This window comes from Armigeres subalbatus, chromosome 2 (assembly GCF_024139115.2).
Source record: "Armigeres subalbatus isolate Guangzhou_Male chromosome 2, GZ_Asu_2, whole genome shotgun sequence".
Classification (NCBI taxonomy): domain Eukaryota; kingdom Metazoa; phylum Arthropoda; class Insecta; order Diptera; family Culicidae; genus Armigeres; species Armigeres subalbatus.
The window spans coordinates 315,074,540-315,362,897 of record NC_085140.1 but is presented as its reverse complement, the minus strand read 5'-3'; the positions used below and the strand labels follow the sequence as shown (position 1 = coordinate 315,362,897).

Here is a 288,358-nt window from a genome sequence, read left to right as displayed (position 1 = left end):
GTAGGTAATTCTATCAATACGATTGAGATTTTCTACAACTTTAAGATGGCATCAGCTGTCTATTCTGTTCAACTGTTGCATAAGGTAAAATACCCGTGGAAACGTTATAAATGTTGTAAAATAAAACAGCAGTCATCGCTTAGCATACTGCCCCTTTCCCCTACTAGTCCAAGTTTTCTAAAAATAAAAAGGCATTGATTACACGGAGACGTAAGGTTGCTCATCATGGTCCGACGAGCGACGACCGCCATGTTTATTTTTTTGATATGGTATGTCCGGCAGGCTATTGCGCTTCGGCACATCCGCCTAAAGCCGCAATAGCATCTTTAAATCCAATTTCAACTAGTTGTATCGTAAATTCTCGATTGAACGACCGGTTACGGAGTAGCTTTGGAATAACAATGGTCCTATCCTTGGTTTTTGAGCCTGCGCCGGGAATGGGACCCTGTCGGTAATACCCTAAGTAGAATTTGCTACCCTATTTTTTTTTTTTTTTGAAAATTTTTGTCGATCTTTTTATTTTCGTAAACAATACTGCAAACAACTGTTTTACCATAAATGACTTCTGAGTTCCTGTGAAGGATTCTGTAAGAATTTACGACAAGAAATAATAGTACCGCTTATGCATTTTGCCTATTCAAATCATAAACTGATGCATATTTATGAAAGGAATTAAAGAATGGGAAATAAAAAAACGATTTTACCACGTGCTCTATTTTATCATCCCAGTTATAAATTACGCCCATGGCCCGCTCGCTTCAGAGGTATGGCATTTTCAAGGAAATAACATATTCGGCGAAATGTCATTTTCGGGAAAATGTCATAATCGTTAAAAAGTAATTTTTGGAGAAATGTTATTTTCTGGAAAATATTATCGTCGATGATTTGCCTTTTAAGAGGAATTCGAGCAATTGGTTTTCTAAGAATTTTACAATCTCATAGGGCCTCGGATATACTAAAGAATTGGGAATTTAAATTATGCCAAGCGTTTATTATGGCTGATATACATTATATCTAACGTTATTATGCTTAACATACTAATGCAGTGATCCCAAAAGTGCGAAGAAGAAGGTCGACAGCAAATATATGTCGATGTTATCACACCGGGTTATGAGCAAATTTGTATTTAATCGCAGATTTGAAGTAACTAAATGTTGAACTACAGGTAAATATAATGTCATACACTGCTCCGTGATAAGAATGCTTTTATTTTTCAAAATAGGTTAGGTTTTAGCTAAATTGAACTGAAATTTTGCTGGATTTTTACTTCCTGCAAATACGTTGACTATGGATTCTGTTCAAAAACTAAGGGTATGCGATAAGACACTTTTTCCTAACGAAACGAAACGAAATATAGTTTAACTTTCGAGGCTTCGAAACGACACGAAATCAAGGTCCATTTAATTCGAAATTTTACGAAACGAAACGAAACTTTAACTTTTTTTTCCGCGGAATTTTTATTGAATTGATTTTACATTAATTCTGATTACATGTTTTTGAAGTCAAATAATTGCTTTGCGACCAATGAAAAACCCTTGCATTTGTGCCGCTTTCAAAGAAATACATCGTGCAGTGTGTGCCTCCGAAATTGATCTGAATCTGATACATAAATTGTGGGATTTTTTTAGTATTCTGATTCAAATCCTGTTAAAAACCATATTTCACTTAAAATTATGTGATTTAGGTAAAGCATACTTCATAATGACTTATCAGCGTGGTTTATGATATTGAGCTAACTCAAAACCAGAAAAAGAATGCATAGATATTGTTTTTATCTAGTGGGGTACTCATTTATATATCAACATCTGCCAGGTGTATACGCAGATAGAGAATTGTTAATAGCATACATTTGCTCGCTAGACGAATAATCTGCACCTTTCTAAAATGAACAAAGATATTATTGAACAAAGATTTTAGATTGTATTTCAGAAATGTGATCACAAAGTTTTTACGGCAGCAGTTTGCCAGGTATGAAGAAATAATTTTTCCTTTCTCTTACAAAAACTTGTAACAAAAGGATATCATTTCCTTCCAAATTCAACCTTTTCATAGGAGGCTCGGTGACCCATAGTCTTTTATACAATCAACTCGACGAACAAAACTATTGTCTGTTTGTCCATGTTTATGTGTTTGTGCATTTGAGGCTTGCAAACTTTTTTGTCAAATTTCCTTCTTCAACCGACTTCAATTGGGTCCTAAAATGAAAAATCAAAATTCGATTTTCTTTCAGGGAACGATGAAGTTAATCATCCTGAACGAGTTTGTTTTTATTCCAACTCAAAAGTCGAAAGGAAAATTGGTTTAACGGTTCAATTTGAAATTTTAAAATAGATGGAAAAAGCTCCTCCACATTTTCGGGCTTCTTTGACGTACGGAATCACGAGACTGACACTTGTATACCTACACCACAGTTCGTTTCGTATCCAACATTGAAAATTCCCCACTGACAGCCGTAAGGAGAACTATGGAAAAGAAAAAGATAGGTGCGTTCCACACTGACAGTTTCATAAACGACAAGCAGAAGAAACGAAACTGCATCTACACTACGAAAACACAACCAAAACATCAGACCCCCGTACGGAATAATATGATTCAAACGCACTAGAAAAACACCACAGGGCACCTGATTCAACCTTCGACAGTTGGGCCTGACGTTTTGGGTTGATGGTTCATTCGTTCTGAAATGTTGCCTAGCCTAAAACATGTCTTAAAAAGTCCCATACACGAAAAAAAAACCTTTTTTCTACTTAGACTATTATCATAATTTTTATTACATCGGTTCATGTATTCTTGACCGATGCACTATATCGTTTACAACCATAAACTATGTAGGGCTTAGGACTCAATTGAATGTAAGAAACAGCTGCTATGGACAATATGAACCGGTCACGTCCTCACAGTCAATTTAGGATTAGGAGAGGAAAATTAGTTTGACACTCATCATTATAAGAGAGCGAGGAATGCTTTGCTTCTCCGTGGTCGTCACGGAAAAGGAACCGCTGGTTTGTTGAAGAAGCAATACATGTGAAGCCATCTTGGTAAGTAACTAAATATTTATTGTAAACGAAGTTATTTTGAAAACTCAAACTTAATAATAATATTTTTCTTAGTAGTGGCTGTTATGGCCTAGTTATGCGCCTAAATCTGGTTTGAGGCCTAAGAGGTGAAGAAGTCGGCCTAAGAGGTGAAGAAGAAAGAGGCGCTCTATGATACGTCACAAGGGCCATAGGAATTCACGCCACGGTTTGGTTGTATGACATTCGCCAGAAAGTCATTTGCCAGAAGACCTTTTGCCAGAATCAATATGCCAGAATGGACTATTCCCCAGAAAGTCGTATGCCAGAATGCACCATTCCCCAGAATTGGTCATCATCTATTTGCCATGCACGCGTTTGCCCAGTATGCGCAATAATTCTTAACGCCATAAACTTTTGGCATAACTATGAACAGCGTTAAAATAGAGGGTCATTTGGCATAAGGGACATTTTTTATAATTTTGCTTTGTTGTTGTCGATAATAGAATTGAAAATACCTAATCTGTATATAAGACATATGCATACATAAGCCGAGTATAGCAGCTTGCCTGGATTAAGGCAAAAATGGCGGATGTGATCCTTTCTTTCAAATCGGTGTTTGCCCGGATTAAGGCAATGGTGGATGTGACTCCTTCTTTTAAAATTGGCGCTTGCCCGGATTAACGCAATGGTTGATATAATTCCTTCTTTAAAAGTAGGTGCTTGCCCGGATTAAGACAATGGTGGATGTGATCCCTTCTTTAAAAGCAGGCGCTTGCTAGGATTAAGGCAACGGTGGATGTGAACCCTTCTTTAAAAATAGGCGATTGTCAGGATTAAAACAATGATGGATATGATCCCTTCTTCAAGAGAAGGCGCTTGTCCGAATAAAGGCAATGGTGAATGTGATAACTTCTTTGAAATTAGGCGCTTGCCCGGATTAGGGCAATGGTTGATGTGAACCCTTCTTAAAAATAAGCGTTTGCTAGGATTAAAACAATGGTGCATGTGATACCTTCTTTGAAAGTAGGTGCTTGCCCGGATTAAGGCAATGGTGGATGTGAACCCTTCTTTAAAAATAGGTGTTTGCCAAGATTAAGGCAATGGTCGATATGATACCTTCTTCAAAAGAAGGCGCTTTTCCGGATAAGGGTAATTGTGCATCTAATTCATTCTTTAAAAGAAGGCGCTTGCTCGGACTAAGGCAATGGTGGATGTGGTCGCTTCTTTAAAAGCAGACGTTTGCCACAAATGAAGCAATGGTGGATGTGATTCCTTCTTTAAAAGTAGCCGCTTGTCCGAATTAAAGCAAGGGTGGATGTGATCCCTTCTTTGCAAATATTGCAAAAATTTGCGTTTGTCTGAAATGAAGCAATGGTGATTGGTGGATATGATACATTTCTTTAAAAAAAGGTGCTTGCCCTGATTAAGGCAAGGATAGATGTTATCCCGGTGTCGTCCTTAGCCTAGCGATAAGATGCGCGGCTATAAAGCAAGACCATGCTAAGGGTGACTGGGTTCGATTCCCGGTGCCGGTCTAGGTAATTTTCGGTTTGGAAATTGTCTTGACTTCCCCGAGGCATAATAGTATCATCGTGTTAGCCTCATGATATACGAGTGCAACAATGGTAACTTGACTTAGAAACCTCACGGTTAATAACTGTGGAAGTTCTGAATGAACACCAAGCAGCGAGGCGGCTATGTCCCAGTGGGGATGTAATGCCAATGAAAAAGAAGAAGATGTTATCCCTTCTTTAAACGTAGGTGGTTGCCCATGTCCGTTGTTGAATATGTCAATTGTGGATATGATTTCTTTTTTTTAGACATTTTGCTTAGACTTGTAGATATAACTTCTTCAATGAAATTAAATGGCGTCTTGTATGACTTAAAATGATATTATCCAATTGTAGATATGATTTAATTTTTGAAATGAAGTCTGCGTCTGGAATGAGACGAAGAAATATGATATCCATTCGTTAACAGTTTGTTTGTATTAGACAAATATGTTTTTTTTTTGATAAATAGTATCCACCTTTCTGAAAATTGTTCAATATGTTGAATAATCCCTTTTATGAAAATTAATTATACCGCAAATCCCTTTATTAATAAATAATGCCAAATCCACGTTATGCAAAATTACCTTCTTTATATAATTTGTTTCTATTCTTTAGCCATCAATAACAATTGGAATTTCCAGTTTTACTATTTCTGGGGAATGGTGCATTCTGGCAAATTACATTCTGGCAAATGGTCTATTCTGGGGAATGGCTTTCTGGCATATGGTCCATTCTGGCAAATGGGTTTCTGGCAAAAACCATTCTGGCAAATTGATTCTGGCAAATGGTTTTCTGGCAAATGTCATACAATCCACGGTTTTGCCTCTTTGACAAAGTTGTATGTACTGATCTGATTCATACAGTAGACGTTTGAAAACTTCAAGTCATTTAACTGCGATGATTTTTAACAGCGAATCGATAGTTGCAACAGTTTTGCAGTTATCGGACCGCTAAACTTCGACACTATGTCAAACTCAATGACAGTTGCATTAAGTTGCACTATCCGATGCACTTTTATTTCATCTGAGGTCGAGTGACAACCGTTTGACGTCTAAAATACGTCGAACGGCATTCGCTAACTGAAAAGTTAACATGTTGTAGCTATCGAACGGCTACTGTATATGATTGCCTAAAATAAAAACTCCCCCTAATAAATTAGAAATTTTCCATAAAAAATAGGAAATTGCCAAAAAAGAAATCAGGGTATGAGCAATAAATAAATATAAAATTTCTACGAATAATGCAAAACAATTATGAATTTTCCATAAAAAAAACAAATGAGCCCTTTGAAAGCAAAAATGGCAATTATAAAAGAAGAATTTTCCTTGAAGATATCGAAATGTTCCACAAAAAATACAAATTTCCATAAATAAATCAATATTATTAAACAATTACAACAATTTTTTTTCCATAAGTAATAAAAAAACAACCAAATAATCAAGAAAAGCAATACAAATATATCTTTTTCTGTTGGACATTTCTAACAAAACACTGTAGTGATGAACTCTAATTATAAGAAAAATCTCATTAATAAAGTTTTAAAAAAACATATAACAAAACACTGAAGACGTTTTATAGAAGAAAACTAAATACGTATTTGTCGACTCAGAATGGGCTTATGAGGAAAACGTTAAGATTTGAAAACAGCTTTATGATTGTGTTCAGCGGCGCAGCCAAAATTTTTGATAAATCACGACCGTACGAGGCAGTCTGAATTTGTTTCGAAATTCCGCGGCATTCCGTTAAATTTCGTTAAGAGCTAGTTTTTTCTAGCGAAATATTTGTAATTTTATGAAACGAAACGAAATCCAGAAATCAGATTTCGCCATGCTCAAATTCCGCGAAATTCCGCGGAATTTCGTTTCGAACCACCTGAAACGAAATTTTTCGAAATACCGCATATGCTTACAAAATACCATTCGAATTCTTTTCAAAATCAAAAACAGCTTATGTTCAGAACCATCAAACGGATTCTGTTCAAAATCCCAAACGGATTATATTCAGAATCTCATACAGAATCCTAATCTGACTCTATTCAAAGTTTCGAATTTCCAAAGGATACTGCTTCGAATCTCGATCATAATTCTGTTCAGAATCACGAACGGATTTTGTTTAGAATAGCAAACGATTTCGGAGTCTACAGTAGCCTTGCGAGCAAAGGCGTAGGATTTCCAATCCGGAGATTGGAAATATTCTCGACTCCCTGGGCATAGTGTATGCCTTGTACTTGCCACACAAGATACATACTTATGCAATGGCGGGCATAGAAAAGCAAGCTTTTAATTAATAACTGAGGAAATGCTAATAGAATACAGTTGAAAAGCAGGCCAAGTTCCAGTTGGAATGTAGAGCCATAGAAGAAGAAGAAAAAGAAGAAGAAGCAAACGAATTCTGTTCAGAATCTCGAATGAATTTTGCTCAGAATCTTGAGTGAATGCTTCTTAGAATCTCGAGACTATGGTGCCAAAAATCCCATATGGGATTTTTTCCAGAACCCTCCGGTATTTGTTACGACAAGTTATAGTGCACAATAAACGTCAACCATAGAAAACATAAGATCGAATCTACAGAATCGATCGACATAAGGTCATATGGGAAAACCGCTGAAAATATGTTCTACCAACTGAGCCAAAAAGAAGCTTTGGTAAAGCTTCGTGTCAAGTGCACTACTGCAAAAAGGGTACTAAAGACTAAAAGTCAGCTACGGCGATAAAACCTGTAGAATAAAATGTCCTAACAAGTACATATTTTATATGAAAAAGATTCACAAGAATAATATATTTAGCTCAAATATACAATATTTTGTAATATGCAATTTGAACTTGAAAATAAATTTTGGAAATATACTGCGGCCCGCTTCAACAGCTCGAAATTTCTGTGCGGCTCTTGATAGTAAGCATGCTGGAGACCACTGTACTAATGCATAACCTTCACCTCCCACATACCTTACCCTTTTCCAATGAATGTCCCATCCCATCTATGATCGTCTGCTAAAGTTAAAGAATTTATGTCTTAATATGGGTGACACTGTAACCCAATCTAATATAGTCTTTCCTTAGACAAAAGATATTTGTTCTAAATTTTGTTGAATTTGGTCAAGATGTTCAAAAGTTACACTGAGTTTATTAATTTTTTTCTTTCTTTTATTGTTACCTCCATCTGACTCAAAGTCTTGAATAAAGTTTGATGGGGAAAAAGCTAATTTGAGGTGGTCATAGAATGCCGCCCTCAAACTGCCATAAAAACCCCATATTTTTTAAAGTTTATTTTAATGATCAAATACAATCTCCCTCCCCCCACACCATCTCCCTTTTCCAAAAATCATCCCACCCCTCATCGTCGTCTCCTTAAGAAAGATAATATGTGCTCCAAATATGGTTGAAATTGGCCAAGGAGTTCAGAAGCTACACTGAGTTGATAACTCCAACCTTTGTCTATTTTTTTTTCTGTTGACCTTTTGTCTTTTCGAACTTTCGCCCTTTCGACCTTTTGACCCGGTTATTTTTTCAACCTTGTTTTCCTTCAACCTTTTGTAATTCCGACCTTTTGTCCTTTTGACGTATTGTCTTTTCGACTTTTTGTCCTTTTAAGCATCTGTCCTTTTACCTTTTGACCTCCGACCTTTTGTCCTTCCGACCTTTTGTCTTTCGACCTTTTAACCTTCGACCTTTTGACACAGATTCGCAAAAAGCCATCCTGTACGCGGTCTTCGCGAAGCCCTTCCAGGTTCTTTACTAAAAATTATCTTCGCTTGATGCTCTTTCGGCATACGAACAACGTGTCTAGCCCACCGTTGTTTTCCGTGTTGTATAAGCTTAAGAATATTCGCAGTCTCTTTTACATCTGGTATAACTCGTGATTCGAACACGAACACGGATTTCCGGATAAACTGACACGGTTGTTCAAAGCGACGATGGATCGGGTGATATGCGTAGTTCGAGTTTCAGGAGCACTCTCGAGTCCTTTTGAAACTCGCAGAGGGTTACGACAAGGTGGTGGTCTTTCGTGTCTGCTATTCAACATCGCTTTGGAAGGGGTAATACGAAGAGTAGGGATTAACACGAGTGGTACAATTTTCAATAAGTCCGTCCAGCTATTTAGCTTCGCCGACGACATAGATATTATGGCACGTAACTTTGAAATGATGGAGGAAACCTACATCAGACTGAAGAGGGAAGCTAAGTACTTTTGACTCCGAAAGACGCTCTAATCGAATAGAATTTGCCGCCGTACCATACTGACAATCTCCAAAACGCAAATTAAACCGGAGTCCTGCACGGACACAAGACCTAGACGATGCTCGTGGAGGACCAACGCGCACTTGGAGTTTTCGAAAGGAAAGTGCTGTGTACCATCTATGGTGGGGTGCAGATGGCGGACGGTACGTGGAGGAGGCGAATGAACCACGAATTGCATGAGCTGCTGAAGAACTATCCATCGTTCTCACCGCGAAAATCGGACGTCTGCGGTGGGCCGGGCACGTAGCCAGAATGTCGGACAGTAATTCGGTGAAAATGGTTCTCGACAACGATCCGACGGGCACAAGAAGGCAAGGTGCGCCGGTTAAGGTGGATCGGGCAAGGTGGATCGATCAGGTGGAAGATGACTTGCGGGTCCTCCGTAGACTGCGTGGTTGGCGACGTGTAGCCATCAGTGGTGCAATTTATCAACAATGCCTGCTGAGTGTGATTCTTTTGTTTTGTATTTTTCTCTGTTCCTCTTTGCCTATGACGGTGCCTTTCAGTCAGAACGACAAAGCAGGAGTAGCTTAGCAAACTCGGTTTGCCAACAGCGGACTGAAGCTGATCATCATTCGGCACAAATTTCCTGTCATTGTCTTTCAAGTGATAGCATTCACCCATGCATTTATATAGGGCCGTCGCATTCACACAGCAGCGAGTGAACTAAATAGACTGTCAGTGCGGGCTGCGTGTGCAATGAGAAGAGAGGTCTTTTGTTTACTTTATCTTTGCATGTTGCTGCTAACCATTTTCAGTTTTCACTGCTAGGAAGTGAGTGTGAAGAGGGAATGGTATCAATATCCAACAAATTTCAGTCACTGAGATTGAGAATTCGCACCCCTGGCGACGTGTAGCCATGGACCGAGCCGAATGGAGAAGACTCTTATATACCGCACAGGCCACTTCGGCCTTAGTCTGAATAAATAACAATAATAATAACTCGTGATTCATGCGACGCCGCCAGGTGCCATTATTATGTTTACAGCCGAGTACTGTCCACAACACCTTTTTAGTCTCCAACAGAGGTCGAATAAGAATCGTTGTCCGAACATGAGTTTAAATTACTTCCTTTAGATCAGCGATTCTCAATCTGGGTTACATGTACCCCTAGGGGTACCTTCGCCGGGCCCAGGGGGTACCTAGGACAAAAATGGATAATGACGGATATATAACAAGATTAATCAAAATTTATTGATGAGGTTTTGATATATGCATATATTTTTTTCAAAATTTTGTCTTGTATATATCATGCAAGGCGATCAGTAACTCAGAGACTATTGAATCCTGCCCTCCAGCACAGTGGATTAAGGGCTATGAGACAAAAGATCAAAAGGATAAATGAACAAATTTTAAAAATCTTCTGTGCTTCCTGATCGAAACAAAATGTTGAATGATGTTAATAATATGCTTCTGAACTAAAATTTAGAGTCTACACATTCGGAGACATGAAGGTATTTTTTCTGAAAGCTCAGTTGCTTCGTTGCAAGAGAATTGGAATCATCTTTCCACGCTCCTCGAAAACCTCAATCTAAGCACCTCGGAGTACTATTTTCAAGAGGATCGGATGCTTCCTTTAAAAGGTTCGGAAACCTGCGTTCAAGAGGTTCAGAGGCCTCCTTTCAAGAGGCCCGGAAGTTCTCTTCCAAGAAGAAGCCCGGAAGCATTCTTACTAGAGGCCCGGAAGCCACCTTTCAAGAGGCCCGGAAGCCTTCTTTCAAGAGGTCCGGAAGTCTCAATTTCGAAAAGGCCCGGAAGCCTCCTTTCAAGAGGCCCGAAAGCCTCCTTTCGAGAATCCCGGAAGCCTCCTTTCTAGAGGCCCGGAAGTCTCAATTTCAAAAGGCCCGGAAGTCTCAGTTTCAAGAGGCCCGGCGCCTTCTTTCAAGAGGCCCGGAAGCCTTTTTCCAAGAGGACCGGAAGCCTCTTTCAAGAGGCCCGGGAGCCTCCTTTCAAAAGGCCCGAAAGCCTTTTTCCAAGAGGACCGGAAGCATATTTTCAAGAGGCCCGGAAGCCTCCTTTCAAGAGGCCCGAAAGCCTCCTTTCAAGAGGCCGGAGTCTCAGTTTTAAGAGGCTCGAAAGCTTCCTTTCAAGAGACTCGGAAGCCTCCTTTCGAGAGGCCCGGAAATCTCAATTTCAAAAGGCCCGGAAGCCTCCTTTCAAGAGGCCCGGAAGTCTCAGTTTCAAGAGGCCCGGAAGCCTCCTTCCAAGAGCCCTGGAAACCTCCTTTTAATATGCCCGGAAGCATCCTCTCAAGAGCCTCGGAAGCCTCCTTTCAAGAGGCCTGGAAGTCTCAGTTTCAAGAGGCTCGAAAGCCTCCTTTCAAGAAGACCGGAAACCTCCTTTCGAAAGGCCGGAAGCCTCCTTTCAAGAGGCCCGGAAGCCTCCTTATAAGAGGCCCGGAAGCCTCCTTTAAAGAGGCCCAGAAGCCTCCTTCAGAGAGGCCCGGAAGCCTCTTTTCAAGAGGCCCGGATGTCTCAATTTCAAAAGGTCCGGAAGCCTCCTTTCAAGAGGCCTGGAAACCTCCTTTCAAGAGGCTTGGAAGTGTCAGTTTCAAGAGGCCCGGAAGCCTCCTTCTAGAGGCTCGGAAACCTTCTTTCGACATGCTCGGAAGTCTCTTTTCAAGGGGCTTGGAATTCACCCTTCTAGGGGCTTGGAAGCCTACGTTCAAGAGGGTTAGAGCCGTAATTTCAAGATGCTTAAAAGCCTCCTTTTAAGTGGTTCGAAAGCCGCCATTCCAGAGGCTCGAAAACCTCTCTTCAAGAACTCGGAATAAAGAAAATTTCAGCCAGAATCATATATTCCGTTAATTTCCGTTATCTTATGAGTTACACTTATTTTTATTTACAGCAAAAAACTAGGGGGTACCTCAATTAATTCAAAAGTGCGAAGGGGTACCTCTCGAGAAAAAGGTTGAGAACCGCTGCTTTAGATGGTTACTTTTATGGATTCGATAAAGCGATCTGCTTTCGACGTTCTTCGATTGATACCACTTCGGAGCTTGTATTTCGAAATTGAGACTAAACAATAAGGCTGTTGTGCATATGCTTTGGAATGCAGAAATTTATAACAAACTCATTGGCCTTCAGTGTTTTTGGGACACCCCTCTTCAAAGCATGAGTCTTAGTGACTTTCCTATAAATGGTAACCTAAATGCTTCCGCACTTTGCAATTTAAACAGTGTACTTTGCTTCAGATGCTGTTCAATTGATCACGCTTGGTTAGTCATATTTAAGACAAAATAATAAATACTTAATCTTAAACAGAAGTCATTTACCGTGGAGCATCAGAATCCGTACGCTTAAGCATTTCAATATATCTAAATCTCTAAAAAATACGTATCGAGTGCAAATATGCTTCTAATTTCCATTTCCTCTTCCTTTTCTTCCATTTCAAATGTCTCAAATTGAAACGAATATGCCATTGAGCCGAAGTTATGACGAAGTTATGACGGGAAAAATTATCTCGTGAAAATTCATAAGACTTCCAGAGGAACGTCGAAATATGTTTTCGTGGAAATTTGAAAAATTTTCCTATGGAAAATCGAGAGGTTTTCCCGTGAAAATTCAGATGTATTTCTGTGAATGTTCGTATAATTTCCCCTTGGAATTCAAAACATTTGAAAAAAAATTCTTGTGGAAATTCTAAGGAATTTTCCGTGGTAAATAGAAAGAAATCCCGGTGAAGTTTGAAGAAATTTTCCGAGAAATTCGAAGCAGTTTTCCCTGAAAATTCGAAGGAATTTTCGTGGAAATTCGAAAGAATATCTCAGAACTTGTCATAAGACGAGTTTATACAATCCCATTGAATTCCACCACTTAATTGTATCTTGACAGATACGCATTTCGACCTCAACAGTAAAAGGCCGTCTTCAGTGTCTCGTACTTGACTCGACTTACTAAGTCGAGTCAAGACACTGAAGACGGCCTTACTGTTGAGGTCGAAATACGTATCTGTCAAGATACAATTAAGTGGTGGAATACAATGGGATTGTATAAACTCGTCTTATGACAAGTGAAGACATTCCACTAAAAAGCTCAAAATAATTTTCTTATCATCTCGTAGAAATTTAAAAGAACTTCTCTTGAAAATTCGAAAAAATTTCCCGAGGAAATTCGTAAAAAAATTCCAAGCAACTCGTAAACACTTCCAGAGTGAATTTGTTGAAAGCGTTTCCCGAAAGCAGAGGAAAATTAAAATCATTTCCCGATAAACGAAATATTTACATTCCGAATCCCTGGAGAAATAGTACAAGGTAAAGGTCTCTCTACCAAGCACCATAAATCAATTGACTTAGCCCAACGATTTCAAGAAAAAAAAACATTTGAAAACCTAGTTATTTTGCAATTGATTCAACAAGAATAATTGGGTGTGCTCTAAACATTCCTTATATATAAAAATGAAAGTATTCAATAATAATTTACATAAAATGCAAAATCTGACACATAACTAATTTATAAAATTCAATCCAAAACTTATTTCTATCACTACTAATTAAAAATATCATTTAAAAAGGGGCCAAATAAAAGGTTAATTAATCGCAATCATACTTACTTTTTTCATTCGTCATCTGTCTTTTGCGGTAAGATATGCAAACCAGTCTTATTATTTCGAATTGTACACTCAATTATCCTTGCAACCTATGTATCTCGGATCGGTAATTTGTTTTCACTAATCATCCCAAGTGACGGAGCTCTGTTTCAGTTTATTAACCTCCGATAAATCCAAATAGGGTACGATACAACTCTCACCGATTATTCACAATCAATTTCGATTCATCACCTAATCCGAACCAATGCTTTCGCCACGCATCAAAACCACAGCGTCGTTCAAAGCACTAGAACATTAGACGTCATCAACAACCCCAAAATGACTCACTCCACTTTCGCGGGCAGCACTCACTGAACGATATTTACGACCGCGTGCAATGGACATAGCACATTCATTGACTACGCGCGCGTATCGCCGATGACAACAAAACTCCGAGCGCCTGAAAATCCAGCGAAAAGCAACTAACCAACGCGACGAGCGACGCGAATAATCCACACTTCCAGCGCGCAGTAGAACCGATACCGGACTGAACAGTGCAAGCCATTTCGAAAGCATTCTAACCCTACAAACGCGTGCTATGCCATGCAATCCGCCACAGGACGGGCAGACAGATAGGCTGTTAAGGACTGGAGGAACTCCGGCAGTATCGCTCGGTGGAACTGAACGGGGTGCGCGTTCCGGGAGAGGGCTCGGGAGGTGGATGGGCAGCATGGCATTACACTCGTAGTAGGGACTGAGCGAATCCACCGATATCCCGCTGCATGTAAACACGATGGACCATGGAACCGCGTGCCGTCCAACCCAATGTTACACACAGCAGAGCATAAACGAGAAGCTCTCACGTTTTGGGCCGACTCTCTGTTTGGAAACATCGGATAAGGAAGGTGGCCGGAGTATCAACATGAACCATGAGCAGCAGCAACAGCAGCAGCATATCTGATTGTCGCCTTGGGAGAGAGAGGTTTCGTCGCGGTTTTGTTATTGTTGGTGCTGTTGGCCCAAAGTGTCTCCGAGCGAAGTGGATCGGATCGGGTCATGAAATGCATATCAGAGCATATTGTAATCGTTTAATGAAGTGAGAATCGGAGAGTAGAAACACGACGATGAACCGCTCCGGAGAAAATCTATGTAGTGGATAGCTTTTCTCGCGAATCCACAAGAAGCATAGAGAAATGCGAGGAAAAGCGTGGCACTTGCGGGTGTACAATGGTAGCATGGGGGTTTTATATGTTTTTGTTTTGATTCCATTTTTCGTCTGTGGGTGAGCTTTTGGGATTGAGTGGACTATTAGGAATTCACATCGAGTAACTCCGAGAATGAGTGTTGCGCTTGAGCTTTTAGAGAAAACTTGAAAGTTGATGTAATAAAAATAACTGACAGCATACCCAAGAAGTGCTTTCGATTTTAGTTGTTTGGGAAGGAAATGGATCTTGTAGAATCTATCCAAACACTTTATGTTATAGGTAATTATGCAACGGTTTGTTGCGCTAAGCAAACGGCCAAAGTGCCATCGGCCAACCAAGAACCGTTAATTGGTGTCCGAATTACTCGCCATGCAGCCACCCTCTTAGGACAACTAAATGCGACATCGGTTCTTATTAAATTTAAATAAGGCCGATACAAATATTAAATTTATTTTATGTCACCCCCCCTTCAACTTTCCAAAAATATTGAGGGGGCGAAAAAAAAATATTTTTTTTGCCGATTTTAATTTTTTTTTTATTTTGAACATGTGCATCACTGTTTTTATCTTGATACTAAATAAGTCATTTATTGACCATACATTTGTCACCAAGAATATTTCGAATGAAAATAACAGCATATATATTTATCGGAGTTCATGGGGCAGTACCAGGCGGGTTTTATGGGCAAACGCTTCAATCTACAAAACGCTCACAATCTACAAAACGCTCATTAGACCGGTAGTCCTCTACGGACACGAGACCTGGACGATGCTCGTGGAGGACCAACGCGCACTTGGAGTTTTCGAAAGGAAAGTGCTGCGTACAATCTATGGTGGGGTGAAGATGGCGGACGGTACGTGAAGGAGACGAATGAATGAGCTACTGCGAGAACCATCCATCGTTCACACCGCGAATATCGGACGACTGTGATGGCCCGGGCACGTATCCAGAATGTAACCCGGTGAAAATGGTTCTCGACAACGATCCGACGGGCACAAGAAGGCAAGGTGGATCGATCAGGTGGAAGATGACTTGCGGACCCTCCGTGGGCTGCGTGGTTGACGACGTGTAGCCATGGACCGAGCCGAATAAAGAAGACTCTTCTATATCGCACAGGCCACTTCGGCCTTAGTCTGAATAAATAAATAAATATCTATCGGCATAAATATTCTATATCCTATCAGGTCACGCATATTAAGGGGACTCTTGCTTACAGATTCCGTCTAACCTCCCTTGCAATATGTGGACTACCCATTTCCATCAATGTTCTCGAACATCTACATATTGTTAAGAAAATTATTGAGCTTTTTAGTGGAATGTCTTCACTTGTCATAAGACGAGTTTGTACAATCCCATTGAAATTCCACCACTTAATTGTATCTTGACAGATACGTATTTCAACCTCAACAGTAAGGCCGCCTTCAGTGTCTTGTACTTGACTCGACTTGAAGAAAATGATCGCAGCTTACACTAGTTATACTATGCGTACCGTCGTCGGGGGTGACAATGGGTCAAATGGGGGTGAGAATGGGTCACTGTTTCAAGTACCGTCAACTGGGGGGAAGATGATCATTTTTAAGACAAAACATGCAATAACAATGTGTGTTTACAAAAATATATTGAGCACTTTTAGTGGAATGTATTAAACCGTCTAAGACGAATTAAGTACTGTCCATTTAATTCCACCAGTTAATTTTCGTTATCTTTGCAGATACGTATTTCGACCACAACTGTGTGGTCGTCTTCAGTGTCTTGTACTTAACTCGACTAAGTCGACTAAGTCGAGCCGGCACAAGACACTGAAGACGACCACAACAGTTGTGGTCGAAATACGTATCTGCAAAGATAACGAAAATTAACTGGTAGAATTAAATGGACAGTACTTAATTCGTCTTAGACGGTTTAATGTGTGTTTACATTTTAAATCGAAACAAATATTTTCAAAACATGTACTGCTATGCTATACGTTGCAATAATCAACAACTTTAGTTTTCTGGGGGCAGCAGGGACTATGTCCAAGGGCTTGACGATCCCTCCCCAGGCCATCTGCGAGTTGTGGGGCTTGCCTAGGATGTGGTGGGGTTTGACAGTGGGCCCTGTTAAACCTCTATAAAAAGCTGCATGTATCCGCAAGTAGGCCCCACCAGCGACCGTGTGCCGCTCAAAGCGCACAAGCCCAAGTCCTGGTGTTAGGTGGGACGCTAAACAGCCCTGACACGACGGCCTCCGACGAGACAGGAGGTTTGCGCAGGCCCAATAAGCCGCCTAGAAAAACCAATAATTACGAACAATATGAGAGAAAATGCGACTCGATATAATCAGCAAAGACCTAGGAGACGAATACAGGCTCACGAATGGAAGCTTGGAACATGGGATTGCAAGTCGCTAGGGTTTCGCAGGTTGCGACAGGATGATCTACGATGAATTACATCCCGCAACTTCGACGTCGTGGCGCTGCAGGAGATTTGCTGGACAGGACAGAAAGTGTGGAAAAGCGGGCATCGAGCGGCTACCTTCTACCAAAGCTGTGGCACCACCAACGAGCTGGGAACCGGCTTCATAGTGCTGGGTAAGATGCGCCAACGCGTGATTGGGTGGCAGCCAATCAACGCAAGGATGTGCAAGCTGAGGATTAAAGGCCGTTTCTTCAACTATAGCATTATCAACGTGCACTGCCCACACGAAGGGAGACCCGACGACGAGAAAGAAGCGTTCTACGCACAGCTGGAGCAGACATACGATTGATGCCCACTGCGGGACGTTAAAATCGTCATCGGTGACATGAACGCACAGGTAGGAAGGGAGGAAATGTATAGACCGGTCATCGGACCGGATAGTCTGCACACCGTATCGAATGACAACGGCCAACGATGCATAAACTTCGCAGCCTCCCGCGGAATGGTAGTCCGAAGCACCTTCTTTCCCCGCAAAAATATCCACAAGGCCACATGGAGATCACCTAACCAAGAAACGGAAAACCAAATCGACCACGTTCTAATCGACGGTAAATTCTTCTCCGACATCACGAACGTCCGCACTTACCGCAGTGCGAATATTGAATCCGACCACTACCTCGTTGCAGTATGCCTGCGCTCAAAACTCTCGACGGTGTACAACACGCGTCGAAGTCGGACGCCGCGGCTTAACATTGGCGGCTACAAGATGGTAGACTAGCCCAAGAATACGCGCAGCAGCTGGAAGTGGCACTTCCAACGGAAGAGCAGCTAGGCGCAGCGTCTCTGGAAGATGGCTGGAGAGACATTCGATCCGCCATTGGTAGCACCGCAACCGCTGCACTTGGCACGGTGCCCCCGGATCAGAGAAACGACTGGTATGACGGCGAATGTGAGCAGTTAGTGGAAGAGAAGAATGCAACATGGGCGAGATTGCTGCAACACCGCACGAGGGCGAACGAGGCACGATATAAACAGGCGCGGAACAGACAAAACTCGATTTTCCGGAGTAAAAAGCGCCAGCAGGAAGATCGAGACCGGGAAGAAACGGAGCAACTGTACCGCGCTAATAACACACGAAAGTTCTATGAGAAGTTAAACCGTTCACGTAAGGGCCACGTGTCACAGCCTGATATGTGTAAGGACATAAACGGGAACCTTCTTACGAACGAGCGTGAGGTGATCCAAAGGTGGCGGCAGCACTACGAAGAACACCTGAATGGCGATGTGGCAGACGAAGATGGCGGTATGGTGATGGACCTGGGAGAACGCGCGCAGGACATAATTCTACCGGCTCCGGATCTCCAGGAAATCCAGGAGGAGATTGGCCGGCTGAAGAACAGCTACCAGGAGAGCTATTTAAACACGGTGGTGAGCGCTGCACTGGGTCATTACCAAGATTTGGGAGGAGGAAGTTTTGCCGCAGGAGTGGATGGAAGGTGTCGTGTGTCCCATCTACAAAAAGGGCGATAAGCTGGATTGTAGCAACTACCGCGCAATCACATTGCTGAACACCGCCTACAAGGTACTCTCCCAAATTTTATGCCGTCGACTAGCACCAACTGCAAGGGAGTTCGTGGGGCAGTACCAGGCGGGTTTTATGGGCGAACGCTCCACCACGGACCAGGTGTTCGCCATTCGCCAAGTACTGCAGAAATGCCGCGAATACAACGTGCCCACACATCATCTATTCATCGACTTCAAAGCCGCATATGATACAATCGATCGGGACCAGCTATGGCAGCTAATGTACGAACACGGTTTTCCGGATAAACTGACACGATTGATCAAAGCGACGATGGATCGGGTGATGTGCGTAGTTCGAGTTTCAGGGGCATTCTCGAGTCCCTTCGAAACCCGCAGAGGGTTACGGCAAGGTGATGGTCTTTCGTGTTTGCTATTCAACATCGCTTTGGAAGGGGTAATACGAAGAGCAGGGATTAACACGAGTGGTACAATTTTCAATAAGTCCGTCCAGCTATTTGGTTTCGCCGACGACATAGATATTATTGCACGTAACTTTGAGAAGATGGAGGAAGCCTACATCAGACTGAAGAGGGAAGCTAAGCGGATCGGACTAGTCATCAACACGTCGAAGACGAAGTACATGATAGGAAGAGGTTCAAGAGAAGACAATGTGAGCCACCCACCGCGAGTTTGCATCGGTGGTGACGAAATCGAGGTGGTAGAAGAATTTGTGTACTTGGGCTCACTGGTGACTGCCGAAATGACACCAGCAGAGAAATTCGGAGACGCATAGTGGCTGGAAATCGTACGTACTTTGACTCCGCAAGACGCTCCGATCGAATAGAGTTCGCCGCCGTACCAAACTGACAATCTACAAAACGCTCATTAGAGCGGTAGTCCATACGGACACGAGACTTGAACGATGCTTGTGGAGGACCAACGCGCAATGGGAGTTTTCGAAAGGAAAGTGCTGCGCTCCATCTATGGTGGGGTGCAGATGGCGGACAGTACGTGAAGGAGGCGAATGAAACACCAGTTGGTTGAACCATCCATCGTTCACACCGCGAAAATCGGACGACTGCGATGGGCCGGGCACGTAGCCAGAATGTCGGACAGTAACCCGGTGAAAATGGTTCTCGACAACGATCCGACGGGCACAAGAAGGCGAGGTGCGCAGCGGGCAAGGTGGATCGATCAGGTGGAAGATGACTTGCGGACCCTCCGTAGACTGCGTGGTTGGCGACGTGTAGCCATGGACCGAGCCGAATGGAGAAGACTCTTATATACCGCACAGGCCACTTCGGCCTTAGTCTGATTAAATAATAATAATAGTTTTCTGAAATGCGTTCGCATTTATTAAAATAAATTAAATTATCACACATTTTTTGAGTAATCTGGTTTGGGGTGAAGTTGATCAACTAAAATCATTATGACCTAGTAGTCAAAATACACTAGGTTATTTGTATGAATGTTGAATTTACTACGTAAAGAAGTCTACGAAGTCAATATTTGAAACGAAAATAGCGTCATTTATGACTACCTCTCTTTCTTCCACAAAATACATTTTCATGATTACAATCGAAAACTCGGATTTCTACCTAGTGGTAACATTACTTGAACGGAGAATATTGTTGACTACCGTTTCATAAAAAAATTTGGCACTTTTGACTGACAAATCAAATGATCATCTTCACCTCAATGATCATCTTCCCCCCAGTTGACGGTACTTAGAATGCTTGTAGAATAGATTGAATGTATCTGAGGGCAAGAAGACTAAAATATAAGAGACCTTTTTGAACGATTTTGCTATCCGACCTCCAGGCTGCCAGTGAGAGCGATGACCCATTCTCACCCCCCAGACCCATTGTCACCCCCGATGGCGGTAGGTATAATAATTTATCTAAGTACTGCAGTAAGTAAATGCACCTAGATAAGTGCTTAGATAAATTATTATACCTACGCATAGTATGAATAGTGTAAGCTGCGATCATTTTCTTCAAGTCGAGTCAAGTACAAGACACTGAAGTCGGCCTTACTGTTGAGGTCGAAATACGTATCTGTCAAGATACAATTAAGTGGTGGAATTTCAATGGGATTGTCCGAACTCGTCTTATGACAAGATCTACATATTGTTATTGGTATTCGATAGCTTTTATGTTGCTCGGCACACGCTATCCAGATGAAAGGTCGTCCGAATTGTAAATTTTAAACATCATCTGCGTTATCTTTGCCTATATTCAACACGTTTCAAGATCGAGTGGTACATGGTTGATCAATCCGGTTGTGTTTCCAAATATTTCGATAACTCGCAAAGTTATCCCCAGCTCGTGATTCCATGTCGATCCCAATTTCGCTATCTGATGATATCAGACTGTCAAGATATTGAAATCCTCCGATCGTCCGGCTACTGCAAAGTTTGCGGGGCTGATCCCATTGACACTCAACATCCTGGTCCTGCTGACTTTGATGGTGAGACGCCGCAAAAAAAGCAAACGGTCAGCTCTTTGAGTCCACTCAGCATAAATGAGCGTCGCATTACTAAATAATATAGCGCTTCGTGATCATTAGCTGGTAGTTCAAATTGTATACCTCGGATGGGTGCTTCTTGTAGAACGCTGGCTGAGACTTGAAGACGCTGTTCGAAGTTCTCGAACCAAGATTTCAGATGTTCAAGTCAAAGAGTGATTGGTGCAATAACCACCGGTTGCTGCAGCAATCCATTCTTCATCGATCAGGAAGTCTACCCATGCCCGCCTGTCCTGTATTCAGCAGTGCCCGACTCCCAGTTACAGGGACACATACCGCTGACAGACTCTACTTTACTCCTTTGATTCTTCACGTTCCTCATCCTTTGCTTCTCCACGCTCTTTAATCTTCCGCCGGGTTACATATGTGATCCACTCTCTTCCCTGAGTGAGCAGCTCACTCAAGTTTTTCTCGCCGATTTCGATAAAAGCATTCTTCACTGTCCACTTATCTTCTACGCTGTCTCCTTCGAGAACATCTACTACTCGAGTTCTAAGGTCTTCAACGAACGATTTATTCACAGTTTTATCTTTTTGTCGGTCAATGTTAATTCGTCGCCCGAGCCTCTCCTGACACCGCTGAATCCGAGCAATGCGTTGCCAATTAGAATATGATAGTCAAACGCGATGTCAGCGCTGCGTTTATTGTGGACTCAAGAAGGCATCGTCTCCGTTTTCAGCCGATCCATTTCCAGAGGAGTCAAATACTAGTCCAGCCAACTAAAAACAGGTCTGGGAAGTAAGCCAAATGTTGCTGGCTGCAGACGTTGAAGCGATCGCTGGTTGACTTCCCGGCCGACGATGCGATGGGAGGAAACCCGCAACAACCGGCGATATTCATTTCCTCTTCAATATTTCACGACGCCTGAATGAAGCAAGGACAAATCCGTGGTTGATAGATAAAGACGCGACATGTCAGTCACTCATCGATCCAGTTGATCAGCTGAAACGTTGGCTCGACCACTTACAACAACTTCTTCTAGTTTTGACAACCTCTCCTAATTCAGATATAGGGAAAGGTTGACAATTCTCCGACGGCAGCAGGCAGGATTCCGCCTCGGACGATCATGTGAGAACCATTCTGTCACGCTTTGCATCATCCTGGAGCAGGTCATTGAATTTCAAGAGTCCCTCTATTTGGTACTATTTGACCACGTAATCATGAGTGAGTACAAGAGTGAGACAAGGGTGTATCGTTCATCGTAGTCGGCGAAATCATGGGCCTCTATTGCAGTCTACCTCCATAGAGCAAACGAACGAGATCATCATACTGCTCTACTAACGCCACAGCGCTCTATCAACTAGAGTAAACTGAATGACCTGGTCGTATGCTCCCACTCATCAACGTCAACAAACCCAAATCATTTGATGTGAACAACTCCAACTCCAATGTAGCCGGGCAAACAGTGGAGAAGGTCGAAACCAAACGGACGGACCAAGATCACATAGAACATGGAGATCCAATCTGTCCAGGCAATACACCAAACCTCGAATACTCAACTCTAACGTGAAATCTATGATGTTATACGCCAGTAAGACTTGGTGCGTAGTGACAGAGATCACACAGATTTCAAGTATTCATCACCCGATGTCTATGATTTACAGCTCGGGCCTGGTGGGCTCACAACTGGATCCCGAATGCTGAGCCCCATCGACGATGCCATCGAGATCCAATATCAACGGCAACTCCACAGTGTTAATGGGCGTATGCCGGCCACAGACAACGTAAGAGCAGATACGAAATCTGCAAGCAAGCGCTAGAATCCGACAGGACATCGCAGGAGAGGTAGACCCAGGCTAAACCCTAAATAAACAAAGTCGATAGGAGATATGAGATCCTTAACGTTGGCCCCATGTACCCCAAAAGGTGCTCAGAACACAAGAGTAGGTGTGTGAGAATTGGATCTAACTTAATGAATGCCACATGTACATGGGTGCTGAGAAAGAACCCGATCCTAACGCCGTATAGCCTAGGTATTGTGTAACTTTGATTACCTAAGTAATAGAGATTTATTTTAGAGCTTCCCGACTAGAAGGTCATATCAAAATTATATCATACTATGTTATTATGTTATACTAATTTTTTATAACAAAATATGTTAGAAACATGGTGCAGGATGTTGTTAAAATATCTAAATTTCTATCAAAAACTGCACTACTGGAAATAAAAAACTATCAAATTATGTTACAATTTTATCATAAAAATAACATATTCTGTTAGAAATTTATAACAGAATCAGATACAAAATATATTGTTTCTGTGCAGTTGGAATTTTTACAGGTCGTGATAGGTCTACAGATTGTGATCAACAATCATATTTTTTTGTTTTTGTCTGAACAAGAATATTTTTCGAGAACATGAAATTAACAACATTACAAATAAGGCAACCTTAACCTTCTCAAATTATATCAGCGTTGTGATACCTATATGGCTGCGAGACTTTGCTACATCTATTTTAATTGCCTACTGTTGGGCAATTCGGTGTTAACACATCTCGTTAACACATCTCTGATTTCAAAAGTACACCTGACCATTGCCCCAGTACAACCAATTTGAGCTTCATACTTGACTTAAACAAAAGCTTATAATTCTAGCCGTACTTTAAAAATGTTGGTGTTATGGATTCAACAGTTTAGAGTCCATCAGCAAAAACTTTCCCAAAAAGAAAAACCAAAATTTCTACAGAAATAAGATCCAGTACTTTTTAATTTCACAAAGTTTGTGCTAAGTTCATTACTGGATAAATATGTAACAAATATTCATATTCTTTGCTATCATTTTCCATTAAAATTCCAATTTTTTTTTTTCGCATTTTGGATTTTTTTTTTCGTTTTCTTGTTATTTTTTTTATTCCCCCCCTCGTGTTTTCCAAGAGCTGTCGGAAATAAAATAAATTTAATATTTGTATCGGCCTAATAAGAACTGATGTCGCATTTAGTTACTCAAATGTTTTCGGGCAAATACAAATTTAAACATCGGGCAAACACCGAAGAAAAACATCTCGAAGAACTACCCAATGAGGGAAGGGTTAATCACTTAGTATATGTTTTAATCTTGTTTTGACATTTGAAATGGGCGCAACAATTTTTTTTTCTTTCTGGTTCTTCGTTTACATCTTCTTCTTCTTCTTCTTATTGGCATTACATCTCCACACTGTGTAACATTCGTAAAATGTTCCAACCAAAAAGGACTCTATTTTGGTGTCAGTATTGCGAACAAAAATTATAAATAAATATCGCTGAAAGTAAATGTAAATATCACGCAAGAACTTGAATTTGATTATATACATTCTCTAATTAATTTGCGCAATAAAGTACACCCTAATAAAAAAAAGGAAGTAATAGATTGCAACGAGATATTCGAAATTGCATATAGCTAGGTTCCACTGCTCGACTATATTACACCATCACAAATATCCAGCCGCTCGGAGCACGAGAGTATTTGTAAAGTGACAAAATCACGTACCCTACCTTCATACTGTACACCGAATGCTGTGGGCGGAATGGAATGGAAAGGAAAACCAGATAACAAGCCATCCAAAACTGGTACCTATGGTCTATATAAGCACCCCACCGTCAATTTTCAACTCTCTTAATTCCTGGGCAACACAGTTGGAAACAACCAGTTTTATAATCTAAAGTGATCGGCAAAAATTTGCAAGTTCGTTATTCTGTTCTAGTGAACATACCACTCCCAAAATCCAGAATTGGATAAATCCGTATTCTTGTTCGTGAGACATTGAAGTGCTTTGGTGGCCACTTGGTGGCAACTGGTCCTCCTTAATGCCAACGTGAGGCCAGCGAGTGAAGCGAGAGGTCGCCATCCAGGTCGAACGTTGAAAACGACACGTGGTGCAAGTGAGTGAACGGCAAAGGCAAGGTGCAAGAACCGCGTAGTTCGGAAAATTCCTCTGAAGTGCAAGATTAGTGCCGATCGGGTGTTTCCCCCCCCAGATGAACCTATTCGGTCGCCCGTAACCATACCCCCCCCCCCCCCCCCCTAAAGCGTCGTTAGCACTACGACAGCCCTCCACGTTCCACGATCGGAACGGACCCCGGCCCGTTAAGGGTGAAGCGCTCCAGATACCCGGATCGAGAAACCGCCGTCGGCATCCAGAAGCGACACGTGACGACGAGAACACCAGCAGCAGTTAGTCGAGCCGTGAGTGGATTTAATAGTTTTTTCAATAAATTGTGGAAATTTAAAATAAACTCTCAACAAAATTAGCTAGTTTTTTCAATATATTTCCTTCTACTTGGGTGTTAAAATTATATATTTTGCTATCAGTTCTTTGCGTGCACCGAAAGAAAGTTTTTCAGGTTGTGAAAAAAGGCAACAGGTGAGTTTTCCCCAGCACATTGTGCCGACCCTGAGTAATTGAAGAGGTGAGCTGGCTCGGGACGTAAGGACGTCCATGCCACAGACGCATGGGCGTCATTGGTAGTTACAACTGGGACAGAGCCGCCTCGCAGCTTAGTGTTCATTTAGCACTTCCACAGTTATTAGGGGAAAAGCTGGTAAAATGAACAGTTGGCTATATTGAGATTAAAACATAAATTAGGCGTATGCACAAGTTTTTTTTTCTAAATAACATAAGGTACCTGAGCTAATATTTTGGTTTTGAGACCGGGCGAATAACTATTACTATCCAAAATATCAAACGAGGCCGTGAAAATTGCGCCTGATGTAATTTCAACCATTTTTCCGTAAGGTTTAATTATTAAAAAATTCATCATAAAATTGGTTTAAACTACAGCGGTAAATAGGTTAACCTTCGCAAATATGTTGCAGGGGTAAATAGTAAAATGTTTGCTTTGCATCGTTAAAGGAAGAGTTATTTATCACATGGCATGTATGCAGGTAAAATGAACACTTGTATCAAACTTATACAAATTTATGATAAAAGTTGTGCAATTGTGAAGCGGAAGTTCAAGAAACAAACCATATCAAATAATCAAGATACCACTTCGAATATCGAAAACTGATATTTCAAAACTTTTTTTCTTCTTTTTATTATTTTGATAATTAAAAACTTTTTTTCAAAAGGCTCTCGTAATCTTAATTGGTTATATTTACGGTGCTGGAGTTGAAAAAATGAAAATTAAATGTTACAAAAGGGTTTTAGAATCGATGTTCATTTTACCACCAGGAATTGTTCATTTTACCCGCACTATTTTTGTACGTACGAAATTTCGATGTTTTTTATTTCGAAGAAAAACTATGTAAAACGATGTTTATTAGCAAAAACAATGTTCAGTGCAATAAGCATATGAGTTAAATTGTTGATCTAAGTGGTTAAACTTGCAAGTTAGTTTCGTTTTATGATTGAATTTAACGCAGGTCCTTAACGTGTTCATTTTACCACATTTTCCCCTAACTGCGAGGTTTCTTGGCCAGGTTACCATTTTGCATTCGTATATCATGAGCAGTGACGGGAAATGTCATATCGATGTCATGGGACTATTTTGCTAATAACTTTTTGCACAAGTCATTTACAATTATGTTTTCCATGTAAACATGTAGCCCTTAAAGGACCCGAAAACTTGTTCCAATAGGTAACTTCGCTAAATATCATATTGGCGGCGTGAGAGCCGAATCAGTGTCAAATGACATTAATGTCATAACACTCCATGACATTTTTTAAAATTCGCTCTTGTGGCTCACACTTTGAATTTAGAACAATGATCTGTTCGACAAAGTTCTAGGACCTTTTAAGTACTACATGTTAATAAAAAAACCCGAAAAGTAAATGACTTTTGGAAAAAGTTATTACGAAATTGGTAATAGCAATGCCATGACATTTTATTGACATTTCCCATCACTGATCATGAGGCTAACACGATGATACTTTTATGCCCAGGGAAGTCGAGACAATTTCCAATCCGAAAATTGTCTAGACCGGCACCGGGAATCGAACCCAGCCACCCTCAGCATGGTCTTGCTTTGTAGCCGCGAATTTTACCGCACGACTAAGGAGGGCCGTTTACATATGTAGCTGTATATGTGGTCGAAGAATCAGAAGGAATATTATTTACCCGGCCTTGCTCAGAATTGCCAGTTCGGTTCGCCGTTTTTTTTTTTCACAATCGGAAAATAATAAAACCAATTGGTCAACAGGGTAATTGTGTTTACCTATTGATAACATTGACTGATTTGGAAGAAGGATCAAACCCACATTCGCCTTATTTCTGGCAAACATCTATTTCTAAAGAACGAAAACATCCACCGATGCCTTATTCCGGACAAACGCATATATTCAAAGAAGGGATCACACCCACCATTTCCTTATTCCGGGCGAATGCCTACTAAATTGCCTAAATTGCCCTTTCATGTCGAATGACCTTGGGCCAAATAGTGTTATGATAATGGCCTACTTTATTCCGGTGTACCTATGTCATTTTCAGGTAAATGTCATATTCTGGGATATGTGTATCGGGAAGTAGGGGAACAGACGGCTTTGGCAGGTTTTGTTCTATTATTGGCAGGGGGGTTTTTGTCGACCGAATTTTATGAAATTTTTCCACAATATTCTTTGATATGCAAAGAATGTTTGGGCCAAATTTGAGCACAATCAGTCATAACAAACCCCCCTGCCAATAATAGAATAAAACCTGCCAAAGCCGTCATTACCCCTATCATTTTCGGGAAACATAATTTTCGATAAAATCATTTTTGAGGGAATTGTTATTTTCGGTCCGGGGAAATGTTAGTGTCGAAGATTTGCTATTTTTGAGGAATTCAGGCAGTTTTCGGAGCATTGTACAATGTCAAAGAGCTTCGGATGAACTAAATAATAAGGAATTTAAATTATGTTTAAAGGATTCAGAAGTCGTTCTCTAAACAATACCCAGCCCAAATAACGTCCCGCATTCCAAAAGTCCCTCCCAGCCTCTCTAAAATAGTTTCCCTTGGGTAGAGAATATGTGTTTACAAATTTGGTATACGATGAAAAGGTACACTAAACTGTTCGATTAATAAATATACCCTCTCTCTCATTCATCTCACACTCCTCACTCCCACCCAGTCTGATATGTTCTTCCTTAGACAGAGAATACTTTGGTGGACATCGGTAAAAGAGTTCAGAAGTTATACTGAATTGATCGATAATTAAATAACACTTCTCTCGCACACCCTCCCCCCTTTCAAACCACATCCACTAAAATCGTTTCCTTAGGACAGACAATATTCGATACAAATTTGGTTCAAATCGGTCATAGGGTTCAAGACTTACTTTGAATTGATCGATTGCTAAACAATAACCCTACGCCCATACCCTCCCTCTTTTCCAAAGAACATCCACAACCTCCCTATCGTCATCTACTTAAGATAAAGAATGTGTGCATTCTTAGATATAGAGGTCATTGCGGTTCACGCGTGGCGTTTGTTGTCTTGGTGCTCGTCTCCTACGCGAGTTTATGATACAGACCGATAGGTTACTAAGTATCATAGCTTGCAATTAACGGGTGGTGAGGTTACCACCCTTGAAGTCGATAATGCGTTATAACGTCGAGTGCGTTAGCATAGGCGTGAGCGTTCTCAATGAACCGCAAACGCGATGGGCTTTCGGCCTTCGAGGTGGCGACGAAACAGCTGGACGCCATCATCGACTTTGCGTCATCGAAGCATAATATCAGTAAGGAACTCAAGAGGAGCTTGCTGAAACTTCGAAAGTCGATGCTAGACGCCAAGCTGGAGAGGACGGTCGGGACGGCCAAGTGTAAACCCGTGAAATCCATGGAGTCGAGGTCTACCCAGACTGATGCCCAAGGATTCGCGGACTCGGGCAAGGTCGAATCGACCGAGGGCGTGCCAGCGAAGACGGTGGTGCCAAAGTCTACCCAGAGGCTCAAGTATTTGCGGGCACATGGGGTGACTGCTCCAACGGAGCAGACACAAAAACGAGGAAGACAGTCTCCAGGGGATGAGCTCCCTGGGGGCCACTCCAAAACGTGGAAGGTTACTACCCCGAACAAGGGTAGTGGGGCTGGGAAGCTGAACCACGGCCAGGTCCCTCCAAAACCGGGGGAGGAAGGACCTGGAAAGGTTCGTCCACCCAGGACAGACGGTGGTAAGGGGTTACGGCAGGCTGAGAGCTCTCAGCTGCACCAGACCAGGGAAATAGAGGGGAGTGACGCCTCCTGGACCCTGGTCAAGAACAAGAGGAAACCGAAGACGTCAAGGGCCGAAAAGAAGGCCCAGGCGAATGAGGGTAGCAAGAAGTCTAGAGTAGGCGCCAATCGCTCCAGGGGCGATGCCCTAGTCATCAAAACGGACGAGGCTAAGTACTCGGACGTCTTGAAGGCGATGAGGAGTGACGTCCAGCTCGGTGAACACGGCGCCGACGTACGTCGAATAAGACGTACCCGGATGGGCGAGATGATCCTCGAGCTGAAGCGGGGCGTCTCGCAAAAGGGCGCCGCCTACAAGAAGTTGGCGGAGGAAGTCCTAGGCGAGATGGTCAAGGTGAGGGCACTCACGACGGAGGTGAATCTAAGGGTTAAAGACCTGCACGAGAGGACGAGTGGCCGCGCGAAGAACTACATGGTATCGTCGCTTTCGCGGCGTCGGTCAACCGGGCGGGTTCCGAGCCCGAGGACGGAAAGGGGTCCTCGTCAAGGCTGGGGCAGGCGTAGGCACTGCGTCGGCAAGTCCCTCTGTGTGCTGGCGAATAGGCCCTATCGCAGAAAGGTCAATTTGGGGGGCACGCGGCATCATCGTTCTTGATACCAGTCGTGCAGAGGGAAGCAGGCGCGAAGTCGACCCTTCCCACCTTCCGAGGACATAGGGCGTGGTAAGGCCAACTGGAAATCCGGCAACGCGCTGATACGATACCATGGTGTTCTTCTAAAAAAGCGAGTTACGATGTTCGGTGCTGCAAGGACACGCAGCTAACCTCGAGGTTGAAGCATTACTTTCTGGTTGTACCGAAGGGACTATGGGCTTGGCGGCAATGGAAACGGTTTAGCGGGTCGGGGATGTAGTCCTGCCTCCCTCGGTGATCCCTAACCCCGCACTTCCTGGTCAACCCAGGATGTCTGTTGAGCAGATTTCCCCTCCATTGCTTAGGAAGAAAAAAAAACACACACACAGACACACACACACAAACACAGACATCACCTCAATTCGTCGAACTGAGTCGATCGGTATATAACACTACGGGTCTCCGAGCCTTCTATAAAAAGTTTGTTTTTTGAGTGATCATATAACCTTTACCGTATACTTAGTATACGAGAAAGGCAAAAATTCATATTTATGAAGAAAAAACACTTAATTTTTCATTGTTCAAATAACCTATTCTGCCAAATGTCCTACTTGACCACATGTTCGGTCAAATGACCTGTTCAACCAAATGACCTGTTTGGCAAAATCATATTTTCGGCTGAATGTCCTATTCGGATAAATGTTCTGTTCGGCCATATGTATTGTTCGGCCAAATGTCCTATTGGGCCAAATGTACAATTCGGCCAAACGACCTTTTCGGCCAAATGACCTTTTTTAGAGTGAATCATTTTTAGAGTGAATTTTTTAGATTGAATCATTAACCACCATAATCTTCTATTGTATTGAGCTCTCCAAATGAATAGAAGTGTGCGTGATTTCGCTGTACTCCTCTTGAAATGTTCGTGACGTTTTAGCTGCAAATGGATTACCACCCACTTTTATTTTATACATCCTACACAGTGATATTAGTGTCGGTGATTCTTGTCTTGGAGAACTCAATGATGTTAGTTGTAAAAAAATACTGAACTAAAGATATTTCACTCTTCAAAGGCGCGGACAAAACCACAAAAGAACAAAAATTACGCAATTTTCAAAATATTTTTAAAAATTGTGGAATTTTGAAATTTTATTTTAATCCACTATTAAACATGCATTAAGGATTTTATTACTGATCAATATCAAAAACTTTTCCAATCCTGATCAATTGAAAATAACAATAAATAGGCGAAGTACCATACCCACAGCAGGTCTGAGCATTAGAGAGATGACAAAAAAAAAATTCAAATAACAAATGTGAAAAGTGCAATAGGGGGAAATTATTGATTTCCCATGCTAAAACCTTTTTTCATGAATATAAGTGAGGGAAAATCTGCGGATTAAAATAATAAGAATCTCTACAAGGATAGAACTTAATGAATTGTAGTTTTAATTATTTCCAAGAATTTGGTTGGCACAACTGAATTAATGTCAAATCTAATCTTTTTTTTCAAGAGATTTTTCTTTTATAGACAGTGTTGGCAATTGTGATTTCGAGTGCGACCAACCAAATATTTCTAGCAGCTTTCATAGTAAGCAGCTTCAATGCTGAAATCAAATTTATTATTCTCTATATATGCACAATCTTATTTTCTAATTAACTTACAATTCGGTATTCAATTCGCGCTCAGAAACGACCTTTCTTCCCAACCAAATTATCTACTTCTGTCTAATAAACTCACATCAGTGCTTCCAGTTTTACTAATAACAAACCCTCTTAACAGACAGAGTTCATCACTGACAGTCAAATCTAATCGATTCACAGTCCTTTTTGATCGAAATTGATTTAAATTATCTAAAAGTAGCCTCATTTGTTTTCCATGTTCATCCAAAAAGGAGGGACTAATGCAATTTTGTCGCGAAAAGTAAAACAAATCCTGGATAATTTATAGGCTGATTTATAGCTCAGACTCTCGGAGATTTCTGTCGGATTTTATTTTAACTGTGTTGCCACACATATGAAAGCGAAATTTCCAGACAAGCTCCTGATCTTTAACCTAGCCTTAAAGTATGAGGAACGAAATCCGAACAAATTTTCCATCGGTTTGAAACTGCCCCAAACTTGATTTTGTTCAGCTCATCTATATTTTTTTAGTGTGTTCATTTTTCTATAGTGAATGGTTTCGAAATATATAAATATAAAGAAATATAAGAATTATTCAGACTGAATGATTCTTAATTTTTCGAAAAGAATCAAACGATTGAAAAAAAATAGAACTACCTACTTCGCAAGTGAAAAACGAAAATGAACTTAATCTGGAAATTAGAATGTATGCATGGACAAACATTTCATTTTATTGACGTTGAGGCGTAACCTGATTTTCATATATTTGTCTATATACTTGGATATAATTTCCTACAAGTTACCGAAGCTACCGCTTCCGTTCAATCCATGAAAAATACATAACGACAAAGATAGCATTAAAAGCAACACTAATAACATAACATCTCACCCTTTTGATGGGTTTCGTCCACTTTCTTTGTATTCGGTTTTAGATTCCTGCCTAAAATGTTGATTTTGTTTGAATAATATTTTGGAGCTCTTTGGAAGAATCAGTGAAAAAACGGAACAAATTGTGGATTTTTTAGATTACGACAGGACAGCATAATAAGGTCTAAAAACGTGACTGTCCCGTTAAATACGTACGTATGGTATGCCTATACACTAGTGACCAATCCACGAATTACACCGTAACAATGCTAATACTAATTTTCATCGTCTCTATGTAGTAGATTTAACGGAATGTACGAAAGCTTTCAGTCATTGCTCACCTTGCCATATTTTGATACTTCTTTACCCTTCCTTGCCATGCTGTTTACTTCGTTTGCGTTAGTAACCAATCCTCTTGCTTGCATCCTTGTTCCCAATCGTTCCAGTGAAATACGCTAAATCTTCTGGAAAATTGGTTATTAAAACAAAGGACGGAAACAGCATGGCGAGGAAAGGTGTAGAAGTATCAAAATCTGGCAAGGTTATATATAAGTGAGAACTACTTCACATTCCGTGGAAATTATTACTATCCGCTATCTACCGTACAATTTTTATTTCGGCTTTATTGACCAACTATTATAATTTGATTTTATTTGGATTCGACCGATTATAAAGTATTTGAGCTCGTTTGTATGTTTATATGAGTGTATATGAGAAAATTACAATGAACGGTACGTGAATCAACTCGATTAATTGTCCTGCTGGACAAGGTCCACTCCATCAAAGGCCCCCGATCGAAGCACAACCAATCAATGTTGAATGCGCAATTTTCCATCACCGCTACCATCGAAAGCGCCCATTTCCGCTGCATGTTGATTCCTCCTTCTTTAACTGATTTATTCCGCTTCCGTGGACCACATTTCCACCCGCATGTCAATCCAGCATGAATCGTTCGTTCGTTCGTTCGCCCGTTCGGGATCCTTGGCTATAATGACACGTTCGTTTCGGATGAAAAACGGCATCCAGGGTGACGAGGCGAAAAACTGCTCTCGTTCCCGTATTCTTGTTAGCAAGCAACGTTTCTACACTACTGTTGTTGTCGCACTTGGGTTGGACACGAGATTGAAGTAGGAGAAAATTGTGGCTGTTACGTGTAAAACTGTGGCAATGATGGCGTGTGCCACCGGGAAAGTAACGCCGAACAACGCGGGGGGATGGGATTGGAAATAGTCGTAGAGACTGGATAACTTTCTTCCGCATTTCTTTTCAGTTCAGATTTTTTTTTGTTTGTGCGCACACGATTGGATCGCGTCGCTGTGGGACCAAAAACAAGACAATACTTCGGGGGATCAGATCCGGGGATGGTCGGAAACGGCACGACGAAGGCATATCGGAAGCTGTGTGGGAGGGAAAATTGAAAACGAGGAAAAGAATTATAACAAAGCGACAACTTTTTCAATTAAGACATTCCGGAGATTCATATTGATTGCGATTTAGAGTGGATTCGTTTGTTGGTGGCTGGATTGAGGCGGGGTTGCTCCATAGTGACGATTCAATATCTCTACACAATACGGGTGGACTAGGATGAGAAAAAATCGAAACGAAGCTCCGGATATCTGGAAAAATTGAGCTTCAGGTACGGTAGAGGTAAAAAAATCCGAACACAAAGATACGAATTCGTGTCGTCGATTTATTTGCTATCAATTAGCCTTGTGCTCTAAACAATGTCGGCATGAGTTGGTAATTTGAACCCAATGAACTGTGGGTAATTTTCTTCTTTCAAGAATATCGTATTTGAAAAATACGAATTACTTCAGTCCATTTCACAACGATTGAGTTTGAATGGATGAAATTAACGAATGCATGGATAGCGATGATGGTGTCGTGAAATTTAATGAGCATTAAAGCATATGGAAGAAATAAACAATCTCCAATTGCATCCAAAACTTGTTATCTCAACGATGAATCGAACAAATAAAAATGGCATCAGCGCTAAATTAATACGGGGACATTTTTTCGTCAAAAAGCAGCTAGTTTTAATGACTTCAGTGTACATTTTGAACAATTAGACGCTTCAGACCTTACCAATATTCAATGAATCTTACTGAAACGTACTTGGAATCAAATTGCATCAGCAAACACAACCTAATTTAATAAATTTTGTTCATGAGCAAATTAGCGATCTATAGGTGGGGTACACATTGGTTGACAGAAAACACACCAAAATGTATCGGAAACAAACAATTTTACTTCCTCGATTGCTAATGTCACGACACCGTCTAAGCATCCATGTTTTGGATCTAGTTAACACGCAGAGGAGTTGTGCCAGTTGTGGCTATAGCACCAGTTGTCGCACTAGTCCTTTATATGCCAAATGGCCAATCAAATCACCGCAAACCAAGTTCTTATCGATAAAGCATATTCATATGATACGATAAAACCTTTGATCTCCTCCAAAACAAGCAAAGCATAATTGTAAAAAATGATTTGTAAAAAAATTAAAAAATTAAAAGAAAATGTAAAAAAAATTGTAAAAAACAATGGGATTTGCCAAATAAGGAACCAAAATTAAGAATAGTGCCACAACTGGTGCATGCGTTCCTATTGTGGATTAATCAATTTTTAAGGATTATAACAAATTTTATTGTGGTTTTCACAGATGTTCTAATGAACAGGAAGTGAAACCTTTCGCTTGATATATGAAGTCCACCCTCATGTCTTTCACTTATTTAAAAAAAATAGTTGTTCTTATGTATGGCGACAATTGGTACGCCCACCCTAAATCGATTCTAGCAGTTTTGCGATCTTCAAATATCAGATTTTTTTTTGTCAAAACGGAAATCTTTTATTCATAAACTTAAACGAATGCGCTAACTGAACATCTTCGTGTCCGAGGAAAGCAGCCAAAGCCTATTATAGGGAAGTGTTGGCGAGTCTAGATTTCGAATACATGTCCCTTGTCCACCAATTTTTGAAAGTTGCTGTTGTTAGATTATTATCGTCGTCCATCCATCCCTTTTGCTGTTGTAATCACTTAAGAATGTCTTCCTCCTGTTGTCTACCGTCTCCCAAAAAATGTTTGTCTCGTTTGTCACAGATGTGAAACATTGCCAAGGGTTCCAACTGTGTGAACATCATCATTGTAATTAATTAAGCACCCTAAATCCCATTCTTTTCCTATTGTATAATTGTATTCCATAACCTCGACCAAACCGCGAGGTTTCCGGGTTCATGTAAAACTGTATTCAAAAACAGGATTCCGGTTCCGTAACGCTTTACGGCAAATGAGCCTTCCAAATAAATGATACTTAATCAAGGTGGAAAACATCGCAAAAGTATTCTTTTGATCAACAAATAAAAAAATCAGAAAAGTTTGTTAAATTGACAAACTTATTGAATTGTGAAAAAAAACCCAGATTAATCCACCTAGCGTTGGTGGTGCCTTTCTCGCATTTAGTTAAGACACCAACCTTATATGGGTTTTTTTTTTTACAAGGGAGAATGCATTTACACACTAACCCAGTACACGTGCATTGTAGTTGCCAAACTACCACACGGAAGTGTACTGGAGTGTCGGACTCGACCATACCGGTAATACCGACTAAACTCCCTTGGGCTCCACCATCGTTTCCCCCAGGAACTACCTCGCAGTACTACTTCTGGGGGGACGGCAGTACTAAGCGTACTCGCTCATTATCGCTCACACAGGCACTCGTCCCACGCGAGACTGACTTTGGTGCTAGCACACCATTCACTCCATTTGAGTCTTACTTGGATGCTCTCCCGGACGCTCCGCTGCCATGCCTCGAGGTGTCAATAGCGGTAACTGCCAGGGCCTACAGATATTGCGCTACGACACTCCTGCCTCAGCACGAGCAGATCAATCACACCACTGCCGAAGCAGACCACACGCTACCCTGCCGAAGCAGGGACACTCCCCATGCACCACATGTGCACAACTGTAGGTGTGTGGGTACAACCCACTGCTACCCTGCCGCCGAAGCAGCTTCTCCAAAGACCATTCGCTCCATGTGACCCTTTTTCGGGTGCTCACTCTAACACTCCACTGCCATGCCTCGAGGTGTCGAGAAGGTACCTCGACTCCTACCTCAGCATGTGCAGTCCATACTCAGACTTCTGTTGCGCTTCGAGGTGACAATAGCGGCGGAGACACGCTATGACACTCCTGCCTCAGCACAACCAGATCACTCACTCCCTGCCGAAGCAGCTCACGCGCTACCCTACCGAAGCAGGTACACTCCACAACTCACTCTAACACTCCACTGCCATGCCTCGAGGTGTCGATAGCGGTATGTAGGGACCAATCAACGATACTACGCTACGACACTCTTACCTTAGCATGTGCAGTCCATACTCAGACTTCTGCTGCGCTTCGAGGTGACAATAGCGGCGGCGACACGCTATGACACTCCTGCCTCAGCACAAACAGATCACTCACTCCCTGCCGAAGCAGCTCACGCACTACCCTACCGAAGTAGGGACACTCCACATGCCAATTGGCACTCCCTGGGCTTGTGCTTTTGAAGCGGCACACAGTCGCTTTGGTAGAGTCCGCTTACGGGCACTTGTGGTTTTTTGGGAGGGATTTTAGTAGAGCCCACTGCTAAATCCCACCACGCCCTAGGCAGTTCTCCCTGACTCGCAGACAGCTGGGGAGGGGTCGTCAAGCCCTTGGACATGGTCCATGCTGTCCCTGCTGTCCCTGCTGCCCCCACCTTATATGGGGTTTATATGGTCCGATGTACCATTTTCTTCATAACTTTTAAACGCAATGACCGATCGTTATAAAATTCAATAGTGATCAACAAGGCTTTGTCCCCTGTCGAATGAAACTTGTTGCGAGAAAATCGGTTAAGGATTACTATAAGAAAAGTTGTCTAATGTTTTTTATAGCTTTTGCGCACATACTACACACACGCACACACAGACACACAGACAGACAGACATGTGGTCAGCTCGTCGAGCTGAGTCGATTGGTATATAATACTATGGGTCTCAGAGGCTTCTATAAAAAGTTCGTTTTCGGAGTGAAATGATAGCCTTTCGGTACAACTTAGTTGTACGAGAAAGGCAAAAAATGATGATTTGGAGCACTTAATTTATCAACACAACAATTGGGAATGAAGATTTTTGTTTGATGTCAAATTTATTCAAAAGGGAGATACACAACTAAGATATTTAAAAACAATAGGATAGTTTCGTTAAATCTTTCCAATACCTCAGTCTCGTTACAATAATATATTAATTATTTCCCATTGAAAGCGTTTTTCGTTGTTCTAACATATAAATCCGTCTACATGTAATCTATTTGAAAATACCTACACAGCCTTAAACAACATTGAGTTACTTATTCCTCATATCCGAACAATATCGCTTTCACTGCTTCATCGAGGAAAACAGCCTTTCCAAAAACAACATGTCGATCGAATCAATAGATGAGTGACATAAATTTTTAAATTAAAATAAATAGCGTCCATCCCAGAATCGAAATTCCCCCGGATTCCGGAATCATTCGAATCTCATCGCATGAAACACATCATGCAGTCAACGCGTTTGCGAGGGGAGCATCAAACGAAAAACAATCACGAAAACAATGACATCAACAACTTCCTCACTGTTTGCGTGAACTGAACACTACACAGGAAATAGAATCGTGAATCGCATCATCCATTATCTCCCCTTCCAGGCGGATCCGATTTTTCAGAAAGCAGCTACCCACAGTTTCATGGGTCGTCTTCCTTGTCGCTGCGAGCCGTATGCAGTTAGGTGATTTGAATTGCAAATGTGTTTACATCATCACGGATTCGATTCATTGGCAAACACTGACAGGATAATGGGAGTCGGTTGTGCTGCTGTTCCCCCCATTGCGGGCATGCTAACGATCAACGCGATGACTTGGTGCTTCACGATGCCTATACTGTTTTAAATTTTTGGGAACTGCATGTATTTTTCTCCGAAGAATTAAAAAGGTTAAAGGTTAAAAGGTTAAAAAAGATACAATTAAAAAAAATCATAAGGGCTTTTCTTGTAGATCATTTCTTCTGAAGACGTCAAAACTCTAGCACTGATGGTTTTTGAGTTATCGATTTATGTCGCGAAAATTGACGAATCCGACCATTGTGAATGGCCCGAAGGGTGAAATCCAATGCCCGAATGTGTGATCTAGAGCAATCTGATTACTTTGCAAAAATCAACCGAGTAGAAATCAAAATCAAAACTTTCTAAGATTAAAACACAGTGTTTGATCATGAAAATTGCGACTTAACTTACATTGAATAGTTTGTTACCGAATAGAGTAACAACCAACGAACCATCGACATACTTGCGTAATATTTAAATATTTAGGAAACAATATTAAGGCATTTCGCCTTGTTAGAATAATATTTTGTATCACCCTAATTCAATTACCGCACCATTCAAAACACAAGATAATGCATTATATCTTCTCTCGTTATCACCAGTTCGCTCGTCCACCTGTATGTAATTGTAATAGCTTGAACAATAAACTGATCAGTTCCCATCCATCCATATGCGCGCGTAGATGAAATAGCTGTTTCGATCGTTTGTTGAAGAAACTAAATAGAGATTCTGGTTTTGTTTTACCCCGCAATAAAGTGTCGTGATTAGTGCTCATTCCGAAGTCCGTTCAAAGTGGTATCCTGTCGGAACATTTTTTGGTCCTTTGAACCGGATTTCGGGGACTCGTAGTGAATTTCAGTGACCTATGGATAGACTGAACTTTGACCTGTGGAAGAAGGCGCAGTGATACAAATCGTGGTTCCGTGATCGACATTGAACAGCAGTGAAACCACTCGACTGATAGAGAGTGCTACAGTAGCAGCTCCAAAGATAGTGCTTGAAGTGAATCAGTGTTGTTCCTGTTGCAGTAACAAAGGTTCCCGTTGGCTGCTGGAAGCTCTATTATCGTCTGCAGTACGATCGAGACGACGGCAACAATTATAGCGAGACGGCTGCAACCGGGGAAGTAGATAGATTTGCATGTTATTTTGGTGAATGGTTTGTGGTGGGTTGCATGATTCGCTGCTGACAATTTTTGAGATGAGCTGTAATAAAATTGATTGATCATATTGAGTAGTTTGATTTGGGATCGAGTCATTGCCGCTAGCGCAAATTTCCTTGGGTTGGAGGTTGGTCTTGGTTATTCACGTCATCAGTATACGGTTGTTGTCTGCTTTGATACGTCCACCATTGCTGTCAATTGAACGCCTGTTGGCACACGCGATCGCGCGGGACGTTGAGTCGAGTGTGGGATATTTTGAATAAAATAGTTTACAGTGAGAGTGATTAATCTTCGGTGGCGGCGAAGTGGGTGCTTGTTATTATACAGTGCGGTGACAATTTTCAAGTGATCAATCATCATGAGCAACAATCTTCGCGAGCTGGAGAAGCAGGACAGAAACGCCAGGAAGGCTTTGGAAGGAATGCAATATTTTCTCGAACATTATGAGCCCAACCAAGTTGACCAACTGCCGGTGCGTCTCCAAAGATTGGAAGAAGTCTTCAAAGAGTTCCACGCGGTTCGTAGGAAGATAGAGCTGCTGACCGACGATGTCTTCGACGAACAGGAACTCGAACAGAAGGAGTCTGACCAGAAGGAGTCCAAGGAGCAGCGAAAAGCCCGTATTGTCGGCTTGCGTGCGGAACGAGAAGAGCAAAATGTAAAGATTGTAATGAAAGTTGAGAACCTCTATTGTAAATTAAAGGCTGGTTTTACACGGTTGTTGCCCGTTGCCAATCCTGTCGTTCAACCAGTGCCCCAAGCCGCTACAGCCGCCGTTTCTCGGGTGAAGCTTCCTGAAATTCGTCTACCAAGTTTCAGTGGACAGCTGAGAGAATGGGTAACCTTTCGTGACACTTTCCGTAGCTTGATACATGATAACCAACAGTTGACAGCTACGGATAAGTTCACGTACCTGCGGTCATCGTTGACCGAAGAAGCCCTCCAGGAAATCAACTCTGTTGAAGTTACCGAAGCGAACTACGATGTGGCCTGGATCACACTGGAGCGGAAGTACGAGAATAAGAAATTAATCGTCAAGGCTCATTTGGATGCACTATTCTCTATCGATGTGATGAAGACGGAGAGCTATGAGTCACTAAGCAAGCTTATCGGGGACTTTGAAAAAAATCTGTTGATGCTCGACAAGATAGGTGAGAACACGGTGAATTGGAGCACCATACTAGTGTACATGGTTTGCTCACGCCTCGATTCGGTTACACTTCGGCACTGGGAATCTCATCATAACTCGAAGGCTGTTCCATCTTATAATAATCTGCTTGAATTTCTTCGAGGACATTGCTCCGTTTTGCAGTCCTTAGCGCCATGCAAGTTAGTTCTTCCAGCACAAACAAGGTATCCCAAGGCTGGTGTGAGTAATTCAGCTGTTCAATCATGGAATAAGTGCATCTTCTGTGGAGAAGCTTTCCATTCTGTTTTCGGTGCTTCAGGTTTCTAAAAATGAAGATTCCGGATAGGTCGGATGCAGTACGTCGAAATAAGTTGTGCTTTAACTGTCTGTCTGCGGGACATCAGGCAAAAGTCATATGTCAAGGGCTGCTGTCACCACTGTCAGCAGAAACATCACTCACTGTTACATCCTGAGTCAATTTCGCAACAAATTCCACCGGTCACATCCTCCGTCCCGTCGCAGACGATTCCACGCGTGTCAATTCCGCAGCAACAATCACAATCACACAGCCAAGGCCAATACACTCATCACCAGACCACACAACCCTCCACGAGCGCTCTCCCTATCACTCACTCACCAAACACTCAGCTACCCTCCACCACAAACCAGACATGCACAGACCAGAATAATGTTTCACTACCAGTCTGTATACAGAACCGCACTGGAGACGTTCTCCTGTCTACAGCAATCATCAATATCAAGGATCAGTATGGAGCAACACGACTAGCTAGAGCCTTGTTAGATTCGTGTTCGCAATTCTGCTTTTATGACCACGGCGTTTAGTCAAAAACTAAACCTCCGTGGATTTCCGGACTACCTGGCAGTTCAAGGAATCGGTGGTTTGAAATCCATATCCCGAAGACGAGTCACGGCTTGTGTCCTTCCCCGGTTCAGTAATGTTTTGTCCTACAACGAGGACATGTCGTTCTACGTTCTGCCTGAGTTGACAACGACACTGCCAGCTAAAAAGGTGAATATTGGTCGATGGAAACCACCGTCTCACATGGTTTTGGCCGACTCGCAGTTTTTCGAACCTGGGCCGATCGACGTTATCATTGGAGCCGAATTTTTCTTCGACCTCCTCACCGACGGTAGAAACAAGATCTACGAGGGAGGTCCCACGCTACAGAACACAGTCTTCGGATGGATCGTTTCAGGACAAATTTTCTTCCCGACCAACGAATCCACCGCAAACAGTGTCGCTTTCATGCACACTTGCTGATATTCACAACCAGTTAGCACATTTCTGGGAGCTGGAATCCTGTAAATCCAATAGCATCCAGTCCGTCGAGGAATCGACGTGCGAAACAATCTACGATGAGACTACCACCCGTAATGACAGTGGGAAATTCGTAGTATCTCTACCAAAAAAGAATTTGTCATGCAGTTACTTGGAGAAAGTGAAGCAATAGCCACCAAACGATTCTTGGCATTGGAACGACGACTTGAAGCTCAACCTGAACTGAAAACCAATATCACCAGTTTATTCATGAATATGAGCAACTTGGTCATATGAAGTTAGTGGACTCCAGTGATGCAGAGTTTCCTGTATACTTTCTTCCGCATCATGCAGTCCTGAAGCCGGATAGTACCACTACAAAACTGCGCGTAGTGTTCGACGCATCTTGTAAAGAAACGTCCACAGGGGTCTCACTAAACGATGCTCTGATGACAGGACTAGTTGTGCAGGATGATCTCATGTCCATCCAGCTGCGTTTCCGGCTTCATAGAATAGCCATAATGGCGGACGTCGAGAAAATGTATCGGATGATCCTGGTTTACCCTTTCGATCAACGGCTTCAGTGTATCCTCTGGAGAAAATCGACGAGAGAACCAATTCGCACCTACCAGCTCACTACAGTAACTTACGGTACAGCGTGTGCACCATACTTAGCAACCAAGAGTCTGCAGCGTTTATCGGAACTTGGATCAGAGATGTACCCTTTGGCGGCGAGGGCACTGAAGAGTGATTTCTACGTAGACGATATGCTGACCGGAGCAGACAATATTGAAACTGCGTCTCAGATGATGAATGAAATGATCAAGCTTACGTCTTCCGGTGGGTTTAATCTGAGGAAATGGAGCTCCAACTCCAGTACACTTTTGGATTTACTACCGGATAATCTCATAAGCAGCCGGCCAGCCTTAGAACTTGATTCAGCAAGCACACTAGTGAAAACACTTGGCCTACTCTGGGACACCTCCACTGACTGTTTTATCTTTCGGTCACCTGACTGGAATAAAGACGCTGTCATTACCAAGCGAGTCGTACTTGCAGATACGGCACGCTTATTTGATCCTCTTGGCTTGGTGGGTCCAGTTATCGTTACGGCAAAGATATTCGTACAAGAGCTGTGGAAGGAGAAGTGTGACTGGGATGACCCATTACCCAAATCGTACAGTAATTTTTGGATCGAATACAGAAGAAATCTATCCGCACTCTCCTCGCTATCCATTCCTCGGTGGGTGGCATTCAGTACTGATCTAGCTTCCGTTCAAGTTCATGGTTTTTGCGATGCTTCCAGCAAAGCGTACGGAGTACGCCTCTTTACTTACGCAGCACTACTTTTAGCGGTTCAGTGGAGATACTTCTCATCACGGCAAAATCGAAGGTCGCCCGCTAGAAGATCTTAAACGGAAGAAAAGGTCCAGACGACTCCTCGACTGGAACTCTCCGGAGCGTTATTGTTGGCTCATCTTTATCAGAAGTTTGTTTGTAGTACCGATTCAGCACACAGCTCATTTCTGGACAGATTCAACGATCGTAGTGTGTTGGTTATCGTCTTTGCCATCGCGATGGCAAATGTTTGTTGCTAATCGTGTATCGGAAATTCAACACGTCACGAAAGGATGTCCTTGGAAGCATGTAGCCGGAGAAGACAATCCTGCGGACATTATCTCTCGAGGAACAAGTCCATCACAATTACAATATGCACGTTTGTGGTTTGATGGACCACTGTGGCTTCGTCAAAATCCAAGAAACTGGCCGTCGGGAACTACTGAACGAGAAATCGATCCTGAGATTCTGGAGGAAAAGAAGGTCGTTGCACTACCAGTGTCGTTGGAATCTTCCAGTGAGGTATTCAGTCTTCGATCATCATTGTTCAACTTAGTCAGATTAGTCGCTGGCATCCGACGTTTTATGCACAACACGCAGCACAAACATGATCGACGGACAGGTTTTTCCACATATTCCGAGCATGAACAAGCGTTACTCTCCCTCATACGATTATCACAATCGGAAACATTCTCCGCGGAAATAGCCGCATTGAAGAAAAACGTGTTAATCAGTCCAACGTCTTCAATAAACAAGCTGAACCCAGTACTTGTTGAAGGTATACTATGTGTCGGAGGACGGTTAGCCAAGGCTCCAGTATCGGCAAGTCGTAAACATCCAATGATTTTGCACCATCGTCATCCTTTGGCAAGATTGATCCTGCACTACTACCACTGCAAGCACTTCCATTCTGGATTGCAGCTTCTTGTATCGTCCGTACGAGAAAGATTCTGGATCACTCGTATTAGAAGTCTGGCCAATTCTGTCTTGCACACGTGTGTTCGATGTTTTCGAAGTAGACCGAAGGTTTTGGATCAACTTATGGGCGATCTTCCGTCCGAGCGTGTTTCCCCGGCACCGCCATTCCTACGAGTGGGAGTGGATTATTGTGGACCATTCTTTATAAAATATCCTATCCGTCGATCAACTCCCAGAAAACATTACGTAGCTATCTTCATCTGCCTGGTTACGAAAGCAGTACATTTTGAGCTGGTTAGCGACTTGACCAGTGAGGCGTTCATTGCTGCCCTCAAGCGGTTTGTGGGTCGCAGAGGTAAACCATCTCTAGTAATGTGTGATAACGCCACCAACTTCGTGGGTGCCAAGCGAAAACTAGAGGAGCTACAACAATTATTCGACGAGGAAGTGTTTCAATCTTCGGTAACTCGTAGCTCAATCGGAGAAGGAATAGATTTTCGCTTCATCCCGGCTAGATCACCAAACTTTGGCGGCCTGTGGGAGGCCGCAGTTAAGTCATTCAAGGGGCATTTCAAACGAACCATAGGAGATCGAGTACTCCAGTATGATGAAATGATCACAGTGTTGCCCCAGGTTGAAGCAATCCTGAATTCCCGGCCTCTCACGCCGGTCAGTAGCGATCCATCGGACTTCGAAGCTTTGACACCGGGTCACTTTTTAGTCCAAAGACCCTTAACAGCTATTCCAGAGCCATCTCTTGAAGACCTCCAGAAAACTCGATTATCCATGTGGCAGCAAGCGCAGGACTATGTACAAACGATATGGAGGAAGTGGTCGACTCAGTATCTTTCCGACCTCCATAATCGAACGAAATAGACCCGTAAGCGCAACAATATTAGTGTTGGTACTCTCGTTTTGCTAAAGGAAGACAAGTTGCCGCCCCTCAAATGGAAATTAGGTCGTGTAGTTGAGATCCATTCCGGATCCGATGGTAACATACGTGTGGTGACTGTCAAGGCGCAAGATGGCCAGTATCAGAGAGCAATATCGAAGATATGCGTCCTTCCCATACGCGACAACTTACACACCGCCGACGCTGAGCAGAACTAATCAGTGAACTTCAACATAAAAATCAAATTCAACTACCACCTCTATCAACATTGCAAAAACTTCCGGTGTTAATCGGAATCGAGGTCTACATCAATCGAGGTCTACAGCTCCAACCTGTTAGTGATAATCTGAATCCATCCACGGTGGCATCCTGCCTGTCATCTGTCCCAAGCAAGTCGTTGTTCTATAATTCCTGTTTAATCATCTTGCTACCGTGAGCATCGTCGGTGATTCGTCTTCCGCGGAGGCCAGGAGGCCTCCGTTCCAGGCAAGTCTATTTATGTTTGGGTTATATAGATGAAAAAGCACCCTCTCATATTATAGATAGCCTTGTCGCCATTCAACCGTGGACCGTGGAATTTACCATCCTATCCAATCGACTATGATGATTCAACTGTAGATGCCACGTTTTGAGTTCTTCTTCGTTTTGTATAATTTTAATTCTGTTCACCATCCCCGGGGCGCCGACGCTTAGTCGTTGATGACATCTTCGGTGCTTCAGCACCCGCGGAGGCCAGGAGGCCTCCGCTCCAGGCAAGTCTAATTATGTTTGGGTTAAATAGATGAAAAGCACCCTCTCATCTTATAGATCGCCTAGCATCGTCTCGTTTAGTCCGTTCCATCACCTGTTCATATCCGCCTTCGTCGACTGTGGGCCATGCCATCCGTATCGTTCGTAGCTCGTGAGCTCTGTCCGACGATGACCGTTGGAGACATCATGGTGCTTCGGCACCAACGGAGGCCAGGAGGCCTCCGTTCCAGGGAAGTCATTTTTTGTTTGGGTTATATAGTTAAAAAAGCACCATCTCATCTTTCAGGATAGCCTTCGCCTTTTCGATCCACGGTCTGTAAACCTAGGGAACATCCGTGTAAAGCGCAGTTCTCAGTGGGACACTCGTCTGTGATTAGTCGAATATGTTTATAGCATCCTCCAAAGTGACCATATACTGGCGATTGGCGATGGTCCAACAGAAACAACAGTTTGCCGGCTTGAGTATTGTCAACATTAGAATTAAGTAGTATGAAATTCCGGTGATTCCAAGGTGGGCGGTATGTTAGAATAATATTTTGTATCACCCTAATTCAATTACCGCACCATTCAAAACACAAGATAATGCATTATATCTTCTCTCGTTATCACCAGTTCGCTCGTCCACCTGTATGTAATTGTAATAGCTTGAACAATAAACTGATCAGTTCCCATCCATCCATATGCGCGCGTAGATGAAATAGCTGTTTCGATCGTTTGTTGAAGAAACTAAATAGAGATTCTGGTTTTGTTTTACCCCGCAATGAAGTGTCGTGATTAGTGCTCATTCCGAAGTCCGTTCAAAGTGGTATCCTGTCGGAACACGCCTCATTCACTATCAAAGTGTATCTACTATCCTATCCATTCTCCCAATTCCTGCCCTTGGAGCAAAATAAGTACGAAAGGAGTCAACACCATTTCCGCTGAAAAAAACGAATGTCGAATTAGAAAGAGGAGAAGAGAAAACTTTGGGGAGCTGAGGGAGAAATCGTGGACTGATCGGGGAGTCGTATCTGGACTGTCATCGACGCAAGACCTACCGACCTACCGAAAGTTAAAAAAGTTCAATGCCCAGTGTGGTGTGTGTGCTAGTGAAGGCCCAGAATAGTCCAGGGTCTGACCAGTGGACGGCTTCTAGCCTTTGAAGGGATAATTTCCATAGGGAAAATCCTGGTGTAAATTGCATGGATCGCGAAGCTAGGGAACAAGTTCCAACGACTGTGCGGCTGGCGGCTGCCTTTCCCAATAAATCCCAAAAACAGGTTAGCCCGTGACCTCGTGTCCAACGCTTCCGCCTGCTGGCGGCGCTTCTCGCGGAGGGGAAGAAAAACTGTGACCCTCAGCTACCGTCCACGTGTCCAACACTAGAGCCTCGCCGGAAAGGGCCTTCAAGATCGAACCAGGCACCGTTCCCGTTAGCCCCGTTAGCCCACACTGACTGGCGAACCATTAAGCTACCGTCCACGTGTCGCGTCGCTGGCTGGCTATCAGGCGGAGCCGGTAAAGACCCACCAAGAACGAACACTGTGCAGCCCGCTGGCGGACTCGACAAACCCAAAGCTAACGTGTCCAACGCCTACGTGTCAACACTGCCGCCTCGCCGGCAGAACTCGAAACCCGTTGCCGGTACCGTTGAGTTCCCCAGGTATGTCAAACCACATGAGCATGTCGAAAATGGGCCCCAGCTCTCATGAACGGTCGCAACAACTCCTTTTTTCCCACTAACCCCAAAACCCAACAATAGAAAATGGAAAAATAAAATATAGAAAAAAAATGTATCTTTAAATTCTTAGTTATTTTCAAACGCTATCCCTAAGTGCATGCAATTGCGTCGAACTCTTGTTGTATTGTCCACCTCTCTTCGCTATTCCGTCGTGTATCCCTCGAGCAGGTAAAGGCAACCCTGAGAACCCTGAAGGTAAGCTAGTTTGGGACGTGTGGACGTCCACTGCATAGACGGCAGGACGTCACTAGCAGTTACAAGTTTATGAAAAATACATTTCAATTCCTTGATAAATTATATCATAATAGCAGAAGGAATTGTGCACAATTAGACTTCATGTTTCTATCGCGCGCTTGGAAACATCTTTTTTCAATCATTCTATAGTATCCTGAGCAGGTTTAAGATCTGAATCTTAAATACTGAACATCAGTCAATTTTGATTCTATGATATACAAATGCCTGCGGCCGTAATATGAGTAATTTTTGGAATTGGACTGAACACAATATAGTCAAAGTCGTTTGTTTGATAAACATAATTTTTAAAAGTTTAGGAAAACTGCTGCATAACTTCAGAAGATAATTCCAGTAATATGAAGTCTAAAATTAGTTATCTGATAAGTATATGGTTTATCAATACACCAACGACTTCCTAACCCCCAGACTTCTACAACGAAAAATCTTACATTGATAGTAGTAAAGTACTGTTTATAACTAAACTGGCACATTTGAACCTCTGCTGTGGGAAGTTTTTTTTCGGAAGAAGACATTTCAAATACTTTGCTGAAGTATGGTTGATGATAGACGTTCACGCGATCATTTATAATAAATCATTAGATATGGGGAATCCGCATGAGCTCGTTGTTATTTTTGAATAGACCTGTGAAGGTGAGATAGATTAGGAGTTGGGCAATCTGCTTTTAGAGTGCATTGATGACAGATATGCAAATATCGTATAACGGTTTGGTGGCCAACACTAACTTGTGTAACAACTCAATCGATAAAATGATAAAAATGATGAAACATACCTGGTGTGAACCCAGTTTTATGCGTTTGTATTCATGCGTAAGTATGAAGCCGTCGGTATCATACTTTTTCTGCCATGCTGTAAACAACTTTGGAACTTTAAGTTTATTCCGATACAAGAACCGAAGGCACGCCACCTAGTTGTGAAGTAGCAAATCACCTAGCAAGATTTCAAAATTTGAATCTATTGCGTATTAAATATTAAATTGCGTCGTAGAGAATTTTCCAAGGACTTCTTTTGAAATAGTTTGACGATTTAGAGAATATCTCTCTTTATTCAACCAATGGGTAGAAATTGCGCAGCAGAGATTAGGTAAAACCAATCGGGATCGCGTCGGGCTATTCACAATTGTGGAGTGCTTCGAATCAAATAGTTGATTATTTGTCGGAGTGAAATTTCAAAAGTTTTAAATCTAAATTAAATTTTTCTAAATCTGAAGTAAGTTTCGGTCGGCTTAAATATCAATTATGATTAAAATGTCTAACTACTATTATCTAATTCTTATTAGCGGTTGAATTTGTCGAAAACTCAAAGTTTTGAGATACGAGTTCGAATAATTGAACATTAAATAATTTGTAATTCAGGTAAGCCTAAATAATCCACCATTGTGAGCAAAGATCAATAAGATTATCTGCGTTGTATAGGACAGTGAAGCCCAAACAACGTGGGCGGTTAGTCTGGGATCAAGGATCCGTCCGGAGCTCAAGCAAAACTTGGCCAAAGTCGTTTGAAGGTCGAGTAACACCCATCGTAGAGTACGACCGTGATCTCGCTAGCCAATAAGCCGCGAGGAATAGCCGAATTATTACGACCGGCGGCACTCCACTTCGCTAGGGGACATCTATACCCCGAGATTCAAACCTGCGCGCAAGTCACGTGGGTTGTTCCAACCGGTTACTTGGAAGTAACCCGCAACGAACCTCTGGTGACGACCAGGAGTACTGTTGGGCCAATTTTGCCACGAGAAACGAGCCGAGCTCCTGTTTTTCAACTCCGTGGGACGTCCGCAGCGGGAATCCGTCAAAAGCCCCGCCGATCAGGTCAGAACTGTCCAAGTAGCTCACGATCTATCAAATAAGGGATAAATTTAGAGATTGCGTGACGTCACAGGGTTAGCTTAGGTTTTCTTGAATCAAATAAACTAGCTGCAATAATAAATAGGATTCGATGAATTCGATCGATTGAAATTCGCGATCGTGGAATTGTAAATTGCTTTAATTACTTCCAATTTAGAATTACACTACACAATCAAACGTCACGTAATAAATTGAATTCTTTACTGACTGGTTTATTCCTACTTTAAGCTAAGCTTTTCCCTGATTGGTAGAACATCGAGGGTTGTATATATTTTTCTTAGATTAAGTCCGACATTGAAGTCGAAGAATTTGAACTTGGTTAATTGCCTACGATCTATTTTGTGTGTCGGAGTGTGAACTTCGGTTCTGGTTGAAATAAGACCTGCCCTGAATAGGCAGTCTCATCCGGGCGAAATTAAACGAGCTAGCGGTCCTTCGGAAACAGAAGGTGGCGCTTAAGCCGCTTGCTTATAGAAACCGAACGGAGCGTTTCATTTTGGCGCCCAACGTGGGGCCGTTTTACGGTTCTTAGGCCTTTTTTGTGGAATTCAACTTACTACTGTTGGAAAAGTTTTTTTTGTACAATTGTTCAACTAATTGGTAAGCCTTACTGGAATTGAACGTAAGATTAAGTAATTGGTATAATTGAATTTAGTCGGTAGTAATTTAGGTTAATTGTATAAAAGTGTGAATAATTCGGTAAAACAATACGGTAATTTGAATTCGGTTTTGATTATTAGTAACTAAAATAGGATACTCTTTCATTTTCTTATTATACTGCTTTACCAGTGGTGTCATATTCTATCTCTTAATTTTATTTGAAGTGAACTGATTGTGAATTGGGTGAAATGTCTGATAGAGACTACAGAGTGAATAATTTCATGAATATGAATCGTACCTCGGACTCTCAGAGGACTCTGGTTACACCTCCTGGGCCTGGAGAAGATTACAGTCTTCAACGCGAAATGGGAGACGTCAACCCTGCTCGGGCGCAGCGTCTCGTCTGGGCGGACCAGCTGACGACGAATCCCTCCACCAGCTGGCCGAATTCGGACACTAGGTTTTCGTTGGACAGCCGCTTTCCAGCACGAAACAATCTTCAAGCGGAGCTGAATCAGGCAGCGAGAATTCAACTTTCGGCCGAAGGACTTCAGCTACCTTTCCGTACAATCGAATCCAGCACACGGTTGGAACGAGTTGCTGAGAATCAACCTTCGATGTCCCAGCTGCCAACGGGACCAGGAGAATCGTTAATACCCTCGGAACCAAGGGAGACCGTCACCTCGCTCGGCGGGACGAATCCATTCTGGGACGACTACCAAGATGGACAAGATGGATACAGTCGGGATGATAGTCTGAACCTGCCTCGGAATGCCGCTTTAAACGGATTCTCCATGTTGCCAAGGGAGGATGGAGTACCCTTGCTGAATTCCACAGTTCAGCCAGATTTGGCGACGGAGGCAGCTATTCCTCGGACTATGGGGGCTTTAGCTACAACAGCAGAGCAGCCAGGGGTTTCCCAAATAAGTGTACCTGGCTATTCGTCTTCTTCAAATCAAGGTCGGTCTATGAATGGACCAATGCCAAATCCGCTCTTGGAGGAAGGCAGACACATTTCGTATGGACTGTCCGCCATGAGATCCGAAAACAGGCCACCGACATCGATGCAGTCGGAGGGTGTGACTCGAAACGTGGTACCTGGAAATGAGACCGAAATGTCACTAAACTATATACACGTTTCCGATATTAAAAACTATGTGAAAACTTACGTTCGTGAGCTTTTAAGCAATCAGCCACAACGGAATATCGTCCGTGATACCGTGGTGAACAATCTGGCTCAACAAATAGCTGATGTTGGTATACACGATCCTGAAGTATCGGGTATCTCTCGGGCCACGGTTTCACAGGAACAGGAACAACTGAGATTGCATGCTCCACTTCAACTGGAGGGTTCAGGAGGATCGCAAAATCGATCTGAAATTAGAGAAGGACCAATTAACTCTGGAACGCCTCCGGCTTTTAGAAATGTTCTCCGGAATTCAGTGCCCAGTTTTCAGAATCCAGCGTCTCATCAGAGACCCGTATCCTCAAGAGGAACATGCGGCACACCATACTTTCCAAACTACAACTCTTTCTATGGAACCTCGAGTGCTCCATTAGTCATGAATCGTGAGCAAAACGAATCGAGACGCGGGAGACTACCACACCACACTTGTAATATTTTGGAGAAGTGGACCAAGTTTGCCGGAGATGCGAATCCAACACCTGTGGTTGACTTTCTGCGGCAAGTCGAACTGTTGAGTCGGTCGTATCAAATTACAAAAGAAGAGTTGCGGACCCATGCACACCTTCTTTTTCGCGATGACGCGTATGTTTGGTATTCGGCATACGAATCAAAATTTGATTCGTGGGACACGTTGGTGTATTATCTGCGTATGAGGTACGACAATCCCAATAGGGATCGTTTTATTAAGGAGGATCTGCGAAATCGAAAACAGCGTCCCAATGAACTGTTTAGTGCGTTTCTAACGGATATAGAAAATTTATCTCAGCGATTGGACAGAGCGATTTCAGAGGAAGAAAAGTTTGATATCGTCGTGGAGAACATGAAAATGTCTTACAAACGACGATTGGCATTGGAACAAATTACGTCCTTGGAACATTTGGCCCAGTTGTGTTATAGGTTCGATGCACTAGAAGGAAACTTATACCATCCTAGAGGACCAAATAAAACCCCACTCGTCCATGAGATCCAGGTCGAGGAAGAAGACTCAGCCTTTTTCGAGGACACACCAGACGATCTGGAAGTAGCGGCTCTTCAAGCACGCAGAGGCCAAAATGGTTCAAAGGACTCATCGACACGGAAAGCCGTGGAATACAATGATCGAGCTAAGGCTCTCTGTTGGAATTGTAAAAAAACGGGTCATCTATGGAGGGAATGTGATCTAAAGAAGACCATATTTTGTCATGTATGTGGACATCCAGAAACAACGGCGTTCCGCTGTCCCCAGCAACATGATCTTCGCTCAGCCTTCGAGCCTAAACCAAAAAACGATTAGAGGAGGAGATTTCCGGGAACCGAGCTCCTACCAATATTGCAAAAAAGGTTTCCATTTCCCCATTTCCACGATTTAATCAAACATTTGTGATCCAAACCTGCTTCCGGCGATGTCCTCATCTCATAGTTACCATTCTTGATATTCAGGTTGAGGGACTGGCGGACACCGGAGCCAGCGCATCCATAATCAGCTCTCATAATTTGCTGAATCGCCTCGGATTAAAGATCCAAAAATGCAATTTGAAGATATCTACAGCGGACAGGACATCGTATACCTGTGAAGGATACGTGAATGTGCCATATATGTTCAGGAACGTGACTAAAGTGATCCCCACTTTAGTTGTACCGGAAATATCGAAGGTCTTGATCCTCGGAATGGATTTCTTAACCGCCTTCAATTTCCAATTAGTGTCCGATCCTTCTGTTGGTGAGCCATGTCACTCGACTTCAGAAGCACACATCGGCCTGAACTACATTGAGAATTATTTCGGTGCCGATGATGGCCACATTTGTTTTCAAGTGATACCGGATGCAAGCTCCAATCAGTCTGCAGGTTCATTTCCAGAAGAAGATGAAAGCCTGGAAATGCCAACAGTTGAAATTCCAACAAAACTGATCGAAAATGTGTCCGAAATCGAAACAGAACATCCATTGACTCGAAACCAAAAAGAGGAATTATTTCAAGCCATTCAGCAACTTCCCATGACACAAGAAGGTCGACTGGGGAGAACTCCGATTCTAAAGCACTGCATAGAACTTCTACCTGGGGCAACACCGAGACGCGTTCCCACGTACCGCTGGTCTCCGGCTGTAGAAGCCGTCATCGATACAGAAATTGAAAGGTTACTCAACCTCGACGTTATAGAAGAGTGTCAAGGAGCTGCTGACTTCGTTAATCCATTATTACCAATCAAAAAGTCGACAGGTAAATGGCGTATTTGCCTAGATTCCCGACGGTTAAATTCGTTGACCAAAAGGGACGATTTCCCTATTCCAAATATGGCGGTCATCTTGCAGCGTATCAAACGTGCACGCTATTTTTCGGTCATAGATTTGACCGAGTCATATTATCAGGTTGAACTGGATGAGGATGCTAAGAGCAAAACGGCATTCAGAACTAATAAGGGCTTATACCGGTTTAAGGTCATGCCTTTTGGCCTCACAAATGCCCCAGCCACCATGGCTCGCTTAATGGTGAAGGTCTTAGGACATGACCTAGAGCCATTCGTCTACGTGTACCTGGATGATATTATAATTGTCTCGGAATCTTTTGAAGAGCACCTTAGACTGGATCAAGTGTGTTGCTGACCGATTATCAAAAGCAGGATTGACCATAAACATCCTGAAATCAAAATTTGTCAAATAAGTATCAAATATCTCGGATATGTGTTGACGGAAGAGGATTGTCGATGGATGCGTCGAAAATCCAACCCGTTCTAGATTATCCGGTCCCTCATGCCGTGAAGGACGTCCGGAGATTACTCGGACTTGCAGGCTTTTACCAAAAGTTTATTGAAAACTATTCGCAAATTACCGTACCTATCACAGACCTGCTCAAAAGGGACGACGTAAATTTGAATGGACCACCGAAGCCAACGATGCCCTTCAGCAGCTGAAAGAAGCTTTAGTAACCGCACCGATTTTGGCGAACCCTGATTTTTCTCAACCCTTTATCATTGAGACGGATAGTTCCGATTTGGCCATTGGTTCTGTCTTGGTCCAAATTCAGAACGGTGAACGAAAGTGCATAGCGTACTTTTCAAAAAAGTTGTCGAGTACCCAAAGGAAGTATAGCGCCACCGAGCGAGAATGTCTAGCGGTACTGCTAAGCATCGAAAATTTCCGACATTTTGTGGAAGGCAATCGCTTCGTCGTACAAACCGACGCAATGTCACTAACATTCCTTCAAACCATGAGTATTGAGTCTAAAAGTCCTCGTATTGCGAGATGGGCACTGAAGCTATCGAAGTACGATGTGGAGCTCCAATATAAAAAGGGATCGGAGAACATCCCGGCTGATGCGCTCAGCCGCAGCATATTCCTCGTGGAAAGTCAACTACCTGACCCATACATAGAAGGCCTAAAACAGCAAATCGAACAGCATCCAGACAAATATCTAGATTTTAAAATAGTCAATGGACGAATCTTTAAGTTTATCTCAAATTCTACAATATCAGAAGACCCAGCGTTTCGATGGAAAGAGGTTTTACCTTTGCCGGAGAGGAGACCAATGATTGCCGGAATACATGAGGTTGCTCACTTAGGCTTCCTCAAGACACTCGAGAAGATCCGTGAACGCTACTACTGGCCTCGAATGGCAAGTGAAATTAAAAGATTTTGTAGCAGTTGCCAGGTTTGTAAGGAATCGAAGGTCCCAAACACTAACGTCCGCCCGCCCTGTGGAAAGCCGAAGCTTTGTAGTCGGCCATGGGAATTAATATCTATAGATTTCCTGGGACCCTACCCGAAATCACGGAAAGGGAATGTCTGGATACTCGTAATATGTGATTTTTTCTCAAAATTTGTGCTGGTTCAGTGCATGAAGGCGGCCACGGCGCCTGGAGTTTGTGCGGTTATGGAAAACCTTGTGTTCAACCTTTTTGGAGCACCGTCGATCTGTATAACCGACAATGCTAAGGTTTTTCATTGTGACTTGTTTAAAAAGCTGTTGAATACATATGGAGTAACACATTGTAATCTTGCGGTATATCATCCGAGTCCAAACCCAGCCGAACGAGTAAACCGTGTCATTGTAACGGCCATAAGATGTGCGTTAAACAAACAAGTGGATCATCGCAATTGGGATGACTCCGTTCAACAAATTGCAGCGGCCATCCGAACGAGTGTCCATGAGAGTGCAGGGTTTACACCATATTTCATCAACTTTGGTCGCAATATGATCAGTTCAGGGGACCGAATATGATCATTTAAGGGAACTGAACCCTGAAACCGACCGAGTACCGAGTCATCAAAGCGAAGAGACTCGAAAGCTGTATGAACTGGTGCGCCACAACCTCCAGGATGCCTATAAACGCTATTCAAACTCGTACAATCTACGATCTAACGAAAAACACTGTTTTAAACCCGGCGATCTTGTCTACAAACGAAACATGCATTTGTCGGACAAAGCAAAACACTTCGTAGGAAAATTTGGAACAAAATACTCCCAAGCTCGTGTACAATCCGCACTTGGAAGCAACACCTATGTCCTTGAAAATGAAGACGGACAAAGAATTCCAGGTACCTATCACGGGTCGCTTTTAAAAAAGTCCTGATTAAAATGAAATCCATTCTTCGATTGAGCTCACAAAAATAAAACAAATACAACAAGCTATGATTGCCCTATTACCGGATAGCGTACCGGATAGCGCATACACCAGTAATCAAACAAAACACACTTTCGTGGTGCAACGGTTTAGTCCGATCTGAGATGTCCTTGTGTTTCCTCGATCGTTGACGACAGGCTGAATAATTGAACATGCCTGTACCCCAGCAATTACTGCACTACTGTCACGATAAAATACACATTCGTGAGGCGACGATCCAAAAGTAGTGGGCTTGGTGTTACCCCAATCGCTTCCAAATAGGTAGCTTAATGCTGGTACGATAATACTAGCTTCGAATTAGGCATCTGCTGGATGCACAACAACAAAGCAGAAACACTGTCCATCTACCAAACACTCTGCAGAGGTACCGCTACAAATTGCCCAATGCTAGAGGAGCTAGTCGCCTCGCATTGATGACAATCACAATATACTTCGATGCTCTACGTCTGTCTAGTCTGCTCGATCAGACGATGACCTTGACCGAGACCGAAGCAACTTTCGATTTCTGCCACACGATATCCCTTTGTTCTCCCCCAGAATAATGGACATCATCCTGTGGTTAATAGCCCAACACAATCAATCACTAATTTTATCACTTAAATCTTATGCGTTCGAGTTTATCACTTTTTTTTTTGTAATATTGCCGTAAAAATAACCATAGCCCAGTTTTTTCTTCACCAAGCACCATACGTCGTTGAACTTTCCTGTAAAATTGAAAATTATTAATTTGTTCTTACCGCCACATGCTTTCGGTTTAGATTATACATCTCATCTGCTGAATACTGTACACTAGTGACAGCATTCATTCCACAGTACATCGTCAACAGTTCACGAAACGTCGATATAGGATGACTTTGTTGACCGGTATGATTAGAATTAGGGCGCGAATGTTTTGTATGATTCCGGGAATAACCTTTATTTCGTAAGATTTTTTTTTCCAATTCGTCAATTGGAGTGATTCGGATAAGTATATATTTTTTCTGAAATCTCAGAAGTAAATCGGTTTCGTCAAAGTTAATTTTCAGATTTTTCTGAAGTAATCGGTATCTAGGCTTATAAGATGTTTGGCGGATAGTATGATAGTTGGTAGCAGATCGTAGGAAAGTGTAGAGACAGATCAACATAGTTATTCCGTTAGGCGTATTCATATCCATATTTCAATCTTTCCGTTCAATTATAAAAAAAAGGCTTATTCAAAAAAAAAGTGACGTAAATTTTAAAATTGTAAAAAAAAAAAAAAAAATTGAAATTTTTAAATTTCAATTTTTTTTATATTAGCATAGGCGAAATGTAACAACTCAATCGATAAAATGATAAAAATGATGAAACATACCTGGTGTGAACCCAGTTTTATGCGTTTGTATTCATGCGTAAGTATGAAGCCGTCGGTATCATACTTTTTCTGCCATGCTGTAAACAACTTTGGAACTTTAAGTTTATTCCGATACAAGAACCGAAGGCACGCCACCTAGTTGTGAAGTAGCAAATCACCTAGCAAGATTTCAAAATTTGAATCTATTGCGTATTAAATATTAAATTGCTTCGAAGAGAATTTTCCAAGGACTTCTTTTGAAATAGATTGACGATTTAGAGAATATCTCTCTTTATTCAACCAATGGGTAGAAATTGCGCAGCAGAGATTAGGTAAAAACAAATCGGGATCGCGTCGGGCTATTCACAATTGTGGAGTGCTTTGAATCAAATAGTTGATGATTTCTCGCCGTGTAATTTCAAAAGTATTAAATCTCAATTAAATTTTCTAAATCTGAAGTAAGTTTCGGTCGCTTAAATATCAATTATGATTAAAATGTCTAACTACTATTATCTAATTCTTATTAGCGGTTGAATTTGTCGAAAACTCAAAGTTTTGAGATACGAGTTCGAATAATTGAACATTAAATAATTTGTAATTCAGGTAAGCCTAAATAATCCACCATTGTGAGCAAAGATCAATAAGATTATCTGCGTTGTATAGGACAGTGAAGCCCAAACAACGTGGGCGGTTAGTCTGGGATCAAGGATCCGTCCGGAGCTCAATCGCAAATTGGCCAAAGTTGTTTGAAGGTCGAGTAACACCCGTCGTAGAGTACGACTGTGATCTCGCTAGCCAATAAGCCGCGGGGAATAGCCGAATTATTACGGCGGCACTCCACTTCGCTAGGGGACATCTATACCCCGAGATTCGAACCTGCGCGCGAGTCACGTGGGTTGTTCCGACCGGTTACTTGGAAGTAACCCGCAACGAACTCTGGTGACGACCAGGGGTACTGTTGGGCCAATTTTGCCACGAGAAACGAGCCGAGCTCCTGTTTTTTCAACTCCGTGGGACGTCCGCAGCGGGAATCCGTCAAAAGCCCCGCCGATCAGGTCAGAACTGTCCAAGTAGCTCACGATCTATCAAATAAGGGATAAATTTAGAGATTGCGTGACGTCACAGGGTTAGCTTAGGTTTTCTTGAATCAAATAAACTAGCTGCAATAATAAATAGGATTCGATGAATTCGATCGATTGAAATTCGCGATCGTGGAATTGTAAATTGCTTTAATTACTTCCAATTTAGAATTACACTACACAATCAAACGTCACGTAATAAATTGAATTCTTTACTGACTGGTTTATTCCTACTTTAAGCTAAGCTTCTCGCTGATTGGTAGAACATCGAGGGTCGTATACATTTTTTTTAAATTAAGTCCGACATTGAAATCGAAGAATTTGAACTTGGTTTATTGCCTACGATCTATTTTAAGTGTCGGAGTGTGAACTTCAGTTCTGGTTGAACTAAGACCTGCCCTGAATTGGCAGTCTCGTCCGGGCAAATTTAAACGAGCTAGCGGTCCTTCGGAAATAGAAGGTGGCGCTTAAGCCGCTTGCTTATAGAAACCGAACGGAGCGTTTCACTAGTAAATAGCAGGCCATGACTTTGCCTCTTTCCTCGTGGGACAACGAACGGAGACGCACGCGCGATTAGACAGCACACCCCGTGATAGCTCGTTCGGCAGAACTGGGCCGCACATTTGGCGATCCTGCCAGGTTGTTCCTGGTTGGAAATAATTGTTTTGTAAGTATCCTGTGGGCGTGATTGGGACATTTTGCATCGGTTTCGACTTGTAATGTCGAAGACGGTCTGGAAGAGCGTCGGATTGATAAATTTGCTCATCGGTTTCAACTTGTAGTGTCGAAGACGCTCTGGAAGAGCGTCGGATTAAATGATTTGCACATCGGTTTCGACTTGTGATGTCGAAGACGCTCTGGAAGAGTATCGAATTGAATGATTTGTCCATCGGTTTCGACTTATGATGTCAAAGACGCTCTGAAGGGCGTCAGAATGAGTGATTTGCTCATCGGTTTCGGATTGTAGTGTCGAAGACGCTCTGGAAGAGCGTCGGATTGGATGATTTGTCCATCGGTTTCAACTTGTAGTGTCGAAGACGTTCTGGAAGAGCATCGGATTGAACGATTTGCTCATCGGTAGCGTCGGATTGAATGATTTGCACATCGGTTTCGACTTGTAGTGTCGAAGACGCACATAGGTTTCGACTTGTGATGTCGAAAACGCTCAGGAAGAGCGTCGGATTGAATGATTTGCACATCGGTTTCGACTTGTGATGTCGACGACGCTCTGGAAGAGTGTCGACGACGCTCTGGAAGAGTGTCGAATTGAATGATTTGCTCATTGGTTTGGACTTGTAGTGTCGAAGACGCTCTGGAAGAGCGTCGGATAAAATGATTTGCACATCGGTTTCGACTTCTGATGTCGAAGACGCTGGATTGACAAATGTGTTGTTTCTCAACGGTTTTTACTTTTAAAAAAAGTTGAAGGCATAAATGATTTGTTTTCTCATCGGTTTCGACATGTGATGTGGAAGCTGCTGTGGTAGAGCACTGGATTGAATGTTTTGACTTGTGACGTCACAGACGCTCTGGAAAAACGCCGAAAAAAAAGTTACTTGTTTTCTTATTGGTTTGACTTAAACGAGTTAAAATGTCGAAATAATTCTGGAGTATGCCAAAGCAAATGATTTGTTTCTCATCGGTTTCCACTTGTAACATTGAAGGTGCCAGATTGAATGATTTGTTGTTCTTATCGGTTTCGACTGAACATGATTTTTTTTCAGAATAAATGATTTGTTTTCGTATCGGTTTTCTGCTAGTGTTGTCGAAGGTGCTCTGCAAGAGTATCGGATTGTTGCAGCTTTTGATGGTGAAGGTGGTGTAAAAGAGGGCAGATTGTTCGCGTCAAAGCAACGTTAATGCGGATCAGCAGAACACAACTATTCAAATTTGAATTTCAGGGCATAGAAGGGCATAGTATGTTTGGCGAACCACCGATATTGTTTTGATTTTCCCATTGGAAGGCCATCAAATTGTATTGGATATAGACTGCCGGATCGAATTCTATTGGTTTTGGATTGCAATGCTGAAAATATTTGCAAAAAAAATTAGAAGGAATACAGCTGGAGGATCATGAATCTGAAATAGTTGACATTTTCAGAATGTTAAAAAAGGCTGGATTAATTTGCTTAGTAAATATGTATTTGCGTATTTGTATGTGGACTTTGAATTGAAATATTGAACTTGGATTGTTTTTGGAATTGGGTTTTCAATTGAAAGAACAAAATACATATCCATGCAATGGCAGGCATGAATAAAACTTTCAATTAATTACTAAAGAACAACATAAATAGTAAACCGAGAACTAGTTGTAATGCAGAGCCATGGAAGATGAGGTGATTGAAAAAAAAAACTTGATCATTTTATATGAATGTTTGATTTTAGTATTCCAATATAAAAACCCAGATTAATCCACCTAGCGGTGATGGTGCCTTTCTCGACCTTCGTAAAATGTGTTTGCTTGAAAGTAGATGAGCTAGTAGCTAGGAGTAAAAAAGAAAAACTTCTTTGTCCGTTTTATGAAAATCGGATTATTTCAAGCAAAGATATTGTAGATCCAGTTGAAAACGCGAGATCTCGGTTCGATTTTCAACTTGATCTACAATATGCTAATAAGAATTTCAACAATTTTTTTCCTTTTCCAATCTTTTTGATGTACATACCCCTGTTTTATGTTGCCCAGTTATATATTTTAAGGATGTTTGGATGTTTGTTAAACTGAAGCTCTGACTATACAAAAAGAAAACGAAAATGTCATTCCCATCAAGCGAGCGGAAGGCAATATTTGTTATGATATAAATCTCATGACCGTCCTTCTGCCAAACTCCCGTATGAAGAGGGAGGGAAGTGTATCAGTGTGGAAGCATCCGATAGTTCGTTTTCGGAGAGAAATTATAGCCTTTCGGTACAACCTTGTAGCACAAGAAAGGCAAAAAGTATTTAGGCCATAATTTCTAAGGTAATAGTCCAAGCTGGCCAATTTTCAATAGAAAATAATAGAATAGGATTCCGCGTCCATCAATCGATTTAGAGTAAGTGCATTAAAAATGATCTAGACTTTTTTACGCGCTTTTTTATAACATAAAGCATTTTGGCCATAATTGTTGTGCCCATAGTCCGATCTTCCAAATTTTCAATAGAAAACAATACGACAGGATCCCGCGTCGAATGGAATTTGTTGCAAGTAAATCGGTTGAGGATAAGTAGGGGAACGGTTCGCCACTTCATCACATAACTCCTATTTCCATCTCATCAAAAACAAAGCAATGGAAAGAAATTTGGTTTGTTTATTATTTTTGTGATTTTTTTCAGCAGTGAGCACGCATGTTGACAAAAGAAGCGACGAATTTGGTGCCGTATTTCTTTGTTTAGCGTTGAGATGGATATATGTACAGTGAGATGGAGATCGGAACAGTTCCCCTACCAAAAAAGTGAGCTAAACTTTTCGCATTTTTTGTGCGCGCACCGCACACACATGCATACACACACAGAGACATCATCTCAGTTCATCGAGCTGAGTCGATTGGTATATAACACTATGGGTCTCCAGGTCTTCTGTAAAAGTTTGGTTTTGGAGCGAACATATAGCCTTTTTGTATACTTTGTAGACAAAAGGCAAAAATGGTGTTTCGGCCATAACTTCCGATCCCATATTTCGATCTGGCCAATGTTCAATAGGACATTGGGACAGGATTATGCGTCGAATGCAACTTGTTGCGAGCAAATAATCTGAAGATAAATGCCTAAAAATGAGTGACATTCTTTACGCGATTTTTTCGTAAAAGTTTTCATTTTAGCCATAACTGGCCAGTTTTCAATAGGAAACAATGGGACAGGAATCTGCGTCGAATGCAACTTGTTGCGTGTAAATCGATCAAGGTTAGGTGCAGGGCTGACAATAGTCATTCTCGTCGTATGAAGAAAGCGAAAAAAATTTAGTCTTCGTCATAACATTGCACGACGCAACACCTACTCGTTTTCTTCGCGCTGCATGCGTACCACGACGATAGTCGCGCAGCCAAAAGTTATGACGATTTTCGTCGTCACTTCTTCACACAATTGATTGCACGTCATTATAGACGGACTGGTTAAAAACATAATAGCGTCTCAAATAAACAAATAGTAGGAAATTTGGTAACATAAATGTATCGATAACATTCATAACGCTTTCATACGTTGCTTCAAATTCATTATTATAAAGAATTAGTAAAAATCTTCGCATGGCAGCTGCCGCTTGAAGAATAACGGTATGAAGTCTTCGTTCTTTGATGTCGTCAGGACGATTTGGTTACACGACGAAAGCTAACGTCGTGCGCGTCATTGACGATATGTAGAGTAGCAATGAAAACAATGCAACTCGTCGCTACTGTGGCATTTCGTGCTATGACGATGACGATTGTCAGCCCTGGTTAGGTGTCCGAAAAATAGGTGACATTTTTTTGTGATTTTTCTATTAAAAAAAGGTATTTTGGCCATAATTTCCGATCCCATAGTCCGACCTGGCCAATTTTCAATAGGAAACAATGGGAAAGGATTCTGCGTCGAATGCAATTTGTTGCGAGCAAATCGGTTGAGGATAAGTGCCCGAAAAATGAGTGACATTTTTTACGCGATTTTTTCGTATGATTTTGTATTTTGGCCATAACTTTTGATCCCATAGTTCGATCTGGCCAATTTCAAATAGGAAACAATGGGACAGGATTCTGCGTCGGATGCAACTTGTTGCGAGCAAATCGGTTGAGGATAAGTGCCCGAAAAATGAGTGACATTTTTTACGCGATTTTTTGTATGATTTTGTATTTTGGCCATAACATTTGATCCCATAGTCCAATCTGACCAATTTCAAATAGGAAACAATGGGACAGGATTCTGCGTCGAATGCAACTTGTTGCAAGCAAATCGGTTGAAGATAAAAGCTCGAAAAATGAGTGACATTTTTTACGCGATTTTTTCGTATGATTTTGTATTTTGGCCATAACTTTTGATCCCATAGTTCGATCTGGCCAATTTCAAATAGGAGACAATGGGACAGGATTCTGCGTCGAATGCAACTTGTTGCGAGCAAATCGGTTGAGGATAAGTGCCCGAAAAATGAGTGACATTTTTGAGTAGTTTTGCGCACACACACACACACATACACACACATACACACACACACACACACACACACACACACACACACACACACACACACACACACACACACACACACACACACAGACATCACCTCAATTCGTCGAACTGAGTCGATTGGTATATAACACTATGGGTCTCCGGGCCTTCTATAAAAAGTTTGTTTTTGGAGCGATCATATAGCCTTTACCGTATACTTAGTATACGAGAAAGGCAAAAAGGTATTTTGGCCATAATTTCCGATCCCATAGTCCGACCTGGCCAATTTTCAATAGGAAACAATGGGAAAGGATTCTGCGTCGAATGCAATTTGTTGCGAGCAAATCGGTTGAGGATAAGTGCCCGAAAAATGAGTGACATTTTTTTCGCGATTTTTTCGTATGATTTTGTATTTTGACCATAACTTTTGATCCCATAGTTCGATCTGGCCAATTTAAAATAGGAAACAATGGGACAGGATTCTGCGTCGAATGCAACTTGTTGCGAGCAAATCGGTTGAGGATAAGTGCCCAAAAATGAGTGACATTTTTACACGATTTTTCGTAAGACTTTGTATTTTGGCCATAACTTTTGGTCCCATAGTTCGATCAGGCCAATTTCAAATAGGAAACAATGGGACAGGATTTTGCGTCGAATGCAACTTGTTGCGAGCAAATCAGTCGAGGATAAGTGCTCGATAAATGAGTGACATTTTTCCCGCGATTTTTTTCGTATGATTTTGTATTTTGTATCCAATGTTGGTCTTTTGTATGAAAAATAAGGAATTTCGTGTGAACACTTATACTATTTTTAGGATTTTCCCAATATTCAGTAGAATAAAAGACAGAAACACAGTATTCGACCATTCCATTTTCCAATTCCATTTTCGCAGTTTCTAAGTGAGGGTCTCCAATGACTACAAGTGATTCCATGAACATTGATAATCCGTCTAGTAGTTCAACAATTATGTTTGAAAAAATATGTTTTCAAAATTGTTGATTTTTTCGACCACCCTGGAGCGAGATTAGTGTTTCGAACAAAACAAAAAAAAAGAGATGTTTATTCATTTGCTAAAAAGAATGTTTCTACTAAATATTGCGGAAAACAGAGATATGGTATATGTGTTTTCCATGGAATAGCTGATTTTTCATACAAAAATTAATATAATTTTCAAACAAAAGTGGACAAAGATGGACAAATGAAATACCATGGATTTGATGGGCCTGCATGTATACTTTCGGAATTACGCTAATATTTGCTATTAGCTGCAGTAGAATGCTCAGAAAAATATCACTTTTTTATGAAAAAAACGCTTATAATATGCTTGAAAATGGAGCTATCAACCATATTATGTAACCAAAATAAACGCTTTCAAAAGACCGTGAAGCGATGCTTGGACAGTTTTTGAAAATATTTTGAATTGGTGAAAGTGGAAGCTAAAAACTATTTTTTCGGAGCCACCCTATCTAAATTTAGTAATTTTGTCGTAAAACATTACCTATATGAGATAAAATTAATATGTATTAAGCAAAAATGCTTAGAATTAAATTCTTCATAACTTTGTCGAATAATATGATCTCCTAACTCAGAAGGTTAAAAAAAAAAAGATTTTCGAAAAAAAATCCCGAAAGGGCCACCTTAATGGCAACTTACACCAAAAATAGATCTTTTCTTATAGATCATTTCTTCTGAAGACGTCAAAACTCTAGCACCGATGATTTTCGAGTTATCGATTTATGTCGTGAAATTTGACGAATCCGACCAATGTGCAATGTGGGGATGTAATGCCAATAAGAAGAAGAAAATGTAAAAGTAATCTTGTGAAGCTATCGTACTTTTACATGATCTTTATTTGCCTGTTGAAAGCGCCTTTTCAAAAGCATCAGAAGTGCCGTCGGAGTGGATATTTAAGCAGGGACTTATGCGTGTTGTTAAACATCCGAAAAGAAGTGACATTGAATAATTGCGGGTTTCAGCAATAGAACCCATCGTTCTTTTTGTAGAGCATTCGGAATTTAAAATTTCATCAGCCCAGCTCTTCATCCCAATTCCAAGCATCACCGTTTTCATCTCTCAACAATCACAGTAAGATCAATTTGGTATTTTAGCTGATGCTTTGATTCCGATCAAGATCGAAGCATGTTTACAGCGCTCGGTTTATCAGATAGCTTCATTCCACTTCTTCAATTCGTATTCCGTATCACTGTTCGTGTTCTGCACAGTCAGCTTTATCGAGCGAGTAGTTCAATGTGGAGTTATCATCTTCGATTGTCAAGAATTTTTTGATGAGTTCATGCATGGACTCAGAGTGTATGCGAATACTGAAGTCTCTTGAGTGCTGTATGGGGCCTTACCCGAAACTATCCAACGAAGAACGAAGCTGACCATGCTTGGAAGGATTTATGGGCAAGGAGGAATATTCTACGATCGAAGCAGCAGATGGCTAATCGATCGTGAAGGGGAGAGGCCGTTTGGCCGAATGCCATTTGGCCGAAGGTCACTAGGCCGAAAGTTGTTTGGCCGAATAGGTGATTGGCCGAATATGTGATTTGGCCGAATAGGACATTTTGCCGAAATGGACACTTGAAAAGTAAGAAATGAGGTGTGAAAAGTGAGACGTCTCACTTCTCACTACTTATTTCCAACTTCTCATTGTGAAAAGTGAGTAGTGCGACGGGAGAGGTGAGACGTCTCACTACTCACTTCTCACAGTGAGCAGTGAGAAATAAGGAGTGATAAGTGAGACGTCTCACTTCCCCCTTCCTCATTTCTCAGTTCTCACTATGAGAGCTGCTTAATATCCTATTCGGCCAAATGTCCTATTCGGCCAAATGACTTTCGGTCAGATGGGTCCACGACGTTATGCATAAGTACGTTAGGCATAATGGACGTTGGGCATAATTCTGTCTTCTTTATGTCATAGGCTGTTCTTTGGGTCCATTATGTCTAACGTCCATTATGCCTAACGTACTTATGCCTAACGGGTTATACCAGTCATAACAATATTCAATATACAACAGTAACCCAAGAAACAATTTTCAATTGAAGAAATGTCTCATCAAACTACCTTAATAAGCTAAATGTTTGACAATAGCTGTGTTGATGTAGATGTGAACTACTTCACAAATACTGTTCGCCCAAAAGTGGAGACATAATTCAACAACAGATGATACGTGGTTGTTGAGGCGCTGAACGTTTGCTGTTTATTTTATGAATATACCTGTTAATACATTTTTTCACAACTTATTGCACGGCGTTGCTGACGCCTTATGAACAAACACTTAGCGAACAAAGTTGTACAGCGAGTTGCTTTTCCATTGGCATACAAATATGGAATAAGTACTTACAAACAATTGATTAATTTTCAAGTTAATAAGCCTTATTTAGATGTTTTGAAGTTCTTCTTCAACAATTAACAATTATTATTATTATTTATTCAGACTAAGGCCGAAGTGGCCTGTGCGGTATATAAGAGTCTTCTCCATTCGGCTCGGTCCATGGCTACACGTCGCCAACCACGCAGTCTACGGAGGGTCCGCAAGTCATCTTCCACCTGATCGATCCACCTTGCCCGCTGCGCACCTCGCCTTCTTGTGCCCGTCGGATCGTTGTCGAGAACCATTTTCACCGGGTTACTGTCCGACATTCTGGCTACGTGCCCGGCCCATCGCAGTCGTCCGATTTTCGCGGTGTGAACGATGGATGGTTCTCCCAACAGCTGATGCAATTCGTGGTTCATTCGCCTCCTCCACGTACCGTCCGCCATCTGCACCCCACCATAGATGGTACGCAGCACTTTCCTTTCGAAAACTCCAAGTGCGCGTTGGTCCTCCACGAGCATCGTCCAGGTCTCGTGTCCGTAGAGGACTACCGGTCTAATTAGCGTTTTGTAGATTGTCAGTTTGGTACGGCGGCGAACTCTATTCGATCGGAGCGTCTTGCGGAGTCCAAAGTACGTACGATTTCCAGCCACTATGCGTCTCCGAATTTCTCTGCTGGTGTCATTTTCGGCAGTCACCAGTGAGCCCAAGTACACAAATTCTTCTACCACCTCGATTTCGTCACTACCGATGCAAACTCGCGGTGGGTGGCTCCATTGTCTTCTCTTGAACCTCTTCCTATCATGTACTTCGTCTTCGACGTGTTGATGACTAGTCCGATCCGCTTAGCTTCCTCTTCAGTCTGATGTAGGCTTCTTCCATCTTCTCAAAGTTACGTGCCATAATATCTATGTCGTCGGCGAAACCAAATAGCTGGACGGACTTATTGAAAATTGTACCACTCGTGTTAATCCCTGCTCTTCGTATTACACCTTCCAAAGCGATGTTGAATAGCAAACACGAGAGACCATCACCTTGCCGTAACCCTCTGCGGGTTTCGAAGGGACTCGAGAATGCCCCTGAAACTCGAACTACGCACATCACCCGATCCATCGTCGCTTTGATCAACCGTGTCAGTTTATCCGGAAAACCGTGCATTAGCTGCCATAGCTGGTCCCGATCGATTGTATCATATGCGGCTTTGAAGTCGATGAATAGATGATGTGTGGGCACGTTGTATTCGCGGCATTTCTGCAGTACTTGGCGAATGGCGAACACCTGGTCCTGATACTGCCCCACGAACTCCCTTGCAGTTGGTGCTAGTCGACGGCATAAAATTTGGGATAGTACCTTGTAGGCGGCGTTCAGCAATGTGATTGCGCGGTAGTTGCTACAATCCAGCTTATCGCCCATTTTGTAGATGGGACTTACGACACCTTCCATCCACTCCTGCGGCGAAACTTCCTCCTCCAAAATCTTGGTAATGACCCAGTGCAGCGCTTTAGCCAGTGACTCACTACCGTGTTTAAATAGCTCTCCTGGTAGTTGGTCAACTCCAGGGGCTTTGTTGTTCTTCAGCCGGCCAATCTCCTCCCGGATTTCCTGAAGATCCGGAGCCGGTAGAACAATTAACAAACTCTTTTAATTACTGCTATTCTTTGATTGTAATCAAAATGTTGAATATGATTTTATAACCCATGTTATTCAATTATTGATTGTTAAATAATTGCTAAGAAACATAGCATCAACAATTATTAAAACTATCATTTTACAAAAAAGTCAATTATTTTCATAGCCTGCGTTTTTGTAACTACTTTGTACTTAATTACTAAACTTATGAACCACTGAAGAAATTTTTCAATAACCAAATGTATCGCAATCTCCACCGATGACTAGGCTCGATCTCCAGATCCTTTGATTCACTGCTGTCTGCATGCGTCCAACACCATCCTTGATGACATCTGGTAGAAAGTTGAAAGTAGTATTTAAAGTTTCAATTTATGAGCTGAATTATTCGATGTAGCCATATTTAAAAGACATCACAACAACTGCTTTATTCAATTGTTTCTTGACTTAAGAGTTAATGGAATCACAGAGTGTTAATGTTTTAACAAATATCGAATTAAACATTTCATCAATATCAATGGTGGCGATGCTCTTACTAAATTTAACATAAGCTGATTAAGCACATCTTAAACCATCTGGTAACACTGCTTCTTTGAATCGGCACCAAACTGTCAAGTCATCTCAAAACAAAAACAATTTGTGAAGTAAATTTCGACAGTACCGGTGCAAATTTTCTATTTTCCACCTCTTTTTTCACCAAAATGAGCAAAGGTATGTATTTTTAATGTTGTAAAAATGCTCCTCCGATTGAAGAACATTGTTTGTCCTAGCAGGAGATTATTTCTTGGTGGTGCAAACCATCGAAACTGGTAAGCCAGTATTAACGGTAGTGCCACATAAATGGGTTTGCGGAAATACTCTTTTTGTGGCCCAACAAGCAAACAAACGAGCTCCGTAAAATGCAGCATCAACACCATCGCCTTCGTGGATAAAAATGTCTTGCTCGATCAAGCGTAAATTTATCCCTACATTCTCTGAGGCTGAGCAAGAGGCTGACGATCTTTCTGGCCAATCTACGGATGCATCGGACTTTGTTGTCAAGCGCAGAAAAACTGCCAAAACAGCCTCGATTAAAAAACCGCTTGATCTGAATCATATGATAAATGACAATCGTAAGTAAACCTAAACATTCAATCCTTCTTCGTACAGTTAGTTTTATTAGTTTTATATTAATTTGAAAAAATAATTTCCAGAAGTATTGGAGCAAGCAACACAGTCTGTCGCACAGAAACATCCTTCGAATGTTGTGTCCAGTGATCCGCGTGTATCCGTTGTCGCCCAGCCAGTCGAACAGGTTTACTGTCATTCGGATATGAATAATTTGCTGGAAAAAACTCAAGGACCTGGGCTGATTTCCCAATCTGCACCTATAACAGATGCGTCCAACACATTAGTGGCGCCGATGCACAATGGTCGGAACCCGTGATTTGATGAACTTAATTGTTTTGTGCCCAAACGGCTGATATGATCCAAATAGTGTCTTCAGAGAAAAAAATCACAAAAATATTGCCCATATTTCAGTGGATTTTATTTTTCAATAGTACCTACTATTGAAAAAGTTGAAATTCTAACTTTTTTCACGAACGTGATAAAAAAAAGTTTCTTCGGCAAAGTTGTAGATCTAGCAAAAATATGACATTTTGCTATAGAAACTTTTTTCCTACGATGAATACTTTTGGAGATATGAGCGTTTTTTATGGAAACTCCCTTAAATTTTGTATTTTTGGTATAACTTTTTTTCTAAACAAAACTCAGATTCGTGATGTTCTACAAAAATGTGAGCACTAAAAAACTACGCGTTTTGATAAATATAAAACTTTGCTACGACAACTATATCAAAAGTTATTGAACTTTTAAAGTCAATCTCACACTGATTTCAATTGCGTATAGGGGAGAAGGTGGCAAACCGAATCACAATGTCAAGAGTACTCTAAAAGTTCAGACTTTATACTATAAAGGAGTGAAAGTTTCGTGAGTGCCAATTCATAATCAAAGAATTGGAGTAATTCACAAGTATGGAGTTTTCTTTAGAAAAATACACTATTTTTCAATAAGATGCGTATAGAGGAGAGGGTGGCACAACAGGACACAATGTCAGGCACATTTTAGAAAGTTTTCATTCTATAGTTTAAAGGTGTGAAGGTTTGGTGAGTGTCAATTCACACATACATAACTAGAACTGTAACAATAGTGTTTTGCCTTTGACAACTTCTCTACTTTGACAGCTTATTCTGCGTCTCGTATAAGGTGAAGCGTTTCGAATGAAGTGACAATTGTCGATACCTCCCATCTGAAATACACGGTCGTTTTACGTCTGACGTGTCGAAATCGACAATTCTCGGGTCATTCGAGACGCAGAACAAGCACATCTACATCGTTAATTTTATATGCGTATATGCGTATATGGAAGAAGTTATGACCTTTCTCGACTTATAGTGGTTAGATGTTTGACTGCAATGTCGATATGGCTGGGATCATTTGTCGGTCTGGTCAAATAAATTTTCTTATGGAATAAGAGTACTATTGAAATTATTTAATAAACATTGAATAAATAGTTATGTGTAGTGGCGGATGTCACAGAAGAAGACAGGGAGAGAGATGGCAAACATTGTCGAATAGTTATGTGAGAGCTTGGGCTGCATTAAATAGTAGTGATAGATATTTCGTGGGCGCTAATTAAGTGAATAATTATGTTAAATATTTATAAATTTTTAAGCCACATTTAATATTTTTTAAATTTTCCATAGGAAGACAGATGGCACTTCAACTATCTTGGGAAAATAATATTAATATCAATGATTTGTTAGCCGATGCCTGGTATGGGATTTCTTCCAGCAAAACAACTTCATACCTTATTGGGTGGCTTCTTAAAATTGGTAATTATTATATTTCTGCTAGGTCTACAACTTCCACTAGATCAACACCATCTTGCCGAAAGATGGCTATGAATGGTCCCATCTCTTCCATATATGCATATAAAATTACGCAGAAGAGTATAATAATGTCCTGTGGGAAGAAACAGATTTAAAAAAATTGATCTAGCTGACAGTGCAGGAAAAAAACAATGCAAGCCAATTCTCTAAGGCAACATAACAACGCAGAACAAAATTTGGCCTTTTAAGTGGCACACACTTTGATTGTTAGTTTCTTGTTTTAAATTTAATTGTTGTCTGACGACAGTATTTATTTAATTTGATGCGTAGTGTCGAGGGCTCCCTCTCAGGTACTGTCGAAGCCGACCCTAGTTGTTTGTGTGTGAATTAGCACTCACTGAACCATCACACCTTCAAACCATAAAGAAAAAACTTTCTAAAATGTGCCTGACATTGTGTCCCGGTGTGCCACACTCTCTCCTATACGCATATAATTGAAAAATAGTGTTTTTTTTTATAGAAAATTCCACACTTGTGAGCTACGCCAATTCTTCGATAATGAATTGGCACTCACGAAACTTTCACTACTTTATAGTATGAAGTCTGAACTTTCAGTAGAGTACCTGACCTTGTGATTCGGTTTGCCACCTTCTCCCCTATACGTAATTGAAATCAGTGTGAAATTGACTTTAAAAGTTTCATAACTTTTGATATAATTGTCGTAGCAAAGTTTAATATATAACAAAACGCGTAGTTTTTTAGTGCTCACATTTTTGTAGAACATCACGAATCTGAGTTTTGTTTAGAAAAAAAGTTATACCAAAAATACAAAATTTAAGGGAGTTTCCATAAAAAACGCTCATATCTCCAAAAGTATTCATCGTAGGAAAAAAGTTTCTATAGCAAAATGTCATATTTTTGCTAGATCTACAACTTTGCCGAAGAAACTTTTTTTTATCACGTTTGTGAAAAAAGTTAAATTTTCAACTTTTTCAATAGTAGGTACTATTGAAAAATAAAACCCACTCAAATATGGGCACTATTTTTGTGATTTTTTTCTCTGAAGACACTATTTAGATCATATCAGCCGTTTGGGCACAAAACAATTAAGTTCATCAAATCACGGGTTCCGACCATTGTGCGATGGATACAATGGTGACGGAAGGATACGTTGTAAACATTCAGCAGGTAAGATAGCATTTAATGAAGGGTGAAAATTTGTGCCACAATGCAACAGAACATAGTTTAGTATGTAGTAAAACATTGTTTAACCTTCAGGGCCTTAAAATCAAAACGTATGGCATTTAATCTCAAGTTATCCCATAAGCAAAATTAGTTTGCCAGCAGCTATTTAGGTAGCACTATTTGCGCATCCGAAAGATTTTTCATAAATCCACAATTTGTAACATTTCACCCAAAACGGTATTACCTATTGTATTACCTCTCATATATTATGTTTTTCACTTTTTTCCAGCCCGATGCAGACAGAATCATCAGAGAAGTTTCGGATAAGATCGAACAGGTCTGTACAAGAGTGGCTACAGAGGCGACTAACTCAGTACTTGGCTCAATCCAAGTAATGTTGGCTAAAACATCAGCAATGTTGGAGATGAAAATAGATGCTGTTTCTCGCAGTAATACATGTTTGCATGATCAAGAGCCATCGTCGTCTTTCCAGTTTTCTCCAGTGACAACTATTGAAGGGCTGGACAATCTGGAAGAAAATCTGGAAAATGATGTGTACGCCAAACAGTTGGTAAGTGCAACTTTGACGATAGTTTGACACGCGCATCGAATTTATTTGAGTTTGTTGTTTCCTTTTATTGATACATATTCCAAGTTCTAAGTCTGTTTGTCTATGTTAAGTTCAGAAAAAAATCAGTTATTATTACTTTATTCGACTCGTCACACTATATTTACGAAGCCCAATGGTAATGGTAATACAGTTAAATGATATTTTTTTCCTCACTTACAGTTTGCATACATGAAAAGGATAATTGGACATAGTGGCGATGATTGTAATGGACTCAATATTGCTTATGGTCTGGTTGATCACATCTTCGACAGGAAGTTAATGCTTGTCTGTTCTTGGACTGGAGAAAGTAAAGGAGAAACCACTAAGTATCCTTTAAAGAAATGTGTCAATATTCTTGACCTTTTCTTCAAACTAATTCGTAGCGTGAATAACACATTTTCGCGTTTACTTCTTGAGGACTTTTTCAAGAGAGTAACGAGAAACTCAAAGAAACGGAGCGAGGCAAAAGGGAAGCGGCAATCCTCAGTTCATCGTAGAGCAAAGACAAAAGCGGCTCGAAAATACCATGGAAGTAAGTATATCGTTAATCAAGCTAAAACCGAAATGGGGGACTATCAAAGTTTCGCGCAACCCGTACGTCAAACCTAACTTCGCTAGTGACGTGCTAGTCTATATTCGGGCCTAATTAGATCAGCGCACTACTACAAAGTTAGGTTTAACGTACCGGTTGCGAGAAAATCCAACTTTGATAGTACCTCATTCCGGTTTTCAATTTGACTACTATGTATCACCTTTCTAAATGTGCTTTTGTTTTCAACTGTTTCACATTCAAATTAAAAAAAAAACACTACCATAGTCACAGATAATTGTATAAATAGTGTACTTTTCTATAGTCTGCCTATAGCTCAAACACACAATGTATTTTTTCACTAGTTTCGCACTAGTTTAAAATTTTCGCACTAGTTTTAAATTTAATAATATAATTCCAGGTGATAAGCATGTTCTGGATGAACATCAGCATCCTACAGCAGTTATTGAACCGGAACAAGTGCTTACAGCCAACGACATTGAAGGAGAAATGGAATCAGAATCGAACTCAGAACATGAGTATGAGGAAGATTCATATGACTTCAACGATGAATAATTTGAGTGATTTGTTGATTAGTAATCTTTTGCTACTTCTGATGAGATGCGAACAACATAAGTGAATAATTTGATTTTTCTAACATGTTTTCTTAAATATGTCATTTGTTTTTATTGAATACTTATAAAATTACTATTAGATAGAACCTTAATCATATTTCTGACGCTGTAAGTGTTTATCGAAATGATATTTCATTAATTCGGAAAAGTGTGTAATAGAGGAATAAAAACGTAGCTGCTCAGCTTGTAGGAGATTACTACAAATTTACATAAAATATTTTCCACTTTGAATGTTTGCGCAATTTTTGAACCAGATATTTGAGCTTTGTAAATGTACAATACAAACAAGTTAATGTACAAACTCATGGGCCCTCCTTAGCCGTGCGGTAAGACGCGCGGCTACAAAGCAAGACCATGCTGAGGGTGGCTGGGTTCAATTCCCGATGCCGTTCTAGGCAATTTTCGGATTGGAAATTGTCTCGACTTCCTTGGGCATAAAAGTATCATCGTGTTAGCCTCATGATATACGAATGCAAAAATGGTAACTTGGCTTAGAAACCTCGCAGTTAATAACTGTGGAAGTGCTTAATGAAACTAAGCTGCGAGGCGGCTCTGTCCCAGTGTAGGGATGTAATGCCAACAAGAAGAAGAAGAAATGTACAAAAAAGAAGATCGAATAGGTAGCTCAAAAAAGTCAGTCTGATTAGCCAACGCTTTTCCGTGTATCAAGATACTATTATCTGAATCAACTGTAGCGTCAATCATTTGAACAATTTCAAATTTTTTTGTCAAGAACCATGAATTTTTAAATACATTGTTGATTTCAAAACCTTGGCGTATTTTACACTTTACTTTATCCCTGTTTCTAGCTACTGAGGGAATGAATCCGGTGGATCTTGTGTTCACAGCTGATCGAGTTTTTTCCAGAATCCTGTTAGCCACTTGCTCGAGACAATTATTACCCTGCCTTACACATTTCTTTAGTTGAAAAAGATAATTCTCGAAGGGATATGCCGAGATTGTACTGAGAGAACCAAATCGTTCTACATCACCTACGACATGCTCAAGGTTGTGAATGTTACTTGTTACATATTCTTCGCCATATATCTCAATGAAATCTTCAATAAACTTTTCGAATAATGTTTGCGCTAGGGCTAACCATTCCTTACAATAATCTGTGGAACATAATCTAACAGCAATGAAGAGAAGAAGAAAATGGTTATACAATTTTTCATCAATTACGTCTTTGAGCACCACTATACCAACATAGATCAGAAAAGATCGCCATTCAGTTCCCTCCAGAAGGCAATACAATCTAAACCTCTCATTTGACGGTGTATTTCGTTTGGAAGATTGACGCTCACAACTGCTTCAGATAGTTGTTGGATTTTCGAAGCTGGTAATTTACCTATGTATCCCAGAGTCCCATCTCTCCATCCAGTTAACAGTCTCTTCGTAACTCCTAATTCCAGTAAATGAAGAGAATCAGCGATCACGACATCCTTAACCATATCAAAACCAGGAAGTTTTAAGAGCGGCGAATCTTGTCCATAGTGCTTTAGACGAAATTTAAAATCCGTTCTCAGGGGACAATGTAGCTTGGGAAACACGACAGTTCGTGACACATAAGAGTACTCTCCATCTATAGTGCACTTCAAGCAGCCATTTTTCCCATTGAAGTTTACTACACCTAGAATAAGTAATGAATCATTTTGTAAATGAACTAGTTTTTTTTAACATTTTTCTCATGAAATTGTACCTTTAACGAAAGCACGTGCAGGTGAATCACAGATAAAGCAACGTATGTTAATTTTGATAATGTGGCCTTTTAAGCTTAGACCATTCTGGACCAATGGTATTACTTCATCGACGAATGGTGTAAGATATTTTTCTATATCAGTCGGCTTACTTTTCCCCAAAAAGATTCCAATGGGCATAGGTTCTAATTCTGGCATTTCATGAACGTTACAAAGTATAGGCCATAGTTGAAATTTAGAACTTTTGTGGACCGGTAAACCATCTATATTTATGTTGATACTGATCATAATATCCTTTGTCAAATGCTCAAACCACTTCTCAAGACAAGATACCAATCCATAATGCCAATATTTACCACCTGGTATTTCATAGCAAAGTTTGCCAATATTTGATGGTGTTTCAAGAAGTGTTCTCGGATCATTGGGTAATCTTGTGTCGTTGTATTTATCCTTTATCAGCCCCAACAAATCTTTTACCGCATTGTGAGGTATATTGTACCACAGTGACCACGATCTTAAAGCTTCGTGAGAGCTTTGAATGGCCTTCGGAGGATCACCAGAATCATACGAGTATACGGACATAGTACCATCTGTTTCGTTAGCGTCATCGGTGTGAACTTGGAAAGCTGGCTCAAATTTTCGCTGAATATTCGAGTCCTGCGTTGGATTTGAACATGCAGCTTCAGAAGAGCTATGGGTATGGTCCTTATTATTGTGTGATACCGAAGACTCAGGGTTAACAAAAAAGATTCTATCTGAAATATTTGTAAATTATTATAAACGAGTTTGCTCTATGAAACGAAATTACCTTCAGGGAGGTCAGAAGCGACAGGAACTGGTGCTGAAATTCTAGGCGCATTCAACTCGGTATACATTTTATTGTACATGAGAAGATATTTGTCAGTGGCTAATTTCAATTTCCGATGGTATGTACTGATTCTCTTGTACTTTTTGAAAGCAATATTCATTTTAAAAAAATACACTCAAATATATACTCTCACGCCAACGAAATACAATAAAATAATAATATTTCCATACATTTCAAGTTGAGTGTGAATGCTTCTATTCCGCTGAAGTTAAACATTATTTTATGTTGAACAACAAATATGTACTTGTCTGATAATAGTTTATCAAAGATATTATAACTATATATTATTTGTTCTACTTTATTAGGCTATTGAAAAACTATTCAAACAGAATAAACAAAGCATTAAAACAATTAATATATTACATAGTTGTTATATAGTACTGTTGCTGTATTAAAGCATTTCTATGCTGTTGGTTTTAAGGCTTCAAAATATTGGAAATAAAATTTTATTTCATTCAGATGATAAGCAATACCTGTACAGCTGAGTAAATGTTTAACAAATGTTGACAAAACTGATTGCGCATAACTTGTTTGACAAATAAATTATTTGGTTGGGCAACGTTTGTTAAACTTTTCTTCCATTAGTCATTGAGAAAATAGCGAAATGTGGAACTATGACTTGATTTCATGCAAAAATAACATTTATATAGATCTTTTTAAATACAATATTTTATACAACTACTGTCGCTTCAATACAGCTTTTGTTCAATAGGTACGTTTATTTAGAACTTCGGATTGTTACTTGGGTGGTTGCATTTCTTCATCTACTGAGCGAGCGCTGGAGTTTCGACAACTTTTCTCTGGCTGACGACAGATGACACGACACGACACAGACGCCGGTGATAAATCATTCAGAAAGCTCTTCTCATTGCCCAATTTGACTTGAGGCTTAAAGAAGTCGACATAAAAAGACAGGCTTAAAGCAGTCGATATCCAAGAAAAGCTTGGATTTTAATTTTTCCGATATTTCATGCGAAACTTCAACAATTTTTCTGAGAAAGTGAAAATTTGTTTCTTGTCCAGTCGTGTTTCTCCAGAAAGTGATACGTCTTATGAGTTTGCAGTAGCCATCGAACAAGTAAGTCCGTGTTTCAATCGATGAGAATATGATAAACTATCTATATGGTGTTTGGTGGCTTATATGCAAGCGCGATCTTCAATGGTTTGCAGTAGCCATCGAGCAAGCGTTGTGCAGTGCATGTTTTAGTCGTCGCGAAGTAGTTAAGATATCAAATCAGTCTTCGGGAAAATACGTAAGACACGCGTTGCTTTTCGTTTTTGTACGTAACTATTCTCGGCCAATCACGGCTAGCAACTACGATGGGTACAGTCAATCAAGCTAAGCTAAGCTATTTCATGCGAAACTTCAACAATTTTTCTTTTTCAAACTGTGGTACATTTAACATTAAACAATACGGGACGGGACTATTTTTTTGAGTTCCAATACTTCATTCCCATAGTATTGCGTTTTTAAACGAGAAATTAGAGACCAAGTTGACATAATACAAAAAATATATTTCCCAAAAATGCCATATAAGCCAACAATGTACGTAGTTCTAAGTAAAGTTCGTCATATAAAATCAAAATTGTCTGCAATTTATGCGCCAAATGTACAACAATTCAATTATACGCAAATGATGTATCATGCTTCGCTCGAGCTGCATCAGATATGAATTATTGCTGCAGAATCCATTCAAAGCTTTCTGTCTGTATCGAATATTACAATTATACCCAGTCGGCCATCATGCAAATAATTTCCCAGTCTCGTTGGTCTGCACAGAACGAACTTTCGCCACATTCCCGGAAGCGACAAACATTTCAACATTTCCAAAATTATTTGTATCCTATCCACCGCTCAGTACCCGGAGCTTAATTCCGATTCAAACAGCCACCACCGGTCACGCTTCAGTGTCTAATTTCAATAGAAATTGTCTCATATTGTTGCCTTAATTTATGACAGTCCAACACATACACACACACATTACCCGCTTGGCCATCGAAACCAGAAAGCTTCACAAAACAGTTAGAAATTCTCTCAGAAATGATCTGGCCAAATGTTCCCCTGCTCCCCCAACTGTTGGATGCTGCACCGCTGGCGCAGCCCACTTCCGGAAACTTGCACAAAAGCTACGATTCTGCTGCAGTTATTCCACTTCGCTCGAAGCCTCCCACTTGCCGCCCTTCTTGCTAAAGTGACAACAATTATAACATTCATAAAGAAGATTCATAGTTGTAGACCAGGTTCTCTGTGGAGCATTTTTTCCCCACATCCGCCTGCATTTTCCACCAAAACGCCAAACCCCCCAATGTTGAATGCTGGTTTGGTCAGGTCCGGGTACGGCTACGGCGGCAGTAAAATATTGCCCAAAAGCGCATAAAACGATGATGATACACTTTCCACTGCTCCCCATGTGAAAGCCAGTCGCTTATTCTCGCTCACCAAAAGCCCACCCCCGTTCAGTGTTTGAGTTACCGATGTCGTCGGACAGAAAGTTCCTCCACCAGCCACCGCAGCCGACCAGCAGGAGCAGCCTGAATGCAAAGCGTAAAACAAGGTATTTAACATTGTTAATCCTTGTTGCACATTTTTCACCGGGATGACTCCATTGTTTGAGCCCGGAAAACTCATGCTACCTTTCCGTTGCGGTGCCGGTTGAGGGAAAGGCCTCCCAGTAAGCGCTGCAGCAGCACTCGCACACCTTCTGAAGTCGGTGGGTTCTGATTGTTTTATTCGATGGTGATGGGTGGACGGTTGGAGAAAAGTTTTAATGCGAAATTAATCTGGACTCCTGGCGTTTAATGTTTTTCTTGTGGATTGTTTCAAAATTTAAAGATCCAGTTTTTCACGACCTGAAATGGTTTGGTGTGACATGTGTGTTAAAATCAACTATTTGCTTTACTTTTTGCACTTATTAAGAAAAAATAATGCATTTGTTGCTTTTCCTTCTATACAAAAAAACAGAAAAAAGGATACTGTAACCTACAAGATATTTAAGTATAAGAATAACAATTTTCAAGTTGCGATATCAGATATATTTAATCCTAAATCTGGCGCAATTTTTATGGACGATCCGTGGTAGCGTGAGTATATGCCTTCTGAATACTATATCGGACGAGCTTCCCATGATTTCAACTTATGTTGTAACACATGAAGTGCTTAAAAAATGATAAAATTGAGTAGAATACGACTTCGTAGAAATTGTTTTTGCTTATTATGAAACTACACAGAATCAATTGGATGTGATGAAGTGTTGTTATACTTCTCTTTCCTTCATTCTAACAGAATCCTTACTCGAACAACAATCCCGCATAAATCAAAAGAAAAGAATGAAATTGTTTTTCCATCGCACGTTTTCCCAATGAAATAGAGCCAAGCCACCATAGCTGAAGTCTCCTCCACCACACTCGCACTGAATCTCCCCGCACAAGGACAACCGTAATGGATCTCGGATGCGACTCCCTACTGCGAAGAAAACTGCAAACCCTGCAATCTCGAGGAGACCAACTGAAATGCTGTTGGTGGGTACCATCACTTTCACCCGATAGTCCCTTGCGGATAGAGCTGTGCATTCCAAGCAGGGCACCAAATCCACTTTTGATTTGCGATCTAATGACCATCATATTATGACTATAAATAATTTTACGTTCCGCCTGGCTCGCAGGATTTCCCAGTTGGGTAAACGATAGGGAGAAAAAAAAGTCCTCTGATTGTCTCCTGCGCGCATTATGTACGAGCGATATCCGACGAACAATTTCCAGAGGCAGGATGATGGTGACTAAATCTCTCACTTTGGAATCTACTACGTCCGTTACGTTGGCCATTCGCAGTTAGAGGCAGGTTATGGGTAATTCATGGAAGCGTTTAGAAAATGAGGGAAAAGTCCGTAATCTTGGCTATCAGCACTTTTCCGGTAGACTTGGAAATAACGAATAGCTAGTAGCAGAACTTTCAGCGTTGAATGTGATACTGCTGCTACAAGTGATCGTTATGGTAAGTAACTGTAACGATAGACTTCATGTAATATACTCGTGTGTATATATCATTTGAGTTTCCTGTTTTGTATCTCTATTAAATGATTTTTTTTAATACTATTCATCCGAAGAAAATCTACTAACCATCAAGCAACCTTTACACATTCACGTATGAATAACACGTGTAATCTAATACAACGTGCGAACATCGAGATCCACAACGAACTTTTAATGAAATATGAATCATTATGCTTTCCAACGTACCTACGAAGCCCAACAGTTTCAACCACTGAAAATGTTACCTGTTTTACGAGTGGACACCGGAAGGAGGAACTAGCTGCCATGGAACATAATCCACTACGTCGAACAAACCCAGCTCATTTCCGACCAATTATTCGCTTAGCTGCACTTTTCCCAACTTTTCCGGTAACTGACAGCACCGGATAAACAACCTGGACGAGAAGAGCACACAATTTGGCTTCCGGTAGTTGTGATTAAATTTTAATTTGATATTCTGCGCCAAGTTGAGGCTTTTGCTTGCTAAATATGTGTTTTCATACAACTTTCGACAAATATCCGTTAGAAAAATGCAAATAGTAAAGGGTATACGAGTACATTTCTTGGAAGTGATACGAGTTAAACTAATTAAAATTGGTTAGAAATTGCATTGAATAATTATTGATCTGTACTTAATTTCGGATACAATATGAACAGCTCCAAATTGCAAAGAGTGATGTTCAAGGGATATCAATCCCATTACGATCATTAATCGATATTTCTACATTTAGATTTTAAACAGATTTCTCAATTAATGCGTATTACTTCTCTCATAAATAAAGACACACGCAGAAAAATGAATTGTAGAAACAACAATATTCTGGGTTAAATTCTACAATAATTATTGTTGGCTCAGGGCTAATAATAATTTCCGTTTGAATCAATCCATAATATTGTTATTTCTACAATCAAGGTTTTGGTTGCGTTATTGTAAAAACAACAATATTATTGTTGAAGTAAATGTGATTCTATTGTTGGTTTAATGTGTGAATACGATTAATTCAACAATAGAATATTCTTAAAATAATCATATATGTATGTATTTTTATAATTTCTATTTTCGGAAGATAAAAAAACAAATTTATATTAGCATTAGCATTGAGCATTTCGCACAAATTCGTAGGTCAGAGCTTCCCAAACTTTTGGGTATGCGACCCACCTAGCAAAATTCTATATGTCTCGCGACCCACCTAAGAAAAAATGCATTTTACCAAGTAGTATTTGTTGGCCGGAGAAGAGAACCCCCTCACCAAGAATAACAAATACTATAGAGTTCCCTCTCTACACCACGGCAGGCTACTGATTGATACTTCTGCCAGTAGCTGCAGTTCTCTTTATTCAAAAATAGGTATCTACAATACATCCATAACAATATTCCTTAATCTACCCAAGAGCAACTACAACCAACTGGCGCCTACCTCCTATCCATCTTCGATCTACAGCGAAGCGTCGCACACCATGATATTCCAACAGTATTAAGCATTAATTGAATCAGAATGTCATCTGTTTCGGCAAGTTTTACAAAAATATTCACGTTACCTTCATGTGCAAATGCAAAAAATGACAAACATGATATTGTTTGTCAAAATGTTTTTATTTTACTTCATTAAGGGGACAGCTTTTAAGCATAAATGTTTTCTAAAATAGCGTGGTGATGAATATTTAAAATAAAATGCGGTTCGAACTTAAAATTATGTTCCTGAAAAAAAATGATCAAAAGGTTCGGCATTCGAGCTGCAATTAATATTTCTCGGGTACTTATTCAAAAGGACGTATGTGATTTTGTAAACAAAGATTCATACGTCGATTTGTCCAATCCGATGGCACTCCCACGCAAACCAACACCACGAACAGGTAGCCGAAGCCTCCATCTACCTGTCTGTTGTGATGGTTTGCGTGAAGTGCTATCAGATTGGAGAAATCAACGTTTGAATCTTTGTTTACAAAATCACATACGTCCTTTTGAATAAGTACCCGAGATTTGTTCTACGCGACCCACCAATAATCCGCTCGCGACCCCCCTGGGGGTCGGGACCCACAGTTTGGGAAACCATGTCGTAGGTGATACAAGCCAAGACTATTGTATGAGAGTAGCAACACTTTCATCCGTTACCACAGATATTGATTTGGGACTAATCGCTATCTCTTAGATGGAAGCAATGCACTCTCCAATAGTCGAGATCTGTCCTGGCAACGTCCTTGCGAATACTGAGGAAGGGGAAGGATGGTTAGTTGGACACCTACTTAAGAAAGATGCAGAGAACTCTACGACCTCTCATAGGTGCCACGGGAGGTTTTTGGGTTGTTAGTGTTGAAGGTTTAACAGTAGGAATCGTTTTGGTAGAACGTGAAACACAGAAAGAACTAAGATAGAAATACAAAGTAGGAAAGGGGCGAGCCCGGTATTGAACCCACGACCTCCTGCTTATAATAAGGCAGAAGCGGTAGCCACTAGACCACCGAGCTCGTCCTAAAAACAAAAAACAAATTTATATTCAGTAAATATTTATTTTATCATTTCAATAGAATATTTATATAATTTATGTTAGTCAATCTGCTCTTGTTTATAATATTGTATCGAATAAGAGGTCGCACATGACTGCAGAAAAGCCTGAAAATAAATAAAATAAACTCTAGTTTCGATTTTGTTATTAAACTGCGTTTGATTAGATTGAAAACAAAAGTAAAAAAATACTTCATACCTGCGGTCTTTTCGCCATCTGTTTAGTCGGAAATACATGAAGGGGGCTAAGGTAAAGCCAGTAAAACAAAAGTTTAACTCAATGGACGTCTCAATGGACGCAATGGTTCCACGCCCCAACAACAAAGGTAGCCGTAGCACTTCTCTGGTTCTGCTTTTTTCTGGTTCAGGAGCCACATTCTGGAAACGTGACAATAATCTGTACAGGAATTCGATAATTATGTGTATACTTTTTTGCATCACGACGTTGCTGAATTTTCCTAGCAGCGAGTTTTCTATAACGGGGAAATCTTCTAATTAGTTTAAAACCAACGGTCCTATTTATTTTAGGGCAGATAAAAAATATAAAATGTAAACATAAAATAAAATACACGGTCTATTACGCAAACCCAAAAAAAAGTGTTAAAATAAAAAATAATATTGTTGTTTTAAACACACTGTCGGATGGTACTATTAAACCCCCAGCCAGTTCAACCCTGTATCCACATTCGAAATGCATAATGTAAAAGCAAAACGGCGACCACCATCCATCGTCCAGCTATTTCACTGTATCGCATATTGCTATCGTTGACCAGGGCGATGGATACGATGATAGCGTAGCAAAATATAAACACGGCGCTGGTATTGCGCCGACGACGATGGATCTAGCTGTGGCAGTGCGGACGAAGATAGACTGATCGTTAACCGATCGCTGTGAAATGGAGAAATAGGTAGTTCGTCCAAGGAGAAAACGATGACGTCACCCATTTGAACCTGCGGTGGTGATATGAGATGCTGATAACGGGAGACACATTGGAGCAGATGGGAGAATATCTGGACCCGAGCGAATTCATCGCATGAAGCGATCCTGGGCTGATGATGACCTGCAGGCGAGAGGTGCTTCAGAAGATCACCAACCACTTACGAATGTGGAGACCGTGCGCGTTCTGTTTTAACCCGTTTTGTGTCTTTGTTAGAATTAAGAACCAAATGTTAGTATAAGCTCAAAAATAAATGTAGAACTGTGTGTAAAATAAATGTTTAAATGTTAGAAATGTGGAATAAATGTGCGTAGTGTTAAAGCTAACTTCAGGAGTGTTTTGATGGCTACAAAAGGATTGTTAAATCTGGAATGTCCTGCCTAATTGTGCTTGAGGAAAATAATAGCATACATCGCACAGTGGTGCGTTTGGCTAAAATCGTGAACTTTTTATTTTACCACTTCAGGGTGTTATTTTTCGACATTGGTGTCTTTGGGAATAAATTTTAGAAAAATATTGCGCATCGAATGACGAAAAGTTGTAGTTCCAATTTTTGCCACAGGTGGCGCTGCAAAATGTAACTTCTTTAATAAACGATTTTTAAATATGATGTCTTTGGCAAAGTTGTAGTGTAATTTATTATGAATTTTATTGCTGAAGACACCGAGTGTCCATCTATCATCGTTTTCGTGGAAATCGTGGATTCTAATGTGTGAAAGCATAGAGAATACACCCGTAGTGGCCAGACTCCAAAAAACTCTTTCAAAAGACCACTCCAATGGTGTGGGTAGCCTCCGAAAGACGGATGGTTCGCTCACTTTAGAGCCTAGCGATACACTGAGCGAATTGTTAAAGATCCACTTCCCTGATTCAATCCCTGAGTCGAGCATCGGCGACCAAGACACTGGAATTGCTGTCTCAGATCCACAAGAGATCCAATCATGGGTTTCTGGGTCTAAAAAGACGCAATAAAGGTTGCAAAGGAAGCTTTCACTCGGGCCAGGGGTTGAGAGGGCTGTGAGATCTTTCGAGCCATTTAAGTCTCCTGGCATGGATGGAATATTTCCAGCGTTGATCCAAAAGAGGAGAAAACACTGGTTCCACCCTTGGTTGAGATTTTTAAGGCGAGTCTGATTTTGGGGCACATACCTAACGATTGGCGTCAAATCCGGGCTGTCTTCATTCCGAAGGCAGGCAAGAGAGATAAAACCAACCCCAAAGCATTCAGGCCGATAAGTTTATCCTCTGTAATGCTCAAAATTATGGAAAAGGTACTATGCGAGTACATAAATCACAAATTTATGAAAGCAATGCCTTTGTCAAAAACCAATTCGCTTACCAAAGTGGAAAATCTACGATCTCGGCACTACATACGGTAGTTCAAAAATCGAAAAAACACTTAATGCAAAAGAAATTGCTCTTGTAGCATTTCTTGATATTGAGGGCGCATTCGATAACGCTTCTTATTCGTCTATAGGGTCAGCAATGTTGAGGAGAAAATTCGACCCATGCATTGTTACCTGGGTACATGCTATGCTAGCTAATCGGAAAATCTCCTCTGAGCTTAGCGGTTCATACATCACTGTTAAAGCAACAAGGGGTGTCCGCAAGGCGGAGTGCTTTCTCCTTTGTTGTGGTCACTGGTGGTGGATGAGCTTCTAGACAACTTAGAGAGAAGAGGCTTCGAAGTGGTTGGATATGCTGATGACGTTGTCATTATTGTACGAGGCAAATTCGAAAGTGTTATCGTGGAAAGAATGCAATCTGCCCTAAATCACACTTTTTCCTGGTGTCAAAAGTATCAACTAGGCATAAATCCTACAAAAACTTCCATTATCCCTTTCACCAAACGGAGAAAGGTACAACTGAAACCCCTTTTCTTGAATCAAATCAAACACAATTAGTTTATTGAAGTGAAGTAAAATATCTAGGTGTCATACTCGACGCAAAGCTTAATTGGAACTCTCATCTCCAATCAGTTGTGCAGAAAGGTCTCAATACACTTTGGGTTTGTTCAAAAACCCTTGGTAAAAGATGGGGCCTAAAACCAAGTATGATCTTGTGGATATATAAAACCATTGTCCGTCCCAGGACAACTTACGCTTCCCTTGTCTGGTGGCCTAAAACTAATGAGGCTGCTGCAAGGGCTAAGCTCAACAAAATCCAACGCACCGCTTGCATAGCCATCACTGGTGCAGTTCGTAGTACACCCACTTTGGCCCTAGACGCAATGCTTCACCTGCCCCGGTTAGATCAATTCATAAAGCTGGAAGCGGAAGAAAGTGCTCTAAGGTTAAAGAGAACAAAAACACTGCTGTTGGGAGACCTTACGGGTCACCTCAGCATATTAAATGAATTTGCCATGAATCCCGCAATAGGAATTTGTAGTGACTGGATGGAAACGGTAGTCAATTATGACTTACCTTACAATGTGTTCATTCCTTCCCGCCAGGAGTGGGAAGGAGGTGGACCAACGTTCCAACAGGCTCTATAAATTTCTTCACAGATGGTTCGAAAATGAATAATCTGACAGGATCCGGAATCTATGGCCCTACAACAAAAATTTCTGTCCACTTAGGACAGTGGCCCTGATATTTCAGGCGGAAATATATGCAATATTAGAATGCGTGTTATTATGCCTGAGGAGAAAGTATAGATTTGCAAAAATATGTATTTTCTCTGACAGCCATGCGGCACTTAAGTCGCTTAATAACTACACTTGTAACTCAAAGCTAGTGTGGGAATGCATTCTGGCTTTGAAAAACTTATCCATACGCAATCGAGTCTACCTATATTGGATCCCAGGACATACGGGTCTAGAGGGAAACGAGATTGCTGATGAGCTAGCCAGGAATGGATCTAATGAAAGGTTCATTGGCCCTGAGCCCTTCTGCGGGATCTCAGACTGCTCTGTAAAAATGGAACTGAACAAATATATGGTCAGTCAAATCACATCAAACAGGAATGCACTTCCCCATACGAGCCAATCCAAAAGGCTCGTAACGATTAACCCCAAGAAAACCCAACAACTATTAGGTCTCAACAAAAGGGATCTCAACATCTACACCGGTCTAATAACTGGACACTGCCCCTGCAGATACCATCTACAAAAGATCGGAGCAATCCAAACCTCAAATTGCCGCTTCTGTGACGAGGAGAGAGAAACATCAGAACACATCCTCTGCTATTGCAGTGCACTCACCCAACGTAGGTTCAAAGTTCTCAGCAAGCCCTTTTTAGGGCCTGCTGACATATGGATCTTATCCCCCAAGGACGTGGTTGGCTTCATAAAGCTAGTCTCGCCAGAATGGGGGGTCACATACTGTAACTCAGGATCTCTATTCATCAATAATAGATGGTCTTGAGTTCAGTCGATACCAAGGTATCTCAGTGACAAACATGTTACTGAGACAACTTGCGTATTTCACAGTAAAAGGGTATATCACAATAGTCCTAAAATCTGGACGCAGTGATCTTCACCCGACAAACGAGGAGATCATTGTCTGTCGTTGAGATAATCGAATTATTTTGAATCGATTACTTACCAACGGTTAATCGACTCAATAGTCGACAAGAATCGAGAATAATTGATGAGTTACTAATAGATTAATCGGGAATTAACGACATCTCTAAGAAGTCGCAAATTAATCGATTAATCGATTCATCGTTGTGATAATCGATTAATTTTAAATCGATTACTACCCAACGATGGATCGATTCAATAATCGACAAGAATAAAGAGTAATCGATTAGTTACTAATCGATTATTCGGGATTTTACGACATCCCTAGTAGCGTATGACGTCAGAATTGCATTGTGTGAAATGATTGGATGAAGAGAACAAAAAATAGCTTCACGCTGCACTTCTTTTGACATTAACATTCAACAGCGTGGTATGCAGTGTGGTGAAATCTCAATCATTATATAAATATCAGTTGAAAATGTCGATTTATGAAATTTAGAAATACTTGTTTGGATACACGTGGAGACAGACATAATTATATGCATATGAAACTACAAACCAGATATTTTAAATCCTGTGGGGATTTCCTTGCCCCAATTTGCCCCTCTGTTGCATATGAAGTCTTCAAATATCACTATTTTCGACCCTAAATCGCCGATAACAAGTCATGTTTGCAAAAAACATCCCTGGTTTCTTCCAGAAAGTGGTCTATTTTGATTATATATACATTTTTGTAGAACATTGTATTGACCTGAAACTGTTAGTTTCGAAAATATCTTTAAATACTGTTTTTTAGAATCTGTCCATAAAAAACCGGCCGTATTTTAAAAACAATGATAGATGGACATTCGGTGTCTTCAGCAATAAAATTCACAATAAATTACACTACAACTTTGCCAAAGACACCATATTTAAAAATCGTTTATTAAAGAAGTTACATTTTGCAGCGCCACCTGTGGCAAAAATTGGAACTACAACTTTTCGTCATTCGATGCGCCATATTTTTCTAAAATTTATTCCCAAAGACACCGATGTCAAAAAATAACACCCTGAAGTAATAAAAAGTTCACGATTTTAGCCAAACGCACCACTGTGCATCGTACGTGGGCAAAGTGCATGACCAATATCGAGTGTTGGAGAGCTGTGGTGCTCATCTATCGAAGGTTGAAGAAAGGTCAGTTCGCCAACACACACAATATTGTGAAATCAACAATCAAATCTTTTTGTTTCAATAATAAGTCGATTGTTGTAATCAACTATATACTTTTTTAGTTTAACCGTACAAAATTTAGCTGCGTACAAAAAAAAAACCCAAATTTATCCCCCAGTGGTAATGAAGCCTTTCCCTTACCCGATAAAATGGTGTACATTTAGTATTTTCGGGTTAAACAGCCTATGTTTTATTATTTGGTAGGCTCAGTCATTACCATACTTTACGGAGCCGATTTCAGTATTATATGTAAAAATCCAACAAACAGCGTTTAATTTCCTCTCCGGAGGTGCAAATCTTATTGCGCGTCTGTTCTCCATATCAGGATCGGCGCACAACAGCGTCTGTTCTCCATGTTAGGGGCGGCTGATCATCGTCCGAGTGCCAGCGAGGGACTCTAAGTGAAACTGTGCACCATGGTTCACCGGAAATAAGAAGGAATGGTCCTCCGGAAATTTAGGGGGTTTGGTGTCAGGCCCTGCAAGCCAGCCAAAAAAAACTTACGCAACGAATAAGGGGCCGTACACTAATTACGTAAGCACTTATGGGGGGAGGGGGGGTCGGCCATATTCTTACGCTCCATATAAATAAAAATTGGTTTGTATGGGAAAAATCTTACAAGGGGGGAGGGGGGGTTGAAAAACCCAGAAAAATTGCTTACGTAATTAGTGTACGGCCCCTAATCAACAAGAGAGTACGGACCGGAACCATCGGCGAAAACCACTGCAAATCTCTCAACTTTATCGGGAGTACACGCATACTCGCCGATGTACTCAAGGTTTGTGGATTCGGCATCGTTGCACTGCAGGAGGTTTGTTGGAAGGGATCAATGGTGCGAACGTTTAGAGGTAATCATACCATCTACCAGAGCTGCGGCAAAACACACGAGCTGGGAACAGCTTTCATAGTGATGGGCGACATGCAAAGGCGCGTGATCGGGTGGTGGCCGATCAACGAGAGAATGTGCAGGTTGAGGATCAAAGGCCGGTTCTTCAACTTCAGCATAATCAACGTCCATAGCCCACACTCCGGAAGCACTGATGATGATAAGGACGCATTCTACGCGCAGCTGGAACGTGAGTACGATAGCTGCCCAAGCCACGACGTCAAAATCATCATAGGAGATTTGAACGCTCAGGTTGGCCAAGAGGAGGAGTTTAGGCCGACTATTGGGAAGTTCAGCGCACACAGGCTGACGAACGAAAACGGCTTGCGACTAATTGATTTCGCCGCCTTCAAGAATATGGCCATTCGCAGCACCTACTTCCAACACAGCCTCCCATATCGGTACACCTGGAGATCACCACTGCAGACAGAATCACAAATCAACCACGTTCTGATTGATGGACGGCACTTCTCCGACATTATCGACGTCAGGACATATCGTGGCGCTAACATCGACTCTGACCACTATCTGGTGATGGTTAAACTGCGCCCAAAACTATCCGTCATCAACAATGTTCGGTACCGACGACCGCCGCGGTACGACCTAGAGCGACTGAAGCAACCTGATGTCGCCACTGCATACGCGCAGAATCTCGAGGCAGCGTTGCCGGAAGAGGGTGAGCTCGATGGGGCCCCTCTTGAGGACTGCTGGAATACAGTCAAAGCAGCCATTAACGACGCAGCGGAGAACAAGGACGCAGCGCGGGCGGTCGCGCTGCAACAAGGTACCCGGCAGAACGTGGAACGTTATAGACGGAAGCGGAGACAGCAGACCCGCCTTTTTCAGGAGAAGAAACGCCGCCTGGAAGAAGCGGAGTGCGAGGAGATGGAACAGCTGTGCCGTTCTCAAGAAACACGCAAGTTCTACCAGAAGCTTAACGCATCCCGCAAAGGCTTCGTGCCGCGAGCCGAAATGTGCCGGGATAAGGATGGGAGCATCTTGATGGACGAACGTGTGGTGATCGAAAGGTGGAAGCAGCACTACGAGGAACATTTGAATGGCGCTGAGAGTATAGGCAGTGAAAGTCAAGGCAGCGGAGGAGATGACTATGTCAGTTCAGCGGACGATGGAAGCCAACCAGCCCCTACCTTGAGGGAAGTTAAGGATGCCATCCAACAGCTAAAGACCAATAAAGCAGCTGGTAAGGATGGTATCGGAGCTGAGCTCATCAAGATGGGCCCGGAAAAGCTAGCCACTTGCCTGCACAAATTGATAGTCAGAATCTGGGAATCTGAACAGCTACCGGAGGAGTGGAAGGAAGGGGTTATATGCCCCATCTACAAGAAAGGCGAGAAGCTGGAGTGTGAGAACTTTCGAGCGATCACCACCCTTAATGCCGCCTACAAAGTGATATCCCAGATCATCTTCCGTCGTCTGTCACCATTAGTGAATGAGTTCGTGGGAAGTTAACTACGGCAAATCCTTCAAAAATGCCGTGAATACCAGGTCCCAACGCATCATCTGTTCGTTGATTTCAAGGCGGCATACGACAGTATAGACCGCGTAGAGCTATGGAAAATTATGGACAAGAACAGCTTCCCTGGGAAGCTTACCAGACTGATCAAAGCAACGGTGTATGGTGTGCAAAACTGTGTGAAGATTTCGGGCGAACACTCCAGTTCGTTCGAATCGCGCCGGGGACTAAGACAAGGTGATGGACTTTCGTGCCTGTTGATCAACATTGCGCTAGAAGGTGTCATGCGGAGAGCCGGGTGTAACAGCCGGGGTACGATTTTCAACAGATCCAGTCAATTTATTTGTTTCGCGGATGACATGGGCATTGCACTATGGTCCAGGATACAGATTTACGCGGAAAGATGAATTTCACGCCAAAACTATATTTTTTTAGAAAAAGCTGTTGTTCTACAAAATTGTTCGAAATAGTAAGGCCATCATTATGGTGCAACCAAAAAATAGGGTGGCCCATCATATAAAAAAAATTAGAAAATATTTTTTTATTTTTTGGAATATTGACATGTTATGTTCTACAAAGTTGTAGCGCAGCTTATTCCAATCAATTTTGCTATAAATACTTTTTCTGTAGCTCTTAAGTTGGCTGATTTAGAGCAATTTTACCTAATTGGATTAGGGTGTACCTCAAAAAAACAGTATTTTTAATCTTTTTTTTTAATTTTGGATTTCTCGAAAAAGTCGTCTTCAGGTGACTTTTAGAGCTCAAAAAAATGCAACTTTTGATGGGTGAATATGCTCAATATCTTCTACCGATCAAAAGTTATAATCGTTTTTCTGTCAAAATTACATTTTTTTCATAAGTTGATATCTCCGGTTAGGGCAGACCAAAAAAATATGACGGCTTTGGCAAGTTTTGTTCTATTATTGTCAGGGTTTTTTATGACTGATTATGCTCAAATTTGGCCTAAACATTCTTTGCATATCAAAAGAATATTGTGGCCAAATTTCATAAAATTCGGTGGACAAAAACCCCCCTGCCAATAATAGAACAAAACCTGCCAAAGCCGTCTTTTCCCCTATATAAAACTGGACTTAACAGTTAAAATGCCATCGGCGTGGTAGAAAATATTAAGTGGCGTGATAAATTTTCATACCGCGGCGGCGTGGCATGGCGGCGCACAGGACTGTTCGCGTTTTCATCAGAAATCAAATTCTTGCATTAGGATTTCATGAATTGTTGTTTCCAATAGTTATTTTACAAATAGATAGTTGCTGTTTTTAAGGGCTTGTAGTGCGTAAGGCGGAAGAGCGACCAGAAAAAGTGATGTTAAGCAGAGCATCTGGAACAGGACGTCGGCTCCGAACGAATATGATATTACATTCGGTTTCGCTCAGGACAATACGAAGTGTACACTCAACCCGTGACTGTTAGATTTTATAACAATTCGGCATAAAAACCTACCTGTATAAGAACTGGGCATATGCGAAATTGTTAGATTTTTATACAAAAAATTTAAGCTCACGAACAAATATTGCGAGAAAAGCTTGCAAAATTGTAAGGTCTCATACAATATTTGTATAAGAATCTAGCATTTTTGTTTATGCCCAGTTCTTATACGGGTTTCGGTAAGTTCTTAGAGTGAAATCAGGACTGATTCAGTTTTATTCCAAATTTTCTACCACTATTCTAGTTTGAAACTGGAGCAAAATAGAACAAACTCGCTGGTTTCCCCAGCAGTGTTCCATTGATGTTTTTCAATTTTTTTTATTAAATAAAATCATTATGTTGCTGCCAAGAAAGGCGCCGTAACTGCAAAGTGGACTGATTCGTAGATGAAATGATCGTGGTTCAAATCTGCAGAAAATAGAACGGAGCGTTATACCAGTTTAGTTTTTGACATTTGACTGATATAAAAAATGAATCTAGAACAGCTGCTGGAAAAATGAATGTTTCAGATTCATATTCAAACTGACAGCCCCGAACGATTTGAATCACTGCTGATTTTACTCTTACACAGAATTGATAGAAAGTCTGACAATCACCCGCCATCATAGGTAGCTTTTTTTATGAACCCTTCCGTTACCAACCGGGTTTAAAAACAAATATAAAAATCTTCCTGGCTGTAACTTTTTTCTCTTTTAACATTTTTATCGCAACTTTCACCAAAAGAAGTGGAGTAGGGTAAATCACTACTTGGGCCTATGGACCCGGTTCCCGGCTCACTGCACAGAAAACTAATGATTTAATCTGTTTGGAAGTCTCAGGTTTATGGTTGATAATTTTTAAAAAGTCTCCCATTTATTTTTCACAATGCTCAATATTTTTCTATCACTTGTTTTACTCCTAATTGATTCAATTGTAGAAAATAAAAATGTAGAATTCAAAATTTCACTCTCCGATGCCACACCACTGAGCCGGAGTGATTCTTTCCACTTTTACAAAACGGTATTATCGAATAAACACCTACCTGAAAATCGTCACAGTGCTCGATACAACCATTGCATGAAGCTGTTAATCACCACACCATAATTCTAAACACCCGCACTTCAATTATTCTTATTTGTTCGTTTCGGTAGAACTTATTGAAACATACTAGAATACATTTTAAAATGTATTCACAAACCGAACGAAAATTCACCTCGGCCCAAGAACTTCTAGCCGCACCGTGCTGCCAAAAGGCCAGGATTATAAAAATGATCCTTCATCGTTAATAGGAAAATTGTCTAATACATTGACGTTATCATGTTATTTATAGTTCTCTCGATTTGAAAAGGTGAAATAAATATTGTTTTAAAGTATTTGGAAGAATTTTGGATGAGTTTATATATCTTCTCAACCAAATAAAAATGATTATGAATAATACCATCTGGCATCTTGTTGTCGTGGAACGTGCTATTTTTGTTTACATCGCATTTTCTACCGTCCCGAGAGAGAATGAGAGTAAAATGTTGAGAGATTGAGTGAAATTTTGCTTAAGCCGGGAACTGGTTTTTTGTATGCCGGATTGGGAATCGCTATGACTGAAATGAGTGCTGCACCTCGTTAATTTAAATGAAATAAAAGCTTATTTGAACGATATTTAGCACGAATAGCTATTTTTTAAGCAGAAGTGAACCCCAATGCAGTATTATACAGCCTACAAGTTTCAGAAAATGTTGCTTCCTGTCATAAATATCAATTAAATAATGCAGTCGTACGCATGTTAGGCCGGGAATGGGGTAAGAAACCCTATATTCAAGTTTTTGAACTAATCGGAACCGGTAAACGGATTTGCCGAGTACCGGTTCAAAGGCAAATCTTGAAAAATGAGTAAAACCCATCATGCGGTACATCAAACTTTATGATTAAAACGGTATGGCATTATATGGTATTTTTGTACTTTTTGGACCGTATTTGAACCGATTAGAACCGGTAAAAGGATTAACGGAGTACCGGTTCAATTGTTTCCGGAAATTGAACCGTTACTCGGTGAATTCGGTTCAAATACGGTCCAGGAAATACAAAACTGTCATAGAATGCCATAACTTTTGAAATCATTAAGTTTGAAGTGCCGCATGATGAGGTTTACTTATTTCCCAAAATTGACCTCTGCACCGTTACTCGGTGAATCCGTTTACCAGTTCCAATCATGAAGTTTGATGTGTCACATGATGGTATTCGCCTATTTCCGTGAAATTACCCCGTGACAGGTTCCAGCGGAACGTCCGGAATCCGGAATACAGGCCATATTTTGGACCGATCAAATTCCTGATCATATTTGATATAGCTTATGTGCCGTTTCCAATCAAAGTATCTAAAATAATCATTTCCAAAGTATGCGTTCTGATAAATGCCCAAAAGCTAACACCCATTTTAAATCCGGAATAACTCCGGAACCGAGTGGCCAATCCTGAAGCTTCTTTTGGTGGAAATTGGTATAAAAAATGTTAAAAGACAAAAAAGTTACAGCCAAAAAGATTTTTATTTTCGTTTTCAAAAGGAGGGGGTTGGTAACGGAAGGGTTAATCATAACAATGTCAAATTTTCATAGTGCACATCTGATCATGTTTTCTCCAATACCCAGAACGATCGCGTAATCAACGAAATATACTGTTCTGCTTTATACGGTCGGTAAGTTTTCCACTTATCTATTTTCAGTATTTTTCCTTAAAAGCATCACTGTACGAACTATAAAATTACATTCTATCATTGACAATATTTACTAGCAGTTACTGGAAGTTATGCAAAGTTGTCCCCCTTTCTAGTGGTACCGCGGAGTGGAAAAATCATATTTTTGGACTCACCACGATGAACGCAAAAGCCACATCAAGCGGCATAGGCATATAAAGGATATTGTTTTCCCCGGATGCTGTAGGTTCACAATATCAGACACAGCGATGACAAACGAGCTGCAGGGAGGAAAAAATCCCTTGGTTGGGGGATGTTATAGGATGCTCTTTTATCCCGACCAAAATTCTCGTTTGTGTTAGGGATTTAACTAGAAGCGCTAGAAGCAACGGCGCAAAAACAAGCGAGCTGATTTATGAATATTTTTTATGTGTGCCTGTTATCCTCCAATAGAGATTCCGATGCGTAAGTAATTGAAATGCTCCCGCTGAGACGGAGAGTATTTTTCATAGTTTTAGTTACGGTTAGAGTTCAGTGCCGATATAATTTGTTCCAATAATGAGTTTTCATTCGTGGAATCTAGCATTTTGCTAATTCAAAGCTGCTGTCTTTTGATTTTCGATACTGACAAGGTGAAAAATATTTCATTAAAATTTCCTTAAATACGATCTTCTGTTATGTAACGCATAATTCATCATTGGCAGCAATTCAAATCAATCTTTCAAATTATCAGTTTTTAATTATGAGTAAACTGCATTTTTACAGGTTGGTGATTTTCTCTACCTGCTACGCTATATAAAATATACAATCATGATTCATATTCTTTTTGCTGATGTACTCAACAAGGATGTTGCTGTGGTCGAAATAAAAAAAAACTGATTTCATCTTGCGATGTGTATTGATTACTATGGTGCATCGCCTAACGAGAAAAGTTTTCATTTTAACTGCTCCAAGCGTGAACCCCCTAACAACTACCCATCATAACGGACACCGAGTCAGCCGCTTTCATCGGTTAGACAAGCCAAACAGCATGGATCGCTACTGTCACGAGGGGGATGCTCTACCCAGCATCCCATAAAGCAATTATTTCCACTTGAGAACAATCGAGACCTAGCGATTCCCCCGCATCGTCGCGTGAATATGAAACTACGCTGAAACGGGTAGAATCACGAACCATGTTGCACACCAGCAGTAAGCGGCATCACCGCACTACACCGTCCAAGAACTGTGAAAACGTCAGCTCAAATCTTTCGCTTGAACTCCCGGATGGTTTTATGACATTGCGTATACCAGAACCCCCTCTCTCAGAACGGAAATCACTGGGTTTGGGGAAAAGGATCCAAGGACGTAGTTAGGGAGAGCGTGATGGGGCGTTCATGGTAGTAAGGAGGAATAACGGAGCCCAACAAACATCTACTATGAATTTTTAAATATTCTGGAGAAATACTCAAAGACATTTTCTATGAAATTTCCGTAGAAATTCCTGAACTTGTTTTGAAAGAATTCTTTAAGAATTTGCCTATGGAACTCGTGGTGGAATAAATTTAAAATATCAACCCATGTACTTAATCTAATGTAAAACTAACTTCAAAAGTAAGCCAAGTGCCAGTGGGAATGTAGAGCCTTAGAAGAAGAAGAAGAATTAACATTGGCGATTTCACAACAGCGTTAACTCACGAACATCTATGAAACACACGTACATAACTGGCACTACGATTCATATAATGCATTAACGCGCACCACTGGAACCAGAGCTACGAAAGGGCTTTCATCACTGGAATTCGATATGCTTAATGTGCTCTGTTGTGGGCGACAAACTGTACATCATGGAAATTATTTTGCATTTGAAATTCACGCAGTATTTATCATAACACGTTAAAACTGTATTTTTTGTGATCTAAATCTCCAATTAACTCCTATTATGCTAATAAAATATCCGAAGTGACCACGGTCTTAATGATCAAGTTACAGTCAATGAAGCTGCAAATCAACTTTGTTGTTACCCTTGGCCAGAGCACAGCAAACACTAAAGAAGCAACTTCGGTCACCATCTCCCAACATCGTTCGGCTCACAAATTAGCATATCTTTTCATTCTTCCTCGTTCTTCCACCTTGACATTCATTACTGTCGGATAAGAAAGCAACTCATCTCCGATTGTAGACACCATGGTCAGTTATATTTTTTTTCTCGTTTCACTCTCGTTTTCAAATGTGTATCAATTTCAAAACACGTTCTTCACGGTACATCCTTTCGTCTGAGTAGAACAAAAACGATCCGACGACAGATTCCGACCGGTATAAAAGCCTCCATCAGTTCCCAAACTCATCATCAGTCTACTGCCTACCAGTGTTCAGTTCACACGCAAAGCCGCAGCCCAAACATCCCATTTTCAAAATGAAGTTCCTGATCGCATTCGCCACCGTTATCGCCGTCGCTTTGGCCGCCCCCGTCGATGATCGCGACGCGCAGGTTGTCCGGTACGATAACGACCACAAGGGCATCGATGGGTACAACGTGGCCTACGAAACCAGCAACGGTATCAACGGCAACGAACAGGCTGAACTGCGATCGTTCGGCGAAGACACCGCCGCCATCGTGGTTAAAGGATCGTATTCTTACACCGGTAGCGACGGGCAGGTCTACACCGTGAACTACGTGGCCGATGAGAACGGATTCCAGCCGGAAGCTGCCCACATTCCACGTGCCTAATGAGGGGTGGATCGGTTGAGAGTGCAGCTCGAGTATGTGATTTTGTGATAGAATGGTGATGTAAATAAATTGCACTGAATAGTTAATTCTAGATGTGTTTAGTTACTAAAGAGTTGCTTGGAAAGAATGTTCCTGAACATGAAGAAATTGTGTAGGGAGTGAGTGCTAGTAATGGACCCCTTAACGACTGAAATTTGCTTCAGTCGCTCCGCTAGAGCGAGTTTCTTGCTAAATTGTGGTTCTGCTGCACCAGATGACAAGCAACAGGTATCAGCAACGTGTTTCGTACATAAAACTAGCCAAAATGTTTATTTTAACTACTAAAGCAAGCATTTTAAAATGATGTTGCTAGCATGCCTACTATGGCCACCCCCGGGTCCATAATACGCAACGTCAGGATTGTTTATATACGTATAATGCACCCCCCCCCCATTTGATTTACATGTTCCATTCCCACATGTTCCTGATGCCTATTATGGATTCCCCCTTGTGTGCTAGTAATGGACCCTTAAGTGTATGTGCATTTACAAATTAGTTAATTTAACTTAATTCCTGCTTCCCAGTCCATAACAAATGTATGGAACTGCTGTCCTGTTACATGAAGCAACTCCTTCCGACAGAAGTTTGCAGAAAATGGTCGATTCCAGCGTTTAATTTGGGGTTTTGTTCAGGGGGTCCATTATACGCACGGGGTCCTTTACTAGCACTCACTCCTATGGACTATTTGTTTGATGGATTAGAAAAGGGAAAATGAAATTCCTTATTTGTGGTTCCTAGTACTAGTGATTCAAATGCAGCGCATTCCATATCGTAGCATAACCACAGAGAAACAGACGTCTCACACAACCAGGGAGGGATGCCAGGCGATATTTTCAAATGACTTCACAGTCGAGTAAAATGCCTTCAAATGTCTTTAATATTAAAATTATTATCAGCGCAAAATTTTGAAATCCAATAGGTTTGTAAATTCAATCATCTCCTTGTTCTATTGATGTGGAAATATTTATTTTTTGTTAACATTCAAATTGATAGAATTCAAGAGAATATTCTTTAAAATTTTCACGATATAGTGTAACGAGTTTCCTCTCGAGTCTTTAATTAAATTGGGATTCTTCCGAATTGCCTTTTAGAAAAATTCCCTGTAGGGATTCAAAATTTACCGTTAAGAAACGTAAGAAACTTCCAATGGATTTTCAGGATTTTTTTAAGGAACTTCCGGAGGAATTGCTGGAGGATTTTAGGAAGGATTTTCGAGAGGAATTCCCTGAGGAACTTAAGTAGGACTTTCTGTAGAAACTTCGGGATGAATTCCGGAAGAATTTTCTGGAGGAATTCCTAGAGGATTTTTCTGTTGAATTCTTGAAGTATATTCCTGAGGAATTACTGAAGGAATTTCCGGGTGCAACTCCTGAAGGGACCGGAGGGACTTCTGGATGAATTTTTGGAGGAGCTTCTTGAGGTATTGCTGCAGTAATTTCGGAAAGAAATCCTGGAGGAAATTTCAGAGTATACTTCCTGAGATATTATTGAAGATTTTTTCGGCAACATTCTTGGAGAATCTTCCAGAGGAATTCTTGGAGAAGCTTTCGGAGGAAATCCTGGGGGAATTTCCGGCAGAATTCCTGAAGGAACTGCTGGAGGAAGTCGTGAAGGAACTACCGAAGGAATTTCTGGATGAGCTTCCAAAGGAATTCCTAGATGAACTTACGGAGGAGCTCCTATAGAAATAATTCCAAAGAAATTCCTGGAAGATTTTTCGGAGAAATCCCTGAAGCTTCCGGACAAATTCCTGGAGGAGCTTCAGGAGGAAGAAGATTTTCCTAAAGAACTTTACCGTGGAAATTCTGCGAAATATCCATTTAACATCACAACAGTTTCAATTTCTTGTCGACATTCGTAAGAATTATCCAAGGAAATTATTTGAGACAAATTTCTTGTGGAAATCAAAAGGTACTTGTTGTGAGAGTTCAGAAGATTTTCTCGCAAGAACTTAAAAAAGCTTGTGGAATTTAAGAAGAATTCCCCGTCAAAATTTTCTAGGATTTTGTTTACACACGAACATTATTTTAAATATCCATGATAATTTGTACTGAATTTTCAATTTCGGTTCCCTTGATTTTTCCCCAGAAATTCCTTGAAATAAATTAGATCGGTCTTTGTTTTCTGATGTAATGATCGAAATTCCATTTTAGAGACATGTCGAAAACGCCGCCGCCGCTAAATAAAATTTGAAATAATGCTACCATCAGATATTTGTATTATATTATATTATATTGAAAATTATATTCAAATTGTATTTTAGATTCGCTGGCTTATTGATTGTCTTCAAGTATTTTCAAATAAGATGAGCTTCACATATTTTGAAAAGTGTTCAAAATGTCTCCACGAAATAAATGTCTTCACAGAGATTCAAAAGTCTTCAAATTGAAGACATGTCTTCAAATCTGGCATCGCTGTACACAACACGTCCCTAGTAACATTTTGATTTTATACTGGTTTTATAACACTCTTGTAGAAGACGAATTAAGTACTCTCCATTTAATTCCACTAGTTAATTTTCGTTATCTTTGCAGATACGTATTTCGACCACAACTGTGTGGTCGTCTTCAGTGTCTCGTACTTGACTCGAGTCACTGAATTGGAAAACAACCCTGAAGAGAAACCGTGTTGAGAACCATTACTCCTATTGTGTCTATTTACGTTTTTTTTAACTAATTCATTAACCCACTTATCCAACCATATCTTACCAACAACCATGTGTTCACCATTTATATCTCTCATGCAAGTGTGTCATTTAGCACCTCCTCTAGTGCGTTTATTTTTTTTTAACTTTATTTAAGTGACAACTAGTGCGTTTTGCCCCAGGTCCATTTTTTAAACTAACTGAAATGCCTTGGAAAGTCATGAAAACCTGCTTGTTTCGAGTAGGAGATCATAGTGCTATGCAACTAGTTTTGCAAATGTTGTGTATGAACGTAGAAATGATTCGATATCTCAAATGACCTTTCCGGCCAAATGACCTTTTCGATCAAATGACCTTTCCAGCCAAATGACCTTTTCGGCCAAATGACCTTTTCAGCCAAATGACCTTTTCGGCCAAATAACCTTTTCAGCCAAATTACCTTTCCGGTTAAATGACCTTTCCGACCAAATGACCTTTTCGACCAAATGACCTTTCCAGCCAAATGACAGTTTCGGCCAAATGACCTTTACGGCCAAATGTCCTATTCATCCAAATGACCGTTGCAGCCGAACGACCTTTTCGGCTAAATGACCTTTTCGGCCAAATAACCTTTTCGGCCAAATGACCTTTTCGGCCAAATGTCCTATTCAGCCAAATGACCTTTTCGCTACGAAATGGTGAGTTGACATCCGGGAAGGGGCGCCTAACATAGCTCTGGTCCTCACAAGTTCCAATACCCACGCTTCCACGGGTCTTCCGATGACAATTGACCGCCAGCTAAGGGTTGCGTCCTTCTGACATCAGCTAGAGTGAGAGGGTGCATCCTGTGGGGTCTGCCTAGGATGTGGTTGGGTTCGACAAAGGGCTCTATTGAACGAGGTGAACACGCTCCCCGGCATCGCGGAGTTGGCTTCCTACTAAGCGCTCAGGCACACTCTGCGCTTATGAAGTGGGAACCTATAAGTGAAAGGATAATCGTTGTCAGATTTAGAACACGGGTCCGAAACCTTTCTATAATCCAATGTTATGCGCCAACCGATGCTGCCGATCTCCAAGACAAAGAGAACTTCTACAGTCAACTCAATGCCGTCGTAGATAGAATTCCTAAGGGTGATATCAAGATCTGTTTGGGCGACTTCAATGCGAAGATCGGATCCGACTACTCGAACCATGAGCGCATTATGGGACGCCATGGTCTCGGAGAAATGAGCGGAAACGGAGAGCTGTTCGCAGAATATTGTGGTAATAACGACATGGTGATCGGGGGATCTCCCTCACAAGGTTCACAAGGTCACGTCCCAAGTAGCACACGCAACATCTTCCTAAAAGCACCTTGTTTCTATTCAGTTTCATTAAAGGCATTGGAAAAACATCAAAGCACGAAAAAGTTGCATCAAGTTGTCAAAAACGTTCGAATTGTGATCAATGTTTCATTGAAATTGCAATGCAATACGTGTTTGGCATTTGGAAACAAACAAACAAAGAATACTGCATTTCATGTTGCAAACACGAAACAAAATCATTAGGGTAAATGATGTATCTTGGACAAGCGCAGGACATTCATTAGAAAATATATCGAGATTGAATAGTATAAAACAATTGAAAATCACTAGGTTCATCCAAATACATAACCTATGATTAGTCTTGTGTCTCCATTGCCCAATTTTTGAGTAAATTACGTTTACTAGGTGTAAACTGTGATATACTGCGAACTGAAATATTTTCTTTTTGGACATCAAATATATAATTTCGACATGGAAAATGCATATATTTTGGACAGAGTCATTTTCTCCTAATTTAAAAATGGCCACCTACAGATCTCAATGGTATGACTTACCTACACGTATCCACATTCATTTAAATGCATTTATTTGCTTAACTGACATAGATTAAACCAGAAATTAACATTGTTTCGCAATCTTATCGATATCATTGAAAACAGCCTGAATGTTGGAAATTAATGGTTCATCCATGTACTGTACATGGGGTGACCAATAAATGTCTGATGAATAAAAACATAACTTTATTTTGGACACTCCATTTTCATCCGTCTCAAGTTCATGTTAAGCGATTGGAATATGTTATTATCTCAATTACAATCAAACTTTGGCCGCAGGACCTCAAGATTGCCGTTTGAACCAATTTAAACGTGTTTCAGGTGCATGTTACGAAGAGTCCTATAATGCATGTTCTCCTGCATACTGGCGTCCAGCAGGCACTTTGGTAATTTTGGGCGCATTTTAGGTAATTTTAAAGATAAATAATAGTTGATTTGTGAATTCTCATTAGGAGCCGCTAGAGTTGAGGTAAAAGTATGCAATGATCATACTTTCGATAAAAATTTCCTACACATTATCTAAAATTGATCGAAGAAGCTCAGGCTTGTCCAAAATATATCATTTACCCTAGGTTGCATATTTTTTACCATGTAACTTCAATGCGTCTTTCTAAATTTAATTGTTTGTTTAAATTAAGTTGCAGATAAGTTGAATGTATCTTCAGGTTTAATTTAGCATCGTTCAACGTTTTGACAACTCACATTTTTCCTGTGATGGTGCAGGAAACCCGAGTACAAAACTTCATAATCGAAGGGTTTTTGTTGTGAGTCAACATGCAGGCCCTTCGAAGTGTTGAATGGTGCTGTGGTAGAGTGAATGACTATCAATCACAAGATCCATAAATCGAATCCAGTTTTATATTTTTATTATATTTTATTTCCGCTGCAGTATTTTGCAACATTATTGCAATTTCACTGCAATCGAAAGATGTTTCCGTAGGCTCCACCTCTTGCGCTTTTTAGATTGCAAGAAAGTTATATTTGATGGCACATACGCAAAGATTGTTTCTTTCCGAATAGTTGCAACACAGTGAATTGTTCAGTAGTGAAACAATTTGTGCTGCTTGGGGTGGGTCTCCCGTGACGGCTTTACAGAAAATCAAATCGACCACATCTACATCAGCCGAAAATGGAAACGGAGCCTTCTTGGTGTGCGGAATAAATAAATAGTGCCGATATCGCGTCTGATCATCACCTCCTCATCGGCGAAATACGCCTGCGCATTGCGCGGATTCGTCTGCAGGAGGAAAGAGTTGGACGACGATTCAACACACGCCGACTGGAAGATGCCACGGTGAAACGGTCCTTCGTTGAAGAACTGGAGACGCGTGCTGCAGATATTCCGGAAGGTGGCAGCGTGGAAGACCAATGAACCGCCATCAATAATGCCTTCACCACCACCAGATTATGGCGAAATGCGCACCCAGAGAAAACAATGGATCACCAATGAGACCCGGAGGAAGATAGAGGAGCGAAGAAAAGTCTAAGCCGCGATAGAGCGATCAAAAACCAGAGGAGCCAAAGTCTTAGCCCGTCAACGATACCCGGCTCTTTAGAAGGAAGTAAAACGCTTATGTCGACGGGACAAACGAGCGTGGGCAGACTCTTTGGCCGACGAAGGAGAGAGAGCCGCTGCAACCGGGGACATTCGCCTCCTCTACGATATCTCACGACGCTTAAGCGGGGCGAAGATGAATGCAACGATGCCTGTGAAAGACGCGAATGATCAGTTATTGACCGACCCAACTGACCAGCTGAAACGCTGGTTCGAGCACTTCGAAAAACTTTTCAAGTGCCAGTCAAGCCATCACCACCTCGGCATGATCTGCCTAGGATCCGACGTATAACAGGCGTCAACACCGAAGCTCCATCACTGCTAGAGATTCAAACAGGATGAAATCGAACAAAGCCCCAGGGGTCGATCGCATATCAGCCGAGATGCTCAAAGCTGACCCCATGACATACGCTCCTCTACTGCATCGTTTATTTCGTAATATCTGGGACACCCCAACTTTCCCGGTCGACTGGATGCAAGGTATCTTAGTAAAGGTTTCCAAAAAGGGTGACCTAACTGTATGCGATAACTGGCGAGGCATTATGTTGCTGTGTACCGTTCTTAAAGTTCTGTGTAAAATTATCCTATCCCGGATTCAGGAGAAGATCGATGCGACTCTCCGGCGGCAGCAAGCTGGAATCCGTGCCGGAAGATCCTGTGTGGACCATATTGTCACGCTCCGCATCATTCTGGAGCAGGTCAACGAATTCTTTGGTTGGTATTCATTGACTACGAAAAAGCTTTCGACCGTCTCAATCACGAGAATATGTGGAGCGCCCTGAGACGCAAGGGGGTTCCTGAGGAAATCATCGGCCTCATCGAAGCACAGTACGAGGCCTTTTCGTGTTGAGTGCTGCACAATGGGGTCCTGTCCGACCCTATCCGGGTCGTAGCTGGTGTGAGGCAAGGATGTATTCTATCACCGTTTCTGTTCCTCATAGTAATCGATGAGATTCTGGTACTTAGATGTGATTGACCGTTATGGCAGCCTATAACCATGGAGCACCTAAACGACTTCGAATTGGTTGATGACGTTGCACTCCTCGCACAACGGCGCTCTGATATGCAGAGTAAGCTCAACGACCTTGCCGAGCGCTCCTCTTCGGCAGGTTTAGTCATCAACGTCAACAAAACCAAATCGTTGGATGAAAACACGGTGACTCCTTCCAGTTTCACAGTAGCCGGGCAAGAGAATGGAGTGGAGAATGTTGAAAGCTTCCAATATCTTGGTAGCCAAATGGCGTCAGACGGTGGTACCAAGATCGACATAAGCGCACGGATCAAGAAGCAAGGAGCCTTTGCGAGTTTAAGAAATATCTGAAAAAAGATGCAGATAAGTGAACACACCAAAATACGAATTTTCAACTGTAACGTGAAATCTGTGCTGTTATACGCTAGCGAAACATGGTGTGTATCAGTGGAGAACACTCAACGGTTGCAGGTGTTCATTAACAGATGCCTGCGGTATATAATTCGGGCCTGGTGGCCTCACAACTGGATCTCAATGGTTATAACTTGGTGCGTGTATCCCAGTTGAATTTTGTACATAACAATAACGGTCGGATGCTTGATCTTTGTTACGGTAGCATTGATGGAGATGTAGACTTTTCATTGATCGAAGCACCTTCACCACTAGTAAAATCTTCGATTCACCATCCTGCGCTGCTGGTCGAAGTAAGCGGTGTCTCACAATGTGTGTTTTCGGATCCCGTTGAAGCTGTTTACTACGACTTCAAGAATGGCAATTATATGGATATGAATGCATTCCTCTCCAGCGTTAATTGGAATGAGCACATCGATCAAGATCTCAATTCATCAGTGACCCGTTTCTCCAACATCGTATTATATGCAATAGATCAATTCATTCCAAAACGTTCGAGTAAATCGCCGCCTAATCCACCATGGGAAACAACTATCTTAAGCGCCTGAAAAGACGTAAACGGTCTGCTTTACGTAAATACTCGAAATATAAAAGCCACCAGTGCAAACTCAACAATAGCTCAATCAACGCTTGCTACAAGCGCTTGATCAAAAAACTGTACATCGCTCATCCACAAAAAGTGCAAGTAAAACTCAAAAATCCCATAATCCCAAAGGATTCTGGAACTACGTCAACCAACAACGAAAGGAATCTGGTCTTCCCACTGTCATGACCAATGGGAATATCGAATGTTCATCGACAGAAGACATCTGAAATTTATTTCAACAGCAATTCTCGAATGTGTTCACCGACGATTCCCTGGAATTACACCAAATCAATGAAGCCGCTAACAACGTCCCTGTTCGTCCCCCAGTTGGAAACCACCCAATCGTCGATGCAGACACAGTAGCTGATATTTGCTGTACCGTAAAAGCTTCGACTAGTTGTGGACCAGATGGTATTCCTGTGTATGTCTTGAGGAAATGTTCTAATAGTCTATCCGTACCTTTAGCCAGTCTCTTCAACGTATCTCTTCAAGTCGGAACGTTTCCTGAACAATGGAAGAAATCTTACTTATTCCCGGTCTTTAAAAAAGCAAATAATCGTGATATCAGCAATCACCGTGGTATAGTCGCACGTTGCGCTGCTGTTTGAGAAAGTAGTCTATCAGTTTTTATTCCACAATATTCCAAGATTTCATCTTCGAGCATAAACATGGTTCAATGCCAAGGCGTTCAACGAATACGAAACTGACTCTGAAACTGACGTCGTTCATCGCCCAATCTTTTCTGAAAAGATATCAAGTTGACTCTATCTACATTGATTTTTCTGCTGCCTTCGATAAGATCAATCACAGGATTACAATTGCCAAGTTTGAACGCCTAGGTTTTTCCGGGCCTTTTCTGTTATGGCTTGAATCCTATCTAACTGGTCGGGAAATGGCCATCATCATTGGAGACTCAACCTCGCAATACTTTGGTGTTACGTCAGGTGTGCCACAAGGTAGTCACTTAGGACCTCTGATATTTCTAGTATATTTGAATGATGTGAATCTTGTGCTCGAATCCTTCAAGCTTTCTTTTGCCAATGATTTCAAATTATACTGGACTATTAATGATGATCAGGATGCTCTGTTTCTACAACGTCAACTCGACATTTTCGTCAAATGGTGCGAGGTCAATTGCATGGTCCTCAACGCCAATAAATGCTCTGTGATTTCATTTTCCCGCAAGCGCTCTACTATTGACTTTTGTTACAAAATCGGATCTACAGCTATTAGACGAGAATCTGTTGTTAAGGATCTAGGCGTTTTATCAGACTCTAAGCTGACTTTCAAAGACCACATCGCCTTTATCACATCGAAAGCGTCGAAAACACTTGGATTTATTTTCCGCATTGCGAAGCACTTCGACAACATTCAATGTCTAAAATCGCTCTACTGCGCGTTAGTGAGGTCATTACTAGAATATTCATTAGTTGTATGGGCTCCTTTCTACCAAAACAGCACAATACGAATCGAAGCAATTCAGTGAAAATTCGTTCGTTTTGCTCTACGTCGTCTTCCTTGGAATGATCTAAATAACTTTAACATCCCCTTTCGTCCACTTCGGTCAACACCTTTCATTTTCTTGAGAGGTGCTCGCACAAACTATGCGCAAAATGAGCCATTCACTAGTATGTGCCGCATCTTCAATCGCTGCTCCACCGCTTTTGATTTTCACCTTTCACGGGGTGTTCTTCGGAAACGGTTTTCTACACTCCTCTCAGCTTCCAACAGTATCACACATCAGCACAGGCCATTGAGATATATTCAATAATATTAAGTAATTTAAGTCAAACAATGTATCTTTTGGAATTATTGTATTTCTGTTGATATGAAAAGATGAGGAGCTTTTGCACCCATTCGAGAAAGATTCCATGGTTCTACTCAACTGGGCTTTTCTCTGCTCCAAATAAACAAATAAACAAATAAGATATTTTCTTCTTTCGGAAGCTCTTATCTATGTGAACAGCTCTTTACAAACTGTGTCATCGATTGTGGAATCAATATGAGTCGAGTTATTGGAATGGGAGAAATAACGATTTTTTCAAAGCAATAGAAGAAATTTGAGCCATTCCAAAAAAGCAAAAAAAAAACATTGGTTATTTTAAAAATATATAAAAAAAATATGTGTCGAATATTTTCTGGCTCGTCAGCAGGTGTAAAATGTGAAAATTGGCCCGTGACTTGAAAAGGTTGGACAGGCCTGACCTAATGGTTTACGCGAGGATGAAGTTCAACACAATGCAAGGCTAGTTCATACCGATTTCTGTTATCGAGGTCGTCGCTCCTGCTCGGGTTATCATAAACATGAGATAAACCATCAGAAGAAGACATTTTCAAGGCGTGAATTTGCAAATCCCTGAGAGGGAGGAGCATAATACTAGAGAAATATGAACGTAATTTTTGGATGATCACTTTTTTCACTGAGTGCTCTAAAGTGCCGAACCTCATAACAATATTTAAAACCTAAATTATCTCATTTTCGCACATTTATGATCATTAGAAATCTAATTCTTTTCTTGTCACTTATACTCTATCGAATGAACTTGCATTCGACGCGAAATCCCGTCCCATTGTTTTCTATTGCAAATTGGATGCATCGGACTACGAGACAATGGCATCATTGCCGCTAGATTGATTGGTTTTTTTTTTGAAAAACTTATTCATAAAGTCAAGCTTTTATGGGCAATAAAGTACCTCATTTCTCTCCTGAAACTGTTGGAGATAACTTTTCTAAAGGAAAGGGGGTTGACGTAATGTTTAATAAACAATGTAGGGTTACTGCTCTTGGACTTCATCTCATAGCTCCGATATTCTTCCCACGAAAAAACAAAGCAATGAAAAGAAGCGACGAAATTGGTGCCGTATTTCTTTGTTTCGCCATGAGATGAATATATGTTCAGTTAGATGGAAAACGGAGCAGTTCCGCTATATGCTTTTAGTATTTTTCAAAATAAAGATATATAATCTGGATTCTGGGTTGTTCCTTAGCCTTGCTTAAAGCGGCTGGGTTCTGCACATTTTCATATACACATGAACGTATCGTGCTAGCGTGCTAGCCTCATGGCACACGAATACAAAATTGTGTATTAGGCCTAGAAACCTAGCAGGTAATAACTATAGTGCTTAATGAACACTATGCCGCAAAAAGGAAATGTCCCAATGGGAGATATAATGCCAAATAAACGAAAGAAAAATAAAAAGTAGAGAGATAGAATTACTCTTCAGGAATTCACAAACGTATCGATAAGCTCCACTATTTCATGTTATAATAAACATACTATATTTGTCAATATAATATTAATAGGATTCATGGAACATACTCGATCACACTGTGCTAAAAAATTGACTAGGACGAACCATTCAGCCTCTTCATGCCCGCGGGATGTGGGCAGCTTCCGGCTGGAATCCATTTTCGTCGGCAATGTAGTTCACGGTGTAAACCTGTCCGTCCGGACCGGTGTAGGAATACGATCCTCGGACGACCAGAGCACTAACATCTTCTCCAAAGTTCTTCAGCTGAGCTTCCTCCTGGCGTTGGAGCTGGTTGCTTGTGTCGAACCTGTGAGATGAATTAGATTTCATTTAAACATTTCAACTTATTTCCGGTGGCTCAGGCACACATACTGGAATCGGTATCCCTCGAGTCCCAGGTTGTCATTCTCGTATCTGGTGATTTGAGCATCTCGGTCGTCCTGCGGGGGAGCAGCCACAGCAACGGCTAGAACAACAGCAAAAACTACGAAGCATTTCATTTTGGTGACGGTTTACTTTCCGAGAAGGACTTGCTATTCTCTATAACGCAACAATGTGCTTGATTTCAAATCACTGTACAAGATTTGGAGGTTCCGTTCGTTATTTATATCGCGTGCCGATACAATGCTCCCTACTCAGAATTTTCGAGTCCATGCGATCGGATCGAGTATTTAAATTAGACGCCCCGCGACGCAGCATCGCCATTAGTGCGCCGCTGGATGGCTGCCAGACGCCAGATTAGGCAGGCTGCGTGATGCAACGATGAGCGCGGAGTCGTGTCAATGCGCGCCTTTTTCTTTCGAACGGTCGCGGCCTCAAGGAAAAGGTCGAATTTTTGAGTGATCCCACCTCTTCAAAATTGGCGCACGCTGCTGTCGAATGCAGATGAACGAACGCATAATGGTATGCGATGGGCAGTACGAGAGGAGCTGTTTATAAATACTAAATCCCTATTTTTTTAAATTAAAAAGATAACTGTACCCTTGCAAGTAGGCTGTCGGATAGTGAAAGATTATGGAGCTAGCCATCCTTTTGAGCTTGGGACGAATGCCACAGTAAACCGGTACTTCCCCAAGCAACGATTGATCATCCTCTCAACCAACTTGTAGATTTCCCGGAATTCCGAAACATCTTCGTTAGAGATGGCGTTGATAAGAACTTTGATGATGTAGATTCTCTTCACCCGTCAAAGAACGGTTGGGAAAGATTTTCGTATGTCGCGCAGCTGTTCGGTTCAGCGGTGAATTGGATTGGGTTGATAGAGCCGAAGAAGCTCTCCCAAGATTTTACATTTTCATTATTTTCATTCAAACACTGTTTAAATCAGGTAGGAAATGAAATGAAATCAGGTAGGAAATTCAGTACCCAGCACCTGAGAGTTTGTCGTATGTGAAGATTGTACACATTTCAGTCAGTGACATCGCTGTAGAACCAGCTTGTCTGTAAGAGACAATCGACACTCACAAGGACTCGTGGGCATTGGCCACATTCCTTCTTCTTCTTCTTCTTATTGGCATTACATCCCCACACTGGGACAGAGCCGCCCCGCAGCTTAGTGTTCATTAAGCACTTCCACAGTTATTAACTGCGAGGTTTCTAAGCCAGGTTACCATTTTTGCATTCGTATATCATGAGGCTAGCACGATGATACTTTTATGCCCAGGAAAGTCGAGACAATTTCCAATCCGAAAATTGCCTAGACCGGAACCGGGAATCGAACCCAGCCACCCTCAGCATGGTCTTGCTTTGTAGCCGCGCGTCTTACCGCACGGCTAAGGAGGGCCACATTCCTAACCATTCAATAAAATACCACACACCCTCACGATGGCCTAACGGAATCGGTAATAGAAATACGTTTTTTTAACGGCGCTGGTGATGTATGAACGATCCAGTATTTTGTCTTTTTTGATGTTTCACCTTATCTACGAAATGGAAAGAAACACGACCGACAAACCGGTTCTGCCCGATTAGGTCAGATAAGTTGTTTATCCAGTTGTCTAGTTTTTTTTTTCGCGATATGACATCGATGCACTTTGGATGAGGGTGGATGCTATCGGGTATTTGTTGACCCTGAGTCATTTGGTTGCTTCGGGCTAGGTTTGGAAGATGATCGGTTGAATTTGTAATGAGGGTGGGTTCAGATAGCTGGATGGTGACAGAGATATCAGAGGTTTGCTTTGCATATCATTCATAGCTCAACGCAGTTCAATGTCAATGGAAATTTGATGCGATGGCATACTGAGAAATGGTTGAACTTTTAGAGACAACCGAGCCAATGGGATCAGCTGTTTTAAATGAGAATCAGACCACTTATTCAAATTGATAAGTAGTAGGGAAAGGTGAGGACACTTAAGGGATCATGACTTCATCCTCTCTGTTTTACCGGGAACCAAAGTAGTTTTGTTCTAGCGTAGTTTTTCGTATATATCCTCTGACAAATGATCATTAATATGGAGAGTTATATTTTGGATTGCCAACTGTATTGATTCTGCAGGACGGTTTGCTTGTTTTGACCCTCCTAAACATTTTTAGTGGTTGCGCAAAATTTGCTCAACTGCTTCAACAATGACCAAGTGTTCTAATTTTTCCATTCGATCACAATTTATAATTTGGAATTAATGTTGTTGTGTCAATATGGGGACACTTGATCCTGCGTTTATCACCCATATAGATACAAAAATATAAATTTGGCCATTTTTGTGTAGATTTGTCAGATCTGATGAAGGGTTGGCTCGAAAAAATATTGATTGAGTAGATATCATAGAAAGGGGATCAAGTCTCCCTAAATTCTAAGATTGTTGGATTCCATATCAAAAAATGTTCATCAATGCGCACAGCAAGTCCAAATATTTTAATATTTTAAATTTTAAATATTAAAAAAAATAGAGAGCACCTTTTTACTTTTATCAAAGCAAGTTCTTGGGGAGGGATAAATACCCCCCGAATATTTTCAAATACGATTTTTGAAAATACTCCAATGTGTATCAATAACAACAACAATCAACAGACTGTCGAACATCAGTAAAGATAAATTATATTGTCTATGCGAGTAATCGCTGGAACGTCGCTGGACTGTCGCGTCGCTCAACCAGCGAGCGCCTTTCAGATTGGTGCTGCAGCGACGCATTGAATTTGCCCGCGTCGCTGGAGCACTTACTGGAAAGGGTCGCCAGCGACCAGCGACGTTTCAGTCGAGCGACGTAGTTGAGACAAGTTCATACATGTTGTTGATTTCATCTACATCGACAATATATTTAATAGAGAGCCTGTGAGAAAACCGTGTAAGTTTATTAATTTTTAACTGTAATAAATCGGAAATGGGAAAAGGGGCTCTGGAGGCGCCAGAGTTCTGGTAATGGTGGGGCACCAGCATTTTTAAAATTTAGCGTCAGTAGTAGGAACCATAATTGGAGACGTAAATCAATTTAAAAAATGTCATGCAGTTCCAAATATAACGAATTTTTTGTGCATTTGGATGGTTTTTAGCAAGCAATTCCAGAGTCAAATCCGGGTTTTACTACTGACCAGAATTCTTCGGATGTTCTCAAGAATTCCTTAGGATTTACCTTCTGATTTTTTTTCGTAAATCTTCTAAATAATTCTTTAAGAAATATCTTCAGGATCTTCCCAAAAAAAATAAGAATAATGCCAGAGCTTTTTTTCAAATTATTTCAGGAATTTCTTCGAATACCATCGGAAATTACATTCCTTCGGAAATTTCTTCAATAATTACCAAAGGAGCTCCTCTAGGCATTTCCGACATTCTTAAATTCTTAAACTCTTTGTACATTCCTCCAGAGCTCTTTCGGAATTTCATCTATGGATTTCCATAGAAAATCCTCCGAAAATAACTTCGGGATATATCCAGAAATTCCTTTGGAAATTCAAAGAGAGAATTCCAAGAAAATTTCGAAAATTTCTTAGGAAAATACTTTACGAAATATCTTAGGAATTTCTTCATACATTCTTTTGGAATTTATTTAACAAATTCCTTTAAAATTCTTTCGGGTATTCCTTTAGAAATATCTACAGAAATTATTTTAGGAATACCTTCAAAAATTGTTTCGTAAATTTCATTGGAAATTCCTTCAGGAATTTGTACGGAAATTGATTTAGGAATTTCTTCGCGATATGTTTTAAGAAATCCTGTTTTGAAAACTCCTCCAGGAATTATTTCCAGGAATAATTAAGAAAATTACACCAGGAATTCCTAAATAAATTTCCGGAAGAACTCTTACAGTAATTTCCGAGTTAAAGGAATATCCGAAGGTTTGAGACTAATTAAATGTCCGGAGGAATTTCCAAAGGAATTCCAAAAAAATCAACACAATTCCTGGATGGTGTTCTAACGAAAATATCACCTGGATGAATACTGGAGAAATTTCCGAAGCAACTCTGGAAGTTTATTCTCAAGGAATTCTTCAGAATATCCGGAGAAGTATGATTGTAGTAATTCTTCTACAATTCTTTTGTTGCTCATTTGGAAATTTGTTTGAATTCCAACGGAAAACCTTTCAGGAGAATTCCTTTAATAAATTTTTTTGAAAATTGTCTTATATTTTTGGAAATTGAATAATGAACCCTTTCAAATTTTTGCAAGGAACTGCATCATCAAATATTTCTGGTTTTTACCAAACAAATTCTTCTGCTAATTCCTTTAAAAATCCCTTCAATAAATCTATAAAGAAATTTTTGGAATTCCTTTGAAAATTCCCTTAGTAATTTATTCAGAACTTAATTCAGTATTTTTTTAAATTGCATTGAGGAATACCTTCTGATTACTCCGAAAATTTAATTTGAAACTCCGTAACACCTTCGGATATTTATTTAGAAAATCTCTCTTACGAATCATTTGTAAATTACTTCAAGAGTTCCTCGAGAAATTCATCGGGAAATACCTTCAATCAGCGCCGTAGCGCCCCCAAGGGCGCTATGCGTTAGGGGGGCGTTTGCTATGGGAAATGATAAAATAATATTCTCAAATTCACTGGTTCAAAGTTTTTCAAACTAAAGCTTTTATCAGACGATTCCCATCGGGGACTACATCCGTAATCAACCATTTGAATAATTTCCGGAAGACCATTTTCCATCAATAACTGATATAGGTATCGCAACATCGGCTCAGGGAGCATGTTCCCCTTAATTTGGGAGATTTGTACCATCGCCTTCACATGAATAAATAGAAAGGAACAGGAAAGGCAATCATGGAATAAGCTTATGGGGAAGAAGCCCTGGATGAGGACTTCAATACGCCAAAGGAGAAACACAGAGTATACTGTAAATGACGCGTAAATCGAACCCATATAGAAGAACTGTACCGGTTTTGGCCATGTTCCTAATTTGGCCAATTTTGAGAATAAGTCCAAAAATAAATCAATTCGCAAGTGTTTTATTAGCTCCAACAAGAGATATATCCCTCACCCTTCAACGCTGCTTTCAACTGATTGATTATTTTGGAAAAATATGTATTTTTCAGGGTTGGCCAAATTAGGCACTAAGTTGGCCAAAACCGGTGCACTTCCCCTATCCTATATAGTTTTTGTTTGCGATAATTATGATAAATTTACGTAAGTAGTTATAAGGAGTATGCACGAAATTGGGATAAATTCTCCCATTTTATGCAGACCAACAATTTGAGGTTTAAAAACGGGCCATTTGATCCAGTGATATTTCCGATTCCATTAGCATTATTAGCATAGCATAGCATAGCATATGTGATTGTACAAATCGTGGAGCAATATACTTTATATTGACGCAAATTAGTACAAGGGATTAGTACCTTTTCCAATACAGAAGCAATCGTATACCTGGCCACGTCCTTACAATCACGGAAGGAAGGGAAGGAATGTTAGTTCAATATCTACTAATAAATATGCAGGGAACACATACTACCTTCATAGATGACTCGGGAAGGAAAATTTTCTGTTAATTTGTTGATGGGTGATCCAGTCAACATTTTGGTACCTATAACTCTTGATATAGGTTATTATATAAGAACAAACTTATTATTAACTGTATAATAAAATGATATATCACAAAGAACCATGGCTCCGTAAAGTGTTATACACGCCTGAGCCTGAAACGGCGGTCGCGCTGCAGCAAGGTACCCGGCAGAACGTGGAACGTTATAGACGGAAGCGGAGTCAGCAGACTCGCCTTTTTCAGGAGAAGAAACGCCGCCTGGAAGAAGCGGAGTGTGAGGAGATTGAACAGCTGTGCCGTTCTCGAGAAACACGCAAGTTCTGCCAGAAGCTCAACGCATCCCGCAAAGGCTTCGTGCCGCGAGCCGAAATGTGCTGGGATAAGGATGGGAGCATCTTGACGGACGAACGTGTGGTGATCGAAAGGTGGAAGCAGCACTACGAGGAACATTTGAATGGCGCTGAGAGTACAGGCAGTGAAAGTCAAGGCAGCGGAGGAGATGGCTACGTCAGTTCAGCGGACGGTGGAAACCAACCAGCCCCCACCTCGAAGGAAGTTAAGGATGCCATTCAACAGCTAAAGACCAATAAAGCAGCTGGTAAGGATGGTATCGGAGCCGAGCTCATCAAGATGGGCCCGAAAAAACTAGCCACTTGCCTGCACAAACTGATAGTCAGAATCTGGGAAACTGAACAGCTACCGGAGGAGTGGAAGCCCCATCTGCAAGAAAGGCGACAAGCTGGAGTGTGAGAACTTTCGAGCGATCACCATCCTTAATGCTGCCTACAAAGTGATATCCCAGATCATCTTCCGTCGTCTGTCACCATTAGTGAATGAGTTCGTGGGAAGTTATCAAGCCGGCTTCGTTGACGGCCGCTCGACAACGGACCAGATCTTTACTGTACGGAAAACCCTTAAAAAATGCCGTGAATACCAGGTCCCAACGCACCATCTGTTCTTTGATTTCAAGGCGGCATACGACAGTATAGACCGCGTAGAGCTATGGAAAATTATGGACGAGAACAGCTTCCCTGGGAAGCTTATCAGACTAATCAAAGCAACGCGTTGCAACGGTGGATGGTGTGCAAAACTGTGTGAAGATTTCGGGCGATCAATCCAGTTTGTTTGAATCGCGCCGGGGACTAAGACAAGGTGATGGACTTTCATGCCTGTTGTTCAACATTGCGCTAGAAAGTGTCATGTGGAGAGCCGGGTGTAACAGCCGGGGTACGATTTTCAACAGATCCAGTTAATTTATTTGTTTCGCGGATTACATGGACATTGTCGGCCGAACATTTCCCGAGTACCACAATTTAAGTCGATTTGGTAGCAGAAACTCATATATGACTGGATTCGGTCGTACATAGGTCTCATTTATGACAAGCTTGCTGCTTGGGTTGCAAAGGTGCCAGAACTGTACATCCTCCTGAAACGTGAAGCAACAAAAGTAGGACTGGTGGTGAATGCGTCAAAGACAAAGTACATGCTTGTGGGCGGAACCGAATTCCTGGAGGAACTACTCGAAGAACTCCTGAAGAAATTGTAACAAGTGTCAATGTGTTGCCAGAGATTAATGAGATTTTTCGAGTTGTAGGATTCGTTTTGATTGTTTAAGATAGGAAAATAATCGTAGTTGTTGGGAGTTGAATGTTCCACCTTTCGAAGGCAGCCAACACTGCACTCCACATAGAAGGGCAACAGTGATGACGCTTCTCATCACCCGGAATACCAATGAGAACATCGAATTGACTGCCAGGGGGGTTGCGAATTTGGGGGGTTAACTGAGTGGTCATGATGTGGTGCACAGGAAAAAATAATGAAAACTAATCAGCGCGTAAAAAATACAGACGCGGTAATTTACACTATTCTGAGCAAACATGAATTTTATCCATCAATTTTGCCCTAAATGTATGCAATTTGTATAGCATTATGCCACTTAATCGAATAAATAGTGACATAATGCAATACAAATTGCATACATCTGCTGAAAATATCGTTTAAAATTACGCTATTTTTGGCATTCTCTTTATGTGCATTACTTTCGTGTAAATTTCAACCACTTTTTCTATCTGTGTGGAATTCGTGGGCGTCAAATGGTCATCGGGAAGAGATTTGGAGTCACGAGAAGGACAAATCATTAGCTTGGAGATTGTTGAAAGGAAAGGTTGAGTTGAGAAGCAGAAAAAAGCCATAGCTATGGAAATAGCAAAGATAAGTTTCAGAAGTTGAAATATCGAAGGCACTAAAAATGTAAAAAGGAGTTGAAGTGGAAGACTGGTCATCCAGGTAAATTAGATTACTGTTCAATACCTGCGACGAAACCCCATGCCAGGCACCACTCCAGTAATCGTCATTTTTGTGTTCCCCATTGTGCCATCAGAACCTCGCGGATTTGGTTATAAAACGCCATCGCGGTTTCCCGTATGTGCTCCATAGAATCAATCTTTTCCAACTACGTCCACAGACTGATGAAGCCTCGAGTTCGTCACCACACTCGGAGGAGGGCACTATATTGGAAGAAGGTCCACAAGAGGCTGCAGCCCGCTAAAAAGAAGCTGGCATCCACCCCTAACCCAGCAATGTAAAGCGAAAAACTGACAGGCAGCAAAGTAACAGTGTGCGGGGCCCCTAAGAAGCAGAAAGTTGTGAGGGTTGTGAGGTAGAGAAAGGTAGGAAGTACTGCTTAGGGAGTAAGTCTACGGAGGGTCTGCAAGTCATCTTCCACCTGATCGATCCACCTTGCCCGCTGCGCACTTCGCCTTCTTGTGCCCGTCGGATCGTTGTCGAGAACCATTTTCACCCGAGTTACTGTCCGACATTCTGGCTACGTGCCCGGCCCACCGCAGTCGTCCGAATTCCGCGGTGTGAACGATGGATGGTTCTCCCAACAGCTGATGCAACTCGTGGTTCATTCGCCTCCTCCACGTACCGTCCGCCATCTGCACCCCACCATAGATGGTACGCAGCACTTTCCTTTGAAAACTCCAAGTATGCGTTAGTCCTACAAGAGCATCGTCCAGATCTCGTGTCCGTAGAGGACTACCGGTCTAATGAGCGTTTTGTAGATTGTCAGTTTGATACGGCGGCGAACTCTATTCGATCGGAGCGTCTTGCGGAGTCCAAAGTACGTACGGTTTCCATCCACTATGCGTCTCCGAATTTCCCTGGCGGTATCATTTTCGGCAGACACCAGTGAACCCAAGTACACAAATTCTGCTACCACCTCGATTTCGTCACCACCGATGCAAACTCGAGGTAGGTGACTCACATTGTCTTCTCTTGAACCCCTTCCTATAATGTACTTCGTCTTCGACGTGCTGATGACTAGTCCGATCTGCTTGGCTTCCCTCTTCAGTCTGATGTAGGCTTCCTCCATCTTCTAAAAGTTACGTGCCATAATATCTATGTCGTCGGTGAAGCCAAATAGCTGGACAGACTTATTGAAAACTTATTGTACCACTCGTGTTAATCCCTGCTCTTCGTAATACCCCTTCCAAAGCGATGTTGAATAGCAGACACGAAAGACCATCACCTTGCCGTAATCCTCTATGCGTTTCGAAGGGACTCGATAATGCCCCTGAAACTCGAACAACGCATATCACAACGCATATCATATCCATCGTCGCTTTGATCAACCGTGTCAGTTTATCCGGAAAACCGTGTTCGTACATTAGCTGCCATAGCTGGTCCCGATCGATGGTATCATATGCGGCTTTGAAGTCGATGAATAGATGATGTGTGGGAACGTTGAATTGCGAATGGCGAACACCTGGTCCGTGGTGGAGCGTTCGCCCATAAAACCCGCCTGGTACTGCCCCACGAACTCCCTTGCAGTTGGTGCTAGTCGACGGTATAAAATTTGGGAGAGTACCTTGTAGGCGGCGTTCAGCAATGTGATTGCGCGGTAGTTGCTACAATCCAGCTTATCGCCCTTTTTGTAGATAGGACACACGACACCTTCCTTCCACTCCTGCGCCAAAACTTTCTCCTCCCAAATTTTGGTAATGACCCAGTGCAGCGCTCTAGCCAGTGCCTCACCACCGTGTTTACATAGTTCTCATGTTAGTTGTTCAACCACAGGGGCTTTGTTGTTCTTCAGCCGGTCGATCTCCTCCTGAATTTCCTGGAGATCCGGAGCTGGTAAAATTATGTCCTACGCGCGTTCTCCCAGGTCCATCACCATACCACCATCTTTGTCTGCCATATCGCCATTCAGGTGCTCTTAGTAGTGCTGCCGCTACCTTTGGATCACCTCACGCTCGTTGGTAAGAAGGTTCCCGTTTATGTCCTTACATATCAGGCTGTGGCACCTGGCCCTTACGTGAACAGTTTAACTTCTCATAGGACTTTTGTGCGTTATTAGCGCGGTACAGTTGCTCCGTCTCTTCACGGTCTCGATCTTCCTGCTGGCGCTTTTTCCTCCGGAAAATCGAGTTTTATCTGTTCCGCGCCTGTTTATATCGTGCCTCGTTCGCCCTCGTGCGGTGCTGCAGCAATCTCGCCCATGCTGAATTTTTCTCTTCCACTAACTGCTCACATTCGCCGTCATACCAGTCGCTTCTTTGATCCGGGGCACCGTGCCAGAGTGCAGCGGTTGCGGTGCTACCAATGGCGGATCGAATATCTCTCCAACCATTCACACTGCACCTAGCTGCTCTTCCGTTGGGAGTGCCACTTCCAGCTGCTGCACGTATTCTTGGGCTAGTCTACCGTCTTGTGGCCACCCAATATTAAGCCGCGGCGGACGACTTCGACGCGTGTTGTACACCGTCGAAAAGTTTTAAGCGCAGGCATACTGCAACGAGGTAGTGGTCGGATTCAATATTCGCACTGCGGTAAGTGCGGACGTTCGTGAACACTTTCAACAGGTGTCCATCTTGAAATGCCTTCTGAACTATCTTAAGCTTGTTATCTGCTTATCGTTGTCACAATGAATAAAATGCTACTTCTGTTATACTTGCCAACTATAACAGGAGAGCGTTTGATTGAAATATCATATATCGTTATATGATATACTAGCAGACCCGACGAACTTCGTTTCGCCTAAAATTGATTAGTTCTCGAGCTATGCAGAAATTTCCGTTTAATTTGTATGGGAGCCCCCCTTTCCAAAGGAGGGAGGGGTCTCAAACCGTCTTAAGAATCTTTTCCGACCCCAAAAACCACTGCATATAAATTTTTACGCCGATCGGTTCAGTAGTTTCGGAGTCTATAAGGTTCAGACAGACAGAAATTCATTTTTATATATATAAATAAACGTTTCCGGGATAGCCCGTCTTTTTTTTATATTTTATTAGTTCCAATTTTTGCCCATCTTGACCTACTGATACCTAGATACCTAGAACACATTCACTCTGGCACATTTTTGGCGATTTCACAATTGAAGAACAACCAGATATTGCGACGCCCATCATCAGTACTCTTACAACATAGTCCTAGTTGGGATCATGAAGAATTATAAAATTAAGTTAAAAAATATAAACGAGCTTAAAATGCTAATTATTCTTATTTAAAAAAAATTATATATATAAAAATTAAAAATTATATATACATAATAAAAAAAATAAGAATAAAAATAGAGAGGGAGAGTACACGTAAAATAAATAACTTTAAATGTTATGGCAAAAAATCATTCGAAAATACTTATGCTCTTTATTATGCCACCTAATAAATGATCCCATACCAAAAAGCTAATAACATTCATAAGTTAATGAAAAATATAAGTTTCGGAATGTATGTGACTAATGCGATGTATAAGTTTTCTCATATACAGATTATTGAGCGCCTGCTTTGGCAAACAAGTATTAAAATTCTTAATAATAAATAACATTAATTTTTTTACGTGTAGAAATAGATAGTAGGTAAGATGAATTTAAAATGCGCAATCAAGTACGTGCGTCGTTCAAAGGAAATTCGAAAAGCAGATCGCAGTAGGCGCTTTATCGAGAGAATCATTTTTGAAATCAGTTTCTTGGTTGAGCTTGGAGAAATAAAACGATTGAAAGTTACGGTGTGGAGTTTAAAAACAAGAAATGGCTGATCACGACAGTCCTAAGAATCTTTCGCTATTTTATAATTCAATGTCTCTCCCTCATACCTCAAACATGAATGGATTCAACATTCGCCTGACTGGCGGCTGCATTGCAGTGGACAGCCCTCTTCGTTAAAGAGCACCTCCCATCGCAGCTGGGGCTTTCCATTGTGACACAACTTCGCCCATTCAAACCCAGCAGCAGCGGAGCAAAAAGCCAGGAAAAGGGTTATTATTTGACTAATTGGTGCGAATATGCACAGTTTAATTAATAAAACACACATGTCTGGCACTGCGTTTGGACCGCCCCGGCACGACCCACGACGGTTCGCTCCGGCCGTGACGAACGTGACGGTATGGAAATGCTTTTCAATCACGAACTTTTTTGTTTAACTTTGCACAATTTCAAAACGAGCTCCCCGAGTGGACGGTTCACTACTCTTCTGCTGGGGAGGTGGTCAACTGCCAAATTGGGCGCGCGAGTTGGGTTCATTCTGAATTTCCATCCAATGTACATTGGCGTAGTGAGGGATATTCTATGAATGGTCAATCATAATATTCATTTCACCTTTTCTGTACGTACTTTCGCATACTTTTATTCAAGATTTCCAGTTATTTAGTCTGGATGCTATTGAATAACTGTTAAAATTATTCCGACGTTTCGATTAGTCTTTGTTGACTTCATCAGAGGTGGGTTATATAGTTTAGAACTCGTTTTCGCTGCTTTTATTATTCCGGTCAGTACAAAACTGATCAGTTTCCAGGGCACCGGAATCATGAAAGTGGATAGTCAGAAACCTTTATGATCCTGGATATATATCTGATACAATTTTTTTTTTAAATATAGAATTTCAATATTATTACAAAAATCCTTTTTTACAAAAATCCAGAAATCTCAAAGATTAATCACATCAGCCTGATTTTTGTTGTTCATTGATCAAATGACTGTCTTGACAATGCAAATTCTAATAGAGGTAATAAACCATAGAGATATTGTCGCTGTCGTCACTAGCGACATATTTTTTTTTTTGCTGGAAGATAGGCCGAGTGCAACAAATCATCAACACGTTATACAAAAAATCAATACGTTCTCACAGTTATGTACCCAACATGTCTGGGGACGAGACCAAAGTGAACCATAGCGACAATCCATCTATGGCTTATGACCTCTGTTGAAATGCTTTTCCAAAACAACACAAACAGCGAATATTTAATATAAATAACTAGCTGGCCCAGCAAACTTTGTCTCGCTGAAAACTAATCAATTTCCTGATACATTTTTTTACCTACACAATTTATCTAGGAAACAAATCAGTTATCATAATATTTTCCTATTAATTAAGTTAGCAAACAAAAATTATCACAAATCGATCTTTTCATTATCGAATGACAATTCCAGCTTCGTGTTATATATATACAGATGACCAAAATTTAAAATTCCCATACAAGATGTACGAAAAACAATTTCTTTGGAAAGATTGGATCTTGACTTTCAAATTTTCCCAATTTCAGCGTAAACAGATGAAGAAAACAAATATAAATAAGCAACAATTTAGCTGCCTATTCTTGAGTGATGTACAGTTGTACAAAGGTCAAATTTGATGTATATAGAAAAAAAATCACTTTCACCGATATCGATTAACATCACGTCAACCCTCAAGTGTGTGATAAAAAGTTTTGAGAGTTTGATGCCACTAATCAACAGAACAGAAATGTGTGCAATGTTCGATAAAAACCGTTTTATTACAACAAACCAAAGAACCATGTCAGATTTTCCATGTTCTACGATAGAAAACATTTTGGCCTTTCTCGTATTTTTGTTTAAGATACACATTCGAATGGCTAGAGTAAGCTTCCACCCCCTTTTACTTACACTGATGTTCGTTCTTCAATCTGCACACCCTTTGTCACCTACATATCGTTCAGACCGAATTATTTGGACCGTAGTTGCAATACTTCACGATTGCTTCCGCCCCTTCGCCGTGTCAATTCTTTTGCCGTTCAATTAAAGTAATTATGGTGGTAATCGATATAAATTCCGGCCCGTTCGTTCTGCCACTGCCACGCAGAAGGGTTACCACTTTTGTTCGCTTTGTTTCAATTAAAAATAAAAATTTAATTAATCCAATGAGGATACATCGTCCCACCTTGGGGGGTCCTATTCGCATCCTTTCCCTTCGGCGGACGGTGCCGCGACGAGGACAAACATAATGGGAGAGTATGCTGCGCTGCATGATTTTATCCAAAATGGGTAATCGTTCCCGAAATCGCGTTCGTGCCTTTGTTGATTGTTTATTTATTGCATTCGGTCGATGGGTGTTTATTTTGGTGTGTGCAGCAGCGTGCAATCACGCTTGGATTCATTTAAATTACGACACTTTCGGGCAAAAGAGGTGATTAACCGAAGCCCTCTGTGTCACGTGCAGTGACCCATGTGTGTTGTGTAAAACTTCTCAGTTGGACTTACTTAATTAACTTTTTTTGAAACTAAGGTGATCAACGAATTTCAATAAAGATTTCGCAACAATTTACCACAAACGCGGCACATATCTGGTACAAATAATATCACATCATATTAAAATCTCAAACATTTCAATTAACATCAATTGCAACAACATGCAAATGACATGTGGAGTGGATACAAATTAATTAGATTTTTCTGTCCAATTCGTTTCGGCCCCATACTGAGAACGATGGCATTGATTCGCTTGCTACAATTTATTTACACACATGTGAGCCTCTTCTAGCTGAAGTATTGTGTACATAGGTGTGTTACAGTAATTAAAAATGCTCTTCATATGATTGATTTGATGTTGGTGTTTGGAGACATATTCAACAGTTTAGGAGTGGAATGCAAACAAAATGAAATACACATCCTTTGGGATGTTTGTATCGGAAATGGCATGTGCAGAACTACTGATAAATTCTGATATGTTCTTTTCTACTTCAAAATGTGTCTATGGAGCATGTCAAAATGCATTTTTGTTATTCATATTCGCATCTAGTGACCAAACCACTGAAGTCTGTAGTATTTTATATGTTGCTAGCTAACCCGTCGAACTTCGTCTCGTACAAAATCGATTAGTACAAACATTTTTATTGTATTCATGATTGAGTGTTGATGTTTATTCTGGGATTGGATTTCATTAGTCCCTCGAAAGAGACGATGAAGTATTCTGAAGGGACAATGGAATCGCAACTCGTGGTTCATTCGCCTCCTTCACGTACCGTCCGCCATCTGCAACCCATCACAGATGGTACGCAGCACTTTCCTTTCGAAATCTCTCAGTACTCGTTGGTCCTCCACGAGCATTATCCAGGTCTCGTGTCCGTAGAGAACTACCCTGCAGCTAACCGTAAGTCGAGCACAACTGTATATGGGTGCCATGTAAAAATGTGCATGACTTGCGGTTAGCGGCCGTACCGGTCTAATAAGCGTTTAGTAAATAGTCAGTTTGGTACGGCGGCGAATTCTATTCGATCAGAGCGTTTTGCGGAGTCTAAAGTACGTTCGATTTCCTGTCATGATGCGTCTCTGAATTCCTCTGCTGGAATCGTTATCGGAGGCCACCAGTGAGCCCAAGTACACGAATTCTTCAACCACCTCGATTTCGTCACCACCGAAATAAACTCGTGGTGGGTGGCTCACATTGACCTCTCTTGAGCGTCTTCCTATCATGTACTTTGTGTTCGACGTGTTGATGACTAGTTCATTCATTTATTTAGTCTACATCTATACAGATAACACTGAATCAACAATTTGACGCCACAATACACGGTTCGAGGCCGCATCTCTCCATCCTCGAATACGCCCCACGCTCGCCAAGTCGTTCTGCACCTGGTCTGCCCATCTCGCTCGCTGCGCTCCACGTCGTCTCGTACCTGCCGGATCGGAAGCGAACACCATCTTTGCAGGGTTGTTGTCCGGCATTCTTGTAACATGCCCTGCCCATCGTACCCTTCCGGCTTTAGCTACCTTCTGGATACTGGGTTCGCCGTAGAGGTGGGCGAGCTCATGGTTCATTCTTCGCCGCCACACACCGTCTTCTTGTACACCGCCAAAGATGGTCCTAAGCACCCGTCTCTCGAATACTCCGAGTGCTTGCAAGTCCTCCTCGAGCATTGTCCATGTTTCATGTCCGTAGAGGACTACCGGTCTTATTAACGTCTTGTACATGACACATTTGGTGCGGTGGCGAATCGATTCGACCGATTCGACCGCAGTTTCTTCTGGAGCCCGTAGTAGGCCCGACTTCCACAGATGATGCGCCTTCGTATTTCACGACTAACGTTGTTGTCAGCCGTTAGCAAGGATCCGAGGTAGACGAATTCCTCGACCACCTCGAAGGTATCCCCGTCTATCGTAACACTGCTTCCCAGGCGGGCCCTGTCGCGCTCGGTTCCGCCCACAAGCATGTACTTTGTCTTTGACGCATTCACCACCAGTCCAACTTTTGTTGCTTCACGTTTCAGGCCAGGCGGGTGTACAGTTCTGCCACCTTTGCAAATGTTCGGCCGACAATGTCCATGTCATCCGCGAAGCAAATAAAATTGACTGGATCTGTTGAAAATCGTACCCCGGCTGTTACACCCGGCTCTCCGCATGACACCTTCTAGCGCAATGTTGAACAACAGGCACGAAAGTCCATCACCTTGTCTTAGTCCCCGGCGCGATTCGAACGAACTGGAGTGTTCGCCCGAGATCTTCACACAGTTTTGCACACCATCCACCGTTGCTTTGATCAGTCTGGTAAGCTTTCCAGGAAGCTGTTCTCGTCCATATTTTTCCATAGCTCTACGCGATCTCTACTGTCGTATGCCGCCTTGAAATCAACGAACAGATGGTGCGTTGGGACCTGGTATTCAGATTTTTGGAAGGATTTGCCGTACAGTAACGATCTGGTCCATTATCGAGCGGCCGTCAACGAAGCCGGCTTGATAAATTCCCACGAACTTATTCACTAATGGTGACAGACGACGGAAGATGATCTGGGATATCACTTTGTAGGCGGCATTAAGGTGGTGATCGCTCGAAAGTTCTCACACTCCAGTTTGTCGCCTTTCTTGTAGATTGGGCATATAACCCCTTTCTTCCACTCCTCCGGTAGCTGTTCGTTTTCCCAGATTCTGACTATCAGTTTGTGCAGGCAAGTGGCCAGCTTTTCCGGGCCCATCTTGATGAGCTCAGCTCCGATACCATCCTTACCAGCTGCTTTATTGGTCTTTAGCTGTTGGATGGCATCCTTAACTTCCCTCAAGGTGGGGGCTGGTTGGCTTCCATCGTCCGCTGAACTGACGTAGTCATCTCCTCCGCTGCCTTGACTTTCATTGCCTGTACTCTCAGCGCCATTCAGATGTTCCTCGTAGTGCTGCTTCCACCTTTCGATCACCGCACGTTCGTCCGTCAAGATGCTCCCATCCTTATCCCGGCACATTTCGGCTCGCGGCACGAAGCCTTTGCGGGATGCGTTGAGCTTCTGATAGAACTTGCGTGTATCTTGAGAACGGCACAGCTGTTCCATCTCCTCGCACTCCGCTTCTTCTCCGCGGGTCTGTTGTCTCCGCTTCCGTCTATAACGTTCCACGTTCTGCCGGGTACCTTGCTGCAGCGCGACCGCCCGCGCTGCGTCCTTCTCCTCCAGAATCTGTCTGCACTCTTCGTCGAACCAATCGTTCCGTCGACTTCGACCCATATACCCGACGTTGTTCTCCGCTGCGTCGTTAATGGCTGCTTTGACTGTATTCCAGCAGTCCTCAAGAGGGGCCCCATCGAGCTCACCCTCTTCCGGCAACGCTGCCTCGAGATGCTGCGCGTATGCAGTGGCGACATCAGGTTGCTTCAGTCGCTCTAGGTCGTACCGCGGCGGTCGTCGGTACCGAACATTGTTGATGACGGATAGTTTTGGGCGCAGTTTAACCGTCACCAGATAGTGGATAGTGGAGTCGATGTTAGTCGATGCCATATGTCCTGACGTCGATAATGTCGGAGAAGTGCCATCCATCAATCAGAACGTGGTCGATTTGTGATTCTGTCTGCAGTGGTGATCTCCAGGTGTACCGATACGGGAGGCTGTGTTGGAAGTAGGTGCTGCGAATGGCCATATTCTTGGAGGCGGCGAAATCAATTAGTCGTAGGCCGTTTTCGTTCGTCTGCCGGTGAGCGCTGAACTTTCCAATAGTCGGTCTAAACTCCTCCTCTTGGCCAACCTGAGCGTTCAAATCTCCTATGATGATTTTGACGTCGTGGCTTGGGCAGCTGTCGTACTCACGTTCCAGCTGCGCGTAGAATGCGTCCTTATCATCATCAGTGCTTCCGGAGTGTGGGCTATGGACGTTGATTATGCTGAAGTTGAAGAACCGGCCTTTGATCCTCAACTTGCACATTCTTTCATTGATCGGCCACCACCCGATCACACGCCTTTGCATATCGCCCATCACTATGAAAGCTGTTCCCAGCTCGTGTGTGTTGCCGCAGCTCTGATAGATGGTATGATTACCTCTAAACGTTCGCACCATTGATCCCTTCCAACAAACCTCCTGCAGCGCTAAGATGCCGAATCCACGGTCCTTGAGCACATCTGCGAGTATGCGATGAAGTTGAGAGATTTGCAGTTCCACGAACCGAGTTTCCAATCGCTAGTCCCTTTTCGTCGCAGTGGTCTTCGCCGATGGTTCCGGTCCGTACTCTCTTGTTGATTGTTCGTTGCTTATGATTTTTTAAAGGCTGGCTTGCAGGGCCTGACACCAACCCCCTAAATTTCCGGAGGACCATTCCTCCTTATTTCCGGTGGACCATGGTGCACAGTTTCACTTAGAGTCCCTCGCTGGCACTCGGACGATGATCAGCCGCCCCTAACATGGAGAACAGGCGCTGTTGTGAGCCGATCCTGACATGGAGAACAGACGCTCAATAAGATTTGAACCTCCGGAGAGGAGCAAACCCCCCCTCCCTGTCAGCATACGACCATAGTTCCCACCGGGGTTGGTTACCCGATCTTCCCTAAGGTTGCTCGTATCCCGGCCAGCACCGCGGGGAGGTAGGGATAGGAGTTGCTGGGTAAGAGGCTAAGGACCGCGAGATGGGGTCTATTTTATTCCTTCAGGTACGCGAAGTACCAATGGTACGCTTTACCCAGCATTTGCCGTGCCGTTGATGACTAGTCCAATGCGTTTAGCTTCCCTTTGCAGTCTGATGTTGGCTTCCTCCATCTTCTCAAAATTACGTGATATAATGATAAATGTCGTGGGCGAAACCAAATAGCTGAACGGACTTCGTGAAAATCGTATCACTCGTCTCAATCGTATTACTTCCTCCAAAGCGGTGTTGAATAGCAAGCACGAAAGACTATCACCTTGCCGTAACTCTCTGCGCGTTCCGAAGGGACTCGAGAATGCCGCTGAAACTCGAACTACGCACATCACCCGATCCATCGTCGACTTAATCAACCGCATTAGTTTATCCGGAAATCCATTGTCGTGCATTAACTGCCATAGCTGGTCTCGATCGATTGTATCATATGCGGCTTTGAAGTCGATAAATAGATGATGTGTGGACACGTTGTATTCGCGGCATTTCTGCAATACCTGACGTATGGCGAACACCTGGTCTGTGGTAGAGCGTTCACCCATAAATCCCGCCTGGTACTGCCCCACGAACTCCCTTGCAATTGGTGTTAGTCGGCGGCATAAAATTTGGGAGAGTACCTTGTAGGCGGCGTTCAGCAATGTGAGCGCGGTAGTTGCTACAATCCAGCCTATCGTCCTTTTTGTAGATGGGACACACGACACCTTTCATCCACTCCTGCGGCAAAACTTCCTCCTCCCAAATCTTGGTAATGACCCAGTGCAGCGCTCTAGCAAGTGTATCGCCACCGTGTTTAAATAGCTCTCCTGGTAGTTGGTCAACCCCGGGAGCTTTGTTGTTCTTCAGCCGGCCGGTAGAATTATGTCCTGCGCGCGTTCCCCCAGGTCCATCACCATACCGCCATCTTCGTCTGCCACATCGCCATTCAGGTGCTCTTCGTAATGCTGCCGCCACCTTGTCACGTTAGTTCATAAGAAGGTTCCGGTTTATGTCCTTAAAAATATCAGGCTGTGACTTTCGTGAACGGTTTATCTACTCAAAGAACTTTCGTGTGGTTTCAGCATGGTACAATTGCTCCGTCTCTTCACGGTCTCGATCTTCCTGCTGGCGTTTTTTCCTCCGGAAAATCAAGTTTTGTGTCTCGTTCGCCCTCGTGCGGTTTTGAAGTAGTCACGCCCATGCTGCATTCTTCTCTTCTACTAACTGCTTACATTCGCCGTCATACCAGTCGTTTCTCTGATCCGGGGGCACTGTGCCTAGTACAGCGGTTGCGGTGCTACCAATGGCGGATCGAATATCTCTCCAGCCATCATCAAGAGAAGCTGCGCCTAGCTACTCTTCCGTTGGATGTGTCACTTCCAACTGCTGCGCGTATTCTTCGGCTAGTCTACTTGTAGCCGCCCAATGTTTAGCTGTGGCGTTTAACTTCGACGCGTGTTGTACACCGTCGAGAGTTTTAAGCGCAGGCATACTGCAACGAGGTAGTGGTCGGATTCATTATTCGCACTGCGGTAAGTCGTTTGTGATGTCGGAGAAGAGTTTACCGTCGATTAGAACGTGATCGATTTGGTTTTCCGTTTCCGTTCAAAGATACGATCTTAGTAAATAATGTCTTGTTGGACCTTATCAGTTCAATATCCTTTGGTAGTATTAGATGTTTTTGATCCTCCAAGATGTGTTGTTAAATTGTAAAGATATCAGAGTACAATGATTTTAAAGGAAGGTTTTGTTTTTAAAATAGTCAAACAACGTATATTTTTAAAAGTAGAATCGCAAACGCAATTCCGATGGAAAGCGTTATGGTAAATATTCTTTCTATCTTCAAAATCAAACTGCTGTCCTGTATATACCTTCTTAAGAAGTATAAGGTGGATGTGCATCCTTTTAAATAAAAATAATGCGTTTCACCGGAATGAGGCAATGGTGAATATGATTCCTTCTTTAAAAAGAATGCATTTGCTCGGAATAATTCAAAGTGGGTGTTTCCGCAGATAATAAATGTTTTTATTCTGTTATTCATAACTGGGAATGTGATCCATTCTTTAAAATAGACATTTTCACGAAGTAAGGCAATGGTAGATGTAGTCCCTTCTTCAGAAATAGGCATTAACTTGAAATAATGCAAAGAAGAATGAATTGAAAATGAGAATAAGGATTAATGTGATCTCTTATTTTGATGCAGGTGAATTCAGCCAGAATAGGGAGAAAAAATATATAAGATCCCTTTTTAAGCAATATGTATTGAATTTATAATATTTTACCGAAAAAATTCAGCCGAATTCAGTTTTTCAGAATAGCATTAGGCGGTAAGTAACTTTTTCCGGAATGACATTTGATGGATTATACAATAGAGGTAATAAACTATAGAGGAAGATTGTCGCTGTCGTCACTGGCAAAACTTCTTTTGCTGGCAAAAATAGGGCACTAAATGTCAACGAAGGAAAAATCAGTACGTTTTGAATGATAGGTACCCAACATGTTTGGAAACGATAACAAAGGGAACCGGAGCGACAATCGTCCTCTATAGTTTATTACCTTTATTGATTATACCTTTTTATGAATGTGCTTTGAAGCAATGCCGTTTTTTCAGAATGTTCTATTAAACAAATTGGCATTTTCTAAGACGCACTTAGACGTGCAGCATAGCAGCAGTTTTGAAGCATATAATTGCTCTAGGGTACAGCGGGGCAAGTGGGTAAAGGAAATCCATAAAAGTTCAAGTCATAAAAGTTGAATATAATATTGAAATTGTTTATAATTATGACATAACGAATCATCTATTCAATCTTTACAGGCCTGCGAACAAGATCTTTGAAAAATACTTCTAGGATACAAAATGTTTGGAAAACCGAAAAATCTGTTTGAATGTTTCACTTGTAAGTGAAAAAATAATTATAAAAGAGGATTTTTCAATATTTTTTATTCCTTTATTTATTTGTTTAGGCACTCTGTGTTACTTAACTGCTACTGTGCCGAGATCTACTGTGGTATTCTGCTGTGCAGAATCCACACAGAATCTATTTTTAGATTTACATTATCATTATTTTTGTCGTTGCCAGTCCATCTAATCGTGAGTCCATTGTGTCCGTTTGTCCATGTAGTGCATCCAATGATCGTTGCCATCCAACGTTCGGTTGCCATTTTATCCGGATACGTTGGAGGAATGCCTCCGAGAAGAACAAGTTGTCAGTCGCCATCAGGCAGCCATGACGATAGGTGCATCTCCCAATACGCCACCGCATGGGCTGCGCATCTGGCGACTGACGAGGGTTCGGTAGAGGGGCTGGGAATCGAACCCATGACCATTCGCTTATAAGGCGAACGAGTAGCCAACTACGCTACGGGACCCCTCTGGATTTTTCAATATAAGAACACACCGGCAGTTGTAAGATTTTCTAAAAATTCTGTATAAGAATTAACCAAAACCTGTATAAGATCTGGGCATATGCGAAATTGTTAGATTCTTATACGAGGTACTCCAATACGTTCTGGAGTTCAGCCCATCAAGGCCTTGGCAATGTCCTCATCGTCATTGTACACCCAATCCGGTTCAATAATCATGCACGAGATGCATTTCGAAGCTTGATCCATGGCAACGTGCAGCTAACGGACATGGACAAGTTTACTTACCTCCGGTAGTCGTTGAGCGGGGAAGCGCTTCAGGAGATCATTTCCGTGGAAATATCGGATGCCAATTACGGAGTTGCTTGGGAACTGCTGGAAAAACGATACGAGAACCGGAAGCTGATCGTTAAGGCGTATCTCGATGCCCTTTTCGCCGTAGAGCCCATCAGAAAGGAGAGCTACGAGTCGCTAAGCCGTCTGATTAGCGATTTCGATAAGCACCTACTGATGTTGAGCAAGGTGAAAGAAAAAACGGATGATTGTAGCACCATTCTGGTGCACATGATGTGCTCCCGGCTAGACACAGCAACGCTGCGGATTTGGGAAACGCACCACAACTCGAAGGAGGTGCCTAAATTCGCCGATCTCATCCGCTTCCTGAGAGATCATTGCTCGGTGTTGCACTCTGTGGCTTCTGTCAAACCAAAGCTTCCACCGATAACCGACAGACGTTCGAGGTCGTCCGTAAACAATTCTGCAGTCGTCCAATTGTCGAACAAGTGCCCGTTTTGTCAGGAAAGATTCCACTCTGCTTTCCGTTGTATAAAGTTCTTGGAGTTGTCGGTTGCTAAGCGCAGTGATGCAGTTAGAAGAAGCAGACTATGCTTTAACTGCTTATCCTCGGGACACAAAGATTGCAGCAAAGGAGTTTGAGATTCCAGGTGCAGCGGAGAGTGATGCTTCTGGTTGCAGTGGTGACAACCAGAAGCATCACTCTCTGCTGCATCTGGAATCTCAGTCAAGTCCAGTGCAAAATAAATCCTCCTTCCCACAAACGCGAAGTCAATTGACAAATCCAAGTGATAAAAAGAAGAAGACATGCGATGGTGAGAAACAACAAAATCGTTCATGGCGAAGTATACGGCGGTGATTTTAAAACGCCCGTATGAAATCTAAAGGTATTCTAATTAAAAACTAATGAATGTAAAGTGCGAGAAAAATGAAAAGCTAGATTTAGAACACATTATTCAAAAAAAAAAATTTTTTCGTTTGATGCACCTAAAATATAGATTTCCATTTTTCTCGCACTTTACATTGATTAGTTTTTAATTAGAATTGGTTTTTAATTTTATACGGACATTTTAAAATCGCCGCCGTATACTTCGCCATGAACGATTTTGTTGTTTCTCACCATCGCATGTCTTCTTCTTTTTATCACTTAGATTTGTCAATTACCATTCAAAAACCAGCAACAGCCGAACACGCAACTACCATTCCAGAACCAACCAACACAAGCTCAGACTACACAGCAATCCACCAACTATCAACCCGTAGCACACCAACAAAACATTCCACTGCTGTCCACCACAAACCTCCCATGCGCAAGTCATAACACAATTGCCCTTTTCACCAACGCTTCAAGCTTACAAGAAATTCTTCTGCCTACCGCCGTCGTGTGCGTAGAAGACAGTTTTGATCATTCTCGACAAGCTCGAGTATTGCTGGATTGTGGCACACAGTTTTGCTTTACGACGACGAGCTTCGCAAGCAAATTGAATTTCCGCGAGACCCCTGAGCACTTGTCAATCCAGGTTGTAGTTAGAAGACTAGTGAAAGCGACCATATCCTCTCGTTTGTCGGAGATACCATCGTACCGCAATGAGATGAGCTTCTACGTTCTGCCACAGTTGACGTCAACATTGCCAGCACACGAAGTAAACTACTTCAATCTACTCGCCGAGGGCCGTGAAACAGGGGAAGGGGATTTCTTCGATACACACCGTTTTCGGATGGGTGGTTTCCGGTCGTGTATCAGACCAACCGGTGTTGATCGAGCCAAAAGTTTCGATCCATGTACAAGTCCCCCAGTCCAGTGTCCAGTAGTATCGTCCAATATCCAGTCAAGCATGTGAATTGTCAGAATGATGTCCTGTCCAGTCCATATTTTTGTATCAGTCCGTTAGTAATCCTTTAACGTCTGTGTCAGCGAATGTCAGTATGTCCAAACCCAAAATACTGTTGCAATCCCATTCTGTCGTCGTAGTAGTAGCAAGCCATCGTAGTCTGTCTATCGAGCGAGTTTGGTCATCATCCTTTCCATCATGAAGGCTATCGTCATCGGCGCTGTAGGCGCTCGCGGAGGCCCGGAGGCATCCGCTTCAGGCAAATCAATTTATAGTTGGGTTAAATAGTTTAAAAAGCACCCTCCCATTTGATAGGGAAATCCAGTCAGATGTGGAAGCTTGTCGTGGGAGCCAAAGGGCTTCCTACCTTGCCGTCAGAACATCGAGGCAACGGAACACTTCATCGGTCGAGTCTAATTTTCAACAGTTCCCGGTGAGACCTCCAGAATGGTTCCGCTCTGTGATCGAGGCGAAGCTGTAGGAGGTAGAAGATGGTGATGCTCCGATCGGACGGATCAGCGGAGCAATTCCAGCAGTCAGCTATTTCAATACATCCGAAAACGAAGACGCAGATCGGTGACGTTTATGAGTAGTTGTTGTATTTTCTGAGCCCACAACAATATGTTAAAGTGTGTTTTTTGTGTTAGATCATAAGTAGCAGAAGTAAGTCCAGTAGCCTAGTTATTTCAAGGCGGCCGGTATGTTTGCAATTAAGTATGTTTAAAATCAACTAGTCACCGTACACATCAACGCAACATTCATTCAATAGTCCATTTATGTAATCAACATACAGTACACAGTGTGTAATCGCAATAGTCACTCAATTTCCCAAACCAAATTGTCCAATAAACAGCGCAGATAGTTTGTCTGTCCGGTCGTCCGCCAGTGAAGCGAATAATAAAAAGCAGTGTCCGAACATTAACAAGAATTCGATCGCAATTAGGTGTTTCTGTTAAACTTCAAAGTCGCGTGTGAATCCCGTCTGTCCAATTCGAAAATACAGTCCACTCTAGTGAATTAACAGATATATTGTGCAGGCCTTGGTTGATCGGGTAGATTGCATCTTTTGAACTCTCTGGCTGTTTGGAGAACCTAAAAGGTCTGTAGTAGCTTGCAAACATAATGTGTGAAACTTTATCGCCTCAATGGACCTGCTGGGATGTTTAGCAATGCACGAATACATCGTTCAGGACTTCAACCAAGTAAGTCGAGTAGATCGCACCCTTTGAATTCCATGTCATTTTGGAAAACCGAAAAGGTCTGTAGTAGCTAGTAAACATAATGAGGGAAATTCTTTAACGCAATGTGCCGCTTGGTTTACGATGAACTGAAATCTCTAGAAGTAGAAATGCAAAAATATTCGTTTTCCCATACTAAAGTCCATACACACTACAAACGCAATGCGGAAAGCGAGGAAGCAACCAATCGGGCCCAAATTCTGCACAGTGGTTTGGGACCTAGAATGGTTTCGAAAAAATGAACATGACGCCCCAATCTAGTGTACCGTAGCCGTAGTGAATACGCAGCCGAGCTCGTGCGAGCGTTTTTCTAAAAACAAGTTTGGTAGGGTAAAGGATGTATTTTGGACCACCCTTACGGGGGCTCTTATTTTGGACCACCAAGAGGAATTTGCACTAAGTGGTCCAAAATAAGAGCCGTCGAACTGGTGGTCCAAAATACCTCCCTTACCCTACACTTGCACTGTAGCATGAAGCCACCTACACACTCACCGGCGTTTGGTAAACTCATCAGCGAAAGAAAGAGTGTTTCGCATAAAGAGTGGTGAGCAGTACTGGAAAAGGTCGTGATCGTCAAAAACCAGAGAGCAAAGCACCTTTTTCTATTTCAAGCGACAAAATGAAAGAAACGTGGGTTCTTTGATCAATTTGGCATAAAAGGCAGTCATGATTGAAATGTCTAAATTATTTTAATAGATTTATGCGAAGAATAGTGACTAATCGATAAATTAATCATATTCCTTCAATTAACCGGGTTGAAAATGGTAATACACACAAAAATAAAGCAGATATTTCACACTTTCATTCACTGTCACGGGACAAATATTTTTGGAGATTTTTGAAGCATACCATTCATCCAATAAAGATATTAAAGACCGCGTAGGAGATGAGAAATTCCGTACTGATGGTGAGTATTGTTTAGCATTTCTCATACGCTACACAGCGCAACGCTGAGGTGAAATGTCATCTCTGCTGGTGATCGCCGAAAATAATACCAGCAAAGAAATGAAAATGCGCCACCTTTTCTTGGTTTATACCCCAAATTTAATCTGAAAATCTTAAGCGGCTGAAGCAATAAAATATGTGTAAGCCGCCATATGTCGAGTCAAAATCTCGGTATTTAAAATTTTAAAAATAAAATGTTATTCTGGCAATTTCAGCGTTTTCGTCCTCAATGCTTTTTCTTTGGAAACAAAAAATGTTTTCAATCGCAAAATGCCCAGCATCGTTAATTTTGGATGTAAATTCCCAATTTAAGAATAAAAACGATAAATTAAGAGATTTGTTGGACTATGCAAGACACTTCAGTGTTGACGGGAGAACGTATAATGTTCACCCTTGTACCAAATTAACTATCAACGAAATGTTCATTAGACCGGTAGTGCTGTACGGACACGAGACTTGGACAAATCTCTCAAAGGACCAACGCGCTTTATGAATCTTCAAAAGAAAGTTTGTTTCCGAAGCGAATAAAAAACGCTTTATGAATCTTCGAAAGAAAGTTTGTTTCCGAAGCGAATAAAAAACAAGCTCTTATTAGCGAAAAAGGCGAAAACATCAAATTTAATAGCGTTCTTCAAAAGGTGATTCGTATAATTTATTTTGGAACATAGTATACCAAACACAGTAACCGATCTCAAAAAAGCTCAAATATAATAATCATCACATGACTTTTACTTCGTTTTCTTAAACTGAAAACTCCAAAATAAATCCCTACAGAAATCACCTTTTATTCACCGCAAAGTATGAAACCGAAAGAAAATCGGTTCGAATGGAGAACTCCCACAACTCAGCAGACACCACAAAAGTAGTCCTTTCCTGGCCTTGAGAGGTAGACGCAGAATTCTGCGACAATGTATCCCCCGAAAGCGGAAAAAATCGGAAACAGCGGGAAAGCGGTTTAACGACGCCGACATGACGAGAGTGAATAGATGATCATTACGCGATGATTGCTGTTATTATGATGAATAGGAAAGAAATTAGGTGCACAGGAGTTACCTTTCTTCTCGCCCGCAGAAAGAAAACGTCAAACGGCGGAGCTGGGGCCTATCTCCTTTGGGGTTTTCCGATGCAACATCCGGCAGATCTGGAGATAAATGTAGGCTTCGCTGAAAAGCTTCTTTGGGGTGGAATGAAATACCGCAATTATGCTCTTTTCATATAATTGGTTGTTGTGTTCCACTCGGTTTCGCTTGTTTGCTGCGGTGATTAAAGGCGAGTTTGTTTTGATGGAACAGGAGGATACTTTGAGGGATCAACTATCACTGCTGAAAGGCTTCAACTCATTCATCCAATGGAGAGTCTGCAATTTCAGAATTTGTTGAAGTATGGGGAATATTAAATTTGGCAAGTTATAATAGAACATATTAGCAGTTTTTTAAGAGATCTATTTGCTTGAATTTGCCCATAATGGTTGAATTTCGTTTACAAAATTCCTCTTAGATTAGTCTCCTATCTACTCAGGAACGCTAAACACAAACCTCAAGAGTTTCAACCACAAATTAATCAAGAACACCATCAAAGGATTTTTTTAAAGCTTTATCAATCAAAGGATTAGATACTCGAAATTTATTTAACTTTAGACACATTTGCAAATAAATGTTTAAGGTTTTTTTAGTTTTATTGTGATTACGTCTCAAACAATTTTCACAGTGGATACATACAAACAATATCGTATCGGTTTGTTTGTTATATGCGAATTTTGTTTCATTATTCCTGCACAGCAATCCAGCTGATGAAATTCCATCACATTCAAAACTTAAATCAGAAAATCAATTTTCCTCTACAACGCTTCCACAGTATGTACGTCGGAATTTTAATCGGTAAACATTTGATGGCTCACCAACAATTCACAACCCCTACATAGGCAGAGCAAATCTCATAAGGAACCAGAACGAATGCCTAAATCACCACTCGAGAGCGATAAATCCCGATGCATACAAGCGAAGGGAACGGCTAAATTCGTCTCGCAAATATAATAAAACAAGCTTGCCTCTAGTTCGAGTACCTCATCGAATTTGGAACGTGCAACCATCCAACTCCTCCGCATGGTTTGGAAAATTTCCAGCGCAAATGACGATCAACAGCGAACCCCTTTCCGGAGCCACCGAGTTCCAAAGTGAAATCCGAACAAAAGAATTCGAAACAAATGCGACATCAAGTGCACCCTCTTACCACCCTCTCGGAAGCTGTGTACATACTATGGTGAGGTTCGGTGGCGACGACGGCAGCCAGAGCAAGGAGTGGGAAGCGTATCGAATTGGGAAAAACAAGGATTCCGGTATTACAATTGACGCGTGTACTAATGGGCCAAATCAAAGTGACGATAGGTCCGTTGGTGGTGGCTGGATGTTGCGTGTGTATGACTTCAAATGTCAACATTTCAAACTCGTATTCGATAAGTATTTGTATCGTGCGGTTCCATTCATCGATGGAATGAAGCGGAATCGTTTGCTAGTTTGCTTCGAAGCTCAGAAGAGTACTCTGCAAACGAATCAAGACGGTCGACAATGGTTTGGTTCCCCTGGCTGTGATGAAAAGGTATTGACTTATGTGCGCAATGGCGATGGAGAGGAACTATTCCACAGAAAGAAGGCTGTTTACCCTCCTGGATTTGGCAACCGAAACCGAAGACAGAAGGACTGCGAAAGTACTTTGGCATGAAATGAATCGAATCCAATTGGCAACATACTCATTTATTTCAATTTATATGCTACTGATGGGTTAATGAAAGGAAACTCGATTTCGAAGTGATAGATCGTTGGTATTGCTTGATTTGTGTAACTCTTCGGCAACCAGGGAGTATTGTTTCTGGTACATTTCGATCACTTAGGTCGATGTAATTTAATTTAGTTCCCCCAGAACCATGAGTAATTCAACTTTAATTATATTTTAAAATAAAGTTAGAATTAAAATCGAATCGTGCCAAATTTAAGACACATATTATTGTGTTTAGGGTAACTATGACCACGCATCACAGCTAATGCCGAACAATCACAAAAATTTCTTATATTTTGTTTTAGGGCCCTCCTTAGCCGTGCGGTAAGATGCGCGGCTACAAAGCAAGTCCATGCTAATGGTGGCTGGGTTCGATTCCCGGGGCCGGTCTAGTAAATTTTCGGGTTGGGAATTGTCTCGACTTCCCTGGGCATAAAAGTAACATCGTGTTAGCCTCATGATATACGAAATGCAGAAATGGTATCTTGGCTTAGAAACCTCGCAGTTAATAACTGAGGAAGTGCTTAATGAACTAGTGCAATTTTAATTATTTATTAAGATATTTTAACAACAACCTGCACCAGTTTCTAACAAATTTTGTTACAAAAATTTAGTATATCATAATAACATATGTTGGTATAATTTTGATATGACCTTCTTGTCGGGTAAGTGTACAATAATACATGTACAATGTACAATCCTTCGTTTCCACATGTTTGTGTTTGATTATAATGTTTATTGTATGCTTAGTTGTAGCTTAAGGTGTCTTTATTGATTATTTGTTCTTTTTTTGTATTCCGATTGCAGATTTTATTCATTTATTCAGATGCTTTATTTATTTATTTTTATTTGCTTGCTTATTTATTTTTGTTTTGTTTATTTATTTAATTTATTTAGTTATTTCACTATTCATTCATATACACTATTTATTTATTTCCTAAATGTTAAGATAGATTATTTATTATTCCGTCGTGCTGGGCTTCTTTTGACTACGGGGGCTACTTTGGATTTTTAATTTTCTGAAAAAATTAAACGAAATAAATTCAAAATTTTAAACAGAAAGTTGCCATCCAACTATCAACAATACATCTGAATGGTGATAATGGAAATTTAATAGTAATTTACGTAATATTGTTTCTAAATGTCCAAAGTAGCCCCCGATTTGTCAAAAGAAGTCCCGTAAGATAGTTATTCTATTTATTTATTAAACTATCTCTTGATATGCTTCATTTACATTTACATCAAAAATGTATTTACAAGAAAATAAAAGAACAGGAAAACAAGTGTCCGGCTAGGATTGTAAAGACTTTGCATGTAGCCATCAGTCAGAAATTAAAATTAATAGTTTCACATGGCACCTACTTGTTATCTTATCTAATCTAATCTCATACTTGCGTAGCCAATACTTGAAAGCATCCTGGAAAATGACGGTTTCTGAATTCCGTCATTTTTCTTTTCATATGGCCAGGCCAACTACGCAGCATGTACCGCAGAGATGACTCCTAGATATTGAGCGACTTCAGCAGTACCTCAAGTCACTTAATAGCTTGGAATCGAGGGAAAAGGAAGAAAGCGTGGACCTCCCGTACCAAACGCTTTCAATAACATAGATATCTAATATATAATAAAAATCGTGTGCGTGTTTATGTATGATGTATATGAGTGTATATATGTTTTTTTTTTTCTTCCTAAACAATGGAGGGGGAATCTGCTCAACAGACATCCTGGGTTGACCAGGAAGTGCGGGGTTAGGGCCACCTCAATGAGGGAGGCAGGACTGCATCCCCGACCAGCTAAACCGTTTCCATTGCCGCCAAGCCCATCGTCCCTTCGGTACAACCAGAAAGTAATGCTTCAAAGGGGGGCCAGTGCATAACGCACCCTCGAGGTTAGCTGCGTGTCCTTGCAGCATCGAACATCGTGACTCGCTTTTTTAGAAGAACACCATAGTATCGTGTATATATGTATGTGTGTATTTGAGTATGTATGTGTGTTTATATGTGTACACTGAAATACAAAAGTATTCGTCATGATTTAATAGAGATTACTATGAAAACATGATAATATTCATGTCCATCAGTGTATGTATGTATGTATATGTGTATTTGTGTATATGTGTATATATGTGAATGTGTGTGTGATTTTATGCGGGTGCGTGCGTGTTCAAAAAATTAACAGTTTATCGAAACCTTACCTCTCCTCAATAATTCTGACGCTGAACATGTTTGAGCATTCACATAGGCTTGATCGCAATGTTAGCAAGGGCATTGCCCTTGATAACAATCAATCAGCCCTTGCTTGCACGAACATGCGCGCGTCTTCAGGATCTGTAGCACTTTTTTTATACACCACAAATTTGTTTCGACCGCGGTCACTGACTGCACTGGTTCTATTGTTCTACTTTTGTGCGAATCGCCGCACAAAAGTAGAGCGCAAAAACCTACCGGTCGAAAAACCAGACGGTCGAAACGAGACTCTCACATGGCACCTACACGTAAAAAAAATTAATGTTGTTTATTATTAATATTTATAATACTTTTTTTGCCAAAGCAGGCGCTTAATGATATGTATAAGAGAAAACTTATACATCGCATTAGTCACATACATTCGGAAATTTATACTTTTCATTAACTAATGAATGTTATTAGCTTTTTGATACGGGATCATTCATTAGGTGGCATAATGAAGAGTATAAGTATTTTCGAATGGTTTTTTGCCATAACATATAAGGTTATTTTTTTACGTGTACTTGTTATTCATCAAAATTGGTTTAGTGTGTAAGAAACTCATCGTTGCTTCGAGAACTTATCCGTTATGAAACGCTTTTCTTATGGAAAACGGTTTCCAGGAGTTTCGAGAAGCTATGAAAAAATATAAAAGGTGATTTTCGAGAATAAAACGCTCTCTTCTATATTTCCAGTTTGGCCCGGATCAGTGAAGAAACGACGGTCCAGTTTAGTTCGTTATAAAAACAAACCGGAAAGTTCCGCGAACTTTCCATCGGAATCTTTAAACTAGTTTAAAAAAAAGTGATTTCAACAGCTACAACGTCACAAACAATTTAAAAGTATTGAAAATAAAAGTACGGATCTTTCATGGCATCACCACAACGGTTGGTGATTCGGCACCATTTTATAAAGTTAGTACCAACCGAGCTAGGCCATCTTAGATCGAACAACGTACGAAGAATTCGAGAGAGTGTGGTGAACTTTATCCGCGGTGAAAAGTGGTCGGAAGTGATAATGTAACGCAATGTGACGTTTCGTAAAGTCTGTGAATTGCCAGAAGAAAACTATGGTGTCAGCCTTGGATAGGATGTGACAATAAGTCATAAAAAATCGTATCGATTTTCTGTCATTATCGTACCGGTTGCTGATTGGGTGAAAATGACAATCGATTACTTCGATCGGCGCTGGCACATTTTCAGAAGGGTAGCTTATTGTTAACTTGGCGGTTTTGCTGGTGCATAAAATTGATATTCATAAAAATATACAAAAGTTTTTTTTGTTGATTTTTTGTGTAAAATGAAATTATGCTGGACTGTAAATGGTATATACATGATTCTCAAAGATTATGCTATTTAAAAACACTCGAATTGAAACATCATTGACCACATTTTAACCAATTTTACTCTGAAACTCATCTGAATCCACGTAAAAACCTGTTTCTGTTACTACGTAACGACTTTTACGATGAATGATGGAAGAAAAGAACGAGAAAACATCAAATTTAATAACAATTTATTTGATGGATTTTTCATAAAAATGATTTGGAAGCACTGGTTACCACCTCGTCGAAGCAATCGACTGAGGAAACAACAAGGCAGTCAAAATTGAATTGTCACATCCTATCCTAGGTGTCAACTCACTCGAACCCCGACCAAGTGATAGTGCGCGCTTTGGTACCAATCTCTGGACCCGCGGAACAATAACTGTTCGTTATAAGGCATTACCGTCGAACAGCCCTCCCCCCCTTTGTGTTTGTGAAAATTATGAGCGACAAGCATACGGCACATCAACCCTCATCGATCATCAGCAGCAGTCTTCAAATAAAACGTTAAAAAATTATAAATTTATTTCATTAAATTTTGTATGGCCCTTCGAACCACAGCTGTCCTTTAAGATAAAGTTAAAAGAAATCTTGTTTTCCGTTGTCAAAGTCCAGTTTGTAATTGTCCGCCTTTCCACCACATAAACCAAATAGAACCGCAAAAGGAATTGTCTCCGTAGGCCAACACAGTAAGTAAAACGACCCTGAGGACCAGGGAGAAATAACAAAAGAGACCTTGAGTGCCCACCCCAGATGCTGCCGTGGCTCTAGACTTTACTGGTCCTCGTCTCGTCGACCTGAATTCCCCTCCCTGGGTCTCTATTGGTTTCAAATGCATATTAGCATTAGCATTGAGCAATTCGCACAAATTCGTAGGTGGTACAAGCCAAGACTATTGTATGATAGTAGCATTATTTTCATCCGTTACCTCAGATATTGATTTGGGACTAATCACTATCTCTTAGATGGAAGCATTGCACTATCCAATAGTCGAGATCTGTCCTGGCCACGTCCTTGCGAATGCTGAGGAAGGGGAAGGATGATTATTTGGACACCTAGACAAGACACCTAGGACAAGAAAGATGCAGAGAACTCTACGACCTCTCATAGGTGCCATGGGAGGTTTTGGGATTGTGTGGAAGGTTATAACAGTAGGAATCGTTTTGGTAGAACGTGAAACACAGAAAGAACTAAGATAGAAATACAAAGTAGGAAAGGGACGAGCCTGAAATTGAACCCACGACCTCCTGCTTATAAGGCAGAAGCGGTAGCCACTAGACCACCGAGCTCGTTATTATTGGTTTCAAATGCATATTATGTAAAAAATGTGATTTGATATCCTGAATGTGATTATTTTTAGCTTAACTTTGTATCTATGTGCAATATTTATTTTCGCATTTTTTTCTGTATCGCGGAGAGCCATATAAAGTAGTGTCTAAGCCGATTTGACCAAGAAATAACATGGACAACGCCTTAATTATTGTAAAACATTCAAAAATATAAGGAAAAATCGATTTATTTTCCTACTTTATTTACTTTCCATTTAGATTTTGTCTCGGATAGAATCTTTGTTATGAAGAATATACCCAACAAACAACGACAAGCTACAAATAAGCATCTAAGTTGAATTATTGTTTATTTGTAATCTTCATTGCTGAATAAAATAGATGCTGAATAATTCGCTAGACAGATTTCATCTCAGCATTTGATACAACTAATATTCGACTTGGCCTATTTATTTGTTTACCACCTTTATTTGAGATCGATGCTCTAAAAAGGTGGTCGAATTGAGTTTGAATAGCAGATTCATAAGCAAGCATTAGACATCCTTCTCTACCGTTGTCCTTCTTAACCATTGGAATTCACCTCTACCGGATCTATCGCACAGTGGAAGAAAACATTATAAATAATAGTTTATGTTTTTTTCCGTTTGAAAGAAAATCGCGAAGGCTTGAATTGATGATATTTGGATAGGATAATAATAATTTATTTTCAAGACATTGTTGGAATCATTGGTAAGGAAAATCAGGCTTTTTATATTCGTGGGGCAATACATAATTATTTCGTGATACATAATAGATTCTTGATCAATAAAGTTATTGGAGATTACAACGAACAAAATTGCTGGAGCAATGAAGAAAATTCACGCAGTTGTTGTAAAGTTGTGCGGAAACGAACACAAACAAATTCATAAAAAATCGACCATATTGGATGTCTGTTACAGATTTCCTATGAACTAGTTGTTTTTATATATGTAAATAAATATCGATATGTGTAGTTATTTACTCGCTGCACATGTGGTATTGATGACACAATTAATGACGAGCAGGTCGAACATAAATTCATTAAATTTTCATAAACCCCATCATTGGAGACGAATTTTATTTTATCGTTTTGACATTAATTCTTATATTTTTTCCCAGTGTTGAATCGTTATGACTGGCTGAACAATGGTTGAAATAAAAATCTTGTACAGTTACTAACAAACTGTAGTTTGACAGATTGACTTGTTGATTAAGAGTCCAATTATGATTCATATTCAGCCATACGATTATTTATGTTTTGCATTGGGTGTTTATAACTTACAAATCAAGGATGGCGCGGATGGCAACGTTACCGGCGGATGATCAAATGTCAGCAGTTCGAGACCCAATTTAGGAAAATTTTAAAACGATTATATGAAAATGCTTCAATGGAGATCTTGATGATGTTCCTCTCAATTTTCGAAGAATTTACATGTAGCTGAATTAAGACTAAGTAAAATGCTTATTAAAGGTTTAACGAATCAGGTAATAAAATTGTTTTTCAAAATTAGATGTTGTAGCTGTATAACTTCTCCAAAATTGTGTGAACAAAGCCTGAACAGAAGTTGCGATAAGAAATAGTACAGACATAATTCAACACAGTGCTGAACTGAATCATCACACTGATGTTAGTTAAACTAGTGAATGTTTGTTGGGTAACGGACGCAATGGTTGCAGAAATTTCCACAGTACCTTAATATTTGTTGAATTCCTCATGTGTTTGGCGGAAACCTGTCACTTATTCACTCAAAGTAGGCAATCATGGCACTATAAATGGTAGTTTGCAGTCCAAAGAATTCGTGGCGTATGTTAAATCGAGCGCAAAATCATTCAGTTGAACAAATGAAAGTAGGTCGTTATAGAGTTACGGCCAGTTTTTGCAACTAAATTCCCCTCTGTTACAACCCAAAGATTCGTAAATTTTGTTTTGAACATAATTTCTTTTTTTGTTTCATCACTTTCACGCCACACTCACTTTTCGTAAAAAAAATTCGGTAAGCAATTACAAAAATATTATGACTGCAGCGAATTCGAACCTAGAACAACAACAAAAAATGGCGATGAAGGCGTGAAGCGATAGATGTACTTGCCTTTGGAAATTTTTGATGTCATGTCCATCAACATATTTAAATTATTACGCGACGCAGAGAATACACTATCTAAACACTTACCCAAGCTAATTCAGCAAAATGTAGACCTGTAACTACTGTTCTGATGTTGGTTTTTCATTATAGCACCCAAATGAGTGTTATAATGAATATTATGCAACCCATTTGAGTTGCATAATGTTCATTAAAGCACCCATTTCGTTGGTATGGAAAAGTAGGCCGTTTTATCACTCAAAGACGAACTGTAAACCAGGTATTATGATAAGGAATTGCAAAAAAGGATTTTTCCTATCCAGCTTTTCACGTTCGCCAAAATGGCGGATGCTATAATAATTTTGACATTAACTGCTTCCCGAAACTGAACTGAAATTTTAGTCTTAGCAAACATTGATATTAGCCGTTACCAATAACAGCCAATGCTTTGTTTGTTTATTATCAACAAGCAAAAATGGTTATGTTGATAAACGTCTTCCGAAAAAGATTAATTACTATTATTCTACTAATTTTGTTTTCTTCTAGATATGGAGTTCCCTATTAACACTAACTGATGTCGCACATTAATTAAGGACATGAAAAGATGCAGATTTTGGTATGCCACTCACTGCTCCTGTGTTAATAACATCGCAGGTCTTTTGCTCTTTGGCGGCTTGGGCTATGGTCAGGATTCCGTAGATGAAGCTCCACAATGCTACCTAAATAATTTATAAATTTACATCCCATGTGAGAACAAAAAATGTTTGAAGCGTTAAAAAACAGATACTTGTTTTTTTTTCGTTCTTGTCTCAAAACCAGAGCTTTGAAATCTTGAGCAATGTAACATTTAAAAAATCCAGGCCAAGCCTTTCTTGTCAGACATCGAATTGCTTTTGTAAAATGTCTTATTTAAATAAATTTTCGGTTGGCCTATATACTTTTTGTCAAATCTTGCCGTTTCCCGTCGGCGTTCCGCTGAATTACGTTAGGCGCTTCACTCGTCGGTGGCGCTGAAGTGGAGAACTCGTCTGAATGAAGGATTCCATAGCTGTTGGGTGCTATCTTCTGCCTTTTAATTTTTAAATTCACGTTGGTTTAGAAAATAGATTTAGCAAATTCGGATATTTGCAAACATTTGCATTTCTGATAACATATTTTTTTAGTTGTTTCATCATAAAATAATAAGACCATCAATTTCTAAAAAAAAACATTCGATGTCTGACAAGAAATTAAATGAAGCTGTGTATTTGAAGTTGTGAGGGCCTTATCTACGGAATCTCGGTCGTAGCCCAAACCGTGGAGAGCAGAAGACCTCCGATGTAGGTCAAATTCAATTTTCATGAGCAGTAAGTGGCTCAGAACACCGAAATCTGGGTCTTTTTAAGATTCAGTATAACCCAAAATGACATCTAAAAATCATTTCGATTCGTCTAAATTTATTGTATAATCAAAAGGATAACATATACAGCTGGTACAGCCCGTTTCATTCGAATGCATCCTAGCCTAGCGATCAGCCCGCTTGTCCTTTTAAATAACATAATCTCTATCAATTGGAGTGATTTTTTAGTCGAAAGGTATAATTTTAATATTACGGAAGAGAATGTATATCTTTTTGAAGATGGAAAAACGTCCACTTTTACACTGGAAGTGAGTGTCATTATTTTGTCCCCAAGGGTTTGTTATAGCGGGAATCATTTAAATATTCACTCTATTAATTTGTTAGCCTCATAAGTCACGGCACCTCAATATCTAGAACAAAACAAAAATTTAGTAATATAAGTAGTATTATAAAAATAAATAAAATTTCTCAAAAGACATTCAACACCATTTTTTTTTTTCTTATTGATTATTATGGCGAATTATGGCGAACGTGGTAGGCTGGTATCCTGGTTTTGAAGTTAGTATTTTGGCCATAACTCGTTGTTTATGCATTATTTGATTTGATTACATTATTACATTTATTGCACATTATTTTGAAATGCTTGCTGCATGCAGATATACCTATGTTGTAGGATACCACAAACGGGATATCTTACAACTACAACATAAAACGTTTCTCCGAATCAATCTAACCTCTGTGTAGTGATCACTCTGTTCTACTAAAGCAATGTCTGTATAAGGTGGGGAACTTGGCAGTACACTGCCTATCCAGCTGCCTATAGGCATCATTGATAAAGGATTTACTTGGGGAAGGCCAGATGTACCAGTTGTGGCTATAGCACCTGTTGTCGTACTAGTGCTTTATATGCCAAAAGGCCAATCAAATCACCGCAAACCAAGTTTATATCGATAAAGCATATTCATATGATACGATAACACCTTTGATCTCCTCCAAAACAAGCAAAGCATAACTGTAAAAATTGATTTTGCTTAATTTTTGACGTTTTTTGCATCAATTGTCGCACTAGTGGTCGCAATATGGCCAATCCCATAAGAAAACAATGGGATTTGCCAAAAAAGGAATTAAAATTAAGAATCCAGGTTTTTACGCTAACCATAAATTAACAAGGGGTGAACCGAATTTGACATATGCTGTGAACTTAATTCATAATAATATCTCGGTAGCCTTGAAGTTGAGTGTCGGTCTTCCCCGTTACCATCGAGATTATTTAGGTTGTTTATTTCTAAACAGCAAGAAATTTTACGCATCACCATTTTCTATAAAATTGCTAATCTTTCTTTTATTTTAGGTATTCCATTTTATGAATAACAAAATGTCTTAAGAGCTACGCAAAATGGTGCCAATAACTTTGTCTGCTACAACATTGAACGATGGCACGCCTGTAATTTTGGACGGGCAATCCGAGGCTCCCATATCGTGCCTCTGCGATTAAACCTTCTGCAGCTATTCTCCATTGCTAAATCCTACCCGAGATTGAAGTTTTTTTGCGCTGCTAGCTGTGGAATCATAGGGGAGGGTCATAGTTAGATTTTCTCGATCTAGCTGACCTCAGACGAGTACACATTTTAAATACACGTTGTCTAATCCTTTTATTTCACAATGGCTCGTATTTTACGAGGTGGTAGATTCTTCGTGTAGTTCTCCCCTAATTCGACTAATTAGTAATAGATTAATTGTACATATTGTATTTTGTCAGTAAATTAAATTTGCAAAGGGTCGGTATCAAGACGATCATTCTGGTAGCACTTTATATTTTAGAAGAGATACAACAATGTCTCTTTCATAAATCTGTGCGAGAGATGAATTAGAACCGCGAAACATTTTGAAGCCCTAAAACCATAGATAGTATGACATGGAACGCGCGTCTCCTTGTATTCGGATTTCATTCAAATGCATGCCACACTGCCACAGGCACCAGCCACGCTTATATTTTCACAAAAAAAGTACAAATTAATAGTAGGTATATTGTAATGGAGAAAATATTAAACCAAAGTTTAAAGACATACTCAACTCAAAGTAAAATAATGACAGTTCAACGATGTTTACAAAAAATCAACGAATCACCGATTGCTAAGATCCATCTACAAATATTATAGTGGACACAGCGAGTGTCAAAAGGGGTGATTCAAAGTATTATGGCACCAACTCGTAAAAAGCTGGATAGTGCCATAACTGGTGCATGCGTTCCTATTATGGATTAATCAGTTTTTAGGATTATAATAAATTGTATTGTGGTTTTCAAAGCTGTTCTAAGGAACAGGAAGTAAAACCTTTCTTTTGATATATAAAGTCCACCCACATGCCTTTTACTTATTTTTTAAAATAGTTGTTCATATGTATGGCGACGATTGGTACACCCACGCTATTCCAAATGTTCTCCAGCACAAAATTATTAAATTAGGCTGATACGAATATTAAATTTATTTTATGTCACCACCACCCAACCCACCCCCCCTTCAACTTTCCCAAAATACTGAGGGGGTGAAAACAATTTTTGTTTATGTTTTTATATATTTTTTTAAATTTTGAACTTTATGCATCACTGTTCATATCTTGGTACAAAATATATCATTAATAGACTATATATTCGTTACCAAGAGTATTTTAAATGAAAATACGAGCATATATCTCTATCAGCATAAATATTCTATATCCAATCCACACAGATCCCGTCTAAGCTTCCTTTCAATATATGGCGGACCCATTTCCATCCACGTTTTCGAACGTCTATTGTTATCGGTATTTTTTTTCCAAGTTCGTTTATTTGGTAGGCTCAGGCGTGTATAACACTTTACGGAGCCACGTTTCTTTGTGATATGTACAATCGACATAATCTTATTATTAAATTAGTAAGAGAGGGAAATAAGCCAACGTACTCGTGGTGACTCGAGGTTAGGTTTACAATGTTTAAGGATGGATGGGAATTAGGATTCGGGAATCAGGGAATCATCATAATCAAGGAATTTCAGCAGCTCATCCGGTCATTTGGCGTCGGGGACGATGTGGTGTGTCGTCGTGATCAAAAAATGGTTCGAATGGAAGCATCTTCTGGACGGTCAGAGCTACGGCGCTCTACGGGACAGAAAAAAAGAGACAAAACAAAAAAAAACTTCGAAGAAAAGAAAAAACAAAAGTATTAGACTTTTATGTCAGAGGAACAAAGAAAACTATAAATGGCTTGCATATAGACCACATCACGATCCCCCAAAACACCTCTTATCTCCTGGAAGGGTTGTTTACCTCAGGCCACTAGGGTATCCAATAATTGCTCTCTGGAGACGTCGTTTTCCGAGCAGAACCAAACTACGTGATCGATGTCATCATAACCGGCTCCGCACCTACATAAGTTGCTATCGACAAGGTTTATTCTGTACAGATGTGCGTTTAGTGAATAGTGATTGGACATAAGTCTCGACATCACGCGAATGAAGCCTCGACTTAAGTCCTCACCTCTGAACCACGCTCGCCCAGAAACTTGAGGAATTATAGAGAATAGCCACCGTCCAAGTTCGTTGTGTGTCCAATTTCTTTGCCAACTTTGAAGAGTACTCTGACGGACTAATGGGAAAACTCGTTGCACGAGAATTGTCTATTATAAACCTTACCTTCCTGTGCACCCACCTTTGCTAGCAAGTCTGCCATCTGAATGCAGTGGATTGAGCAATGAGATGGAGCTCAAGCTAAGGTTTTCTCTAATGATCTTTCGACCAAATCATGCAACTGCTCTCTTATGTTTGTAAGAAAGTAAGATGCGTGCTTAACAGGTTTCATCGACCGGAGTGCCTCGATAGAACTAAGACTATCCGAGAAGATGAAATAATGGTCTACGGGCTGATCGGAAATTATCCCCAAAGCGAAGTTAATTGCTGCCAGCTCAGCAACATAAACCGAGCACGGTTCCTGAAGTTTTCGGAAGGTGGTTGAAGTTACATTGAAAACACCGAAGCCAGTGGATCCGTTGATGCGAGAACCATCAGTGAAATATCTGTTGTTGCAATTGACATGTTCATATTTTTCGGGAATTGAAAGATTTCGAAGATGATCTGGTATTCCTTGAATAGCATGTTTCATGGACAGATCGTATTCAATTGAGAAACTGTCATTGGTGAAGTCAACTCGAGGGGAGTATAACATGGAAGACAAAGATCTGACGATATGTAGTTGAGATAAACTCTTAGGAATCTTGACCGATGAATCAGTTCAAGCATATTATCGAAGTTATGTAAGACAAGTTTGTTACTTGTTCCACATTTGATTAGTATTCTTAATGAGAGCTCCCAGTAACGGTGCTTTAAAGGAGTGACTCCAGCAAGCACCTCCAGGCTCATGTTATGCGTTGAATGCATACAGCCAAGGGCAATACGCAAACAACGATATTGAATTCGTTCCAATTTAATTAGGTGGCAATCAGCTGCTGAGAGGAAGCAGAAAGAGCCGTACTCTAAAACAGAGAGAATAGTCGTTCTATATAGTTTAATGAGGTCTTCCGGTGAGCACCCCACCATGTTCCGGAGATAGAACGTAGGGAAATGGATCCTTTCCGGCATTTCTCTATCAAATACTCAATATGAAGTCTCCAGGTGCATTTAGAATCAAACACGACCCCAAGGTATTTAGAAGATAAAGATTGGTTGATGTCATCATTAAACAGCTTGAGTTTCAGTTGAGCAGGATACCGCTTCTTAGTAAACACAACCAACTGAGTTTTTTGCGGTGAAAACTCGATCCCTAAATGTCTGGCCCAAACAGTCAGATTATCCAGGGTACTTTGTAATGGTCCTTGCAAGACAGCTGCACTTGGACCTCTTAGAGAGACCACGGCATCATCTGCAAGTTGTCTGAGCGTGCATTGTCCTTCCAAACAATTGTCAATATCTTTAATATAGAAATTATAAAGCAAGGGACTTAAACATGATCCTTGGGGAAGGCCCATGTAGCTAATTCTGGAAGTTGTCAGAGTGCCGAGTGTGAAGTTCATTTGTTTTTCTGACAACAAATTGTACAAGAAATTGTTCAAAATAACGGGTAATCCACTACTGTGCAGATTGTCTGACAGTACTTCTATGGAAACTGAATCAAAAGCGCCCTTAATATCCAAGAATACTGAAGCCAATTGCTCCTTGTGCGCAAAGGCCAGCTGTATATCTGAAGAGAGCAACGCTAGACAATCGTTTGTTCCTTTACCCTTACGAAATCCAAACTGAGTATTTGAGAGTAATGCATTATGTTCAACCCAATGGTCGATTCTTGAAAGGATCATTTTTTCCAATAATTTTCTCATGCATGAAAGCATGGCAATCGGTCGGTAGGAATTGTAATTAGACGCTGGTTTCCCAGGCTTTTGAATAGCTATTACTTTTACCTGTCGCCATTCAGGTGGCACAATGTTGTACTCCATGAAACAGTTGTACAGGTCAAGTAATCGTCTTTTTGCGATATCTAGGAGGTTTTTAAGAAGATCGAATTTGATGTTATCGCATCCCGGAGCAGAGTTATCCGATGAAAGAAGAGCAATGGATAGTTTTATCATTGAGAATGGTCCACCCAAAGAACTGGGATTAGTAACTGATTCTCGAAATAGCGGTTCTGCTGGTACGGAATCTGGACAGACCTTTTTCACGAAGTTGAATATCCATCGATTGGAGTATTCTTCACTCTCGTTGGTGGAAATGCGGTTCCGCATGTTGCGGGCTATTCTCCAAAGTGTTGTCATTGAGGTTTCTCGTGTTAGTCCTCGACAAAACGTCGCCAGTAGCTACGTTTTTTGCCTTGAGAAGATTTTTTGAGCTTTCTTTCAAGCCTCAAATACTCTTTAAAGCTCGGATCTTCCGTGTTTACGGAAGGCCTTGAAGGCATCAGATTTCTCAGAATACAACTTAGTACATTCATCATCCCATCCAGGAGTGGCTGGTCTTCTTATGACAGATGTACTTGGAACGCGTCGTTTCTGAGCTTCCAGTGCGCTTTGATGAATCAATTCGGTAAGGAATCGATACTCATCCAGTGGCGGAAGAATATCAGTTGATTCAATACCAATTTTCACCGCCGATGCAAATTTTTGCCAGTCAATGTTCTTCGTGAGATCGAAAGGAACATTAACTGGCTCAGATTGTTGATAGCCACTCTTAATTGTGGTGACTATCGGCATATGGTCACTACCATGGGGATCTTGAATTACCTTCCACGTGCAATCTAATGATAGTGAATTTGAACATAAAGACAGATCAATACGGCTTTGTTGACCATTTGGTCCTATTCGAGTTACTTCACCTGTGTTCAAAATATTAAAATTGAAATCGTCACACAAATCATAAAAAATAGGCGCTCTATAATCGTCATACGTTTCGCCCCATCCAATACCATGTGCGTTCGTATCACCCAATATCAATATTGGAGATGATAGAAGGGAGACTGCGCTCCAATGTCGACGATTAATAGAGGCATTTGGAGGAATGTACACTGAAGCTATGCAAAGGTCTTTATTCTTCACATTTACTTGGCATGCGACGATTTCTAAGCCGGGAACAGTCGGAATGGGAATTCTGTAGAAGGAGTAGCATTTTTTGATCCCCAAAAGAACGCCACCATAATGATCATCCCGATCTTGGCGAATAATGTTAAAATCGTGGAAGTTGATTTCATCTTCAGAAGAAAGCCATGTTTCACAGAGAGCAAATACATCACAATCGGAATTGCGAATCAAAAACTTGAACACGTCCAATTTATTTTTTAGACTATGACAGTTCCACTGCAGCACAGTGATTGTATCTGAAACAGTCAATTGCTTCAGATAACTTTCTACTGTTGGAATAAAGAGGTCAATGATTGGCCTCAATGAATCCGGAATATTGAAAAGATTCAAAAAGCGGTCCACGAGGTCCTTAAAGGATATCAATCCTCGCTTGGACGAGATTCTCTTTTCGGAAGTGCGAGTAGCATTTTCCTTTTCATTGATAATCCTAGCCGGATGTTTCTTAGAAACATCGGTTTTAGGCAATGGCGGGAATGTCTTAGAGCAGCAGGGATCTGCAGTGAAGACTGGTTGCTTCGGGATTTTAAATAATCCCCCATTACCTTCAGATTTTGCCAAGCCTTTATGGATGACTTTTGTTTTCTTACGGCGCGATCCCGGGGAAGACGGTTGCTTCCTCTTTTCGGGCGCGTGTACCTCCGAAGAATCATCCATACCGGCTGCGTCAGAGTCCGATTCATCAATGGAGATGGAATCATAATAGTCACTTACTTGAACGGTAGCTGAAATAAGCACATTTTGTGGCTTGTTGCTGACAGGTATCCTCCCGATGTCTTTGGAAACATTTACCACAAAGTGGTTTGTTGTCACAAAACTCGGCAGTGTGACCTAATTGTTTGCAGTTGGTACAATTAAATACCCTTGGTACAAACAAACGCACCGGAAACAACATATTCTCGATATCTACATATTTTGGGAGCATCGAACCGGCGAACGTCACCCGAAGCGAGCCTGACTTAGAATATACCTTTTGCCGTCTACCATGGCTGCTGAATGCAATTCCTTGCAATCCAGAATATCCACGGTAGACTCCATTGCGTTCTTCAAGCGGCCTTTTCCCGCAAGTACATCCTTGCAAGTCAGGCTCGCTGCGTTGATCACACCTTCGATTTCGACCTCCCGCGAGGGGACATAAACTAAATATTCAATATTGTACGCCCTGTCGCCAGCAATTTCATTCGCCACCTGGTATGTAGGTGCGGTGATGCGTAGTTTGTTTCTGTTGATTTGATTGAAATCAAACTTCGTAAAACGACGCGTCAAGTCTCGTTTGATGCCGAGAAAATCTAGACTTTTCGCTTTCTGCCGAAAGTAAACAACCCAAGGGCCAGGCGAAGATGCCTGGTAAAATCGTGTGCGAACCTCTTTTGGTGGCACATCTCCTCCACAGATCTCTGCTTCCATTCTCACCCCGAAAGGTGGAAGGACAATTCTGGCTTATACTAACTTAAAACTATTACCAAATCAGAAAAAAATGAAAAAAACTAATTCAGTTGATTTAAATCAGTCCCGCTCAAAGGAGAACAATAAAACAAAATCTGCCACTTATCTGCGCTGCTGCTGGTAGGTAGCAGCAGAAACAATAGCCTGCTTCACTGGCGTCGCCAGAAGCAGCTACTTCGCTCGCCGACAGTGCACAGTGTTGCTTTTTGTCGATTTCGTGCGCTTTTTTAATAGCATCGTTTCTGTTGATTTTTTCGCTGTAGTTTGTTTGGAGGAAACGTTAGATATCATAAAGGGCTTTTTTGAGAAAATCTGTGAAATGATTAATCCACCTAAAGTGAGATAAAAATTTTACTTTTCACCTAAACCGTATATGCGCCTAGTGTCTTCGAGAAAGTTGTAGCGGATGGTATTTTAGGCCACTTTGCCAAAAATCATGTATCTGTGACTTATACTTTACTAGATATGTGACATTTACCGTGGAAGGCCCTAAAATCAGTTTTTGAGCATAACTTTCTTTATATGTTTCAGGCACTTTTACACCCTTCTACAAAGCTGTTTGGCTAATAAAAATACACGTTTTTGTAGAACATTGCGAAGCTCTATCTCTTAAAATTGATAAGTTATTTGAGAAAATATGTTTTTCTAGGGTATTTGAGAATCGTATAACTTGGTCCGGCGCAAAATGGCGCAGACAACTTTTAGTTCTCTGAAGCTGCTGTATGTTGACTCTTGCCTAGCGATTGAAGCTTGTGTTTACACGAAATTACAAACGAGTTATATAGATTTTAAATTTTCTTGTTTTTGGCCTTACTCGTACACTAAGATTATGTATAGGCTATAGGATCGCACTAAAACCAATATTTGATGGTGGCCCATAAGCCCATAGTTTTATATAGAAATTCGATAAACTGAGCTGATGTCCGTATGTGTGTATGAGTGTATGTGTGTATGTGTAGACATTTAAAAGACACCTTTTTGCCTTTCTCGTACACTAAGTGCAAAACTAAAAGACTTTTTTATTAAGACTAGATATACACATAGTGTCTTCGGGAAAGCTGTAGCGGATAGTATTTTGAGCCATATTGCCAAAGACTCCCCATGTCTAACTATTATACTTTAAAAATATGTGACTTTTCAATGGAAGCTCGCTAAAATCCCATTGCTTATCATAACTTTTTTTCTATTTTTCCAAGACTTTTCCAACCTTCTACAAAGTTATTTGTCAAACAAAACTACACGTTTTTGTGGAACATTGCGAAGCGCTATCTCTTAAAGCTTAAAAGTTATAATGAAAAAGGTGTTTTTTCTAGGGGTGTTCAGAAATCAAATAGCCTGTTCCGGCGCAAAATGGCCCACAAAACTTTTTAGGATTCAGAAACTACTGTTCTTCTACTTTTCTCTAGTGATTGAAACTTATGTTTACACGAAATTACACGTGTGTTATATAGATTTCAAACTTCCTCTATAAATCTCTGCTTTTTTAATTAATTCTGTATAAGGAGGAATCGCTTCTCAATATTTTGTAATAATGTTCCACAAAAACGTGTAGTTTTGTTTGACAAATAACTTTGTAGAAGGTTGGAAAAGTCTTGGAAAAATAGAAAAAAAGTTATGATAAAAAATGTGATTTTAGGGATCTTCCATTGAAAAAGTCACATATTTTTTAAAGTATAATAGTTAGACATGGGGTGTCTTTGGCAATATGGCTCAAAATACTATCCGCTACAGCTTTCCCGAAGACACTATGTGTATATCTAGTCTTAATAAAAAGTCTTTTAGTTTTGCACTTAGTGTACGAGAAAGGCAAAAAAGGTGTCTTTTAAATGTCTACACATACACACATACACTCATACACACATACAGACATCAGCTCAGTTTATCGAATTTCTATATAAAACTATGGGCTTATGGGCCACCATCAAATATTGGTTTTTAGTGCGATCCTATAGCCTATACATAATCTTAGTGTACAAGTAAGGCCAAAACAAGAAAATTTAAAATCTATATAACTCGTTTGTAATTTCGTGTAAACACAAGCTTCAATCGCTAGGCAAGAGTCAACATACAGCAGCTTCAGAGAACTAAAGTTGTCTGCGCCATTTTGCGCCGGACCAAGTTATACGATTCTCAAATACCCCTAGAAAAACATATTTTCTCAAATAACTTATCAATTTTAAGAGATAGAGCTTCGCAATGTTTTACAAAAACGTGTATTTTTATTAGCCAAACAACTTTGTAGAAGGGTGTAAAAGTGCCTGAAACATATAAAAAAGTTATGCTCAAAAACTGATTTTAGGGGCCTTCCACGGTAAATGTCACATATCTAGTAAAGTATAAGTCACAGATACATGATTTTTGGCAAAGTGGCCTAAAATACCATCCGCTACAACTTTCTCGAAGACACTAGGCGCACATACGGTTTAGGTGAAAAAGTAAAAATTTTATCTCACTTTAAGGTGGATTAATCATTTCACAGATTTTCTCAAAAAAAGCCCTTTATGATATCTAACGTTTCCTCCAAACAAACTACAGCGAAAAAATCAACAGAAACGATGCTATTAAAAAAGCGCACGAAATCGACAAAAAGCAACACTGTGCAGTGATCGCCTTGGATCCGTAGGTAGGCACCACACAATAGACTCGCACTACCGAACAACACCCGCGATGAGACACAGCACACACGTCTGGCTCGTTCGAACTATCGGCACGGAATGATTATCGGTATTTGATGGCTTTTATGTTGCTCGGCACTGTAAGGCCGTTCGAATTATAAATTTAAGGCATCATCTGCGTTATCTATGCCTAAACACAACACGCTTCACGATAGAGTGGTACATTAGAATTTTGGTGAGTGGATCAATACGGTTGAGTCTCCAAATATTTCGAAAACTCGCGAAGGTAGCCCCAGCCTTTCTGACTCATGGTTCCATGTCAATCGTAATTTTGTCACCTGATGATATCAGGCTGTCAAGATATTGAAGTCCTCCTGTTGACACTCAACCACCTGGTCCTGCGGGCGTTGATGGTGGACCCACCGTAGAGAAGTATACGGTCAGCTCGTTAAGCACACACAAAAGAACACAGTACTATTTAATATAGCGTTTCGTGTTCATTAGCCAAATCAGAGTCGTCTAGATGTTTCACAACAATAAACTGCAAAAGCACCTCAAGGTATGGTACACGGTCAATTGCACCCACCAAGATCTGTTCGATTACGCTGAGAAGTAACAGTGCAGATGAAATGCATCCTTGCCTCACATCAGCGACTACCTGAATGAGGTCAGTTAACCCTTAAATGCGCAATGTTGTTTTAAAACAACAAACCGAACATACGTTTAATGTTAATGGTTTTAATGGTTGTTTACGTTAAAAATATTTTCGACGTTTTCTAAAAAAATCGCCTTGCGCCTTTAAGGGTTAAAGCTCTAACCCTATTTGAAAATCCCTGGGCGCCAAACAGACAGTATAGGGTTACCTCCGCCGACTGCCGATCGACTTTGGGGCCCCTTTAGATTTCCTGCTTCGGATAAATGCTTTTTGAAGAATGCTGGCTAAGACTTGAAGAAGTTGTTCGAAGAGATGGAACCAACATTTCAGCTTTTCAAGTCAGTTAGATATTGAGGCAATAATCTTCGCTTGTTGCAGCTATCTTTTCTTCATCAACCAGGATGCCCACCCACGCCTGTTGTCTGCTCGACTTCCACTTACAGAGATACATTCTGTAGACGGGACTCGTACTTTACTCAGCTAATTCTTCCCGTTCCTATGCCATTGATTCTATACGCTTCTCAATCTTCAGTCGGGTTACATCTGTAATCCATTCTATTCGCAGAGTGCGCAGCTCATCCAAGTTGATCTCGTCGGTTTAGATGAAAGTAATCTTCGCCGCCCACTTCTATTCTACGCTGCCACCTTCCAGAACATCCACCATCTGAGTTCCATATTCTTCAACGAGCGATCTCTTCACAGCTGGATCTTCTAGTCGGTCTATGCTAAATCGACACCCGAGTGAATTCTCCTCCCGCTGAATTTTGGAAATGCGTGGTCGGATCTTGCAAATTAAAAGATGATAGTCAAACGTGATGTCATAGCTGCGTTCATTACGGACTCAGGAAGGCACCGTCTCCATTTTCAGGTGATCCATTTCCAGAGGAGCTAAGTACTAGTCCTGACAACTGAAAGAATAGTAAGTCAAACGCTGTCCCCCGTCAACGATGGTAGGAAAGCCGCAACAACCGGCGATAATCGCCTCCTCTACGATATTTTACGACGCCTGATTGGAACAAGGACGCCAGAGAAAGACGTGACATGTCAGTCACTCACCGACCCAAACGATCAGCTGAAACGTTGGTTCGACCACTTAGAACAACTTCTTCTAGTTTTGACGACTTATCCTAATTCAGATATAGGAAAAGGTTAACAATTCTCGAACGGCAGGAAGAAAGATATCGCCCGGATGATCATGTGAGAACCATACTGTCATCATCCTGGAGTAGGTCAATGAATTTCAAGAGTCCCTCCATTTGGTACTGATTGATCACGGAAAAGCCTCCGATCGTCTGAATCACGAAAAACTGAGGGGCGTCTCTAGAAGCAAATCCAGACAGAAGCAAGTCTAGACAAAATCCAGAGTCCAGCACAATATAATCGCTAAATTGACGCAAAGCTGGATGTATTATATCTCTGTTGCTGTTGCCCATAGAAATCGACGCGCTAGCAGCCCACCACCATAGATCAATCGTACTACCTCGACCCAGATGACGGTATTGCAGTACTAACGCAACAGTGGAGTAAACTGAATGACCTGATTGAACGTTCAACATCAACAACAACAAAACCGAATCATTGGATGTGAACAACTCCAACTCCAGAATAGCCGGGCAAACAGGTCTAGGCAATGCATTGAACCCCAAATACTCAGCTCTGACGTGGAATCTGTGATGTTATACGACAGTGATACTTGGAGCGAATTCGCAGAGATCACATAGATTTGCAAGTATTCATCAACCGATGTCAACGTTTTACAGCTCGGACCTGGTGGCCTCACAACTGGATTCTGAATGTTGAGTCCTATCGACGATGCCATCGAAATCCAATATCAACAGCAACTTCACAGTGTGAATGGACGTAGGCCTGCCATACACCACGTAAGAGCGGGGGCGAAATCTGCAACCAAGCGCTGGATTCCGGCAGAACATCGCAGCAAGGGCAGACCAAGGATCTCCTGGCGACGGAACCCTAACAGAGAAATAAATGAAGACGATAGGAATCAGGGCCCAATTCAAGGATGAAGATCTTTTACGTTGGCCCTATATTCCCCAAAAAGTGTTCAGAACACAAGAGTACCACATGTACGTTGGGCTGAGAAGGAAACCAATGTTCCATGTAGCCCATGTATTGTGTAACTTTGATTAGCTATGTTCACAAAGCCTATTGCATTTATTTTGAAACTGTTTGGAAGAATGTTTTATTTTTCATAAATCAATTGGAACTGTAATTCTCAAAAAGAAAGGTTATTTTCAGTGTATCGTACCTTTGGAGTAAGGTAAACGAAAATCTGCAACCAGACGGCTGAGAAGACATCTAAGATCGTGTGACCTCCTTACGACTATACAGAAACCCCCGCAGCTCATCCGCGCATGTTTGTTGTATGGGTGAGTTGAAAGGACATTGCATCCTCTCTACCAGTTTGTCCGAGGTCGTATCCTTGCCGCTAACAAGCAGCATGGCATTCCAATAATTTTAGGGTCGTGGGCATGCTGATATGACGTGCTTCACCGATTCTACTTCAGGCGTCACCTAAGTATTCCGTAAAGTCTGCATTTCCGAGCCTATGTAAGAACGTCATGAAACAGTCATGTTCAAACAACACATCTGTGATTTGAGAAGTACATCTGACCATTGCCCCTATTGATTAAGTTTCATACTTGACTTAAACAAAAGCTTATAACTCTAGCAGTACTTTGGTGTTATGGATTGTGGAAAATTTTGGTGTTCGGATTCAACAGATTACTTAGAGTTTATCTGCAAAACCAGCCATTTTCCAAAAAGAAAAACAAATTTCTACAAAAATAAGTTCCAGCATTTTTTTTAACTATACAAAGTTTGTGCTAAATTCACTACTGGATAAATATGTTACAAATATTCATATTCTATGCTTTTTCTAAACATTCATTGCTATTATTTTTTATTGAAATTTAAAATTTTCCATGAAATAATTGCATTTTGGACTTTTTTTCGTTTCCTTGTTATTTTTTTATTCCCCTCGTACATTCCAAGAGCTGTCGGACATAAAATAAATTTAATATTTGTATCGGCCTTATTTAAATTAAGTAAAAATTTAAGATTTGAAGTTTCTGTCTGTTAACAGTTGATGTCATTTGAATCCAGACGCCATGAACGCTAAACGCTTTTAAAAGTTCCAACCATTATTATCCTTATCTCACTTTTTGTATGTTTATTATTGGTATGTGGTTTATCTCGAACTGAAAGCATCTTTTCCATATAAATCAAACACACTTTCGAAAGCTAAAAGCTTCAAAGTTTTCCCTCGAGCGCACATAGATGTCATGCCAAGCAAATTCGTGCGGTGTTGCATTCAAGAACTAGATTTGTTGCATGCTTTGGATAACGGTGTGGGGGTTCGTATTCGAGCTATTCGAGTCACCGTCTGCCACAGTGCGGTGTAACTTTGATGCAAGTGTTATCCTGTTCTACTTCGATTAGATTCATTGCCATCCTGCATTACTCCGCCGTAGGTTTGCCATCGTTTGATGGGTGTGTTTCTTTATGTTATTTCTTTTTGAAAAGTTTTTGATTTTCCCTAAATTTTAAGTTTAACTGGATAGGATAAAAGTGATTCTCTTTTTGTTTGTAGCTTGTTTGAAAGTGTTTTCCCAAGCTGTGAGTGTAAATTTAAAAGCCCTATCTATTCACCGCTAAGTTGAAGACCTATTACAGAAATAGATATAAAATGCCGTTTATTGTTGTCATGCAGATAATTTGTTGCAGTAGTTCCTAAAGCTTTCAACGTTCAAGTATTTTCTACGAAACACACGGTTTGGTTATTGTGGAGCATTTCGATTTTAATAAAATAAGTTGTCGTTTATGTTATGTCGTTTATGTTTAAAAAAAATCGAATATATTTCCATTAGACTACATAATTTCAAGGCTTCGGCAGCTAGATCATCTTAGGATAAATATTAATTTACCTGAAGAATCTACCGTTGGTAAGTATTGTAATAAAACAGGGGGACAACAACTCCAAATTACATTACTTTAACGATTTTACAAATCAAATACGTGTGATCTACTGTGCAAAGTAGATTTAGAGTCCGTTCCGCATGTCCTTGCCTTTCTCGTACAACAAAGTTGTACCGAAAGGCTACCATTTCACTCCAAAATCGAACTTTTTATAGAAGGCTCGGAGACTCAACTCTTCGAGCTGAACCAATGTCTGTCTATCCGTGTATATGTGTATGTGCGAATATGTGTGTTTATGTCCAAACGAAACCCGAAAAACATTAGCCAACTTTTCATAAAGTAAATAAAAACCCAATTTTCTCGCAACAAATTACATTTGACGCGGGACATACCGTAGGTGATCAAAATTGAAAATAATCACGTTCGGTCATTGCGTTCATAAGTTATGAAAATTGTTTATGTTGAACCATGTTGGTTGGTTGGCTGATTCGCCATACAGCCTTCGCAAGAGCCGTACGGTAGGCAATTATTATAACTTAGGTGTTGAAATGGAAAAGAAAAATAACCCAAAGTAATAGTGGTATTTTTTTCATTGTTTTGAAGGTTTTTAAATTAATTCACTTATCATTACTTCAAAAACATATACGCATTACATTATCATTAGTTAGAAAAAATATTGAACTACAACTTATACTCTAATGCAAAAATTGGTCTTTTTTGGTCCATCCTTAATAGAGAATATGCTACCGATGTTGGCGAATCAAATTCCGAATAAAAGTCGGGAGGACATCTTTAGCTGGTGTTTTAAAACACATCGATTTTTCGGATTTTGTTTTCGGAGCACGTCTGCCGATACAACTTGTGGTGCTTATTTCCGATATTCGGTGTAATAATCAAGTTCTCATTTTTAAAGAGCATTTTGAGTGCAGTACGCACTCTTTTCGGATTACTGCTTCCTGATTGATGATCGAATGTCTTCGAAGAGTTTTCAACAAGGTTTTCAAATGAATCTCCTTTTCGTAAGTATTAAACTATTTCACGTTTCATGCTCGACTTATGGCGTTGATCTTGAAAATATATCGCCACATCCTTAATCTTATTGGTAGAAGAGACGGCTGACGGAAAACATTCTTATCCTTGGCGTCTTGGTGGTTTTCTTATTAGCTTCCTTTATCTCTCGCAGCGCATTACCAGTTTTCGTCTGCACCTTTCCGTTCAATTACAGCGCGGTTTCGATGGTCTTCTTCAAAATGAAAAGATATTCATGGTCCATTATTCACTACTTACTTGTTCTGTACACAACATTTCTAACATAAATAGTCAATCCTACTACCTACATCATCATGTGTAGAATCACTGTAGACGGTGTTACGCAGATACACTTATATTCAACAAATTGATCAACTTTGTGTTTTCAATGAGACAAATCATTTAAAATAGGTAGGTATATGTTTTATTCTAACGTGAAACCGTTGGAATTCACGCTTCAAGAATCGCTTGCTTTGGTGAAATTACGCATATCGGTCGATTAGTCTAATCTTATATATAAAAATGAAATGGTCTGTGTTCGTATCCGCATAACTCGAAAACGACTGGATGATTTTTTTCATTTCTTCATCAGAAACATTCGTTATAGTTTCCGACGGGTTTATATGATATTTCCTAATGTGAAAATTACGAGTAAAGTTGAGCAAATCGTGAAAAACATGGGCATGGGCAGTTCGGAACGCACATTCTCGCCTACTATGCAGGACAACGTCTGCCGGGTCGACTAGTGATAAATAATATTCAACAAACCTATTAATACACATCCATTATAGAACAATTGGTTTTTATTCGGCCAAGCTGAACGAGTTTGACGTCTCTGCTTATTTTTCGGGAGAAATAAATACAATTCTCTGTCGATTCAAAAGGCGTATAGAAAGGTACGGGGAAAGCAGGGGGCGACGATCCCTTCCCAGACCATCTGCGAGCTGTGGTGCCTGCCTAGGATGTTTTTTATAACCATGAGCAAGGGTAAACGGAAATCTGCATCCAGACACCTGAGGAGGTAACTCAGGTTGTGTGGGGATGGGTATGTCATGTAACTCTTACCCGACCCACTAAAACCAAAACCCTTTCGGCAGTCCGTACCCCGACCGCAATTACATTACGCAAATACATCAAGGGGAACTATTGAGAACGCTCACGCCTATGCTAACGCACTTGACGTTAATACACACAACATCGACTTCAAGGGTGGTAGCCTCATCACCTATCGATCGCAAGCTATGATAGTAACCTATCGGTCCGTATCATAATCTCACGTTGGAGACGAGCACCCCGACAACAACCACCGCGCATGAACCGCAATGACCTCTATATCTGCATATCGGTCGGAGGTCCCCGCAGCCCACCCGCGACATGTTAGTTGTTGGGGTGAGCAAAGTGTTCACTACATAACAGGTGCCCTTACTGTATTCGTGTTGGTTTTGTTCAAGACGCCACCACCGCTGCAGTTTCGACATAATCTGTTGAGATGCTGTGTCCACCGCATTCCATATAACTTCCTCCCGGCACATCCTCTCAACGAGGTTGTCCGGGGTTGTATACATACCGCTAACAAATAGCATGGCATTGCGTTCTACCTCGAATCTCGGGCATGCGAACATCACATGCTCTGCCGACTCTACCTCACCTACACATTCTGGACACTCCGCAGAATCTGCGAAGCCAAACCTGTGTAGGAATTTTTTAAAGCAATCATGCTCAGACAACACCTGTGATAGGTGGAAGTTGATCTGACCATGTTTCCTATCGACCCAGTTGGACACATCCGGAATCAGTCTGTGGGTCCAACGACATTTGACTGCGGTGCCCCATGCTCTTTGCCATTTAAGCAGCGAGGCTGCTCTCTTGACACGTCGCACTTGCACCGAGTCCTTTTCGTTGTAGCACTCCACATCTTCATCTAGGAGTATGTTTATCGGCATCATCCCAGCTATAACGCACACCGCCTCATATGATATGGTGCGATATGCACTCGCGACACGTGGGCACATCAGTCGGTGTACTCTGATCAGTTTCTTTACATTGTACTTGGTCTTTAGTGCTACGGCCCACGCCGGTACGCCATAGCGGATGATAGACAATGCTACACCCGCTATCAACCTACGCACTTGACTATGCACCGCCGCACATAGGGTATTTCGCCATTCTAGCCGGAATAAAGTGAAATTTTCAAAATTGTCCTAGAGCAGTCTAAATATGTCTCAAACTTCTCTGAATAGTAGACGAGCCACTCCTAGTACTAGGTTTTCTATTTAGATTTAAAGTTTTACCACTACACTTCTAGAAAGTAGAGGTTTTTCGTTGAGGAAATTAACGGTTTTCTCTGTTGAATTTGATTACGATCGGTATGTTTTATTGTGGTCAAATATTTGTCACAGTAATCCACAGATCAGTACATACCATGAAAAAGTAGACAAAATAGTATCATGTAAACGTGTTTTTGACAAGAATAAATGATTCTGAACAGAAATACAAAAGAGTAATTCGAAGTCCATTTTCGAGCTAAAACTAGTTAATGTTCCTCATATTTTCAATAAGCATAAAACACTTATTCGATGATATTCGGTAATATTTCATTATAGAGAGGACGCATTTATGTCTATATTTTAGGATCCCGAAGAAAATCTTGCGCAAATTTGTGCCATTTTGAAAGCGGATGTTTTAGTTTGGTACTGTATTTAAGGCATTTATGACCTATATCATACATTCAACATCCCTATGAAAAGAGGAAGAGTCAAAGAGCAATTTCCATGACGCCATCTTTTAGCTCTATGTTTCCCCTTGCAAACACATAGAGTTGAACTGATTTCGGTAGAAGGATGACGAGAACGAATTAATTAAAATTATCAATGTTTTTCAGGGTTTTAAAGGGTAAAGCACATGGGTCAAAAAGTGAAAATTAAGAAAACTGATATTTCAGCTAAATTATCATCACAGTATCATAAAATAAGGTGAAATATAGCAGTTTGAGAGATTAAATAATTCATTCCGGCTAGATTGCGAAAATACCCCTATGTGCGCCGATCTGTTGGACATCATCCGTAATAAAGATTTTATCGCCAATGAAGCCTGCTGACGTCACGGTGGTCACGGAGTTAACTGTGCAGGCCTCTACTCTTATCCTCGCTTGCTGCAACCCATGGCGGTTATGCACCAACACGACTTCCGACTTGTGATGTGCAAAGGACAACCGCCTCGAGTTGAGCCATTCCTCCACTCCGCCGATCGCGTATGAAGTCTTCAGTTCGACTTCGTCGAGAGTGTCTCCTGTTACTTCTAGCATTACGTCATCTGTGAAGCCTTCTGTTTTCACACCGGCCGGGAGACTGAAGCGTAATACTCCGTCGTACATAATATTCCACAGAACCGGTCCGAGGATCGATCCCTGTGGAACACCCGCAGACAATACGATCAACTTTTGACCAGCATCCGTGTCGTATATTAGCACCCTATTCTGAAAATAACTTTTCAGTATCCTGCACAGGTAATCCGGAACTCTCAATCGATGTAGGAAGTCAGCAATAGCTGCCCAGCATTGTTAAACGCGTTTTTTACATCACGTGTAATCAATGCGCAGTACCTAATACCTCGCCTGTTCAAACCTCTCGCTATCTTGGCCGTATCCGTTACCGATCGAATTGCTTCGATGGAAGAACGGCTCTTACGGAAACCATACTGGTTGCTGGATAAGCCACCAGTACTCTCTGTAAGCCGACAATCTATTCAGGATGACCGTCTCTAGCAGCTTTCCAGCTGTGTCGAGTAGGCAAATTGGTCTGTATACCGAAGAATCCCCCGGCTGTTTGCCGGGATTCGGTAACAGCACCGATTTCTGCCGTTTCCATCGATCTGGGAAGCTTCCTTCATCCATGCAGCTCTGGAGGCAGCTCCTGAACATATCTGGATCAGCTAGAATGGCGTTTTTAAGGGCCAGGTTTGGAGTTCCATCCGAGCCTGGCGCCTTATTGAGCTTAAGTTTTCTTGCGGCTACGATAAGCTTCGTTAGTCACAAGCGGTACCACGTCAACTGACTCGTATTGTGTAGCGGGCCAGTCCGATGGTTCATGTCTCGAAAACAATCCCTCTACTATTCCGGCTAACATTTCTGGGGATCTTTTAGGAAGTGTGCTGTTGGGCCTAGCCATCACTATTCTGTACGCATCTCCCCATGGGGTGCCATTCGCCATCCTGCACAGCTGTTCAAAGCAGGCTCTCTTGCTACTCTCGTAGTTCAGAGCTCTGCTCGCTGTCTGGAATACCCCTCGTCGACTCGCTCAGCATCTGTTCTAGCCCGTCGCAACCTTAGTTTAGCTCTAAGACAGGTTTTACGAAGATATTCGATCGTGTTAGACCACCAGTACACTGGTTGTCTATTGCCTGGGGGCTGGGTCCTCCTCGGCATCGCTATATCGCAGGCACGGGTTAGTACCTCTGTCAATTCGTTACCGCTCAATCCTGTAGTCCGACTTTCCCAACGCAGCGCTTCCTCCAACAGTTCCTGATTGAACTGTGAGGTGCGCCATCCGGGATCAGTTGCACCGCCTCTTCTTGTCGTACTTTTCCGGGTATACTCGACCATAAAACGTACCTCCTGATGGTCGCTAGAAGTATGACCCTCGTGGACCATCCATCCTGGTTCTTCCGTCCATCCTGCGCTGCAGAAGGTGACGTCGATACATGAATCACCGCTCGGTCCTCTAAACGTTGGCACTTGGCCTTCGTTCAGCAGAACTACGTTCAATACCGCTAGTGACTCTAGCAGGATATGGTCTGTGCTCAACGAGCACACCGACCAGCCCACCTTCAGTTTTACCTTATCCAGCACCTTCTTGGCCTCGGCCATAGGTACTTGGAATGAGGTAACCTGCATGCCCGCAAAGCCTTTGCGTAACCGAATCGCTGATTCCTGGATCTCGACATTGCACTGATCTCTCAGTGCGTCTACCAGGTCTCCGGCCTCGGTTAACTCATTCATGCCCTTGCACTGGATGTTCAAAACTGGGCACAGGGCTACAACTTGAACCCCATCACCCAGGACCTCCTCTGTCAACTTTTTATACTCGGAACTCTTCCGCGTTTTTCGGATGCAGTTGACATCCCCTCCTAGACTAGAGAGCTTCTTGTTGCCTCCTATAGTCTTCAAGACATCGGTCGTCAGTCTTGACGATAGTCGCTTCGCCTCTGTCTTTTCGCTTGTCACTGCCATTGGAAGGCGCACCCTTTTTCTCACGGGCTCTACCCTTCTTAGCAGTGACCTGCTCCGCTCCTTGTGTTGCACTCCTTGCGACAGGTCCTCCTCCCGGCGATCCTCTGGTATCATCTTTGGTGGAGGTACCGTTTTCCTCTTGGTCTTATCCGCTCGGACCCTCTCGACTGTCCGAACCGATACTTTTTTTTTGCTACTTTCATGTCCGCCTCCTGCGTGACCTTACTTAGCTTATGAGTTGCTCCGCTGATTGCCATCCGCCTTTGAAGCTCTGCAGTTTGACTCTCCGCCAGCTGCTTTCCCTCTGTAAGGAGGCGAATCCTCGATTCGGCCTCCTTCGAGGTCTTTACCACCTGGCTCACCGCCAAATCCTTCTCTCCAGTAAGGTCTTCCATTCCGACTTCGCCTCCACGACTAGAGCGCAGAGGGTCAGTACGGTCGTTTCAAGTCCTATGGCAACGTTTTCTTCTGTTAGAAGATGAGGTCACGGGGCCCAAAAGCCGCGCCCGGGCTTGTGTCCCACTAGGGGGAGACAGATTCTTACCGTCAGCGCTTTGTGATCTGTGAAACAACTGCAAGTTTACATCGCCTTTTCTTTTCGCATGAAAATCACTTATGCCGGGAATTGAAATTGAAGTATACCGAAAAAGCAACCGCAGTGACTGAAATACGTACTAATTTTTTAAATCAGATAAAAGCTTTTTAAACGATGTTAAGCAAGAATAGCTGTTTTTCAAGCAGAAGTTAACCCCATTGCAGTGTTACACGGCCCATACAATTCAGGAAAAGTTTCTTCCTGTCCTGTAAGAAACCCTAGTGTGATATCAAACAGTGTCAAGTACTTAATTCCATTTGAAACATTGAACTCAAATTTCAGCAGTGCTTAGGTGTCCGGATTTCAAATCGAAACGGTACTGTGTTCTACGTCAGTTTACCTTTTTCCATTGTTTCAGCATAGTATCTTAGTTAAAAATTCTTTCGAATCAATACAGAAACTACTTTGTTTGCTAAGTTTATTAATATCTTCATAAAAATTACAGTCAAATCGAATATCTGAGTTCCAACATGTATTTTGTGCACTTATGGGAGCATGGAGAAAATAACTCTTCTATCATCATTTGATTTTGTCAGCGTGCAACTTTTTTGGCGTACAATTTACACTTATTTATTTAACTCTATTCCGTATATAGTACAAACATCTATTCATTGCACAGATTGAAGGTAATTACTTATACCTAAGATAAAACTACAAGCTTTAGAATAAATATTTGCATTTTTACAGTTGAAATACCTACATTATGTTTAAACGTAAAATACCATATAAAGAAACTCGCACGTTTCAAAACTTGCATTGAACCATAACGCTTTTTTGACTGAATTGTTACTTATGTTTTATAGTTTTGCTTCTTTGCTACAAAGTCAGTACAAAGTGAATGTGAAAAACTATCCGAATTTTAAATATACAACCGACTACTAACAACAGCAAAACCGCACCAAATTGTAATTAAACTCATTTTTTTAAAAGCAATATCTTCTTCTATCCACTCAAAGCACACAAGCCCAAGTCCTGGTGTTAGGTGGGACGCTAAACAACCCTGACACGAAGGTCCTCCGACGAGACAGGAGGTTTGCGCAGGCTCAATAAGCCGCCTGGAAAACCAACAATTACGAACAATATAAGAGATAATGCGACTCGATATAATCGGCAAAGACCTAGGCGACGAATAAAGGATCACGATTGGAAGCTTGGACCATGGAACTGCAAGTCGCTAGGTTTCGCAGGTTGCGACAGGATGATCTACGATGAATTACATGAATAACAACTTCGGCGTCGTGGCGCTGCAGGAGATTTGTTGGACAGGACAGAAAGTGTGGAAAAGCGGGCATCGAGCGGCTATCTTCTACCAAAGCTGTGGCACCATCAACGAGCTGGGAACAGGCTTCATAGTGCTGGGTAAGATGCGCCAACGCGTGATTGGGTGGCAGCCAACGCTAGGATGTGTAAGCTAAGGGTTAAAGGCCGTTTCTTCAACTATAGCATCATCAACGTGCACTGCCCACACGAAGGGAGACCCGACGACGAGAAAGAAGCGTTCTACGCACAGCTGGAGCAGACATACGATGGATGCCCACTGCGGGACGTCAAAATCGTCATCGGTGACATGAACGCTCAGGTAGGAAGGGAGGAAATGTATAGACCGGTCATCGGACCGGATAGTTTGCACACCGTATCGAATGACAACGGCCAACTATGCATAAACTTCGCAGCCTCCCGCGGAATGGTAGTCCGAAGCACCTTCTTTCGCCGCAAAAATATCTACAAGGCCACATTGAGATCACCTAACCAAAAAACGGAAAACCAAATCGACCACGTTCTAATCGACGGTAAATTCTTCTCCGACATCACGGACGTCCGCACTTAGCGCAGTGCGAATATTGAATCCGATCACTACCTCGTTGCAGTATGCCTGCGCTCAAAACTCTCGACGGTGTACAACACGCGTCGAAGTCGGACGCCGCGGCTTAACATTGGCGGCTACAAGATGGTAGACTAGCCCAAGAATACGCGCAGTAGCTGGAAGTGGCACTCCCAACGGAAGAGCAGCTAGGCGCAGCGTCTCTTGAAGATGGCTGGAGAGATATTCGATCCGCCATTGGTAGCACCGGAACCGCTGCACTTGGCACGATGCCCCCGAATCAGAGAAGCGACTGGTATGACGGCGAATGAGAGCAGTTAGTAAAAGAGAAGAATGCAGCATGGGCGAGATTGCTGCAACACCGCACGAGGACGAACGAGGCACGATATAAACGGGCACGGAACAGACAAAACTCGATTTTCCGGAGGAAAAAGCGCCAGCAGGAAGATCGAGACCATGAAGAGACGGACCAACTGTACCGCGCTAATAACACACGAAAGTTCAATGAGAAGTTAAACCGTTCACGTAATGGCCACGTGCTACAGCCTAATATGTGTAAGGACAGAAACGAGAACCTTTTTACGAACGAGCGTGAGGTGATCCAAAGGTGGCGGCAGCACTACGAAGAACACCTGAATGGCGATGTGGCAGACGAAGATGGCGGTATGGTGATGGACCAGGGAGAACGCGCGCAAGACATAATTTTACTGGCTCCGGATCTCCAAGAAATCCAGGAGATTATTGGCCGGCTAAAGAACAACAAAGCCCCTGGGGTTGACCAACTACTAGGAGAGCTATTTAAACACGGTGGTGAGGCACTGGCTAGAGCGCTGTACTGGGTAATTACCAAGATTTGGGAGAAGGAAGTTTTGCCGCAGGAGTGGATGGAAGGTGTCGTGTGTCCCATCTACAAAAAGGACGATAAGCTGGATTGTAGCAACTACCGCGCAATCATATTGTTGAACGCCGCCTACAAGGTACTCTCCCAAATATTATGCCATCGACTAGCACCAATTGCAAGAGAGTTCGTGGAGCAGTACCAGGCGGGTTTTATGGGCGAACGCTTCACCACGGACCAGGTGTTCGCCATTCGCCAAGTACTGCAGAAATGCCGCGAATACAACGTGCCCACACATCATCTATTCATCGACTTCAAAGCCGCATATGATACAATCGATCAGGACCAGCTATGGCAGCTAATGCACGAACACGGATTTCCGGATAAACTGACACGGTTGATCAAAGCGACGATGGATCGGGTGATGTGCGTAGTTCGAGTTTCAGGGGCATTCTCGAGTCCCTTCGAAACCCGCAGAGGGTTACGGCAAGGTGATGGTCTTTCGTGTCTGCTATTCAACATCGCTTTGGAAGGGGTAATACGAAGAGCAGGGATTAACACGAGTGGTACAATTTTCAATAAGTCAGTCCTGCTATTTGGCATCGCCGACGACATAGATATTATGGCACGTAACTTTGAGAAGATGGAGGAAGCCTACATCGGACTGAAGAGGGAAGCCAAGCGGATCGGACTAGTCATCAACACATCGAAGACGAAGTACATGATAGGAATACTTTGTATAAGTAAATCAGTTAGGATTACATTAGGATTGGTCAACTAACTGCAGTAAGATGCGTGGCTACAAAGCAAGACCATGCTGAAGGTGACTGAGTTCGATTACTAATGCAAAAATAGTAGCTTGAGTTAGAAATCTTACAGACTACAACCGCGGAAGTGCTTAATCAACACTATAGGCTCCGATGCAATGAGAAGAAGAAGGCGGTCAATCAACTATAGGAATGCTTGGAAAGATCACATTTCTTGGCAAGTCGATTTCCAGTAGTTGCATTGTTAATAGTTTTAGTGGAAAAACTTCACTACAATTTGGAACGTTACTTTATACGTGCTTCAATTTGAATTGTACAACGTTTAATTATCGACCTACTGTTAAAAGCTAAACACGGTAATCGTGAACGACTAGCGTCTGCAATTGCAACATGAGAAAATATAACAATACAAATAATTTTACACTTTTTTGCTTCTGATTCCCTTGCTTTATGGGTTTGAACTCAATCTGGGTTTGGTGCGGTCATGCACCGTGGCACAAAAAAAAACAAACAAAACTATCTAATAATTACGCAAAACCATCCTAATTGGATACATTTTTTCCCCCATTTCGTTGTTTTACTACGCAGGCAGAATTTTATGAAAATTGACAATCGTCCCCTGGTAAATCTATAATTGAATCTGTCTCCTGGCGGTTCACTCGCCAAACCATCCCGCGGCCTAGAGTGGGTTAATGTGCATTTTAAGCTTGGCAGCTCCGTGTCGTGGAACGTGCGCTGTTCGTGCAATCGTTTCGCTATGGTTTGGTGCATTTTAGGCTAAACTAATTCTATATTCACAGATCCGTGCCAGTAACAGTGCGAGGTTTGGTCGCTAATTTTTGTACATATCACATAGAACCTTCTCCATGGGAGTGTTTCCGATCGTTTTTTGGAAATAAATTGATTCGATTTTGTGCGAGTTGATGATTCGAAGCAGCGGCAGCATCAGCAGCAGCCTACCGAAGCGTGCAATTTGACCGGGAAATTGTGTTCGGGAATGTTGCGCCAGCATGACCTGAAATCGGGGGAAGGTGGTTAAGAATTGGACTCTGCTACGATGCACGGCTGTTAGAGCAGCATACCTGAGCTTGATCCTGTAGGTTTTCGATTTGAACTGGATCCTTCAATCCCCGAGCCTCGGACCGAAATAGAACAATTGCCTTCATGCAAGCGAACTCCGCCGGATCAACCAGAACCGATTTGAATCGGCAAAGTGTGTCGTTCAAAACCCGCAAATCTTGCGCTAGCTACAATTAGAAATAATTTATTAGGAATATTTTCTGGTTTATTATTCTATATGTGAGGTTCACCTGTCCCGGCTTGAAGACTCCGGAATTATTCACGCTGGAGCAGTGTTCGTTTAGCGAGAAAAGCGTACAGGCAGAAGTGTCAATCGGCATGCACCACTGAATTGCGTTCAGCAGGAACAGTTCCGACCAGGATTCCTCCAACAAGATAACCTGCAATCAATCGGCATATTTTTCTCTCTTTTCTTCAGCGATGGACATTGTTTTATATTACCTGATCCCTGAAGGTCAAACTTGCGAAGCTGGGTAGATTTTTGGCCCACTTGACGGCCATGAAGAGCAGTCTTGCACTGGTTTCGTAGATAGTTTCTTGAAAGTTGAACATCTGGAATATTCGTTAGTTTCATAAGCTTTGAAGAAATAGAGTATTAAAGTGGGATTTTTACCGGACTCTGACCATACAGCGGGTGATTCACCAGACTAGGAATGGTAACGTTACTCTGCACTGGATCCGCATCCTCATCGTTAGTTACGTCAATTGAATCATCTGAAAAAATGAAGAGTAAATTTGAAGTAATTTTAAATGTAAATTACAGATACAAGTGCGGTAACTAGAGAAAGCATATAACAATATGTTAAAGATAAGGGACAATTATTAATAACATTGTCCTATATCAAAAACATTCGCAAAATTTGCAACTAGTTTTTTTTTGTTATTATGCGTGAATCCGGCTAGGATTCCGAACGAAATCCGTTTGGGATTCCGAACGGAATCCATCTGGCATTTATCTGGGATTCCAATAGAATCTGACTGGGACTGCGAATGAAATTTTGACTGGGATTCCGAACGGAATCCGACTGAAATCTGATTGTGATTTCAAATGGGATCTGATGGAGGTTCCGAACGGAATTCATCTGGGATTCCGGACATTATCCACCTAGAATTCTGAATAAAATCCGTCTAGAATTCCGAACGGAATCCGTCTGAGATTCCGAACGGAATCCGTCTGAGATTCCGAACGGAATTCGTTTGAGATTCCGAACGGAATCCGTTTGGGATTCCTAACGGAATTTCCCTGGGATTCCGACTGGAATCTGTCTAGGATTTCGACCGGAATCCGTCTGGGATTCCGAACGGAATCTTTCTGGGATTCCTAACGGAAACCGTCTGGAATTCCGAACGGAATCCGTCTGGGATTCCGAACGGAATCCGTCTGGGATTCCGAACGGAATCCGTCTGGGATTCCGAACGGAATCCGTCTGGAATTCCGAACGGAATCCGTCTGGAATTCCGAACGGAATCCATCTGGAATTCCGATCGAAATCCGTCTGGAATTCCGAACGAAATCCATCTAGAATTCCGAACGAAATCCGTCTGGAATTCCGAACGGAATACATCTCGGATTCCGAACGGAATACATCTCGGATTCCGAACGGAGTCCATCTCGGATTCCGAACGGAATCCATCTCGGATTCCGAAGGAAATCAATCTCAGATTCCGAACGGAATCTGTCTGGGATTCCGAAAGAAAACCGTCTGGGGTTCAGAACGGAATTCGTCTGGGATTCCAAACGGAATCTGGGATTCCTAATGAAATCCGTCTTTGATTCCGAATGGAATCCGTCTGGGGTTCAGAACGGAAGTCGTCTGGGATTCCAAACGAAATTTATCTGGAATTCCGAACAGAATCCTGAATGGAATCCGTCTAGGATTCCGCACGGGATCCGTCTGGGATTTATAACGCAATTCGTCTTGGAGTCCAAACGAAATCCGTCTGGGATTCCAAATAAAATTTTGTTAGGTATTCCGAATGAAATCCAACTGAAGCCTGATTATGATTTCGAATTTAATCCGATTGAGATTCGAAACTGGGATTCCGAACGGAATTCGCCTGGGATACCGAACGGAATTCGCCTGGGATTCCGAACGGAATCCGTCTGGGATTCCGAACGGAATCCGTGTGGCATTTGTCTGGGATTCCAATAGAATCTGACTGGGACTGCGAATGAAATTTTGACTGGGATTCCGAACGGAATCCGACTGAAATCTGATTGTGATTTCAAATGGGATCCGATTGAGATTCCGAATGGAATCCATCTGGGATTCCGAACATTATCCACCTAGAATTCCGAATAAAATCCGTCTAGAATTCCGAACGGAATCCTTTTGGAATTCCGAACGGAATCCAGACGGATTTCGTCTGGGATTCCGAACAGAGTCTATACGGAATTCCAAACGAAATCCGTCTGGAATTTCGAACGGAATCCGTCTGGGATTCCGAATTGGATCTGTCTTGGATTCCGAACGGAATCCGTCATGTATTTCTAACGGAATACATCTCGGATTCCGAACGGAGTCCATCTCGGATTCTGAACGGAATCCATCTCGGATTCTGAACGGAATCCATCTCGGATTCCGAACGGTATTCATATCGGATTCCGAACGGAATCCATCTCGGATTCCGAACGGTATTCATATCGGATTCCGAACGGAATCCATCTCGGATTCCGAAGGAAATCCATCTCAGATTCCGAACGGAATCTGTCTGGAATTCCGAACGGAGTCCGTCTGGGATTCCGAACGAAATCCGTCTAAGGTTCAGAACGGAATTCGTCTGGGATTCCAAACGGAATTTGGGATTCCGAATGAAATCCGTTTTTGATTCCGATCTGTCTGAGATACCGAACGGAATCCATCTGAGATTCCGAATGGAATCCGTTTGGAATTCTGAACGGAATCCGTCTGGGGTTCAGGACGGAAGTCGTCTGGGATTCCAAACGAAATTTATCTGGAATTCCGAACAGAATCCCGAACGAAATCCGCCTGGGATTTCAAATAAAATTATGTTTGGTATTCCGAATGAAATCCAAATAAAACCTGATTATGATTTCGAATTTAATCCGATTAAGATTCCGAATGGAATTCGTCTGGGATTCCGAACGGAGCTCGTCTGGGATTCCGAACGGAACTCGTCTGGGATTCCGAACGGAATTCATCTGGAATTCCAAACGGAATCTGTGATTTCGAATGAAATCCGTCAAGAATACCAACCGGAATCTGTCTGGGATTCCGAACGGAATCCTTCTGGGATTCCGAACGGAATCCTTCTGGGATTCCGAACGGAATCCTTCTGGGATTCCGAACGGAATCCTTCTGGGATTCCGAACGGAATCCTTCTGGGATTCCGAACGGAATCCTTCTGGGATTCCGAACGGAATCCTTCTGGGATTCCGAACGGAATCCTTCTGGGATTCCGAACGGAATCCTTCTGGGATTCCGAACGGAATCCTTCTGGGATTCCGAACGGAATTTTTCTGGGATTCCGAACGGAATTTTTCTGGGATTCCGTACGAAATTCGTCTGGGATTCGAACGGAATCCGTCTGGGATTCCGAACGGAATCCGTCTGCAATTCCGAATGGAATTTGTCTGCAATTCCGAATAGAATCCGTCTGGAATTCCGAACGGAATCCATCTGGAATTCCGAACGAAATCCGTCTGGAATTCCGAACGAAATCCGTCTGGAATTCCGAACGGAATCCGTCAGGGATTCCGTACTTAATCTGTCTGGGATTCCGAACGAAATCCGTCTGCGATTCCGAACGGAATCCAACTGGGATTTCGAACGGAATTCGTCTGGGATTCCGTACGGAATTCGTCTGGGATTCCTTACGGAATTCGTCTGGGATTCCTTACGGAATTCGTCTGGGATTCCTTACGCAATTTGTTTGGGATTCCGAACGGAATCCGTCTGGGATTCCGAACGGAATTCGCCTGGGATTCCGAACGGAATTCGCCTGGGATTCCGAACCGAATTCGTCTGGGATTCCGAACGGAATCCGTCTGCAATTCCGAACGGAATTTGTCTGCAATTCCGAATGGAATCCGTCTGGAATTCCGAACGGAATCCGTCTGGAATTCCGAACGGAATCCATCTGGAATTCCGAACGAAATCCGTCTGGAATTCCGAACGAAATCCGTCTGGAATTCCGAACGGAATTTGTCTGCGATTCCGAACGGAATCCATCTGGGATTCCGAACTGAATTCGTCTGGGATTCCGTACGGAATTCGTCTGGGATTCCTTACGGAATTCGTCTAGGATTCCTTACGCAATTCGTTTGGGATTCCGTACAGAATTCGTCTGGGATTCGAACGGAATCCGTCTGGGATTCCGAACGGAATCCGTCTGGGGTTCAGGACGGAAGTCGTCTGGGATTCCAAACGAAATTTATCTGGAATTGCGAACAGAATCCCGAACGAAATAAGCCTGGGATTTCAAATAAAATTATGTTTGGTATTCCGAATGAAATCCAACTAAAACCTGATTATGATTTCGAATTTAATCCGATTAAGATTCCGAATGGAATTCATCTGGGATTCCGAACGGAACTCGTTCGGGATTCCGAACGGAATTCATCTGGAATTCCAAACGGAATCTGTGATTTCGAATGAAATCCGTCAAGAATACCAACCGGAATCTGTCTGGGATTCCGAACAGAATCCGTCTGGGATTCCGAGCAGAATCCTTCTGGGATTCCGAACGGAATTCGTCTGCGATTCCGAACGGAATCCATCTGGGATTCCGAACGGAATCCGTCAGGGATTTCGAAAGGAATCCGTCTGGGATTCCGAACGGAATCCTAACGAAAAACTTACCATGCAATTAATGTAGCAGATCATGAATATGTGTCAGCATCTGTAACTTTGTTTAATTGCCTGTAGTCTCCAACGAAGCCCATTCTTCTTCGAGTATTCGACACACAATGCAATGGGCTTGCCCATGAGCTACTCGATTTCCCACAGATTCCCAAGTCGATCAATATTTGAAATTATTCTGTTGCAGCCTTAATTTTATCATGATACATTCTTCTGGCTTTACTGGCGACTGGTGGATCTCTTGTGGAATCCGTTCCAACGGAGGTCCCTGTCGGCAAACTGATACCAATTGTCCAATTGTAACTGTATTACCAATTGTCTGAGTTAGAACTGCAACCGTACACGCGAAGTCATGCTCATGCAAAACTTTGATAGATTAACGTTCAACAAATCACCTAATCACTTACGCCAGCTGCCACCAGACTATTACACCCTAATATACGGTTAACGCCTCTTGGGACCTGTTTCAGACAAATCACCGTCGGTACATTGCTCAATTTCAATTTCAATCCTCCGCAAACAATCTCTCAATGCAAATCGGGCGACTTTCCTCCCGCCCCTAGGAAAAAAAAGTCCACAGAGCAACAAAGCACGAAAAAAAAATCCTCTCAACGCGCAATGTGACATTGGCGACGGCTAAACGGCTGTTAAACGGCTATAAAAATTTCAATGAAAAACTCGTTTGTGCTCTTTCTCCGCCGGCGCGTTCCGAATTGGAAAAGTTTACAATGGCAAGTTTTTCGATCTGCAACCATCACGTCCCTCCGCGGTGTGGCCGCGGATAGAGAACCGATGGAAGCGCAGGGAGGCGCACTCTCGTTCAGGTATTGTGAGGCATTCAAATCATTATTGCTGTAATTTATGTGCACCCTACCGATGAGTCCCGCCAATGACCCACTATGGACAAACTCTTCGTTGATGCTTGGCACGATGAAGAGTCTAAAAACTTCAAAACCTAACATCTGGTAGTAACGATCTTGAACGAAACCAGCCCTGCGTCAAGAAAATAATATTTTTTACCATCTGATTTTCCATAGTGTGCCAAGAACAAAAGAGCCAAACACTGAGGAGGAAATATTGCAGGGTACCATTTTTTGCGCAAGAAACTCCAATCGAGAGTCACGTGGTAGGCTTATTAAGGCAAACCCGACGGACCCAGAAGAAAAAGTTCACCCACCCACGCAGCGCCGTTCGGTTCCCAAGGGAAGCGGGTTGCAAGAGGTGAAACGCACACTCTACGGCTCAGGTTGAGATTGATTCTCCAAAGACGTCAACAAAACGTTTGATGCAAAATCCCTTTCGGAAAGCTTTTTATTTGATTGAATTTTTATTTTTCCTTTCTTTGCACAGGGAACATAGGGCGGTAATCTTTCTGATTTGCATTTTAGAGAAGACGGTGGCACAATTCAACTGTTGTTGGTGGGACGGTAACAGTTTTCTGCGGGTGCTGTATGTGGGTTGGAAGATAAATGAAAAAAAAAATCTTTGGACGATTATGAGGAAATGAATTGCAGTCGACATTGCGACGCCGGCGGGACAAATTTAAGTAGAAATTATTACACAGACGGAAGCGGTGAGGATTAGAGCAAAAGAAACTGTTGCACATGTGAGATAAAGTTTAATTTACATTACACATCTGCGGAAAAATAAAATTGTATTTTATTACGGCATGTTCAGCTCAAGAATTCTGAACTCAAATGTTGCCATCTGACGTTTCTGAGTTGATTCAACGGAAATTCCATTCCATCCATTAGTCTTATAGAATTGTGGTTTTCTGTTCATAAAAGTGTTGTACATAAAATAAACATATTTAAGAAACCACACGAATGAAGTTATTTACTTTCACATTATATGTTTTTGAGATTGCTACAAATATTGTAGTGTATGAATTTTGGGTGTCAGGCCCAGTGGCGTAGCCAGAAAATTGGACTGGGGACTTATTTGAGAGGATTTAAACAAAAATTTTCTCTAAAAATTTATATAGCCAATTTATAAATTTAATTTCAAAGTATCGAGATTTTTAAGAAGCATTTGTAAGTACATTCTGAATACGGCATTGATATTGTGACTCATGCCACCAAGTGGTTCTCCGGAATATTTATTTGAAAAAATGGCTGATTTAATGGTGGGTTGAGTATGAATTACAACACCAGATCCGCACTCCTAGTATAAAAAAAAAATGTTGAAAAATCCTTGTGCTCACAATAAAAGGATGTTCCGGATTTTCTAAAGGATCACTTGGTGGCCAAGGTGATCCATGTATAAACCACAATGTCACACTCAGAATGTGGGACAATAACCCGGCGAAAATGGTTCCGATAGTGATGCGACAGTGACAGGAAGGCGAGGTGCACAGCGAGCAAGGTGGATCGATTAGTGGAAAAAGATTTGCGGAGATAAAAGGAGACGAATTTTAGGTACTGCAGAAGCTACCCTGGCCTTAGTTTGAATAAATGAAATGAAATAATTTCCTTTCTCAGAATGCCACATTAAATGGTGCTTTGCGATAAAAATTATTAGTTTGAACGTTTACGGATGTTCCGGATCTTCCGGAGGGTCACGGTAAACATGTATAAGCCACAACATCAAATCCATACTCAGAATGTAAAAAAATATAAATTTGCCCTTTTGGGATCCTCCTGATCTTCCGGAGGACCAAAGGTGTACGTTAGAGGTGTGCGCCACCGCCACCGCCGACAGTTTATAGCATCACACCGCCGCCGTTTCAAATTTCTGTCAAAGAATGACTTCCAGCGGAAATTTCGAACAATTTCCCGTCGGAATATGAAGAACTTCCTCCAAAATACCGAAAAAAAAATCCTGAGCAAATTTCCGTAAAAAAATGGACGAAGTTTCCGCGGAATTTCTGGAGAATTTAGTTGCATATCCCAATTTCCTGAGGAAATTGTAAACAATTCGGTATCAACATTTCAAAAGGGCGAAACTAATGTGTGCCCAACAGGAGGGTGAAACGCCTGTCATCCGCGGTACAATGACACTCTACCCAATATTGTTTTTAGTACTCCTGTTTTTGGTACCCAGTACTGGGTGGTATACCCGAATTCAGCTGCTCATTTTGGGTGATTGGCTCGTACGCAGTTAGTGCTAATTATCGACAATTAACTTTTCCTGGCGAAAACTTGCAATTAGTAGAGGTATATCGAGCCTTTTGTGTTTGTATGGCTGTTTTATGTAAAAAATAGCCCGTCGGTACTTCCGAAGTTTTGTTTTCACGCATTAAACGAAATTAAAACAAAAACATTGTAGGCCATATTGAATGAATGATGGGTAGGCGTATTAGCCTTCTCTTCAGCCCCCTGGTGCCCAACCACGCAATTCAGTGCCATTGAATGAAAGAAGTGGATTCGTAGCTTCCATCAGTGGTGTTGAATTGCGTGGGTTGGCTCAAGTTGGCCCATAAGCGATGTGAAAGGCTCTGCTTTAGATAAGCAGATTCGCCCTTTTGAAATGTTGGTACCGAACTTACAATAAAATTTTTATATCAATCAGTAGTATCAATTTTGTAAAACTTCTTTTGGAAACTCTAAAGAATTTTGTTTGGAAATTTCTGCAAAGCTGCAAAGCCGCAAAGTTGTTTGGCCGAATATGTCATTTGGCCGAACAATTCTGTAGACCGATACTCGTCTGGCCGAAAATAATTTGTATAGATATATAGCCTATAATGTCGTTAGGCCGAACAGGTCATTTCTAATCTAATCTAATCTCATACTTGCGTAGCCAATACTTGAAAGCATCCTGGAAAATTATGGTTTCTGAATTCCGTCATTTTTCTTTTCATACGGCCAGGCCAACTACGCAGTTACCGCAGAGATGACTCCTAGATATTGAGCGACTTCATGAATACCTAAAGTCACTCAATAGCTTGGAATCGAGAGGAATTGAAGAAAGCGTGGGCTTCCTATAATATACATAGGGGAGGGGGGGCTATATACCCTAGCTAAGCAAACACTGCTTTATTGTCTTATTTGTAACGCTGTTCATGGGTATTTTTAGATTATGCAACAGTCAAACAAGATGGCTAGTTAATGCCATTCAAAAATTGACAAAAAATCTCAATAATACTGATAATATTCACATTTCAAAAAAGTGGTAATATTTTGTTGCCGGAAAACTCATGAGGCAAAACGCCTTTTAGCTGGCAGCTCCTAGGGAACAAAGCACCACTCGTCGGCGAATCAACATTCTGGTATGGATAGTGCGTGGAGACGCAAGTACATTGTGGGTTAGAGTCACTAGGGCATTTTGCCTCGCCAAAATGTTAGATGTTTCTTCAAAATGTGGAAATTTTCGGCTTTTCCGACCTTTCCATACACTATTTTGACACTTTTTTCCTAACCTACATAATTTTAGATCTAGTATTGTTAAGGCCATCTTAATGACGGTAATTATGAGGGAAACCACAACAGGCGTTTTGCCTCGTGGAGGCGTTTTGGGGCCTTTTTGCCTTTCTCGTATACTAAGTATACGGTAAAGGCTATATGATCGCTCCAAAAACAAACTTTTTATAGAAGGCCCGGAGACCCATAGTGTTATATACCAATCGACTCAGTTCGACGAATTGAGGTGATGTCTGTGTGTGTATGTGTGTGTGTGTGTGCGCAAAACTACTCAAAAAATGTCACTCATTTTTCGGGCACTTATCCTCAACCGATTTGCTCGCAACAAGTTGCATTCGACGCAGAATCCTGTCCCATTGTTTCCTATTTGAAATTGGTCAGATCGAACTATGGGATCAGAAGTTATGGCCAAAATACAAATTCATACGAAAAAATCGCGTAAAAAATGTCACTCATTTTTCGGGCACTTATTCTCAACCGATTTGCTCGCAACAAGCTGCATTCGATGCAGAATCCTGTCCCATTGTTTCCTATTTGAAATTGTCCAGATCGAACTATGGGATCAGAAGTTATGGCCAAAATACAAATTCATACGAAAAAATCGCGTAAAAAATGTCACTCATTTTTCGGGCACTTATCCTCAGCCAATTTGCTCGCAACAAGTTGCATTCGACGCAGAATCCTGTCCCATTGTTTCCTATTTGAAATTGGTCAGATCGGACTATGGAATCAGAAGTTATGGCCAAAATACAAATTCATACGAAAAAATCGCGTAAAAATGTCACTCATTTTTCGGACACTTATCCTCAACCGATTTGCTTGCAACAAGTTGCATTTGACGCAGAATCCTGCCCCATTATTTTCTATTTGAAATTGGTCAGATCGGACTATGGGATCAGAAGTTATGGCCAAAATACAAATTCATACGAAAAAATCGCGTAAAAAATGTCACTCATTTTTCGGGCACTTATCCTCAACCGATTTGCTCGCAACAAGTTGCATTCGACGCAGAATCCTGTCTCATTGTGTCCTATTTGAATTTGGCCAGATCGGACTGTGGGATCGAAAGTTATGGCCAAAATACAAATTCATACGAAAAAATCACGTAAAAAATGTCACTCATTTTTCGGGCACTTATCCTTAACCGATTTGCTCGCAACAAGTTGCATTCGACGCAGAATCCTGTCCCATTGTTTCCTATTTGAAATTGGTCAGATCGGACTATGGGATCTGAAGTTATGGCCAAAATACAAATTCATACGAAAAAATCGCGTAAAAAATGTCATTCATTTTCCGGGCACTTATCCTCAACCGCTTTCATCGCAACAAGTTGCATTCGATGCAGAATCCTGTCCCATTGTTTTCTATCTGAAATTGGCCAGATCGGACTGTGGGATCGAAAGTTATGGCCAAAATACAAATTCATACGAAAAAATCGCGTAAAAAATGTCACTCATTTTCCGGGCACTTATCCTCAATCGATTTGCTCACAACAAGTTGCATTCGACGTAGAATCCTGTCCCGTTGTTTCCTATTGAAAATTGGCCATATCGGACTGTGCGATCGAAAATTATACCATTTTGTTCTGAAAAAAATCGATAAAAAATGTCACTCATTTTTCAGGCACTATTCCTCAACCGATTTGTTCGCATTAAATTGCATTCGACGCAGAATGTCTCATATTTTCTTATTGAAAATTAGCCAGATCGGACTATGGGCTTAGATGTTATGGTCAAATTACTATTTATTGTGAAAAAGAGTTCAAAAAAGTCTAGCTCATTTTTTTAGCACTTAGACTTCATCTATTCCCCCCCAAGCAACACAAGTTCAACAAATCTGGTTGCAGTAACCATATAGTGACTGAATCCGGTCATATATAAGTTACTGTGATTGATGTGCAATATGTGTGCTTCTCAGGTCGCTCGCAACAGATTGCATTCGACGCAGAATCTTGTCCCATTGTTACCTAAAGAAACTTGGCCGGATCGTACAATTGGGTCAAAAGTTATGGCGAAAATACTAATTTTAAAACTACTAAATAAAATGCCATTTTTTGCTCTTATGGTCATCCGATTTGTTTGCAACAAATTGCGTTTGGCGAGAATTTTTTTCTGCATATAAACAAATATGAAAAATAAGACCAATCCACATATTGGTGTTATTTGAGATTTTTCCAAACCTTTTGAACGAACGAGAAAGGCACCATCACCGCTAGGTGGATTAATCTGGGTTTAATGTATTAATCTATTACAGATTAAATGTCTTCTGTTATAGCCTATTCAGAGCACGATTCTACTCACATGATGAAGAGTAGCTTGATATCAAGGATTGCTCATCGTATTTTCATTTCATATGAAATTTATCACTCTAAATGCCTCGTAAATGCTTGTAATATGAATATGCCATTATTGAGTTGAAAAACATTTGTGATCAATAAGAATCACTACATGAAAACTTTCGTTGCATTTCATAAGTGCTTAATAAAACTTAGCAAAACTCCGACCATATCACCTCGATTTAATTGATCATTTCTAACTTTCAAATACATTTCTGACATAAAAAAGACAGGAAGAAAACAAACAAATAAAAACAAATAATGTAATAATGTTTCATCATATACATATTTATTTTGCTTCATCAAATGATTTGTAACATTCATCACGCAGCACAATTTCATACGATTAATCCAAAAAAATATATTGTTGATTTCAATAATTAACCAATTATTGAATCAAAAAGTTTTTATTGTTGGTTTAACAATATTTTCTGGTTGAAACAACAATAATTATTTTATTTCAACAATATTTCTTTTTAACCGTATTCGCTTAAAAGAGAATCAACGTGTAGTTTTCTATATTTACTCTTTAAAATTATTTGTCTGAAGATTTGAGCTTCCTTTCCGTGCGGAGGAATTATTGTTGTTTAAATGCAAACTGAATATGGAGTAAACGCATTCCTCGAATTGCCGGTAAGTTCTTCTGATTAGAATAATTGAAATCGTGTACGATAAATGTACAATTTCTACATTTCCAGGATAAATGGCTACCAAAACATTAAGTCATGACCCTTCAAGTTGGAAGAGCTGATTCCGACTATGTAGCCCGAAAGATTATACATAGCCGGTTGAGTATAGATGACAAATTTATCAGGTAAATTAAATATTTAATTAAATTGAAAACAATTAAAAAAAGTTTGAAATAAAACCTTATTTTAGCATGTTCTCCAGTGAGCCACAACTTTCGATTCCAAATAGCATTCACATCAGTAACCAGCAGATTTGATATCAAATAAAATGTACCATAATATTTCTCGTTACCTAAATAAAGAAGTTGAAAACCTAAACTTCAATCCTTCCTGTTTATTATTAAGTTTTGAAAATAAGAAAGAATATTATATTGTTGAATCAATCGTATTTTTATATTGAATCAACAACACAATCATAATCATTTCAACAATATTATTGTTGTTCCAACAATAACACGACGCAAACCATAAAACAATTTGATTGTAGAAACAACAATATTATAGATTGATTCAAACAGTAAATATTATTAGCCCTGAGTTAACAATATTTATTGTTGAATTTGACCCAGAATATTGTTGTTTCTACAATACATTTCTGTGCGTGATATTTTTTTTTTCATGACATATATTTTATTGTGAAATCAAATATATGGCCAACAATCAAACTCATTCGAATGGCTATATGATATTTTGCTCGCAAATCTTTTTATACTCATTACATTGGTTATTATCATGCATATATTTCATTTTAGTTATAATACATATGCTATATTATTTTTATGCCATCAGGGATATTTTTTTCAGATCAGGCCCAAGGTCCAGGGATAACGGTATTCATCAGCCGAAACACCACCTTATTTCCTCTACAATATTACTGATTTGACTGTAAATATATGAAATGGGACTGGGATGGTGCATCAGGGCATCAATGAAGTTACAATTGGACAATGAAGTGGTAGCCAATCGGAGTCAAGGAAGGAAAGTATCAGTCGTTCGCGTCTATTACTTTTATCTCCAACAGTTGTTAACCAGTTGACGCGCCCTTCTTCAAACAAATCATCCCGTGGAAAGCTTAACAAGAATTGCAAATTTCATTATTATTTTTGTTGGATCATTTTGCTGGAAGGAGATTCTTATTTTCCAGTGGGTTTAGTGTAAGTGTCTCTGCTTACAGGTCCACCACCCCCATGTTTGGCCTTTCATACAGCAATATGTTGAATTCAAAATTATATTGAAATTTGACCTTACTGTTAAGTGGAACCGCATGCAGAGCAAGACTCCAGCCAGGATGGTGGCTAACTACATACATACATACATACATAAACAAATATGAAAAATAAGACCAATCCACATATTTCTTCCAAATTTTTCCAAACCTTTTGAACGAACGAGAAAGGCACCATCACCGCTAGGTGGATTAATCTGGGTTTTTTTTTTTCTTCCTGAGCCATGGAGGGGGAATCTGCTCAACAGACATCCTGGGTTGACCAGGAAGTGCGGGGTTAGGGATCACCGAGGGAGGCAGGACTACATCCCCGACCCGCTAAACCGTTTCCATTGCCGCCAAGCCCATAATCCCTTCGGTACAACCAGAAAGTAATGCTTCAAAGGGGGGCCAGTGCACAACGCACCCTCGAGGTTAGCTGCGTGTCCTTGCAGCACCGAACATCGTAACTCGCTTTTTTAGAAGAACACCATGGTATCGTGCCAGCGCATTGCCGGCTTTCCAGGTGGCCTTACCACGCCCTATGTCCTCGGAAGGTGGGAAGGGTCGACTTCGCGCCTGCTTCCCTCTGCACGACTGGTATCAAGAATGATGATGCCGCGTGCACCCCAAATTGACCTTTCTGCGATAGGGCCTATTCGCCAGTACACAGAGGGACTTGCCGACGCGAGGCCTACGCCTGCCCCAGCCTTGACGAGGACCCCTTTCCGTCCTCGGGCTTGGAACCCGCCCGGTTGACCGACGCCGCGAAAGCGACGATACCATGTTGTTCTTCGCGCGGCCACTTGTTCGATAAAAGGATCGAGTGCGACCACAGGGCACCGGTATGACCCATGAAGCCGACTCCGAACCCTTGGACCACTTATTTGCGCCTGAACTAGCCATTCCTCGAGTCCACGCGCCTACACCTTCTGTGTAGCTCCGAGACGATTTGGGCGATAGTCGATAAAACGGCGTTCCAGCCAACTTCATCTTTACACATCCTCCGAACTAGGTTGTCCGGGGTAGTGTCCAGACCAAATGTGGCAAGCATGTGGTCACGCATTGCGCGAAAACGTGGGCACACGAACAACACGTGTTCCGCCGTTTCCTCTAAACCTGCGCACACCGAGTGCCGGTGTGGGTACTGTCTGAAGCAACCATGGCCTGTAAGGACCTGGGTCAGGTGGAAAGTGATTTCCCCATGGCGCCTCTTGACCCACGTAACTATCTCCGGTATCAACCTATGTGTCCATCTACCCTTAGTGGAACTGTCCCACGCACGCTGCCATTTGACCATTGAGGCCAACCTGGCAGTTCTACGGATGCCTCTCGTGCCGCGCATTTCGAAGCACTCTATGTCTTCACCGATAACGATGTCAATAGGCATCATACCGGTGATGACGCAAAGTGCATCGTGCGACACAGTACGGTACGCGCTCGCAACTCTTAGGCACATGAGCCTATAACTTTCTAACTTCGTTCTGTAGCAGTTAATACGCAGGACCGTGCCCCAAGCTGGCCCCCCATACCTCAGTATGGACAGAGCAACGCTAGCCAGAAGCTTGCGCTTGCTGGCATAAACCGCAGAGCTATTGGACATCATCCGGGACAATGCCACTATAGCTGTGGAGGCACGCTTGCAGGCGTAATTGACGTGGCTACCAAAGGTGAGCTTATCGTCGATCATTACCCCCAAGAGTTTGATGGAGCGTTCAGAGGTGACCGTGCAGTTGCCTGCCCTTATCACCGCTTGTTTCTGAGACTTTCGGTTGTTAACAACAACCACCTCAGTTTTGTGGTAAGCCAGTTCTAACTTACTGGAACTCATCCACTCCCCCACAATTGCGATCGAGTGGGCTGCAGTCAACTCCACCTCTTCGATCGATTCGCCGTAGACCTCCAGCGTAATATCGTCAGCGAAGCCGACGATCACCACGCCCACCGGGAACTTCAACCTCAAGACACCGTCGTACATGACGTTCCATAACACCGGACCCAGTATAGAACCTTGCGGAACCCTTGAGGTTATGTCAACGCACTTCCCACCCGCCTCCGTGTCGTATACCAGTACTCGATTCTGGAAGTAGCTTCCGAGAATCTTGTACAGGTACTCGGGAATTCCAAGACGCAGGAGCGCATCTGCAATAGCTGCCCAACTGGCACTATTGAAAGCATTCCTCACGTCGAGAGTCACTACTGCACAATAGCGAACTCCCCTCCTCTTACGCTGGATAGCTATTTCCGCGGATTTGGTAACCGACAAGATAGCGTCTACGGTCGACTTACCCTTTCGGAAGCCAAACTGGTTACTCGATAGACCATCCGCACCCTCCGTGCGTATCAACAACCTGTTGAGGATGATCTTCTCGAGCACCTTCCCCGCCGTATCAAGCAGGCATATTGGTCTATATGCCGACGGATCTCCCGGTTGTTTTCCCGCCTTTGGCAATAGGACCAAGCTCTACCTTTTCCATGCTTCAGGGAAGACTCCCTCGTCCAGGCATCTCTGCATGACAGATCTGAACATCTTGGGAGCCTCAGCAATGGCCGCTTTGATGGCCAGGTTCGTAATACCATCCGGTCCTGACGCCTTACCTACACTAAGGGACTGTGCAATCCCCGCAAGTTCCGCCACAGTTACTCTTCCCTCATCGGCCACCCTGGCCCCTGGCCGCTCCGCAAAGGGAGGCCAGAGACTTGGGTCGTGACGTAGGAAGAGCCCCGCGATGATCCTTTCCAGCATCTCTGGAGACCGCTCTGCAGGGGCCATCGCCCCACGTGTCTTGGCCATTACGACCCTATAGGCGTCACCCCATAGATTCGCGTTGGCACTTTGACACAGGCCCTCGAAGCAGGCTTTTTTGCTTGATCTAATCTCAGTCTTCAGAGCGGTTCTAGCAGCCACGAACGCCACCCGTCGTTCAACACGCTCCTCTTCTGTGTGTGCTCGCTACATGTAGTAAGCCGGTGGCCTCCCATTCCTAGGGTGGACTTTCCTAGGCATGGTGACATCGCATGCACGCGAGAGTAATGTTACCAGCTGCTCGCCGCTCAGACCGAGAGTATTGTGCTCACGGCGGAGCGCTTCCTTAAACACCTCGTCGTCGAAGTATAATGTCTTCCACATACGAGGGCTAGGCCTCGCCCCTTCTTCCGTCCGCTGAATGCTGGTCGTATAGTCGATACTGTAGCGAACCGCCAGGTGGTCGCTGTGAGTGTAGCCATCATCTACCCTCCAGTTCGAACAACTCGTTTGGCCAGGGCTTCAGAACGTAACGTCGATAATCGACTCGGCCCCGTTCCAGCTGTAGGTACTTTTGGTACTGACATTAGTCAAGTCAACATCCAACATGGCCAGTGATTCCAGTAGGATCTGCCCCCGTTGATTTGTGGATCGGCTTCGGCCCAAGCGTTGAAGTCCCCCGCTATCACCACCGGCCTACGCCCCATCAAGTTAGCCGTCAAACAATCTAGCATTCGACCGAACTGCTCGATCGATCATCGAGGAGGCGCAGAAGAAGACCCCGTTGATTTTGGCAATGACGAAGCCCTCGTGTGTCGAAGACACCAACTCTTGGACTGGGTATTTCCCCGTTGTCCATATCGCCACCATTTTGGACCCATGTATGTATGTGTATGTATGTGTCTGTGTATGTGTGTGTCTGTGTATGTATGTGTCTGTGCGCAAAAAATGTCACTGATTTTTAGGTACTTATCCTCAACCATTTTGTTCGCAACAAGTTGCATTCGATGCAGAATTCTGTCTCATTGTTTCCTGTTGAAAATTGGCCAGATCGGACAATGGGATCGGAAGTAATGAACAAAATACAATTTTTTATTTGCACGAGAAAGGCACCATCACCTCTAGGTGGATTAATCAGGATTTTTTGGTATGAGTATCGACGAGGATTACATCGGAGGAGTACATCGAAATGCTAGAGATAAGCTTAATCAAACATGGCGAGTCAATCATGGGCCCATGACTAACTTACCAGCTTGATAATAATGCAACGATTCACAGGTCTAAATTGACAAATGCAAGGTTTTCTCGGGGCCCTAATTCCTTAGAAAACCTTTGGTTTATTATGATATGGAAATGATCTTTCAAACTTATACGTACATGCTCATGATAGAATTAGAGGCGAAAGTATAGGACTGATATTTTCGTTAGGATACGGCAGGCATGAAGAATGTTTTCATAGAAGTCGATTTGAAAGCGAGCGGAGGGCAATATCTGTGATGGTATAAATCGCACGACCTTCCTTCTGCAAAACTCCCTTATGAAGGGGGCGGGAAGTGTGTGGAAGCTAATATATCTCCACTGGCTTTGATTTATACTTTCCCGATACTTAAAAAAAGGTATACGATTCGATAACATAAATACGCATAAATAGCATTTCGAGCCGAACGCTCTTGAAAAGAAGATTCTGTTCAATTTCAAATTCATTATACCTAGTTCCCGACGGGCTTATTTGATATTTTCTCATGCGAATATTATGAGTAGGGTTGAGTAAATCGCGAACAACTAAAAATAAGATTTGTATGGAAATTTTGCATGGGCAGTTCACAACGCCTACTATGTAAGACAACGTCCGCCGGGTCGACTAATGAAAAATTAGTTGGAAAAATCTCACTTTAATATTTCCACCCGGGGAGCTTAATTTCGCCCAATACCAATCAATTTCCGGATTGCGCTTCTATGATTAAGTGAGAGATGTTGTAAAAACTCTTTTGATTCTTCAACCAGAGAAAATCTATAGATACAGAAAATGATCTTATTTATTAATGTTTATTGCACATATAACTCATGAAATAAACTTTGGTCAATAGTTCTCGGAAGATAGACTGCAAGAGTTTAATAATCCTTATATTCACTTAAGCGAAACAATTTAGCCACCCACCACTCCCACGGACATCACATAATCCTTCTTCATACATCATGGTCCGGATACCCTTCAGCAGAATTAATATCCATATCGCCATGAAATCCCACCATATCATGCACGCTCGTTCCCCTCATTCAAACAAACGGTTCACCCTTCAACCAGCAATTATTTATGCGGTATTAAAATACCGAAAAGTGACAAATAGTTATTTTATGTTCCGACCCTGCATGAAGCACCTCCCTGGCCAAGTCGGTAGTCACCCTTCCGAACTTCATTAGTCAAATTAGGTTGTTGTGTTGTATGCTTCCCCTATTCCGGCTGAAAGATGCGGCCGAGATTCACTTTCCGTGCGCTCATCTCGCATCTGCATCAAATTATGATTATTATTTTATGGTCGCCTTTGTGTCCCACACCACACTGAACCCTTGGAATTGGAAACGTTTAGGGAATATGTAGTCCTTCCTAACCCGTACTAAGTATCTCAATAGAGAAAAGTGATAAAACTTCCATCAGCCCGATTGGATTCTGCTTACCATCGTTATCGTTCATGGTGTCCTCCTGGAGGATCGGGCTAGCTGACCCACACGAAGAGGTGCTGTGGGTGTGCTGTTTGACCGGCGAGTTATCCTGGCCGGCGCCTCCACCACTGGTGCTGTTCGGGCAGGCTCCGTTCGAGTTTTGATGCGCCGGAGATCCTCCCCCGCTGGGTGAGTGCTGTTCGCTCGTGTTGGAGTGGTTCGATGACTGGGTGGCGTTGAGATTCTCCGTAGAGCTCAGGTTGTTGTTGCTAACTAAGGGGCTGTTGTTATTGTTGTTACTGTTGGCGCTTGCGATGGCTGCTGCCGCTGCCGCCGCCGACGCATTGTGACTAGCTACACTGACTCCGTTGAGACCCAACGAAAGACCGTTGGCCAGGCCGTGCATGGCGTGGTGGGGATGGTGCGGGTGGTGATGCGGAAGGCTGTTGACCAGCGACGAGACTTGACTGTGGTGATGCAGGAATTGACTAGTTGGCAGCGCCGGGGTTGGCAGGATGCTGGGGCCATAACGTGAAGGGGATAATAGCGCAAGCGACACCGGCGGACTGAAATAGAGATACAAATAGTCAATTCATAGTTATATTATACAATTTCCCATGGAGTTTCCCACAACTCACGCGTAATAATTGTGATGCCAATGGCATTCACATCCCAATTTTACTCAATTTGATTATTCTGAGAAAAGGCGTAAAAGTCACGCTGCTGGGAACGGAGACTCACTAGGGAAAAAAAGCCACACTCTGATGCGGCAAATACTTACCCAAAAACGCCAACCGCGACCGCAGCTTCCCGTAGGGCACGTCCTTGTTCCATATCACGCAGAGCCTCCGGTCTGATTGTTGCCGTGTTACGTGGTTGACGCTCATTTTGGACCGCTACTCGCGTGAACGATTTCCACCGGTTGCCGAAATCAGCCCAAGCAAGTGTCGCACATGCAAAAAGAAGAAAAAGAAACGGGAAAATGCCTCAATCAGATGATGATGGCGATGATCATGGACCATGGAAGTTGCAGCATGCTGCTTGCTTGTATGAGCGGCATTTTTATGCATAATTAATTTTCTCTGATGATGTGATTTACCCTGCGTGGTTTTTTGTGGCGTCTCCTTTCTGGCTGACGACGTGTGCGTTGGTTTGAAGATTAACACTTTTCAAGGGTTAAACGAGCGCAGCGAATGTAGCAAATGGACACGTGTCGCTCCTCGGGAAGGGTTTATCACCGGAAGAGTGAGGTGGGTCTCATCAAATATTCTACAAAACCAACTGCTTCCGCACACACGAACTTTGTATCTTCCAGAGGCAAGTTCCGCGCAATTATTATGCACAAATTCACCGCCGCCGTCGGAGGTGGTCGGTTTGCTCATAAACAGCATTGAACCAATTTGCAGTAAATAGCGTTACAATAATTAGTGGCTTTGTAGTCCGCTGCCGTGCGGCGACATGTGTTGAGCAATCGGGCAGGGGGATGAAGACGCGTGTCTTACATGGAGACCGTATTGCGCCCCGGCTATCTATCGAGATCGTTATCGACGCTTGGCTGAAACCGGGTCAACCGAATTTTCGGATGGATGGCAGATCATTTGAATAAACAAGGGACTGTTGTGTGACACTTTGACAACGCTTGTTGGTTGTTTGAAGTGTTGGGAAATGTGTACTTTGTGATGTTGGCTTAACCTAGACGTTTTTGTTTCTACTGAAGGAAAGTGAAAGCGAGGAACACAGATCGATTAATAATTATCATACGTACATCCTACTCTTCCAAATAGGATTAAACGAGCAATTTTTGAGCCTGTCCGCACAGGTCGTTGATAGTTGAAAAAATTCGAAAAAATGGACACCGGGAAAGAGCACGCAATTTTATTAAAGGATTCTTTTACCCACTTTGAACACACCTAACATGCCAGCCCCACTTGATGTATAGCTTTGACAAGTTGGTGCATCCTTACTACGTACAGCAATCGCACCGCCTTGACTATCAGCGTTTTTACAATGCGGTATTATGATTTTTATGAATCTTACTTATTAAAATTTATTCTCCTTTCTTAATAGAATTTTATCAGCCCCCTGTTGAACAACTGTAATCTCTTTCTGGAAATTGCTGGACAGCGGCATAATGAAACGTTTAGATAGCTTCGCAATTAATGTGCTTTTTGAAATGTGCTCTATTTTAGAATATTTCCAAGATTTGAGTCTAAGAGAAAACGCAGATACACCACAAAGTGGTTCGTGACTTATGAATTGTGTAGATGTAGTCTAAGTCTTGCCAGCATAGCAGCTTGTTCATTGCCTTCAATGCCACAATGGCCAATGGAACGCAATACAGGTTCACTTTAACCCAAGGATTGGAGTTACTGAACACATTCCCAAACGACTGTAAACGTGCAAGTTGCTGATTCCAAAGCATCCAATACTTCGTCTTCATCCAGTTGTGAGGCTTACTAGGGGCTTCAGAAGAAACTCCAGTCAATAAGATTCACCCGCACCAAATCCATCATGTACAGAACGCTCTTAAGAAAGGTGATCCTCTACGGACATACGACTTGAATCATGCTCTAGGACTTGCACTCGGGGTATTCGAGAGACGATCATCTTTGGCGGTGCGCAAGAAAACGGTATGTGGCTGCCACGGATGAATTACGAGCTCGCTCAACTCTAAAGCGAACCCAGTTTTCAGAAGATTAGTATCCTAGTAGCACAACTCAGAACGTAAGTAACTCATATATTTGAGTTGTATTCGAGCAATAGAAACATATTCACAACATGTGTGTTACCTGGGAAAGCTGTGAGAATACGATTGGCAGGGTATGTTGGAAGAATGCTGAACAACAGCCCTGCAAAGATGATGTTCGCTTCCGACCATGGAGAAAAAAAGATGTGGAGAGCAGCGAGCTAGATGGGCGGACCATGTACGATTTGTTTTGCGTGCAGCGCAATCGAGAATGGAGAGATTTGGCCTCGAACTCTCTATTGTGGCGTCAAATTGTTGATTCAGTATTATCTGTTTAGAGTAAATCAAATAAATGAAAATTGTGATGAAACCAGGCTCGAATTATAAAACTAATACTACGGCAGTTTCTGCGCGATCTCTGCTGACACATACCAAGCCTTTCTGGCGTATGACAACGCCAATTTCACTTTAGAGTTAAATATTTGAAGTTTGATGCGATGACTAAGCTATTTGGATCTCCATATATTTCGTAAACTCGGTAAAGCAGTACTAGCTTTCTTGATCCATGTCCTTATATTAAGCTTGGTTCTGCCGTTCAACGCTAATTGGTTGCTAAGATATTGAAAGTGTTCACTGTTCAACCTTCTTCATTGCTTGTCCGGCTACCGCAAAGTTGAACAAGTTGTTCGTTGACATCCAACGATTTGGTCTTGTAGACGTTGATCGTGAAAGCTGCGCAGTGAAACGTTTAGCCAGGTCATTCAACTTATTCTGCACCAGAGCGTCGATGCGCTAATAGAGCTAATCGTCAACCAAATCGAAGTCGTTTAGGTACTCCATAGTAATAGGTTGGCAGAGCAGCCCACGGCATGGTACACGGTCAATCGAACCCATCATGACCTCGTCGATTACGATAAGGAACAGTAGCGAAGATATAATACACCCTTGTCTCACTCCAGCGACTACCTAGATGGAGTCAGACAAAGCTTATTAAATTTTTCAGCTTATTTAATTTTTCACGTCTCATGACGTCATAGTTTGTATTATCGGAGCCAATCTTCGCATTTATTTCGCCTTTGTAAATCCTGATGTCACCCTTCGAAACTTTATCCACGACTGCATTCAATTCGATGTAAAAGATTTCCTTGGTCTGTAACTTGGCAACATCGACCGGTGCATAACATTGGATTATCGTGAGGTTCCTAACCCGTGTGTTCTGAATCTGACAATGATTATTCGCATTAATTGATTCCCACTTGATAAACGCCGCTAAACTGTGCGCTAAGCGGGAAATGACTAAAATAAAAACTCCCTCTAGAAAATTAGAAATTTTACATAAAATAGGAAATTGCCCAGGGTATAAGCAACAAGGCAATATACAATTTCCATAAAAAATGTTTAATTTCCATAAGCAAAATCTTACACGAATTAAAAATGTATTAGCACTTTTAAAAGCAAATGTTTCATTAAAAAAAATACAAAATTTCCATCAATAAATCAATATTAGCAATTATAACATTTTCGACAAATTATTTTTCCACAAAGCATAAAAAACTTCCCACACACAATAAAATCAAGAAAGCGCAATGAAAAAATATAAAAATTTCCTTGGGAAAACATTAATAAGCAATAAAACTTAGATTTTTTTTCCATAGATGACATTCTTCTTTTAAAGAGTTTATTGTTCATGGAAAATTGCTATTGATATTGCTATAAAAATGCTATTTATTTTTGTATTGTGGAAAAATCTGAATTATTTATGGAAATTTTATAATTATTTGATTAAGAAAACTATTTTAAGTTTTTTAGCGGAATGTCTTCACTTGTCATAAGACTATTCGCATTTAATTCCACCACTTGATTGAACCTTGACAGATACGTATTTCGACCTCAACAGTAAGGTCGTCTTCAGTACTCTTCGGTACAATCAAGTGGTGGTAAATTTCTTATTTTTTCTATGGAAATGTTTAATTCTTTATGGAAATTTCATTTTGCTGCCACAAGAAACCAACTCTTCTGTGACGGGGAGAGATGTTCTCTCGAATACCGGAACATTGGTTGGTTTCCCAACCGTTTTTTTATATTTCGAGAACAGTAGATTGTTGGCCCAATGCCCCTAGATATAGCTTCCGAGGAATAGCTTTTCTTACTCTTCTGCTCGATGCCAGAACAGAAACTGCTGGACCCACATCTATGTGGTGAAGAGACGCTCGATCAGTCGGGTCAGATTTGTTTAGCGTCCCACTCCCTACAGGACCGGGATAGTGCGTTTTGAGCGGCAAACGGTCTATTTGTTAGACCTGCTTGCGGGTGCCCGGGTAGAGGTATGCGCCGGTCTGCAAATCATGCAAATCATCGGCGGAGACGGCGGATTTTTTCGGAATATTTTCAAATTAAATGACTTCCTCCTTAAATTGTTTAACTTGTGACTTTTTACTGGAAATGCTTTGAAGTTCCCAGCGATTTTTTTTTTTGCAATTTCCGGGGGAAGCTCTTTGCAACTCTTGAGGAATTTCTTCAGAAAAAATGCGGATTTTAATGGGAAACTCTTTGAAATTTTCACAATAAAAAATCGGGGTGTCCGCGGAAAATCGTTTAATGTGAACCTTCAAGAATTTTTTTTTGAAATTTCACAGAAAATTTTCAAAATTTGAATATAATATGGTGAAAAATAGCTGTTTTTCCAAATAGATTGTTTGGTCAGAAATGTAGATTAACTGATATGGTCGTTTGGCAGAAAGAGTCATTTGACCGAAAATGTCATTCGTTAAACACGTAATGTAGCCGAAAATATCGACCCGTTTAGATGAATACAACGGCACATAGCCTAATAGGAACATTTGGTCACGATCGGAACGATTTTCATACAATCGCATCATCATGTGGAGGACTCCCGTCTGATGTAATATTAGAAATTATGAAAGTGGTAAAACTTCTATCAGCGGGAATCTCGAAGTCCAACGAGAAGAAACAGTTATTGAGTATCCAGGATGGATAATAAATCAACCAACTGGTTGCAGTGGAAAATGTGCCCAATAAGGAAAAAAAAACCCAGGATGTTCGGCTGAAGAGTTTCAAAAAAACAGGAGCACCGTCTTCGACCAAAGGTCGTACAGACTGAACACTTAACACCTAGTATGAGACAACGGACAGGACACATAACACCCAGTGGACCAGTGGAGAATTTTTCGATCACGAAAAGTTTCCTCCTTACCGGGGCGGGAATCGAACCCACACTCCATAGCACATGCGTCTGGACTATTGACGTCGCTAACCGCACGGCCATGAAGGCCACGCTGTTGATTCGCGATCGCATCGTGACAATTGAAGGTGAATGATAGAAGGTGACAATTATCAAAAAATAACAAATTTATTTTATTTATCAAATCAAAGAGCATCTGATTATAATGCGCAATTTTGAATTTAGTGTCGTGCTGCAAGGGTAGGCAAATTTCTAAACAAAATGATCGAAAAATGCATGTTAGTATCTCCTAACTGATTAGTAAACACTTGTGCAGGACCTAATAATAAACAACCCAAATGAACCAAAGCTCTTCAGAATCGTACTTCCGAGTCGAGTCAAGTATGAGACATTAAAAACGGTTCAGATCGGGATACGTATCTGTAAGGATTGCCATGTAGCGGAATTGAACGGAACAGTACTAAAACTCGTCGTATGACAGGCTACTCAAAGGTTTGAATTACATTTAATGCAAGTAATTATTTATATGCTGAAATGATTGATTTATGAAAGGTTCAAATTTCTATACCAAAACACATTGAATGTTAATCCTGTGAACCAAACTTAAATTACACGTGAATGCTTTCTAAAACTAAATACTAATTAACTTTAACCATTTTTTTTTTGTTAAATATCTTGGCTGTGCATATGCACAGCACATGTTTCTAAATGAATAAATTGATATGAAATTTGCGAAAAAGAATCCACGTGTCTTGGAGGGACTTGAACCCTCAACCTCCTACTCTCTAGATAGGCGTGATAACCCCTACACACCAAGACCACTTAAAGGTCACGTTTGGCCAACCAAGATATTTAACAAAAAAAATGGTTTTCGTACGGCCGAGTTGCTGAATAATTTGCAATTAATTGTAATCAAGTGTCGGTCTTCCACCGTCATTAGTCGCCTGAGTACACGCGATCGGATGCGTAGAGCAATCACACTCATCACATGCTTTAGCCAAGCAAGCCTTTGGCACAGCAGAGTGTGTTTGATTCGCACTCTATACAAATCCGCCCGACTGACACCAAATTTATGCCGCCGACTAACACCAATTGCAAGAGAGTTCGTGGGGCAGTACCAGGCGGGATTTATGGGTGAACGCTCCACCACAGACCAGGTGTTCGCCATACGTCAGGTATTGCAGAAATGCCGCGAATACAACGTGCCAACACATCATCTATTTATCGACTTCAAAGCCGCATATGATACAATCGATTGGGACCAGCTATGGCAGCTAATACACGAAAACGGATTTCCGGATAAACTGATACGGTTGATCAAGGTGACGATGGATCGGGTGATGTGCGTAGTTCGAGTTTCAGGGCGAGTTCCTTCGAAATGCGTAGAGGGTTACGGCAAGGTCATGGTCTTTCGTGTCTGCTATTCAACATCGCTTTGGAGGGAGTAATACGAAGGGCAGGGATTGACACGAGTGGTACGATTTTCACGAAGTCCGTCCAGTTATTTGGTTTCGCCGACGACATTGATATCATGGCACGTAACTTTGAGAGGATGGAGGAAGCCTACATCAGACTGAAAAGCGAAGCTAAACGGATTGGACTAGTCATCAACACATCGAAGACGAAGTACATGATAGGAAGAGGCTCAAGAGAGGTCAATGTAAGCCATCCACCACGAGTTTCTATCGGTGGTGACGAAATCGAGGTGGTTGAAGAATTCGTGTACTTGGGCTCACTGGTGACCGCCGATAACGATACCAGCAGAAAAATTCGGAGACGCATAGTTGCTGGAAATCGCAAGACGTTCCGATCGAATAGAGTTCGCCGCCGTACCAAACTGACTATCCACAAAACGCTTATAAGACCGGTAGTTCTCTACGGACACGAGACCTGGACGATACTCGTGGAGGACCAACGCGCACTGGGAGTTTTTGAAAGGAAAGTGTTGCGTACCATCTATGGTGGGGTGCAGATGGCGGACGGTACGTGGAGGAGGCCAATGAACCACGAGTTGCATCAGCTGTTGGGAGAACCATCCATCGTTCACACCGCGAAAATCGGAATACTGCGGTGGGCCGTGCACGTAGCCAGAATGTCGGACAGTAATCCGGTGAAAATGGTTCTCGACAACGATCCGACGGGAACAAGAAGGCGAGGTGCACAGCGGGCAAGGTGGATCGATCAGGTGGAGGACGATTTGCGGACCCTCCGCAGACTGCGTGGTTGGCGAAGTGCAGCCATGGACCGAGCTGAATGGAGAAGACTTTTATGTGCAGCACAGGCCACTCCGGCCTTAGTCTGATAATAAAAAAATATAAATAAACACAATAAAATCAAGAAAGCACAATGAAAAAATTTAAAAATTTCCTTGGAAAAGCATTTATAAGCAATAAAACTTATTAATGAGATTTGTTTTCCATACATGACTTTCTTCTTTTAAAGAGTTTATTGTTCATGGAAAATTGCTATTGTTATTGCTATAAAAATGCTATTTATTTTTGTATTGTGGAAAAATCTGAATTATTTATGGAAATTTTATAATTATTTGATTAAGAAAACTATTTTAAGTTTTTTAGCGGAATGTCTTCACTTGTCATAAGACTATTCGCATTTAATTCCACCACTTGATTGAACCTTGACAGATACGTATTTCGACCTCAACAGTAAGGTTGTCTTCAGTGTCTCGTACTTGAATCGACTTGACTTGACGAAGTCGAGTCAAGTACGAGACACTGAAGACGACCTTACTGTTGAGGTCGAAATACGTATCTGTCAAGGTACAATCAAGTGGTGGTAAATTTCTAATTTTTTTTATGGAAGTGTTTAATTCTTTATGGAAATTTCATTTTGCTGCCACAAGAAACCAACTCTTCTGTGACGGGGAGAGATGTTCTCTCGAATACCGGAACATTGGTTGGTTTCTCAAACGGTTAATTATATTTCGAGAACAGTAGGTTGTTGGCCCAATGTCCCTAGATATAGCTTCCGAGGAATAGCATTTCTTACTCTTCTGCTCGATGCCAGAATAGACACTGCTGGACCCGCATCTATGTGGTGAAGAGACGCTCGATCAGTCGGGTCAGATTTGTTTAGCGTCCCACTCCCTACAGGACCGGGATAGTGCGTTTTGAGCGGCAAACGGTCTATTTGTTAGACCTGCTTGCGGGTGCCCGGGTAGAGGTGTGCGCCAGTCTGCAAATCATCGGCGGAGGCGTCGGATTTTTTCGGGATAATTTCAAATTTAATGACTTCCTCCTTAAATTCTTGAACTTGTGACTTTTTACTGGAAATGCTTTGAAGTTTCCAGCGATTTTTTTTTTCAATTTCCGGGGAAGCTCTTTGCAACTCTTAACCTTAATGGGAAACTCTTTGAAATTTTCACAATAAAAAATCGGGGTGTCCGCGGAAAATCGTTTAATGTGAACCTTCCAGCGGGAATCTCGAAGTCCAACTAGAAGAAACAGTTATTGAGTATGGGGAGCTATGAAACAATTTGTAGGAGTGATTGGACCGAATATGACGAGCGAAGACAGCGTCGAAAGCAGCAGAAGAATGTAAAGGATGAAGCCAGTAAACGGAGGAAACCCATAAAAAACCGTCAGAAAATTATTACAACCAGAAACAAAAATCAACGCGGTGCTTAGGGTTGTGGTAGCGGTAGTACCGGTACCGAAAATGCCGTCACCAATGAGAACCGGTATTTACGGTTCTGAGAAAAATAATAAAAATTTATTTTATTTTGAATTAAATTCTAATAGGGTAAAACGACCTATTATAGCGGCGTTTAAGCCCTCCTTAAGCCCCCTCAAAACAAAATTGATTTCGAAAATTCTTCAAAAATGAACTGTTTATCTTTTTCCACATTGTAATAGTTGAATAGGATGCTTGTTAACTCTAGTTTCGTAAATATTACGTCAACTGTGCTAAACTTATGTTGTTTTGTTTTTATCACATTAAAAACAAACTACCCCAATGAAGGGACGCTGTTGCCTATTTTTTGAAGGTCAGTCCTATTGTTGCGGTATTGCCTGTATTTCTTATGGAGAGCGATACCACAACAATAGGACCTTAGCACTACCGCAATAATAGGCTCAAAGGAAGCAATTTTTTAATGGAAAACGTTGATTTTATATCATTTTGAACGGAATTTTGACAAACAAAAGGTGTTCTAGAGGTTGATTCCAAGGGTTTTAACGGATCCATAATTGTTTTTAATGGTATTATATCCAGGATGGACTATTTAAACACTACCGCAACATTAGGACATACCACAACGATAGGACGTTTTATCCTATGGAGGAACTGGGAACAAATTTGAATATTTATTTTATTTATCAAATCAAAGAGCATCTGGTTCTTCTTATTCTTCATCATCTTCTTCTTCTTCTTCTTCTTCTTATTGGCATTACATCCCCACACTGGGACAGAGCTGCCTCGCAGCTTAGTGTTCATTAAGCACTTCCACAGTTATTAACTGCGAGGTTTCTAGCCCATTGCATTCGTATATCATGAGGCTAGCACGATGATACTTTTATGCCCAGGGAAGTCGAGACAATTTCCAATCCGAAAATTGTCTAGACCGGCACACCGGGGATCGCACCCAGCCACCCTCAGCATGGTTTTGATTTGTAGCCGCGCGTCTTACCGCACGGCTAAGAAGGGCCCCATTCTATTAGTATGTCCACAGTAAAACATTTGAAAGCTTTTTTATGTCGATCAATTGCATAACTATGTGTCTTGTGTGGTAAGCACATAGGATCCACTATGATAAGAGAGTTGAGCACATTTCTCACTCGGAAGCATCTTAGATAAAGAATCGAACTTGGCATCTGCGAATTGGTAATCTTACGCTTATGCTCACAAGGATAACTTCGGAAACATGTTTCCACAAGTAGTAGGGCAATAGTAAGTTTTCGCACAAGAATGAAACCGTGGAACCTTAATTTTCTATTTTGTAACCACTAGTGTTCTTCAGCTCAATGTGGGCTCATCCTTATTCGATGTTGAAGACATAGAGTAAGAGAGGACATCTATATACTCGACTATTTTTAATCACTTACTGGTTTACTTTTTCGATGGCAACCCTTCTTGAAGGCCCATCAGCTTATAATAGCATGCTTTCGGAATATTTCAAAAATGTTGATACTTATCCAGTTTTCCCGAGCGATAACGACCACCAACTTGACTCTGGATAGTTTTGGATGACGTTCCTTTGGTGGTCAACCGCACCCAAAATTCCGAGCATTTTAAACAATGTGGTAAATAAGAAGCTGTGGATGCAATAGATTCACACTTTCCCATTTGCTGCATTGCTCAGATTGCTCCTTCTCACTTCTTTCTTCTTCCTTTTACTTATTTTCTTGTCCTTCAAGCTTCTTCCTTCTTCTCCCATTAAGCTTCTCCCTATTCTCTTTTCTGTTCTCTTTCTTCACTTCTTTCTTCTAACTTCTCCCTTCTCATTTCTTACTTTTCACTTTTCTCTTCTCATTTCTATCATTTTACTTTTTACTTTTTTTTTCTACTTTTTACATCTTACTGCTCACTTCACACTATTGAAGTGAAGTCGTCGTCCTCTGGGAATGTGATATCTGGGAGAGCTACCAAACGCCTTTTGTTCTACCTTAACTCTAATTTTATTATCTACTTACATACTATATATATACATGATCAGGTAACTATCGAGAGGTAAATATTCATAATTATTTACCTATCGATGAGCTGCCTGGTTTTCATTGTCCTGATCCACGTTGACGGGTAGATGCTTTGAGACAATGTGGGTGTAGATCACCACACTATTCACTCCTAACTTGTCATTCGACCTAATGACCGTTCGACCAAATGGCCATTCGGCCTAATGACCATCGTTCCCACCTTCTTGGAAACATCTGTTTTTGAAACAATTCTTAGAATTTTGATACCCATATTGTTTCTTCTAAATGAGTTGGTGGCCATTTCAGGGCCTCCGGGAACCTGTTCCAAGATGGCCGTTCCGATTGCCATGGTATAAACTAGTTGGAAACATGTTTCAGAAACAATTCCAAGAATGTTGATACACATATTGTCAGGGTTTCTTCTACATGAGTTTGTGGCCACTTCAGGCCCTCCGGAAATGTGTTCTAGGATGGCCGTTCCTATTGCCATCAACCCTATGGTCTAAACTACTTAGAAAACATGTTTCCAAAGCGATTCCAAGAATTTTGATACCCATATTGCCAGGGTTTCTTCTAAATGGGGTTGTGACCACTTTAGGCCCCACGGGAACCTGCTCCAGAATGACCGTTCCGATTTCCATCAACCCTATGGTCTAAACTACTTGAAAAACATGTTTCCGAAGCAATTCCTAGAATGTTGATACCCATATTGCCAGGGTTTCTTCTAAATTAATTTGTGGCCACTTTAGGCTCCACGGGAACCTGTTCCAGAATGACCGTTCCGGTTGATATCCATCCTATGGTCTCAACTACATGGAAAACATGTTTCCGGAACAATTTTAAGAATTTTGATACCCATATTGCCAGGGTTTCTTCTAAATGATTTTGTGGCCACTATTGGGCCCACGGGAACCTATTCCGGGATGTCCGTTCCGAGAGCAAATGATCAGGTGGTCCTCATACATTTTGAAGTCATAATCCTCGAATTTTCTACGAAACTGGTAACTTAGGTTACAAGACACCATCATTTGGTTTCTATAACATCAGCATATCCATTTTTGAGACATGGTCTAGCAAATCCGGAATTCCGGTAACCAGGTAATCCAAATCGGTTCAATGTGGCATAGATCGGATAGAGGACGAATTTCTGAATCCATAGCTAACAGAATCGTCCAAATCGGTTGAAAACTGACGAAGTTATGATCATACCAAGAACGTGGGTACCCGGGTACCCTGTCGGTACGTTACGGGGTAAAAATATTCAGAAGCCCCTCCCCAAGCCCCCCCTTACTGGATTTTCATTTTGATATCACCCAAACCTAAATTTTGCCGAGTTTGAAGATGTCACGGAGTTTCAAGTTCCTGCGATGCTTAGAACCCTAAAAAAATCACTTGAAAACGAAAAAGGTACCCGGGTACCCTGTCGGTAACATAAGGGTTAATTTGACTGTCGTCGAGAGAAAGTGAGCATTTCTGGCAAAAGATTTTTTGGTGTTGTTTCTGTTAGTCTTTGGTTTTGCTTCTATAAGTAATTGGAAATGAAAACGATTTTTTTTCCGGTCCACCATAAAAAGGTGGATCCAAGATGAATTTTCTTCAAAGTGCAAAACTTGATCGTTTGGCTACAACAGAAAGTTAGATGGAATCACTAACAGCAACTAGGGAGTGAGTGCTAGTAATGGCCCGTGCGTATAATGGACCCCCCGAACAAAAGCCAAAAGTTAACGCTGGAATCAATGATTTCCTGCAAATTTGCATTAGTTAAAGTTGCTTCACATATCAGGGTAGTTGTTACATGCAATTGTTTTGGGTAGGGATACTAAAATTAAGTTATATTAACTAATTTGTAAAAATAAATACGTTGGAGGGTCCATTACTAGCACACAAGGGGGGGGGGGTCCATAATAGGCAACAGGAACATGTGGAAATGGAACATGTAAATCAAATGGGGGGACTATAATACGTATGTAAACAAACTTTATGTTGCTTATTATGGTCCCGGGGGTGGCCCTAATAGGCAATCTGGCTACATTATTTTGAAATACTTATTTTAGCAGTAAAAATGAATGTTTTAGCATGTTTTATGTACGAAGCGCATTGCTGATTACTTTTACTTGTCATCTGGTGTCACATCTAGCGAAGCGATTGAAGTAAATTTCCGTCCTTAAAGGGTCCATTACTAGCACTCCCTCCCTAGTCCATTTTTGCTATCAACCCCTACTGTTAAAAAAATGCTGGTCCTGAGAAGAACCAATTTGTTTCCCCAATGTGCCTTTATAATAAATAACTGTTACCAAACGCTCATCGGAATCTTGCGTTGAAATTTTACTTCGTGCTGTTATTTTCCGTCGGCCACTCGATGACTTCACGCTAAGACGCCACAATTTGGAATAAATTTTCAGCATCGCCACTGGTGGTTCGGAACCGTAACAGACGCCACTTTTGTAATGAACCCTTTCTTCACATAAACTGATGGTTCTTCGAGGTTGAGTGATCTGCAGCAACCACGCCGATAACCAAAGATGCCATTTTCCGTTGAAAATGCTACCAGCGCCAGCGTGCTGCTATGTCCGCTCTGCGTGGAATCTTGTTCGAACTGAGCGTTAGATCCAAACCCACATAAATCCGTTGAAGCGTATACTGCCGCTAACCACAAGTCAGACTTATCTGTATATGGCGCCCATATACAGATAAGTCTGACTTGCGGTTAGCGGCAGTATATATTGAAACTTGAGAGTACCAGAGCTATCTGGATTTCGAATAACTATTTCGCTTCTCGATCCTTTCAACATAGGGTAACCGTACCCTTAGTGGAGGTAGCACCAATAGTGGAGGTAGTGGGGTTTTAATGAGATTTTTCCTAATTAAACACTTTACGATGGTTTCAGTTGATGCGTCGTGGTTTAAATATCCTGTTAAATACAACTTATCCTAAGATTTCGCTCAAAAAACTATTGAAAACAATGATTTTCCTTAATAAAATTGACTCCCTTGCACCTATAGTGGTGCAACTGTACCAATAGTGGCGAGTCTCATAAGAAATCAATGGATAGCACCACTATGGGAACCAAAATTAATTTTTACCGCCACTAAAGGAACAGTGTACCCATTAGCAACCCATTGCAAACGATTTGATATGTTGTTGATATTAAATGACACCAATTTCATTTTTGTTATCAAATTTATTAGTTTATCTATTGGCTAAGGTATTAAAACTTTAAATTTCCCATAATTATCAATTTAAAAAAATATTTTCTTTTGTTGATCTACTAATACCTCCACTATTGGTACCGTTACCCTACCTGTATTTTTGATTTCTACATTAAAACATTCGGATATCTTTTTTTCTCGTTGTGTTCTAAACATATTTTTTCCAGGATTCATTCTCCCTATGTCGATATATTCAATTTTTTGCAGGCTACTGGGCTTTGGGCAATGACAAACACATCAGAAACAAGAAATCATGTTTGTTTTGTTCGATTTTCACAACAATTAGTTTTTTTTCAATCTTAGTACCTATTTTAATGTTTCTTTCATTGCTCGATATTTCATTATACCTTAAAGGTCCCTTCAATATCGAATTGTGGAAACTTCTCCCATAACTAAAACTAAAACAACACCATATTTGCGACGACTGATTTAACTTCGTGAAATTTATTTTGACAAACGAATAGAAAATTATTTTAGAGCTTGTGTAGTAAAATATATTTACTTTCCATAAAACTTGACTCGAAAGTTCAGTGTAAAAAATGCCAGAATAAAACTACATTGATTCCCGTTATGACAAGGAAGAACAAGTCTCTTGAACGAACAAGCAAGGAGAAGACTTGTTATTTTGAATATGATGTAATTGTTTATACCATTATATGGTAGATATAATACTAATCCTCCGTCCTACTACAAACATGTAAGCAGTTATGTTGTTTATATTGTGTGAGACGCATTTGAAAAAGAAAAACGCCGAAAATGATAATAGCATTTCTGTATTAAGTTTATTCTGGTTTTCAAAGCATAGTTGAGATGAGAGAGCATGATTATAGACTAATTTGATGCAACAACGGTTTAATCCGTTGAATATCTTAACGATTTGGAATCCTTAACCAAATAATCCAAATAATCCTTAACCCAACCAGCAGATGACAGAATTTCATAAACTCTTGTATAAGAACGTTGCAAATTCTGTATTAAACTTAAGCACAACTTATAATTCTGTATTAGTTTAATACAGTATCTGCACGAAAAATGGTAACATTTTTTTTAAATTAAAACCTTTCAGAATCTGTTAATGCCAAGATGTTATATGTATAGATTTGTTAGATTCGTATTTTGGATGTAATACACAAATACAGCCCACATGGAATCAGATCTTTCTCTATGATGCATCGAGACCGTTGAAACGAATGCTGCAACAAATTACACAACGGCAGCAAAATGCAGCATTTCGAAACAAAATTATTGTCACATATACATACTTCCTCTAATTGGCATATGAAACCGCCAACAACCCAGTTTCCTAAACACAATTTGCACACAAAAAGTTCTACAACTGAAATGTTATTAGTTTCTCTGCTTCTTGTCCAAAAGTGAATTATCACTTCACATCCCTTCCTGATCGTACACGCCATACAAATAGTGCATCACTCCGTGTTTGTTATGCAAAAATGTAACCAACAGCAATTTGTGACCGAGCACCCGCAAATTGAACCGAAAGCAGATTTAACCTTTTTCCTCCGACATTCAAACGTTGAGTAGGTACTGTCATCGCTCTGCAGGTGGCACGGCCAAACACGAACAACAACGGTGAGACAGTTTGTTTTTTTTTGTACCCTGCACATAGTTTGTGGAGGGCCGAACATTCCTTCTGTCTGTTTTCGCCACAAAATAGAAAATGTAATTTCCCGCGGCACGTGTTTTGTTTCATGGCGTTCCGGCCCACACCCGGCCTCCCCGTGGCGTGAGATGCGCGCAGCTCCGATCCCTGGCGGTTTGGAGTGCCCTATAGGGTAAAGGATGTATTTTGGACCACCCTTACGGAAGCTCTTATTTTGGACCACCAAGGGGAATTTGCACTCAGTGGTCCAAAATATGAGCCGTCGAACTGGTGGTCCAAAATACCTCCCTTACCCTAATAGGGGACTAGTGTGACCTTTTTTTGTGTCTTCACCGCCAGCCGTTGTCGGAGCGGCAAGCGTTACGGCGCTGAGGATTTTTTTCCGGAGCGAATCAACTTGAACCAGACCACAGTCAGTGTGGCGCACAACAACTAGATATGGAACGGGGCTCGTCATCAAACAAAATATGTTTTGCAAATTGGGTGGGTTGGAATCGAAGTTATGCTCAGTCAGGAGCAAATACAAGAGCAACGCGCTGCTGAAGTCCACCACGCTGGATGCGAAATGGGCGTCTCCGAGGCTGGAGTGAGGGTGGTTCTGGATGTGAGATTGACGAAACATGAATTCACAGAATGAACCCTGGGAAATGAACTGCCAAGAACAAGAGCCATTTGTTTTATCTGTGTGGTAATTGCGAGTGTTGGTCGAGAAGTTACTTTGTTACTCTTTTTAGAATGCATTGGACTGTGGAGAAAATCAATTGGGACTTGGAACATCTGCATGTCACTTATTTAATCCTGTTCAAGTAAGCATCGAATAATTATTTTGCCAGCTTAAAATTTTCGAGATACTAAAAAATTATCAAAATCATTATATACAAAAATAGAATGTTTTTTTCTTCCTTTCTTATTCGTATTCAAAACAACAATATTTCTATATAAATTTTAAGGGGTCTGTGATAATTCTCGAACGAACTTCTGTGAAATTTGATTTTAGAATTTGTTCATTATTTCATCATTTTTAATTTCAATGTTATTAAGAAGGTAACAAATTATGAATCCTTCTTCATGTACACGAAAGGTACAATCACACCAAGCATGAATAAGTTGTGCCTTTTTACCATTCTTTGCGTGATGCTATCTGCCCTTTTATACAACGAGGAAATGACAAAAGCTGGATGGAAAAGTTGGTGCCACTCGTTAAGCAAACAACCGGAGCTTCTGGCTGTGAAAATGCCTTCGGGTTAAGAAAATTTACAAACGACCAACGCTCCTCCCCAGCGCAACTGAGTGCCGACCGCCCGCCCCTGCCGCCGGGCGGCTGGCCGGAGTCAACAAAGTGGGACGACGAATCCGTGTGATCGTGATGTGGGAAAATTGAAAATAACGATGCTGAAACAAAGCTGCTTTCGCGCTGCTGCTTCCGGATCCGATTTTTATCATTTCTTGTAAGAGGGCCAGGGGCATCGAGCATTCTGTAGGGCTGATATGGTTGTAATCAAATTTGAAGTGCTTAAAATCTTACTGGCGTCGTTGCGACAGGTAAGAGGATTGTTCAAGACTCGTGTGATAATCGTGGATTTTTGCGTCAGCAAACAAGATACGCTACACCAATCGGAGCGTGGAGTAAAAATCGGATAAATAATGGTTTTAGAATATCAATTGTGAATCAAATTTCAAATAAACAATAGAAGTGTAAATCGTTCAATATACGTACATTGGTTAGGGTAGAAAGGCAGCAAGCGTACAGATGTTAAGTTGGATGGCTTTATTCGTGGCTCATGGATTGCTGGAATTAAATGAGCAACAACAAATAAAGTCAAATAAAAGGAAAGTGAAACTGTGAATATTTGTACATCCAATCAGCGTTTGTTGGATTTTCTTACAATTCTGTTTAGGTGCCCACCAAAGTCTGTATAGTAATTGGGCATATGCAAAACGCTTGAACATTATCCAATATTGTATTAGGCCTCATGATTTTGAAAACTTTTCAACAATGCCTGTATAAGACCTTATTTTTTAAAATTAGTATCTAATGGTTTCGCGTATCCCCAGATCTTATACAGAATCATAAGCAAGTCAAACATCCGCTGGTTGGGAGTACGAATTTATTTCAATAGTGGTAAATTAGTTTCACAAATTTTTGAATTGCGATACAACATCAATCTATTTCCTTCAATTGCTATGTCTTCACTCTTCAGTAGATAGATTATTTTCATTGGCTAATCAGAATAGTTTCATCGCAGATATAGAACATCGAAATGTAGGGAGTCTAGACAAGTTATGGCAAAAGTAAATGGAAATGAAACGAAAACTTGTCAACTCATGCATCATGGTGTTTTTTTTTGCAGTCCGAAACATGGAACAAAGATTTCGGAACTTTAAACAATTTGTACAGTGTGCTCTGTATTAGAACAAAATTAGTCTAGATAAAATCACCCAGTCTTGATAGTTACTGTCAGTGATATTATATATTTTATCATGAAACTAGCAGAGCTTGAGCTTGAGCTTGAGCTTGATTGACTGCTCGTAGTTGCTACTCCATTATGACCAGATCAGCTGTTCTTGCACAGGGAACCAACAGATGTTTGCTTGGGACTAGCACACATCTTCAATGTACAAGTACTGGTGATCTCATTTGTTAGGTCATACTGGCGCCTGCCACGTCAGAATGCAAGTCAATGTTGGGAAGGGGGAGGAAATGATGATGCAATCACTCGCCCACTGCAAGCAATATACCTCTGCACTTGCCACGAGTTCATGCGGAATTTGTTGGAGTTTCTGGGTTAGGTTGGAGAGGCAGAGGTCCGTCTTGGTTAACGAGCTGCCAATGTGATAGATAGGAGAAGGTAACTGATGGAATTTCTAGTTGGATGTAGGAAACGAGCTCTATAGACCATTTCCAATTCTAGCAGATTACTGCTAGAATACTCAAGTTGAAGGTATAGGAATAGTAATGGAAACGGTATGGAAGTTCATTTCCAGTTCTAGCGATTGCTAGAACATGAGAAATAAAGAGAAAGATACAAAGTAGGAGAATGGAACGGACCTGGGATTGAACCCACGACCTCCTGCGTATGAGGCAGAAGCAGTAGCCATATGACTACCAAGCCCGCTATTTTATCATGAAACTAGCAGACCCGACAAACTTCGTTTCGCCTAAAATAGGATTATTCTCTGATAAGATCTCGTGTTATGAAGAAACTGGTGTTTCATTTGTATGGGAGCCCCCCTTTCCAAAGCGGGGAGGGGTCTCGAACCATCTTAAGAACCTTCCCCGGCCCCAAAAACCTCTGTATACAAATTTTCACGCCGATCGGTTTAGTAGTTTCCGAGTCTATAAGGTTCAGACAGACAGAAATTCATTTTTTAGGTATATAGAAGAGAAGATTATCTGAAAGTTCTCTCTTTTCGCTTTCGGGTGGGAACAATTTGTCCCTTGAAATATTCAAATATGTGTGCTTCAAAGTTGAAAACGTTCTTAAGCTTTTGTGATGTGAACTAAAACGTTATGTCATAAGTGAAAAATCCAATTATCAGGAAATTTGAAGTTAGCTGCGTAATCGTCAAACCAAACGTCTTTTTGTGCACAATCAGGGACGCAAACATTTTTTACCTGAGATTAAAATTTAGACTCAAATGCCATTTTAATAGTCTATTCCTTCTAAATTTGATTAGCTAATTTGATTGAAATTTAAATCATCATTCATACGGGTTTAATGTTATTTTGACATAATTGTCTAGCAATAAATCTGTGGATATTCAAAAAAAAATAATGGTGAATAATGAGTGAGAATATGGTAAAACGTGGAATGCTCTCTAGACGGAAACGAATATAGCAGATTCGCCTCTTTCAGGACAAGAAACGCCACTTAGGAGATACGGAGGGTCTGTCTTATTTGGAGGATTAAACTTAAAAGTGACAGTTCGAAAATTAAAAAATCACCCGGTCATAAGAATGGCTGGTGCTACCCAGCAATTCTAATAAGACATCGATGTAAAATGATTCGATATCTGTCAAAAGTAATATTGCTCTGCGAGCAGGGTTATTTGAAAATTATTGAACTGTCACTTTTAAGTTTAATTTCAGTTTAATTCTCCAAATGAGATAGACCCTGAGTGTTAGAAGATGGATGGTACAGCTGTGTCATTCTCAAGAAATACGCAAGTTCTATCAGCTCAGCAGCTCAACGCATGCCGCAAAGGTATCGTGCCGCGATCCGTTAAGTGCAAGGATAAGAATCACTCTTACTTTCATCTACTCAGTGACTGAGTAAAATTGTATTGCTGTCTTTTTCTTCTCAAAAAATTTGGCTCATGGTTTTGAGTAGTCCTGCTTTTGATGGAAATCGAATAATTTCCTTGAGATGAAAAAGAGTCTGTCGTCTCTTTACTCAGTCACTGAGTAGATAAAAGTTAGCGAGATTGGAACATTTTGACGGACGTACGTGAGCTGATCGGAAGCTGAAAGCAGCACTTCAAAGAAAACTTAAATGGTGTTGAAAGTGCAGACAGTGAGGGTTAAGGCAACGGAGGGAACGAACGAGACTACGATAGTTCAGCGGACAATCAGTAGCCAACTACACCATCTTGAGGGAAAGTAAGAATGCCATTCAACAGGTAAAGAACTATAAGACAGCTGGTAGAAGGAAATCATCACGATGGACCCGAAGAAGCTGGAGAGTGACAACGGACCAGATCTTTACCATACGTTAAACCCTTGAAAAAAAATACTATACGGCATTTGATAAACTCTTAACAAAATTATTTTGAAAACAATTCTAATAGATAGAATTAACTTATATGCTAATATCACCACTTTATGCAATTGCAAAAAAATATAATCCAAACACAAAACGGCGCCGAAAACTGACAAACATCATGCTTCACGAAAAGTTTTCTGTTTTACCGGAGCGGGAATTGAATTCACACTTCACAGCACATGCGTCTAGACGGATTGATGTCGCTAACCGCACGGCCACAAAGCCTATAAGGGGTGTGCCGAAGCAGAATAGCCCGCGGAGTGTCGAAGTTTTTGAACGGCTAATAAATGGACTCAACTGATTGCAAAAAAGTAACAACTGACGAGTAGTGCTTTTACTTTTTTCTGACCTGATGTTTGGGAAATTCCCTAGCCATTTTCGGTCCTGCAGTCAATGTGTATAGAGGATTTAATGATGAGCAACCCGAATATTTGAGGTACATATCGTCACAAAAATCGCAAAATTGAATAAAGCCAGAATGCAAATAATCATGTTCTATGCTGAAACGATTCTGTTCATGAAACTTTTAGATTTCAGTCCTGAATAAATTCAAAATTAATCCAGTAAACTTAACTTATTTAAATCGATTGGCTGATAGTTTGATAAATTTATTCTTGAATGCTGTCTGAAACTATTTGAAGAATATTAGATTTTTCAAGACAACGCTGTTAAAGATATTTTATCAAACTGATCAATCTATTGACCAATATGCTTGATGGATTTCCAATTGCTTTTCCCATTTATTTCGTAGATGTCACGTCATGCCTTCATCAGGTGTCAAGCTGTTTAAACTGAAAATATGTAGTTATAACATTTACATACGGTTTCTAAGATACAAGTTCAAACACCGACAGCAATAAAAATACTCCAGTACCGATATTTTTCCGATACTACACTGCCGTTCTACGCATAATTGTTACCCTTCACAGTATAAAAATGTTACAGCATATATGATGTAACAAAAAGGCTCCGTTCGATTCGACTTATTTTTCCGTCACTTTTTAAAATTACCGGTCGTCGTTACTATGCAGCTTGTATTCAATATTGCGTACAAGAAAAAGTTGAATGTAAAATTAAAGGCTATTAAACACAAAAACAAGGGTTCAAATATTTCCATTGCGTGTAACATTCAGAATTTTTAACTGTGTTGTTACCCTTGATGAAAAACTCAAGTCAATGTATCCCACTGATTTCGGAACCGATAAGATCGTAGGACATAAAACAAATCACTACTTAATAAAACGATTTTCAGTCTCTAGAATCATCAAACAACAACTGCATTTTTTCAGTGGAACAAATTGACTCAAGTTTGAGATTTTCATCAAAGGTAACATGGGACAATTATGCGAAGAACGGCAGTACAGTCTACAGAAGACTGGTCGGTACTACGAACACTTTTTGCTGAAAGTAGAAATTTCAATGGCATCTTTTTATGTAAATTTTCCATATTTGTAGTAAAAATTAATAAATTAATAAGAAAAATGAACCGTTTGTTTGAGAAACTACATATATAACAATTTTTCGGCAGTATTATGGCAAAAATTGCATTAAAAACCCATATTAATCCCCCTAGCGGAGATGGTGCTGCTAGAGACATAAAATAGGCAAAAATAACACTTTAGGGCGATAGATCCCATAATTTTCAACAATTCCCATTTGTTTGCATTCATTGCTAAACATTTTTGCTCCAAACGAATTTTTTTTCGATTTTAAACATGGAAACAGTAATTAGGAAATAACTCCGGAACGCAATGGCCGATCTGGCAAATTTTCAATAGGTAACAATGGGACCGGATTCCACGTCGAATGCAACTTGTTGCGGTCAATGATAATTACCTAAAAATTGAGTTATTTTTTTTGCGCACATACATACACACACATACACACAATCATACATACATACACACACAGACAGACGTCACTTCGGTTCGTCGAGCTGAGTCGATCGGTATGCAATACTATGAGTCTACGGGGCTTCTATAAAAAGTTTGTTTTTGGAGCGAACATATAGCTTTTCGGTAGTACACTTAGTGTACGAGAAAGGCAAAAGAAAGACAAGCAATGCTCATTGAGCATGTACTTTGAAGAGCAACTATGGAGTACTGCTTACAGTTTTCGCACTGGAAGTACCCCAGGGTGTTGAGTTTTGCCAAAAACTATTGATCTGTATCGAAGAAATCGAAAAATTCGGATTCAATTTGTTCAAAAACAGTTTTTTTTTGTTTTTTTCTCGAAACTGTGTGAAATGGATATACGCAGTTTCTCAAACAACTGATTCAATTGTCCAAAAAAGTTGAACATTTTCACTTGTCATAAGGCGAGTTTGTACCATCCCATTTAATTCCACCACTTGACTCAATAACGAGACACTGAAGACGACTTTACTGTTGAGGTCGAAATACGTATCTGTCAAGGTACAATCAAGTGGTGGAATTAAATGGGATGGTACAAACTCTTATGACAAGTGAAGACATTTCACTAAAAAGCTGAAAATAATTTTCTTAACAAATTGAACATTTTGAAAAATGTTTGCAATACAATAACTAATGAAGTCAATCGTATCTCAAATGTATCGTTTCCTGATTTATGAGCTAAAAACGACTTTCAATCGTTTCTTAATGTCGCTGATGCCAGGCATTTCAAAACCATAACCGATAGCATAACTGAACAAGAATAATTGCATTAGTTTAGTGATGAATGATAGGAAATACTATTTTCTTGCTTTTTTTTTTCTCAAATTCCCCAATCGAATAAAACAGCACAATGATTTTGAGCTAGGAAACGATGGATTAATGTTTATTAAAATAGTATCCACGAGTGATGCTTGGAAAAAATAATATTCGCATAGGGGGAAAGACGGCTTTGACAGGTTTTGTTCTATTATTGGTAGGGGGTTTTTGTCAACCAAATTTTATGAAATTTGGCCACAATATTATTTGATATGCAAAGAATGTTTAGGCCGAATTTGAGCCTAGTCAGTCATAAAAAAACCCTGCCAATAATAGAACAAAACCTGCCAAAGCCGTCTTTCCCCCTATCTATTAAAAATTAAGATTTTCAGGGCACTTTAGGGTTAAACAATAATAAAAAATACAAAATACAAAAAATAATTATTTTCTTTACAAATAACATGCACAAGATATCAATATCAATTCAATAGAAAATTTTCATTGAAATTCAGTCAGTACTGTTACAGGGACGTAGCTATTGAATTGTAGTTACTGATCTGGTTTTGCCATTCGCACGATTTGTCAGATTTTTCGCCATTTTATATATAAATAATATTGTATTAAAATAAGATTTATTTCTTTACTGTGCATTCATAGAAGGGCACTATACATATATTGTTGGTAAAATGGATTATTTGCGGGGTTTTGAGGTCAAAAAGGCACCAAAGTGCATTTTTCACATTTGCTGTAGAAATAAATACTGTTTTCAGATAATTGTTGATAATTAGGTCCAAACAATTAAACTGATATTGATAAATGTAGGTGAAAAAAATATCAATGAAGTAGTCTTTTTCACGATTGTTTTGTTTTGTAATTTGTTGGGTAAAAGGATTTTAACCGCTTCTGAATAGCACCGATGCAGATCTCTTCCAAACCCTACTGGAACACAACTAGACAAGAATAGTCATATTATTTAAGTGGTAATATGATGAAAAATAAGGAGGTGACGGGAAATAATCTTTATTCCTGCCTTTTCACAATAGGAAAACCCAGATTACTCCACCTAGCGGTGACGATGCCTTTCTCGATGCAATCGTTTTGTTCGCCTTAGTGTGATACACATCATAAATAATTGCCTACATTACGGCTCTTGCAAACGCTGTATAGCGAATCAACCAACCAAGCTTATATGGTTCAACACACCATTTTCTTCATAACTTTTGAACGCAATGACCGATCGTGATTTTACTCAATAACGATCAATCAGGGTTTGTCCCCCGTCGAATGCAACTTGTTGCGAAAACACCGGTTGAGAATTACTAAATGAAAAAGTGGCTAATGTTTTTTGGTTTTCGTGTGCACACACACACATACACACGGACTAACAGACATTTGTTCAGTACTTGACATACTTGAATCGATTGGTATATAACATCATGGGTCTTCGAGACTTCTATAAAAAGTTCGATTTTGGTGTGAAATGATAGCCTTTCGGTACAACTTTATTGTACGAGAAAGGCAAAAAGAAGGTTTCTTTGGCCAGAATTATGAATCATGCAATAAATGGTGGTATTCATCAGAAAAATATTTTTTTCTAGGCTTAAATGGGGTATGGGACCAATTTCCGCCATAGAATCGATTTTTGTCATATTCTATGGAGCCAACGGAATTTGGTCACTTTTTGGCTTGCAATAAGCCTATATGGTGCTGGATAAAATAATATAAGTCATATGAAGGTTTTAACACTATGTTCAGGTCACAGACAAGTTGACGCAGCACAGATTTTCTAAAATGATCAAAAAACAACTATTAGCTTCTGGTATTGAAAATTCGCTGAGTAGAACTTCTTAAATGATAGAAGATAGGAAGATAGAAAAGATTCAATAAGCGTCATATTGTGATATCAACACAATAGAATATCATTTATTTGATATTTAGATTTTTTTTGAACTTACAAAAGATATTGTGGCAAAGAGCAGCTTCAATTATGTAGTAATGTCAAAACTGTAAAATTTTAACCCCTTCTCTTCTCATACACTTTACTATTTTTACGGTATCCCAGCCAACTTCCTGTCGAAATGAATGTATTAGTAAGTTGCATATTCTGTATGGGTTGTTTCGTCAGACAATCATCTGTGTTTTAAATATTTCGTATCTTTTTTATTTTCTGGCTCGGAAAAAAGGATAAAGACAGTTTTCTGCGCCATTTTGTTTCGTCTCGTGGAGGCTTATTTCTTGCAAAAAGTAAAAAGTTGTGAACAAGAAATGAAAATGTTATTATCATAATTCAACTTATATTACTTTCGCAATTTAAAAAAATAATGGGTAATGTTTTAAACATAACCGCGAGTAGACGTAGGACTTGAATAATCGTAACGTATTTACATTTAACTTTTGAATTAATGAGGTTTGATTGGTATAGGTATTGGAAACGACAACATTCATACTATATAGAATAATTAGTGATTTGTTTTTTCAAAACTTCTAGAAATAAAACCAACATTTAAAAACATAATTAGCTTCGCTTTATTTCCAACTATTAAACCCTTATAAACTGATCAGTATTGTAGTTCTTTTTTTTTGCTAAGGAATCAGAACTGTAATGGTATAACCCTGTTTTAATGTACTTGTCGTTTAGTACCAACCACAACTTAACATATGGTCAGTCATATACCATAATTCATTCCCATCTCGGAATGATGTGGATTATTGAACCAATCACTTTCCCTGGGCTATTTTTATTATTCTTCATCCACCACCGCAGCGTCAGCCATCATCGGTGTCTAGCCGTGAGCTCCGAGCGATGCGATGGGCGATTGCATCGATCGTAACCAACACCACTGCATCCGACGATCACGACTCTTTTTTCACGCACACTCGCAGACTCACCGGGAGCTCTTCCACTGGCGACTGCATGCTGTGTAGGTAAAAAAATGCGAGAAAAAATGCGCGAGCATAAAGCACGTCAGTACGCGCTGCTGTCACAAACTGTAATGAATCTAGAGATGTCGTAAATTAATCGATTATTCCGATTAATCGATTCATCGTTGTAATAATCGATTAATTTTGAATCGATCATTACCTAACGATTAATCGATTCAATAATCGAGAGCGATCGAGAGTAATCGATTTGTTACTAATCGATTAATCAGGATTTTACGACATCATAAGGATGTCGCAAATTAATTGATTACTTCCATTAATCGATTCATCGTTGTAATAATCGATTAATTTTGAATCGATTATTATCCAACGATCAATCGATTCAATAATCGACAGGAATCGAGAGTAATCGATTAGTTACTAATCGATTAATCGGGATTTAACGACATCTCTAAATGAATCACACACGGAAGGCACTGCTTCTTTTATGTACAAATAAAATCTTGCGGTAGATCCGAAGGCACGTGGCAGTGCATTCTGATGTCCGTGTTAGGAATGCACGAGATTGATTATATATGAAATTTTTATTGGCCTTGACAAGAATTGAAATTTTCAATAGCTTATCATTAACAATCTTAACTTTCAATAAAGTTGGAAAATTGCTGGAGAGTGTCCGAGTCGATTGATATATAAATCTTAAAAATCCATCGAAAGATAAAGGCGCTAGTAACGTTCAAAATCTTCCCTTTCAGTGTAACGCTCTCGATTTCTAAAAATCTAAATGACACCCAGTATAGTAATGAAAGACGTAAGTCCTACGTCAAAAATGCCAAAAAAAAAAACAGCCCGGTGGTCTTCGAGAACAAGGGATGAGCTTGCGTAAAATCGGCATCAAGATTGGTAGGAGAAAGAATGTTGTACTCAAATATCTCCGGATGGGCAAAAAGTATGCCACGAAGAAGCGATCTGAACGCCCATCCATACCGCGAATCAAAAAGGGAATAAAACGGATGGCGATCCACGACAAGCTGTTATCGGCAGAGATTAAAGCGGAAATGGATTTGTCGGTTTCTGATCGTCGGATTCGTCAAATTTTAAACAATGATTTCTCGCTTAACTTTTCAAAAGGTCCTAAGTAACATTTTTTTCGTGAATTAATTTGAATAGCGCAATCAACAGAACAACATGAAAGCTATTGATTGCAGTATTCAAATTAATTCATGAAAAAAATGTTACTTAGGACCTTTTGAAAAGTTAAGCGAGATTTCAATGTTTCGTTTACATCAGCGACGCCTGTACCTATCAAAGCTTCTATCTTGTCGCAAGAAAGCGTGTTTTACGTCACCGAAAAGTATCGGTTTTGGGACGAAGGATCGTCAAACGTGGTTTTTAGTGACGAAAAGAAGTTTAACCTTGATGCACTATATGATTTTAGTAGCCGCTGGTATGATAAAAGGGGCAAGAGCGACCAAGAAAAGAGAAACGAAATATTGGCGGAGGAACGGTTATAATCTAGGCCGGTATTAGCTTGGCTGGTATCCTCCTTGGCTGGTTTAATTTCGACGCGGATGATTTCAGATATGTATTGCCAGCTTTTGGAAGAAGATCTCATTCCGTATTCCGAAAATGGAACGGATTATAACATGATGTTCCAACCAGATAATGTTGCCTGTCATGGCACCAAATCTACTAAAGAGTTTTTGAAGCATCATAACATCCCCGTATTGGAGTGGCCCGCCCGCAGCTCGGATCTCAATCCGATTGAGAACATTTGGGAGATGCTTTCACATAATGTTTTCAACCATGGAAGTACTTATGAAATGGCTGGCCAACTGTAAAGGGCTATTCGAGATGAATGGTTTAAAATGGGTCTGAATACATTGAAGAATTTCATAACTTCAATGCCTCGACGATTGGAAGAAGTTTTAATAAGAAAAGGCCATCGCACACATTATTGAGGACCATTATCGGTCGAAAGACCCTTAATAAAGTGTTTGTTTTTTGAAAAATTAATTTTGTTTTTATAGTTGTTTCCAACCCAAAAACTCCAAAATTGCGAGTACAGGTTTTTATATGTAATCAACTCAAGAAACAAAATGTGTATGTGTACAAGGTTTTAAATGAATATTGAACATTATATTCTGATATATTATTGCATGTCTTTATACTTATTTCCGGCCATGTACAGCCCTATGGGCGTTCGGGCGTATACGAGAAACGCAAAAATGGGCACCTTTTCAAATTCATGTATCTTACAAAATGGTGAATTTGGGCTGATTTTTATTCATGATCCTCAAAGCTTAAGAGTGCAACGGTGTACTGCATGATGTTTCACTGCGGGGTATTGCGGGGTACCAAACTTTTTTGTTCGTTAAATATTGCGTAAAAATATGCTTTTATAAAACTCCTAAAAACTAAATTCTGGATGGATCTATTATTACATTATCAAGCCTATTGCATAGATCTGTTTTGTTTTGTATAGATCTGTTTGTAATTATATATAAATATGTTACTTTTGAGACGAAAATATGGCAAAGCTGTCCGTTTTCCAAGAAAAACGTAAAAATGTGATTTCTAGGAGGGGGCAATTTGAACGCATAACCCCCCCTGAAAACCTAAAAATTCAAAACCGTCCTGATTATAGAAATACAGGTTATAAGCAGTGTATTAATCATATTTTACATACCCAAATCGAAAATTGGTCTTTTGGTAGTTTTGCTCACTACTTTATATGGGGCTATCCTATGGTGCTTTCTGCCAAAATTTCGCTGTTGAATAATGATTTTCTGGTTGCAAACGAGAAAGTCATATTGTATAATTTATTATTTGCCAATAATACTTCTTCTTCTTCTTTTTCTTCTTCTTCTTCTTATTGGCATTCCATCCCCACACTGCTTAGTGTTCATTAAGCACTTCCACAGTTTTTGTGAGGTTTCTAAGCCAGGTTACCATTTTTGTATTCGTATATCATGAGGCTAACACGATGATACTTTTATGCCCAGAGAAGTCGAGACAATTTCCAATCCGAAATTGCTAGACCGGCACCGGGAATCGAACCCAGCCACCCCCTGCATGGTCTTGCTTTGTAGCCGCGCGTCTTACCGCACGGCTAAGGAGGGCCAATAATACTATAAAACTAATAAATATTCATATATTATAAACAAAAACCAGGAGAACCTAAAAAGCCTTAATTTTCACACTTTTTTAATTAACAGTAAATTTATTTATATTCTCTAATGAGCTCTCCAAAAAAATCTTCCGAATTTTCGCTAAATTCCCGAGGAATTCTTCTCAGAAATTATTTTGAACTATCACTTAAATTCCAATACATTTTCCTCGAATTTTACCTGATTTTAGCCTAAACATTCCGGGTATTTTTAAAAAATAGACATTCAAAGTTTTTTCTGGACTCGATAAGTTCAACTCAATTTGCTGCTATTTTTTTCTTGTGAAAATTTACTGATATCTGATTTCAATTTACAGTACATATTAAAAAAAATATTCTCACGAAATTCACCAGAAATTTTCTCAATTTGCTGGAAGACTTATTTATAAATTTCTAAATTTGTTCCTCAAATGAAGAAACGAAACGAAAAAAAACTACTTGTCATAAGACGAGTTTGTACAATTCCATTTAATTCCACCACACTGAAGACGGTCTTACTGTTACTGTTATGTATCTGTCAAAGGTACAATCAAGTGGTACGGACTCAACTTATGACAAGTACCTGAAGACCGTCCACTAGCAGCTTAAAATAACTTTCCTAACAAAAAAACATCATCACACTTTTTTTCGGTTCAGAAGTCGAAAAAATAACCTTATGTGAAAAAAGGCTTTTTTTCATTTTTGGTCAAGAATGACGCATAAAACCAACTGGTATAATGCAATTCCAAACGCCGCAGGGCGGTTTGCTCTGGAAGGTTCTACATAAACCATATTCGCTGAAGTATTAATGATTTATTTATAAATTGCAAATTATTATGGAGATCAATGTCTGGCAACTTCCGCATTCCACTGAAAAGCCAAGTAAGTTAATTGACCTTATGCATTTTAACAAATTTTAAAATGAGTTTGATTTTTTCTTGATTGAAAATTTCGCTGCATCAGGTCAAGGCGAAAGTAAAACGTGAAGTTCTGGTTTTTTAAGATACATAAGTTTACCTTCCCAGATCTGCAAGGTCCTGAGTCAGTGTTGTGTATAAAAAACGTGCTGTTTTCGAAGATGTTTTAATTTTTTAATAAGTGCTTATCGATATTTGTTTTGACGAATCTATACAAAAAAGTTGTATTATTTTGGTCAGTCTGAAATGGAATGAATCGTATCCTTCATATGAGTCTATCGTTAAAATCAGGCAAAAAATCCATTGTGCGAACGATTGATTTTCTCAAAAATATTGATAATATTATTTGGTATGGAAAATTTGTATAATCTATATGGAAAAATCAAACTAGATGGTTAAACTTAAGTGATGTTGATGGATATCTTTACAAGTATTTTGTTGTATGAGTGATTCACAAGCCAATGATTACTAAGAACAGATCAATATTAACTCGTTAACATTTGAATACGTACCATCTTTATTCATTCCCATATTAAGACACTTCTTCAATCGACACGCTTGACATTGGTTCCGGTGTGCTTTGTCTACTGTACAGTTACCGGTTCCAGCCTGGCACCTGAAACAAGGAAAATTTACATTACTTTAGTACACTTTTCCACCACCCTACAAGTAAGAATGTGCATTATTAAATTGAAACCAGGATTACAATTGTCAAGCCGAAAACTCGGCATAATTGGATTGCACGCCCTCAGCACAAATTTCATTCCACGTAATCCCACACCACCATCTTTGCCGCCTCGCCGGTAGTCTCTTCAACGCAAATCATCAAAGTGACAGAAGTTAGAAAATTCTGCCATATGCATTAAAACGCCAAGGATTCGCTTGGCAAAAGCTAAATGAGATAGAGATAGGTAAGTTCAAGCATCCACCGTCGGTCGTCGTTGTCGGCGGAAAAGGACCGGAATCATCAACTGAAAAGCCGTCGCCGACCGAACCGTCGGAACCAACGAAAAGCAGCGGAACAGAACACCAGCACACCGCTACTTGAACTCATCCTAAACTCATCGACGCGACGAGACAGACAGCGGAGCGTACGCGAACGAAGGGGCGATCCTCAATTGAATAGATTTTTAATACCGGATCATCCTTTTGCATTTTGGTTTAATTTTCTCTTTCTCGTATTTGTTCTTTAGTCTTTTTGCCCTGTCAGTCAGTAGTCAGCCAGTCGAGGGTATGCGATTCAAAGCGAACCTTTTTGCTGATATCGGTCGATTTTCGGTTTGCTGGCCACCGCGACCCCTCTTTTATGGCGCTTGGCCGGACCATTCGATGACAGGACTGACAGTGGGTCACACGGGAAACAAATTGTTGGAGCATGTTTCAAACGAGCGGAATTTGATTTAATCTTTGGAATTTAGAACAATATAGTTAAGACAAAAGAATCCAGATCGAAGCAAGACACCATCATGTAATAATTGTTGGGAAAATTTTCCTTGAATAAAATACCTATTTATAGGTCAGTTATTTCAGTGAAATTGGTTTACACAAAATTCACGCATTTGTTCATCTGTTTAAACTCACTGAAAATCTGAAATTTAGTTAACAATCAGTTTTTCAGTTGAAATATTTGTGAGGAATTTAAATTCTTGGTGTCGTATTTTGGTCAGTAAACACCATACCAATTCGTAGAAATATGGCAAAATCTCGAAGTACGGTCCATAGTTGGCGGTGGTGGCGAATTCTCCAAATCCTATCAAAGCAAGAAGGGTACGAGGAAAATCAATGCACAAACACTCGCACAAAAATCGAGGAGCCATACAGAGCCCCGACTCAGCTCTATAGCAAAGCCAGAAACCACCATCACCATCCATCTGAGCTCGGCAGGCAGAACGACGACGTTAATTGGAATTGAAGTGTATACGGCAATCGGCACAGATCGGAACCGGAGCCAAACCACGTTCTGAACTTTGGAAGGGAACAACAGAGAGCATCATCCAAACGCTACAAGTTCAAATCATTTGTTCCTCTCCTCCGGCACAAGTTCGTTCCATCCATCCGGCGGCGGCGGGCGCATTAGAATGTCGTTCGTTCGTTGCCAGACATGGGGCTTGGTGAATGGTGGTGCTACTTTTGGCACTGGCGTTGATTGAATCGGATTGACTCGGAGAAACAGCACGCCATTGTTATCGACGACGACGAGGACGCCATGTTTTGTGATGCGCCGCCATCATCCCCGGGTGGATACGAACCGTATAAGGAGGGGGGAAGCGTGCGGAATGGGAACGGAAACCACTCTGCTTTCGTTCCGTGCCAAGGCGCAGACACCATTTTCATTCAAATTCAATAAAGTATGCGAAAGAGTCAAACGAGTTTGGGGTGTATAGATTTTTTTTAATGGAAATGTAGATTGGAGACACAAAGGCCACAAAATCAGATCACATCACATTGGAAATTATATTTCGAATACCAAACGAAGGTTGCTTGAAAATAAAACTTGGGAAGGAAACCGTTTCATATCTTTAAGTTTATTTAACCATGTTGGTTTCCTTTCTTCTATGTAAGTCTCTATGACAAACATATTCCTTATTCCAGAGGTGAGCCGACTAAGACCTGAAAGCCTCTCAAATAAAGACAATAATAATGTTTCTTATCATTATTTGATTAGGAAGTTTGATTAAGTGTGGTTTAAATTTTTGTTTCAAATTTGGAGCTGGATTTGCATTAAGATTCTAGATTGAATATGGATTTGGATTTGAAATCAAGTTTCTGTTTGGATTTGGTTGGGGTTTGGAATTCGGAATTGAATTAGAAACAGTATTCAGTTTTAGACTTAGGTCTGTATTTGGATTTGGCCTTGAAATCGAATTTGGGTCAGATTTGAAACTTAATTAAGATGAGAATCAGAATTCATATTTAGAATTGGATCTGGATTTAAATTAAGGCTTGAATTTGAAGATGTATCCGGATCTGAAAGGGATTACAGAATTACATTTGGATTCATATTTCAAATTGGATTTGGATTCGGAATCAGATTTAGATCAGGATTCGAATCTTGAACTGAATCGAAGATCTAATTTGGATTCGGATTTGTATTTACCTTTGAATCAAGATTCTCTTTTGGATTTAATAAGGAGGTGATTTTAGATTTTTAATCGGATTCGGATTTTAACCACACTCTTTATTTCGAACTAAATTTAAATGTGATTGTAATCTGAATCTAAGTTCAAATTTCTAGACTAAGATTGGGTTTCTTGCTTTCTTTGGATATGGATTCAAAATCAAATGTGGGGTAACTTATTGTTTAGGATTTGATGTTGTATTTAGTTTTGCTATCGGTTTTGTGTTCTGCATCCAATTGACTTAGTTATTAGGAATTTGAATTCCTAATTCAATCTGGTTCCAGTTTTGAAATATTGATTTCGTTATCGGAAGTATTGTTATCAGGTTTTGGATTGAAACTTGAATGTATGTATGCATTTCAATTCGCACATGAAATGTTATTGGATTAGATTCATGTTTTAATCACATTTTTCATATTGATTTGAATGAAATTTGGATATGGTATTTAATGGATTGGGATTTGGAAATTAAAATATATTTAGGCTTGAATTTGACTTCCACTTTGGAAAACAACCAACCATTAGAATACAGATTGTAACGTGCTCAAAGTTCATGTTTCGATTCGTGATCGGATAATGATTTGTATCTGAAACTGAAACATCAGTTTGAGATTTGGATTCAATCGTGGATTTGAATCTATGTATTTTCAATCAATTTGGACTTGAGATTTTGATTCGGAAATTAGCGTAATTTCTTCGATTAGCGTCAGGATTCGAACACGGATCTGTGTAAAGATTTGAATTTGAGTCATGATCTGGATTTAAATCTGGGGCTAGAACATGGTTCGATAGAAGATTTTTTAGTAGGGTAAACTGGGGTAAAATGCACCGACCTTTTGGCATTTTTGGTGGTGTGTCAGACACTGCCGGAAACATCACCAAAACGTCAAAGGGTCGTTTTGCCCCGGGGGTGCATATTACCCCAGTTTCCCCTAAATGGATGTTAGATTAGTTTCGAAATTTGATTCATTCAAAGTTAATCGCCTATGTTCCGGGTATTAAGCCACACGGAGTGGAAATTAACTACTATGTCTGATTTATTCATTTGCACAGCATGTGATAGATTTAGTTCGGAAAAGGTATTGGTGGGTAACCGCTCCCTTCGGTGGGGCTGATCTACGAAACCAATACGCTAGACAGGTGCTTAGGGGGCAGCAGGGACCATGTCCAAGGGCTTGACGACCCCTCCCCAGCTGTCTGTGAGTCAGGGAGAACTGCCTAGGGCGTGGTGGGATTTAGCAGTGGGCTCTGCTAAAATCCCTCCCAAAAAACCACAAGACTCTATCAAAGCGACTGTGTGCCGCTTCAAAAGCACAAGCCCAGGGAGTGCTACTGGCACATCAGGGTTGATACCAGTAAGACCCTGATTATGGCATCCTGGATACGTTTATTGGACTTGTATTTGGATATAGTTATGTTGTGAAGCGAGGGCTAGCAGTCTGACATTCTACTCTCTTAGTAGGGCCGGGTGACACCGACTCGAAACGGCGAGTGGGCTAATGGCTAGGCTGTCTTCCGTCCCATAAAACCGTGGCGGGCCTTGTAGCACGCTGCCCAATCCTGCCATCCAGTTTTGCCTACTGGGTGGGAGTAGGCTCAGATGCCCTTTCCTGACTTGCGCTGATATGGCTCTGAACACGCAAGTGTCAACTATCGCATGGCCTCCCTGCTTGCCACAAGGCAGGCATAGATAACCATGGGATCACTAAAGGCGACTACTCCAGTAGGATTCGGCGGTAGCCGCAAGGGGGACCCATACAGCAATGAGCATTGAACGTAATCAGTCTTTGGAGTTGGAGGTGACGGACCCCTTTGCCAAAAGGGGTCTAGCGAGGTCCCCTATTAAAGAGGGGGCGAGTGGAGTAACGGCTGCTGCTATTGGCAGTACCGAAGAGTCTCCAGTGGTGGTGGGAGTAGCCCTGCCTGCACGCCTGACGAGCCAAGACCAGGGATACGGGTGGTGGCCGAGCAACTCGACGAGATCATCGAGTTCGTAAGCGGCAGGCAGAACACCAACAAGGAGCTTAAGCAGAGCCTGTTGGTGCTCCGGCAAGCTGTTCGTGTCGCAAGACAAGAACAAGACGCTTATATCAGGCGTGTAGCGGCAGCAGAGAAGGTAGCCAAAGGTACGCAGACCAAGGCCCTCTCCTCCCCTAGCGGTGTTACTGCGGTGAAAGAGGCGACCGCCCTTACGGCCAGTGAGGGCAAGAAAACGCCAAGTTCGAAGCGACCCAAACGCGCTACCATTAAGGCGAAGCGTCGCCTAGATGGTGCACTGGAGCCTGAAGGTCGTGTGCCCAAGAAGGCAAAAGGCACTAGCCAGGCACAAGTTGCTGAGCCACAAGCTGGCCCCAGCCAGCCATCGGTACTCGTCGAAGGGGATGCGAATCCTTGGCAACTGGTCAGTAGGGTGCGTAAGTCAAACACCCCTCGACCTACGAAGAAGGTGAGAGACAGATGGTGATGGTGAAAACCGACAAGGACAAATACGCCGATGTCCTGCAATCGCTGCGAGCGGCCGATAGCCTATCGGCCCTGGGCCAGGATGTGCGCAGCGTTAGACGTACTAAGAACGGTGAAATGATCTTGGTACTGAAGCGTGGCGCGCAATCCAGCGGGGTGGCTTACAAAAAGCTTGCCCAGGAGGTCTTGGGTGACGGCGCTCAGGTCAGGTCGTTGGGTGCGGAAGTGACCCTCCAGTGTAAGCAGCTGGAAATATCCGCATAGCCGTGCACCATTAAAATATATTTTTTATTCCGGCGAAAATGACGTTTGTAAGCTGATTTTCGGTAAATTATTTGTTGATTTTCAGCTACTTATACAGGAATCTCAACAAAAACATGTTTTTTCTGGGACACGGGTGTGCGAACCTCGGTAAAAGTTTAACACTTAGCTGGGATCCCGAAGAAAACATTAAGTGTGTGACCCAATAAAATTGAAAGTTGATAAATTATTTAATTTTTCAGCCTATTTTAAGGCTTTTTCAGGTAAAAAAGTAGCTGATTCAGCCTGAATTGTTTGTTGGGGAACCAATAGATCCCTTGTTGTACAACGTATGCTCGGTCAAACAAAAGAATATTTGTTCAAACAACATGTACATGACATTTAACAATTCAAAAAATAAGGGAATTATTCTTCAGGAGTTCAAAGAATATTTCAGTCTGAAAATATTTCAGAACTTCTGAGTTTTATATAAATTTCTGTGTTTCAAATCAGCAAATTTTTCCAGAAATACTTCATACATTGATCATCAACATGTTTTATGAACGTTTTTGGATATTCCCACAAAAATTTTGTCGTAAATTCTTCAAGAAAGAGTATTTTTCAGCAGTTCCTTCAAGAATTCTCTAGGAAAAATTCCAGAAGAACTAGAGATATTTCTGAAAGAGTTCTTGAAGGAATTTTCGCGGATATTCTTGTAGGTATTCTTGAAAGAATTTTTGGAGAATTCTTGAAGAAATAAGAGGAAAGCGAGTAAGGTTTTCTTCGCAATTTTATTTCAATAAGAAGCTCTTCAAGATTTCCTGGACAATTTTCCGGAAGAATTCCATGGGAATTTTAAAAGGAATTCAGAAGTATTATCTGAAGAGATCTCGTAGTAATTTCTGTAGAGTTTGCGAAGTAATTTATGAAGCGTTCTTGGAGGAGTCTTCGGAGGAACTCCAGAGAGAATTCCAGGAGAAATTATATGAGTAATTATTTGAAAAGTTACAGGACCTCTCGTGGATTTCTTGAAAAAAAAACATCTGGAAGTATTCATGGGGAATTCATGGAGGAGCTTCCGAAGTGATTCCTGGAGGAACTTCCGGACAAATTCCTGGAGGAACTTCCGGAGGAATTCCTGGAGGAACTTCCGAAGTAATTCCTGGAGGAACTTCCGGAGGAATTCCTGGAGGAACTTCCAGAGGAGTTCCTGGAGGAACTTCCGGAGGAATTCCTGGAGGAACTTCCGAGGGATTCCTGGAGGAACTTCCGGAGGAATTCCTGGAGGAACTTCCGGAGGAATTCCTGGAGGAACGTACGGAGGAATTCCTGGAGGAACGTCCGGAGGAATTCCTGGAGGAACTTCCGGAGGAACTCCTACGAATTTTATTGGATAATAGGTATTTAAAGAAAAGTGTCACATGTAAACATAATAAATTAATACAAGCATAAAATATTCGCTTTCCTAATGCATCAACAATTGTCAAAGCCTGAGCACAGATATGTATAATTGTATGATTATAATAAAAACAAATCACTGGCTACAAAAATCTAGCAGAAGACTCAATACCTATGCAATCGGTACACGGTAAACTTAGCAAGTTATATTGTTTAACATTGAAAATATCGCATTTCAATCATTCTTAAGAGCTGAGCAGAATGGATACGTTTGCGTGCGTTTTGACAGTTTTCCCATGGCAAAGCTGTCAAAACGCACGCAAACGTATCCATTCTGCTCAGCTCTTTAAACTTAAACGCTCATTTTAGAGCGAAAACTTACGTGTTCTGTACTGTTGTTCCATTAGATGTATAGTTCGACCAATCTTAATGTATGACAGACCTACGTGGGCTGGACACATTTCCCGAATGTCGAAGAACATTCATCTATTTGGAAGATTTCGTATTGCTACTGGCATTTTAACAATACTTGATTCAATTACTATCGAAAAAAAGCACTATATATTTATTTCTATTTTGCAGCAAACTTGTATATGTATATGGGAAAAACCATACAATTTTAAAATTGGGCGTTTTCAAAATTTCACCGATGAAAGATTTTAAAACACCCTGTATCCTTTTCCTGGTGCTCTAAGCTTTCTTTTCGTGAGAAAACCACGGAGGTTCATGAAAGTGCGATAATATTCGCGTCTGGGGGCACCGTGGCACGTAGCCGAACTCTCGCAATACATTTGCAAAACTAACTCTCTCACATGTATTTTATACAATGCCAACCAAGTAGGATGATTATTTAGTATTCAATGCCGATCAATGAAAGAATGTAGAGGTTGAGGATCAAAGGCCGGATCTCGCGCAGCAACTCGAAACAGCGTTGCCGGAAGAGGGTAAGCTCGATGGGGCCATTTTGAGGACTGCCGGAGGACAGTTGAAGCAGCAATTAACGACGCATTGTAGAGCAAGATCGGGTTTGTGGAACGAAGTCGACGAAGCGACTGGAAGAAGTGTGGTGCGAGGAGATGGAACAGGGGGTCCCGTAGCGTAGTTGGCTACACGTTCGCCTTACAAGCGGATGGTCATGGATTCGATTCCCAGCCCCTCCACCAAACCCTCGTTAGTCATCGGATCCGCAGCCCATACGGCTAAGGAGAGCCTCGTCCCGCATAAGTTGGACTATGTACAGAACGACTTGACGAGCTTGAAGTGCAACCGAGGATGGAGGGATTTAGTCTCGAACCGTGTATTGTGACGTCAAATTGTTGATTCAGTATTATCTGTTTGAATGCAAGAAAAATAATTCAAATAAACTGGCCAATATTGAAAATTAATGAAAGTCCTTGAACTAGCTTAAATTCCATGAATCATGAATCGGAACAATTATTTAAAATGTAGGTTTTTCAGTTCATAGGGTATATGGCTCAAACCTTAGCATATTATGCTGTGGTTGAGCATATTTATTGTTGTACATCAGCATACATTGGAGCTCTAAACAATATTATGCCATCAGGCGACTTGCCTACTTTTGGTTGTTGCACCAGGTAGTGAAAAACAACGATAATTGCCCGCAATTTCTTATTTAAGCCATCAAAAGTGTCAAGCGAAATGGATAAAACTTTGGCTAATTTTCCCAATATTGGCTCTATTAGTGGATGCTGTTTTCAGCCCACTTGGGATAAGCGGCTGCTGATTTCGAACATACAGGAACATACGAAAGATAAAGATGGGTTGCTATTTGGTTGGTTGCAATTTTACTTACGTTGAACAAAGACAGCATGCAAACAAAAGCAGAAAATCAAAATACGTGCTCTCGTGGAGCGATGCTCTCGAGAGTTTTTTTTTTCCCAAAACGTAAACAATGCGTTAGGTGGGAATGCCGCAAAAACGCACCAACGGAGAAATTCAATTGTAAACTTTTTTTGACGTAAACTACGTCTAAGGGGAAGACTCGGATACAGGTGGACGAAAGAAAAGTTTCAAAATCGAAACCTTCACGAAATCGTGTAAGATATAGAACTTAAATAGCGTCTTTATCTTCCGATGGATTTTTGAGATTTATATATCAATCTACGCGGAAATTCTCTACCAATTTGTCAATTATATTGAAACTTTGGGTTAGGACGTTAAAATAGGGTATCGGATCATTTTGGCAGCACCCTCTTTTCTTGCCCGCAAGAGTCACGTTTCGGTCGTCGCCGTTCAGTGCAGTTGGCTTTTGGACTTTGCTTTTTGTGCGGTGTTTCGCACAAAAAGTAGAACAAAGGAGCCGGACCAGTGACCGCGGTCGAAACAAATGTAACGAAAATGCGTAATGTAGTGCATTGTATAAAAAGTGATGCAGATAGGGGCATGTTTGTGCAGGCATGAGACGTTCAATTGTTATCAATGCCAAAGCCCTTGCTAGTAATGCAATCATCGCAATTTAATTGCATAAACATGTTTATAGTTAAAAACGACTTTGGAAAAATGTCGAGCATTTTTTTGCAAATTGAAAACTAATAAGGCCGTTACACATATTTATTAAAAACTTGCGAAACAAATCCAGCTTTGTCCGGATGTTGAAAATGTCACAATGAACTATTTGCAGCACCGCACTCTTGATCATTTTTCGTCCGTTTGTTTTGTTTTCCTCAACAGCTGACCCAAAATAGTATTCTAATGATTTTTACATTTCCCCGTTAAATTCACCAACTTTTTGTATATACAAACCTTGTGGATCCCAAAACGAATCGATTAGGGAAAAAATCTTGCAAATCGATCAAGCCGTTCGCGAGTTAAATCGCCAGGAAGGAAATCTCATCTCATTTTTATTATATACACGCTTAAAATCAATAACACAGAGATGTGTTTTCATCACACAAAACGGACCTAATGTGGAACATCCCCTAGATGAGCGACAGTTACACAGGCACAAAAATGCCTCGTACGGTCGTGATAACGGTCCTTTTCAACATGTAAACGTTTGTACAGATTCCTTGTTTCATGAGGAACCAAATACTGTTTAAAATATTGAAATTCAAGCTTCAATAAAACCACACGAGCTATTTTTGTGGCTGTGTAACTATCGCTCATCTAGGGGATGTTCCGCATTAGGTCCGTTTTGTGTGATGCAAACACATCTCTGTGTTATTGATTTCAAGCGTGTAGAAGATTATGGTCTACGCAAGGTCAAGGTCTACTGGCCTCCGACTCTCTGCAAAGTCAAGTGGGAGGGGGTAATCTTCTTCTTCTTCTACTGAATCGAGCGGCGTGAAAATTTGAATGCAGAGGTCTTTGGGGCCGAGGAAAGTTCTTAAGATGGTTCGAGACCTCTCTCCTCTTTGAAACCTGGCTACTATACAAATGAAACACCAATTTCATCATAACTCCAGAGTGTATGTAATCAAGAGTGGCGACACTGTCAGAATTGGAACAGAATTCATCTGTCATTCCCATACAAAATCGTGTTCCAAACGAGCAGGAGACCTGTCAAATGCGGCACATGTCGCCACTCTTGATTACATACACTCTGCATAACTCGAGATCAAGCAAATGGAACCAAATCTGGCGTGTGGAGGAAAGAGGGGCTCCCATACAAATGAACCAAAAATTTCTGCATAACTCGAGAACTAATCAGAGAATAAATCAATTTTAGACAAAATAAAGTTCGTCGGGTCTGCTACTAAAAAATAAATATAAAAATGTTAAAAAAAATTGAATGAAAACTCCTCGGATTTGTTAAAGAATGTTTTGCAAATTCTCAAAATTTACCTGAATTTTTTTTGTTGCCCCTCAAATTGTTATTTTTAAGCAAAACAATCCGAAGGGGGGGGGGCTTATTTTAAAAGATATTTATATCGGCCTAATAATATTTTGTCCAATTAAATGCGCGCCTGAATCAGAAGGATTTAACTTTGATTCAGGAAGTGTTATTACAGGAATGAATCATGCGGTACTTATTGTACACGACAAAAGCTTCGGAACGCATACGTTCTTGAAACGGGCTATATGAGTTACAATAGAGTTATCACCTTCTTGATCCCTGATTCAAAAGTCTTGCAATGATATTAATAAAATGGTTGCACGAATATTTTATCCATAGTGACACTCAGTGTTGGTAGAATCATACTCAAATCTGAATCATCGAGGTTTCATGCACGAGCAAACTCACCTGCGATTCTGCAGGGGAGCATCGCAGCTTGAGTTTCTCGGCCAGAAGCGCATCGCGTCGCTCACTCACCGAAATATGATTTCGTTTTAAAAAGCGTCAAAATGCAATCGAGGCGTATGTTAGCCATTGTTTTAGAAGATGCATTCAATGCATTCAACAATGAAGAACACGTAAATATCATGCAATGATGCAAATTGTGATTCGAATCATGAGCAAATCTCTGGGCCATGATTCTGATGGGATTTGACTCACGCATGGTTTGAATCGCCGATGAGATTTGAGATTTTGAGATTTTACCAACACTTGTGACACTGCCAGACAGTGGGAGTTAGATTGTAATAACACACCCTCTTTTCCTGTCCGCAACGTTTACTACTCGCGCGCATCACCACCAAATTAATTGGGTTTTGGTACATGATTGACATTTTATGATTTCTAGTGATGCACGAAAAACAAGATATGCATATGATTGGAATGTTTCTGAATAATAAAAGATGCAAACGGAAAATATTTCTATTGAAATATTTCATCAAATGCTTCAAAAACCAAATGTAGGCAATTCGGATCCAAGAAAGGCATCATTACCACTGATGAATAAATTTTGCTTTTCACAGTAAATTTTTTAAACAATTGTCGTATCCAACAAATTTTCATATCTTAAGATACGCTAGTTTTGTTCGAAACCAGTGGCATAAGTAATCAAATGAATTTTCTAAAAATATTCATGTATGATGGCACTACAATCCTCAATGAACAAACTGTCTTACGTAGTTTACGTTGGGCGGTTGTGTCTTGTACATAACCCTTCTGATTTTTTTAGACAATTACTTGCTTATTATTTTGCATGAACAGCTAGAACTCTGCCTCCTATCTGATATTATTACGTCCAGATACATAATTACAATGATTTGATGCTTATTTTGACCCGGCATACATTGATGGTTTTAGTTTAGTAAGCGCGTCTAACACCACTCCTCTCTATATCGATCAGCTGTTGTGAATCCTCTCAACACTCTCACGTGTTGCAACTTCCTGAGTAAAACAAAACGCTTCTCCCATACCATATTTCAGATCAAATACTTTTTGCAAGCGAATTATCTGAATTATGATGAAATAATTAGACTAAAAACTATCCGCATGAAACGATCTTTAAAGCTCTTCGAATAGAATAAGTGATCCTGGTCCATTATATCATCGGATTATTATATGAGCAAATGTCAATATATTCGAGTTATTTTCGTCGGGTTATCGTTAGGAATGTTTTGATTTTCGATTTTCTCCTGCTGCTATGAATCAAAATCGCATGCCGCTATTCGGCAACGGGTGCCCCCAACATTGTCCAAAAAAGTTTTGGTTAATCGTGTCGCTATGCTAATGGAAATTGTGAAATAAATACTTTAGCTAACATAGTGTTATTGTTATCCGTTCATCTGATGTGCGAAAATAGGTAAGTTCATTCAGAATATGCCTTTATTGGGCAGAATAAAAAAATAAAATAAAAAATAAAAAAAGCCTGCCTGCTTAAGTCGATCAAACATGGCTGCTAAAAAACCATGTCTAAGTGATTTTCCACGCAAGTTTATTGCGTTTATCAGCCTTTTTCTGCTGGAATCTAGTGTAGTGTAACTAAAATGTGCTCGATACACTTTTCTAAAGCGGCGATGATAAATATTTCCCAGCAAAACGATATGTCATCGCTAAATGATTGATTTATGTGCGTGATGAGCCAACATTTTATCCTATGCTAACATTACCTCCGGTAACCCTATATAAATATTGCACAAGAAGATAAGACCAAGTTCTCAAAGCTATACCCTTCAATTAGAACCAACCTCTCAAAACATTGTCTCAACTAATATCCCTCAACGACACGGCCCAAATCAATATTTGCGCTCCCGGTGTTTGATTGTGTCAATATTTATGCCTCCTTACACCCGCAATTTGGAACCCTCGGTCCCAGTGAGTCAAAGTGCAAGTAAAACAAATTTTTCGCACTCGGCGTTTTGGGTATTCCTACAACTTAATCCCCGGTATCAATTTAACAAAACACAATCGATAACACAATGGAACGTGGCTGCCACTTCTGTCACTGCCGCGCCGACTGGAAAAAAGTGAGGAGTGAGCAGAACCAGGAAAGGGCCCTTTCCTAACGAGAGCTGATCTTTTCATTCAATCTTATTTTATCTGCAGAACTAAGCGCGTTGAAAGGCGATAGATTCTACAGAAGAAAATAAAGGCAAATTTAAAAATAATACCTTTCGCAGCAAGTAAAGATAATTTGAAGATAGATAAAAACGAAATTAGTTTAGAACACTTGGCATTCACGATTTTTTTTATAGAATTCAGTAAACTATTTTTGAGAATCTTTTGCACAATTGGGTAGAATTAAATTAATCTAAAAACTGCTACAAGTCGAGTCAAGTACTAGACACTGGAAACGATCTTTCTATTTGGGACGGATTATTTGTATAAAGTTACAAAAAAGAGGAATTAAAAGAACATGAACTTACAAACTATGAGATCTCTAGGTGGATTATTCCCGATTTTTTGCGATCTTTTGTGTCCACCCCGCACGTAGTAGGGTGACACGGACCGGTGCCAGCAAGAGTGCCACTCAATAAATTAAATTCTAATTAATCAACGATTTCAGTGAATGGCCTTTCCCCTGGCTCTTGGGCGGAGGGTGCGCAAGGTAGGAGATTAGGGCGAAATTTTATCAGATGTCGCTATTCAATTGTTCGTAGACCAGAGTTAATGCACTTTGCGATTTAGAGACGCCGAGCGAGGGCACGGTTTGATCCGACCGGAATCATATGGTCACCGGTTGGCGCTGCCGTGTTTGGCTTGGTGGCAAGTGATGCCACTAGGGGTGGGACGCTAGCGCCGGATTCTGAGACACCAGTTGGTGTTTTTATTCACCGAATTCAGTGAGCATGAATACGAAATGAAACACGACGGCAGTCGGGATGAATATGTTGCTTTTTAACAGAATGTTACAATCTTTTCCTGCTTGCGTGGTATGCGATTCGGGTTCTGATTGAACAAGTGGGAATTGAGGGTTCCGCTTTGCATAAGTGACGATCTATGCAACAGGAGTTTGACAAGAGATTACGGTGGTTGATGAATGGTGTTATGATAAATTGATATTTTATGGTATGTAATTTTTCTACGCAGCTACTGGTAATCCCGTGAAAATTCACCCATATGTTCGATGGCAACCAGAACATTTAGGGTAGATTTTGGAAGATAGGTGCAATGATGTGCAGATCATGATCGACTCATGTTGTCCATATGGGCCTTCCATACCTCATCGAGCAAGATCCGCGGTTGAAAGTATCTGAATTCGATTCTAAATCCTCTAAATTTCTTCAAACACCAAAGCAATGTGTATAATGATGTTAATTAATTAACTTGGCTGTGCATATGCGCAGAACCTGTTTTGAAAATGGACAAATCATTTAATAAACTATGTTGAGGAAACTCGCTGATATTATTTATGAAGTGTTTTTTTTTTAATTTGGACATTTATTTGATAGGCAATCTGTGTTCTCAACCTCTACTGTGCCGTGAAATATAGTGGTACTCTGCTGTACATAATTGTTTGGTTGCCATTAATCGAAGTACGTTGGATGAATGCCTCCGAGAAGGACAGTTTGGTCAATCGTCATCAGGCAACCGTGTCGGTGAGGCCGACACCGTACGGACTGCGCTTGTGATTGCTGACTAGGGTTTGGAAGAAGGGCTGGGAATCGAACCCATGACCATTCGCTAATAAGGCGAACGTGTAGCCAACTACGCTACGGGACCCCCTATATGAAGTGGGTTAATATTCATGAAATTTTGACTGAGACTAGCTAAGTGTGTAATGTTTATATTGGCAGAAGTTTATCAAAATCTATCAAGTGCTTATAGAGATAGAATTGAAACAAGAGCTTAGAGCAGATCCGCCAAAAAATGTTGTGCGCCGTCGTGGAAAACCCGACTACGTCCCACAGATGGATCGGGAAACACCTGGGAATTCATCATTCAATGGTGTCACGGGTGGTAAAATCATTCAAGGAAACCCAAACAGCCTAGTGGTGGCCAGACAGGGGCAAAAAACCCGAATATAACTAATCCAGGAAGTATAACATCTGTTCAAGCGCCGACAGAATCTTTTGATCCGCGAGGAAGCGCAAGGAAGCTGTACAGAGTGTTGCTGTTGGGAACGTGGTGCACCGTGATGGACGACGAGATTTACATCCAAACGGACACAAAGCAATTGCCTATCATGGTTGGACGTTCCTGAGGGTATAACATAGAAGGATGTAGACAAATTCGCCAAAAAGTTTTTGGTTTGGCAGGCCATATTTGGGTGTGGTAAGATGAGCCAGCCGTACATCACGACGGATACCATCAATGGACAAATCGACGAAGACGAGTGCCTCCAGAAACGGCCTGATTTAACATCATGTCACTACGCCTGGCCGGTCTTAGACTGGTTGTTTTTCAGCCGGAGCTTCATCCAATTGAAACTTTTCGTACCGTTATGAAGGACAAATTTCGTGAAAAAAAAATATTTAAGAACGAGCTGGATTTGAAGAAGCAAAGTGCGAGCAATCAGTCATGGAGAGCAAATCCGATAAACCATCGAAGTTAAAACCGACCTATAATATTGTAGTTTGTTCTCTTAAATATTGAAGCAAATTCGACTCAATGTGAATTAGCGACTATTATTGTGTGTCTTGTTTCTATCAAATACCGTCTTTTAGATAAGACTGTTCATTTAAGAATTGTTTTTGTAGAATATATGGCAGTACGTTCAAATGTTATATTTCTTAATGCAAAATCGTCGAAAGAGACAACGTCTAAAAATGATTGGAACATCGGAACCGTCTTGGTTAACGAGCTGCCAATGTGATAGATAGGAGAAAGCAACTGATGGAATTTCTAATTGGATTGAACGAGCTCTATAGTTCATTTCCAATTCTAGCAGATTACTGTTAGAATACTAAAGTTGAAGGTATAGGAATAGTAATGGAAACGGTATGGAAGTCCATTTCCAGTTCTAGCGATTGCTAGAACATGAGAAATATAGAGAAAGATACAAAGTAGGAGAATGGAACGGACCAGGGATTAAACCCACGACCTCCTGCGTATGAGGCAGAAGCAGTAGCCATATAACTGGAGCTACGAAACGTTGATTATGTGGAAAAAGTTATAGCTCAATAAAATCAAATCGGATTAATCCAAAGAAGTTAAATTTTAGAAGCATTCCAATTCCAAAATGAAATCAATCCCAGAAACTTGAACCTAAAACCAAATTAAAGGTCATTTGGCTAAAAGCCATTTGGCGAATGTTACTTGGCCTAGTAACACATCAATTCGAAAGTCGTCTATCCGAATTCCATTCGGCTGAATTGGAAGTGTGGCCGAAACGGTTATATCTATTTATTTATTTATTTAGTTTACATCTAAACAGATAATACAGAATCAACAATTTGACGCCACAATACACGGTTTGAGGCCACAGCTAGCTCTCAATCCTCGAATGCGTCCCACACTCGCCAAGTCGTTTTGTACCACCTCGCTCGCTGCGCTCCACGAGGTCTCGTACCTGCCGAATCGGAAGCGAACACCATCTTTGCAGGGTTGCTGTCCGGCATTTTTGCAACATGCCCTGCCCATCGTACCCTTCCGGCTTTGGCTACCTTCTGGATACTGGGTTCGCCGTAGAGTTGGGCGAGCTCGTGATTCATTCTTCGCCGCCACACACCGTCTTCTTGCACACCACAAAAGATGGTTCAACCACCCGTCTCTCGAATACTCCGAGTGCTTGCAAGTCCTCCTCGAGCATTGTCAATGTTTCATGTCCGTAGAGGACTACCGGTCTTACTAGCCGCTTGTACATGACACATTTGGTGCGGTTGTAGTTTCTTCTGGAGCTCGTATTAGGCCAGACTTCCACAGAGGATGCTTACTTAGCAAGGATCCAGTATAGACGAATTCCTCGACCACCTCGAAGGTATCCCCGTCTATCTTAACACTGCTTCCCAGGCGGGCCCTGTCGCGCTCGGTTCCGCCCACACGCATGTACTTTGTCTTCGATGCATTCACCACCAGTCCAACTTTTGTTGCTTCACTTTGCAAGCGGGTGTAGGGGAAGAGGTGGTAAAATGAACAGTTCGCTATATTTATATTAAAACACTATTTAGGCGTATGTTAATCATGCACACGTTTTCCTCGAAATAAAATAAGGTACCTGAGCTAATATTTTGGTTTTGAGACCGAACGAATAGCTATTACTATCCAAAATATCAAACGAGGCCGTAAACATAGGGTCTGATGTAATTTTTAACCATTTTTCCGCAAGCTTTAGTTCTTAATAAATTCATAATAACATTGATTCAAACCTGTTCTAACCACAGCGGCAAATAGGACAACCTTCACAAAGATGTTGCAGAGAGAAATAGTAAAATTATTAATTTGCATAGTTAGAGGAAGAGTTATTTATCATAAGGCACGTATGGGGGTAAAATGAACACTTGTATCAAACTTTCACAAATTTATGATAAATGTTGTGCAATTGTGAAGCGGAAGTTCAAGAAACAAACCATATCAAATAACCAAGACAAAATTTTGAATATGTAAATTTAATTCAAAAATATTGGATATTTCAAAACTTTTTTTCTTCTTTTTATTATATTGATAATTAAGAGCTTTTCAAAAGTTATACCAGATTTTTCAAAAGGCTCTCATAATCTTAACTAGTTATATATACAGTGCTAGAGTTGAAAAAAGAAAATTAAATGTTTCAAAGGGTTTTAGAAGCGATGTTCATTTTACCACCATGCAGTGTTCATTTTACCCGCAGTTCATTTTACCCGCAGAATTCAACGCAAGTCCTTAACGTGTTCATTTTACCACCTGTTCCCCTACACTTCTGCCACCTTTGCAAATGTCCGACCGACGATGTCCATGACATCCGTGAAACAAACAAATTGACTGGATCTGTTGAAAATCGTACCCCGACTGTTACACCCGGCTCTTCGCATGACACCTTCTAGCGAAATGTTGAACAACAGGCACGAAAGTCCATCACCTTGTCTTAGTCCCCGGCGCGATTCGAACGAGTGTTCGCTCGAAATCATCACACAGCTTTGCACACCATCCACCGTTGCTTTGATCAGACTGGTAAGCTTCCCAGGGAAGCTGTTCTTGTCCATAATTTTCCATATCTCTACGCGGTCTATACTGTCGTATGCCGCCTTGAAATCAATGAGCAGATGGTGTGTTGGGACCTGGTATTCACGGCATTTTTGAAGAATTTGCCCTACAGTAAAGATCTGATCCATTGTCCAGCAGCCGTCAACGAAGCCGGCTTGATAACTTTCCACGAACTCATTCCCTAATGGTGACAGACGACGGAATATGATCTGAGATATAACTTTGTAGGCGGCATTAAGGATGGTAATCGTTCGAAAGTTCTCACAATCCAGCTTGTCGCCTTTCTTTTCGATGGGGCATATAACCCCTTACTTCCACTCCTTCGGTGGCTGTTCAGTTTGTGCCCGTTCTGAATATTAGTTTGTGCCCATTTTTCGGGCCCATCTTGATGAGTTCAGCTTCGATACCATCCTCACCAGCTGCTTTATTGGTCTTTAGCTGTTGGATGGTATCCTTAACTTCCCTCAAGGTGGGGACTGGTTGGCTTCCATCGTTCGCTGAACTGACGTAGTCATCTCCTCTGCTGCCTCGACTTTCACTGCCTGTACTCTCAGCGCTATTTACATGCTTCTCGTAGTGCTGCTTCCACCTTTCGATCATCACACGTTCTTTCGTCAAGATCAGGGCTGACAATAGTCATTCTCGTCGTATGAAGGAAGCGAAAAAAATATAGTTTTCGTCACAAGATTACACGACGCAACACCTATTCGGTTTCTTCGCCTACCACGAAGATAGTCGCGCAGCCAAAAGCTATGACGATTTCCGTCGTAACTTCTTCGCATAATTGATTGCACGTCACTATAGACGGACTGGTTGAAAACATAATGGCGTCTCAAATAAACAAACAGTAAATACTTTGGTAACATAAATGTATTGATAACATTTATAACGCCTTCACATGTTACTTTGAATTCATTAAATTAAAGGTTTAATAAAAATCTTCGCATGGCAGCTGCAGTTTGGAGAATAATGGTATGAAGTCTTCGTTTTCCAATGTCGTTAAGACGATTTGGCTGCACGACGAAATCTAACGTCCTGCGCGTCATCGACGATGTGTCGGGTAGCAATGAAGACACTACAACTCGTCGTTACTGTGGCATTTCGTGCTGCAACGATGACTATTGTCAGTCCTGTTCAAGATGCTCCTATCCTTATCCCTGCATATTTCGGCTCGCGGTACGAAATCTTTGCGGGATGCGTTGAGCTTCTGATAGAACTTTAGTGTTTCTTGAGAACGGCACAGCTGTTCCATCTACTCGCACTCGGCGGCGAAACGGTTATTGGGCCAAAACATGTTTGGCCTTGAATGTCATTTGGCCGAAAGCGATACACAACCGGAAGGAACATAAGACTGAACTGATCATTTGGCCGAATATATCATTTGGCCGAAAATGCAGTTTTGCCGAAATGGTCGTTTGGCAGAAAGAGCCGTTCGGCCGATATTATTGTTATGATGAAAATGCCGTTTTGTCGAATGGATCAAATTTTTTTGTTCAAATTGTTTAATCTATTAGGCTCAGTCGTATATAATACTTCGCTGAGCCGTAATTATGTTTTCGTATTGATGCAAAATAAACCATAACTTTTTAATCAAAGCTAAAATGAAAACTAGTCATGAAAAACTTCAATTCGATTTACAGCAATTTTATATGCTGCTCCTATTTTCGTCTTGCCGTCAGTTGTATGCATTTGTTGTCCTCTATAATCCATTCGTACATAGGGACGCTCAATATTTTCTTCTTGAAAGGTTGAAACGTAATCTAATGGTTGATGTAAATTTTTCTTTATGTTTTCGCTTTCCGTTTCATTTTTGTGTGCTCTTCATCATTCCCGGTGGCGGCAAAGTTTGCCGCTTCTTTTTTACCGTCTTACGCCTGGATCGGTTGGTTCTGTTGTGCACTTTGACGTTCGTTCTTCATCGGTCAAACCTTTTTAAAATGGCTGTTCGACTTGCATGCAAAGCACTTCCTCTACGATGGTGGAAATAAAGCGCTTCTGGAATCACCTGCTCGATATTCATATTATGCTCCGAGTTCCTCAGTGAACTCCGACTTGGAATCGTTCACGCACGATTTTTTCACCTTGTCATACTTTGATAGTGTCGATGATAATTCCGTATCTGGAATCTCAGTTGGCAAATTGTATTCGCACTCATCACGAGAATATCTTTCCGCTACAGCATGCGTACAATTACTTACTTTCTATTTGTAGAATGGTATGGAACCTCTTAGCAATTGTTTACTAATGAAAACTTCATTGAATACAGGTTCTTTAAACTTATAAGTACAGACTTTTCATCCGAAATTTAAAGGCCTTTGAAGAGTGAATGAGCGCACGCTATCTTTCATCTTTTCATTTTATTTCCGTCTCTTTTTCTTCTTAAGGAAATACTTTTAAAATGAAAATTTTGTTTATTTTGTTTATTTGTTGTTCAAACCTCATCTGATAGTGATCTTAATGAGGGCGTAGATGTGGAAAAGTCCTTTTGAACATGTCACTGATGACGTACTCAAGAGAATATAAAAACCACATATCTTTTCCAATAACATATAACATATAGAATCCAAAAAAAGTCTCGCTTACTCACATAGATGGAACAAACATAAAATGAAAACAATCATAGACATAGTCAAAATTTTGTTTCTTAAAATTAAAACGTGGTCAAGTATTCAGGTATCCAGTCCGCAAGGTACGATAATTGTCGTCACTTGTCGCGCGTTTCCAGTCCACCGAGAGAGAAAAAAAAGACCAAGTAGCAAAACTCTGACAATTGAAAAGTGATGGACAGAAACTCACCTTACTGTTGCTGTTTCAGACGTGGATTGAGTTAGGTTGAAGATGCAGCTGTTTAAGTCGGTTCTTGAAAACAGATGCAGAGATGCAGAGCCAGTACACTTTGTTGAATTCTCTGGTTATCGCAGTTCGTTCGCAGGGTTCGTTGAGTCCATAGTATGTTCTCCGAAAATCAGTTTGCAATGGATCTCTCGGTCGTAAAGTAACTGACGGAGCGTTAAAGCTCAATTTATCTAGGATATACGGGGCATCAACCAGAGCATACAATAGTTTTCCAGCTAAAAGTGCTCTACTGGACGCTCGTCGATCTCGTAATGATTCCATTGCAAGGAGACTGCAACGCGTTTCATACGAGGGCATATTTGCAATGTCATTCCACGGTAGTAATCTTGAAGCATATCTTGTGAACTTTGCTTGAATGGCTTCAATTCGCCTTATCAAGATATCAGCATATGGGCACCAAACCACACTTGCAGTTTCGAGCGTGGAACGAACGAGCGAATAGTAAAGCGATCGTAAGCAAAAAGGTTCAGAAAATTCACGAGTTGATAGCATAAATCCCAGATTCCTGTTAGCTTTAGCAATAATGCTCGAGTAGTGATCACGGAAAGAAAGATTACTATCCAGAAGTACTCCAAGGTCTTAGACGACTGTAACCCGTTCAATTTGTGTTCCGCATATTTCGTAATCCCATATAATAGGTAATTTTTTTCCGGTTGAACGATATAACTGAACATGTATGAGCGCTTATAGTCATGCGGTTTCTTAGACACCAATTCTGAAACAGATCAATCATGTGCTGCAGCTCAATACAATCTTCCATTTTACGAACGACAATAAACATTTTTAGATCATTTGCATAAGCAATGCGAAATCCAGCGGGAAGTAAAGCTTGATCCACTTAGTATTTGGCCGCACGAAATTAGACATATCTTTACCAAAAAAGGACATAAAAAAGTGGTTCACGTTTTATTATACAAGGAATTTAGTAAGCTTTGAAGGAAAAAATATCGAAAAATTATTCTTTGGCATTTCGGATGAATTCTCGGGCTTTTCTCCCAATACCACTTGTTATTTTTTGCACAGTAGAACGGTCAACTTAATCTGCCATTTTCTCACAACACTTTTCCATATAAGATGGTTTTCTGATTGTTTTGCACCATTTCTCAAGTTTCCCTATGTTAATTGCCAAATATTTTTCGTTCGGACGAAAATTTGGGCATTTTGGTGGGTTGATAGTTTTTTCAATAACGCCAATATCGTTCGGTTCATACCATTTCATTACATCTCGTCTGTAATGGCAGCTTGTCAGGCCAAAGCAACACCGGATAGTCGTGTGATTGAATGGATGGCAAAAATCGCTTCTAAAGACACTCCTCCTTGTATATTTGCCCATTTATGGTCGCTCCAGTGATGAAAACTTTAGTTATCTTTCCACAACTGCAGGTACTTTGACATACCATCAATTTTTGAGCGATCTTACCTGCATAGATATATTTGAATTTTCCTGGGGCATTACACGTCCGTTTGGCAAGGTAAAACTTGTATCCCGGGAATTTAAAATTAATTTTAAAATTAATTTCATCGCCCATCAAAATACATCAATTGTATTTCGTCAGAACTTGCTCGATCAGCATTCTTGCGCGATGTTTGGCAACCAGGAGCTGTTTCATGGTCCTGTTGGGACTTCCTTCCTTCTCGGTACGGCCACCAGAGGCGCCGCAGTAATTGGAAAGAAACGGCCAAATACTAAGTGGATCGAGCTTTAAGCAACATACACCGTTGATAAATATTGAAAATAGTAACGGTCCAAGGCTACTACCACATAACATACATAAGTGGATCTTTGAAAAAAAATCCAATCCAAAAGTTGACCCCCTTTTGATGAGCCAAAACTGTTATAATTAGGAACGGGAACATACAAACGGGAACGGGAACTACAAAGAGCTAGCCGAAGTATAATGATATTTATTTTTCTATCATCGATTTTTTACATTGTTTTTAAAAATGACGGATTGCATCCAAAAGAAGGTCTCTCCTATGCTGTTACAAACCAATTTATATTTGATGAAATTTAATTTGATTTATTTGTAGGGAGAACATCTATTTTCAGACGATTTTCGATGAAATGTTCGTCTTTTATCCATTTTAACTTATTTATCATACGAAAATGAAATTCCTCAAAAATTGATATAATATTTTTGAGTCAGCATGATAAAAATCTAGATTTTATTCAACATGTGTAGAAAAGTAAATCCCTTAGTACTGTTCTACATTGGAAACAAATCTTTACATACGCAGTCTTCGGTTTGTTTGAAAGGATGACGAGGGATACACCAATGTTTGTCTACGATGCGCAACAATCACATAGATTAGAGGCAACATTATAAATTATCAATCGTACGAAAGCAAACTCGCTTATCATAATGCAGGAGAGCATCGCAGCTGTGAGATGTTTCCAATTTGGATATTATATGAAATGAAAATGTGAAGAGTCAACGTTGAAATCAAGATAATCTTTATCATGCCATGAAGCTCGTAATCTGAATAGGTTATTACGATATACGATATTAATGCTATCTCTTTTCATGGCATTCCTTTCATTATTAGAACAATGCTTTTAGGTTGATAGTATTCCGAATACTCTTTAAAATAAAAAAATGAAACTCTACTTGATGTTATTGATTGTTTAAGGATACATAGAGTAGAGGACTGTTGAAAGACAAAAGTCGGTTGAATACATGTTAGAAAAAAGTCAAATTCGGTTGCGATGCCACGATGAGCATTTGATATGTTCTTGGACTAAAAACATAATATTTCAACCAAACACCAAACAAATTCATCGTTTACTGGTTAACAGCCCGTGCGTGGCACACGAATAATTTTGTTCGAGTTTGTCAAATCAATATCAGTACAATATAACATACCTTAAACTCCTTTCTTTTCTACTTTAATATTGTTTACCCCAATCTTCAAATATTTATAGAAAAAACAATTTCAGCTCCTAAACACCCAACGCCACTAGGGAAAATCTTTTTTATAATTCCAACGCGAATCGTATTCAGATATACAATATAAGTCGCGTGACCCCTTGCTAGATCAAATACTGTTATACTATCTTCTGACGTTTCGATGTTCCGTATAACAAATAAAAAGTGTTATAAGGGTACAACTTTTGCTACCCGAGTTACACATATGTTATGTGTTACTACCTTGAGGTACCCCTGAGCAGTTAGTGAAGTACTCCGATTGTGTTGCGCCAATTTTAACAGATAACCGACGTTCAGTTAGATACGAGTCAAGCCAACGTGTTAAGCTTGATGGAGCTCCTAGGCGATCGAATTTAGATAACTGGATAACGTGATCAACTCGATCAAATGCAGCTTTCAGATCAGTGTAAACTGTGTCCACTTGATTACCCTCTTCAATATTTATCAGACAATGAGACGTAAACTGCACAAGTTTGGTATCAATCGAACGACCAGGAAAAAATCCATGCTGATCCGGAGAGATGTATGACTTCGATGCACAGAACAGAACTTCTCTTTCAAGCAACTTAGATCCAGCATAGAGTGAAGTAATACCTCTGTAGTTATTCACGTTTTGTTTATCTCCTTTTTTGAATACAGAAAACACATGGGACTCATGCCATTTTGTCGGAACTTTCGATTCAACGATTGACCTGTTACATATGATGGTGAGTGGAGTACAAAGTGCCATCGCGTATTTTTTCAACACTATTGATGGTATACCGTCAGGACCAGGAGCCGGCGAAGATTTCAATTTGTTGAGAGCATTAAGAACATCATCTTGAGAAAAAATGCATCTGCTAAAGTTAAAAACATCACAAGGGACATCAAGCAAAGCTTCAGCGATTTGATCAGCAGACACCGATTCGTTTTCGAAAACTCCCGATTCCGTCGCATGTATCTGCTACTTCATCATTCAAGAACACTGTTTTAGGTAAACCGACTTCCTTTCTTTTAGAATTCATGAACGACCAAAACTGCTTCGGGTTCCGTTTGAGATTTGCCTCAGTTCTCCTGGAGTAGGTATACAGAATTCGATTGTATATTCGGTACCTGTTGCTTGCTTAGCTCAAAATTCGCTTCGATTCCAGATTTCTTAAGATTATGTAATTTCGCAATGCTTTGGATCTGCATCGTTTCAAATTGCGCAGATGGCTATTCGACCATGGTGGGTTCCTTCGAAGCAGAGGATTAGGAACATGAGAAAATATGGCAAAGCTGTACAGTTTACTAAAAAAATGCGAAATTGTTATTTCTTGGAGGTTTGAACGTCCCCCACCACTCCTCCTTAAAAAATGTAAAAAATCGAAACCCCCACGATTAAAAAAAACACAGGTTATAAGCTGTGTATTTATCATATTTTACACGCCTAAGTCAAAATTGACATATTGGTTGTTTTGGCCATTCCTTTATATGGGGTTGTCCGATTGTGAAATACAGTCGCCTCTTCATATCTCGATATTGAAGGGACCATCGAGATAGGGAGAGATCGAGGAATGGAATGAAAATTGAAATGGGTTGGGTAGCCAAAAAAGCTCGTTGCTATGAAAAACGACAACAAAACAAATGTCGTTTCCTGTTTTTGATGTGTTTGTTATTGTTGAAAGATAATCTAGTGACCTAAAATTTTGAACTAATATATCGACATAAGGGTAGTGAATCCTGAACAAAATATAATCAGAGCACATCGAGTTAGAGAGATAGGAAGGTTATGTAGAAAGCCCAAATGTATGTAGATTTAAGGGACTGAGGAAACCATCGACATAGGGAGAGAAATCGAGATATAGAACATCGAGAAATAGATAGTCGACTGTATATGAAAGATTTATGAACTTGAAGTGCTCCAGAATAAATTTAGGGGATTTATACAGATCCTCGAAAGTCATATGATCGAATAGTGATGCTGTGAATGGATATTCAAGGCCATCCAATACATCCTGGAATTGATTTCCTCAATAACTATGGGAACTTTTGCAGCATATATCTTCTGCACTTGATTCCTAACCAAACCTGCAGCAATCCGGCATGTCCATGTAAGTCTCTAGAGGCCTTGCCTCATTATCCAAAAAAAAGTCCATAGCAGATGTTCCAGATTCTCCAGTTTTTTTTTCTGGATTTCAGATCAATTGGTCTATCAGGTCAACTTCGCCTGATAGCAAACCAGTGACCCATCATGTCCATGAAAGTCCACAGAGCCCCTGCGAATGCTAAACTATTTAAAATAGTTCAAAACGGATGTTCTAGTTTCTCAAAATTGTTCTTAAGTTGCGATCAATTGGTCTACCAAGTCAACTGGTACCAAACCATGACATGCTGGGTTACTAACGGTTGCTCCAGAACAATTTGAAGAACCAAGAACATCTGCAATGAATCAATTTGAAGTGCAAATTGAAGGCAAGGTATTAAGCTTTCAGTTTGGTAACTATCAGGCGTAATTGACCAAATGATCGCAACTCCAGAACAATTTTGAGGAAATAGAACATCTGTTTTGAACTAGGAATCAAGTGCAGAAGATATATGGTGCAAATCTTCCCATAGTTATTGAAGACACCAAGCCAGGATGAATTGGATGGCCTTGAATATTTTTTCACAGCCTCACTATCTTTCCATCGATTTTGTAAACAAACGTGGGAAGGCGAGTTCCTGCTAAAGCAAAAATTACTAAGAAAACCACGGTATGTATTCAGCAGAATAAACCTTTCTCTATCAAGTAAGGGAATTAGTTTTGGAGAAAAAATTTTACATGCAACAGAATCCATAAAACAATGTTTCTTAACAAAATAAGTTACGCCCAAATCTCAAATCGGTCCCGATATTTTCCTCAAATACAATAGTATATTATATATCCACCTCCACATGAAGGCTTCATTTGTATGCACCACCTTCCGAATGTCCAAAAAGCTTCCTTCAAATCCACCTTCAATTTACCCTACTCACCGCATGTCTATTACCGATCCGCTTTCAAAATGACAGACCATAAGCGAGAAAAATGAAAAATAAAACAACTTTGATATCCACCCACGACCTGTACGATACGGTAGCTGCCCCTAACTAAATAATGGCACCCATGGGGACTCGAACAGTTTATCCTGACCGGCAACTGCCATCGCACATACGGACATCTGCACCTATGGAGGTAGCCGAAAGCCTTGCTCGTTCAATGTACGACGTGTACGTCGAATTGATGGTTGGTTCACGGCCCGTAGGCATCAATTTGCGACCGAATCCAGTCAACCTGCTGCCACACACCACCGATACCATGTCGGACCGATTCCACTAGCCAAGGTACAGAAGCTGACGCAGAGTCGATTGTAATCCGTATAACTTTTCCACTTGGCCAACGCGCGCGTACCTACGCATGGCCGTTGTTCATCGTTCGCTTGGCACTACTCGTACGCATCAGGGAGATACGCAGAGAGAGGACCACAGCACAAATATCAAAATATTGAATCAAAATTTATGTATACGGCCAGGATTAGGTGGGATTACATTCTTATGATTTATGGGACTTCTTGTTCGTCGTCAGGAGTGGTTGGTGCCCGACCGGTGCCGTTCTGTCTGACGAGGCGAGGCGGCAGTGGTAGCTGACGGTGCTCTCTACGTTCCGGCTATGATTGGAGTTTGGTCCCATGCCGGATGATGGGAGTTGTTGGTTGGATTTTCTGTGTTTGCGAAAGCAGTAGTCAAGTGAATCAGGATGCCGCCCTGAGCGGGGGTGATCCGGTGCGGATTATTTGTTTGATGGGACTGTCGTTCCGGGGATGGCTCTCAATTTCTGCCATTCTCTGCCGAGTCGATAGCGCGACTGTCTGAAATGACAAATTTGAGTTAGTTTTTATGATAGGACATAAATCAGGAAATGTGATTCCTGTGCAGAAGTGTCCTTTCGCTCGGTATGCTTGCCGACGTTCATACGTTTGGAGCGTTGGTGTTTTGTGTTTCGAAGGACGACCACGACGACTGATCATGCGGTGAGCAGGTGAGATTTTAGGAGTCGTTTTACGTTTAACTGCCGGAGTTACTGCATTGAGTTGGGAAATTATGGCAGGTTTGTAATTGAACAGCGATGCCTTGTTCAACTTTGAAATGGACTATCTATGTAAAACGATTCAGGTGGATTTGATTTGAAAGGAAAGTTGTTGTGTTTCTATGGCTTATTAGATGTTATTTTGATTTCTTTAAAACATTCCATCATAAATCCATCATAATTTTGAAGCTGAATAGACCTGAAATGACCTTTCATAAGCTGCGGATCATTTGTGGATTCAGTCGAAGAGTATTATGCTTGCCACAATATCGATGTAATTTTGCAGCACGTTATTCGTTTTGAACGATAAGGTTGAGGTATGTTTTAGATCCTGTTTCAAGAAATGTTAGCGTTCGACATCTTATTAAAATTTTTCATGAGCATTATGGCTATCGTCACATATACATACATTATCGATTGTTTTGAGATCTCTACTGAAGAACCGACAGATCCTAAGGTAAGAAAATTATTTTGAGCTTTTTAGTGGAATGTCTTCACTTGTCATAAGCCGAGTTTGTACAATCCCATTGAAATCCACCACTTAATTGTACCTTGACAGAAACGTATTTCGACCTCAACAGTAAGGCCGTTTTCAGTGTCTCGTACTTGACTCGACTTCGAGTCGAGTCAAGTACGAGACACTGAAGACGCTACTGTTAGGTCAAAAATACGTATCTGTCAGATACAATTAAGAATCATGGATTGTATTAACTCGTCTTATGACAAGTGAATCTAAGGTTTCTCTCACTCTCCACAATTTGGCTTTACAGCCCAGACCAACATTGAGCGAGAGATAAAAGGAATGCATGTAAACGCCACCAAATGCTTGATCTTTTTTTTACGTGCTTAATCGCCAATCAGATCAATCTATTCGTTGGACTAGTGCAGTCACCGCCTATGGAAGGGGTTGTCCACAAACAACTCAGACCGAATTTTCACATTTTGACCCCCCTTCTACTGGTAGACTTTTGTAGGCTTTTCTAAACCATCCCCCCCTTTAAGGTCGACGCATGTTCCTAATTATTTAAAATACCATATGTATTGTTCAATACAAAATATTATATAGATAAATCACGTATTAAGTAATTCAGTTATTCAAATGCTTTTTCGACATAACAATAAAAATCAAATTTCAAACAGAACAAAACCAAATTAAAGAAAATCCAACAAAAAAGAATTTACATTAGAATCAACAGCTGCTGAAACCAGATCTCGAAATTTACCAATACAATTTCCGGTGGATTCAATTCTCCAAGAAGTGTGTAATTTTTCACGCCGGTCCAAGTTTGTAGAAATCAAAGAATTTGCCAGGCAAATTTTGAAGAATTTCAAGTGAAAATTCCGGAAAATATCGAACAGAAATTTGAAAAAAAAATCCCGTCGATTTGATTTTTACAAGAGAAGAACCAGCCACAGACTGACAGTGAAAGTCTGTTTAACGAAAACGAAGATAACATCCATTTTTCGGTGAATGAGCGAAAGGTTGCAGTTCTGCCCGAAAAACTCAAACGTAGTGCTCACTCTGCAGAATTGCAAGCGAGTTGGCTCGCGCATGACGCAGATTGAGATTTGAGTATGATTCTACCAACACTGGTCGGTTTTCGAGGAAAAATAAAAATAACCGAATTGCATCTCATGAGAAAGGAAACTTGAAATAGTTCAGCGTAGTTAGTTTTTGTTGAAAAAAATCCGGAGTAAGTAAGAAGAATCTTAAGTAGATTTGAGCCGTCTACCTAATTGCATAAAAGTTAGAAAAGTAAATCAATCGTGTAACCAAGAGGAATCAATTTAAGAAAAAAATAAGGTTTTGCCTCAAGCACTAAGTATACTAAGTATACGGTAAAGGCTATATGATCGCTCCAAAAACAAACTTTTTATAGAAGGCCCGGAGACCCATAGTGTTATATACCAATCGACTCAGTTCGACGAATCGAGGTGATGTCTGTGTGTGTGTGTGTGTGTGTGTGTGTGTGTGTGTGTGTGTGCGCAAAACTACTCAACAAAATGTCACTCATTTTTCGGGCACTTATCCTCAACCGATTTGCTCGCAACAAGTTGCATTCGACGCAGAATCCTGTCCCATTGTTTCCTATTTGAAATTGGCCAGATCGGACTATGGGATCGAGAGTTATGGCCAAAATACAAATTCATACGAAAAAATCGCGTAAAAAATGTCACTCATTTTTCGGACACTTATCCTCAACCGATTTGCTCGCAACAAGTTGCATTCGACGCAGAATCCTGTCCCATTGTTTCCTATTCGAAATTGGCCAGATCGGACTATGGGATCAAAAGTTATGGCCAAAACACAAAATCATACGAAAACATCGTGTAAAAAATGTCACTCATTTTTCGGGCACTAATCCTCAACCGATTTGCTCGCAACAAGTTGCATTCGACGCAGAATCCTGTCCCATTGTTTCCTATTCGAAATTGGCCAGATCGGACTATGGGATCAAAAGTTATGGCCAAAACACAAAATCATACAAAAACATCGTGTAAAAAATGTCACTCATTTTTCGGGCACTAATCCTCAACCGATTTGCTCGCAACAAGTTGCATTCGACGCAGAATCCTGTCCCATTGTTTCCTATTTGAAATTGGCCAGATCGGACTATGGGATCGAAAGTTATGGCCAAAATACAAAATCCTACGAAAAAATCGCGTAAAAAATGTCACTCATTTTTCGGGCACTTATCCTCAACCGATTTGCTCACAGCAAGTTGCATTCGACGTAGAATCCTGTCCCGTTGTTTCCTATTGAAAATTGGCCATATCGGACCATGGGATCGAAAATTATACCATTTTTGCCTTTCTCGTATACTAAGTATACGGTAAAGGCTATATGATCGCTCCAAAAACAAACTTTTTATAGAAGGCCCGGAGACCCATAGTGTTATATACCAATCGACTCAGTTCGACGAATCGAGGTGATGTCTGTGTGTGTGTGTGTGTGTGTGTGTGTGTGTGTGTGTGTGTGTGTGTGTGTGTGTGTGTGTGTGTGTGTGTGTGTGTGTGTGTGTGTGTGTGTGTGTGTGTGTGTGTGTGCAAAACTACTCATTTTCCTCACTTATCCTCAACCGATTTGCATTCGACGCAGAATCCTGTCCCATTGTTTCCTATTTGAAATTGGCCAGATCGAACTATGGGATCGAGAGTTATGGCCAAAATACAAATTCATTTGAAAAATTGAGTAAAAAAAGTCACTCATTTTTCGGACACTTATCCTCAACCGATTTGCTCGCAACAAGTTGCATTCGACGCAGAATCTTGTCCCATTGGTTCCTATTTGAAATTGGCCAAATCGAACTATGGGATCAAAAGTTATGGCCAAAATACAAATTCAAACGAAAAAATAGCGTAAAAATGTCACTCATTTTTCGGGCACTTTTCCTCAACCGATTTGCTTGCAACAAGTTGCATTCGACGCAAAATCCTGTCCCATTGTTTCCTATTTGAAATTGGCCAGATCGGACTATGGGGTCGAAAGTTATGGCCAAAATACAAAATCCTACGAAAAAATCGCGTAAAAAATGTCACTCATTTTTCTGGCACTTATCCTCAACCGATTTGCTCGCAACAAGTTGCATTCGACGCAGAATCCTGTCCCATTGATTCCTATTTGAAATTGGCCAGATCGGACTATGGGATCAAAAGTTATGGCCAAAACACAAAATCATACGAAAAAATCGTGTAAAAAATGTCACTCATTTTTCGGGCACTTATCCTCAACCGATTTGCTCGCAACAAGTTGCATTCGACGCAGAATCCTGTCCCATTGTTTCCTATTTGAAATTGGCCAGATCGGACTATGGGATCGAAAGTTATGGTCAAAATACAAATTCATACAAAAAATCGCGTAAAAAACGTCACTCATTTTTCGGACACTTATCCTCAACCGATTTGCTCGCAACAAATTGCATTCGACGCAGAATCCTGTCCCATTAATTCCTGTTTGAAATTGGCCAGATCGGACTATGGGATCGAGAGTTATGGCCAAAATACAAAATCATACGAAAATATTGCGTAAGAAATGTCACTCATTTTTCAGGCACTTATTCTCAACCGATTTGCTCGCAACAAATTGCATTCGACGCAAAATCCTTTCCCATTATTTCCTATTGAAAATTGGACAGGTCGGACTATGGGATCGGAAGTTATGACCAAAATACCTTTTTTCATAAAAATCGCAAAAAAATGTCACCTATTTTTCGGACACCTAACCTTAATCGATTCACACGCTACAAGCTGCATTCGACGCAGAATCCTGTCCCATTGTTTCCTATTGAAAATTGAGATCGGACTATGGGATCGGAAGTTATGGCCGAAATACCATTTTAGCCTTTTTATACGAAAAGGCTGTATGTTCGCTCAAAACCAAACTTTTACAGAAGGCCTGGAGACCCATAGTGTTATATACCAATCGATTCAGCTCGACGAACTGAGATGATGTCTCTGTCTCTCCCACTTCATACGGGAGTTTGGCGGAAAGACGGTCATGAGATTTTTTTTTTTTTTATCTATTGTGTTTATTTGACAGGCTCAGGCGTGTATAACACTTAACGGAGCCGAGACTTTATGATATTTACAATCGATATCATCTTATTATCAACAGTTAGTAAGGGAAAGGGTATAGACCAAGATACTCGTGGCGACTCAAGGTTAGATTGCGTAATTTCAGGACGGACTAGGTTGGGATTTAGGTTTGAGGTATTTCAGCTGCTCATCCGGGTATTTGACGTCAATAACGGTATGGCGTAGCGTCGGGCTCGAGTTGTGGTTCGCCAGGAGCATCTTCCGGATGGCCATAGCTTCGTATTACACAGAACAATAAGACAAAAACAAAAACGAGAAAGAAAAAAAGATAGGGGAATTAGACTTTTATGTCAGACGAGCAAAGAAAGGCATAGATGGCCTGCATATAAACCACATCGCGATCCCCCAAAACACCTCTTACTTCCCTGTAGGGTTGTTTACCTCGGGCCACAAGGGTATCCAATAGTTGCTCTCTGGAGGCGTCGTTTTCCGAGCAATACCAAACTACGTGATCGATGTCATCGTAACCGGCTCCACACCTACATAGGTTGCTATCAACCAGGTTTATTCTATAGAGGTGTGCGTTTAGTGAATAGTGATTGGACATAAGTCTCGACATCGTGCGAATGAAGCCTCGGCTTAAGTCCTCACCTCTGAACCACGCTCGCGCAGAAACTTTAGGAACTATGGAAAGAGCCACCGTCCAAGTTCATTGTGTGACCAAATCATTTGCCAATTTTGAAGAGTACTCTGACGGACTAATGGGAAAACTCGTTGTTCGAGATTTGTCTATCATAAACTTCACCTTCCTGTGCGCCCACCTTTGCTAGCGAGTCCGCCTTCTCATTGCCATAGATTAGGCAATGGGATGGGACCCATACAAAGGTAATCTTAAATGATCTTTCGATCAAATCACGCATCTGCTCTCTTACAGTTGTAAGAAAGTAAGATGCGTGCTTAACAGGTTTCATCGACCGGAGTGCCTCGATAGAACTAAGACTATCCGAGAAGATGAAATAATGGTCTACGGGCTGATCGGAAATTATCCCCAAAGCGAAATTAATTGCTGCCAGCTCAGCAACATAAACCGAACACGGTTCTTGAAGTTTTCGGAAGGTGGTTGAATTTACGTTGAAAACACCGAAGCCAGTGGATCCGTTAATGCGAGAACCATCAGTGAAATATCTGTTATTGCAATTGACATGTTCATATTTTTCAGAAAAAATGGAAGGGATAGATATTTGTCGAAGATGATCTGGAATTCCTTGAATAGCGTGTTTCATGGACAGATCGTATTCAATTGAGGAACTGTCGTTGACGAAGTGAACTCGAGGTGGATTATAACATGGAAGACAGAGATCTGTCGATATGTAGTTGAGATAGACTCGCAGGTATCTTGAATGATGAGCCAGTTCAAGCATATTATCGAAGTTTTCTAATACAAGTGTGTTACTTGTTCCACATTTGATCAGTATTCTAAGTGAGAGCTCCCAGTAACGGTGCTTTAAAGGAGTGACTCCAGCAAGCACCTCCAGGCTCATGTTATGCGTTGAATGCATACAGCCAAGGGCAATACGCAAACAACGATATTGAATTCGTTCCAATTTGATTAGGTGGCACTCAGCTGCTGAGAGGAAACAGAAAGAGCCATACTCTAAAACAGAGAGAATAGTCGTTTTATATAGTTTGATGAGGTCTTCCGGGTGAGCGCCCCACCATGTTCCGGAGATAGAACGGAGAAAATGGATCCTTTTTCGGCATTTCTCTAACAAATAATCAATATGGGTCTTCCAGGTACACTTAGAATCAAACCAGACCCCAAGGTATTTAGAAGATAAAGATTGGTTTATGTCATCTTTCAACAGCTTTAGTTTCAGTTGAGCAGGGTACCGCTTCTTAGTAAACACAACCAATTGAGTTTTTGCGGAGAGAACTCGATCCCTAAATGTCTGGCCCAAACAGTCAGGTTATTTAGGAATTTTGCAATGGTCTTTGCAGGACTTCTGCACATGAACCTCTTAGGAAGATCACGGCATCATCTGCAAGTTGTCTAAGCGTGCATTGTCCTTCCAAACAATTGTCAATATCTTTAACATAGAAATTGTAAAGCAAGGGACTTAAACATGAACCTTGGGAAGGCCCATGTAGCTATTTCTGGAAGTTGTCAGAGTGCCGAGAGTAAAGTTCATGTGTTTTACTGACAACAAATTGTACAAGAAATTATTCAAAATAACGGGTAATCCACTACTGTGCAGATTTTCCGACAGTACTTCTATGGAAACAGAATCAAAAGCGCCCTTAATATCCAAGAAAACTGAAGCCAGTTGCTCCTTGTGCGCATAGGCCAGCTGTATATCTGAAGAGAGCAACGCTAGACAGTCATTTGTTCCTTTACCTTTTCGAAACCCGAATTGAGTATTTGACAGTAATGCATTTTGCTCGACCCAATGGTCAATTCTTGAAAGGATCATTTTCTCCAATAATTTTCTCATGCATGATAGCATGGCAATCGGTCTGTATGAATTGTGATTAGACGCTGGTTTCCCAGGCTTTTGAATAGCTATTACTTTGACCTGGCGCCATTCTGGTGGTACGATGTTGTACTCCATGAAACAGTTGTACAGGTCAAGTAATCGTCTTTTAGCGATATCTGGGAGGTTTGAGCAGATTGAATTTGATATTATCGCATCCCGGAGAAGAATTGTTTGATGAAAGAAGAGACATAGATAGTTCCAGCATTGAGAATGGTCCACCCAAAGAACCGGGATCAAGCGTAGATTCTCGAAATAGCGGTTCAGCTGGTACGGAATCTGGACAGACCTTTTTGGCGAAGTTGAATATCCATCGATTGGAGTATTCTTCACTCTCGTTGGTGGAAATGCGGTTCCGCATGTTGCGGGCCGTTTTCCAAAGTGTTGTCATTGAGGTTTCTCGTGATAGTCCCTCGACAAAACGTCGCCAGTAGCTACGTTTTTAGCCTTGAGAAGATTTTTGAGCTTTCTTTCAAGCCTCAAATAATCTTCGAAAAGCTCAGACCTTCCGTGTTTACGGAAAGCCTTGAAGGCATCAGATTTCTCGGAATACAACTTAGTACATTCATCATCCCATCCAGGAGTGGCTGGTCTTCTTATGACAGATGTACTTGGAACGCGTCGTTTCTGAGCTTCTAGTGCGCTTTTATGAATCAATTCGGTAAGGAATCGATACTCATCCAGTGGAGGAAGAATATCAGTTGATTCAATACCAATGTTTACCGCCGATGCAAATTGCCAGTCAATGTTTTTCGTGAGGTCGAAAGGAACATTAACTGGCACTGATCGTTGATAGCCGCTTTTGATTGTGGTGACTATCGGCATGTGGTCACTACCATGGGGATCTTGGATTACCTTCCACGTGGAATCTAATGATAGTGAATTAGAGCATAAAGACAGATCTATTCGACTTTCCTGACCTTGAGGTCCTATTCGAGTTACTTCGCCTGTGTTCAAAATATTCAAGTTGAAATCGTCGCACAAATCATAGAAAATAGGCGCTCTGTTATCGTCTCTAGTTTCGCCCCATGCAATACCATGTGCATTCATATCACCCAGTATTAAAACTGGGGATGATAAAGTAGAGACTGCGCTCCAAAGATGCCGACGATTAAGTGAGGCATTTGGGGGAATATACACTGAAGCTATGCAAAGGTCTTTATTCTTTACATTTACTTGGCAAGCGACGATTTCTAAACCATTAACAGTCGGAATGGGAATTTTGTAGAAAGTGTGACATTTTTTGATTCCCAAAAGAACGCCACCATAATGATCATTCCGATCTTGGCGAATAATGTTAAAATCGTGGAAGTTGATTTCATCTTCAGAAGAAAGCCATGTTTCACAGAGTGCAAATATATCGCAATCGGAGTTGCGAATTAAAAACTTAAACACGTCCAATTTATGTTTCAGACTGTGACAGTTCCACTGCAGCACAGTGATTGTATCTTGTATGGCCGTATTATCCATCGAAAGATACAAGTCCTGCAAGAAGGGCCATGAAACAGTCAATTGCTTCAGATAACTTTCAACTGTTGGAATAAAGAGGTCAATGATTGGCCTCAATGAATTCGGAATATTGAATAAGTTCAAAATACGATCCACAAGGTCCTTAAAGGATATCAATCCTCGCTTGGACGAGATTCTTTTCTTGGAAGTGCGAGTAGCAGTTTTCTGCTCAGAGATATTCCTTGCCTGATGTTTCTTTGTAACATCAGTTTTAGGCAATGGCGGGAATGTCTTACTGCAACATGGGTCAAAAGGAGCAGTATAGACAGGCTGCTTCGGAATTTTAAATAATCCCCATTACCATCAGATTTCGGCAAGCTTCTAGGGATGATTTTTGTTTTCTTACGGCGCAATCCGGGAAGACAGTTTCTTCCTCTTTTCGGGTACGTGTACCTCCGCAGAATCATCCATATCGGCTACGTCAGAGTCCGATTCGTCTATGGCAATGACATCATAAAAATCACTTACTTGAACGGCAGCTGAAATAGCAGCCGTTGCGTTGGCAGTTGCGGATGTGTCTTGCGACTTCACCATTTCTGCATACGACTGCTTAGAGCGCTGTACTAATGAACGCTTAACTTTTGGGTGCGCTTTTTGTACACCGGACATTCTTGCAAACCATGGGGAGGTCCATGCCACAATAAGCACACTTTGTAACTTGTTGTTGGCAGGACTCCTCCCTATGCCTTTCAAAACATTTGCCACAACGGGGCTTGTTGTCGCAAAACTCGGCAGTGTGCCCCAACTGTTTGCAGTTGGTACAATTGAAAACTCTGGGTACAAAAAGACGCACCGGAAACAACATATTTTCGATATCTACATATTTTGGGAGTATCGAACCGGCAAACGTTACCCGTAGCGAACCTGACTTCGAATATACTTTTTTACCTTCTACCATGGCTGCTGAATGCAATTCCTTGCAGTCCAGAATATCCACGGTAGATTGCAGGGCATTCTTTAAACGGCCTTTTCCTGCAAGCACATCCTTACAAGTCAGGCTCGCTGCGTTAATTACGCCTTCAATCTCGACCTCCCGCGAGGGCACATAAACCAAATATTCCACATTATAGTTCTGGTCTTTTGCGATAGCATTTGCATCCTGGTATGTAGGTGCGGTTACACGTAGTTTGTTCCGATTGATTTGATGAAAATCAGTTTTCGGAAAACGACGCGTCAAATCACGTTTGATTCCTAGGAAATTAATACTTTTCACTTTCTGCCGAAAGTAAACAACCCAAGGCCCAGGCGAAGAAGCCTGGTAGAATCGCGTGCGAACGACATTGTCTTTGGGAGGCGTCTCGCCTCCGTTTTCTTCGTCCATGAAATGTAATACAAAATCCCCAAAAAAAATGGAAGAGAAAAAAAATAATACTAATAGGTTTTAATTATAATAATAACAAAACAAACACGCACACAAAAAAAAAGAAGAAAAAAATCTAAGTTTTTAATAATAATTCAGGCAACCTTTTTTGCGTTTCGTCCCACTCTAATGCAACGGTGCCACCCTTGCCTAACGACAGGCAGAGCACACAAAAGCTTCACCACTGGTGCGTGGATGAAAGTTAAACGAATGCAAAGAGACAATGGGATACAATCTTTTTACTTAGCCTGTTTGCTGCCTACCCGAGTAGGTAGCTTTGTCGATGACGACCTGATGCTGATTGATACTGATCGTCGTCGCAGCACTTGATGAAAAAAAAACCAAACTAACGAGACTGCAATAGCATCGCTAGAACAGCTCGCTTCCTTAACTAGTCGGCTGGATAAATCACCTTGTAACTAGCTTTACACTCGCGTAGGCAGCTTAACGATATAAAACAACCCGCCGAATAACTAAACGGAAAAAAAACTCTAGCGGTATAAAGCGCGTCACGTGATGAGACACGGGAGTAAAATACGTCCGGCTCGTCCAGAAACACGACAAGGAATGGTTATGAGATTTATATCATAACAAATATTGCCCTCCGCTCGCGTGATGGGAATGACATTTTCGTTTTCTTTTTGTGTAGTCGGAGCTTCAGTTCAACTAACATCCAAAAGTGATATCCTTAAAATATATGACTGGGTGAAATAAAACCACAGAGAACAGACATGGATGCTCGAACAAAATTTCGTTAAAAACGTGTGTAAAGATTTAAATCGCACCTCAGCGCCGCCAACGCAGGCTGCCCGACATAAAAACTCAATTTCACTAAGTGATGGCGTTGGCATACACTTCATAAACAATGTAGTGCTGCCACCTAGAAGCGAGCCTAGGAGCAATTCGGAATGAACACTAGCGCTAAAAAGTAAAACACGGCAAATTTTAACCATATTTATCAGCACACTAGCACCGCGCAACGGGGGCATAACGACATACTTTAAAATGACCAGTACAAACTTTTACACAAGCACGCGAATGAAGATGAACGTCTGTTCTCTGTGATAAAACAGGGTTATGTACGTCAAAAAGATTGGAAAAGGAAACAAAAATGTCGAAATTCTTATTAGCATATTGTAGATCAAGCTGAAAACCGAACCGAGGTCCCGCGAAATCGCATTTCCGGATGTTGCAACTGCATCGCGAGTAGTGCGCAACTGTGCCATAGTCGGGCATTACTCGCGATACAGTTGCGACATCCGGAAATGGGACAAAATATGATTTTCGGTTTTCAACTGGATCTACAATATCTTTGCTATAAATAATCTGATTTTCATAGAACGGACAAAGAAATTTGTCTTTTTTACTCCTAGCTTTTTTACTCATCTATTTTCAAACACACATATTTTACGAAGGTCGAGAAAGGCACCTTCACCGCTAGGTGGATTAATCTGGGTTTTTGAATATAAACAAGCATCTCAATTTGTTTTTGTCCTGCGTTGACACAAAACATATCTGGTCACATTAACTTAGGAATTAACTTCTGATTTTTTTCTTCACATATATCTTAAATAATTCTTTGGGAAAAGTTTCCAGGATTTTCCCAAAAAAGTTCAAAAACACTGCCAGAGCTCTTTCGAAAATTATTTTAGTATATTCCTTCGGATATCATTGGAAATTCCATTCCCTCGTAAATTTCTCAAATGATTCCTCCGGATTTTCCAGCAAGGAAATCCAGCGAAATTTCCAAAGGAACTCCTTAAGGCATTTCCGATATTCTTGAATTTCTTCAAGAATGTCTTTGTACATTCCTCCAAGAACTCTTTCGGAATTTCATCTATGGATTTCCCCAGAAAATCCTCCGAAAAAACTTCGGAGATGCATCCAGAAATTCATTTGGAAATTAAAGAAGGAATCCCAAGAAATACTTAACGAATCCCGGAAAATACTTTACGAAACCTTTTAGGAATTTCTTCAGATTTTTTTTTACATTCCATTAAAAATTCATTTGAGAATTCCTTTAAAATTTCTTCGAAAATTTTGTTTGAAATACCTAAGGAAAATTCCACGGATTTCCCTTTAGAAATATCAAAAGAAATTGTTTTAGGAATACCTTCGAATATTGGTTTAGGAGAAATCCTTCGCAAATTTCTTTAGTGATTTCTTTGGAAATTCCTGTAGAAATTTGTTCGGAAATTGATTTACGAATTTCTTCGGGATATGTTTAAGAGAGCCCTTTAGAAATTCTTTTGAGAACTCCAGGAATTCCTTTTGATATTCGTCCAGGATTTTTTTCCTGGAAAAATCCTCCTGAAAATGAAATTTCCGAAAGAACGCTTTGGTAATTTAAATATTATTCTTAAAAGGATTTCTGCATGAATTTGGAATATTTGAAGATTTGAGACTAATTAAATTTCCGGAGAAATTTCCAAAGGAACTCCAAAATTGAAAAAAACCCTGGATGATGTTTCAATGAAATTCCGAAGTAATTACTGGAAGAAATTCTTTGAGAAATTTCTGAAGTAATTGCTGAAGGCATTTCTGAAAAAGTTCGAGGGAATTCCTAAACAATTTTTCGCAGAAGTTACTAGAGCAATTTCCAAAAGAAATTGTTGAAGGAATTCTCCTAAGGGAGCTTCGGAAGGCTTCCTGTAGGAATTCCGACCAAGCAATTCCTTAAATAATTCGTTAGGGATATCTCAAGACGCAATTATTTATTAGGGATTTTCTTAAGGTTTCCCTATAGGAATTATTGAAGGAATATCTCGATCCATTTCTAAAAGAATTTTCAGATCTATCTCCTTAGTAATTTGCTGAATTTTGCCGAAAGAATCCCTACAGAAAACTCCAAAGGAATTCTTGGAGGAATGTATAGAAAAACTCAAGAATTTCGGAAATTCCTTCAGGAGTTCCTTCAAAAATTTCTTAAGAAATTAGTTCGTAAATTCCTGAAAGGAATTCCGGCGGAATTACGGGAGCTGAAGGAATGAAACACCTGAAAGAATTTATGAATTTCTGAAAATTTGCTAAAGGAATTCCTGAAGAAAGTAACGGAGGAGTTTCCAAAACAATGTTTAGATAGTTTTCTTAAAGAAATTTAGAAAAGAATTCCTAGAAAAATTTCGGGAGGTATTGATAGATTTATTTGTGGAGGATTTTTGGAAAAGTTCTTTGAAGAATTTAGTAGTGAACTACGGGAGGAATCTTCGATGTATTACTGAGAGAAATTTACGATGAAATTCCTGTAGGATCTTTTGAAGGTATGCCTGAAAGAACTTCTTGATGACCAACCGAATTAATTCCTGGATGTATTTTTTACGGAAAAATTCATGGAATATCACCTGGTTGAATACTGGAGAAATATCCGAAGCTACTCCCGAAATGAATTCCTAAGGAATTCTTGAGAATCTCCGAAGAAGGTTGATGGATCGACTGCAATGCAGATATTTTTGGGTTTTCTTTTTGGCATGAAGTCTTAATTTCAGATTCAAAACACTGTTTTATCGGGGAAGGGCCGTTTTGCCGAAGTCATTCGGCCGAAAGGGTCATTTTACCGAATAGGACTTCTTCTTCTTCTACTTATTGGCATTACATCCCCACACTGGGACAGACCCGCCTCGCAGTTTAGTGTTTATTAAGCACTTACACAGTTATTAGCTTCTAAGCCAGGTTACCATTTTTGCATTCGTATATCATAAGGCTAGCACGATGATACTTTTATGCCCAGGGAAGTCGAGACAATTTCCAATCCGAAAATTGCCTAGACCGGCACCGGGAATCGAACCCAGCCACCCCCAGCATGGTCTTGCTTTGTAGCCGCGCGTCTTACCGCACGGCTAAGGACGGCCCCATAGAACCTTTGGCCGAATAAGACATTTGCCCGAATAGTACATTTGGCCGAATAGGACATTTGGCCGAATAGTACATTTGGCCGTATAGGACATTTGGTCGAATAGAACATGTGGTCGAATACGACATTTGACCGAATAAGACATCCCAGCACACGCAACAACTTCCAAAAGCACCTTGTTTCTATTCAGTTTCATTAAAGGCATTGGAAAAACATCAAAGCACGAAAAATTTACATCAAGATGTCAAAAACGTTCGAGTTGTGATCAATGTTTCATTAACATTGCAATGCAGTACGTGTTTGACATTTGGAAACAAACAACCAAAGAATACTGCACTTTATGTTGCAAACACGAAACAAAATCATCAAGTTGCATATTTTTGCCTTTCTCGTATACTAAGTATACGGTAAAGGCTATATGATCGCTCCAAAAACAAACTTTTTATAGAAGGCCCGGAGACCCATAGTGTTATATACCAATCGACTCAGTTCGACGAATCGAGGTGATGTCTGTGTGTGTGTGTGTGTGTGTGTGTGTGTGTGTGTGTGTGTGTGTGTGTGTGTGTGTGCGCAAAACTCCTCAAAAATGTCACTCATTTTTCGGGCACTTATCCTCAACCGATTTGCTCGCAACAAGTTGCATTCGACGCAGAATCCTGTCCCATTGTTTCCTATTTGAAATTGGTTAGATCGGACTATGGGATCACAAGTTATGGCCAAAATACAAATTCATACGAAAAAATCGCGTAAAAAATGTCACTCATTTTTCGGGCACTTATCCTCAACCGATTTGCTCACAACAAGTTGCATTCGACGCAGAATCCTGTCCCATTGTTTCCTATTTGAAATTGGCCAGATCGGACTATGGGATCAAATGTTATGGCCAAAATACAAATTCACACAGAAAAATCGCGTAAAAAATGTCACTCATTTTCCGGGCACTTATCCTCAACCGATTTGCTCGCAACAAGTTGCATTCGACGCAGAATCCTGTCCCATTGTTTCCTATTTGAAATTGGCCAGATCGGACTATGGGATCAGAAGTTATGGCCAAAATACAAATTCATACGAAAAAATCGCGTAAAAAATGTCACTTATTTTTAGGGGAACTTATCCTCAACCGATTTGCTCGCAACAAGTTGCATTTGATGCAGAATCCTGTCCCATTGTATCCTTTTTGAAATTGGCCACATCGAACTATGGGATCAGAAGTTATGGCCAAAATACAAATTCACACGAAAAAATCGCGTAAAAAATGTCACTCATTTTTCGGGCATTTATCCTCAATCGATTTGCTCACAACAAGTTGCATTCGACGTAGAATCCTGTCCCGTTGTTTCCTATTTGAAATTGGTCAGATCGGACTATGGGATCAGAAGTTATGGCCAAAATACCAATTCATACGAAAAAATCAAGTAAAAAATGTCACTCATTTTTCGGGAAATTATTCTCAACCGATTTGCTCGCAACAAATTGCCTTCAATTCAAAATCCTGTCTTATTGTTTCCTATTTAAAATTGGCCAGATCAAACTATGGGATCAGAAGTTATGGCCAAAATACAAATTCATACGAAAAAATCGCGTAAAAAATGTCACTCATTTTTCGGGATTTTATCCTCAACCGATTTGCTCGCAACAAATTGCATTCGATGCAGAATCCTGTCCCATTGTTTCCTATTTGAAATTGGTCAGATCGGACTATGGGATCAGAAGTTATGGCCAAAATACCAATTCATACAAAAACAACGCGTAAAAAATGTCACTCATTTTTCGGGCATTTATCCTCAACCGATTTGTTCTCAACAAGTTGCATTCGACGTAGAATCCTGTCCCGTTGTTTCCTATTTTAAATTGGTCAGATCGGACTATGGGATCAGAAGTTATGGCCAAAATACCAATTCATACGAAAAAATCAAGTAAAAAATGTCACTCATTTTTCGGAAATTATTCTCAACCGATTTGCTCGCAACAAATTGCATTCGATTCAAAATCCTGTCTTATTGTTTCCTGTTTGAAATTGGCCAGATCGAACTATGGGATCAGAAGTTATGGCCAAAATACAAAATCATACGAAACAATCGCGTAAAAAATGTCACTCATTTTTCGGGAACTTATTCTCAACCGATTTGCTCGCAACAAGTTGCATTCGATGCAGAATCCTGTCCCATTGTTTCCTATTTGAAATTGGCCACATCGAACAATGGGATCAGAAGTTATGGCCAAAATACAAATTCATACGAAAAAATCGCGTAAAAAATGTCACTCATTTTTCGGGCACTTAGCCTCAACCGATTTGCTCGCAACAAATTGCATTCGACGCAGAATCCTTTCCCATTATTTCCTTTTTGAAATTGGCCAGATCGAACTATGGGATCGAAAGTTATGGCCAAAATACAAATTCATACGAAAAAATCGCGTAAAAAATGTCACTCATTTTCCGGGCACTTATCCTCAATCGATTTGCTCACAACAAGTTGCATTCGACGAATAATCCTGTCCCGTTGTTTCCTATTGAAAATTGGCCATATCGGACTATGGGATCGAAAATTATACCATTTTTTTATGGAAAAATCGCTAAAAAAAGGTTACTCATTTTTCAGGCACTTTTCCTCAACCGATTTGCTTGCATTGAATTGCATTCGACGCAGAATGTCTCATTGCTTCTTATTGAAAATTCGCCAGATTGGACTATGGGCTTAGAAGTTATGGTAAAATTACTATTTATTGTGAAAAAGAGTTCAAAAAAGTCTAGCTCACTTTTTTAGCGCTTAGACTTCATCTATTCCCCAAGCAACACAAGTTCAACAAATCTGGTTGCAGTAACCGGGTTAGGGACAAAAGGTCGAAAGACAAAAGGCCGAAAGCACAAAAGGTCGGAAGACAAAACATCGAAAGACAAAATGTCGAAGGGACAAATGGTCGAAAAGGACAAAAGGCCGAAAAGGACAAAAGGTCGAAAGGACAAAACGTCGAATGGGACAAAAGGTCGAAAGGGACAAAAACTCGAATGGAACAAAAGGCCAAAAAGAATAAAAGATCAATAAGATCTAAAGGTCAAAAGTCACAAAAGGTCGAAATAGACAAGAAACTGAAACGGAGAGAATCAATTGCGCACCAGAGTTGCCTTACACAATTGGTAAAACTCTGCTTTTATATTTTTCACAATTTTAACAAATACATAAAACTCATTCAATATGTACAGATGGATGTTTGAGTTTTCTAAATATCACTTCGTTCTCTCAAAATGGCGCACGCCGCACATCAAACACATCGGCGTGTATTAAGGTTCTATTGCCTGGCGACTGCGATTCTGTTGGTATGGATGCGTAAATCGAGCATTGCCAGCATCCACCCAACGATATAATCGCCGCAACAAGCTGTCGCCGTCTTGGGGATGAAATCGCTTAGACTTTGAGGAGCCTTTACACACCGGTGTATTTTTAATGCGCGCACTTGCGTGGCTACGGCGTACACTATTTAGACAGATTGAAGTGACATTTAGAAAATCTAGATCTCCATCTATTATTTGCACTCATTCAACGATTTTTATTCAATTGTAAAAATAGTGAAAAATAAAATGGCATTTTTTTTGCCAACTGTATAGGACAACTCTGTCTCGCGCAATACAAGTTTTATTCATTTCTAACAGAATTATCTAGCTATTCATAATATTGGTTCATAGTAATTACTCCTTCTTTGAAAATTGCTCATTCTTCAACTTTGATTGATGAGATGAGTGTGGTATTTCTGCATGAAAATAAATGCATTTAACAAATTCCTTTAGAATACACTCAACTCGTTCTTTATCGACCTTTTGTCCCTTTAGACATTTTGTTCTTTTCGACATTTGTCCTTTTCGACCTTTTGTCCTTTCGACATTCTGTCCCTTTCGACGTTTTGTCTTTTCGACCTTTTGTCCTTTCGACCTTTTGTCCTTTCGACCTTTTGTCTTTTCGACCTTTTGTCTTTCGACCTTTTGTCATAGATTCGCAGTAACCATACACGCAGAAAAAACTATGTTAAAAACAAACATATTCTAGGTAAATCCAAACATAAATTCAGTTTGTTCTGGCATCAAAAATAAATCTGTTTGGAACAAACATATTGTTGCATTTGAAGCGAACAAAAACTTTTTATTGAATCAAATGTGTGTTTCATGTTGTTTTAACCAGCTAAATGTTTGAAGCAAACATGGATATTATTGTTTTGGTTCGACCCCTCATAATATTTTCTTATCAATTCTACCAATTTTCATATTCTGGTAGCATTTGACTACCAGATATCACAATTCCAAACGTTCATATTTCATTTAATTACCTTTCTGTACCTGAAAAACATCCCTATCATCAATTTGGAAGCAAGAAAACAAATGCTTCTACTTTTGCTCCTGCTCCTCTGCTGACTTCCGATCGGATCCGATCCGAACTCGAGTTTTTGTTTACTTTTGCAAGAGCGAGTGAGGGGCTGTCCACTAGTGTATATATAAAACAAACAGGAATTTAATTTGGTTTTAAAAATAAATATGTTTGATTCAAACATATTACCATTTTGGAAATAAACATGCATATTTTTGAAGCAAATGGATGAAATTTGTATCCGTGATTGTGACTGAATCCGGTCATATATAAGTTACTGTGATTGATGTGCAATATGTGTGCTTCTCAGTTCGCTCGCAACAGATTGCATTCGACGCAGAATCTTGTCCCATTGTTTCCTATAGAAACTTGGCCGGATCGTACAATTGGGTCAAAAGTTATGGCGAAAATACTAATTTTAAAACTACAAAATAAAATGCCATTTTTTGCTCTTATGCTCATCCGATTTGTTTGCAACAAATTGCGTTTGGCGAGCATTTTTTTTATGTACATAAACAAATATGAAAAATAAGACCAATCCACATATTGGTGTTATTTTAGATTTTTCCAAACCTTTTGAACGAACGAGAAAGGCACCATCACCGCTAGGTGGATTAATCTGGGTTTTTACCATGTAACTTCAATGCGTCTTTCAAAATTTAATTGTTTGTTTAAATTAAGTTGCAGATAAGTTGAGTGTGTCTTCATGTTTAATTTAGCATCGTTCAACGTTTTGATAACTCACAATTTATCCAGGGGATGGTGCAATCAAGTAACAGAAAACCCGAATACGAAACTTCATAATCGTATGGTTTTTATGGTGAGTCAACATGCAGCCCCTTCGAAGTGTTGAGTGGTGCTGTGGTAGAGTGAAGGGCTATATCAATCACAAGATCCATAAATCGAATCCAGTTTTATATTTTTATTTTATTTTTTTCCGCTGTAGTATTCTGCAACATTTTTGCAGTTTTACTGCAATCGAAGGATGTTTCCGTTGGCTCCACCTCTTGCGCTTTTTAGATTGCAAGAGAGTTATGTTTGATGGTACATACGCAAAGATTGTTTCTTTCCGAATAGTTGCAACACAGTGAAATGTTCAGTAGTGAAATATGTTGTGCTGCTTGGGATTAGGCCGAATAGCACATTTGGCTGAACAAGACATTTGGCCGAATAAGGCATTTGACGGAATAGGGCATTTGGCCGAATGGGACATTTGGCCAAAAAGTTCATTTGGCCGAATAGGACATTTGTACGAATAAGACATTTGGCTGAATGGGCCATTCGGTCGAATAGGACAGTTGGCCGAATAGGACATTTGGCCGAACACGGATGAAAAAATACGATAGAATCAACCGGATTCTGCTTTAAATCAACTTTTTTTTTTGTATTGATTTATGAGTAACAATATTTATTATTTACAATATTTATAGGATTGAATCAACCATACGCGATAGTTGATTCAACTCTCGAGTTTATTTATTTCAACTATGCTTTTCAGCTCTCACAGTCAAATAATACATCAGAAAACAACAATATTCATGGTTGTTTTCACATTCGAAAACGCTGTGAAACTACTTTATCGACAATATAATGACAACAATAAAAGATGAAAAAGTGACAGAAACAGAATCGAACTAGTTACATGGGGAGTGAGAGTCATCCCCTTTACCTCTGCACCGTGCTTACTTCTTGTAGACGGGATGATCTATGTTGATCAGTTTATACAGTTTTTCCAAATCATGAAATGGTTGTCAAAAGAACGATATTATTATTGTTTCAATCATGCGATGCAACAATAATGTTCAATTGAATAAAGCATGTGAACATGCTGAAATGACAACGTTGAAGATTGAAACAACAAAATCCGCGTTGTTTGATGCAACAATCGGAATAGGACATTTGGCCGAATAGTACATTTGACCGTATAGGACATTTGGCCGCATAGGACCTTTGGCCGAATACGACATTTGACCGAATAAAACATTAGGCCGAATAGCACATTTGGCTGAACAAGACATTTGGCTGAATAAGGTATTTGACCGAATAGAGCATTTGGCCGAATGGGACATTTGGCCAAAAAGTTCATTTGGCCGAATAGGACATTTGTACGAATAAGACATTTGGCTGAATGGGCCATTCGGTCGAATAGGACAGTTGGCCGAATAGGACATTTGTCCGAGAAGTTCATTTGGCCGATTAGGACATTTGGCCGAAAAGGTCATTTAAAAAGTGGGGAATGAGGTGTTGAAACCGAGACGTCTCACTTCTCACTACTTATATCCACTGTAAAAAGTGAGTAGTGCTAAGTGAGAAGTGAGACGTCTCAATACCAGGGTTCGTATCGCTCACTCAATCTCAGGAGCACAGGATGCTCCCTCACGAAAATTTTCGAGGAGAAATCGCTTTTCGGGAAAGAAAAACAGCTTGGAGAGTGATAACCATTTCTCGCTCACTTCGATTGCCGCAAACGTTGGTTTGCTCTTCTTCTTTCATATTCGAGTCTTTGCATCTTCAATGCAAATCGTAGTAGCTTATGTAAAACAAATAACTTAATGCTTTCATACAGATAGCGTGGTGATGTAGCTAGAGTAAGCGCATCCCTACGGCTATTATTGTTACTATTCTGGGTCCGAATCCCGGCGCGGCCATACAATTTGGTAATTGTTCTGCGATAATTCTCGCGAAAAGTGAGTGAGTGGGTAAAAGTGATGAAACGAAAAAGGATTTTCATCTAATAGGCAAGATTTTCGTTTATCATCCAAGGCTAATTGTAGAGAAAGATTGATGGGTGAAAGATGATCCTCAAAATAAACAACGAAAAAAGATTCTCCCTTGGCCCGAGAAACGCTTGCTTTGGTCTCATTGAAACGAAAAGTTGAAACTGACTGACTGACTCTTCTCCTTATTGGCATTACATCCCCACACTGGGACAGAGCCGCCTCGCAGCTTAGTGCTTATTAAACACTTCCACAGTTATTAATTGCGAGGTTTCTAAGCCAGGTTACCATTTTCGCATCCGTATATCATGAGGCTAACACGATGATACTTTTATGCCCAGGGAAGTCGAAACAATTTCCAATCCGAAAATTTCCTAGACCGGCATCGGGAATCGAACCCAGCCCCCCCCCAGCATGGTCTTGCTTTGTAGCCGCGCGTCTTACCGCACGGCTAAGGAGGGCCCCTGACTGACTGACTGGCTTTCAAAATTTTCTTATAATTCTAATCTTTTAATTTTCAGAGGAATATTATGAGAAGTATCCAATGAAACCCTCTAATTTATTTCCGGAATTCTAATTGTTTTCAGTTTGTCTCCGGATTACTTTTTTGTTCGGTGTGAACTACTACGTCCAATACATTGAACTTTTGTAATATACTCGTGTAATTTATTTAGTGCATGTCTTTCTACTCCATTTCTATTGAGAAGCAATGAAGTAGTCGTTTTTTATTCAGATATTTTTCAAACTTAATATGATGCCTTTTTATATTGAGGTACCGCTATTTATACCCTTCGAGAGGTTGTAACTCTCAAAGGCCCGCCCCTTAATCAGTTTCGGCTTCAGCAAAAAGTGAGATAATACTGATTTTGACCATGCATCGATACTAAAGTTCAAACATATTTTTGCTTCTTCTTATGAGTTCCGAATTCGTTTTTGTACAGAGATCTGATTTCATTGCGTTTGGCATTTCGGAATCTCACTTTTACACAGAGCTCTAATCAGTCAAAGGGTTTAGCAGATCCTACAAAATCCTATCCGCTTCTTTCCTGATTAATGAGCGCTCTGGAGCTTTGAGATTCGTGTTGTCGGCTTCAAAACCAGCCTAAGATTAAGTTTTTATAATTTACCAAAAGGGAGGAGCAAAGATGTGTCATCTAAAAGCAAATTATAGTCGTTCGATACTCTTCCGACCATCACTTTTAAGTATCAACAAGAATAGTTAGAACTGGAGCACAGTGTGGTAGATCTTACTCCGTAATGCACCATGTAAAGGTGTCTACCCAGCATTACGGGTAGTCTTCGGAAATACATACCTTTAGAAATATCCTCGAAATTCCTACAAAATTTCCTTCGAAAATTTTTCTAGGGATTCCTTCAAGAATTCATTTACAAATTCTTTAATGAATTTCTCCGGCAGTTCTTTTACAAATTCCTTTATGAAATCTTTTGGATATTGCCTTAGGAGTTCCTGCAGAAATTGCATAAGGAACCATTCATTTTTTTAAAAGAATTGCAAGAGCAAATATTTCAAGAAAACCCTCTTATAACTCTAGGAACAAATTCTTGGAATTCCTTTGAACTTTCACTTAGGAATTTATTCAAAACTTCATCCAGGAATATTTTCAAAACTTCATCTGGGAATACCTTCTGACATTCCTCCGAAAATTTGATTGGAAACTCATCAACACCTATAACTCATCAAAATATATAAGGAATCATTTAGAAATTATTTCAAGAGTTCCTCAAAAAATTCATCTGGAAATGTCGAAAATTCTTTCAGGATTCCTATTTCATTAATAAATAAATTTCAGGAAAAAATCTACCAATAAAATTTCTGGAATAATCCCTGCATGAATTTTGCATGGTTTTACTAAAAAAAAAGTTCCGAAAGAATTTCTGGATGAATTAACAAGACCATAGGATTTTCCGAAGGAGTCGCTGGAAAAAACTCAAAAGGAATCAATGGAGAATTTTTTTAAAATAATTCCTGGAGTGGAAAACAATTCTGAAGGATATTTAGAAGATATTTTCGAATAAATTTCTGGAAAAAATCCAGACTGAATTCTCGAATAAATTTCCAAAGAAAAGCCTGAATAATTTTCGGATAGATTTTAAGGAATTCTTACATGAATTTACGATGGCATTATCAATAGAATTTTCGGAGAAATACCGATTTGATTTTGCAAAGAAAATCTTAGATTTTCTTCTAAAATTCATTCGGAAAAAACTTTAAAAATTACTTCGGAAGTTTATCCAGGATAATTAAACTTCTAAGAAAATTAGTAATTTAATTTCAGAGTGCCACAGCTTGCTCCGCCAGTGTTGTGTTGTGAATCCCCTCCCCTTCCCTTGAGAGTCTACGTGGGTTATGAACAGCCCCAAAGTTGGATCCATGAAGGATATTGGGCTTCAGTTTTTCTTGTTTTTAAACAGTTGCAATGATTTTGGTGGTAAATAGAAGTCATTCGATCAATTCATAGAAAGCATCCCAGATCAAATTACAAACGTGTTAACTCATTCCAAATTATATTATATTTTATCCATCGAAGATATTCAAGAGCGAAGGTGAACAAGTTTCGACACTCCACGGTACATGTCACGATCGAGCCTTATTTTTGCTGCTGGCCTTCAACTTTTCTAAACATGCCAAAATAACTATTGTCACCAAGTGCCACTAAATCCTGATGCAGTTCTGCACATTAATCAAAACAGCAGAGATTTCAACTAATTCAATCACCCTTCCGAAGCAACATAATCCGAACCACCAAAAGCGACACGGATGCCTGAACTTAGCAATCCTAGGTATCTCCTAGGGGAGGGTGAATCGCTCGGCCACTGCACTGCTAATCGCGTTTTCTCGAGGGATCGATTGGAATTATGTCGAGGATACACTTGGCCAAATGGTGTCCGACAAGACCGGATTCAATTGAAGGGAAATTATGGTATCTCTGATTGAATGTTCCGTCGGCGAGGGGTGCCTTGTTTGTAAATTAAATATAACTTATGATGATAAAGTATAAACATGAGGGGCTGTTCATCACAATATTTCAACCAATTACCTGTAAATAAGTTTCCTGCGGACGCTGCGCTTGAAGAACCCGGAACATCCATTACAGGCAAGGATTCCGTAATGTTTTCCAGAGCTGGTGTCACCGCAAACCACACAAATCAGACCCAGGTTCTGTGCTTTCCGAGCACTGGCACTGCCTCCCTCGCTTACCGGCGTCAGATGCTGAGAAGGCCACGGCAGCAGTCGATTCTGTGGAGAGTAGCACGATATGGGCGAACCTCGGTGATCTGGGGGAAAATGCATCGCGAATTAAAACAAATTCAAATTCATTTGGCCGTGTTTAAAGGTCACCTGTTTTTCCGGAGAGCCCGTTTTCCGCCCTTGCCAACGCAGAATGGCTGGTGTCGTCCGGAATGCCGAAAGCTCGCCCACTCTGAAGTCCATTTTCGTCCTTTTCCAACTTGTCGTAGAAATCGGCAATCGATGTCTTGTTGAAACCTGTGAAAAAACGTGAAGTGCATATTAATTTCCACTTGGCCAGATTAAATCGGATAAACGCAATGACTCGCCGGTTACCCAGATGATACGACTGCCACCGGCGGCGGCGATGTCGAGGACGAGGAGTGTAAATATCACGTGCCTCATATTTTTCCATTAGAATGGATGCCGCCCCATAACGATCATTAAATCAGTAGCACTGCGAATGTGCTAAGCAAATTGTCCCTCTCGGGTCGCTTTGAATGTGTATAATACCGGTAATGGCAGCACTTTTTAATGGGATTGCGAAAAGCCGAATTTGCATAAATCTTCGTTCGATATTTACATCACGCCGTTCGAAGAAAGCCGTGCCTTAGCTCATGAATTGAACATTACGTTCCTACTGGTAATTGTATTTTATACGGCGTCAACTAGATTACTGCTTGTATCACCCTTTAAATCAGATATGAGAATTGCATTTTACATTTTGGTGTCTCTAGAAACTCACTCAATTCGACCGATTTTACAACTCTTTGACATATAACCCTGATAAGCAAGATTTCTTTCTACCTAATTTACTTTTAATATCATTATGGATTGCATTGCAATGAAATTAAAGATTTTATTTTTTTATAATAAATTAAATTAGTATGATAATATAACACCATTTATATGAAGGACTAAGAGAGTCGTTCTGCCTTAGCCAGAAAGCAATGAGATTCCACACAATCCTATTGATCGTGTTCTAGGAGACTCTACTGTATACACTTTCGATTTTAAAATAGCACACACCATTTAGAGAAAAATGTATTCTCTTTGTTTTTGAAAGATAAACCAAGCAGCTGCTTGTAACAAAGTATGACAAACTGTTTACCTGCAAATATAAATATACAGTAAGCAGCTCTTCAAACAGTATTTAATTTCTTATGCCTCACAAAAGACGTTTCGATCAATTCGTAGTAGCACGTTGTCTCTCCTTCCAGCACATGTTTTTCTTCAGCATTGATAATGATATCGGCGGATCGGTCTTGAAGTTGTTTGCCAGACTGACTCAAGCAAGATACTGCCATATTGTCATCTTACCTTGCAAGCATGGGCCGAATTATCAGCGCGCCGATGGTTGTTGGCTCTTCGTTACCACCTTTTGCCATTCATGTTTGTACTTTTTGAATCACTTTGTTTTTATCTGCTTTGATGTGCATCTGTACGCTATCCGACGCTAACCGATACAACGCAGGACGAGGGAAAACCACGCTCGATAGACATGCCGCACCGTCCAGTTAGTATATGTGTTTAAAAATTGTAATTGGTTCAATATCTGCTCCATAGTGGATTCGCTTGCAACAATGTAAAACTATGGAGAACGTTTAATACGGGCCATTTTCGCATATGTTTGCATTACTACGAACAGTTTTCAGATATTTTCAGGTTTAATCATTATTTTGTCCGAATGAAAATATAAACCATTTCGTTAGAATTACTGATGATATTTAATGTCATCTTGAACACATTGATATGATATTACAAGGTGCTTAATAGGGCACTGCGCCGACCAGGTTTATCTCTTTCTCATTTCATAGAAATTAGAAAACAACAAGGACACCAACTGTAAAAATCCCATGTCAAACATGAAAAAAGGATGTCCGTAACTAAAGAGAATCTTTCAGATTAGGTGTAATGATCAGGGTTTCAGATGACTAAATGCTTTTGCAGAACAAAATATTGGAGTACAAAGAAAAATTCCCTTAGCTGCAAAAAATATCCAAACAGCAAAAAAAAAAATTTTACAGCTGCAAAAACCTAACTTTTAGGTTAGTTACAATCAAACTAGACCAATGGAAAGAAAGGACCGCAATAATGAATCATGCAGTAACAACAGGACATACATTTGACAGTGTTAAAATTCTAGACTCCAGTGAAAAATCCACTAGACTTCCCATTTTAGACATGTGCCACAGAATCTTCCACATTATAACTACAGATAACATAAGCAAACGAACCGATACAGAAGGACTTAATATTAGTTACATTGGTATCATGTACACACATAAAAAGCAAACGAATGTAATGAACATAGCACAAATGTAAATCAAAACACCACCCATCCAACACATACAATAACCCAGGAATAAGAGCCATTTTACAAATATTGTATAGATAGTCATAGTCAAATAGTGAACAGAAAGGTGAACATAAAAATGAACATTTAGTGAACAAAATTAAAGATCATAACCAATGATAAACCGATATCCTATTCCGGTTAGAGACTATAACTTACTTGATACTTGATGGGCTACAGCTCTTCGATGAACCTACGCCGAATGGAGTATCCTTCTCCACTGGACTCGATCCTGGGCCAATCGCTTCCAGTCGCCCTGAACATTGAGCGCCCTCAGGTCCTCTTCAACTGCAAAAAGCCATCGTGTACGCGGCCTTCCACGAAGCCTGCGGCCTCTTCCGGGTTCTCTACTAAATATTATCTTCGCTTGACGTTCTTCCGGCATACGAACAACGTGACCAGCCCACCGTAGTCTGCCGTGTTGTATAAGCTTAATAATATCCAGCCCTTTATACACCTGGTACAATTCGTGATTCATGCGACGCCGCCGAGTATTGTCCGCAGCACCTTACGCTCAAACACTCCGAGAGCTCTCCGATCAGCCTCCTTTAACGTCCATGTCTCATGGCCGTATAAAGCCACCGGAAGAATCAGAGTAGTATACAGCGCGAGTTTTGTTTTCGTTTGCAGACTACGGGACTTAAGCTGGTTACGAAGTCCGTAATACTGGTTACGAAGTCCCTATTTGCAGCTGCAATACGCCTTTTCACCTCGCGGGTAACATCATTATCGCACGTCACTAATGTTCCAAGATACACAAATTCTTCTACCACTTCAAATTTTTCACCATCCAGCACTATTTCGCTACCACCACCACTAATGAACCCACGTTGATTGCCACCGACCATGTACTTCGTTTTGCTGGTATTGATCGTGAGTCCAATCCTCGCTGTCTCCCTCTTAAAAGGCGCAAAAGCCTCTTCCACGGCACGGCGATCAATTCCGATAATATCGATATCGTCCGCAAATCCCAGGAGCATATGCGATTTTGTGATAATGGTACCGCTTCTTTGCACACCAGCTCTCCTAATCGCTCCCTCGAGCGCTATATTGAACAGTAGATTCGAGAGTGCATCACCCTGCTTTAATCCATCTAAGGTAACAAATGACGTCGATATTTCATCCGCAACCCTTACACTTGATTTCGATCCGTCCAACGTTATACGAATCAGCCGTATCAGTTTCGCCGGAAAACCATGTTCAAGCATAATTTGCCATAATTCATTCCGTTTCACTGAATCGTACGCCGCCTTGAAATCAATAAACAGATGATGTGTCTGCAAGTTGTACTCCCGGAACTTATCAAGGATTTGTCTCAGGGTAAACATTTGATCCGTCGTTGATCGGCCCTCACGAAAACCTGCTTGGTATTCGCCGACGAAGGACTCTTCAAGCGGTCTCAATCTGTTGAACAGAATACGGGACATAGTTTTGTACGCCGAATTAAGGAGGGTTATTCCTCGGTAATTGGAGCACTCCAGTCTGTGCCCTTTCTTAAAGAGAGGGCAAATGAGGCCGTCCAACCAGCTAGCAGGCATTTCCTCGTCTTCCCATATTTTCGACATAATATGGTGCAGAACTTCATAAAGCTGCTCACTGCCATGTTTGAGAAGTTCAGCCGGGAGCTGGTCCTTCCCCGCAGCCTTATTGTTTTTCAGCTCTTTGACAGCTTTTTAACCTCATCTAGTGTAGGTGACTCCACAGCTTGTCCATCGTCGCTAATATTTATTCTGTTCACCGATGCACCGTCACTTCCTCCATTCAACAAAGTCTCGAAGTGTTGCTTCCACCTGGCAGCCACTTCAGTTTTATCTGTCAGCAAATTCCCTTGTTGGTCGTTGCACATGACGGGAGATGGCGCTGTCTTTCTTCACACGCCATTGACAGACTCATAATACCTCCGCATATCATTCTGCTCCATTTTTTCCTGCGCCTCACTAATCACTTGTTCTTCGGACTATTTTCTCTTCCTACGGTGGGGTCGTATTTCGGCTTTTCTTGCTTCCTAGTACCGATCTCTATTCGATCGGGCACCTGCCTCCAACATCCGGCTTCTGGCAACGTGCTTCTCGTCTGTCACTCTCTGACACTCCACATCGAACCAACCCGTCCTGGGTCGCCTCTGTGCAGTGCCTACCACTTCTCGTGCTGTTGTGCTCACCGCTCCATGGATCGACTCCCATAGATCGTTGATGTTGTCGCTAACGTTGATTGCACTTATCCGTTCGTTGAGCTCCTGGCGATACAGTTGACAACCGTAATCGAATTTTACTGACAACGAGGTAGTGATCAGAGTCAATGTTCGGACCTCTGAATGTCCGCACATCGATAACATCCGAGAAATGGTGCCCATCCACCAGAACATGGTCTATCTGGTTGCAAGTTTCACCATTTGGGTGTCTCCATAGGCTTTATCAAGACATTCATAAAACGTGTCCTTCACGTCGTCGGATTTATCGTTTGTCGGTGCGTAAACGTTGATTAGGCTGTAATTGGAGAATTTGCCCCGTATCCTCAACACACAGATTCGTTCGCTAATGGGTTTCCACCGCATCACTCGCTTCATCTGCTTGCCCATCACTACGAAACCAACTCCATGCTCTGCTTTTTCACCGCCGCTGTGATAGATGTTATACTTGAATGCAGTATTGGTCGTGGGGTCCACGGCTCGGAATTCACGTTCTCCGGATCTAGGCCATCGGACTTCTTGAATAGCAGCCACGTTCACTCCAACCTTCTGCAGTTCACGAGCCAGAAGGCTTACTCGTCCAGGTTCATTTAGGGTCCTGACATTCCAGGTACCGAGTTTCCAATCATAGTCCTTATTTCGTTGCCGGGTCGGTTGCCAAAAATAACGTTCTCTTTATCTTCTATCTCCATTTTTCGTGGTATTTGAGAGGCTTCAGTAAGCTACCTTACCGGGGTCGCGTTACCTACATCGCGATGATGGGGCTGCCACCTTAGGTATAGCTGACGTGATACAGCATTTCTTTAATCAGCCGCTGGGTACCATGCAGACGCTGTTTGAGCCGCACCTCCTGGTGAACAGACGCTCGAGGCGTACCTTCTCACTCTAGCTGATGTCAGAAGGACAACAGTGCCCAGGCTGCACTACCAGCTAAGTACACAACCCTTAGCTGGCGGTTTTTTGTCATCGGACGACCCGTGGAAGCGTGAGATAGGGACTTGTGGGGACCAGAGCTCTGTTGGGCGCTCCTTCCTTGATGTCAACCCACCATTTTGCAGCCCAGAGACTATAACACTGTGAGTAAAAGCAAGACAAAAAACTGACCAAAATTCATATAATAACATTAAACAAAATGACAGGATTCCCAAATGTACAACAGATACAGACAACACGACAAGCTAAAAGTATTAGGACAAGAGCGATCAATTCTTTGTAAGTAAACTCTTTGAACTTAATACTGGCCGAAATATCGGAACAAGAACATTAGAGTTCGTTTGATACAATAGTAATAGCTATGCTACGTTTCGGCTATGCAGTCTCAGTAATCAAACGATAATTTTGATTTTATCTCAACGTTTCGACCACTTTTCGGGTAATCTTCAGGGGAAGAGCCGAAAAGTGGTCGAAACGTTGGGATAAAATCAAAATTACCGTTTGATTACTGAGACTGCATAGCCGAAACTTAGCATAATTACCCTGATCAGCCGAACTCCTATCATAATCGTAATAGTAATAGCAATCTTAACTACTTACTAGCCAAGAAAACAATACTCATTTTAAAAATCTTTACCGGCCCCAAAAACCCCTGCATGCAAATTTTCGAGCCGTTCGGTTCAGTAGTTTTCGAGTACATAGAGATCCATCCATTAATTGAGACGATGAATTATTCAGAAGGAGCAGAAATCGCAGAGCAAACGTTACTACTATTTTTTCCACACGCCAAAATTGGTTCCATTTGTTTGATTAGTGCTCGAGTTATGCAAAGTTTTTTGTTATATTTGAAGAGCAGGGAGGGGTCTCGAGCCATCATATAAGTATTTCTTGTCATCAAAAATCTCCACATGCCACAATTGGTTTCATTTGGTTGGTTAGTTCTCTAATTACCGCCATCGGGGCTGACAATGGGTCTGGGGGTGAGAATGGGTCACCGCTCTCACCGATAGTCTGGAGCTCGGATAGCAAAATCGTTCAAAAAGGTCTCTTATATTTTAGTTTTCTTGCCCTCAGATATATTCAATCTTTTCTACAAGCTATAAGAGGGGGAAGGGTCAATTGGCCGAAACCCATTCGGCCGAAAGGGTCGTTTGGCCGTAAGGGTCATTTGGTCGAATGAGTCATTTGGCCGAAAGGGTTATTTGGCCGAAAGGGTCATTTGTCCGAAAGGGTCGTTTGGCCAAAAGGATCATTTAGCCGATTGGATCTCACTCTTTATTTTCCTCTTCTCACTGTAAAAAGTGAGAAGCACGAAATGAGTAGTGAGACTCTCACATTGAGAAGTGATAAATGGGCAGTTAGAAGTGAGACTCCTCATTTATCACTTCTCGCTGTAAAAAGTGAGTAGTGCGAAGTGGAATAAATGAAGAGTGAGAAGTGAGACGTCTCATTTCTCACTGTAAAAAGCTGTAAAAAGTCACTCGCTGTAAAAAGTGAGTAGTCCAAAGTTGGTAGTGAGACGTCTCACTACCCACTTCGCACTATTCACTTTTCACAGTGAGAAGTGAGAAATGAGGAGTGAAAAATGAGACGTCTCACTTCTCACTCCTCATTTCTAACTTCTCGCTGCAAAAAGTAAGCAGTGAGATGTCTCACTATCTACTTCGCACTGTTCACTTTTCACAGTGAGAAGTGAAACGTCTTTCTTCTCTTTCTTCAATTTTCTCTTCTCACTGTAAAAAGTGAAAAGCGCGACGTGAGTAGTGAGACGTCTCACTACTCCCTTCGTACTACTCACTTTTCACATTGAGAAGTGATAAATGGGGAGTTAGAAGTGAGACGTCTCACTTCTCACTCCTCATTTATCACTTCTCGCTGTAAAAAATTAGTAGTGCGAAGCGGGATAAATGAGGAGTTAGAAGTGAGACGTCTCATTTCCTCCTCATTTCCACCTTCTCGCTGTAAAAAGTGAGTAGTGAGACTACCCACTTCGCACTTTCCACTTTTCACAGTGAGAAGTGATAAATGAGAAAAGAGAAGTGAGACGTCTTTCTTCTCTTTCTTCATTTTTCTATTCTTCTTCTTCTTCTTCTTCTTCTTCTTCTTATTGGCATTACATCCCCACACTGGGACAGAGCCGCCTCACAGCTTAGTGTTCATTAAGCACTTCCAAGTCGAGACAATTTCCAATCCGAAAATTGCCTAGACCGGCACCGGGAATCGAACCCAGCCACCCTCAGCATGGCCTTGCTTTGTAGCCGCGCGTCTTACCGCACGGCTAAGGAGGGCCCTCTATTCTTACTGTAAAAAATGAAAAGCGAGACTTGAGTAGTGAGACGTCTTTCTACTCACTTTGCGTTTCTCATTTTTGACAGCGAAAAGTGATGAATTACGACCCATTCGGCAAACGACCCATTCGACCAAACAACCCATTCGGCAAACGACACATTCGGCCAAACGACCCATTCGACCAAACGACCCTTTCGGTCAATCGACCCATTCGGCCAAACGACCCATTCGGCTAAATGACCCATTTGGCCAAACGACCCTTTTCGACCTAATGGCCCTTTCGGTCAAATGACTTTCGGCCTAATGACCCTTTCGGGCAAGGTCTGAAGGGCAAGGTCTGAAATGGATAGGAGCGAAAGGTAGTGGTCCGTGAAGCTAAAAAGGCTTTCAAACGGGCGTTCAAAACCAGCAAGTCCAAATGCTTCAAGGAGTTGTGCTGAGAAGCTGACGCTGATCCTTGGGACAACGCTTATCGAGTCTTAACAATGAAGATCAGGGTTCCATCGACACCAGCCGAAATGTGTCCGAACAAACTAAAGATCATCGTGGACGGTCTTTTCCCGCAGCATGGTTCTGTAACCGAGTAACCGCTGCGGGTATGCAAGTCTCCAACGACGAGCTGTCATCAGTGGCGAAAGGTTTCAAAGAAACCTCCGGGTTCGGATGGAATTCCAAATAAGGCTTTCAAACCGCGATTTTGGAGTTTGCGGACTTGTTCAGGATGATGCTGCAGAAGTGTTTAGTAGATGGTAACTTTCCGGATACGTGGAAGATCCAGAAACTGCAAACTAATTTCTTTTTCGCTGGAATTCAGCAAAGTTTTGCTGGTTTTTTGCGTGCTGTAAAACAAGCAACAACAAACAGTACAACAAACAAGAAGAAGAAAACAAGCAATTGATCCAGCAATATAATTTACTGATCAACCAGCAAAGTTAATTTGCATGCATGTGACAGCTGATGTGTTGGATGCCAGCAAATCACTTTGCTGGATAGCCAGTAAGTGGTCATTCAACAACTTTGCTGTATTTTCAGCAAATTTTATATTCACAGAGGCCTCCCGAAACCCCGTTTTCTTTAAAAAAATATGTTGTAAGAAGAAAAAATAAAATTTACACAGCTACATTTAACTAGCATTGTTTATTTTTATCGACTTGGTAAATATTTGTAATAATTCAGGTAGGAGTACAATTCTTGATTGACCCGTGGCAAACGGTAAATTTTGACTGGAATAGAAAAGAAGGAAATTCAGAATATTGTGATTAGAAATCAATTATTTTTAAAGGTCTTGAATGTAAAAGTACTTACTATTTAGCTGCATAGTTTGGTTTCAGCTTTCAAAAAATAATAAATGTAGACTTTTATATTACTAAACAGCTCATGGAATTTGAATGACCATGATTGTCCAACTTTTTTATTATTGGGAATCAACTGTGCCACTTGACGTTGACGTGCCAATTGGCAGATCGTGTAATTTGCTGATTCTCAGCAAATAGCGCATTGCTGTAATACGTTCAGCAATAATTTTTACTGGTTTTCAGTGATTAATTTGCAGGTTTTCAACGAACTGTCAAAAATTACTGATTACCAGTATATTTGTATTTGCTGGTTGATAATCAGCAAATTAGTTCACTGTTTTACAGTAAAATCTTGAACAATTTGCTGAAGTTCAGTAAAAGACGCTTTTGCTGATACCATTTCAGTAATTCAAATTGCTGGATCGAGGAGAGAAAATTTGGTGTGTGGTGCTGCTGCCGAAACCAGGGAAAACGCCGGGGAATCCAGCATCGTATAGGCCCATATGTCTGTTGGATACACTGGGGAAGCTTCTGGAAAGCGATATCCTTAATAGGCTTACGCAGTTTACGGAGGGTGAGACTGGCTTATCGAAAAGCAGTTCGGATTCCATAAAGGCAGACGACTGTAGATGCAATCAGGACAGTCATTGAAGATGCAGAAAGTGCGTCCAAAAAGAAGAGGAGCGGCAATAGGTTCTGCGCGGTAGTGACGATTGACGTCAAAAACGCGTTCAATAATGCCAGCTGGGAGGCCATCGCTGCAGTGCTGCAAGGAATGTGGAATCTCAACTTCTTGTGACATACGGCCAAACAGGTAATTTAACCGAAAATATCTTTTGCCCTAAAAGATCAAAAAATTTTGGTTGAAAAGTCAATTGGCCGACAATGGTTGTTTGGCCTAGCAAGTGTTTTGAAAAGTCATAACGAAAAAATCGTTTGTCTAAACGGGTTGTAGGGCCAAATTTTTTTGATTTTTCGAAAAATTCCTTTGTTTGCATGACGAAGAGGCTTCTTCGAATAGGGAAATACCAATATGGAAAATTCAATTCCATCCAATCGATCACTATTGGAAAAATTTTAATCACTCGATCTATTTGCGAATCAAATCAATCTAAAATAGAACTGAACTTGAAGAATAAATCTGAAACAGCTTTCTGAGGTTGAGCAGAGGTGGGCCAGCCTAGGGCTGCAAGCCTCTTTAATAAAGAAATAAAAAAAAAAAGCTTTCTGAGGCAACGAATGTTTGAGATTTCTTTCCAAGCAAATTGAATCATTTGTGACTTAACTGTGAATGTAGTTTCTGCAAGTTTTACAAGACTCCCCAAAATTTGTTCCGGCTTATAAATTTTGAAATGTTGGCTGCGACGTGATGACAGAAACTGTGCGCACACTTCTAATTGCAACAGTTGCAAAATGCGATGTTTTTTTATTTCAAACATATGGTAACCATCCCACTCGGCAAGTCAAGTTGGATGTAGATAAAACTCGTTGCCAAATAACTAAAGAATTTATCATTTACCAAGATTAAGGTGGACTTTTATGAAAAATCCAAAACCATTTATTGGAGACGTATACCCCTGAACATTTTTTTTTGCTCCCAGAAGCTATTGTAAATTTGGCTACAGCCATATCCGCCCAGTCTAAGTGGATGCTCAACGAGCATTAATTTTATATGGGAATAATCGACTAAATATATGGGAAAATGCATACTTTCCACTTTTCACTACCTCTATGTGGCACTGTATGTAGTCATTCAAATACCGAACACGCATAGTAAAAAATGTTTCAAATCACGAACACTTTGATTCAAACTCTAAACATCACCTCAAATGCACTAGAATTAGAAATTTCAACTTTTTCTCATTATTGGACAATTATGATTTCCTTGATCTGTATGCCTGTCGAGGAAATTCACTTATTTATGAACTAATATTGAAATTTTTCAGATAAATCTCGGAATCTGAGTCTGTTCGGTATTTATGCCACCTGGGTAACACCATGTGTCACTATACGAGCCTAATATAAAAAGTTTGCTTTGAAATAATCTTTCTACTATAATACTGAGCTACGAGAAAGCGAAAATATTTCAAATAAAACACAAACTAAAATTCAAACATACCTTGCTTAGTATCTTGAAGAACCGTCGAGCCCTCCATGTTTCGAAACGAAAACATCCACTTTATGTAGGCGCACCACTGTTTTTCCTCTTCCAAAACCACCGAATAAAATTATCTCATTTGATCTCTGACGATGCACCGCTGACACACTCCTCTATCGAACAGTGTTCGACCTTTTTTCCTCGTCGTTAGATCCAAAAAGGCACTCACACGCACGTCACACGTTAATCCTTTTCAATTTCGCACATTAATTGAAGATGGCTCAACAACTGTCACAGCATCACGCGATCAGCAAACCACGGGTGGAAAAAAACGTTTCACGAAAGCGCATCCACCAAATGGATTGCACTCCGAACGACCACGATGCACCGAAAAAAATTCAATTAACTTCGCACTTGTCGTCGCAGAGCAACGAACTGGACCACCGCCATTCACAATCGCCAACGTCGTCGTTCGATTCGTTCAGATCGTCCGTCACAGAAGCTCAGCTGCTGCAGTTCTTGCCAAACGTTGCAAATGTGATTTTTCTCCCGTTAAATGATTGCACTTTTTCTGCATCCGCGAGCTCTCCCGCAGTAGGACTTGGCGATTTTTTGCCCAACCACCGAGACAGCTTCTGATCTGAAACACTTGACTGCAATGATCCGCAGCTGCAGCAAGAATTCCGTACGCGCACTTCCCGAGATCCGTTCAGCGACTAAAAATCACTCCGTTAATTCGATAACAACAACCATGTCGTCATGTGAGACACCCTCGCCAACCGATAAGGGCGAATCGCCTCCGCTGTATATCGCCACCGCCACCCGTCGTCGTCGTCGTCATCATCATCATCTCCCGGAGATCAGAGCGCGCGGGAAAAAGCCATGCAATAGGAGCATTTATGATTCGTCCTACTTGATGTCGAAATTCCACATTTTTTACTTTTGCCATAAGCCGCAGCAACAGTACCAAGCAGCAACACATCAGCATCAGCGGCTAACTCCTCCTCTCTGTCGGCGTCAACTGTGCGCTGTCTCATCCTGGCCAGCTTCCGTCCCGTTCTGACCTCCATCGCGATGTGCGATGGTGGGCTCTGCTGGCAGAATCACCCACCAACGACGACGATGGCTCTCTGTCCGCTCGATGCCGTTATATACCAAATGGCATTATAATTCCACCATATCGTATTTTTGCCTGCCACTGCTTCCAGCGTTGAGGACGACGATGATGACATACAGCAGCAGCAACGGCAGCACACATAGGATAGAGAGCCGCGAAGTCAGGCCACAATACACGGACGGATCTCTGAGCGATGACGACATGGTCGACCGATGTCTCCGGTGGGTGGTGTGGAATGAAAAAGTTTTCCTGAGGGGGGTTCGTTGGGTGGATGCTGCTGCTGCTGAAGGTTTGACGTTGGATTCGCATCTGCTCTATTCGGTATACAAAGTTCGGACTGGGAACAACAGTTGGCAGATGAGTCAAGCAAAAGACTGGAAAGCGTCGGGCACTAACATGTGAGAAGAAGTT

General features: G+C 40.9%; 4 protein-coding genes and 1 long non-coding RNA gene across 8 annotated transcripts in view; 2 read left to right on the top strand and 3 right to left on the bottom strand.

The window, feature by feature from the left end:
• LOC134212634 (netrin receptor unc-5-like) overlaps nt 1-13,882 on the bottom strand; it is a 478,948-nt gene extending 465,066 nt beyond the window's left edge. For all 3 annotated transcript variants that reach the window (XM_062690650.1, XM_062690652.1, XM_062690651.1), the window contains exon 1: nt 13,360-13,882. The gene's annotated coding sequence lies outside the window, so the exon portion shown is untranslated. The remainder of the gene's footprint in view (nt 1-13,359) is intronic.
• An 83,625-nt stretch (nt 13,883-97,507) lies between these two features.
• LOC134216765 (endocuticle structural glycoprotein SgAbd-5-like) lies at nt 97,508-97,978 on the top strand. The gene has a single exon (XM_062695578.1). It carries the CDS (start codon nt 97,578-97,580, stop codon nt 97,890-97,892), a length of 315 nt encoding a protein of 104 aa, XP_062551562.1. The 5' UTR covers nt 97,508-97,577; the 3' UTR covers nt 97,893-97,978.
• Nucleotides 97,979-109,190: 11,212 nt separating this feature from the next.
• Nucleotides 109,191-109,765, bottom strand: LOC134216764 (flexible cuticle protein 12-like). Its single transcript, XM_062695577.1, has 2 exons — nt 109,559-109,765; nt 109,191-109,493 (listed from the first exon to the last, which is right to left on the bottom strand). Exons 1-2 carry the CDS (start codon nt 109,684-109,686, stop codon nt 109,304-109,306), a joined length of 318 nt encoding a protein of 105 aa, XP_062551561.1. The 5' UTR covers nt 109,687-109,765; the 3' UTR covers nt 109,191-109,303.
• Nucleotides 109,766-172,189: 62,424 nt separating this feature from the next.
• On the bottom strand, nt 172,190-287,905 carry LOC134212632 (photoreceptor-specific nuclear receptor-like). Of its 2 annotated transcripts, XM_062690648.1 has the most exons (12): nt 286,852-287,905; nt 275,783-275,929; nt 275,481-275,718; nt 223,597-223,700; nt 210,425-210,496; nt 193,119-193,233; nt 192,353-192,903; nt 174,135-174,235; nt 173,963-174,073; nt 173,752-173,901; nt 173,524-173,688; nt 172,190-173,456 (listed from the first exon to the last, which is right to left on the bottom strand). In XM_062690648.1, the coding sequence occupies exons 1-12, from the start codon at nt 286,904-286,906 to the stop codon at nt 173,274-173,276; spliced, it is 1,992 nt and encodes a 663-aa protein (XP_062546632.1). In that variant the 5' UTR covers nt 286,907-287,905; the 3' UTR covers nt 172,190-173,273. The 2 variants fall into 2 exon arrangements, with proteins under 2 accessions (XP_062546632.1, XP_062546633.1); XM_062690649.1 differs by lacking the exon at nt 210,425-210,496 and having other exon boundaries at nt 172,193-173,456.
• On the top strand, nt 185,587-186,037 carry LOC134212633 (uncharacterized). Its single transcript, XR_009979316.1, has 3 exons — nt 185,587-185,670; nt 185,736-185,851; nt 185,917-186,037. It is a non-coding gene; the product is annotated as an uncharacterized LOC134212633 (long non-coding RNA).
• Nucleotides 287,906-288,358: the final 453 nt, after the last annotated feature.

What these genes read in the sequence shown, in the direction of transcription:
- LOC134216765 (XM_062695578.1), top strand. Translation starts at nt 97,578, where the DNA reads ATGAAGTTCCTGATCGCATTCGCCACCGTTATCGCCGTCGCTTTGGCC.
- LOC134216764 (XM_062695577.1), bottom strand. Translation starts at nt 109,686, where the DNA reads ATGAAATGCTTCGTAGTTTTTGCTGTTGTTCTAGCCGTTGCTGTGGCT. An exon ending in CTCGAGGGATACCGATTCCA is followed by an intron (nt 109,494 to 109,558) that starts GTATGTGTGCCT and finishes TTCATCTCACAG; the next exon opens with GTTCGACACAAGCAACCAGC.
- LOC134212632 (XM_062690648.1), bottom strand. Translation starts at nt 286,906, where the DNA reads ATGTTTTCGTTTCGAAACATGGAGGGCTCGACGGTTCTTCAAGATACT. An exon ending in TCTTCAAGATACTAAGCAAG is followed by an intron (nt 275,930 to 286,851) that starts GTATGTTTGAAT and finishes GTTTTTTCACAG; the next exon opens with GTTTCAACAAGACATCGATT. An exon ending in GAGTCTTCAAGCCGGGACAG is followed by an intron (nt 173,689 to 173,751) that starts GTGAACCTCACA and finishes TTCTAATTGTAG; the next exon opens with CTAGCGCAAGATTTGCGGGT.